The sequence below is a fragment of the Panulirus ornatus genome, chromosome 15 (assembly GCF_036320965.1).
Source record: "Panulirus ornatus isolate Po-2019 chromosome 15, ASM3632096v1, whole genome shotgun sequence".
NCBI classification, from domain to species: domain Eukaryota; kingdom Metazoa; phylum Arthropoda; class Malacostraca; order Decapoda; family Palinuridae; genus Panulirus; species Panulirus ornatus.
Genome location: NC_092238.1, coordinates 26,820,560 through 27,108,917, shown reverse-complemented (window position 1 = coordinate 27,108,917; position 288,358 = coordinate 26,820,560). Strand labels below are relative to the sequence as shown.

Sequence of the window (288,358 nt, the reverse complement as noted above, 5' to 3'; positions counted from 1 at the left end):
TTCTGTCGGGCGTCGAGCCACTCTGCGATCAACCGTCTGGTCCACACACTCTGCCTCATGTGGGACAGACGCAGGGGGTCTCCATGCACCCTACCATACGAGGGGCAGACGCAGGGGGTCTCCATGCACCCTACCATACGAGGGGCAGACGCAGGGGGTCTCCATGCACCCTACCATACGAGGGGCAGACGCAGGGGGTCTCCATGCACCCTACCATACGAGGGGCAGACGCACTTAACGCTCCTCCGAAGCGGTGTCCACGTAATCATTTGCCATACTGGAACAGCTTTGCTTTCGTAAACAGTCTCACCTTTCCCGCCTTGGTGAAGCAGCATCACGAACGCACAACTCTGCTTTTGAGAAAAAAATATAGAAATCCTCTCTTGGCTTCTCCTCTTGCTCTCTCTCTCGTAAAGATAATACAGGAGGAGGTGATTTTTCCAGCCACTCTTCGTCGCCTTCTTCAACACGCAGGAGATACGTGGGCAGAATTCTATCTCCTCCGTCCCCCCCCCCCCCCCCCCCCAGCAGCACATAACTACATACGTTTCTTTCTTCTTTCACACAGCTATGGAAGAGGAAAAGCTATATAACAGGGTCTTCAGAGGGGATGAAACACAAAACCACTTCCAGCAACGAGAAAAGATCTGTCATGAATCTTCGAGGGTAAGAAAAGGCCCTTGAGCGAGGCAGCTGGTGAGGGAGGGAGGGAAATGTTCTCCATAGACACACACACACACACACACACACACACACACATACACACACACGAGGTGACGGGACCACCATTACTTCTGATATATATATATATATATATATATATATATATATATATATATATATATATAAGACTAAGATGCTATATTCAAAGATGTGGATGCTGAAGGTCCGGGGGGAAACGCGAGAGAGAGAGAGAGAGAGAGAGAGAGAGAGAGAGAGAGAGAGAGAGAGAGAGAGAGAGAGAGAGAGAGAGAGAGGCAGTTTTTTGCGATGGGAGACTGAATAGTGAATGGATGGGACGACGCGAATTCCGGAGCAGAGCGAATGAAGGAGAGCGAGTCTCGGTGAAGCGTTCGTTACAGGAGTACCGCGTCGGGGGGGAAGGAGGGGAATGAAAGGAATGCTTTGCCCCGGGGGGGTGGCAACACCACCTCACCCCCCCCCCCCCCCCCCCCCCCGGGGGACATCATCATTAACTGCTGGCGGTGAGGGTGAGGACATGAACGACAAACGAGGTCGCGCGAGTCTTGACTGAATCGGACTCGCTCGGGATATCCCTCTCCCTTGTCTCTATTTGACGAGAGATTTGCTTGACGTCGGTTCTGATGCGCGTATCAGGGCATATATATATATATATATATATATATATATATATATATATATATATATATATATATATATATATATATATATATTCCTATGAGTCCACGGGGAAAATGAAACACGAAAAGTTCCCAAGTGCACTTTCGTGTAATAATCACATCATCAGGGGAGATATTCTGTATATGTAACATTACAACCATTGTGGTCGCTGTTATACCCCCTATTGCTCTGGATATTGCTCAGTTTTCAGGAGGAGGAAGAGAAGAAGGGGAGGCACTTGCTGCCGCTGCTGGTGAAATATGTGGTCTATATCAGGAGGAGACGGGAGCTCTGATATTGGACGCGTAGCTCACTCCCAGAAGATGGACTCCATTAGGTCTGGGAGCATCCCCCAATTGTCTGGTAGATACAGAATAAAGAAAATGTATAGGGGGGACGACCGTGTGTGTGTGTGTGTGTGTGTGTGTGTGTTAGAACCAGCTGATGTGGCTGAGTACGGGATGGCATGAATATGACAGTGATAAGCGGCAGAGCTCCGGGTGAATACAGAGCTAAAGTATGCTCATGATCCTCATGTATCGGTGTGGTAGGAACACCCGGCGAATAAACAAACGTTTCATGTACACCAAATACAAGATACGTGTGCAACTGATCACCTACGTCTCAGAGGAAATCATTCATTCGACTGTATACAACACCTTACCTTTTTCTTTGTCTGTTTCCATCTGGTGTTCAAATCAATTGCGTGTTCGGAAGGAAAACACTGGAAACGTTTTGATTAAAAGGTCGTACTTCCAGCTTGTGTGAATATATATATATATATATATATATATATATATATATATATATATATATATATATATATATATATATATATATATATATGAGAGAGAGAGAGAGAGAGAGAGAGAGAGAGAGAGAGAGAGAGAGAGAGAGAGAGAGAGAGAGAGAGAGAGAGAGAGGTTGCTCTCGCTCTGTGAAATTTAAGCAAGAAGTTATGTACGTAGAAGGAAACACAGCAGTGAATGAATTTCCATCCCACTGGGAATGTGGCGTATGTAATGACAGAGAAATAAAAAGCGGAGGCCTCAGTCAACAGACTCACAGAGGAGCTCAGTATAAAGTCAATAAAGCTCGTCTTTATGAATCATATAAATACAAACGGCGATAAACAGTTCAGGATTCGATCGCGATGGGATGAGTTGACTGGCGAGAGACGGGGACAAGAACCCACAATACAAAGCATACTTTGAACGACATCAGAGGCCGAGAGGTTCGAGTATGTGGTGAGGATGTTGAGGGTGTGCGGGATGCAATTCTCTGAAGTGCTTATCATTTCACAAGGTGAGGCTTACACGCTCTTTCCTACCTTCCTAGAGGAGGTGGAAAGTATGTACTGACATTTGTCATGGACATGAGGTCCACGAAAGCAAATATCTTTTACGCTCCTGTATTTCAATCCTCCTTTACCGTGGATGATCCTCCTCTACAGTAGGGTTGAGTGGGAATGATCCTGTACACTACGAACACGAGAGTTCCACTACCACTCTTTCTCTCTCTTCTCTCCCTCCCTCCCGCCAGGTGCCGGATGTCGACCTCATGCCCTGCATCCGGAGGTTCCTGTGTGAGCTGGAGGTGGCGGCCAGGACCAGCGATAACTACCTCCCGAAGGAGCCCGAGGCGGTGAACGATAGGAACCTCGACGAGGAGGTTGCTCCTGAGGAGGTCGACCCCATCTCTGAGATGCAGGCAGAGGCCATCCGGGCCCTTTACAGGTCAGTCCATGAACGAACGAGTAGGTCGATCATAGAAAGACTCAGGGTCACTTGAGCAGCAACAGGTATATTGAGAAACACGTGACAGCTGTTAGTGTGCTGTTTAGTTCTGTTTAGAGACAGTAGGTAAACAGTTACTATTAGTTTAACTGGAACAGGTTCTCCTATTACAGTTTAAGTGCAACAGGTTCTGTAAAAAGGAGAGGGATGACCCACATCTCTGTATGTTTACTCGCTCTAGCTCCTCCGAGGAACTCAGTGCTCGAACGCTCTGGGGTGGTTGTTCAATTCAGGATCAGCTGATCACTCTGAGGTGGAGATGAAGAATCGGGCCCTTTTAGGAGCGCTTTGTCGCATTTAGACGCACCAGGGGTCAGAGGGACACAGTGCAGGCCATTCCCCAGCAGGAACGTGTAATACCAGGGGTGTTTTTATTCCCACGAAGAACCTGTAGCAGTAACAGCAAATACCGGTTGTGGTGATGTGTCGTATTACTGTGGTCTGGTACCTGGGCGCAGCTGTAGCAGCAAAAGGTGGTGATGATGAGAGACGTTAGCGTGTGGTGGTTGTGGCAGGAGTTTCGGTAGCTGGAGTTCAGACATCAATACAAGTAAAACGAGCAGTAATGGTAAGTAGTAATAATAGTAGCAGTAGTAGTGGTAGTAGGTAGTCGTAGTGGTAGTGGTAGTATTGATGGTAGCTATAGTAGCAGTAATGGTAGTAGTAGTAATAGTAGTAGTGGTAGTAGTAGTATCAGTTGTTTTTTTGTAGAGGGAATGGTACATGTGATGATAGTTGTAGCAGTTGTTGTATCTATAATAATGATAGTAGAAGTAGTAACAGTAATAGTAGCAGTAGTAACAGCATTAGCAAGTAGTAATAGCAAAAGTAGTAGTAGTTAGTAGCAGTAGTAGTATTAGCAGTAGTAGCAGTAACAAGAGTCGTGGTAGCAGATATAACACTATACCTCTTACCATCACAGTAAAGATGAAGAGGGAGAGAGTATATCGCTGGCTCTGAGCACCACCACTCGCCCCACCTTCCTAATCACAAACCATAGGCCCACCATCCCTCTCTTATCATCACAAATCCACTTCCAATCACGATATTCCCCTGAGGTATTAAGAATCCCCGTTCGTTATCCTCCCACTCCTACCCTCCATTAATGGTCTTAAGTCCCTATAGAGCAGCCAATTACGATTCACCACAATGAGCAGAAATCCAACGACCGTATTAAGCGAATTAATATCAAATTACGCAGTAGAGATGCTCTCTCTCTCCCATGAGACATATGTTATACACATTTGGTTTTGTTCCATCTCCATTCTAAGGTATCAGTACTTTGATCTGTTGCACTGATACATCAATATCATTTGAATATATATATATATATATATATATATATATATATATATATATATATATATATATACATGTACTACAGAGTCAACTTAATATGTCACTATACCTCCTAATTTCATACACAATGTCTACTTACATCACGATTTTAATCTAGTGACAAGCACATTTCGCGTTTTCTTGTTGTATAAACCAATCTTTTCTATGGTAATGATCTACTTTTCTTTTTCTTAGGTTGCCCACCTGTCTATGTAAAGTCTCTATGTCCTTCTCTAATCTTTATTTCTAATCGTCAGTAATGAGTTCGCCTGTTATCCCACTCGTCCGCCCAACCATTCTAAGAATCTCATCTCTCTTACTTCCCACCATTATTAAATACGTGTTCCAATTACATTTCACTTCCACGAATGAGTCACAAATCATCCCACGTCTTTATTACTCCCTCTTACTGGGCTTAACTAAACCCATATGTCTTAGATGATCTTCCTCATTAATAGTATAATTACCCCATTCCTCAGACCTAGTAGATTTAATTGAGGATTCCCCCAGTCATTTCCTTCATCCTTTCCCTTTACACTACAATCGCCAGCACTTAGCAAGTCCCCTGTCCTCGTCGCCAATAACTCTACTGTTCTCCCCCAACTCAATTACGAGCCTAACACTCTCCCTGCTACCTCACCTCCTTGATCCCTCTCCCTCCGCCTCAATGCCCTGTTATGGAACCGTCTTTAACCCACGTGCGTGCGTGCGTGCGTGTGTCTGTGGGTCTCCAGGGAGGAAGATCCGACTGGTGCGTTATCTGAGAGAGGGAGAAGGGCTCTTGCCGTCGTGGAGGCGTTGACGGGTCCAGCCTGCGAAGTGGCCTACAGACTCTGTCCAGGAAGGTATGTATGTTCCCTGTACATAGGTAAATGTTTCCCTTGACTTCAATATTCCTCTGACCATTACATTCAAAATGAATCTACTCAAGTATACTATGAACTTCTACTTTATCTATACACCAGGAGATTATTTCTTATGACTCACTATTTGCTGCTTTGCTCGTAGATTTCACTGGGTACATAAACAGATGCATAGACATGTATACGTATATCACACTTCCTTCACACACACACACACACACACACACACACACACACACACACACACACACGTATAGCTGAGTGCTCTTACTTCCACTAATTCCAGGTTCATCCAGGTTTTACAGGTGGGACATCATCATAAACCTGAAATGATACAGAACTACACATCTCTTTACATAACCACACACTCTCCCACACCCAGTCCTAGATTCTTTACATAACCACACACTCTCCCACACCCAGTCCTAGATTCTTTACATAACCACACACTCTCCCACACCCAGTCCTAGATTCTTTAAGCAAGCGACAGTGATCACCTCCGTTTAAAGACATATATCACAGTTGACCCATCAAAAAAATCATTCACACCAGTTGCACTTTGTAATGTCTTCATGCTATTAACTCCTATACGTGAGGACAGTACGTGCAGGGAGAGCGTGTTACTGTCTAAGAAGCATCATGAAAATTCTCATGGTGTTCCTGAAAAATCTCATGAAGGTGTTTCAGTTTTATGGATTAGTGGCTATAACTTGACACTGATGAGGGGAGCCATAATGACCCTGATAATCGACAGGTCTAAAGTTCATACAACCAACCGAATAACTTTTGTTTAATTAGGATGAAAGATTGGCAGGCAGAGAAGGTGGGAGACTAGATCATATGCTCACAGTGTATGATTACTCTAAGGTCTTGAGGTGACTAGCTTAAAGAATATACTACTATTCAAGTGTATTCTATCCTGCTGGAGAGGTAAAGATATCATGAACACCTTTTCTATCTGTGATTATGGAAGATCTAGTCGCTCTTTAGGCCTACTGGACAAAAGAGTGTCACTGCCTGTTACCTTCTAAGCAGAGGTGTATCCAATCTATCCAGTAACTCCTTTTCAATCTAGGCTGCGAGGTACTGAAGCATATAGATATATACTTTTTTATTCAAATCATTTGCATTGGACTGACCCAGGTCCCCCACCCCTGCACAGCCTGGCGAATATGAGATACGTCAGTCTCAAACCTCCAATCACCCGATGAATGTACCAGTGACAGAGCACAGGTAGACCCCACAGCCATCCTCACATGAATACGGGCAACATAAAACATCCACATGAACCCTCCTCCGACCGCATTCCGGATGCGCGTCGCGTCTGATATTTTTTTTTCAACCCTTTCACGAACCAGAATGAACGATAAATCTCGTACCCGTTTCGGCAGGTCCAGAGACGAAGGAAAAAAAAAGCAAAACACGTCGTTCATAGACCTGGCCGTAACGGGAGTGTGGCTAACGTGTGCGCCAGTGTGACTCAGTGACACAGCCTCCCGAGGAGTTGTTGTGTCTTTATTTGCACTACGGGAAAAAGAACTGATGATTCTCGTTTTCTTTACCGACTGAACTGCAATATACAGCTTCAGTACTGTTCCCCCATCCTTCGTGGGTGCTGATGGTTCGTCGCATCATCTTTTATGCACATCATACACGTCATTCCCCCTTTCTTTTTCTCTTGGTACAGCGTTCCATGCTCCTCCCTACCTTCTCTTATCTCTTATGCATGTTATTTTCCCCTCTTTATTTTTTTAAGCTGCCAGCGTTCCTAGCCCAACCCTATCTTCTACCGTCCCCTTCGCCTTCCCCTCTATCTCTCGCCACGAGGGGACTCTCTCTCTCCGTCTCAACACCCTCATAGGACCCTCATGCGTCACGACCAGTGATTGCCCTCCGCTGCTCCCGATTAGTCTTCGCTTTACGAACTTCAGATCAACATCTCTTTACGCGTCTAAAGTGATGATTTCCCCAGAGTCATCCCCTTACATGTCTTCCCTTCATACATGTATGGCGTCCTCCTCGCATTTTACTGTCCACCTCATCTCTTATCGTCTCCTTATCTTAGTTCCGTTATCATGGCATTCGGTGCCATCTCTCTTCAGTCTTCGGCTCGCATAGACGACCGCCGTCACACACCGGGATTCAAAAGGCTTGGGCTACTCGCCAGAGTCATCGTCAATCCTCTTTGTCAAAGCTCCTAAGAGCGGTTTGCTTTGGACGTCAACTATCGAGACTTTCTTTGCCTTCCACCCACCGAAGCTCTCTTCAAAGTCTTGAGTTTATATCTGGGTTCACTGGAAACTACCGCACAGTCTGTTTACACCCGTTTGCGCTACTCTCGTAAGGCAGTGTGTGTGTGTGTGACATCACGGCCTTTTGGTTACACCATGACGTCACAATTCCTCAGGTAGGGTACGAATAATCTTGGTTTCACATCAAGTATAGCGTGTCTCATGATTAGCCTGGACTCAATGCTAGAGCGGGTGAGCGAGCGAACCCACTGCCATACTCTCTCTCTCTCTCTCTCTCTCTCTCTCTCTCTCTCTCTCTCTCTCTCTCTCTCTCTCTCTCAATGCCTCACATCTCCGTCTCTTCCCTTAAGGAAACGATTTCGTTCGGGTACTTTCTGCCTTTTTTGTTCAACTCGCCCTTGAGCCACCAGTCTGTTCCCATACCAGACGTACCCATCCACCTCATTCAAGTGATCATTCCTTCTCTCAGACGATCAATCCTTCTCTCTCCTTTTTTTTCCGTTAATTCGTTCGTCGTTCCATCACTCTAGCATTTTCTGTGTTAATCATTCCTACAGAATTATCTGATTTACGTCCAGGAATATGTATCCATCTCTCCGGAGGATGGTATGTACTGAAGTTGTAAATACATACTTTCATGACTGCATGTAAGTGGGTCTCTTCTGTGTGGACTAATTCGTCAACACGAGGGAAAGATATCATTCTCAACAGGCAAAGCAAGACAGACATATATGCGAGGAAGAGACACCCAATCTATGTGTTCGCTGCTGGTCGGCACACAATTGTCCACTTAACCATATGTTTGCCACATCACTTCCATCCTTATTTCAAAGCTTTCTGAACAGTTTCCCTTGTAAATAAAAAACGCTGTAAACATATAGGTACAGGCGTAGGATCATAACGAGGCTCCGTGTACAAACGTATCTTACAAGCTTCCCATTCAGAAAACCCATGCATGTCTGAGAACAGGAGAGAATCGTTAACAGTAAGGTGTCAGATACCCCATACGAGGACCTCCTCACTCGACCAGCCTGGTTTACGAGATCATCTTAAAGCAACGTTCGACGTCCTCGTGTTCCACGGAACGGGAACCTCGACTTGACATGTAGGAGGAGGGAGTCTTGAGGGGCTGGGATGTACCCCCTCGCTCCAGACAGACAGATACTACCTGACGCTGCCGCTGGGCCTTATTGGGAGCAATAAGAAGCTGTACACCTACCAGGGGTCTTGTTTACTTGGATCATCTCAGACGTTACATTTAGTACGTACATTTAGCACATGTAATCACATATCTTTATCAACTCTGCTCTTGGAGTATGGGATCTCAAATTACATTCCGTCGTCCGGGATGAATAGATGACTTAAGAGATGTCTTAGGCACATGAAAAACTGGGTTTAGGGTAAGCTAGGATACATTACATGATCCGTCCGCTACTTTCCACGGGCCCAATTCCGGTAGAACCCGTTTGGGCCACTTGACCACATAACTCAACATAGTCGACTCCCGCCCCTCCCCTAACACCTTCCCCCCACCCCTTTACCCCAACCCTAGTACCTCCTGACCCGTTTATTACTCCCGCCTACCCCGTCCTCCTTACCCTACTTTCTCACTGATCCCTTACGTCATTCCCAAGGGCCATCATCCATTAATTTTTTACCCCCTACATTCTGTAGTCCACCACACACACACACACACACACACACACACACACACACACACACACTCCTCTCTATATATACTCTTCTTACTCTTTCTCACTCTTTCTGCTTTACCATCCTTCCGTCCTACAGTCCATGTTACTCTTCTCTTGTTTATATTTCAGCAGTCTCCAGTTCCTTGTCACCCATCGCCATATTTCGTCCCTCTTCATATCTTCATATTCCTCATCCATACGTATAGTTTTCTCTATCCCCTTCCTTCATGTTTAACCTTCCTGTTCATTATTTTTATCTCTTATCATCTTCCTGTTTGTTTGTCTAATTTACCTTGAGTATTTGCCAGTCACATATGGTAGTATATGTTATCCTGTAATTACCTATTAATAATTGCCTATTTCTACAAATGAATGGTGGCGAATTCTATACGAATAGGGTCCTAGGTCTTATTGAATCATTTTCTCAACCAGGATTTGGGTAATCGTTCGTAGGGTGTACGTAGAGTTATCATGAGCATTATAGACTCAATGGAATCATTCGAGCACCATCCAGAGTGAATCAAGTTATACTACAATCGAATCGTTTATGATGGTATTCTACGAGGTCTGTCATTTTATAGAATAACTTTGAATGATGGAATACATCCTAATTACTGTCATTACGCCCCCGGGCTCATCATAAGCAAATGACTGATTGACCCTCATCTGAACAGTAGCACAGTATTACAGAGGCAAGGCATAGTACTCCAGGAGATTAGTAATTGTACTCGATCAGAATATATTAACCATTTCTTGACGTATAATCATTGTACCTAATCAGGGAAATTATCATACGAAATCACATCAGGTACTTAGAGGGCGGAATAGGGCTCATCAAGGCTCATTATCACTCCCTGGGCATGAGTTAGTACACTCAATGAGCCATCATAATGATAAGGGAATGACACCCTCCCAATGGATCAGGTTCACTTGGGGGTATTAATCTCATTCGAGATGATGTATAATCATATTTTTAGGGGGACCGGAGATTTGATCATCATTCAGTGGGTCATTTCCAAGGGTTTTACAACCTCCTTCACGGCGACTGTGAAATGATCCAGTCAACCGTGGCTGTCCGGTGTGGTGCAGGCCACAACCACAGACATCCAGCCATAACCTCACCCAGTACCACAGCTCCGACGGCAACCGTAACTATAACCACGAGCATAACCACAACCACGATAACAACCAAAAACCACAATCATAACGAGGGTTACTTCACAAAGAGTGTTGACATCACTACATTTTCTATTGCTATACCCACACCCAGTCATTTCCAGCCATAATTACCCCTTACTTCCATCGTTGGGCCAACAAAAGGAAGAGCTCATGGTTCTTCGTCAACTCACATATCTACATCTTCAGGTTCCAGTTTCTATCTAGATACTTTCGTACATTTTCTGTCGCAAAGACGTGCTCGGTACAGCATCTCTTATCGATCATCATTACCCATGTGTGTTACAATGTGATCATCTGCCCCCTAAACAGCTAAACATTCTGGCTGATTAATCCTGTATGTGTTGAAAATCTCTTCATACGTAAAACTAGACCACAAGAGACTGGTTGATTAATCTTGTGCGAGCTGAAATCCCATCATTTTGTATTAATCTTATGTTAAACTACAAGACGTCAGTTGATCAGTTCAATACGTGTTCAAAGCACGCCATGTATGTTAATTATGTGTTAACCTGATGTTAAACTTAACAGGTATACAGCACCGCTGGTTTACCGGACCATCTTTGAGGAGATCAACCTGATGGCCAGTGACCAGGATTGAGGTATGGTTCCATTCACAAGACCACGCAGACCATAAGACGCCCTAGACAGCCAGGGGGAGAAAGAGACAGACCCCGTACGGAGATGAGACCCCACCATAAAGACCGGAGAAAACTAAGACCACGAGAGACCAGAGACACAGTAGATACGAGCACGAGGGACCGCCGAGACCGAGGACATCGTAGAGACTGTAGAAAACAGGGAGGAGAGACCACGGAGACCCGACGGTAGCGTAGAGAACAAAGCATCTCGGATAATAGAAAACGCTGTGACGACCTTAGAGAACTAAAGACTTCGGAAACCAGACGTACACCAGGGGTTTTAAGCGGGTAATAGAAACCGTATGCAACTAGAGATCACAAACTGGGAGAGACCTCTGCCATCGTAAAGTCCCAGAGACCACTGGGAGTTAGAGACCCCTGGAGGACAGAGAGATGCTGAGAGGCAGAGACCACGAAGACCAGAGTAACTGAAGTAGATTTAGAGATCTAGAGACCTCACAGACCAAAGGGAATAGAAAAGATTTTATAGAACCAAAGACAGGCATCAAAGACCACGACGATTAAAGACCAAAAAAACAGACCATACTGACAGGAGAGACCCGTTAAGCCGCAAAGACTAGGAACAAGGAGTTAAGAAACCGTAAGCGTCAAAGATCCAGAAACCACAGAGTCACAAAACCAATGACATGACGGGACGAACAAGAGAGCATAAGTAGAGACTTTAAGAGAATAAGATCGCCTGGGACGTTAGAGGACAAAGACCACGAAGACCTTAAAGTACCGAGAACAGGAAGACTGACTATGAGACCATGAAAGAGATGAGCAGGCAAACTGAAATAGGGAAGAGATGGAGTTGAAGAATTGCATGAAACTGGAAGAGACTATTACGTCACACCAGTAGACATCTTCTCAGGACCTAAATAAGACCATAGTAGCCAGGTGGGTCTGCAGAAGACCCAAGATCGAAATCAATCTGCCTTTTGTGTAAATCATTCACTTCTCGCATCTAATCGTGAGTCTTTTCGACACTTATACCTACATAACTTACTTAAATGGTTATGAGAAGACTCACGAAGGTGGACATTTAAAAAAGAAAAAGAAAGAAAACCTTCATCGTCACACCATTTTCTTTTAAGGGGGGCAGTTTTCGCCTAGTTTCAGCAGAGGGGTGACATTTTTATCTATTCTTATCGTAACCGGTCGACTCTCGAGCCGCCGCCGTTTTAAAGGTGAGGGACGCCAGGATCGAAAAGGTCAATCCTAGAACGCTGTCACCAGCTACTCTGGATAAGACAGGTCTCCGACGTGTTCTGTGTGTGTGTGTGTGTGTGCTGTTACAATGTCACGAAAGGGGGAATTAGTAGAGCGCCCATCACCATGACCTAATGATCATTTCTGTCAATAACAAGGATGTGGCGAGGGACCAATCGCTTACTTTCAAGTGTCATGATCTAAAGACACACCAAATTGGCTTTCCGAAACAAAATGACGCGAGACTTAAGAGGAAAATGTCTCTCGCCGAGCGTGCACACCAACACAGGCGTCGTGGCTTCGACTTATGGCGTAAAAAAGAAAAAAAAAAAAAGTGTAAGACGTCGCGTGGGAAGATATATATATATAAAAAAAAAAACTCGGAGCTGAAATATTAAGTACATCGACTACCTCCATCGGCACCGCGGGACACACGGACCCCACCAACGAGAAGTGGAAGAACAGCAAAACAGTATTCTTGAAATACAGAGAACCTGGGAGGTGCCACACACGAAAATGCGTCACACGATCATGGCGCTGCTGACGAACCATCTCAACTGATTCCCAGGACAATAGAAAATCCATTTTATCTTTTTTTTTTTGAGGGTGACAATATTCATAATGTTAAGAGAATATAGACGAAAATCTAACATAAATCACCATACAGTTTCTTAAGAAATATCAGTTGTACCTGAATATCCCACATAATGCCACCTGTATCCCTCAGTGGCCCCTCTCTTTCTCCAAGGGGTATTTAGAGTAACGTATGGACACTATATAATCAAACATATGTTCGTTATTATCCCTCCCTGGCATATAATGGGATCTTGACTGCCAAGAACATCGGTGGATCCACAGCTGCATTAACATCAACGGAGCTGTCGGTACGTCACCATCAACAGCGTCTTTAAAACTTAAAGCAAAAGGAAAAACAAAAAAAAGAAACACAAGTGACAAATACTGCACGAAACGCCCTTGAAGCTGCAAAGCTGTTTACATGGCTGATGAAATCAAGGGGCTTTTGAACTCTCGAAAAGGATGGATGTTTAAGCAAGAGAAAGAACAAAAACGTTACAGAACATTACGAGGTTTAAAGGAGCGCGCAAAGCTCCATCAACTTGTTCGCCCCATTTCAATGGCGAGCTTCACCTCACGGTGGCAAAGCCCAAGTTAATATTCAATATAGAGACACAATATGGCATCACAAGGGCCTGTGGATTCAACGCAGCTGCTTCGAGTCGCTGTTTTGGAATATGGGAAAAAAAAAAGAGAACAGATCGAGAAATATTTTAACCGAGGAAAGACTTCGTAAACTTCAGATCTTACTCCAGTAACTTCACGAGACATGGGTCTAATGTGGGCTAAAGTGGGCCCGCTCCACCACAGCGGGTGGAGAGGAAGTGGAACAAACCTTCCATGCCCGCTCCACCACAGCAGGTGGAGAGGATATGGAACAAACCCTCCGTAGTGTATTTGAAGCATATCATGTGAGACAGATGATCACACTACATGGGGCACATCACTTAAGGACACAGCATATGTTACATTCAGAATGTGGGGAATGCTGAGGACACTAAAACAAGGTCGTGACAAGGTCACACAGAGGGATCGTGACGAGGTGACAAAGTAGGTAGTGACAGGTCACAAAGTGATGAACATTCCGTGAAGGACAAGCCATAAGGGGCGTGTTACACCACACAGGGACGTTTGGCATGCACCGCATGGCAAGTACACTATGGGCATCAAACAGATTATACTGTGTGGCCACACAGCATCCTGGACACTGGATGTGTAAAACAGCAGGTGGGATGTGTGCAATACACCTTTAAGATTATTACTTTTTGTGATATCGAACACTTAAAATACACCCTGTGCCAAAACGGGTCACACTAGGTGAGGCCCACCTCACAAAATACATGATTTGAGACATAGCAAGTGGGAAATACCGTGCAAAACATGTTCTAATAAATCATAGGGAATATATTGTGTGGTATACAGTACACAGAGCTTGTACAATACACCATTTGAGATTCATAATCTTTGATATAGACACTGTAAGATACAGCACGTGGAACATACTACGTAATACCTAACATGTGGGACTCAACACGTCGCACACCTCGTACTTCATACACTATGCTCAGCACGCGGGATGTACTCGCATTACTTGGGACACACACACACACACACACGACCCACATCAGGCGAAGTGCCTCATCGGGGTAACACCACGTGTGACAGGTAGATAAGTAAGTAGATAGGAAGGTTAGATAGGAAGTAAGTAAATAGAAAGTGAGTAGGTAGGTAGGTAGGTAGATAAGTGGGGAGCTAATCTGTTACATAAATACATCCAGCCTCTCTTGTCTCACAGAGTTATTACGGTTCGTAGGATGATTAACCTTAAGTGGAGGGACACATGTGATTGAAAAAAAAAAAAAGTCTCTTTCATTAAAGCCCCTTTGACGGCTTGCAGACAATTTCATTCCCTCAGTCTGGCTTGTGGGTGGAATTTCTTTCAGGGGATGAAAGCACACTCTCAGTCCACACTGAATGAAATCTGGGATATGTGAGAGTCATTATGATGACTTGGTGGAAAGATGAAGATTTAGTCCAAGACTGACTGCGATAATTCGTGACTGAACGAATCTTCGATTCAAGAATTTTACGAAAGAGAAAAAACAGAAAAAAAAAAGAAAAACGAAGTTTCGTTTGTCTGTAGAAATGTAAAGATTATCTCAAATCACACGAGTACTATTTTATTAAATGTCTAAACATTGAAAATGGTGGTGTCCCTACAAAGCAGACAAGGAATTCATTATCAAAACATTAATTAACACTTGCGAGGCCAGTAATGTGCGTGTGTGAGTATGTATGTGTGTGTGTGTGTGTGTGTGTGTGTGTGTGTGTGTGTGTGTGTGTGTGTGTGTGTGTGCGTGTGTGAGTGTGTGTGTATGTATATGTGTGTTTGGGTGTGTATGTGTGTGAGTATGTCTGTATGTGTGTGAGTATGTATGTATATGTGTGTGTGTGTGTGTGTGTGTGTGTGTGTGTGTGTGTGTGTGTGTGTGTGTGTGTGTGTGTGAGTAGAAAGGACATGTTCGACATTCAAGCGAGTGAATATAAAGAAAAAAGTACTTTAGCTGAATAAATACCTATTTACTAGACTAGGATAGGTTTTATTATCTATGTTTTCCCACTAGGATAGACTTTATTTATTCATCTTCTCCCACTAGGACAGACTTTATTCATTTATCCTTACGTCAGTTAAGCTAAGTGGTGTAAATCAGCATTATATAGAGGCATTCATTACAGGTATAAATCAGACACAGGTATGATCAGCGTTGGGCAAATGTATGTTTTGATGAGGAAAGGATTCATTCGCTGTGAAGTTCTTTTAGGATTTACCTTTCTTGACTTGACATTAATTCTTTTAGGATATAGACAGGTAAACACTTCTCTTAGAGAGTAAACCATATTTGTGTCGTATGAATGACTTTCTTCATTCATTTTCGTATATACACACATACACACACACACACACACACACACACACACACATATATATATATATATATATATATATATATATATATATATATATATATATATATATATATATGATCCTGTGACATCCTTTTCTTCTTTATAAGGAGTGTGAAAAATGATGCTTATGCATCTCTTCCAACAAGACCATAGCTTAGGTTGTGACTATTTATTGTAATAACTGTTTACAAATGTTGAATAAATTTCCAAAAAAAAAAATCCAATTTTTATTTACTCATAAAAATTTAAAAAACGCTTCTGTAAACGAGAAATATAATAACCCTCAGGCAGTAAAAGGATTTATTCATGTGATTCTTCTATTATATATATATATATATATATATATATATATATATATATATATATATATATATATATATATATATATACATATATACATATATACTCGGTAATAATACGAAGTGTTTCATTTCACTTATTCAGCCGTCATTTAACTGGAATATCCTCTGTCTTTATTAAGATAATACACTACTTGATGATTATAACCAGAGCGCTCGAGGGGAGACTTAAGTTAAAAGCGATCTCTGAAGAGCGTAGAAGGAGTCTTGTGAACTAAGGTAGAAAAAAAAATAATAGCGAGAGGATGATATAAAAGAGAGAGAGAGAGAGAGAGAGAGAGAGAGAGAGAGAGAGAGAGAGAGAGAGAGAGAGAGAGAGAGAGAGAGAGAGCAGCGCAATATAGTCTGTCATCAGACGCCGTTCAGACGTCCTTCCCCAAGTGTGTGTGTGTGTGTGTGTGTGTGTGTGTGTGTGTGTGTGTGTATGTGTGTCTGTGTGTGCGTCTAGGATTCAGCTTTGGAGAAGTGGGTCAATATACAGTTACCTGTCACTGCCCATAGGGACGGCGGAGTTAGGAGGAGAGGGGAAGGTATGGGTTAAAATGATGTTTAGTCGTCTTTATGACATTCATTTAAGCTGTTAAATCATGTCAATTTTGAAGTATTTTCTGCTCCTTTCCATTGTATTTACTGGGTATGTATGAGTAACTTTGAGCATTATGATATGTTCCCAGTTATTATTTCATGTATAAAAGCGATTGAATACCTTATCTTTCAATTTTGAAACAAAAAGTTTTTGGAAGTAAAAAATACCCTGAACTATTACCTTCAATTTTTGTCATTTTTCTCAAAAAAATAGATTTCCTTTACAAGCTCATTATAAGAAGTATTTTGTATGCTGAATACAATTCTGGCGTTAAAATGATGTCTAGTCGTCGTTATGACATACATTTAAGCTGTTAAATCATGTCAATTTTGAAGTATTTTCTGCTCCTTTCCATTGTATTTACTGGGTATGTATAAGTAACTTTGAGCATTATGATACATTTCCCATTATTATTTCATGTATAAAAGCGATTGAATACCTTATCTTTCAATTTTGAAACAAAAAGTTTTTGGAGGTAAAAAATACCCTGAACTATTACCTTCAATTTTTGTCATTTTTCTTAGAAAAATAAATTTCCTTTACAAGCTCATTATAAGAATTATTTTGTATGCTGAATACAAATCTGGCGTTAAAATGATGTTTAGTCGTCGTTATGACATTCATTTAAGCTGTTAAATCATGTCAATTTTGAAGTATCTTCTGCTCTTTTCCATTGTATTTACTGGGTATGTATGAGTAACTTTGAGCATTATGATACATTTCCCATTATTATTTCATGTATAAAAGCGATTGAATACCTTATCTTTCAATTTTGAAACAAAAACTTTTTGGAGGTAAAAAATACCCTGAACTATTTGTGTCATTTTTCTCAAAAAATAGATTTCTTTGAAAAACTCATTATAAAAAGTATTTTGTATGCTGAATACAAATCAGGTATTAAAGTGATGTTTAGTCGTCATTATGACATTCATTTAAGCTGTTAAATTAAGTCAATTTCAAAATATTTTTTGCTCCTTTGCATCATATTTACTGGTCATATATCGGTAACTTTGGGCATTATCATACATTTTCCATTATCATTTCAAGTATAGAAATGTTTGAATATCTTATCTTTCAATTTTGAAACAAAACGTTTTTGGCGGTAAAAAATACCCTGAACTATTACCTTCAATTTTTGTCATTTTTCTCAGAAAAATAGATATCCTTTACAATCTCATTATAAGAAGTATTTCGTATGCTGAATACAAATCTGGCGTTAAAATGAAGTTTAGTCGTCATTATGACATTCATTTAAGCTGTTAAATCATGTCAATTTTGAAGTATTTTCTGCTCCTTTGCATCGTATTTACTGGTTATGTATCGGTAACTTTGAGCATTATGACATATTTCCCATTATTATTTCAAGTATAGAAATGTTTGAATATCTTATATTTCAATTTTGAAACAAAAAGTTTTCGGAGGTAAAAAATACCCTGAACTATTACCTACAATTTTTGTCATTTTTCTCAAAAAATAGATTTCTATGAAAATCTCATTATAAAAAGTATTTTGTATGCTGAATACAAATCAGGTATTAAAGTGATGTTTAGTCGTCATTATGACATTAATTCAAGCTGTTAAATTAAGTTAATTTCAAAATATTTTTTGCTCCTTTGCATCATATTTACTGGTCATATATCGGTAACTTTGGGCATTATCATACCTTTTCCATTATCATTTCAAGTATAGAAATGTTTGAATATCTTATCTTTCAATTTTGAATCAAAAAGTTTTTGGCGGTAAAAAATACCGTAAACTATTACCTTCCATTTTTGTCCTTTTTCTCAGAAAAATAGATTTCCTTGAAAATCTCATTATAAAAAGTATTTCGTATGCTGAATACAAATCTGGCGTTAAAATCAAGTTTAGTCGTCATTATGACATTCATTCTAGCTGTTAAAAGAAGTCATTTTTAAATATTTTCTCCTCCTTTGCATCGTATTTACTGGTTATCTATCAGTAACTTTGCTCATTATGACATATTTTCCATTATCATTTCAAGTATAGAAATGTTTGAATACCTTACGTTTCAATTTTCAAACAAAAAGTTTTTGGAGGTAAAAAATACCCTGAACTATTACCTTCAATTTTTGTCATTTTTCTCAGAAAAATAGATTTCCTTTACAAGTTTATAATAAGAAGTATTTTGTATGCTGAATACAAATCTAGCGCTAAAATGATGTTTAGTCGTCGTTATGACATTCATTTAAGCTGTTAAATCATGTCAATTTTGAAGTATTTTCTGCTCCTTTCCATTGTATCTACTGGGTATGTGTGAGTAACTTTGAGAATTATGATACATTTCCCATTATTATTTCATGTATAAAAGCGATTGAATACCTTATCTTTCAATTTTGAAACAAAAAGTTTTTGGAGGTAAAAAATACCCTGAACTATTACCTTCAATTTTTGTCATTTTTCTCAAAAATAGATTTCTTTGAAAAACTCATTATAAAAAGTATTTTCCATGCTGAATACAAATCAGGTATTAAAGTGATGTTTAGTCGTCATTATGACATTCATTTAAGCTGTTAAATCAAGTCTATTTCAAAATATTTTTTGCTCCTTTGCATCATATTTACTGGTCATATATCGGTAACTTTGGGCATTATCATACATTTTCCATTATCATTTCAAGTATAGAAATGTTTGAATATCTTATATTTCAATTTTGAAACAAAAAGATTTTGGAGGTAAAAAATACCCTTCAATTTTTGTCCTTTTTCTCAGAAAAATAGATTTCTTTTACAAGCTCATTATAAGAAGTATTTTGTATGCTGAATACAAATCTGGCGTTAAAATCAAGTTTAGTCGTCATTATTACATTCATTCAAGATGTTAAATGAAGTCATTTTCAAAATATTTTCTACTCCTTTGCATCGTATTTACTGGTCATGTATTGGTATCTTTGGGCATTATCATACATTTTCCATTATCATTTCAAGTATAGAAATGTTTCAATATCTTATCTTTCAATTTTGAAACAAAAACTTTTTAGAGGTAAAAAATACCCTGAACTATTACCTTCAATTTTTGCCCTTTTTCTCAGAAAAATAGATTTCCTTTAAAAACTCATTATAAAAAGAATTTCGTATGCTCAATACAAATCTGGCGTTAAAATGATGTTTAGTCGTCGTTATGACATTCATTTAAGCTGTTAAATCATGTCAATTTTGAAGTATTTTCTGCTCCTTTCCATTGTATTTACTGGGTATGTATGAGTAACTTTGAGCATTATGATACATTTCCCATTATCATTTCATGTATAAAAGCGATTGAATACCTTATCTTTCAATTTTGAAACAAAAAGTTTTTGGAGGTAAAAAATACCCTGAACTATTACCTTCAATTTTTGTCATTTTTCTCAAAAAATAGATTTCTTTGAAAAACTCATTATAAAAAGTATTTTGTATGCTGAATACAAATCAGGTATTAAAGTGATGTTTAGTCGTCATTATGACATTCATTTCAGCTGTTAAATTAAGTTAATTTCAAAATATTTTTTGCTCCTTTACATCATATTTACTGGTCATATATCGGTACCTTTGGGCATTATCATACATTTTACATTATTATTTCAAGTATAGAAATGTTTGAATATCTTATCTTTCAATTTTGAAACAAAAAGTTTTTGGCGGTAGAAAATACCCTGAACCTTCAATTTTTGTCATTTTTCTCAGAAAAATAGATTTCCTTTACAATATCGTTATAAGAAGTATTTTGTATGCTGAATACACATGTGGCGTTAAAATGATGTTTAGTCGTCTTTACGACATTCATTTAAGCTGTTAAATCATGTCAATTTTCAGGTATTTTCTGCTCCTTTCCATTGTATTTACTGGATATGTATGAGTAACTTTGAGCATTACGATATATTTGCCATTATTATGTCATGTATAAAAGCGATTGAATACCTTATCTTTCAATTTTGAATCAAAAAGTTTTTGGAGGTAAAAAATACCCTGTACTATTACCTTCAATTTTTGTCATTTTTCTCAAAAAATAGATTTCTTTGAAAAACTCATTATAAAAAGTATTTTGTATGCTGAATACAAATCAGGTATTAAAGTGATGTTTAGTCGTCATTATGACATTCATTTAAGCTGTTAAATCAAGTCAATTTCAAAATATTTTTGCTCCTTTGCATCATATTTACTGATAATATATCGGTAACTTTGGGCATTATCATACATTTTCCATTATCATTTCAAGTATAGAAATGTTTGATTATCTTATCTTTCAATTTTGAAACAAAAAGTTTTTGGCGGTAAAAAATACCCTGAACTATTACCTTCAATTTTTGTCATTTTTCTCAGAAAAATAGATTTCCTTTACAAGCTCATTATAAGAAGTATTTTGTATGCTGAATACAAATCTGGCGTTAAAATGATGTTTAGTCGTCGTTATGACATTCATTTAAGCTGTTAAATCATGTCAATTTTGAAGTATTTTCTGCTCCTTTCCATTGTATTGTATTGAGCATTATGATACATTTCCCATTATTATTTCATGTATAAAAGCGATTGAATACCTTATCTTTCAATTTTGAAACAAAAAGTTTTTGGAGGTAAAAAATACCCTGAACTATTACCTTCAATTTTTGTCATTTTTCTCAAAAAATAGATTTCTTTGAAAAACTCATTATAAAAAGTATTTTGCATGCTGAATACAAATCAGGTATTAAAGTGATGTTTAGTCGTCATTATGACATTCATTTAAGCTGTTAAATCAAGTCAATTTCAAAATATTTTTTGCTCCTTTGCATCATATTTACTGGTCATATATCGGTAACTTTGGGCATTATCATACATTTTACATTATTATTTCAAGTATAGAAATGTTTGAATATCTTATCTTTCAATTTTGAAACAAAAAGTTTTTGGCGGTAAAAAATACCCTGAACTATTACCTTCAATTTTTGTCATTTTTCTCAGAAAAATAGATTTCCTTTACAAGCTCATTATAAGAAGTATTTTGTATGCTGAATACAAATCTGGCGTTAAAATGATGTTTAGTCGTCGTTATGACATTCATTTAAGCTGTTAAATCATGTCAATTTTGAAGTATTTTCTGCTCCTTTCCATTGTATTTACTGGGTATGTATGAGTAACTTTGAGCATTATGATACATTTCCCATTATTATTTCATGTATAAAAGCGATTGAATACCTTATCTTTCAATTTTGAAACAAAAAGTTTTTGGAGGTAAAAAATACCCTGAACTATTACCTTCAATTTTTGTCATTTTTCTCAAAAAATAGATTTCTTTGAAAAACTCATTATAAAAAGTATTTTGCATGCTGAATACAAATCAGGTATTAAAGTGATGTTTAGTCGTCATTATGACATTCATTTAAGCTGTTAAATCAAGTCAATTTCAAAATATTTTTTGCTCCTTTGCATCATATTTACTGGTCATATATCGGTAACTTTGGGCATTATCATACATTTTCCATTATTATTTCAAGTATAGAAATGTTTGAATATCTTATCTTTCAATTTTGAAACAAAAAGTTTTTGGCGGTAAAAAATACCCTGAACTATTACCTTCAATTTTTGTCATTTTTCTCAGAAAAATAGATTTCCTTTACAAGCTCATTATAAGAAGTATTTTGTATGCTGAATACAAATCTGGCGTTAAAATGATGTTTAGTCGTCGTTATGACATTCATTTAAGCTGTTAAATCATGTCAATTTTGAAGTATTTTCTGCTCCTTTCCATTGTATTTACTGGGTATGTATGAGTAACTTTGAGCATTATGATATATTTCCCATTATTATTTCATGTATAAAAGCGATTGAATACCTTATCTTTCAATTTTGAAACAAAAAGTTTTTGGAGGTAAAAAATACCCTGAACTATTACCTTCAATTTTTGTCATTTTTCTCAAAAAATAGATTTCTTTGAAAAACTCATTATAAAAAGTATTTTGCATGCTGAATACAAATCAGGTATTAAAGTGATGTTTAGTCGTCATTATGACATTCATTTAAGCTGTTAAATCAAGTCAATTTCAAAATATTTTTTGCTCCTTTGCATCATATTTACTGGTCATATATCGGTAACTTTGGGCATTATCATACATTTTCCATTATCATTTCAAGTATAGAAATGTTTGATTATCTTATCTTTCAATTTTGAAACAAAAAGTTTTTGGCGGTAAAAAATACCCTGAACTATTACCTTCAATTTTTGTCATTTTTCTCAGAAAAATAGATTTCCTTTACAAGCTCATTATAAGAAGTATTTTGTATGCTGAATACAAATCTGGCGTTAAAATGATGTTTAGTCGTCGTTATGACATTCATTTAAGCTGTTAAATCATGTCAATTTTGAAGTATTTTCTGCTCCTTTCCATTGTATTTACTGGTATGTATGAGTAACTTTGAGCATTATGATACATTTCCCATTATTATTTCATGTATAAAAGCGATTGAATACCTTATCTTTCAATTTTGAAACAAAAAGTTTTTGGAGGTAAAAAATACCCTGAACTATTACCTTCAATTTTTGTCATTTTTCTCAAAAAATAGATTTCTTTGAAAAACTCATTATAAAAAGTATTTTGCATGCTGAATACAAATCAGGTATTAAAGTGATGTTTAGTCGTCATTATGACATTCATTTAAGCTGTTAAATCAAGTCAATTTCAAAATATTTTTTGCTCCTTTGCATCATATTTACTGGTCATATATCGGTAACTTTGGGCATTATCATACATTTTCCATTATTATTTCAAGTATAGAAATGTTTGAATATCTTATCTTTCAATTTTGAAACAAAAAGTTTTTGGCGGTAAAAAATACCCTGAACTATTACCTTCAATTTTTGTCATTTTTCTCAGAAAAATAGATTTCCTTTACAAGCTCATTATAAGAAGTATTTTGTATGCTGAATACAAATCTGGCGTTAAAATGATGTTTAGTCGTCTTTATGACATTCATTTAAGCTGTTAAATCATGTCAATTTTGAAGTATTTTCTGCTCCTTTCCATTGTATTTACTGGGTATGTATGAGTAACTTTGAGCATTATGATACATTTCCCATTATTATTTCATGTATAAAAGCGATTGAATACCTTATCTTTCAATTTTGAAACAAAAAGTTTTTGGAGGTAAAAAATACCCTGAACTATTACCTTCAATTTTTGTCATTTTTCTCAAAAAATAGATTTCTTTGAAAAACTCATTATAAAAAGTATTTTGCATGCTGAATACAAATCAGGTATTAAAGTGATGTTTAGTCGTCATTATGACATTCATTTAAGCTGTTAAATCAAGTCAATTTCAAAATAATTTTGCTCCTTTGCATCATATTAACTGGTAATATATCGGTAACTTTGGGCATTATCATACATTTTCCATTATTATTTCAAGTATAGAAATGTTTGATTATCTTATCTTTCAATTTTGAAACAAAAAGTTTTTGGCGGTAAAAAATACCCTGAACTATTACCTTCAATTTTTGTCATTTTTCTCAGAAAAATAGATTTCCTTTACAAGCTCATTATAAGAAGTATTTTGTATGCTGAATACAAATCTGGCGTTAAAATGATGTTTAGTCGTCGTTATGACATTCATTTAAGCTGTTAAATCATGTCAATTTTGAAGTATTTTCTGCTCCTTTCCATTGTATTTACTGGGTATGTATGAGTAACTTTGAGCATTATGATACATTTCCCATTATTATTTCATGTATAAAAGCGATTGAATACCTTATCTTTCAATTTTGAAACAAAAAGTTTTTGGAGGTAAAAAATACCCTGAACTATTACCTTCAATTTTTGTCATTTTTCTCAAAAAATAGATTTCTTTGAAAAACTCATTATAAAAAGTATTTTGCATGCTGAATACAAATCAGGTATTAAAGTGATGTTTAGTCGTCATTATGACATTCATTTAAGCTGTTAAATCAAGTCAATTTCAAAATATTTTTTGCTCCTTTGCATCATATTTACTGGTCATATATCGGTAACTTTGGGCATTATCATACATTTTCCATTATCATTTCAAGTATAGAAATGTTTGAATATCTTATCTTTCAATTTTGAAACAAAAAGTTTTTGGCGGTAAAAAATACCCTGAACTATTACCTTCAATTTTTGTCATTTTTCTCAGAAAAATAGATTTCCTTTACAAGCTCATTATAAGAAGTATTTTGTATGCTGAATACAAATCTGGCGTTAAAATGATGTTTAGTCGTCGTTATGACATTCATTTAAGCTGTTAAATCAAGTCAATTTCAAAATATTTTTGCTCCTTTGCATCATATTTACTGGTCATATATCGGTAACTTTGGGCATTATCATACATTTTACATTATTATTTCAAGTATAGAAATGTTTGAATATCTTATCTTTCAATTTTGAAACAAAAAGTTTTTGGCGGTAAAAAATACCCTGAACTATTACCTTCAATTTTTGTCATTTTTCTCAGAAAAATAGATTTCCTTTACAAGCTCATTATAAGAAGTATTTTGTATGCTGAATACAAATCTGGCGTTAAAATGATGTTTAGTCGTCTTTATGACATTCATTTAAGCTGTTAAATCATGTCAATTTTGAAGTATTTTCTGCTCCTTTCCATTGTATTTACTGGGTATGTATGAGTAACTTTGAGCATTACGATATATTTCCCATTATTATTTCATGTATAAAAGCGATTGAATACCTTATCTTTCAATTTTGAAACAAAAAGTTTTTGGAGGTAAAAAATACCCTGAACTATTACCTTCAATTTTTGTCATTTTTCTCAAAAAATAGATTTCTTTGAAAAACTCATTATAAAAAGTATTTTGCATGCTGAATACAAATCAGGTATTAAAGTGATGTTTAGTCGTCATTATGACATTCATTTAAGCTGTTAAATCAAGTCAATTTCAAAATATTTTTGCTCCTTTGCATCATATTTACTGGTAATATATCGGTAACTTTGGGCATTATCATACATTTTCCATTATCATTTCAAGTATAGAAATGTTTGATTATCTTATCTTTCAATTTTGAAACAAAAAGTTTTTGGCGGTAAAAAATACCCTGAACTATTACCTTCAATTTTTGTCATTTTTCTCAGAAAAATAGATTTCCTTTACAAGCTCATTATAAGAAGTATTTTGTATGCTGAATACAAATCTGGCGTTAAAATGATGTTTAGTCGTCGTTATGACATTCATTTAAGCTGTTAAATCATGTCAATTTTGAAGTATTTTCTGCTCCTTTCCATTGTATTCTATTGAGCATTATGATACATTTCCCATTATTATTTCATGTATAAAAGCGATTGAATACCTTATCTTTCAATTTTGAAACAAAAAGTTTTTGGAGGTAAAAAATACCCTGAACTATTACCTTCAATTTTTGTCATTTTTCTCAAAAAAATAGATTTCTTTGAAAAACTCACTATGAAAAGTATTTTGCATGCTGAATACAAATCAGGTATCAAAGTGATGTTTAGTCGTCATTATGACATTCATTTAAGCTGTTAAATCAAGTCAATTTCAAAATATTTTTGCTCCTTTGCATCATATTTACTGGTCATATATCGGTAACTTTGGGCATTATCATACATTTTACATTATTATTTCAAGTATAGAAATGTTTGAATATCTTATCTTTCAATTTTGAAACAAAATGTTTTTGGCGGTAAAAAATACCCTGAACTATTACCTTCAATTTTTATCATTTTTCTCAGAAAAATAGATTTACTTTACAAGCTCATTATAAGAAGTATTTTGTATGCTGAATACAAATCTGGCGTTAAAATGATGTTTAGTCGTCTTTATGACATTCATTTAAGCTGTTAAAACATGTCAATTTTGAAGTATTTTCTGCTCCTTTCTATTGTATTTACTGGCTATGTATGAGTAAATTTGAGCATTATGATACATTTCCCATTATTATTTCATGTATAAAAGCGATTGAACACCTTATCTTTCAATTTTGAAACAAAAAGTTTTTGGAGGTAAAAAATACCCTGAACTATTACCTTCAATTTTTGTCATTTTTCTCAAAAAATAGATTTCTTTGAAAAACTCATTATAAAAAGTATTTTGCATGCTGAATACAAATCAGGTATTAAAGTGATGTTTAGTCGTCATTATGACATTCATTTAAGCTGTTAAATCAAGTCAATTTCAAAATATTTTTGCTCCTTTGCATCATATTTACTGGTCATATATCGGTAACTTTGGGCATTATCATACATTTTACATTATTATTTCAAGTATAGAAATGTTTGAATATCTTATCTTTCAATTTTGAAACAAAAAGTTTTTGGCGGTAAAAAATACCCTGAACTATTACCTTCAATTTTTATCATTTTTCTCAGAAAAATAGATTTCCTTTACAAGCTCATTATAAGAAGTATTTTGTATGCTGAATACAAATCTGGCGTTAAAATGATGTTTAGTCGTCTTTATGACATTCATTTAAGCTGTTAAATCATGTCAATTTTGAAGTATTTTCTGCTCCTTTCCATTGTATTTACTGGGTATGTATGAGTAACTTTGAGCATTATGATACATTTCCCATTATTATTTCATGTATAAAAGCGATTGAATACCTTATCTTTCAATTTTGAAACAAAAAGTTTTTGGAGGTAAAAAATACCCTGAACTATTACCTTCAATTTTTGTCATTTTTCTCAAAAAATAGATTTCTTTGAAAAACTCATTATAAAAAGTATTTTGCATGCTGAATACAAATCAGGTATTAAAGTGATGTTTAGTCGTCATTATGACATTCATTTAAGCTGTTAAATCAAGTCAATTTCAAAATATTTTTGCTCCTTTGCATCATATTTACTGGTCATATATCGGTAACTTTGGGCATTATCATACATTTTACATTATTATTTCAAGTATAGAAATGTTTGAATATCTTATCTTTCAATTTTGAAACAAAAAGTTTTTGGCGGTAAAAAATACCCTAAACTATTACCTTCAACTTTTATCATTTTTCTCAGAAAAATAGATTTCCTTTACAAGCTCATTATAAGAAGTATTTTGTATGCTGAATACAAATCTGGCGTTAAAATGATGTTTAGTCGTCTTTATGACATTCATTTAAGCTGTTAAATCATGTCAATTTTGAAGTATTTTCTGCTCCTTTCCATTGTATTTACTGGGTATGTATGAGTAACTTTGAGCATTACGATATATTTCCCATTATTATTTCATGTATAAAAGCGATTGAATACCTTATCTTTCAATTTTGAAACAAAAAGTTTTTGGAGGTAAAAAATACCCTGAACTATTACCTTCAATTTTTGTCATTTTTCTCAAAAAATAGATTTCTTTGAAAAACTCATTATAAAAAGTATTTTGCATGCTGAATACAAATCAGGTATTAAAGTGATGTTTAGTCGTCATTATGACATTCATTTAAGCTGTTAAATCAAGTCAATTTCAAAATATTTTTGCTCCTTTGCATCATATTTACTGGTAATATATCGGTAACTTTGGGCATTATCATACATTTTCCATTATCATTTCAAGTATAGAAATGTTTGATTATCTTATCTTTCAATTTTGAAACAAAAAGTTTTTGGCGGTAAAAAATACCCTGAACTATTACCTTCAATTTTTGTCATTTTTCTCAGAAAAATAGATTTCCTTTACAAGCTCATTATAAGAAGTATTTTGTATGCTGAATACAAATCTGGCGTTAAAATGATGTTTAGTCGTCGTTATGACATTCATTTAAGCTGTTAAATCATGTCAATTTTGAAGTATTTTCTGCTCCTTTCCATTGTATTGTATTGAGCATTATGATACATTTCCCATTATTATTTCATGTATAAAAGCTATTATTATTTCATGTATAAAAGCCAGAGGTTGAACCATTATGTGACGTTCATTTTTTCATTCATTTCAAGCTAAAAGTTTGTTTTCTAAAGTGTTTCTTACATTTTTCATATGTATATATATGTATGTGTGTGTGTGTGTGTGTGTGTGTGTATATATATATGTATATTATCCCTGGGGATAGGGGTGAAAGAATACTTCCCACGTATTCCTCGCGTGTCGTAGAAAGCGACTAGAGGGGACGGGAGCGGGGGGCCGGAAATCCTCCCCTCCTTGTATTAACTTTCTAAAATGGGAAACAGAAGAAGGAGTCACGCGGGGAGTGCTCATCCTCCTCGAAGGCTCAGAGTGGGGTGCCTAAATGTGTGTGGATGTAACCAAGATGTGAAAAAAGGAGAGATAGGTAGTATGTTTGAGGAAAGGAACCTGGATGTTTTGGCTCTGAGTGAAACGAAGCTCAAGGGTAAAGGGGAAGAGTGGTTTGGAAATGTCTGGGGAGTGAAGTCAGGGGTTAGTGAGAGGACAAGAGCAAGGGAAGGAGTAGCAATACTCCTGAAACAGGAGTTGTGGGAGTATGTGATAGAATGTAAGAAAGTAAATTCTCGATTAATATGGGTATAATTGAAAGTTGATGGAGAAAGGTGGGTGATTATTGGTGCATATGCACCTGGGCATGAGAAGAAAGATCATGAGAGGCAAGTGTTTTGGGAGCAGCTAAATGAGTGTGTTAGCGGTTTTGATGCACGAGACCGGGTTATAGTGATGGGTGATTTGAATGCAAAGGTGAGTAATGTGGCAGTTGAGGGAATAATTGGTATGCATGGGGTGTTCAGTGTTGTAAATGGAAATGGTGAAGAGCTTGTAGATTTATGTGCTGAAAAAGGACTGATGATTGGGAATACCTGGTTTAAAAAGCGAGATATACATAAGTATACTTATGTAAGTAGGAGAGATGGCCAGAGAGCATTATTGGATTACGTGTTAATTGACAGGCGTGCGAAAGAGAGACTTTTGGATGTCAATGTGCTGAGAGGTGCAACTGGAGGGATGTCTGATCATTATCTTGTGGAGGCTAAGGTGAAGATTAGTATGGGTTTTCAGAAAAGAAGAGTGAATGTTGGGGTGAAGAAGGTGGTGAGAGTAAGTGAGCTTGGGAAGGAGACCTGTGTGAAGAAGTATCAGGAGAGACTGTGTACAGAATGGAAAAAGGTGAGAACAATGGAAGTAAGGGGAGTGGGGGAGGAATGGGATGTATTTAGGGAATCAGTGATGGATTGCGCAAAAGATGCTTGTGGCATGAGAAGAGTGGGAGGTGGGCTGTTTAGAAAGGGTAGTGAGTGGTGGGATGAAGAAGTAAGAGTATTAGTGAAAGAGAAGAGAGAGGCATTTGGACGATTTTTGCAGGGAAAAAATGCAATTGAGTGGGAGAAGTATAAAAGAAAGAGACAGGAGGTCAAGAGAAAGGTGCAAGAGGTGAAAAAAAGGGCAAATGAGAGTTGGGGTGAGAGACTATCAGTAAATTTTAGGGAGAATAAAAAGATGTTCTGGAAGGAGGTAAATAGGGTGCGTAAGACAAGGGAGCAAATGGGAACTTCAGTGAAGGGCGTAAATGGGGAGGTGATAACAAGTAGTGGTGATGTGAGAAGGAGATGGAATGAGTATTTTGAAGGTTTGTTGAATGTGTCTGATGACAGAGTGGCAGATATAGGGTGTTTGGGTCGAGGTGGTGTGCAAAGTGAGAGGGTTAGGGAAAATGATTTGGTAAACAGAGAAGAGGTAGTAAAAGCTTTGCGGAAGATGAAAGCCGGCAAGGCAACAGGTTTGGATGGTATTGCAGTGGAATCTATTAAAAAAGGGGGGTGACTGTATGGTTGACTGGTTGGTAAGGTTATGTAATGTATGTATGACTCATGGTGAGGTGCCTGAGGATTGGCGGAATGCGTGCATAGTGCCATTGTACAAAGGCAAAGGGGATAAGAGTGAGTGCTCAAATTACAGAGGTATAAGTTTGTTGAGTATTCCTGGTAAATTATATGGGAGGGTATTGATTGAGAGGGTGAAGGCATGTACAGAGCATCAGATTGGAGAAGAGCAGTGTGGTTTCAGAAGAGGTAGAGGATGTGTGGATCAGGTGTTTGCTTTGAAGAATGTATGTGAGAAATACTTAGAAAAGCAAATGGATTTGTATGTAGCATTTATGGATCTGGAGAAGGCATATGATAGAGTTGATAGAGATGCTCTGTGGAAGGTATTAAGAATATATGGTGTGGGAGGCAAGTTGTTAGAAGCAGTGAAAAGTTTTTATCGAGGATGTAAGGCATGTGTACGTGTAGGAAGAGAGGAAAGTGATTGGTTCTCAGTGAATGTAGGTTTGCGGCAGGGGTGTGTGATGTCTCCATGGTTGTTTAATTTGTTTATGGATGGGGTTGTTAGGGAGGTAAATGCAAGAGTCTTGGAAAGAGGGGCAAGTATGAAGTCTGTTGGGGATGAGAGAGCTTGGGAAGTGAGTCAGTTGTTGTTCGCTGATGATACAGCGCTGGTGGCGGATTCATGTGAGAAACTGCAGAAGCTGGTGACGGAGTTTGGTAAAGTGTGTGGAAGAAGAAAGTTAAGAGTAAATGTGAATAAGAGCAAGGTTATTAGGTACAGTAGGGTTGAGGGTCAAGTCAATTGGGAGGTGAGTTTGAATGGTGAAAAACTGGAGGAAGTGAAGTGTTTTAGATATCTGGGAGTGGATCTGTCAGCGGATGGAACCATGGAAGCGGAAGTGGATCATAGGGTGGGGGAGGGGGCGAAAATTTTGGGAGCCTTGAAAAATGTGTGGAAGTCGAGAACATTATCCCGGAAAGCAAAAATGGGTATGTTTGAGGGAATAGTGGTTCCAACAATGTTGTATGGTTGCGAGGCGTGGGCTATGGATAGAGTTGTGCGCAGGAGGATGGATGTGCTGGAAATGAGATGTTTGAGGACAATGTGTGGTGTGAGGTGGTTTGATCGAGTAAGTAACGTAAGGGTGAGAGAGATGTGTGGAAATAAAAAGAGCGTGGTTGAGAGAGCAGAAGAGGGTGTTTTGAAATGGTTTGGGCACATGGAGAGAATGAGTGAGGAAAGATTGACCAAGAGGATATATGTGTCGGAGGTGGAGGGAACGAGGAGAAGAGGGAGACCAAATTGGAGGTGGAAAGATGGAGTGAAAAAGATTTTGTGTGATCGGGGCCTGAACATGCAGGAGGGTGAAAGGAGGGCAAGGAATAGAGTGAATTGGAGCGATGTGGTATACAGGGGTTGACGTGCTGTCAGTGGATTGAATCAAGGCATGTGAAGCGTCCGGGGTAAACCATGGAAAGCTGTGTAGGTATGTATATTTGTGTGTGTGGACGTGTGTATGTACATGTGTATGGGGGGGGTTGGGCCATTTCTTTCGTCTGTTTCCTTGCGCTACCTCGCAAACGCGGGAGACAGCGACAAAGTATAAAAAAAAAAAAAAAAAAAGCTATTGAATACCTTATCTTTCAATTTTGAAACAAAAAGTTTTTGGAGGTAAAAAATACCCTGAACTATTACCTTCAATTTTTGTAATTTTTCTCAAAAAATAGATTTCTTTGAAAAACTCATTATTAAAAGTATTTTGCATGCTGAATACAAATCAGGTATCAAAGTGATGTTTAGTCGTCATTATGACATTCATTTAAGCTGTTAAATCAAGTCAATTTCAAAATATTTTTTGCTCCTTTGCATCATATTTTCTGGTCATATATCGGTAACTTTGGGCATTATCATACATTTTCCATTATTGTTTCAAGTATAGAAATGTTTGAATATCTTATCTTTCAATTTTGAAACAAAAAGTTTTTGGCGGTAAAAAATACCCTGAACTATTACCTTCAATTTTTGTCATTATTCTCAGAAAAATAGATTTCCTTCACAAGCTCATTATAAGAAGTATTTTGTATGCTGAATACAAATCTGGCGTTAAAATGATGTGTAGTCGTCTTTATGACATTCATTTAAGCTGTTAAATCATGTCAATTTTGAAGTTTTTTCTGCTCCTTTCCATTGTATCTACTGGGTATATATGAGTAACTTTGAGCATTATGATACATTTCCCATTAATATTTCAAGTATAAAAGCGATTGAATACCTTATCTTTCAATTTTGAAAAAAAAAGGTTTTTGGAGGTAAAAAATACCCTGAACTATTACCTTCAATTTTTGTCATTTTTCTCAGAAAAATAGATTTCCTTTACAAGCTCATTATAAGAAGTATTTTGTATGCTGAATACAAATCTGGCGTTAAAATGATGTTTAGTCGTCGTTATGACATTCATTTAAGCTGTTAAATCAAGTCAATTTTGAAGTATTTTCTGCTCCTTTCCATTGTATTTACTGGGTATGTCTGAGTAACTTTGAGCATTATGATACATTTCCCATTATTATTTCATGTATAAAAGCGATTGAATACCTTATCTTTCAATTTTGAAACAAAAAGTTTTTGGAGGTAAAAAATACCCTGAACTATTACCTTCAATTTTTGTCATTTTTCTCAAAAAATAGATTTCTTTGAAAAACTCATTATAAAAAGTATTTTGCATGCTGAATACAAATCAGGTATTAAAGTGATGTTTAGTCGTCATTATGACATTCATTTAAGCTGTTAAATCAAGTCAATTTCAAAATATTTTTGCTCCTTTGCATCATATTTACTGGTCATATATCGGTAACTTTGGGCATTATCATACATTTTACATTATTATTTCAAGTATAGAAATGTTTGAATATCTTATCTTTCAATTTTGAAACAAAAAGTTTTTGGCGGTAAAAAATACCCTGAACTATTACCTTCAATTTTTATCATTTTTCTCAGAAAAAAAGATTTCCTTTACAAGCTCATTATAAGAAGTATTTTGTATGCTGAATACAAATCTGGCGTTAAAATGATGTTTAGTCGTCTTTATGACATTCATTTAAGCTGTTAAATCATGTCAATTTTGAAGTATTTTCTGCTCCTTTCCATTGTATTTACTGGGTATGTATGAGTAACTTTGAGCATTACGATATATTTCCCATTATTATTTCATGTATAAAAGCGATTGAATACCTTATCTTTCAATTTTGAAACAAAAAGTTTTTGGAGGTAAAAAATACCCTGAACTATTACCTTCAATTTTTGTCATTTTTCTCAAAAAATAGATTTCTTTGAAAAACTCATTATAAAAAGTATTTTGTATGCTGAATACAAATCAGGTATTAAAGTGATGTTTAGTCGTCATTATGACATTCATTTAAGCTGTTAAATCAAGTCAATTTCAAAATATTTTTGCTCCTTTGCATCATATTTACTGGTAATATATCGGTAACTTTGGGCATTATCATACATTTTCCATTATCATTTCAAGTATAGAAATGTTTGATTATCTTATCTTTCAATTTTGAAACAAAAAGTTTTTGGCGGTAAAAAATACCCTGAACTATTACCTTCAATTTTTGTCATTTTTCTCAGAAAAATAGATTTCCTTTACAAGCTCATTATAAGAAGTATTTTGTATGCTGAATACAAATCTGGCGTTAAAATGATGTTTAGTCGTCGTTATGACATTCATTTAAGCTGTTAAATCATGTCAATTTTGAAGTATTTTCTGCTCCTTTCCATTGTATTGTATTGAGCATTATGATACATTTCCCATTATTATTTCATGTATAAAAGCTATTGAATACCTTATCTTTCAATTTTGAAACAAAAAGTTTTTGGAGGTAAAAAATACCCTGAACTATTACCTTCAATTTTTGTCATTTTTCTCAAAAAATAGATTTCTTTGAAAAACTCATTATTAAAAGTATTTTGCATGCTGAATACAAATCAGGTATCAAAGTGATGTTTAGTCGTCATTATGACATTCATTTAAGCTGTTAAATCAAGTCAATTTCAAAATATTTTTTGCTCCTTTGCATCATATTTACTGGTCATATATCGGTAACTTTGGGCATTATCATACATTTTACATTATTATTTCAAGTATAGAAATGTTTGAATATCTTATCTTTCAATTTTGAAACAAAAAGTTTTTGGCGGTAAAAAATACCCTGAACTATTACCTTCAATTTTTATCATTTTTCTCAGAAAAATAGATTTCCTTTACAAGCTCATTATAAGAAGTATTTTGTATGCTGAATACAAATCTGGCGTTAAAATGATGTTTAGTCGTCTTTATGACATTCATTTAAGCTGTTAAATCATGTCAATTTTGAAGTATTTTCTGCTCCTTTCCATTGTATTTACTGGCTATGTATGAGTAAATTTGAGCATTACGATACATTTCCCATTATTATTTCATGTATAAAAGCGATTGAATACCTTATCTTTCAATTTTGAAAGAAAAAGTTTTTGGAGGTAAAAATACCCTGAACTATTACCTTCAATTTTTGTCATTTTTCTCAAAAAATAGATTTCTTTGAAAAACTCATTATAAAAAGTATTTTGCATGCTGAATACAAATCAGGTATTAAAGTGATGTTTAGTCGTCATTATGACATTCATTTAAGCTGTTAAATCAAGTTCATTTCAAAATATTTTTGCTCCTTTGCATCATATTTACTGGTCATATATCGGTAACTTTGGGCATTATCATACATTTTCCATTATCATTTCAAGTATAGAAATGTTTGATTATCTTATCTTTCAATTTTGAAACAAAAAGTTTTTGGCGGTAAAAAATACCCTGAACTATTACCTTCAATTTTTGTCATTTTTCTCAGAAAAATAGATTTCCTTTACAAGCTCATTATAAGAAGTATTTTGTATGCTGAATACAAATCTGGCGTTAAAATGATGTTTAGTCGTCGTTATGACATTCATTTAAGCTGTTAAATCATGTCAATTTTGAAGTATTTTCTGCTCCTTTCCATTGTATTGTATTGAGCATTATGATATATTTCCCATTATTATTTCATGTATAAAAGCGATTGAATACCTTATCTTTCAATTTTGAAACAAAAAGTTTTTGGAGGTAAAAAATACCCTGAACTATTACCTTCAATTTTTGTAATTTTTCTCAAAAAATAGATTTCTTTGAAAAACTCATTATAAAAAGTATGTTGTATGCTGAATACAAATCAAGTATTAAAGTGATGTTTAGTCGTCATTATGACATTCATTTCAGCTGTTAAATTGATTTAATTTCAAAATATTTTTTGCTCCTTTCCATCATATTTACTGGTCCTATATCGGTAACTTTGGGCATTATCATACATTTTCCATTATCATTTCAAGTATAGAAATGTTTGAATATCTTATCTTTCAATTTTGAAACAAAAACTTTTTGGAGATAAAAAGTACCCTGAACTGTTACCTTCAATTTTTGTCCTTTTCCTCAGACGCATAGATTTCCTTGAAAATCTCTTTATAAAAAGTATTTCGTATGCTGAATACAAATCTGGCGTTAAAATCAAGTTTAGTCGTAATTATGATATTCATTCAAGCTGTTAAAAGAAGTCATTTTCAAAATATTTTCTCCTCCTTTGCATCGTATTTACTTATGTATCGGTAACTTTGGTCATTATGACATATTTTCCATTATCATTTCAAGTATAGAAATGTTTGAATATCTTATATTTCAATTTTGAAACAAAAAAATAGATTTCTATGAAAAACTCATTATAAAAAGTATGTTGTATGCTCAATACAAATCAGGTATTAAAGTGATGTGTAGTCGTCTTTATGACATTCATTTAAGCTGTTAAATCATGTCAATTTTGAAGTTTTTTCTGCTCCTTTCCATTATATTTACTGGGTATGTATGAGTAACTTTGAGCATTATGATACATTTCCCATTAATATTTCAAGTATCAAAGCGATTGAATACCTTATCTTTCAATTTTGAAAAAAAAAGTTTTTGGAGGTAAAAAATATCCTGAACTATTACCTTCAATTTTTCTCATTTTTCTCAAAAAATAGATTTCTTTGAAAAACTCATTATAAAAAGTATTTTGCATGCTTAATACAAATCAGGTATTAAAGTGATGTTTAGTCGTCATTATGACATTCATTTAAGCTGTTAAATTAAGTTCATTTCAAAATATTTTTTGCTCCTTTGCATCATATTTACTGGTCATATGTCGGTAACGTTGGGCATTATCATACATTTTCCATTATCATTTCAAGTATAGAAATGTTTGAATATCTTATCTTTCAATTTTGAAACAAAAAGTTTTTGGCGGTAAAAAATACCCTGAACTATTACCTTCAATTTTTGTCATTTTTCTCAGAAAAATAGATTTCCTTTACAAGCTCATTATAAGAAGTATTTTGTATGCTGAATACAAATCTGGCGTTAAAATGATGTTTAGTCGTCGTTATGACATTCATTTAAGCTGTTAAATCATGTCAATTTTGAAGTATTTTCTGCTCTTTTCCATTGTATTTACTGGGTATGTATGAGTAACTTTGAGCATTATGATACATTTCCCATTATTATTTCATGTATAAAAGCGATTGAATACCTTATCTTTCAATTTTGAAACAAAAAGTTTTTGGAGGTAAAAAATACCCTGAACTATTACCTTCAATTTTTGTCATTTTTCTCAAAAAATAGATTTCTTTGAAAAACTCATTATAAAAAGTATTTTGCATGCTGAATACAAATCAGGTATTAAAGTGATGTTTAGTCGTCATTATGACTTTCATTTAAGCTGTTAAATTAAGTTAATTTCAAAATATTTTTTGCTCCTTTGCATCATATTTACTGGTCATATATCGGTAACTTTGGGCATTATTATACATTTTCCATTATCATTTCAAGTATAGAAATGTTTGAATATCTTATCTTTCAATTTTGAAACAAAAACCTTTTGGAGGTAAAAAATACCCTGAACTATTACCTTCAATTTTTGTCCTTTTTTTCAGAAAAATAGATTTCCTTGAAAATCTCATTATAAAAAGTATTTCGTATGCTGAATACAAATCTGGGGTTAAAATCAAGTTTAGTCGTAATTATGACATTCAGTCAAGCTGTTAAAAGAAGTGATTTTCAAAATATTTTCTCCTCCTTTGCATCGTATTTACTGGTTATGTATTGGTAACTTTGGTCATTATGACATATTTTCCATTATCATTTCAAGTATAGAAATGTTTGAATATCTTATATTTCAATTTTGAAACAAAAAGTTTTTGGAGGTAAAAAATACCCTGAACTATTACCTTCAATTTTTGTCATTTTTCTCAAAAAATAGATTTTTATGAAAAACTCATTATAAAAAGTATTTTGTATGCTGAATACGAATCAGGTATTAAAGTGATGTTTAATCGTCATTATGACATTCATTTAAGCTGTTAAATTAAGTTAATTTCAAAATATTTTTTGCTCCTTTGCATCATGTTTACTGGTCATATATCGGTAACTTTGGGCATTATCATACATTTTCCATTATCATTTCAAGTATAGAAATGTTTGAATATCTTATCTTTCAATCTTGAAACAAAAACTTTTTGGAGGTAAAAAATACCCTTGTCCTTTTTCTCAGAAAAATAGATTTCCTTGAAAATCTCATTATAAAAAGTATTTCGTATGCTGAATACAAATCTGGCGTCAAAATCAAGTTTAGTCTTCATTATGATATTCATTCAAGCTGTTAAAAGAAGTCATTTTCAAAATATTTTCTCCTCCTTTGCATCGTATTTACTGGTTATGTATCGGTAACTTTGGTCATTATGACATATTTTCCATTATCATTTCAAGTATAGAAATGTTTGAATATCTTATATTTCAATTTTGAAACAAAAAGTTTTTGGACGTAAAAAATACCCTGAACTATTACCTTCAATTTTTGTCATTTTTCTCAGAAAAATAGATTTCCTTTACAAGCTCATTATAAGAAGTATTTTGTATGATGAATACAAATCTGGTGTTAAAATGATGTTTAGTTGTCGTTATGACATTCATTTAAGCTGTAAAATCATGTCAATTTTGAAGTATTTTCTGCTCTTTTCCATTGTATTTACTGGGTATGTATGAGTAACTTTGATCATTATGATACATTTCCCATTATTATTTCATGTATAAAAGCGATTGAATACCTTATCTTTCAATTTTGAAACAAAAAGTTTTTGGAGGTAAAAAATACCCCGAACTATTACCTTCAATTTTTGTCATTTTTCTCAAAAAATAGATTTCTTTGAAAAACTCATTATAAAAAGTATTTTGCATGCTGAATACAAATCAGGTATTAAAGTGATGTTTAGTCGTCATTATGACATTCATTTAAGCTGTTAAATTAAGTTAATTTCAAAATATTTTTTGCTCCTTTGCATCATATTTACTGGTCATATATCGGTAACTTTGGGCATTATTATACATTTTCCATTATCATTTCAAGTATAGAAATGTTTGAATATCTTATCTTTCAATCTTGAAACAAAAACTTTTTGGAGGTAAAAAAATACCCTGAACTATTACCTTCAATTTTTGTCCTTTTTCTCAGAAAAATAGATTTCCTTGAAAATCTCATTATAAAAAGTATTTCGTATGCTGAATACAAATCTGGCGTTAAAATCAAGTTTAGTCGTCATTATGACATTCAGTCAAGCTGTTAAAAGAAGTCATTTTCAAAATATTTTCTCCTCCTTTGCATCGTATTTACTGGTTATGTATTGGTAACTTTGGTCATTATGACATATTTTCCATTATCATTTCAAGTATAGAAATGTTTGAATATCTTATATTTCAATTTTGAAACAAAAAGTTTTTGGAGGTAAAAAATACCCTGAACTATTACCTTCAATTTTTATCATTTTTCTCAAAAAATAGATTTTTATGAAAAACTCATTATAAAAAGTATTTTGTATGCTGAATACAAATCAGGTATTAAAGTGATGTTTAGTCGTCATTATGACATTCATTTAAGCTGTTAAATTAAGTTAATTTCAAAATATTTTTTGCTCCTTTGCATCATGTTTACTGGTCATATATCGGTAACTTTGGGCATTATCATACTTTTTCCATTATCATTTCAAGTATAGAAATGTTTGAATATCTTATCTTTCAATCTTGAAACAAAAAGTTTTTGGAGGTAAAAAATACCCTGAACCTTCAATTTTTGTCCTTTTTCTCAGAAAAATAGATTTCCTTGAAAATCTCATTATAAAAAGTACTTCGTATGCTGAATACAAATCTGGCGTCAAAATCAAGCTTAGTCGTCATTATGATATTCATTCAAGCTGTTAAAAGAAGTCATTTTCAAAATATTTTCTCCTCCTTTGCATCGTATTTACTGGTTATGTATCGGTAACTTTGGTCATTATGACATATTTTCCATTATCATTTCAAGTATAGAAATGTTTGAATATCTTATACTTCAATTTTGAAACAAAAAGTTTTTGGACGTAAAAAATACCCTGAACTATTACCTTCAATTTTTGTCATTTTTCTCAGAAAAATAGATTTCCTTTACAAGCTCATTATAAGAAGTATTTTGTATGCTGAATACAAATCTGGCGTTAAAATGATGTTTAGTCGTCGTTATGACATTCATTTAAGCTGTAAAATCATGTCAATTTTGAAGTATTTTCTGCTCTTTTCCATTGTATTTACTGGGTATGTATGAGTAACTTTGAGCATTATGATACATTTCCCATTATTATTTCATGTATAAAAGCGATTGAATACCTTATCTTTCAATTTTGAAACAAAAAGTTTTTGGAGGTAAAAAATACCCTGAACTATTACCTTCAATTTTTGTCATTTTTCTCAAAAAATAGATTTCTTTGAAAAACTCATTATAAAAAGTATTTTGCATGCTGAATACAAATCAGGTATTAAAGTGATGTTTAGTCGTCATTATGACATTCATTTAAGCTCTTAAATTAAGTCAATTTCAAAATATTTTTTGCTCCTTTGCATCATATTTACTGGTCATATATCGGTAACTTTGGGCATTATCATACATTTTCCATTATCATTTCAAGTATAGAAATGTTTGAATATCTTATCTTTCAATTTTGAAACAAAAAGTTTTTGGCGGTAAAAAATACCCTGAACTATTACCTTCAATTTTTGTCATTTTTCTCAGAAAAATAGATTTCCTTTACAAGCTCATTATAAGAAGTATTTTGTATGCTGAATACAAATCTGGCGTTAAAATGATGTTTAGTCGTCGTTATGACATTCATTTAAGCTGTTAAATCATGTCAATTTTGAAGTATTTTCTGCTCCTTTCCATTGTATTTACTGGGTATGTATGAGTAACTTTGAGCATTATGATACATTTCCCATTATTATTTCATGTATAAAAGCGATTGAATACCTTATCTTTCAATTTTGAAACAAAAAGTTTTTGGAGGTAAAAAATACCTTCAATTTTTGTCATTTTTCTCAAAAAATAGATTTCTTTGAAAAACTCATTATAAAAAGTATTTTGCATGCTGAATACAAATCAGGTATTTTAGTGATGTTTAGTCGTCATTATGACATTCATTTAAGCTGTTAAATTAAGTTAATTTCAAAATATTTTTTGCTCCTTTGCATCATATTTGCTGGTCATATATCAGTAACTTTGGGCATTATCATACATTTTCCATTATCATTTCAAGTATAGAAATGTTTGAATATCTTATCTTTCAATTTTGAAACAAAAACTTTTCGGAGGTAAAAAATACCCTGAACTATTACCTTCAATTTTTGTCCTTTTTCTCAGAAAAAACTAGATTTCCTTGAAAATCTCATGATAAAAAGTATTTCGTATGCTGAATACAAATCTGGCGTTAAAATCAAGTGTAGTCGTCATTATGACATTCATTCAAGCTGTTAAAAGAAGTCATTTTCAAAATATTTTCTCCTCCTTTGCATCGTATTTACTGGTTATATATCGGTAACTTTGGTCATTATGACATATTTTCCATTATCATTTCAAGTATAGAAATGTTTGAATATCTTATACTTCAATTTAGAAACAAAAAGTTTTTGGAGGTAAAAAATACCCTGATCTATTACCTTCAATTTTTGTCATTTTCATCAAAAGAATAGAGTTCGTTTAAAAACTCATTATGAAAAGTATTTTGTATGCTGAATACAAATCTGGTATTAAAGTGATGTTTAGTCGTCATTATGATATTCATTTAAGCTGTTAAATCAAGCCAATTTCAAAATATATTTTCCTCCTTTGCATCATATTTACACGTCATATATCGGTAACTTTGGGCATTATCATACATTTTCCATTACCATTTCAAGTATAGAAATGTTTGAATATCTTATCTTTCAATTTTGAAACAAAAAGTTTTTGGCGGTAAAAAATACCCTGAACTATTACCTTCAATTTTTGTCCTTTTTCTCAGAAAAATAGATTTCCTTGAAAAACTCATTATAAAAAGTATTCTGTATGCTGAATAGAAATCTGGCGTTAAAATGAGGTTTAGTCGTCATTATGACATTCATTTAAGCTGTTAAATTAAGTCAATTTCAAAATATTTTTTGCTCCTTTGCATCATATTTACTGTTCATGTATCGGTATCTTTGGGCATTACGATACATTTATAATTATTATTTCATGTATAGAAATGTTTGAATATCTTATCTTTCAATTTTGAAACAAAAACTTTTTGGAGGTAAAAAATACCCTGAACTATTACCTTCAATTTTTGTCCTTTTTCTCAGAAAAATAGATTTCCTTTAAAAAGTCATTATAAAAAGAATTTTGTATGCTAAACACAAATCTGACGTTAAAATTAAGTTTAGTCGTCATTATGACATTCATTCAAGCTGTTAAAAAAAGTCATTTTCAAAATATTTTCTCCTCCTTTGCATCGTATTTACTGGTTATGTATCGGCAACTTTGGTCATTATGACATATTTTCCATTATCATTTCAAGTATAGAAATGTTTGAATATCTTATATTTCAATTTTGAAACAAGAAGTTTTTGGAAGTAAAAAATACCCTGAACTATTACCTTCAATTTTTGCCATTTTTCTCAAAAAAATAGAGTTCGTTTAAAAACTCATTATAAAAAGTATTTTGTATGCTGAATACAAATCTGGTATTAAAGTGATGTTTAGTCGTCATTATGACATTCATTTAAGCTGTTAAATCAAGTCAATTTCAAAATATATTTTGCTCCTTTGCATCATATTTACTGGTCATATATCGGTAACTTTGGGCATTATCATACATTTTCCATTATCATTTCAAGTATAGAAATGTTTGAATATCTTATCTTTCAATTTTGAAACAAAAAGTTTTTGGCTGTAAAAAATTTGTCATTTTTCTCAGAAAAATAGATTTCCTTGAAAAACTCATTATAAAAAGCATTTTGTATGCTGAATACAAATCTGGCGTTAAAATGAGGTTTAGTCGTCATTATGACATTCATTCAAGCTGTTAAATTAAAGTCAAATTCAAAATATTTTTTGCTCCTTTGCATCATATTTACTGGTCATGTATCGGTATCTTTGGGCATTACGATACATTTATCATTATTATTTCATGTATAGAAATGTTTGATATCTTATCTTTCAATTTTGAAACAAAAACTTTTTGGAGGTAAAAAATACCCTGAACTATTACCTTCAATTTTTGTCCTTTTTCTCAGAAAAATAGATTTCCTTTACAAGTTCATTATAAGAAGTATTTTGTATGCTGAATACAAATCTGGCGTTAAAATGATGTTTAGTCGTCGTTATTCGGGTCCGGTGACCATGTGGGAGAGGGGCTGGGGTTGGGGAGGCAACCATGAGAGGGTCGAGACATGGAGACACGGGAGAGGGGGAGGGAGGGGGGGGAGATGGGAAGCTTCAGGCCAGCTGGTTGGGTAGCTAATGAGAGGTACGGGATGAGATCAGTCCAGCTGGGTGGTGTATGGGGGGGAGGGAGAGAGAGAGAGAGAGAGAGAGAGAGAGAGAGAGAGAGAGAGAGAGAGAGAGAGAGAGAGAGAGAGAGATAACATAGGTGGGTAGGTACACGAAAAAAATGGTAATAAGAGAAAGGGATGGGAGAGGTAGTGTGGAAAGGGGAGAGAGAGAGAGAGAGAGAGAGAGAGAGAGAGAGAGAGAGAGAGAGAGAGAGAGAGAGAGAGAGAGAAGGGGTGATGATGGATGGTGTGGAGAGTGGAGGGCCTACCGCGAGGACGGGTTAAAGAGAAAAGACCAGCAAGCACTATCCAGGCCACCACATTCCTATCCTCGGGTCCGCTGAGGAATTTGAATTAGTTCCTCTCTCTCTCTCTCTCTCTCTCTCTCTCTCTCTCTCTCTCTCTCTCTCTCTCTATCTATCTATCTATCTATCTATCTATCATATATATATATATATATATATATATATATATATATATATATATATATATATATATATATATATATATATACATATATACATGTGTGTGTGTGTGTGTGTGTGCATGTATCAGTCTATCTTTCTATCTACCTCTTCTCCTCTTCTTCTTCTTCTCCTCCTCCTCCTCCTCCTCTCTTGTAATTCTTCTCCTTCTCCTTCTTTCTTCTTCTCCTCTACACCATAATGTCGAGGCGGTAAGCAAATAATACGCACAGAAACGTCCGTCGAAGCCCACCCCAAAATAATTAAGGTGAGGGTTGGGGGAGGAGGACTCGCGTCAGGCTTGATAAGGACTGGGTTCATCATGGTAAACGGGAGGCTCTGCCACTGCCCTATCTGATCATGGGTTAAACAACAGCGAACCAGTTTTTGTGTTTCTCCTTTACACGAGTCGATACTGGGTAACCTAGAAACTCTCCGCGGCACCAATCTACCCCCGACGCGTCACATTCCTATCCCCGACAATAATATCTAATATGATTATTCCCACTAGATATTTGATGTCGGTAAATTCTTTTACATGTTAGATGAGACGGCACGGGCAACTATGGTTCTAATCAAGGCATGTCATTTACGCTATATATATATATATATATATATATATATATATATATATATATATATATATATATATTCTAGCCTGAGTAAGGTACCCACTTCATCGACCAACCCCTATGGGTGATAAACAGCTGGGTTGACTGTGGGCCAACTGCCGCAACCAGGATTCGTGCCTATGGGCTCGACCCTGATCGCCCCGTGAATGTGTCACGGTCAGGATCGCTGGCCACTACACCACGGAGGTCCATATAGGACCACAAGGTACCAAAAGATGTATTTGTGGAAAGAAAATAAAATCCAATTTTTTCAAATTTCCTTGCAATCCTCCCTTCCGGTATTGCTTTCCAAAAGAACAAAAGGACGGGCCAATGGAGGATCTTTCTTCTAAGGCTTGGGCACCTGTTCTTGACGCTACTTCGCCTCGCGTTAGATACTGAAAACCAGTCTAAGACGACGACCTAAGACACAATATCTGCTAACTTTTGCCGTACGAGGCGGGGCAGTGCTGGGGATGTCTTGCTTCACACTCTTGCGTGAGAAATGCTCATACATCAACTCCAACTAAACTTCCTTACAGAAAAAGACAGACTTGAAGAACTAATAACAAGCGCCAGCTACACCCTCCATCATGCCTCACAGCGTAAATGCAAAAATGGTAGGTATTAAAGGTTGAAAAATACATCTAAGGTCAAATATTTTCAATTATCCTATGACCATATCCTTCGGTTTATTGTTTAAGTACATAATACCGCACACAGCAGAGGCTTATTGAGGTACGATCCGTCTTGTATAATGCTCTGAAGGTAATACCATACACAACTGAGGCTTAATGAGGTGCAGTACGATCACTCTCGTATAATGTTCCAGAAACAATCCCTTACTTAAGCAGAGGCTGACTGCAGTACCGATCTTCGTTCTTTTAACCTCCTTCCGCTACCCAACCCTTCGTAATCACCGGGGATCAACACTGATGATGATCAGCCAGCCTGTTAGAGCAGAGAGAAAGGACCGAGATGTTTCCATGACGACCAGTCACACAGAAACTTGTTAGTTACATCGCTGGACTCGACTCACAGCACGGGGAAGAGTGCGTTTGTAATATGAACGTCTGACAGAAACTCTACGCTTCACCTGACCTATTAAATGACACAGAGGGCGCAGCTTCTCCCGTTATTTGGTTATCGAAATACCTTGTTTAACTGACTCCTCTATGAATTAGCAGCACGAAGGTATCATGATGGTGATAAAATACTGGCTAGATATTTTATTTCTATTTCCGAAGAGACTCTTAAATGGTATTCGAAATGATCATTTGATCTGATAACAAAAATAGAGGCGCTTTCAATTATGTATTCTTGAATTCATGATAAGCAGCTTAACACGTTTTTCCACAGATATAGACTGTCGGATTATTTTGTGTGTGCCAACTGTTGTTTATGGCCTGAGGTACGGCTTTAAGAGGCCTGAGAGATCCAACAGCACCAGGTACTCTCCAGATCCCTGTACCTCCCTGTGGGAGCCTTAGGGAGGAGGTTCTGGCCATCCGTAAGTACCAGGCAACTCCCTTGAGGGAGGCTTGGGGTGGGTGGTGCTACTAGCCCTTTATCCCTTCCTGATACCTTCCTGAGGGAGGCTTGGGTGGAGGGGTGGTGGCCGCTCATCATTTCTCGGTACGTCCCCCAGGGAAATCTAGGGAGGTTATTTGCCATTCATGAATCCCGGGTACCTACCTGGAGAGGAATGAAAGGCTGCCGAGTGTCCACCACTCCTAAGAATCTCCCTAGGAGGAGGATTCTGTGGGAAGACCGCTAGCGATCCTTTGACCCCAAGCACACCCTTCGGATAACTTAGAAAGACCACTAACTATCCACAAGCATGCTCTGTGCCTCCCTGGGTAAGCTTAATGGAGAACAGGAGAGAGGGTTAGTCCGCTATTACGCCCCACAGTAGCCGACTGCCACCTCCGGTACCTGCCCAACGGAAGCCTGGGGGATGCAGGGGGAGAATTGATGTATGATGCGCCTACGCTGGCCGTCCACTAGCATGTGAGCTACCTCAGGAAGTGCCTCTATAGGGGCTATAGGGAAGGTGGGGTCAAAGGGGGTGTTGAAGGTGTTGTGGAGTTTTCTGAACACACTGAACCAATTCATATGTTAACCGAGGCGGTATATATATATATATATATATATATATATATATATATATATATATATATATATATATATATATATATTCTTGTGAGTCCATGGGTAAAATGAAACACGGTAAGTTCCCAAGTGCACTTTCGTGTAATAATCACATCATCAGGGGAGACACAAGAGAGAAATATAACAGTCGGCTGATATACAACGAAGAGAAGTAGCTAGGACGTCATTTGGTAAACATATCGACCAACCCTCAGGGAAGGGACGATAAACAGCGGGGTGAACTGCGGACGTACTGCCCGACCCCAAGATTCGAATCCAAGGGGGTAAGCAACGTCCACCAATTCACCAAGAACTACATATAGATTAGAAAAAAAAAAAAATCTACGAATTCATAAGTAATTTAAGAGCAAATGCCTTATATTTGTTTTGAAATAATTCCTCACTGCTCGGTGTGATCTACTGCAGAATTCATTCCTACCTTCACGATCGCTGATTATAAAGGATGATCCTGAAATACAAGGATAAGCTCCTCACTTATCATCAGGGAGGACGGGGAAAGAATTACCTGGCAAATGCTTGTTTCATTCACATAATGACTAACGGATTACAGCTGACGGATTACGTTATCTGACCGAATAAACTTCCGAATATGATATGAAGGAAAGTAAGCCAGGATATACAGGCATTATTTCGTCATGTGTACTCTCTCTCTCTCTCTCTCTCTCTCTCTCTCTCTCTCTCTCTCTCTCTATATATATATATATATATATATATATATATATATATATATATATATATATATATATATATATATATATATATCAGCAAGGATTGGAACCCCGTACCATTTGTGTGGTAGCTGGATAACACACCCACCTACCACAGGTATGGAACGGGGTTCGAATCCTTGCTGTTGGAGGGCACTGTGTGCTCTTTGAAAGTGTGGGCTCATTTGCACTATTTAAATATATATATATATATATATATATATATATATATATATATATATATATATATATATATAACTAGCTGGTGGCGGTTCTTCCTAACTTTATCACTGAATCGAATCAGAACCTCCATACACAAGACCGGGTGGCCTGTCTGATCACTCGGTACAAACTCATGATCAATGACACCTGTAATAGCCAGAGTCTGAGAACTTTAACAATTCTAATCCTTTTCGTCAGATTTATTCACAGACGACCAAGGACGCCACCGTCTCTTAAAAGGAATGTAAATCAGCCAATCAAAGGGTAGCTCTTCCAACAAGGCATTTCAACTCGTGTGACATTATTCATTTCTCGTATCTATTTTACACGTAATTATGAGCTGCATTGTGAATAAATTTATTGATATAAAGATTCATATATTTGTGTATCATTAGGGAACCACTCAGGAGAAGTGGCTTGCCTGGTAGTTAGCTACATGATACAGCAATCGTGGAATTCACCCGGTAGTTAGAATGATAAGAAGAGTGGTAATTCAAGTGGCAGTTTCAAGGATAACAAAGTAACCTTGTAAGTTAACTAATAGTTACGAGGATGATAAGCTGGAGGCGTATGAAATCATGCAATTCACCCCGGAAGCTGGAAGCGTAATGATATCATCATACAATCCACCTAGAAGCTGGAAGCGTAATCATAATGTAATTCAAATGTAATCATATGATTCACGGTTACATCATGAGCCCCCGGGCATACATGAGCCCCGGGTATACATGCATTACTCGCGTCATTGCAGCATAAGTCAAAGCATACTTCTTTCCCGGTGTACAGATGATGAGGGTATTATTACCCTCCTCAATTCGCAAGGGAGAAAACAGAGCACGTAAGCCTCCTCCTCCTCCTCCTCCTCTCCCTCCCCCTGCTGCTCACGGGAGCCACTTATGAGATAAGTGGCTCAAAATTAGGGCCTTGTAAATCCAATTTCCTATCGTTGGAAACTGAAACGGGGCTTTGGCCAGCAGCGCAGCCCTTAATGTCATCTCTCTCTCTCTCTCTCTCTCTCTCTCTCTCTCTCTCTCTCTCTCTCTCTCTCTCTCTCTCTCTCTCTCTCCCAGTGCATGTCTATAACCCAGCACTATCTGACGCAACAGTCAGACTTCATTTGGTGCCCACGCGGGACCAATCTTTTCTCGTCCACATTCGTTTTATGAGAAGCCTCATAAGTCATGGCGGACGCACGGGGGTTGAGAGGAGGAGGCGAGCATGTCTGTGTTTGCCTGATGTGTAAGACAGTGATTGTAGTCCTTTCTCAGTGTCCTATCATCATTAAGGGTTTAACTGACTCGCATCCACTTCTCTGTTATGTATAATGCACATAATCCAGAGCTCTCTATCCACAGCCAAACCCCCACAGACTTTTTCCTGACCTTATAATATGCCCTGGTTCGGCCCATTGACATTGCGTCGTCGCCTGTACAACACATCGCTCTAATTCGCCGTATCCCATGCATGCCTCACACCCTACTGCATGTTCAGGCCCCGATAACTATAAGCACATCTGACTACGTCTTTCCACCTCGTTCTCAGTATCTTTCGCCGCCTTGTTCCTTCTCTCTTAACAGTCTTTCTTCGCTCATCCTCTCCATTTGTCCAAACCTATCAGTTCTCTCAAACATACTGTTATTACAACCACATCTCTCCCTCATCCTCTCATATCTTACTCATACTCTTATTACAACCACACTTCTCCTTCACCATCTCATATCTTACTCAGTCAACCTTCCCACACAACATATCGTCTTCAGATAATTTCCAACACATTCCCCTCTCGCTTACTCTGCCAAACTCAGAAAGAGATCTCTGCTGTTTCTAACTCGAGTCTGGCAACCAGACCCGTGTCATCTACAAACTAAAACTGACTACCTCCAGGGCTTCCATCTCCAACAGACTACAGACCAACCCAATCCCTTTCTCCAAAAGAAACTCGCATTTACCTCCCACAATATCCCACCGGGCTCCAATCCTTGTTGTTGGAGGGCATTATGTGATTATATATATATATATATATATATATATATATATATATATATATATATATATATATATATATATATATATATATATCTGATGACCTTCAGATGATAACTGACCCACAAATGATGTCCTAACATGTTCTAACATGATGACCCACAGACTGTGTGACTGACCTATGTATAATGATCTAGAGATGATGACACGCAGATGTTGACTCACTGATGATGACCTTGACTATGATGACTGCGTCCTCGGGGTTGTATCTCCCTGCGTGGAAGGCGGAGGGGGGGAGGAGGGGGTCCCTTGCTGTCCATGTTTACGGGTAGTGTTAACCAGCCTCTGATCATAAAAGGGAGAGCACCTACTTACAAGCACTTACGACGATAAATGGCCCAAACTCATGATGGATTCTGGGCTCATAGCGCCTCCCACGTATTCCCTGCGTGTCGTAAAAGGCGACTAAACGGGGAGGGAGCAGGAGGCTGGAAATCCTCCCCTCCCGGTTTTTTTTCTTTCTATTTTTCAAAAGAAGAAACAGAGAAGGGGGCCAAGTGAGGATGTTCACTCCAAGGTTCAGTACTCTGTTCTTAACGCTACCTCGCTAACGCGGGAAATGACGAATATGTATAAGAATATATATATATACATATATATATATATATATATATATATATATATATATATATATATATATATATATCGAGGATGTAAGGCATGTGTACGTGTAGGAAGAGAGGAAAGTGATTGGTTCTCAGTGAATGTAGGTTTGCGGCAGGGGTGTGTGATGTCTCCATGGTTGTTTAATTTGTTTATGGATGGGGTTGTTAGGGAGGTAAATGCAAGAGTTTTGGAAAGAGGGGCAAGTATGAAGTCTGTTGGGGATGAGAGAGCTTGGGAAGTGAGTCAGTTGTTGTTCGCTGATGATACAGCGCTGGTGGCTGATTCATGTGAGAAACTGCAGAAGCTGGTGACTGAGTTTGGTAAAGTGTGTGGAAGAAGAAAGTTAAGAGTAAATGTGAATAAGAGCAAGGTTATTAGGTACAGTAGGGTTGAGGGTCAAGTCAATTGGGAGGTGAGTTTGAATGGAGAAAAACTGGAGGAAGTGAAGTGTTTTAGATATCTGGGAGTGGATCTGGCAGCGGATGGAACCATGGAAGCGGAAGTGGATCATAGGGTGGGGGAGGGGGCGAAAATTCTGGGGGCCTTGAAAAATGTGTGGAAGTCGAGAACATTATCTCGGAAAGCAAAAATGGGTATGTTTGAAGGAATAGTGGTTCCAAAAATGTTGTATGGTTGCGAGGCGTGGGCTATGGATAGAGTTGTGCGCAGGAGGATGGATGTGCTGGAAATGAGATGTTTGAGGACAATGTGTGGTGTGAGGTGGTTTGATCGAGTGAGTAACGTAAGGGTAAGAGAGATGTGTGGAAATAAAAAGAGCGTGGTTGAGAGAGCAGAAGAGGGAGTTTTGAAGTGGTTTGGGCACATGGAGAGGATGAGTGAGGAAAGATTGACCAAGAGGATATATGTGTCGGAGGTGGAGGGAGCAAGGAGAAGAGGGAGACCAAATTGGAGGTGGAAAGATGGAGTGAAAAAGATTTTGTGTGATCGGGGCCTGAACATGCAGGAGGGTGAAAGGAGGGCAAGGAATAGAGTGAATTGGAGCGATGTGGTATACCGGGGTTGACGTGCTGTCAGTGGATTGAATCAAGGCATGTGAAGCGTCTGGGGTAAACCATGGAAAGCTGTGTAGGTATGTATATTTGCGTGTGTGGACGTATGTATATACATGTGTATGGGGGGGTTGGGCCATTTCTTTCGTCTGTTTCCTTGCGCTACCTCACAAACGCGGGAGACAGCGACAAAGTATAAAAAAAAGAAAAAAAAAAAAAAAAAAAAAATATATATATATATATATATATATATATATATATATATATATATATATATATATATATATTACTTCAGACTCACAAGCACGTTTAATTGGCCAGGGATGTGAGCGCTAACGAACTAAAACGAGAGACCGGACCTCTTAAATCTTAAGGTGCATAGCGGCTGCGCTAGAATTAGCGAGACCTGCTCAAAGGCTCTTGGTTCCTCTCATCCCTCGTCACAAGTTTATACATCATCATCCTCGAATTAGAGATTGCATTTATGAAGAGCTTCGGTTGTCACATATTTCATCAGACTTACAACTTGGGCACACACTATTCATACTTTTTTTTTTTTATCTTCTACATCAAAATGAAATATTAGGATTGCTTGTCGTTTATATACCAATTAAGAGATTAATCAAATATAATCAGTAATTTTCTGTGAATGTGGCACACTTGATTGGTTAACAACCTCTATTTAAGAAGTCGTCTGTCTTAAAGTCGTTCGTGGTCTTTTAAGAAATTACTTAATCTTTTCTTGGTGGTGTAATCGTCGTAATAAAAATGTATAAGGTATGCTACACATGACAGATACGACAAGTGACAAATATCAGCACTATGGCCATCGACAGACTACAAGCACTCAGAGCACTGCCCAACACCAGTTTCTGTCACGAAAAAGAATCCCTCAGAATCCCTATGCAAACAAATTATCTACTCAATCCTAAATTACGCCTCACCATGCCTGGCCATCCAGCCTTTTCATCAGTATCGAACATAACAACACGGGAAACTAAACAGAGCCCTTAGAACAATCACCGGTTGCTCAGCAGCAAAAAATATTCCACAACTGCATAACGAAGCAAGAATACGTGCAATAGCTCCACCTCAACATGCCAAGCACCCAAGTATCGACACAGCACTAACTTCCCCCAACAACCCAAGACACTCCATAACCAGCCACTTCAAAGCTTCACTCGCAAACAAGCTCACTCCAGCCTCACATTTCAGCCGCCTGCACAACCAGCAAACACTACACTGACGAAACCTAATCACACTGTAATGAACAAGACAAAAAGCTGCACGAATGTTCCCCTCACCACCACCAACCCCCACGACGCCACCTAGTTTTGAACACCTCCACTTGAAACTAAACTCCGCAGAGATACACCAAGCTCACTTACTCTCGTCTGTGAACGAGACGCCATCTACCTCTTGAATTTTGAGACATCAACTCAACGTATCACTAAAACCCACCTGAAACCGAGGATGTAGCTTCAACACTAGAGACACTGAAGACCCCCCAACCCCTCAGCTGAACGGCTCGGCACTCACACTGGGGACACACACACACACACACACACACACAAAAGAGGCACATATCAGGATTTCTAAGCAGCTGGAAATACAGAAACGCTACATGAACCCTCCTATGGGACGGAACTCCAGAAAAAAAAAAAATCAGGAAAGAAATTTTGGCTCACAGTTATTGAGTTAGTGAAAGGTAATCCGTAGTACCCATCACACACTCGACATGACGTACGTCATGTTATGAGTTTATGACCCATTGAGTCCCGTCCAATCATGTGGACCCGAGTATTGGGATGTAAGTACATGGCTGCTAATCACAGGATGAACTAATAGCACATGATCACCCGGGTCATGCCTACAGTCGGTCTCAGTCACGGGGTCAGTAGCGATGGGTAGGAAAAAAAAAATATTGCATTATATGGCATTATCCTGAATAATAAATATATGGAAAAAATCTAAGATACTTTAATTCCGTGGGACGAAGGTTTCATTAATGTAGAAACAGACAAAAATACCAACTCTTATGAGCCTACCTGAAGGGCATATAATTCCCTGTCTTTGACCAGTTTTTGTGTTCGAGACACAGAAGCTTTCTACTGATACTTAAGACTTGATACACGAGCGAGATACCGACTCTATCGCAGACAAACACAAAAGGGGAGACGATCATCGCCTTACGATTTACCTTCAACCTGAACAACGACAAGAAATTATGAAACAAAAAGGAAAATGACCGCAGTGGCAGCAGCCATAGCAGCAGCAGGAGTAGTAGCAGGAGCAGAAATAAGACTACTCAGGCCAATACGACGGGTAACGCGATGAGACCAGGAGGAGGAGGAGCAGCGTTATTAAGGACTGAATGTGACCTCCGTCATGCCGGATAACCAGACGGGTCAACGACGGTGGTTATCATGAGAGATATAGATGTTTGGACACCAAGTCGGGGAATGAAAGGCTGAGGCATGACTGGGGAGCAGCCATACTCCTGGTGGAGGGGTGGACGATGCAGGACACTAGGGTGGAAGTCTCTGACGACCTTCGAGATATGGAGAGATGGTGTGTCCACCTGACTCACGACTGTTGTGTCTCAAGACCCACCCGGCGTATATGGTGACCCAGCTCGGACCCACAGAGGAAGACAATCCATGTGCCGTTTTCTATCATATATAGTCTAACGCATAGTACTGGTAAATCATACTCATACAATGGGCTATCTAACTTTTGAGAGGCGAATTTGTGGAACACGAAACTGGAGTAGAGGATGTGTGAGGTAAAAGACAAATTCGACGATTCTCTCGAGTGCAGGTCAGAATGCGTGAAGTGCAAGGTTAATTTCACGATTCTTTCGTAGTGAATTTCGTTGAAAGAAAGTGCAGGAAACTTCAGAATTCGTGGAACGAAACTGCAATAGCATCTCTAAGGATCAACATTGAGAAGTGTTTCGCTGCTGTCAGCGGCGAAACTGGAATAAGCTGGAGCAACAAATTGGCACGACTCTGGACTTACCACATAAGACGTCCTTAAGAGCTAGCAACATTAGAAAACGAGATGATGATGAATGGTGAAGACGGAGAAGTGCCGAGGCTCGTCTCGTAGTCACTAGAAATGAACAGCAGGAGGAGAGTGTGGGACGGTCGCAGACGAAGCGGGAGACTGTGGGACGGTCACAGGCGAAGTGGGAGGAGACTGTGGGACGGGTCACAGGTGAAGCGGGAGGAGACTGTGGGACGGTCACAGGCGAAGCGGGGGAAGAGTGTGGGACGGTCACAGGCCAAGCGGGAGGAGACTGTGGGACGGCCACAGGCGAAGCGGGGGAAGAGTGTGGGACGGCCACAGGCGAAGCGGGGGAAGAGTGTGGGACGGCCACAGGCGAAGACATCACTAAGGTCAAGAGGAGATGATGCGAGGCGATGGTGGCGCCTAGCTCAAGCCAGCACAGAACTCTGGGACAAAGATTATCCAAAGCTCAGGGCTCATTACACGAAGTGCCACCACCACCACCCACTCGACTGCATCGGAAGGCGGAGGCGAGACAAGGGAAGGGTACATACGTGGGAAGAGATGGAAACAAGAACTATTTCTTTTTCGATTCACGAAACTGGAACTACTAATTCTATTGAGAATCTGCTGCTTGAGCTACGCCTCCTCAAGAAGAGGCGGTGAGAAAGAGGACCTGTGGACGTCGGATTTGAGACGGAAAGATATTTTCTTAGTTCAGAAAATGGGAAGACAGGCAGTACACTTTAGAATCCCAAATTAGCGTCACACTCCTATTAGAAAACAGCTTAACACTCTTCCTACTACAATTTGCTTCTAATCAAGAGGAGACACAGAGGTCATGTAACATAATAAAAAGGAAAAAAAGGAAAACGCTAGTAAAAAAAAAGGTGTGAAAAAGTGACCGTGTCAAAATAGAATACTCCATTCGTTATGAAAGGATTCACGACCTCGACAATTAAGCGTCGTATTTCCATCTTGCCGGAGATTCCAATTAACCAGCCAGGTGAGTCACCTGGCTCAGCAACTAACTTCCACCTGGCGGTGTGTAATCATTATGTTCCCCACTCGCAGTCGACGTTACTGAGTGACGAACATCACATAACACAGCAACTGTAGGCTGTTATCATCATTACACTGAGAGAGAATCCTGCTTTGCAGACAGTGTGATCAACCTGAACCTCTCTCTCTCTCTCTCTCTCTCTCTCTCTCTCTCTCTCTCTCTCTCTCTCTCTCTCTCTCTCTCTGATGCTCCTGCGCACCGTGAGTAGGTCCCCTTCGAGATCGTTATGTCATGGAGAGTAACAACTTAAATAGATTCGACTCTGAACATCTCTAAAATTCGTTGTCTGTTCATTCACCATTTATGAGCGTAAGTAAATGTAGAATATATATATATATATATATATATATATATATATATATATATATATATATATATATATATATATAAATTTTGGGGAAGATAGCAAAAGATGGAAATAGCTAGGAATGATGAGAGAAAAAAAAATTGTATTCGACGAGAAGGAAAAATATGGGACTGACAAGGTAATGGATTACTGAATCATGGAAAACGGAAACTATCATAGGATTGGGAGAGAGAGAGAGAGAGAGAGAGAGAGAGAGAGAGAGAGAGAGAGAGAGAGAGAGAGAGAGAGAGAGACAGACAGACAGACAGACAGACAGACAGAGAGACGCTCTCTTCCCCCTTTCCGTTCGCAATGTTATCTCGCCATTTAATCACTCTCGAACATTTTCCCACGTTAATAAATTACCTAAATTACATTGATCACGGAGGCAGATATATATATACATACGTGTATAACGACTCTTGTTCTTCGGGCATGTGAATTGATGACTGACTATATTTAGCTTCCGGCAATATAATTATTTCAGTTCTGTTATTTCAATCCATTCAGTCAAGACGAAAGAAAGAAAAAAAAAGTAATCTATGTTTTTAAGATAGGAAATTAGATCGCTATAAATACCCCCCCCCCCTCCCCCCTTAATTTTACACTGTCGTCCCGCTCGTAAATGGACGCATCTTTTTTTTTTACAGGAAATCACAAGTTACTGAGAATTACTTACGTCACACGAAACTTTTCTTTTTACTTCTTTCAGATCTTAATTATTCGATCTTTTCTAATTTCCTACCATGGATCTTCTGAGCACATGCATCATTTCTTTCCTAGTTCGCGTTTGCTGCAAATTTGTTGATTCTAGCAGAATATATGTATATATATATATATATATATATATATATATATATATATATATATATATATATATATATATATATATATATATGCAGAAACACCACTACGAAAAGAAGACGCAAGAATCTTGAGCATTTTCGTGAATTAACACGTTTCCAAAGGACTAGTTAGAGATGATATAAACAATAGACGTCATGCATACAGAACGAGAGGAAGCATGACCCTATCCCATGCTCCCCCTGGTTCTGTACACATCATCTCTATTGCATCTACCTTCTCACAATGTAACTGCTCCTCTTACGTTGCGGTAATACACGAAAGCGCTCAGGATTCTCGTGTTTCCTTTTGCTATAGCGGTGTTTCTTAATTCATAAAGTCACGAGTTAGCTGTGACTTTCTGCAAAATATATATATATATATATATATATATATATATATATATATATATATATATATATATATATATATATATATTATCCCTGGGGTTAGGGGATTAAGATGTGTGTGTGTGTGTGTCTGTGTGTGTGTGTGTGTGTAAAGCCATGACGGGGAATTGAGCAATCGTCCAATCTGTAAATATTACAAACACATTGACAGGAAACTCAAATGAATTTCAAATGTTTATGATTTCAGACAGACGTCCACAATGGAATAAAGAACAGAAAAATATAGACCAGTTTCGTCCACATTGCCCTTGTTTGTTTGCTTGTAAAGACTATCGCACACCTAGCGCACTGTCGCACACCTAGCGCACTCACGCACACCTAGCGCACTCACGCACACCTAGCGCACTCACGCACACCTAGCGCACTCACGCACACCTAGCGCGACACGAGCCTTTGCCTTTGGCGGCCCGTTCAGTGATTCCGGCTGGGGCTCTCTGCTCCAATCCCACCTGTTGATTTACGTAAAGACGCAGCGGGCTGACCGGATGGCATGACTGGGAGAACCCAGCAGGCATGTCTGTCGGTCCTTTCTGGTTGACACACCGGCTCCGAGTGGCGTGACCGCGAAGGTGGCTGGAGGAGCGGTCCACCACGGCGACGCAACACTGTACTCGTTGCCACGCGTGTCCTCTATGTTCCGGAAGGACGAGCTCGTCTGCATACGGTCAGTGGCGTTGGCCGTCCAAGGTGGTTCCTCACACCCTGATATCAACGTGGAGGGGCGGTACTGATTTTTCTCTTAGCAAATGTCGGTAAGTCCCGTCAGCAAATCTTTGCCTGTCGGCACGTCCTACCTACAAATCTTGGCCAAGAGACCGTCTGTCATCTTGCATTACAAGGGGTGCCAGCTGTGTCTCCATCTAGAGGGTACGGATCCTCGTCCAAATCGGTGCCCCAGGCATGGTTCTGAGGGCGTCGTATTGGATGACCCCTTTCCAACTTGGTCATCAGTTCGTTCCTCATTCCGGTGAGCGCTGGGGCGCAGTAGTCAACTCAGAGATCTGATGACGGCCGTGGAATATGTTTTCAGAACAGAACACCGGCACTCGTAATTGGACTAATGAGTGACCTCGGGATGTTGTGTCTTGTTTCTGGCCCTGTGTCGCAGATCCTCAAGCTGTGGCTCGAAGGATTGGCTTCTAGGTCGAACCACACTCCCAAAGCATTGATTGGGTGTGTCGGCCCATGCTGGCCACCGGTGTGTGCGCTCTGAAGGAAGAGCATCTCGTCTGGCGTGGCTGTCAGTCACATTGGCTCCATGAACCTAAGGAGACATCCGGCAACCCAAGGCTCATCTCACTCAACTGCCAGACACACACTGTGGCCAGACCACTCACGACTCGCCCCACTTCCCTCTCAATACCACGAATTCAGGTGAAATTGAACTGGACTGGCGACAGCTGTGGTAATAAACCTTAGCAGAAATACGATAACAATATCCTTTATCTAATCAAGCTCGAGACTTTTGATTTCCCTCTATCTAACAGATGAGGTTGAGGAAGAGCCAAACCATCAATGCCATGAGTATCAATGTTCAGGGGCGAATGATGTCTGATTATCTCTTCAGTACCTTACAGACCACACTCGTCAGCGTCTCTTCCCGGTCTCCTTTCTTAAAGCTGGGCATCGATATTTCCCTTTTTCTCCAGTCCCTTGACAATTTGCGTTTCTCCGACGACATCTTGAGCAATATCTTAAGAGGTTTGTCGAGTGCACATCTTCTGCACATTTGGTGAAATTTCTTCAGGACCATAGTACTTGTGTGGGTCAATACGCTTTAGATATCTGTGAATGTCTTTTCCAAATAACTCAGTGAATTTTACGACAGTCTACTCATCCTTTCTCAATGATTTTCTCACAAATCTTTTTGGACTTTCTCCTGCCTTGTCCAAAATTCTTATTTTCCCAGTTTCTTTGTTCATCCTATGATGCTCGTTCGTTGCTCTCTTGTACTTTCCAAATGCTCGTTGGCATAAGTGCTGCCCATACCTTTGTTACAGCGCGTCTCGAAGCGCCTTCGCCATTTGACATCTGTGATTGACCCATTCTTCATTCTTTCTCAATCTTTCCTCTGTACTTGAACCCAGACGTGCTTATGTTCCAACTCCTTCACTGTCAATTTCACAAAACCTTCCACCACAGCACCGTGGTGCCTGGTCAGTGAACTCCATTTCTTAGTGAATGTTATCAGAGAATTTGTTAACTTCTGCGTAGTTTGCACCATTACGTTTCCACTTTAAGTCTTACCTCATCGCTGGTCTATTTACAACAGCTCCACATCTACCACGCAATCAAATGATCAAGTTTTCCAGCTGTTGTATCGTATATGATATTCTCAACATCCACACAGGCATGTTTGATGATATATGTATGAAAACGTAAAAATCTCTATAGACTAAATTCTGTCGCACAACTGGAAATCATACTGCTTTACTGTTTGATATCTCTGTTCCTAGCGAGTTTAATTGGTATCTGGCGTGTATATGAAGCACTTACTGAGGTAATGGACAGGTGTACCTTAAACTCACCACATCCAGGGCTCCCCTGAGAGATTCTCTACTTAGAAGCAAGAGTAACAGCAGGAGTGACGAAGCAGACGACGAAGACTCTAGCTAAATCATACACATTCAAAGAAGTCAGCCGAGTAACCTCAAGCACGTAGAAAATGAATCGTTTACATAATGAAATTTGTTTGGGTACTGCAAATACGGTGGACTCTACTTCGTCTAAGTAGAGTGCATGCGTTTGAAAAGTTTCTCCAAATAATTAATTAACAATAAAACCCTAGGACTTCCTGGAACGGGATCCCTCCAGCTTCAAAGATGTGCGTTCTAGTCAGAAGCAGGGAAAGGATGGACTCCTTTGGATCCAGAGGGCCCTCAGCGAGACGGCGCTTCTCTTAGTCCATCTGACGATGGTACAGCCTTGGCGAAGGTGACTTTTCACTCGCGGCACATGTAAGCAGGAACAGGTGGAGACTTCTAACACAAAAGCAGCATGGGCCACATACGTTAAGGAGAGTGTAGCTCAGAGAGGCGCTCAAGATATTGTAGTTCGTGGTTATATGTATCGACGATGACCAACTTCCTCTCTCCACCGACACACTTGGTTATCGTCTGCTGACGAGAGAGATGGTCACAGACAACCCTCAGTCCTCACTTCGTCCACTCGATCAATATCCTTTACGTCCCAGGTACCCGTAACACCAAATGACAACAGGACGTATGCTAAACATACACTTCAAGAACGAAAATAACCTTGTGTACAGATACTCCTTCCTTCTTCACGCTACCTCTGTGTGTGTGTGTGTGTGTGTGTGTGTGTGTGTGTGTGTGTGTGTGTGTAGGTATAATCTCTCTCTCTCTCTCTCTCTCTCTCTCTCTCTCTCTCTCTCTCTCTCTCTCTCTCTCTCTCTCTCCTTATCACATCCTCATACATCTCTCTCTCTCTCTCCCAATCTCACATTTCGTCAGCACATCATCGCCCTTCACCGGGCCCCGTCACACCAGCGTCACTCAGCCTGTTAATTAACAACATATATAATTAACTGTCCCTCTCGATTGCATGTTGGCGCAGTATCGGTGTGGGCGATGGATATTACGTACTCGCCCCGCCTTCGTTTATTGCCGCGTGAGTGAGAGGGGTTGGAACCCCCGTCATATTCATACAAAGGCTTCCAAAATCAAATAGGGCAAAAGTTCCTGGGAACAGATACCCTGTGAACTAACAAGCAGGGGGGGGGGGTCAACTACGATTACCTTAAGAAATACGATAAATTTCACCTTTTTCCCCCGTTGATGAAATGTGAAAATATACATTGCAGAATTCGTAGTGCTCATTTAGACGCTCCTGATTTGAATATCATAAAACACTTCAGGAAAAAAAATAATATTCCATGATTTTTACCGTTTTCTAGTTCATATTTTCTAAATCAATGGCTATCGAGGGCTAATTGGTCATTAAACCAGCTTCAACGCCAAACTTGTCATATAACACGATAAAAAAAAAAAACCCGTCATCACCAATATCAACACACACAGACCAACTGAATTTAATACAGGATAGTGATGGACGACCCAGACGGATGGCTGTGTGTCACTAGGTTCCGGAAATCGACTGTATCCTTTGTTTAGAAAAAAAAAGAAATCGCTGTTTCGTTGAACCATTTTCCCTTCCTCTCCTCAAAAAAGGCCGACCTGGCGGAGGCCCATGGCCTCTCCCTCCGTGTGAAGAATAGGCCACTGGGAAAACCACTGTGTGTCACCGCTCCTCCCTACAAGAAAGTCAGTGTAACAGAGAACCAATGACCAACCTCCCTCCAGAAACTCATCCACCAATCTCCTGTCACGCTTCGCCATCCTCTCCATCCAGCAGGACGTCTACCAAACGATCGGGGGTCATCGACCAACAGATCTACCACCTCATCTACCAACTGCCAGCTCACCTAAGTAGCACATGGCAAAGATGCCATGCTGAGGTCACCTGGCCGCTCAACTCTCCTGTTTACTAAGCCTCCCTCACCCTCCGTGTTTACGTACCGCCTCATCCCGTCAGGAGGAGATGGGGCTTTCCTCTCGTTCGTATGGCTCCCAGGAAATGGAATTTACACCCGGCTGAGCCGCCGCTAATTGCCTTGTCCTTATTATGATCGAGCTAACGTGTCTGTCATCCCAGGCTACAGGATGTGTCCCCCATCGCCCCACACCCGGACACCGACATTCCTCTCCGACATCATCAAAGGGCAACGTAGTTGTCTTCGTCGTCGTCATCATCATCATCCCGATCCTCATTCATCCTGCTCGTGTCCCTCACCATCTTTCCCTCACCTCACCTTTCATCTCTAATCCTCCATCACGACCAAAAGCTACTGTGTTTTGTGGGGGGACGACTCAAGCCCGAGGTCCAGCAGTGCGTGAGGTGATGGGACGCTGGCCACATACGTCGTTTCCAGGCAGCCAGACAACTAACATCATTCCGGTCCTTCCTGCGTGTCTGGACTCTGATTTCCTTGCTTTCCCGACTCGTCTGTTCTCAACGACCCCTTCTTCCCTCACACACAAGCCACCCCAAACTTCCCTTCTGGGAAAATCTTGCACACTCCACCCCGACCCCATAATGAATACAAGGTGATGTTGACACCCAGACTTAATGTCTTCTCTCTCGCCAACGTTTCGTCTTGTAATTTTGATCCTACGTTGCTAGTGTTTTTCGAACCATAGGAACCTTCCTCTTTCCTCGACTATAGGCTTTCCTTCTTCCTGATCACGTATTTGATTTCTTCTGAGCATCTGTCCCTCTCTGTGTAGGTCCGCCTGACCTAACACTATCAGACAGATAGACAGACAAATACAAACATACATACATACATAATGAGAGAGAGAGAGAGAGAGAGAGAGAGAGAGAGAGAGAGAGAGAGAGAGAGAGAGAGAGAGAGCCTATAACACTTTACATAAGGAAACGAGTTCACAGCCTTCATCACACCACCAGCTCTGATCTGTACCAGTAACAATGGCTGTTGATTCCCCCGTGCAACTGCCCGCGACCTGTAATCCCCCTCCTCGGGACTATCTAATCAACGGGGGCAACGACAACACCGGCTGATCCTCCCTTTGACGTCAGACGAGGAGTCAATCGTGCTGGGAGAGAAGAGAAAAAAAGAAAGTAGGTAAGTACTCCTCTCCACACCGAGTCAATAAGCTTTTGACGATACACAAATGTTTCCATGCACTTCCTGGTAACTTCTATAATCTCATGTTGTGGCTTCCTTAAGGCACTATCACCAACCACCAATACTACATCAGTGTCTTCCACAGTCCATGGTGTCTCCCTTAAGTGTCTGGTAAGAACTCTGTACTCCCAAGAGCGCCCCTCCTCACTCCCTCAATAACTATTCGGTAATTCCTACAGGCCTGGGCTATTCCTAAGCCAGTTAGTCAACTGGTAACTGATGCCAGTTACGTGGTTACTCCTACAGACGCTTGCAACGACCACGATTCTTCTTGGAGGTTTCCACAGTGGGAGTAAAACCCTCATGACTTCGACAGTGTCTCCTACTGCCTTCTCCACCCGAGCACCGGGGATGTCTCCACCACTCCTCTAACCCAGTACCGGGATGTCTCCACCACTCCTCTAACCCAGTACCGGGATGTCTCCACCACTCCTCTATCCTAGTACCGGGATGTCTTCACCACTCCTCTATCCCAGTACCGGGATGTCTTCACCACTCCTCTATCCCAGTTCCGGGAGGTCTTCACCACTCCTCTATCCCAGTTCCGGGATGTCTCTACCACTCCTCTATCCCAGTACCGGGATGTCTTCACCACTCCTCTATCCCAGTTCCGGGAGGTCCTCATCACTCTTGTATCCCAGTACCTGGACTCCCTCACTGCTCGCTCAGTTCCCATTGCTGAACACACTCCCATCTGAACTGGAGAGGATGGCTTTTTAATCCTCTTATACAAGGATCTGAGAGACTCGCTTTCACATCAACCTCGTAGAAGACCACCTACGATAAACAACAGTTGCTGAGGTTAACTACGCTAATACCACTCTTGGAATTATGTTCACAAAGTGAAACTTTGCCACTGGTCAACAACCCGCGTGGCTTGCTTCCCACTGGGATGAGAAATGAATCAAATGGGTAATATACGAACCTCTCAGCTCTGTTGATCAGCTTCGTCAAAAGACCTCGACTTATAAGCAATTCAGTTAGCAAAAGAGTGTCCCTCTCTTTTTCATGATGTTCGTGTTCCCTCAGACTGGCTGAGTGAACACCTCCTCCTTTCCCCACACAGATAAGCTGTGGAATTCTCTTCCTTCTCTTGCTTTATCCCTCACTCACATAACCTTCCCTCCTTGAAGAGTCAGGCCTACAAAACACTGGCTGAGCCATGATTAATTCTTACTTTTTCCTCTTCAACTTTTTCCTTTCACCCGAGATGGCCTCGATCAGGGAATATATATATATATATATATATATATATATATATATATATATATATATATAAATATATATATATATATATATATATATATATATATATATATATATATATATATGCCCGTACCTTGTGGGTCACTACAGATTTAGATATATATGATTTGGCTTCTATGGATGGAGTCTATATCATACTCAAGACCAGTCGTCTGGTTCGCCTCACCTCAGTCCTGATAAGCTGTCTGCTCCTCTCCAGCGAGTTCGAATGCGCCGTCAGTTCCCGTCCATGATACCTCCAGGGAGGCTGTTGAGTACCCTTCCACGATGCTTTGAAGCGTTTTTCCACTCCCGTCTCACCACGACTCCCAACTGTCACCTCCCGTCCCGCTATTTCCCCGTGCACTGTCGATTTCCGATACTCAGAGTCCAGTTGGCTGTCCAATTGTCCCACAGTTCCCTTATGTACTGTCGAGTCCCCGTCCTGCGAACTCCATGGTGCATTTTCCATTCCATTCATGAGACAACCGTGAAATTAAACAGCCTTCAAATAAGCCAACTGCAGACAAACTGAGAAGAGAAACGTATATTCTAGTACGTGGATAAACAACTTGCTTCCTTGTCAGTCGAGTCCAAGACTCTCTTGTTTATGCAAAGGCTTATTGAGTGAGGGACAGGACATGTCTGGCTTGAAGCCTTTTGTGAGATCGCCCCTTACTTCCCTATCTTATGTCTAGCATAAACACTGAGCATGGACGCAGGCCATCCTAACACGACCATTGGTCATGATCACGAAGAAATCGGAAGGTAGAAAGAAGCCAAACCATTGGTGAAATTTTTCGACAATCCGGATTTAGACATGTTGCATGTTGCACGTCTTGGCAGCACAGATCCCCCATTCATTTTCTTTTTGTGGTTGGAATGTGTTTTCCAAACGTGACCGCCACGCCAAGAAGGGAGTTGTGTTCCTGGAAAATATATGCATTTTATATATATATATATATATATATATATATATATATATATATATATATATATATATATATATATATATTGCAGAACTGCAATGATCTTGAACTGGGATAGATATATGGCAAGGTCTCTCAATATCTTCACACATTAACCTAATCAAGACACAATGAAATAGATGAAATAAGTAACAGCTCTTAACTTACAGTTGATGAAAAGAATTACGATACCAGGAATTCCTTCATACGACCAAGAAAAATCATAAGTAAAAAACAACAGGGAACCCTCGACCAGTTCTCAGTATATACCAGTTCTCTTATCAAGCAGGATCTAATCTTACACAGCAAGCTTCAACCTTGTTTACTCTATCGCGCTTTTAATTAATTCCTTTTTTTCCGAGAACTGCATCATTTCTATTTTTCTATACGATCCCAACAACCAGTGGGACTGTCTGAATTTCTTGCACTGAGGGACATCTGTCTGCGCATCCCTTATATCACATACGTATTCAACTCCCTCATTATCATTCACTACTTCAGACTTGCTGTTTATCTCATCTCCCCCTTCACACCTGACAGACTGGAACCATCATTAAGATCACAACAACCATTCGTAACATCTTCGCCGTCGTTACGTCGGAGGCTTATCTCGACGTCTTCCTCGCGTATAATGTAGTCTTGAAGGAAGGATCTGTCAGATATCTTTTATTTTTTTTTTTTTTTCTGCATCGTCTTTCGACCCATTTCACCCACACTGGTAGAGGAGATGCCCCAGCACAACCATATCACACACTCCGTTCTGTGCTCTGGTGCCTCGACTTCCACTGCTTACTCACATGTGTGCTGCCCATGTTTCACCTTCTCACGCAGAAGCCCTGATGTTTCGTACTTCACAATGCATGAGGCGACCGGCAGCATCTCTAGTTGAAATTTCTCACCTCCCTTTCTCTCAGTGAGGGTAGCGCTTAGCGCCACTCCCTTATTTTCATCTTTTTCGTAAGTATCTCTCTCATCTGCATCGCATCAGCTTTCACATTCACTCTGACCATGCTCAGCAGCCGTGATTTACACGTCTCTCAAATTCTCTTTATCTCGTAACTTTCAACAGACGCGTCACCTATCTAACATTTTTCCAAGAAATTTATCGGGCTAATCTTCCTTCTTCCGTGATTCGCCTTTCTTATACCATTTTTTCTTTCCATCTTCTCATGACATACCTCATCTCCAGCTGTGTCTGCAACAGACGCATATTCTGACAGCCTGTTGGCCTGTTTGTTTACATCTAAACTCAAAATTCTTTCTGCTAACGGTTGACCTCCGCCAAACTCGGCATGCAGGTCAATTCGAAAGTGCAGGCTTGACTCTGAGAGTAATATTCAAGAGCTTTGGATTTCTAGGATTATTTTCCCTAAAAAAAAGGAGATATTTCACAGACACGTCATATGCCTGGCAGCTTCATTTCCCATCGCTGCCAGTCAACGGGTTCCAAACTGTCGTGCGGTCCTTGTGTGCACTGGGACGAAGCGATTAGGATTTTCAACATTTCTCAACCTAACCTCATGTGATCTCGTCCCTCGATGAAATGCTTCTCTGTTGAGTCTTCCTGTTATTCTTCTTAACCATTTCCTCTCTCGTGTTGCCTCTCGTCTGCACACGTTCTTCATTCATCCCATGAAACGTAAAACGCCTCGAGTACTGCGCACTTCGACATACAATTTCATCCACATTCATTTCTATGTTGATCGCCCTCAGCGTCATCACTCTCATCACCTTAGATAATGACGTCGTCTGTGTCTATTATCATCTGTTATCTCTGAACTCTGAGTGGCTGATAAGCTTGCAATGACTCACACGGAAGGCACCAATGGTCGTCCCTGCATTTAACCACTGGGTTCTTTTGTACATTCGCCCTCCTACACACCCCATCGGCAGACGAAGTCTGTGCCTTAGTCCTTCTTGTTTTTTGAACGTCTGTCTCCCCGCCGGTGTCTGTCTCTTCCCCCTTCCCCTGCTCCATAGTGTGACACAGCTCAGAGGCATTGGTTCCAGAGCGAGGAGTTGCCTAGATACCAAACAATACTTCAAATAGTCGCGCAAATTCTTTCCGTTTTGAAAATTTCTGCACTGCTGTGCAGAATTTTCTGTCATTCGCACCACCCAACAAATTGTTGCCTTCATGTGGAGCCATTCATTTTTTCGTCTTTTTTTTTCCCCCTCATGCAATGTACGAAAATTCTACGAAAGTCGCTCTGCACGCAAACTACTACAGCTGTTTGATACACGGGGGCTGAAAATTAACTGGCAACCCACCACGTCAGACTTGAAAATATACAAACCATCCAGTTCTGATCTAATGCAACAGATGTGTTCTTGGAAAGGATTAGATACTTATAAATCTCCCCTTTTGTGACGTGGGAAGCTGGCATCATCAAAGACAATTCCACTGAAGATTAAAGCAGACTGACACACAAAATTCACTTCACAGAGACGAAATGTTTCTTATTTCTTCTTTCTTGTTCAGTTTTCTTTCTCCCGGTTTCAGGTCATCAGAAAACAGCAATATGCCTCGATTCACAGCTATTCAGTACCCTCACCGCTCCGAGTCCCTCCTGAATAGCCACGTATCACCCACAGGTGTGTGGACCCGACGCCCACAATGCATCAGAACCCTTCACGAAGAATGCGACTCTCGTCAGCCTGGAAGTCGTGTTCGCTCGCTCCTTAAAATGACGTGGTTTCCCTCCGTGCTACAGCGTCACAACCTGGCACCACCTCTCACGACGCGAGTGAGCGCAACCAGATCTCAACAGCGCCAGGAGGAAATTATGATACGAGTGCCATTTTCCGGCCTCCTCGACCAATACCCAGTTCTTGGGAAGCTAAGTAGGAGGAGGAGATGGTGAGGAGGTGGTGTCTGTCGAGCATGTCGACTTCCTTTCTGGGGAGAATTACATCTAAGCTTCGTAAGGAAAATAACAGGAGGTCAAGTTTATATATAGGCCGCCCACACACACACACACACCAGAGGCAAACGAAAGAATTCATTAACAGTTAACGGAACACTGCGATGAACAGGACTGTATTATTGTAGGACATTTTAAAATACCTGTATCTACCATGGGGAAAAAAAATCCCTCTCCAGCAGCTCCGAAGAGTCGCAAAAAAAAAAAAAAAGATAAAAAATACCGGATTTTAAACTTGCAAACTTTAATGGTCTCTTTACATTGCACTTGACAGGCAAACCTGGGATGATATGGTCTGTGAAAACGACATGAGCGTAGCTTAGACAAGCTTCAGTAAAACCATATCAGAACCAAGTTATAACCTTAACAGAGCGTGTTGATTATGTTTAATGTACAGGGTATACATACAGATGGTGACACGATAAGAGACACATTCCTTATGAGAAGAAGAGTAATACACAGACACATCAAATTCAGTAAGAATGACGACAGAGTTTATATGATGACCCTTAAAGCACAAAGCGAAGGGAGTAGGTACTACCCACTTTCCTACCTGCTTACTAACCTACCTACCTACCTGCTTACTAACCTACCTACCTACCTGCTTACTTATGTACCTACCTTCCTGCATATATATATATATATATATATATATATATATATATATATGTAGGTACGTGTGAGTATGTATGTTTATGCGTATGTGTGCGCGTGTGCGTGTGTTTGTGCGTATTCCTGTGTGTGTGTGTTTGTGCGTATTCCTGTGTGTGTGTGTGTGTGTGTGTGTGTGTGTGTGTGTGTGTGTGTGTGTGTGTGTGTGTACGTAGACACACAACTACGCATACAAGAGAATTTGGCGGACAATTTAGGAATCGCCATTATTAAACCTGTCTACTTTTAACATCAGTTATGAGAACAAAACTTCTAAACGCGTAAATATCTTCACCCCTACTGAATGTCACTCCCAGAGCAAAATTACCGATATCTTATATAGACAGACCAGACTTTAAAATCGGGAGGGGGGGGGAAAAAACTCTAAAAAAAAAAAAAAGATAATATCATTTCATGTCAGACGCAGAGGCATCCTCTAGAAATGAACACTCTCATCTCATACAAGCGTTGAAAACTTCTGGACAGGGTGTGGAGACAGAGGTAAAACTATCGCGTTTCCATATTAAGATAATTCGCTCTCTATATATATACCATGACGTTTATCTCGTCCCGAAATCAAATAATTCTCTCTCGGTTTTTACAATCAATGTTGCTGCCTTTTGAAAGAATTATTCCACAGACGTTAAGATTGTTGTATTTACAGATATAGGTACTCATAAACGTGTGTGTGTGTGTGTGTGTATGTGTGTGTGTGTGTGTGTGTGTGTGTGTGTGTGTGTGTGTGTGTGTGTGTGTGTGTATTATAGAAGGCGAGTCTTGTGTTGCCCCGTCCTTAACATTGTACACATAGTATGTACAGTGTCATCCCTTCCTTCACTACAGCAATACCAGGGAGTCAGCGAGCAAGCAATCCGCGGCTGACGAAGGACGCTAATAACAAGTCCTGGTAGTGGATGTGACCAGGCAAGATTAACAGCAACACCTGTTACCTGAACTGACCCCCCGGGGGATGGGTGACATGCCAGACGAAAGCGCCCCGCACCCCCCCAGACCCAAATGCCGAGGCCCGACGCCCGAGTCTAACGCCGGTATCAATGCCAACGCCTGTGTCTTTACACACACAAACACACACACACACACACTCAGACACCCCTCACCTGCATACGCTTTTCTTGCCAGAGCCTGCCTATCTTCAGCCTGACCAGATTCCCAAGACATAGTCTGCACCGCTGCAGTAAATATATATATATATATATATATATATATATATATATATATATATATATATATATATATATATATATATATATATATTTTTTTTTTTTTTTATACTTTGTCGCTGTCTCCCGCGTTTGCGAGGTAGCGCAAGGAAACAGACGAAAGAAATGGCCCAACCCCCCCCCATACACATGTACATACACACGTCCACACACGCAAATATACATACCTACACAGCTTTCCATGGTTTACCCCAGACGCTTCACATGCCTTGATTCAATCCACTGACAGCACGTCAACCCCTGTATACCACATCGCTCCAATTCACTCTATTCCTTGCCCTCCTTTCACCCTCCTGCATGTTCAGGCCCCGATCACACAAAATCTTTTTCACTCCATCTTTCCACCTCCAATTTGGTCTCCCTCTTCTCCTCGTTCCCTCCACCTCCGACACATATATCCTCTTGGTCAATCTTTCCTCACTCATTCTCTCCATGTGCCCAAACCATTTCAAAACACCCTCTTCTGCTCTCTCAGCCACGCTCTTTTTATTTCCACACATCTCTCTTACCCTTACGTTATATATATATATATATATTTTGCTTTGTCGCGGGAGACAGCGACAAACCAAAATAAATAAATATATATATATATATATATATATATATATATATATATATATATATATATATATATATATATATATACATACATGCGTCGAGCTGATTGGATAACTCAGGCACTTTGAAGCACATACTTTCAACTCTTTGAAGAGCATCGTTGAAAACAGACGTGGAAGAATGCCTGCGACTCGCCCGCATCACATCTACATAGGCACCAAGTGCCACACATTCTGAGAGGAATGGTGCCGAGGTTCACGTGATATCATTTTCCGTTAAAATAACACTCGCCTGAAGGTCCTGTCCAGAGAGAGTCCAACTTGCTACCAGTGTTTGCCCACCCGCTCGTGCTAGTGACAACTTGTCGTCTCACGTATTAGCGAGCGCAGACACCCGAAGCAGAAGTTACACGCTGACTCAACAAAAGACGTCATCCGTGTTTGGTCTGGGCGGCAGCGGTGTAGAGATCGCTCTGCTGTCGCTGAGCAGATGGTCGGACGTGAGGTCCACACACGGAGGCAGGCAGATGGTCTGTGTTAAAACCAGTCATCAACAGCGCCATGAGCGAGGACTGTTCCCAGACGTTTAGGAAACGAACGACCCATCACCTCCCACCACTTTGGCGTCCCTCAAAACACGGAAACTATCATTTAAGCTTTTTTTCCCTCAACATCTTCGTCCTGGATTTTACACTCGAACGTTAGGAGTCCTCATGATTTTGATGACGAATAGTGTTCGAAGATATGCAATGTGATGAGGATCGACATACGTATACTATGAATGGGGATGATGATGATGATGTGCCCGTAATGTGTTCATCAACAGTAAGATAAGGATGGTGAAATGTCCGCTAATCTCCACTTTATATATATATATATATATATATATATATATATATATATATATATATATATATATATATATATATATTTCTGCCATGAACAGTGATGACCTGTTGAGTAATGACCTCCTTGATAAGTGATCTGTCAGATTGCTAATGCATAACATTTTCATTTCCATGTGAATATATATATATATATATATATATATATATATATATATATATATATATATATATATATATATATATATATGTCAGTGTGTAAAACCCGTTTCATGGAGCTCCTGGAAATTCTAGGCGCTTCCAAGCAGGAGCAGGGTAAGGTGGGCTCCTTTTCACCGCTTCATCTTTCCCCGTTCTCGACCAAAGTCGCATCTTACGTTACCCCTTGTCGCCGACCTCGTCACGGTGTTCTTGTCCCCATTTTACGGCGAGCGCTACTTCGTCATCAGCAGCGTGGGAGATCTTCTTTCATCCGACTTTGCAACGAAGCTAAATTTACTTCCAGAACTTTTTCAGAACTTTTCCGCAAATTTCTGATAAAAGTTGAGTCAAGTTCCGCATTTCTTTTTTTTTTTTTTATTTATCAAAGGCAAAAGTTCAGAGACTTGAGTCTCGGTGGAGATGAGGTTACGCTATCAATTTTTTTTCTCAGTGTTCCTCATTAACTCAAAATTGTTCCATATCTGAAACATTCCAGACTGATCATTCATTCCCCCATCTCAAAGTAGTTTTCACCATGCCATTTGCTGCGAGACAATTGGGGTATATATATATATATCACGTTAGCAAACCTTAACTTGCGACGAATCACATGATTTCCCACAGATCAGAATAATGACACGTCCACTTGGCTGAGGTAGGTTCCTGCGACTACTACACGAAGCTCTCTGTCTCTCCCGTCTGTCAGGGGTTTCGTCACTTGCTTTGATGCCCGTCGCCTGGGGGAACAGGTCGGGTCGTATCTGACCATGAAAATCTTCCCTTCTGATTCTCATCCCGCTCTCAATTCCGCTCGGAGACTCTGCCCGGCAGTTATAACGTAGCGTGAGGCTCTCCTTCATCATGAAGAGAAATGGCGTGGCGCACACCGGAACTCTTCTTAAACCTATAAGGCTCTGTATTCCTCAACCAGAAGCGTCTCCTGTAACTGACCCGCCTGTAACTAACCCTGTAACTGACAGAGCCGTTCTCTCCAACATTTCATTCCCCTCTAACGTTGAGTGATTCTTAGTCTTTCCCTGTACCTTCATCTCCGATTCTTAGTCTTTCCCTGTACCTTCATCTCCTGAACCTATTGCCGTCTTCTTTCCTTCACTTCTTACTTTTCTCTCGATTTCTAATGAACAGAGTTCTGTCTGCGTGAGTTCCAGCCACCTATGATCCTTAAGGACTGCCTTTTTGGATATCGCCAGCAATATCCTCAACTCACAGGACCTGTATCAGGAAGCAATGGGTCGGCTGATGGTGTAGGACACGCATCAATCTTTGAAGACATCCCTATAAGCTTCCCAAGCATAGGGTAATACACGGAGAGGCCAAGCCCTTGCGTTAAGAGTGTGGGTAAAATTCTCTTGATCTTACCAGTTTGATTAGCGTTTCTAATACTCTGATATAATCGTTACCTTCAGCGCGAAGAGTTGAGCGTACTCAGCCGCAACGCTTGATGCAGTTTATTGCCTGGGTGTACGAGAGAGAGAGAGAGAGAGAGAGAGAGAGAGAGAGAGAGACAGACAGACAGACAGACAGACAGACAGACAGACAGAGACTGTGTGATATCATATCATGGACTTGTATGTTTCCATCACACTGCACCACACACTAAACCCTCCCCATTTCATGCATGTAAACTGGAAGAAAAAATGGATTATTGTATCAGGGATTCAACAGATTGATTTCGTAGAATTTTGTGATAATAAAAATAACATAAGCTCCTTAGCTACTGATTAGTTGTTAGAGTTTCTTGTTGGGAGAGGATGGAATTTGTGAGAGATACGTATTAAATGGAATGCATGAACAACTGTGGTTTGCGGACTATGGCTGGGTTTTGTGTGTGTGTGTGTGTGTGTGTGTGTGTGTGTGTGTGTGTGTGTGTGTGTGTGTGTGTTAGAGTTTTCTGCATATGCATGCGTCAGTGCTTTTGGCACGTCTGCTGATGAAGCAATTCTAACGTACAAAATCACTCATGATTCTGCACCTTAGCAACAGAACGTAAGAGTGATATATGTACTGACACTGCAATATATGCGCTTGACTAGACCCAGCAAAGGACATCATTTATTCATTCGCCTCCCTAGCGTCTCTCTAAACCACTCAGGACCTCGAAAGACTGACACTAATTGAATCAACTTTCCTTACATATTCACCCTAACTCCATCTCTATAAGATACCCAATTTGCAACTTCCCCTCGTCTTCGTACCTTTTTTTTTTTTTTTTTTTTCCGACGCCCTCACCTTCCCCGCCTTAGCGAGGCAGCATTAGGAACGGAGTCTTTCATGACCAATGCTCGCTTTGGTCTTTCAGTTTCATACTTTAAGAAAGTGATGACACAGGAGGGGAGGGTTTTCAGCCCACCAATCTTTTCACCATTAATTACCATCTACAAACGCGCAGGAGATACGTAGGTGAATAGTTCCTCCCACTTTTCCTTGGGTCGAGTAATAGTTTTATCGTTGAATGTGTTAAGTCACCAGCGGACAGCATCGTTCCTTCGTCAGGTACCTCCTGGCGAAGACTTCTGAACCCTTAAAGCTGAGGTGGGGCTACAGAACACGTCTGTCTACGAAATGAGTGCATATCTAAGCTGAAAGACTTATGAACAAGGGACACGAGGGATGTGATGCTGTGTGTGTGTGCGGGAGGAACTGAGGGACAGAGAGACGACGGGAAGTTGGCATGAAGAAGGATCGATCGATGGAGTGGATATGTTTGTCAGACTTCGACCGCGTCGGGGCCTTCGTGAGGGTTTCATTGGCGGAGGCTCGGTCAGAATCTGCTGATGCACCGAAGGATTGAATGGTGTCCTCTGCACCGAGGCTGTGAATGATGTCATCTGCACCGAGGCTGTGAATGATGTCCTCTGCACCGAGGCTGTGAATGATGTCATGTGCACCGAGGCAGCTGTAAATGAAGTCTTACGCACCTAGGCATCATGTGATGTCATATGCAACGAGCCATTAAGTGACGTCCACTGCACCGAGGCATTAAGTAATGCCCCATGCATCGATACATCAACTTGATGTCCTGTGCACAGAGAGTCAAGGGATGTTCTACTCACACAAGTGATGCCATACTATGTCCCTGCACAGCTTGACCTCTTCTGGCCATAAATCGACAAGGCCATCAAAACGACATCGCAGCAGGTTTAATGACGATAAAAACACACTCTCTTGCCACGGATCGCTGGAGGAACGTGTGAGTTACGCGGTGCCTGACGACACTCCCTTCCCACAAAAACACGTCCACATCCATCTAGAGAGATCCCGTAAGTCACGCAAGGGCAAATCTGTGCCAATATTGGCACCCAGAGACCGCACACCCGATCTGCGCCTGTGATGTAGCCCCGTGAACACACATACCCGCCGACCAACGCCTAAAATGGCACCCCCCGAGAGCACTCAGTCCTACCTCTTGTGCGTGTAAAGGCACCCCGAGAACATATACAGGACCTATGCCAGTAATGGCGCCCCAGGCACACCCAGACATACCCGACGTGAGCCAGTGATGGCATCCCCGAGAGCATACACTCGACCTGTGCCAGAAACTGCACCCCGAGAATACATATTCTCACTAACAAGTTCCCCTATCCTAAGCTTTATCACACACACACACACACACACACACACACACACACACACACACACACACACGAGGAGTGCTGACAGGATAAGGAGGATGAAATGAGACCAAGGGATCCGAGGAGAAAGAAGTGAGTGGACGAGGAGTGAGTGGAGTGTTGTGGATGCTGGTAGGCGGACCTGGATTGTTTGTTTCGCCTTCGGCTACAAAGCTCCGGGAGGCATCGACCGTCACGCCCCCGGGATGATGCGAGGCTGACGGACCATTAATACCGTAAGAATGGTGAACTGCGACGGTTAATAACACAGCCTCACACACGTGTATGATGAGATGCCCCCACTTGTCATGAGCTGGGATACGATCTCTCACAAGTAATCCTAGGACTCTGGTGTAGAATTTGCACTGGCTTTTAATTGCCTTTTTTGCCACCTCCTGTCACAAAAATAGGACGTGTTTCCATTAAGAGATTTGTTAGGGTTCACGAGGCGATCCAGTCGACCTTAGAGAGAGTGAGAAGTATGTTGACACTCGAGGTCAATGGACGATAACGCACAGCGAATTCAGATAGATTTGCACGGAGAGGGAGCGATAAATGTATATACCTGGGCAATTCGCCAGGGAATTAGACATAAAAAAGTAAGTTCTCTTCATCATTGTTACACAGTTTCTACACGTTTATTAACATTACTAGCTCACTCACCCCTGCTCTCTTCTTCACCGAGCAACCTCTTCTCAACACACTCATGTTTCACTACACTATCTTCACTACACCCTTGATACCAATAACCTTTGACCTAACCTTTACGGGTAACGTCCAAGGTTAACTTTTTCCACAGACGCACAAAAATCACCCCCTTTATATATATATATATATATATATACATATATATATATATATATATATATATATATATATATATATATATATATATATATATATATATGAATCTGATACATTCTATCTACATGTGCCAAGTGTCTCCATCTACGTCTAGCAGTATATGTATTGGACTTGGTTCGAAACAGAGGGACGAGGAACTCTCAGGCTTCCATTCATATCCAGCTTCGCAGAACATGATGTCAAACAGAAGTGATTGACTCAAGTTCTGACAGCTGAGGAAGCCGTCAGAACTTGAATCAGTCACCTCAAGGTTGATCTCAACACAGTATCTGAATGAAACAAAACGACCAAGTTCTGAAAGGTACCTCCAAAGCAGAACTCAAGACAGTAAAAAAAAAGAAAAAAGAAATTAAATATGTAAATAAACTACGTTTGAATGAGACCAGACGCACTTTCATAGCCTATGTGTCTTCAGGAAATTCTCAGCCAAACATCGAATGCGTAGCAGATCAATGATGGTATCTTGCAATAATTAAGTGAAAAGTCAGTGGAACCAGTTCCCACTGAATCTGCAGAAGAATAGACGGTAGCGTGTCTAAAGTGAATACTGCCGTGAAACTAGCCACCTTAGATTTTAATACTTGCGACCAAACTCTTTCTGGAATATACGGTAATTTCATTTACATATTCAGAACGTAAGGGTAATAGGCTGTAAACAACGGCCGCCTAGGGAAAGTACTACCGTCCTGGCTTAGGTGTTGAAGAGACGTGCGGAACCGTCTTACACCCTCCGTGTTATAGCAGGTTGGTAAACAGCAACCGCTTACGTTAGCACTACCGTCCTGACATAGGCGCGGTGTTGATGTCCGGAGCCATCTTACACCGCGTCAGTCAGTAGGGCGTAGACAGCAGCCGCCCATGGAAGCATTATCCTCTTGAATAATGGGTGGTGAAGTGATGCCCCGACCCAGCTTATACCCTCCGCGTCAATACTGCTGGTCTTACTTTATCCTCTTTGAAACAGAGCTACCGAGTTGAAGTCTAAACACTGTTCGCCCAACTTATGCCATACGGCTATTCTCCTCAAACATTCTATCTCCTCTCTCCACACTCCCATTCTTTTCCCCTTTCTATTCTCACGGTCTTCAGAAGAATATAGGATGAAAGGAAGAGGGGAAAGTTAGGGGAATCTTTTAATGCCCATCGTCAAATCCATTTTCCATCTAATTTTTTTCTTTCCCTTTTTTTTTCTTACGTCCCAGCAGAAGGGGGAAGTGGAGGTAGAAAAAAGGGAAAGCCTCTCTTTTCTTGTTTCTTTCTTGGGCTCCTTTTCATGTACTACCGAAGTTTTTCATGATTCATTCAAGGCCTTTTTCGAGTTCATTTTAGTGCTTTTAAATGTTTCACTAATTGCCTTCTTCAAGTTTCATTTAAGGACATTTCTGTTTCATTAAAGGCCATTTTCACGTCTCATGTAATAAGTCCAATCCAACGTTTCATCAATGGCCTTTTTCATGTTTCATCTAAAGCCTTTTTTCAGGTTTCATTAAAGGCCTTTTTTATGTTTCATGCAAGTTATGCCTAGTGCTTTATTTAAGGCCTGACCTCGATGAGGACTTTAGTTCGTGACTAAAGCCAATGACATGAGTAGAATATTCACATTTGCGATAGAGAATGTCACGTGCAATGGCCATCCAGCAGGTCTTCATCGCTGAGGTTCTTAACAGATCAACAAAAAACATTTCCTCTCTAAAGAAACCTTTACGACAAAGGCTGTCTCTAGAGTTCCACGGTTTTTCCAAAACATGTCCTTAATCACCCATTTTCCACCCGGCACAGATGACCTAATTTGAATACCTGTGTGTGTGTGTTGAAACACCTGCTCATTCTTGGGGAAAGAGGACATTTGCATGTTAATATGACTTTCCTCGGTGGCCTTCACGCGCATGCTCACATCTTTACCTCAACCACCTCAACCTTTTTTTTTTTTCCTTTTTCTGTTTGTCTTTTGCTGGTATTCATGAGGTGAGTCGATCGTCCGGGGAAGTGAATTCTGAGATCAGTGGGAGTTGTTTAGTTTGGGTTTCAGGCCCACTCAACTGTCAGGGGGCATTCTAAAGCCATCATCGTAAAGGTGTAACCTCCCAACAGAATATGTATTACAACTTCAGGTGTTGAAGATGACTCTAGAAGCACGTTCCACTTTCACTGTACACACACACACATATATATACATATATATATATATATATATATATATATATATATATATATACTCTTACTGTCCTCTCATTTGGGTCTTTTTGGGTCTTGAAACTCGTCTGTTTGATTTACTTCTACGCTGAACGGGAACCTACATGGCTACAGCAAATTAATCGCACGTTAGTGTTTATTGGGATACACGTATATACATGATGTAGCTGGCAGCCGGAGTGGAACCTGCATTGTTCGCTCTTTCGAAATAAATTGCATTATTCTGCGAAGTACACAGAAATTAATTACCTAATGGGGAAAATTCACGAAATATCATGTATGTATATATATATATATATATATATATATATATATATATATATATATATATATATATATATATTGTCGCACATTTTGCAATGTTTGCAAAATGTGAGCGATTTTTTTGCACATACAAAATATGTCACAAAAATCTGTTACATATGGGTATCATATCTGTTGGGGTACCTGATGACAGACGTCAACGCAACAGTGTTCTCTCTCTCTCTCTCTCTCTCTCTCTCTCTCTCTCTCTCTCTCTCTCTCTCTCTCTCTCTCTCTATCTATCTATCTATCTATCTATAACCTATATACCCTTTCCACCATACTTATCGTCGCACGTTTTATATCATCCATAGACGAGTACATACGTCATAATTCATATCTGAGTACATGTGTTTTCATACATATTTATCATCTAAAGATTAAGTATATGTGTTAGCATTAATATACGAGTACTCATGCTACCATAACATAAGCGAGGATATGTATAATACATATATCATTCATATCTAAGTATATATGCTATCATGCACATCTTAATACATATACTACCACCCATATCTGAATACACATAATTATACCACAATGGATATTACGTGTCCCTGTATTCTAAATACATTTTTCACTTGTGCTTGCATTCTTGCGTCTTCCTATGTATACGTGATGTTCATGTATACACACACACGCACGTATGTATTCATATCATACAAACACGAAAATCCTCAGTGTGTGTGTACGAATGCATGCGTCGTCTTGTGTGAGATGCACTCTCGCACAGCATCTTGCAAGGGAAGAAGAGGTGTGTGTGTGTGTGTGTGTGTGTGTGTGTGTGTGTGTGTGTGTGTGTGTGTGTGACGAGAGAGAGAGGGAGAGAGAGAGGACGAAGGGAGCGTGCGCCTCCTCCTGCTCTCCCCCTCCCCCCCCACGCCACGCGAGAGAGACTCGCCCAGCGCGGGGAGTCCTGCCGACTCCTCTCCCTGGCACTCGCCTCAACCACGGCGGTGAGAGCGGTTGTGTGCGTGTGTGTGTGTACCACCCCCACGAGAGGAGGCGACGGCGGTGCGGCACCAACTTTTTAAGTCACCCCCTCCTCCTCCACCTCCACCATCTCCTTCCCCCCGAAAACTCATACACACGTATCCCCTCCTCTTCCTTCTCCTCCTCCTCCTCATCTCACACTTGTGACTACCGCTCCCGAGAGAGAGAGAGAGTGAGAGAGAGATAGAGAGAGGGACAGAAAAAGAGAAAGAAACAGGAAGAAGCCAGAGATCTATCTGTGTAGCATGTAAAACAAGCTTTTTTACCCCCTAGTGGTACGTAACCCTACTGGAAGCTGTTTGTCTTTCGATTGTGACGTTGCTTGGAATAGAAGTAGTGACTCTACGGTGAGTGCTTGTTGATGTGTATATATATATATATATATATATATATATATATATACACACGACATATTATTGGCGGAGGGGAATAATGAAAAAAAGATTATACATACATCATACTCTCGAAAAGCAGCCATTGTATTTACGTTGCCGAACGGTACTGTGTGTGTGTGTGTGTGTAGCCTTGCGATGCATCGTAAACGGGAACTTTACGTAGATGTTGTAAAGCGTGCAGCTTGTGTCTTGGAAACTAATTAACGTTTTGACTTACAAAAAAAAAAAAAGTCTTCTTTAACGTTATTTCATCATCCCCTGAGGTTCGCTAGATCTGCACATTACATGTTTTTTTTTTCCGTTCGTTAAGAGCCTCATTAAAATTTCTTACACACAGTTTTTTTTTCCGTAAGTTTGTTACAACTTTTGAAAGACTTCGGAGAGCGGAGCCAATATTCTGTAGAGTTATGTATTTCGTGCGAGTCTTGTGGGTTTATTATGTAAGAACTGCGAATTCTTCTTAAGATCTGAAGACTAGTAAACAACTTATCATTTATCATTACTACTGTTATTGTTAGTTATTATCACTATTATCATTATATCATTATTATTATTATCATTATTATTATCATTATTATTATCATTATAACTGCTATTTATGGTAATTTCCTTCTTCGCTTGATAATGTCTTTTCCCGTTGTTTGCTACGGATTTACGAAGTTTGAATTAAACGTTGGAAAATTTATCAAAAAAACTACTACATCATTTTTATCCATTTTCATTTGTATTTTTATTTGTTTGCTTTTAAAATACTGATTCAATCTAAGTGCTCTATATTTGTAACTAAATGGAAATGAATTTTGAATTCTAAACGTTTTAGGGACACAGTTTTCAGTATCTGTTCTGTTCATGTATGAGGGATATATATATATATATATATATATATATATATATATATATATATATATATATATATATATATATATATATATATACATATATATAGGTTTCTCCTGAGGCGTACACTGACGTTCTATGAAGGGCTACACTGATGTTCACTGAAGGGATCAACTGACGGTCTTACGATGGAAAATGCGTCTATACCACGTTCTGTGATGGGCAATACGGGCGTTCACCTAGGGCTACAATGCCGTTCTTTGATGGGCTATAACTGACCTTCTGGCAATACTGACGTTCTTCTGCACTGGTCTTGGGGGGAGGGGGGGGGGGTGAATCCCCATGAAGGGCTCTAAGCTTAAGCTGTGTGCCAGGACTTTATCAACGTTCAGTCGATCTGAACTTAATTAAGCACAAAGTCTGCGTGGTACAGAAAGAGGTCTATGGAGGGTATGTATCTATTCTGATGTATTTAAGTAGGATTTGTGACCCCTCTCTGTGGAGGAACTGAGATGACGTTATGAGGACATTCTCGTAGACCAACGTTCTGCTGAGGGTCAAAAACGAGCGTCTTGGATGGCCCGAAATCACACTCCGAGAGAGGTCTGTATAAATGCGTTCTCTGCGTTGCCTAGAGAACGACACACCCCCCAAGAGGATTTACGATTAGCTCTGTGCAGAGGGGGGATGTAATCGGATTCTCTGATGGAAATTTTAGGATAATCTGTTGAACTGTCAAGGAAACAATTTCGACTGGAGGCTCTGGGGTAGAGTGGGCCTTACGGATTAGTTCCATCGCAGACCAGGAATACGTCCTCCTCTCAGGCGTCCTGGAAAGTTTAGGATAATGAGGAGCAGGAGGAGGTGGTCTGAGCCTCTCGCCTGCAGCTACTGAAGGAGGCCACTGGGTGGATGATGATGGACGTCTCGTGGTGCAAGGTGGGATGACTGACTGGTCGTGGTACGGGTGAGGAGGAGAGAGAGGTTCGAGTGGTGGTTCTGATGATAGAGGGGATGAAGGGTAGTCGTGGGAATGGGGATGAAAAGGGCAGGGGGCTGGTATTAGAAGTCGTAATTCTGGTGATGTAATGAGGTGAAAGAGAGAGAGTGACTTTTTGTGGTGATAAACGAAAGAAGGAGAAATGGTAATGTTCGAGATGATTGCAGGATGGGGTTGAGTAAAGTGGATCTGGTAGTAAAAGGAGAGGTGATAGGTTTGCCGAACTGGCAGCGGTGTAGAAGGAAGCAAGTGGTGGCGGCGGTGGTGGTGGCTGTCGTCGTAACTGTCGGTAGGAGGCGGCTGTGGTCATCGTTTTGGGAGGGAAGCAGACACCGTAGTCCTGGGGCACTGTAGGGGAAGGTGGTGGCAACTGGTCCCCGGTAGGTAAGTAGGTAGGTAGGTGGGTAGGTGGGTAGGTAGCGGTTTCTGTGATACTGAGGAGGAAAAAATCAGGTGATTGTTCTACGATGAGGCGGATGATGGGTCTATCGTGATGAGGTGGGGAAAATGGGAGGAAAAGTAGCGAATATAATGACGATAAGTGAGGCGTGAGGATAAGAGTAGCAACCGAAGGGATTTTGTTGACTGCATTCATGACCTCCTCGTCTTTTCTTTCATTAATCCCATCTATAACAGGCCTTCGTCTGTGAGATCTCTTTAAATTATCCTTTGAATCAAGCGGTCAATAACCTACAGATCTGGACACACACGTCTTTTCCATGGTATACGTAGTTCTTAAGGTTGTAATATCCTCGAGCACCACCCAGAACGCCATTTTTGTAAACCAGACTCGCTTGATTTGCATGACCGATAAAGGGATCAGAGTTCCCTAGCTTTAGGATTAGAATCAAGACTCCTATAGCTGCACAGAATCATCGATCGACTCCTGTAGAATTCCTAATCGAACACAGTGACGTTTTATGCTCAACAGTGATGAGAGTGAGATCATTGTTTACCTGGTAAGTGAGGTAGAACATATAATCTAATTAGATTCTATGAAATGCATTCTATTCTGACAGACTTGGTTACGTATCACGGATCATATAGGCCCCCCATTCAACACCTCTATCATATTCAAGATTTGATGAATAATTTTGTTAACCAAAAAAAAGTTAACTAAATATTTCCAATTAAGAATAAAGTTAATAATATGACTGATGACACGACAATGTGTCAAGGAGAACCACTGTAGTTTAGTGTACAACGAGAAGTTCCGCGAGTATCGAAGTAATGACTGGACGTTATCTGTGGTAAAAAGTACGATACAGACAAACACGAATGCCTCAACCGTTCCCAATCAAAGGCGTCCAGAAACCCCTCAACAGATGAGCACATCCAAGATAAAACTCTGGTGACGAGGACCTAAGAGTTTTTATTTTCATTCTGGATCCATTTGGATTAGAGTTTGGGGACGGGTCATTCACAGGCTGACAGTCCATAACTGGTTCTGCGACAGTCCATTAAGCGCAGGAGTGGGAGGAAACTACCAGTGGCGACGGTGTGTGAGGACGCTCACACGTTTGGACAGGATACGGTTCTCGAATCCTACGAGTAAAAGGAGATCCTAAACATAAGGCTACAGAGATCGACCTCGACAGGATAATTTAAGGGGTTCGTTTCGGTGGGTGACAGCCTAAGATGACGGTCGACACTGATGTCATACAGATCCAGGTTGAGGAACGGGGGTATATTCATGGGTTTCGAAGCATTTAGCGAGGGGTCTCAAGCGCAATTTACCGAAAAAGGTGAAGGATCATGAAAGAAACGTACGTTTTCCCCCCAACTGCTGTCTCAAATAACTAGCTTCAGTGAGGGGCTTTTGAGAAATGGCTCCACGAATGGCGGTCTGGAAAGCTCTCAGTTCTTTTTCCTGGAAAAGGACTATAATTGCATAAAAGCCCTACAGGGGCCTCGACGCAGGCCTCTGAGAGTGAGCTGGGTGGAGGGATGTCGGATCTGACGAGCTTGCGGTGACGTTTCTCGTGCAGAAATCAAGGAGGGCGTTGCGTGGTCACAGGGTGCACGGAACATCTAAACCATTCAGACAACCTGCGATCATAATTAGGTTGTGCACCGCTGGCCTGGGCAAACAGACAGAAGCCTGAGAAATGAACTCTGTCAGGGGTACTGACACTGGGTTAAACTGTATATTGTAATGCGTCACCTTAATGAAATATGCATCTCCAAGTTATAACATTGATATCTGTTTTATAAGTGTCTCTGTGGAATGTATCATATTCGGGTGGCCTGAGACTGTGTCTTTAAGCAGACGAAGACGCTAAAGTGTAAGGTACACAAGACATACGTGTACAGTCTTGTATCGTAAATAAACCGGAGGTGCCCTCTACATCTACTGTATCTTGAGAGATAAGAAGGTCCACTATACAACTGTGCCTCAATTACCTCTTGGATTAGAGAGTAAATCCTCCCCTCTCGTTTTTTTTTTTTTCTAATTTTCCAAAAGAAGGAACAGAGAAGGGGGCCAGGTGAGGATATTCCCTCTAAGGCCCAGTCCTCTGTTCTTAACGCTACCTCGCTAACGCGGGAAATGGCGAATAGTATGAAGAAAAAAAAAAAATATATATATATATATATATATATATATATATATATATATATATATATATATATATGAGTTTGCAGTCTACGAGATGAGAGGGCATGGGGAGTGAGTTGTGTTAGCTGTTGTTTGCTGATGATGCAGTACTGGTGGCAGATTCGAGTGAGAAACTGCAGAAGTTGGTGGCTGAGTTTGGAAATGTGCGTGACAGGAGGAAGTTGAGAGTTTATACGAGAAAAGGAAGGTTATTAGGTTCAGCAGGGTTGAGGGGCAGGTTAGTTAGTGTGTGTGAGCTTGTGTGGAGAAAAATTGGAGGTAGTGAAATGTTTTAGGTTCCCGGGAGTGGACTTGGCAGTGAATGGAACCGTGGAAGCGAAAGTGAATCAAAGGGTGGTGTGAGGAGGCGAAGGTTCTGGGAGCACTGAAGAATGTTTGGTAAGAGAGGAGATCGTTACCTGGATGATCAAGATAGGTACCTTTGAAGGTATAGCAGTCCCAACAATATCATATAGATGCATGTCATGGGAAAAAGAAAGAGGATATACGTATGTGTCAAGGAGTGATGGAAACAAGGAAAACAGGAAGACCAAATTGGAGACGGAAAGATAGATTGAAAAAGATTCTAAGCATTCGAGGCCTGAACATACAGGAAGGTGGAAGGTGTGCACGGGAAAGACTGAACTGGAACGGTGTGGTATACAGGGGTATACGTGTCATCAATGTACTGAGCCAGGCCATGTGAAGAATCCAGGGTAAAGCGGCCTGGTTGTGGATAGGGAGATGTGGTATCGGTGCATTACACATGACAGCTAGAGAATGTATGTGAACGTATGCTGCCTTCCTTCGTCTGTTCCTGACGCTACCTTGCTAACGCAGGAAACGGCGATTAATTTTCAAAAAATAGATAGCTAGACGGATAGATAGATAGATAGATAGATAGATATAGATACATATATTGATATGTAGACAGTAATCTCGTGGCCCGTGTTCCCTCAGGTGGGGTGGGGGGTGAGGCGCGTGGTGCGTCACACACACACACAGACACACACACATACGAACGCCCGTACGAACGCCGCCGGGATGGGCAACACTTACGCCAGGGAGGACTCGGTCGAGTCCAGCGGGCGGTCCTCGAGGAGCAGCAGCATCCTCAGGAAGTACAGCAAGTCCCTCCGCTGCAAGGACACGGAGAGCATCTCCAAGTCCTCGGCGGTGGAGGACGAGTGCAACAACGAGTGTGAGAGCGACCGGGACGGCACGGAGACCCGCGAGAAGGAGGAGGGGGAGGCGGAAGAGGAGGAGGAGGAGGAGGAAGAGGAGACCAGCGACGTGGAGAAGGACGGTGGGCCTCCTCCCCAGCTGACGGAGGAGCAGAAGGAGACGCTCAAGAGGACCTGGAAGATCATAGAGACCAACGTCGCCAGAGTTGGTGTCGTCCTCTTCATGGGGTAAGTAAGAAGTTCTTGTGTTTCTGGGGTGATCGCCAGTAACCACGTTCCCCATAAGTTCTTGTATCTCTGGGGGTGATCGCCAGTAACCACGTTCCCCAGGGTAATCCTCCAAAAAAAGTATACATGCATAAAAACCTTAAATTGATAGTTCACGGACTAATAACCTTATTGGTTACTAAGCCTATTCATTATGGTTCAAACGAGGTAATCATATTTTTTCGTCGATTAAATAATTAAATGATAATTCAACAGCAGTCATCTGCTTAATGCACTGCTGTGTTCACCCATTATTCAGTAATCCGATAACAGACAAATTTCCACGCTAAATACCGAAATGCTTTACTTATGGGTTCGATCACTTCACGCACTGATTTCTGTTTCATTTGCCTCCGTCAAGCTCCGGACGACTCTTTCTTGTCGTGTCTTCCTGAGCCTCATCTCTTCACAGGTACGAATTATGGGATTCGTACATTTCATTGTGATGCTTCCATGTCTCCTATATTTGAGTTTCCCAATTTTTCTTTACCTTACGGATTCTCCACACAGTGAACATGAAAATAGAAAGAAAAAAAGGTATGAGGGACTCGATGTGATTAACAATGTTCATTAACAACCTTGATTTCATTTCCGAATTTAATCCAAGATTCTTTTTTTTTCTTCTAATTTCTCTCGATCCGATTATAACAGGAGCGAAACTGATTGGCAGCAGCATCATGGAAAATTATGATGAAGGATCGTGATTTGACCTGTATCAGTACGTCAACTTCACACCATTACCAAGTCCATCATTGTCAGCGGAATACAGAGTGATTCAAACGTCACCACAGACCACTAGGGTCCTTGTCATCAATAATGTCTTATCAATACTCTCGTCATTACAGTGATGTCATGATGATCATCACCTATCCACACCACCACTGTCTTCGATACCAGTATCATTACACCATCATTACACCATCATCATCATCATCATCATCATCATCATCGTCGTCACTATCAATGACTGAAAAGCCTTTTGAACCTCCGTCATCACTGCCTCCACCACACCTGCATCATAATGACGCGTTTTCGAAAGACGTACACATGTAAGTAATATATATCTACATGTGAGAGGACTATACATGTAAGATAACAAGAGAGGGGGCGTGGCACCAACTGAACACACACACACACACACACACACACACACACACAGGCCACGAGGGATGGTGACTGGGAACATGACACGATGGAATATGGGTCACATCTCACGTCGCTGCAACGGCAAGTATGTTAACTCTATTGACCAACCATAGGTAGAGTTGGATCCTGTTTCACGTGGAATTGGATCATGTCGTCCATCATGTCTCCCTCGGGTGCCATCTTCTGTTCTCAGGTTTCGAGTCCAGAAAACACCGTCCTTGTCTAAGCTGTCGATCACATAATGGGACGGTTCTTCATAACGAACCCCGTGGGTGTAAATGGTACGCCGAGGCCATTTGAACCATGCACAAGAGTCGTGCATGACTGACTCTCATGATACTCCAGGGGTCGTGTCGTCCAGCTCAAACGGGAGTTTTAAAGACCCGACAGGGACAAATTATGCGGGTCGTCTTGACCGACGTCTCAAAAAAAAATATAAAGAAAGAAAACGGGAAGAGAAGAAAAACCCGTATCCCAATTTCTCCACGGTGATATGTTCAAGTCCCGGCCACTGAGAAAGTTTTAATGACAGCGAATGGGCGGCGGTGAGCGAGCCATGCATCGATTGCGTCCTGACCTGGAATTATCGGGGCCAACCATTCATGAAGGATAAGATACAGTTTGTGGCAGGATTCTCGTTTAGTTTAGTTTATCTTCCTCTTGTCTTTACTCAAGCTCGTTCTTCATCATCCCACGCTCACCCCTTTCCTCTCCATTATCCTTCCTCTTTCCATCCACTTCTGAAATCGATGCATCGTCCTGACACACACCGCAACACCACTCCCGTAGGTGTCACACAGGGACAATAAACATGAGGGAGGGATGGTTGTTCTGTCTTCGGTAACTACTACCTCGATGGGTCTTCTTTACAGCTCCCCCTGAGTGACGACCACATCATCGAAACCACAGGAAAGCATCTTTATGTAGTCCTTCTCCTCCGTTCTTGTCTTGTATACAGCGGGATATGACCGCTGGGAGATCAAAGACGGATTACAGAGAGGAACTCCCACCTCATTGCTCTTTCCCGTCTACGTATTAATCTATCTATATTCTTTCTGATAAAAAAAAATTACTTGTGTTGCCTTTTTTCATTTTTTTACCACTGCCTCACCACCTCATAATGATTTTAGGGACTGTATCCTGCTTCACCTTTTAGGACGGTGAGTCTTTCGTCTCATCATCAACTTCACCAATTCACAGTTTACTGACACCACAGTCTGCCATACACAGCAGGCACCTGCGTCTGCATGGAAAGGGTGAGGGCAGTTCGGGAAGGTTAAGCCTCCATCAACAGTCTCTCTCTCTCTCTCTCTCTCTCTCTCTCTCTCTCTCTCTCTCTCTCTCTCTCTCTCTCTCCTCTCTCTCTCTCTCCTCTTGCACAAACCACTTGAGTTGATTCATGCACTTCACTGGCTTAGCCTCGAGCAGCATTTAGAGGGACGTGCTTGAGTTCTGTCACCTCCAAGGTCTTTACTATATGTGAAAAACTCACTGTAAGTCACACAATGCGTCCCCCCTAGGGAGTTTACATCGTTGCGGTACTGCTATACTTCATTTCCTTTCCTTGCATAAAAAAAAAGATACAGAAGAATAAAGAAGCGTCATAGCCAAATAACGCCACTGTTACTCTAATACATGATCACTGATGATAACTTCGAGTACATAAACCCTTGCAATGTACCTGGAGATCACGTCCGCTTGTCTTGGTCAAGTCGACTCGAAACTATACCTACATAAAGAGGGATCCTTCAAAGGTTCCAGTGCTTTTATCACGGGCAATTTGTATTCTCTCTAGTGTCTATTCGTCTGTGTGTCTTCGTCTTTGCACGTTTCAGGAAGTCGACGAAAAAGTTTGTCGCCGGTGACTGGAGTTGCGATCAATATACATCGTCCATATACATATTTCAGACGTTTCTTACGGTTATAATCCTTGAGTCTCCATCCATCATCACAACCACCATTCCATTCTACGCCAGCCATGCCCCCTCAAACAACCCTCTGGCCTTGTACCTCAAGTGTCTCCGTTAAGTGCCTGTCTTCCAAGAGCTTTAATCCCCTTTAATCTTTCCCTCACCACCCCAACTCATCTTCTCATCGCCTGGACACTCATCCTTTCCTACCTCGCCTCACGACCCCATTATGCCCATTCATTCCCCACCATTTCCGAGAGCGGAATACATCAATTTCATCCTCATTCTTCTATGACTCCTCGAGGACCAGTTCTCATTCCTCCCTCTGACCCCACCTCACTCACTCGCTCTATCACCGGATCGCCTGCCTCGTTCCCTCTCTCTGTAGACCACAGGAGCGCCCTCCTCTCTCTCCCCTCGTTCTCTGGGCCACAGGAGCGCCCTCCTCTCTCTCCCCTCATTCTCTGGACCACAGGACCGCCCTCCTCTCTCCCCTCATTCTCTAGACGACAGGAGCGCCCTCCTCTATCTCCCCTCATTCTCTGGACCACAGGAGCGGCCTCCTCTCTCTCCCGTCAGTCTCTGGACCAATGAAACCTCCCCCTTCCCCCTCCTTACTCGTCCCCCACCACCCCAAGACTTCAAATCCTAGAAACCTGTGATAGACAAACTAATCACAACTACAAAATGAAAAGTATCCACAAGAACACGATATTATTCATGAGTGCTTTACAAACTTTACCATCACTCTCAAACTGCGTCCAGGAGGAGTTTTGCCGCTTTCGCAATACGTGCAACAAGGCGTCAGAATTAATGGTATGCATATAGTTTGAATATGCAAGAAGAAAAAAAATGTATTCAAAAGATAAAGATTAAATGACCTGGTAAGACGAGACAGAGAGAGAGAGAGAGAGAGAGAGAGAGAGAGAGAGAGAGAGAGAGAGAGAGAGAGAGAGAGAGAGAGAGAGAAAGAGAGAGAGACCCTTGAAGAAATCTTGAAAAATTGACAATGTTGAAAATATGTTCTCTCATTTTTCCTGTGGGCTATGACGAATACATTTTTCTTTTTCCTGCACAATACCACTGTCAGTGATATATATATATATATATATATATATATATATATATATATATATATATATATATATAATATATATATATGCAAACAGGTGGAAATATATTTGTCACGAAAATCTGTGGTTTAAGAACACTAAGGTGTTTTAACACCATCGATGGCGCACTGGTTTAGAACTGAGGTTTGTTCAGTGGAAGACTGGTTCGAACCCCTTGAAAGCGTCATGATACTTTGTGGAAAAGTTCTACTTATCATATCATCAACATCGGATTTCAGTCGCGGAGAGAAGAGAGCTGTAAGATATATGGTTCATATGATATACAAGGGAGCTTATTAGCGTTGGTTGATGAGGACTAAGCTTCACTTATGTCTAGTAATAAGTTTAACATGATTAAAGCTTTTTTCCCCTCTCTTTTTCAATATGTTAATGAGGACTGCAGGAATAACATCGCTCCAAAACAGAACGAAAAACTGAAATATGATTCTAAAATATGACTCATCATACACATTAATATATATTACACATCTGGCAATGTGATCTCTTATCTAATATAAACTCTTCACATGAAAAGTTTCTAAAAACAGAATAACGAATACACACACACAAAAAAAAGTAAACTCGTACATTATGTATATTTCTAATTAAGGACACGCGAAAAGAAAAGTCCACCATTAAATGTAAACTTTTATTTTTTCTAATCATCTTAAACACAATTAAAATTAAGAAATCTAATTTTCTCCGGAATCACACTCCTTCCTCATGTTTCGAAGTTACGGGAAATGAAATGAATTAACTGTACCATTTTTGTTCTTGGGGAAGTAAGAGACGTCTGAAGGACCATCGTCTCGTACAAACAAGGATGAATACTATGAATACAACCTACCACAGCAATACTCGTGCAATACCCGGAATATTCGCGGGCACTGTCTTGAAACAACGCAGTTTCCAGGGATTTCAAGACTTGAACTCGCGTATGCGTACACAGATAACTGGGAGCACGTACTGGAGTGAAGAGATGCCCCACGTGGTAACCCATCTCATATCGCAAGACACTCGAAGATCTCACACACACACACACACACACACACACACAAGAAGATACACAAAGGCATACAATGGTAATAGTGGAAGCTTCTATGCATCCATTTCCTTTGGTCTTCTGTATAGCAACATACCATCTACAGACGCTACAAACTATCCCTGAACGTTGATTTCAGTGAAGAGGTTTGGAACTTTGGCAAAAATTAGATAAGTTTCGTCATTTCCTATTTACAGATCTAGTTCCTAATTGCTACCAGCATCACTCGTCTTGAAGTTAAAAGTTTTTCCTTTTTCCTGTAACGTAAAATTCTAACCATTGAATGTTATGTAACGAAGTAAAATCGATTATTCAAAAATTAGTCTGTGGGCATGTTATGCATATTGTGTGTGTGTGCGTGTGTGTGTGTGTGTGTGTGTGTGTGTGTGTGTGTGTGTGTGTGTGTGTGTGTGAGCTTCCTTCTTACAGTGTATGTGACTCAGAAAACACTCCACAACTTCATAGTAATGATGTTAACGCGTTTATGAAACTTAAGCCTTCTCTGTGTTTTGCCAATCTGGAAATGAATATGTTCACGACCATTTAATGCCTCTTGAGGAATCGCATTCCCTTCCCAAAGGCCATCATGAAAACAGACTTCAGACGTCAGTGTCTGAAATGATGATCGTCCAGTTCCCACACTAACCTCAAGCTGTTAAGGGGAGACCAGCTTCAGTGTATCGTCAAAATGTGATCTAAAACTTAATTAGCTAATTTCTGACTAATTGGAATATGACCATGGTGGGTTTCCGGCTGTAAAGACACCAATTAATTACCTTTTCCCTTACAAAGACCATTCAGAAAAAAAAAATACAGTTATTAGCTTTTCGATGCAGTATTCTCTGGCCAGAATTATAGAGAGGATTTTCGCATTTTCGTGAGCTCTGTTTAAAGGTGCCTTCTGGCGCCTATTCTGGATACTAATATTAAGCTCAAACTAATGCTAAAAGGGACTTTAAGGCGATGGGTACTCGGGAGGCCCAGAGGCAAATTTAGAAAAAAAAAAATATATGTATATCATCGAAATATTTATGAAATTTATCACAATGATGTACAGTGAAATCTCACGCAGTTCATCTCTTTGTTTATACGTCGTTATTCACTACCTCATGCATTTCATCATATTTCTTTGTACACGACGAAGTTTTCTACCATTATGATATTCAACTGTTGTTCTTGCCTGGGGGACGAACTTCCGTTCTGCTGTACAGCAGAATTTCTGAACAAAGTCGGAGTTCAAAATGTTCATTACATGAGTAACTGTCTATTGGTGTGACTTGGTGTTCTTTTCCGCTCAGATGATGCGACCTGGTGTTCTTTCCCGCTCTGGCGGAGCTTTAAAGAAAGACAAGTTTGGCCTCTTGAAATGTGGAGTGGACAGGTGAGAAACTCATCTCGTTACGTGGTACTGACTGAGGAAAAAGGCTTCATGACACTTTTGGCGACTTGAGTGGAACCAGAAGTTAACAAACAGATCGATGGCAAGTGCTCGTGTGTCACTTCTCTCAACACATCGTGTGATACCAAGGAGGAGGTCAAGGATGTCATTTTGCCCTGAGCCTGAAGGTGCTCACTGGGCCCTGAGATGAGGTGGATGGGATCAAAGACCAATGGAACCTGTGAAGGTAATTATATGACACGGTGGAAGGGATCAGCTGACAAGAACTGACATCCAGAAGCAAATAAAAAAAAATGATAATGATAAAGATACTAATAATGATATCATAAAAATGCTGAAGATGATAACAGTAATAATAATAGTAGTAGCAATAATAATAGTAACAATAATAGTAATAGCAATAATGATAATAATAATAATGATAATGATAATAATATCAATAAGATGATTCGAGTAACGTACCAAGATGTTGGCAAAGACACACACTTTGGCCTCCAGCTTCCTCAAAGTCATGCCACTCAGGGACCATCTGAGTGCCATGCATTTCCACTCCAGCGCGAGTTTTGTGTGTCACTCACATGCAGTAGTAACCCAGAGCAGTTCAGGGATACATATTACCTACTGGTAATACTAAGCTCATCCCGAGTATAACACACATATGTAAGTACATATACGTGTGTGTGTGTGTGTGTGTGTGTGTGTGTGTGTGTGTGTGTGTGATTATGTGCTTGCCGTATGTAAGTCCGTGTTTTGATACACAGCGTCGGATGCATGGCGTGTGAGGAAGCGAGCGACCTCGAGAGATTAAAGCTGAAATGGAAAAGAAGTGGGAGACGAGATTAGATCTGCCGGAGGAGTTCCACACCAAAGCAACTGTGCCCAAAATAACGGCAGAAGACGGTGAGTGGGAGGGAGGGGGGGTGTGGCAAGTCATTACGGAGGCACCTTTGCACCGAGCGGGGACGAGAGAAATGTAGATGCGTAAAAGACGGGTTAAAGAAAGATGATAGCAGCGCGGTACGATAATAGCGTTATCAAATGCTGGAGATGAGAGAAGGGAGTGTGTGTGTGTGTGTGTGGAAAGCGAAAAAGGTTATTTAGACAACAGAAGGTAAAGATATGAAGAGGATGAGAGCCTTGGGGATGCATCTCCCCGTTGTTGTGTTTTCAGATAGTGAGAAACATGTGAAGGATAAAAGATACGGGATGAACAGTATATATAGTGGAGAGAACGAGGAGCGACTGAGACAACATAAGAGAGTGACGGAATACAAGTGAGGGTGTGTTCCAGCCTTCATATTAGCCGCGGGAGCAAGAGGAGGAGAGGAGGAGGAGGAGGAGGAGGAGGAAATCCATATGGGGCTTCTAAGAGACGAGGCCGAGGGTAAATGATGGGACGCCGTGCGCCGAAGATACGTCTCGAGGTAGATGGAGGCAGAGCGGAAGAAGAGACGTTCGTTAGTCTGGCCCTTCTCAGCGCCGCCTGTGTCTACAAAGTGGGTTAGGTCTGTCTCTACCCCGAGTGGTTGTAGCCACTTTGCATGTCGTCGTTCAACGCGCAGCCTGAAATGTGATTTGGAATGGGAATGAATAATTCATCGGGTTTTATGTAAGCATGTGATCCATTCCCACGACGATGAGGGTAAAGGATAAAGCAGACTTGTCTCCTATTGATATGTGGATGGACCACAATGTGAATAGAGTTACCCCTCTCGCCAAGATATCAAGTGTACACCTAAGATTCTGTTAGTCACGGAGATGGGAAATCAAACAGAAATCTTTCTTGTGTCCGACTCGTAGCCATGAGTACGCAAAAGGAGTTAACGATACTTTCATTCAATAATTCGACAACTAAAGGAATAAAGACGATGAGGTAGAGAGAGGTCCATCGTGCACCCATTCCCGTTTTCTACTGATGATGATCTGGGCTCTGGACAACATTAGAAGTTATGGGTCATGAAAATAATGTTGGTAAGAATGCAGTCGTTGGTTCGTGCAGGCAGCGAGAGCTTGCTTAATGGACTTTGGTATTCAATTCTATATATATATATATATATATATATATATATATATATATATATATATATATATATATATATATATATATTTTCACTGGTCATTAGAGAATAATGATGATGACGGCCTTTAAACGACCCCCCGTCACTCGACATAACCAGCCAACCATCGGTGATGTACACCTAATTTTGGAAAGTTAATAAGGCCTCTTCGGGTCTAATTAATTCCCGCATCAAGCTGATGACTCGATTCTTTTTTTTTTTTCTTTTAACCTCAACCTGTAAATAATAATAATAATCTGTCTCCCTTGTCTCGTTAATGAGGAAGGGTTGTGTGCTGGGGGGGGGGGGGGGGGGGGTGGCGGCGTAATTAAGCCGGACTAATCGAGTTTCACATTTTTGGACGAGACGTTGATTATCTACGCATGACAATTAGGGAAGTCTGAACAGGTCAACCTGCCACTCTTGTCTGACTGCTTCTGTCCCCACGTGAGAGGAAGAGGTGAAACGCTCTCTCTCTCTCTCTCTCTCTCTCTCTCTCTCTCTCTCTCTCTCTCTCTCTCTCTCTCTCTCTCTCTCTCTCTCCCCACCAAAATATGAAAGCTTAACTGTAATGCATGTACCCCGATTTGGGAGCACATTCACTTAAATCATTCACATTCCACGTGCAATTCATCTAAAAAGAATTATGTTGATATAACAATATAAACATGTGCGTATGAATCACGATCATATTCACATATTTACACTGCTTTAACAAAGCCATTTCAACAATAAATCACAAAAGTTTAAAGATATGCGAATGAACGTGCACAAATCTGCACATATCAGAAAATGATACAAGTATAACTGAGCATATCAAAAGTATGTGATAATGGGTATACGCATTAAACCTAAATCTACATCGCGAACGCCTCTATATCACTTGGAGTATACGCTACGCGCCTTCTGCTTTCCATTTCAAACAAATTAACCCATCATACGCGTACCATCGTTTAATCATCCGGGCATCATGCGAAGAACGCATGATTACCATTCTCCTCTAGCATCCCCCACCACACACAATTTGCGGTGGCCCGCTGTAGAATAAATTTTCCCCAATGAACTGTGTCGCTAAATTTCATTGTCCCCTCCCGCTCAACTTGATGATGCCACCTCCTCCTCCACCTCCTCCTCCTTCCCCCTCCCTCCTCCTCAGTGGCAGGCCGCGCTGCCTCACTCTCTGGCCTGTCAACAACAGGGCACTTCTGAGTCACCGGTGTTTCCCATGAATAATGCTATCCCCCCCGGCATTTGCATCATCACAAGTGTCTCCGACACTATCTAATAACCCTGCCACCGTTAGGAGATGACGGGAATCGCCCGATGTGAGGATGCCTCCTTCCTCGTCACCCGAACGGCTAAGTTGTGGAACTCCCTCCTTCCCTTCCTCCCTCCATCTCTCTCTTCCTTCTTACGTAATTTTTCCTTCTTTCTTCCGGGAGTACAGACACTTGCAGAGCCTGAGCGATGAGTACTCTTGTCTTTTCTTTCGCTTATTTCCCTTTCACTCGAGATGGCCTTGATTCGGGCCGCATTATCTGGTCCGCGACGCGATGAGTAGAAAGGGAAGTCGTGCTTCAGCCTCCTCCACTTCGACCTGGATATGGATGATCCCAGCTTAGCGGCTACAAGGCTTAAAGAGGCGTGTCAGCGGGTGAAGAAAACGGGTGGGCTCAGCTGGCCACACATGATGGTACTCCCGAGTGATCGGCTTCGTTACTTATCATTTAGTTGATCAACCTGACGCTCTGGCCATGATGACCGTCTTTAGATTATTTTCTTACACAATGACCGAAAATGTCACAAGTAAAAAGGCCATCGGAGATGAAAGTGATAAAGTGGTCCAGATATTATCCACTCTTGCCCTTCAGCTTGTCCCTTTAAGTTGTCAACCGTGGCTCGTAGCTGGTTCCAGTGTGCCATTCAGCCTTTCAGATCATCAAACATGCCCTTCAGCTGGTCAATCACGTCTTAAACAAGACATGACCCTTTTAGGCTCTCTCTCTCTCTCTCTCTCTCTCTCTCTCTCTCTCTCTCTCTCTCTCTCTCTCTCTCTCTCTCTCTCTCTCTTTTGCCGGGAGACACGATAAGAACGTATAAAGAAGGCGAAGACAGAAAAGAACTCTGCTAGGCCTTGACCATCACGGAAAAAAAACTATAACCTGTCACCCTTATCCTTCCCTGAGAGTTCCTGTGAACACACACACTCAGGACCTCTCAGAATCGAGTGCTTCGTCTACACTCACATGTGTAGCACCTGCCTGATTCACATACACACACACAGACACGAGAGCAGAGGATCGTCAGCCACGCACAGCGCGAGAGGGTTATTCTCTCGTTCGACCATGTACACAAAGAGGGACGGACGCCTGGCATGTGTGTGTCAGCGTTGGTCAGACTCCACACGACGTTATCAGCTAAAAACGTGGCGTAGGTTAAAATATTTCTACTTGTATATATATATATATATATATATATATATATATATATATATATATATATATAATATGACTGAGATAATGAAAGTATATTTTCACGAAGTTTGATTAGTAAATTAGTATCTAATAATGTATGTTTTGCATTATTAAATCATACCGATCCAACCATCTATCTTTATTCATATATATATATATATATATATATATATATATATATATATATATATATATATATATATATATATATATATATAGATCTGGTGGTATGCAAACGATTTATCTCTTTTCAATTATTAATTAATTATGGAAATGAACCTGAGGCTGTGAGAGCCATTGTTCAATTGTGGAAATTATTCAGTGCAAAGGAAATGACAAAAGTGTAATATATATATATATATATATATATATATATATATATATATATATATATATATATATATATATATATATTTTTAATTTTTTTTTTTTTTTTTTTTTTAATTTTCCAAAAGAAGGAACAGAGAAGAGGGCCAGGTGAGGATATTTCCTCAAAGGCCCAGTCCTCTGTTCTTAACGCTACCTCGCTGTCGCGGGAAATGGCGGATAGTATGAAAAAAAAAAAAAAAAAAAAAATATATATATATATATATATACTATTTATATTTCTTTTATCATACTTGTTTCCTGCGTTATCGAGGTAGCGCCAGGAACAGACGAAGAAAGGCCGCATCCGCTTACAACCATTCTCTAGCTGTCTATGTGTACTGCACCGAAACTACAGCTCTCTATCTAAAACCAAGCCTTACAGACATTTCCATGGTTTAACCCGGACGCTCTACATGCCTTGATTCAGTCCAATAACAGCATGTCAACCCGAGTATACCATATCGTTCTAATTCACTCTATCCCGTGCACGCCTTTCACCCTCCTGCATGTTCAGGTCCACACCGCTCAATATATATGTATTGGAGGAAATTTTGACTTCATATGAATACATAGAAATGGTTTTATGGATATAATTTAACGGTCTTGCTGGATACATTCACACCGCAGGCTCTTTTGTTTTCCCCCCCAGTACGGTTTGCGACCCAGTACCAGGTCACTGAATGTTATCCAGCGGGTTGCAGTGTTCATGACAACAATACGTAACTCATTACAGAAACTAATGAGTGTTCATTGTGAGGCATGATCACTCGTGCTTTCCATGCTTTTCATTCTCTTGCTACGTTCTATTTTCTTTTTTTTTTTAATGTATTCCACAAGTATATATCTTAACACTGGGCACATGTGTGATCTCTTGCCGTATATTTCGTATGTAATTACTGGGACGTCTGAACCGTCGCATTTTCCAAATCGTCGTGCGACATTTCCCGGATTAAATCTACATTGAAAGTGCCTCACTGTGGACCTGTTGACGCATTCCGTAAATTTCATCCGGAATAATACGCGTAGCTGGGGTGTGTGGGGGGGACTGTAGGCGTCACAGACACATGAAGGCGAACTCTTTATTGACCTGGGAAAGTGCTGTTTTAGGTGACGATATTGAGCACTGATGGGGATTAGGGCGTCGCACAAACCTAGCGGCCACATCGATAACAGAAAGAGTTTGGTTGTGACAGGAACGGCTTCTGCCTCTTTCATCCTCGTCTACAACCGCCAACCAGCAAGGAAAGAACACACATACACACACACACACCCTCACACCACACACATACACACACACACACATACTTCTCCACACACACCCTCACACTTCTCCACACACACACACCCTCATACTTCACTCAGACACACACACACACACTTGCCCAACTTCACACACACACACACACACACACACACACACACACACACACACACTTGCCCTCATGAGGCGAGATCACTAGAACATTATCTATTCTTCTTCCTTGGGATTTCTCTCTATTCATCCCCTCCACTTCGGGATCCTTCGCCACCACTTCGCATTTATCTCCAGTGCCTTCCTAATTTCAGTGCATTCAGTCTCAATTTTCTCGCTGAATGTCGGTGTCTTTTCATCGTCGACTCCCTCAAAAAGAAAATGATATTAATTCTCTCAGTCATTCCAAAAAGGAAAAAAAAAAGAAAAAAAAAAGATCACTGGTATGAATTTCCGGGAGACCTGCCAGAAATGCTCCTCCCTTCATTTCATTTTGACCTCATTTGTCTCGGGTAATAGACAGTCGTTCCCTTCCATTTATCCTTCAACCTTCTTTCTCTTCTCGGCCATTTCGTCACAATCCAGCTCATTCTCTTGTCTCCTGTGAGGGCCAGATTAGGTTTCCAAGGATGGGACGTCTTCAGCGTACCCATCTTTTTGTGCTCTGCCTTTACCAAAAAGCCTCGTCTCCTTCTTTACCAAGAATTACAAACATTAGCTTTACATTATGTATACTGTTACGTATACTTGAAGAATAGGAAGGTATCCAATGGTGTTTTAGTTATACCAGGTTGATATCCACGGCATGAATTCTCTCTGTAATCAAGTCTGCGTCATGAGTTATCTCATGTACTCAATACTGCGTCATGAAACTCAGTTACTCGCCATACCTATAAACGTAGTGTATGAAGGAGCCTATAGAACAAGCATATAAATATCCTCATAAGTCCTCATAAGTCTATATAAGTCGCACACTTTTTTTTACAGACGTTCCTTCGCAAGAAGGAACTGTCATTACTTCCCACTAATGACCGTAGGACTTGGTCTGCATCCAGTGGGAAGAAGGAAGCTGCGGCAGGGACGGGGGAATGGCACGTCCTCCAGACTAAGATGAGGTTCTCAGGTCACACACACACACACTGGATCTGACGGCGATTGGACAACGCTCAACGGGAAATGAAGGAGGGGATTACCTCGGCGTCACGTCCGACTTGTGATGGGTAGCAGAATAAACATGATGCTCATCAAGGGACTTTTTTTTTAAATGATACCAGGAACTGTGATAAAAACGTCACTCTCTCTCTCTCTCTCTCTCTCTCTCTCTCTCTCTCTCTCTCTCTCTCTCTCTCTCAGTCAGTCAAACCACCAACTATGTTTTCGTCGATGGGCTAGACTGAACATCTTATGAAGTGAATTAACGAAAGAGATGCGAGAGATCGAGATGGCAATCGACGAATTCTGAATTCCGACATCCTATGGGAGAATAGTAAAAACGCATCAACCAAATGCAGCTGGTTATGGGAGCAGGGATGGATGGTACCAGCTGGAGAATAGGGAAAGCGATCTTACACGCGATTCAGAGAAGTGGACAGCGGCCTCACCAGCTGTTGATTAGATAGAAGGACGATGAGGGAAGCGATGATAGTAGCCGTCTATAGGAAGCATGAGACAAGAGCGACCTCAAGTAGAGGGAGTGGAGGTTTTGGATGAAGGAACGAGCTCGACAGGTGGCTAAGGAGGCGATCAATGACATGAAAGAGATCTTAGCAACTGGCAAGAGATAACGAGCAAAGGGACTGACTTCAGTAGACTGACCTAGGAGGTATAATAAGAGGGTGACTCCAGCAGTTGAGTCAAGAGGCTACGAAAGAGAAAGAATGAACGACTGGACTGTACCCGGTTAACACAAAGTGTGACCCGTTACAGTACAGCCTTCCCTCACCCCCCAAGCTCGATCGCAGCTCCACGTCACCCTCATTCTACATTCTGTAAAGCTTCGAGGAAGAAAAAATAAAGAAGATAGGTCAAAGGCCACTGCAGGCTCAAAGACCGTCTTTCGGGAACATCTTTTTAAATTCTCGAGCCAGTCAGTAATGTGCAGGGGACGGAGCCAAGGGCGTCCAAACCCGAGGGCAGTACAAGACTGTAAGTATTAAGGAAAGCTCTTTAGTGTACGCCAACCGAGGCACATGAAAATGATGATATAGAAAACAGGAGTTCTTTGCAAGGTATTTTGAAGGGAGAACGATACATATTGACGTACATGATCAAAATATACTGCCAGCTTAACGAGAATGAATATACGTAAGATAGCAAGTACAATGCATATCTATTCCAGGAACAATGCAAGACGCTAAGAAGTACAGTGTAATAAAACCCACTTCTTACAGAAAATGTGCCCAAGAACTGGAAACTTAACTGATCCGATATGCCACAAACAAAACTGATGTCCTTGCCTGGGAATTATTGTCCAATTAGCTCCACGTTCGTAATTGGTAAACTTATGTCAGCCCATCATTCCAGTCGAAGTCATAAATCATTTTGACGATGGCCATTTAGTTAACGATTCACGGCAGAGTTGTCGATGCGATCGGTCATCTCTGATAGATCTGCCTGCGATACTGGGAGAGATCAAATCTCAGATGAGTGTGTGATAAGAGGAGGAGAAAACAAAAACAAAAGAATACAAATGAATTATAGCGAAATCCTTGTAATCTTTACATAAAACTAACGAGGCGTAAACACTTGGCAGTCTTGAGCTTCAAGCAAAGTGACTATAAAGTCAATGAAATTACCAATAGCGCTGCTTTCAACTTGCTGTTGACTGGCAAATCACTCCATATGTGAAACAAATTACCAATAGCGCTGCTTTCAACTTGCTGTTGACTGGTAAATCACTCCATACGTGAAACACAAATTCTCTTGAAGTACATCTCGGAGCCTTTGAAGCGAAGCAGCCGTCTTTTCCTACTTGTGTTATGGTAAGTTTCTGTCCAGATCGATGATCTGGATCCGGTAGATGACTAGGCCTGAAAGACCAACTGGATGACAGAGATTCCGCTCTTGGTCAGCAACTGGAATTTTGACAAAGGCGAGCGAGCGATCTTCACTGGCCTGGAAGCGATGTTAACAGATGAGATGAAGCCAATGAGAACCCCCTTGAAGTGGTGGATGGGGGGGGGGACTATAAATAAGACCTTTTGAAAATCCAATTTTGGGTCAATCTATTGAAATCAGAGACGAGGGGCTTAAAGGGCCGCCATAATAATGATGGACCCTGCCTACACTAATGATCGGGTCGCTATTGTTACCTTTACTCTTGCCAATCTAGTTACCTTTTTTTTTCATTACTGTGGCTATTTATGACGCCACTCAATACTGGCTATTTTCTACCTTCACTACAAAACGATAAATTGATGCCTTCAAGGCATCATAACTTTGATTGTCTTTATCATCATAACCTCTTTCTATTTTCATGTACCTCAGGCAAATGTACCTGGTAAGTTGTAGATATCACTACACCGAGGATAGCGTTACACTCACTATTACCTCCGCTGCATCATCCTAGTCTGAACCATCATCACGCCCCGGGCTCTTGTGTTCTATACACTCTATCCTGACCATCGTAACTCCCTCAACTGTATCATGACTCCCTCTGCTATGTCGTTACTAATCCGGGTTACATTCCTCCGTAACGTAGCAACATCCTGATTTGCAAAGTACATCGAAAAAAAAAGAATAAGAATACGAGTGTCACAGGAACGTCTTTGAATATCATAATTACCTAGTTCTCATTAGGTTAGAGAGTGCACACAAGAAAGTCTGACATTTGTGGGATTTTTTGTTTGATATCAAGGAGACTCCTTGATCGGGAGGCAAGTCAAAAACAGAAATCTGATACGATGGTTCGTCGCTAATCATCAACCTCCAGCCAGCCATCCTCCTCCTTGGCAGGCGCACCGAAATCTCTGGTTATTGCGGGCTCCTCTTTAATGCCTGGACCTCGTGACTGGCACGAGTGCCATGAATTCTGCTTCGCTTGCAAGAGGGAGGGAGGGAGTGAGTGGCCTTGTCCCTCGGATTCCCAATTATTCACCGTCAGCGTCGTCTTTCTTAGCTCTCCCTCAAGCGTCATGACTGAACTGCTCCTGGGCTCTTCCTTTCACTCGTCCTGTTGTCATCTCCCTGGTCCCTTTTCATTCTCCCTGCCTTCTCCTTCTGCCCATTCGTTACCTCCCTGATTAACATTTTACTCGCTCTAACCCTTTTTTTTTTTTCTTCTTCTTCCCCTTCCTTGTTTACCTGATTCTCGAGGTTCTTCCTTTTACCCTTTCGTTATCTTATTATTATTATTCTTCGCTTTCCATTTCCTCGTACAATCCATTCTACCATTTTTTTCTTATTCCCAACACCTTTTTGTTCTCTGGCTGTCTCCTCTCACATTCTCCCTTTCACTTCTCTCCCACGCACCTCTTACTCTCCCACACCCATGGAGCACTAAAATCGCCTACATTCCACCCTAGCAGCCTGCTAGTGGCTCCTTCCACAAACATCCACATCCGCGGGGTGCAAGAGGCTCCACACTCCACACCAGCTCCCGGCCGGTGGCTGCCTCCACACACATCCACATCTGGGTAGTGCCTGGGGCTCCACACTCCACACCAGCTCCCGGCCCGTGGCTCCCTCCACAAATGTCCACATCCAGAGGCTGCAGAGGGAAGATAAGAAGGTTGGCAGAACGGTCTGGAAAACACTGCGAATCCCAGTACACCCTAGTGTGATATAAAAGTTTGTTACTCACTCTCGCTTTTCTTTTCCTCGCTACCCTCTCCTATTGTGACACTGCTCCTCCTCTCTCTCTCTCTCTTTCTCCCCTCCTCCTGCTGCTCCTCCCTCCCTCCCTCTCTCAGTCTCTCTCTCTCTTCACAAGTATGTCAAGCAGCCACTCTCCACACGCACGCCTCTGTTCTCTTCTCTTCACTAGTCTATTTTTACCTCTTTGGTTTTCTTCGCTGCGTCAGCATCCCCCTTAACACCCTCTCCTCTCTCTCTCTCTCTCTCTCTCTCTCTCTCTCTCTCTCTCTCTCTCTCTCTCTCTCTCTCACCAGAACGCTGGCCAGTACTTCCTCATTCATCTGAGTACCCCATGTACTCAATGTACCGTTATGTACTCTGCTTACACCTCGCTCCCAAAACTTGCCTGTTCCTCCTCCTCCAAACCACGATTCTGCCCTACGCCTCCAAAGCTCCACTCCAGACACATCACCTCACACCAACCCCATCACGATTTCTATAAACAGATTAAAAAAAAAGTACGATCACCAACCTAAATCCCAACCCTCAGTCTGCTTTCAGAGAGCACTGAATTTTCTCTTCAACTCTCCTCTAACTCACCAACCTCTCTGTCTCTCCTCACGCCACAGCCTCTCAGTGAGGTTCACTCTTCCATTACCCCCACCTCTGATTTTTCTTACATTGTTTTCTCTTTTTCTCAACCCTCCTCCCCATTCTCTACACCACAAATTTCCTTTATCGTTCTTCAAGGCAATATTTCGGGTAACACTAGAAATCTATGTTTGTTCTTCACTCACTTAATCTGTTCAGTCACCAACTCCTTTGGAACACTGTGTTCTGTGTTCTTTAGACGCGCGATATGACCCAACTCCTCTCTCTTTCTCGCGGACACAAAAGATCATTGGCCACGTAACGTTAACCACTCGCTAGGTGAACTTTGCAATCACCTCGTTAGACCTCGATCCCATGGGGATGGGTAGTCATGAGGGCGAATTGGTGGGTTGGGGGGCGAATTGGTGGTTTGGGGGGCGAACTGGTTGTTTAGAGAGAAGTGGAGGACGAAGTGAAAGACAAGGGTGAAGTGGTGGTTGAGGGATGTTATGTGTAAGGTCAGGGTGAAGGTAGGTGGGAGGGTATACACACACACACACACACACACACACACACACACACACACACACACAGCTATGTGTTTCTTGCTGGGATGATCTCTCAGAGGAGGCGACCAGGGGTCAGACCTGTCATGGCACTTCCTTCCTCAGCAAGCCCAAGCCTCCCACCACTATGAAGGAACGAACCAAAATTTCATGCTGGGCTTGTCTCTCTGTAGCTGTTCCTGTGTGTGTGTGTGTGTGTGTGTGTGTGTGTGTGTGTGTGTGTGTGTGTGTGTGTGTGTGTGTGTGATCACAAAGGTTTAGTTGCATCTTATTGATTCCATCAATACAGTTTCATTTCGTGTGAAGTTTTGGCACGAAATAATACGTCGCTGCTAATATATGACTTGATGGGCATAAAGATTCGATGGGAATAGTTAGCTGGTCGGTCGATGAATCCACAGTCCACAACTCAAAAGCTGAATTTACGGCGACGGAAGACATAAAGGGGAGTTATCGGGGTATCGGCAAAGCCCGGTGTAAGTCGCTCGGTATTTACATACACTGGATATGAACCAGGTCTTATCGACAGCGCCCCCCACGGGAAAGTTCAAAACGAGGCGTATGTTCAACGCAGCGCGGTGCAACGAAGGTTGTCAACGATGGAAATAACGAAACCTTTTCATCAGCGTCAGACGAAAGCCCATCAGTGATAATGTCAACCACGGGAATTACTTTTACCATTTCGATATGAAAAATGCAAAGGATAGAAAAAGAAAACGTTAAAGGGGAACGGAAACAAAAGAAAAAGAGAAGGGGGAGAGGAGGTGGGAAAGGAGAGGAGAAGTGAGAGAGAGAGAGAGAGAGAGAGAGAGAGAGAGAGAGAGAGAGAGAGAGAGAGAGAGAGAGAGAGAGAGAGAGAGACGACGGTGATGGAGAGAAAGAAGAAGAAAATTGAGATGGATTTTGAGAACAATGAAAAGCAAGAAAGCAAGAAAAATAAGGAAAGAAAAGGGCAAGGAAAAGAAAGAAAAATTAGGAAAATTATGATAAGCGAGTGTAAAGACGATAAAAAAGGAAGAAAGTCACACAGAGGAAGAGCAAGAAGCGAGAGAACAGTGAAATGTGGAAGAAACAAACACAACAATTCAACAAAAAGAACAACAACAACAAAAGCAGCAAAACAATGTAGAAATGACACACACACACACACACACACACACACACACACACACACACCTACCTTCCAGGCTCATAAAACAAGCCGAGAGAAGTTCGTTAATTCAGATCCGATACGCGTCTCCATGAAAGGGGAAAAAAAAAATACAATTTCATCTTTTATCAGTCTGGGAAGTTCATCAAGGAAGACTCTGTCAGTTTGGGGGGGGGGGGGATCTCTCCCAGTAATAGTCTCTTAACTTTCCCCCTTCTCTCTCTCTCTCTCTCTCTCTCTCTCTCTCTCTCTCTCTCTCTCTCTCTCTCTCTCTCTCTCCTACGAACTTTACCATAAGACACCCAAGACCAGCTTCGCGCCGTCCCTCCGACTGACAGACTTAGAATCGAATCACCCATTGGTCACCGCGATATTTTCACCTCAGGAATACACAGCTAGAGCCACACGGGCTTCACTGGCACAACTGGAGAAGACGCGCCAGTCACTCATGCGGGTTTTTGGCAATTCGAATACCTTCCCCATCGAACAAATGAGGATCACAAGGCCTTGGCCCGAACTTACAGAGGCGACAGACTCTAACTTTAGACTCCCTTAATTCTTCTTTTCGTAACGTACTTGCGTAATTCATTTGTTTCATCATATGAACCTGCGACATTCATTCAGACAAACCCAAGGTATGTGGTGTTCTCAGGTGTGTTTGTAATCAGGAGAGAAAACCTGTTGTCTTAGACATAATAACTCGGCAAGGCTGGACCTTTTTATATATATACATATATATTCCTCTTTGGAATGAACCAATATCTGTATCTTGTAATATGCCATTGTCGCCAAGAACTCATTGTAGAAACAGGAGAAAGGAGATTCAGTTACAGAATCAATACCTTACAACGAATGATGAAAAAGCAGATGTTGAATGTACATATATACATTATATATATATATATATATATATAGGGTGAGAGATGAATAGTTAACTGGTTTGTTTAGCTATACAGCAAGAAAGGAAAATCAGATGTTGATTGCTTAACTCTCTAAATAAATCCTGAACTTTAAGTCATGCAGATATCAGTAACAAAACCTGATATCTTCTCTCAAAGTTTTCTCTCTCAGACATGAACATATTTCTGTTCCCACCCCAAGCCTATGTGGCATGTTGCAACCTCCTAAAAATCCAATGAAATAGTTCTCTTTTGAACACTGTTCGTTTCCCACTGTCGAATGTCAAACCACTCCCAATTCGATCATGCACAACCATAAACACGCCTCACATAACCACATCCCCTATCCTAACCAGGAAATCCCACATGATGAAAATAACGTCATCAGCTTCCAGAAGCTTCGGGGTGTTGGATGCGTGGTGTGACTATTCCAAGTGACCAACCTGCTGCTCCATATCTACAGCAGACAAGACGCCCCATGTACGAGTTGCACCTTGCATTTCTGAAGCGTATCTCCCCCCAAATCTACCTCTTGGCTATAGTGGATTCAAAAGCACTCCATCTTTATTAGATCTCTCTCTCTCTCTCTCTCTCTCTCTCTCTCTCTCTCTCTCTCTCTCTCTCTCTCTCTCTGTCTCTCTCTCTCTCTCTCTCTCTCTCTCTCTCTCTCTCTCTCTCTCTCTCTCTCTCAGTCTGCCGTGGTGTTTTCTGCCCCCCTTGACTAGTGTACCCTCTTCGGTTAACTTTCATCTTCAGTGGATAACCCACTTTTCTGCTATTGTTCTGTAAAACTTCATTCGATCGTCTAATGAGGTTATTTACGACGTCATTACCAAACTGCGAATGCTTTTACTACCCCAAAGGCCATCCGAATTCCCTCCTTATTCCCGTCATGAATATTCAACCTCTTTTAACACACTTATCGAAGCAGATGATTACGTTCGTCATTGCTGACAATATTTCCTTCTCTGGTGGATCCAGAGTGTCAGTGCTGACGCTGCCTGCTTCTCTGGTGGATCCAGAGGGTCAGTGCTGACGCTGCCTGCTTCTCTGGTGGATCCAGAGGGTCAGTGCTGACGCTGCTTGCTTCTCTGGTGGATCCAGAGGGTCAGTGCTGACGCTGCTTGCTTCTCTGGTGGATCCAGAGGGTCAGTGCTGACGCTGCCTGCTTCTCTGGTGGGTCCAGAGTGTCAGTGCTGACGCTACTTCCTTTCTATGGTGGATCCAGATATTTTTCATCGTCCTAACTTCCCATCTAGAGTAACATGCCTGTCAATAACTCGATTCGGGGGGGGGGGTTAAGGAATAAACCTGATTTTGAAGACCTGTGCCTCCGAAGACCTGTTTAACCATCGTATTACGCCAGGAAGTCTAATTACGTTCCCTGTGAGACATCCAAGGCTTAGAGAGAGTTCCCCGACTTACGCCCCGCGAGGAGGTGGAGGAGGCATGTGAATCTTCAAGGGCGAATGATCGTAGAAATGACTTCCTCCTCATCTGAGGGTTTTTCTCAGTCTGCGGAACGTTTGTTTATGATCATTAAGTCGGGGAGGGCCGGTAATTCGCTAACACACGGCCAGAACCGATTCCGTGAACACATCTCCCGGAAGGATGAGGAATCATTAAGAGATTTTGGGAGAAATACGAAGTACGATCTGGTTATCCATTCTACCCGTTTCTCCCTCCACTGGTAATAACATGTTGTTGTTGATCATGGACCTTAATTAGAAGAAATGGCTTCAGGGATGATGACATATGCCGCTAATTAGGATCAAGTTGTCAGCGGTAGATCATACAGAAAATGGCTGATGTGTAAGGTGACTGGGAGAGCTGATGATGAAAAAACAGAAGCGGTATAAAATGCCACGACAAGAGCAGAGATATGACTCTCGCTCCCTTCCATGACCCGAAGATAAGACAGATCATCGCTCAGGTCCTCTTGCGATCAAAGACACTCCTGTAAGGGAAGTAACAGGGTCGTGGATGACTGCAAAGATGAGGCAAAGTTCATGAAACTGTCAATAATATTAACACGTCATCTAAAACCTTAGATGTGTGATAAAGTAATGAAATAAAAAAAAAAAGCTCAAGAGAGTGGAACCCCAGGAGTGTAGGACTCCCTTCCCCATGACGTATAAATAGGTAATTTCAATAAATGAATACACCTCTCTCTCTCTCTCTCTCTCTCTCTCTCTCTCTCTCTCTCTCTCTCTCTCTCTCTCTCTATCTATCTATCTATCTATCTATCTATCCTTCTCTCTCTTCTTCACTAACAAGGGAGTACACAGCATCATTCTGAAATCGTGTTGGAAAAACATTTTCCCGCTAAAAACAACAGCCATTCGTCTCCACCAGGATATATATATATATATATATATATATATATATATATATGTACAAAGATCACACATGAACACACACACAGACTGACAGACACGGCTAGAAACTAAAGGCCAAAGGAGGCCGAACCCATCCGGCGTAAAAATCGAATGAATAATTGGACAGATGAATAACTCTTCTGTCCAATTTTCACCTTCATGACCAAAGTGACGGGGACTGAGAGGCGTGCAGTGTGTGCGTAAGCGAATCATCCGGCGGTAAAAATGCAGGAAATATTGTGAGAATTCCGCGAAATTCAGGTTAATAATTTGCACGTCTCCAGAATACTAGAAATGTAATATATTGCTGCCTAACCCTTAGGAAATCTCACACACACACACACATGTGAGTGTGTACATGTGTATATATGTATATGTCTGTGTGTGTATATGTATGTATTCGTTGAAATGTATATTTATGTACATGTGCGTGTGTGGGCGTTTATGTATATACAGATGTATGTGGGTGGGTTGGGCCATTCCTCGTCTGTTTCCTTGCGCTACCTCGCTAACGCGGGAGACGGCGATTAAGTGTGTATATATTTATTCATTTATTTATTCATTTATTTATATATATATATATATATATATATATATATATATATATATATATATATATATATATATATATATATCGCTCCCGGAGAAACTACGTCAGCAAAGAAATACAGATCAGAACAGCACCTCGTAAAGCTACCCAATTATACGCAAGGTAAAACTTGCCCTGTTTTCACAGCGTACGATCCTTAATACAATTCTCGCATACTGCACCATCTGTGTAATTCGAACGAAGGTTATGTACAACTGCATTACATTATACAACTCCCTCGTAATAAAAAAAAAAAGACAGAAAATCATTTATCGCAGTTAGTTATTGCCTACTTAACTTTAAATCAAAGGTTACTGATGATCCACATGGGATTATATAGACGGCTGCTCATCGCTGCCCTAATTTGATTCGCGTAGTTTATTATGTTATCCAAGGTTAATTACGCGCGGGAGCATTACAGGCGTAATCTCAGTAATTCATGGAAAAAAAAAAAAAGATTACCGACAGATGATACTGGGAAACATTCCAGCCACATATATATATATGGATGACAGGGGATGACATGTGTGTCATATGACATGGAGATTGGTATGAACTGATTTCTCCTTTTTCTGTATGTTGTTGCGCATGTCTATTCCATTTCCCTGGTTCGCAGTCATGTTGCTGGTCCAGCGTGTGTCCTCTCCCTGGTTCATTCCGCTGTCCCTGCTAGCTCGGTTCACTGCCTTTCCTCACCCTGGTTCTCCTCCCGATCCCTCCCTTGTTCGCCCTTGTTTTTCCACGCTGGTTCGCTGTGTATCCTCTGCTTGGATGACCAGTTTTCTTCCTTCCCTAGTTCAACCTAATATCGCTCCCTGGTATACCTCTCTCATCTCCCTGATTCATCTCCTTCTCTCTCCCTTATTCACACTGTTTTCTCTCCCTTACTTGATTCATTCTGTTTCCCCTACCTAATATATCACCCTGGTTCACTATACATCCTCTCCTTGATTCTCCTATTCACCATCCCCGGGTTCACCCTCTCTTCGCTCCCTGGTTCAGACCGTCCCACGCAACCCACACCTGTTTGTTGTGTACAACTGCAATTTACGTGGGCTTTCCATTCAAGTGTTATCATTCATCTGGTGAACTTTGTAACCGTATATGATTCCAGTCTCTTTGTGTACAGACTTTCGAAACTCGATGAAATATCAAGCTCTGTGGGATAGACACACAAATGTAAACTTGACAAAATGAATGCAAGAGAAAACAAATATATCAATTCACGGAACAATTTAGTTTAAAAAAATGCATAATAATTACGACCTCAGTGGGTTTGCCATATCGTGAACGACCAAATGCCTACGTACTAAGTGTATTTCAAACTCTCAGATATGTCCACCTTTTCACACGAGTACATAACACTGCTGATAATACCCTTATATGGATATACGGTGACAGCAGAATACCACAAATGTTAAGAACAAATATGGGGCGTTCGTTATTCCTCCATTTAAAGTCAAAATTCATGGATGCAAATTGTAAAGCCTGGTCACCACAACACTACTACCCCTCGCACAACCAACATTCAACAAACCTCTCCCTCACTCCATACCACCACCGCCCTTGCACCCTCATCCACCCACATTGCCTCCACCAAGCACCCACGCATCAACCATGCATCGTCCCTTGATGAAAGCCACTGTCTCCACTTCACTCCATCACCGTAACACCACCACACAAACACACCACACTGCCCATCTCCCATGGAATACTTCACATCCTCTTAAAGCGACACTCCATTTGCTCTTGAGAGGCGCACAGGTGCGAGTGGGCGATGAGAACAGAGTTCCCGGCTAATATAAGCTTGCTCAAGGCGTAACAAATACCTTCGGAGTCCAGTGGAAGAGGTTATCAAACCTTCCCTATGCAACGTTGGGCTGTCGGCAGTCAAGCAACAAAATGAGGTTCATTTTTACTGTTAATAAAATTTTCTGTTTTTGATGACATGTGATGTGTGTGAGGGTATCAGAGGGAAATATATATATATATATATATATATATATATATATATATATATATATATATATATATATATATATATATATAATCAAGGCCATCTTGGGTAAATGAAAAATGCTGGACAGAAAGGAAGCAGAATCTAACCAGGGCTCCGCAAGCGTTTGCATACCTGACTCTTGAAGAAAGACAGATTATATGAAGAGGGAAAAACAGGAGAGGGAAGGGAATTCCACAGCTTGGCTGTACTGGGAGAGAGGGAGGCATCATAACGGCCAGTCCTCGAGTGCTCGGTCTCCACACACAAGCTGTGGGAAGCAGAGGCGAAAAATCAATGTGCGTCTTAGCAAAATATTAGCATCTTGTGTACGTACGCTAATGACCATCTCGCTCTCCTTTGAGAGGCATACACGTCTACTCATGTAAATTAGTCTTTTTTATCTATAATTTTGATAAAAAAAAAATATCTATTAATGCTGAAATGTTTCCTGAGACTATGTAACATATATAGTTAGAATCAAGAAAAATTTTCATAAGAATTTAACTTTCTTTAATGAATCGTCAATTTCTATACCTTCACACTCTGACCTACGGTGGTTTCTTAATCACGTGATAAAACGACTTACTATTCACCTCCTCACGAGCAAACTATCTGTTCTCAAGCACAACAGGCTTTAATCACCAGCTGCAGTAATTACTTTCACGAGTGATCGCTTTTGCTCTCTGCAAACGTAGGCACAGTTACCGCTGAAACCACTTCAGGAACTTTTGTCACGTTACTGTTGCTTCGTACGCTACGTCACTGTTGCTTCGTGCGTTACGTCACTATTGTTTCGTAAGTTACCTTACTGTTGCTTGTAGGTTACGTTACTGTTGCTTCGTACGTTAAGCGACTGTTCCGTCGTGCGTTACGTTACTGTTGCTTCGTACGTTAAGCGACTGTTCCGTCGTGCGCTGTCACTGTTACTTGGTGCGTTACGTTCCTGTCGCTCGATCTGCGTGGTTCCCTTGGCTTCCCCAGTGGCTGTCACAACACATAACAGCTCCCGTGCTGTCACACAGCGTTACACTTCCCTGGATGGAAAACCTTACCCTCCACACAGGGCATTGTGTGTGTGTGTGTGTGTGTTGCTCCCTCTGGTTTTCTCAAGACCCAGGTCGGATCCACGACTTCGGGGAAAACCTCGAAACGGACTCGACCCTCATCATTCCTAATCATCCATCTCTTGTCACCTCTGGTGGGGATCTCGGGGTCTGTGACAGCCTTCCGTGGCTATCGTGATTGCCTTTATCAGTCTGTCTGGGGGTAACGATGCTTCCCGAGAGATAATCGCGTCTGTTTGGTTCTGAAATGCGAATTTTTCTCTTCTGTTTTGATTCTCGCCGGATTTGCTCGCGCAGTACAGGCCCAAGACAGTCCTGAGGCAACGCCTTGATCTTTGTAACTTATTATTCAACGCCTGTAACCTGTCGATAAATATCAAAATCTTATTCTACGAACATTCAGTAACGTCCAACAGTGTTTTTAGGGTCAACAATGATATGGTATCTATATCTTTTCTGATCAATATAGAAACTGCACAGTAATCACTCTGTTAACGGACCTTTGAAATGATAGGACAAAATTATTTCTCAACAATATTCTAAGACATCATGGGCGGATGTGCTGAGAGACGTCTGGCCAAAGATATTCGAAGTCCGTCCGGGTTCGAGTCCCTCCTTGAGATAAGAGGATAAATAGATCTTTGAAGATTTTTCGGAGAAACTTCACCGTGATCTCGAGGATCACCCCGTCCTGGCTGTGAGGTGTGAGGGAGACATTCCTCATGGAGTTTTCTCTCGACTTCCCTCATATATATACGGCCTGGGGGAGGAGGGGGGGCAGGGGGGGGGGCTGTTCCGTGCATCTGGCGTTGTTGTGAGAAGTGCGAGGTGAGTCTGGAGGTGCTGCCGTCTGGGTCGTACAGCGCGAGTTATGGTGAGGTGGACGTGGTAGACGGGCGCGGCGTGTGTTGCGTGGTGATGAAGGCAGCGTGTGTTGCGTGAAGGTGATGAAGGTGTGATGTGTTGCGTGGAGGTGGTGGAGGTGGCTTGTGTTACGTGGAGGTGCTTTGTATTGCGTGGAGGTGGTGTGGTGGTGGTGGCGGAGTGTAGGAGTATGCCAGGGAACTGTGGTGCATTTCTGCAACACTCGCACTCAAGACTGTGCATTGTGTTATAGTCAATGGTTGCTCTACCTCTCCCCACCTCCCTCTCCCACCTCTCCTTCCCACCCCCACCCCTTTAACCCCTACCTACCTCCCCCCACCGCCCTTAAACTCGGTGTCCTGACGCCACCCTCGAGCGATAATACAATTTTCAACCTCTCATGGCGACTCGACGCTGGTCTTACTCCATCTGCGAATCTCCCAGGCAGCGCGAATCGCCCACATCTGAATCAACGAAAATCTCGGTTAGTATAACAAGACGACGATACGGTCAGTTTGTCCACGACTAATCTATAATAATTTAAGTACAATATACACGGGTTACACTCTCATGTTCTCAGCCTAGCTACCTGAACGCTTTTCCTCACTAGTACAACGCCAACCCACAAGGCTCATGAAGTGTCATTTTGAAAGCGATAGGTTGACCTGAAATGACCTTTGTTTCCCCCAACTGTACAATAAACCTCTCGAACATTCAGTGTTCTACTCGGTCCACCTCCCTCGCTATAGACACGGAAATACGACCCGAAATTAGTTCTGTGTCCGTCCGCGCCCCATTAATACGTCCTCCCCGGCGCGTGTGTGTATATATATTGCCTCAGCCATGATTAAGGAAACAGCGACGGTGATACCGGCGGGGTATTAGCGGTCAACTGTTAAATGCGAACGTTCCGGGTTTGTGACGGACGGAGAGGCCACAGATTCACTGTACACGAGCAGGGAGGGAGGTGTGGTGCGTGCGTGCGTGCGCGTGCGCGCGTGTGTGTGTGTGTGTGTGTGGTAGACAAGTGCTTGAGCGCCTCCTCCGCAGCTTCGCGCTAACCCACCGCAGAGGCCGTCTTTAACCATCCACTCAACGGGTCTCGGAGAGCCGAGCTGAGGAGTCCCCTGGTCGTCAGTGAAGTCCCCGGATGCGTCATGTCGCGTCGGGCTCTTGTTGGTGGCGGGGCGTTCGAAAAACCAGCATCGGGAATTAGCTGTGTCTCCGTAAAGCACACAGAGGGGGAATACCGTACTATTAACAAGGGGAAAAGATAGCCTTGCGTTCAGATCTTCAGTAGATGTGATACACTGGCCACGCAACACCAGGCAGTTGTTCACCAGTTGTAAGACTCACACCCGTCCTCCTCCTCCTCCTCCTTCTTGGGAACATTAGACACTGTGAGGTAAATTAACGGCCACCGCTGGGGCCAGTGGGCGACGAAGCAAGTCATTCCCCCATCCCCTCCAGCGGACAGAAGTCAACAATGGGATTGCCACAGGAGGAACACCCTCGCACCCATTTCTCCTCCCACGTCCAAACCCTGGCTCCCCTTCCTTCCCCGGGGCCAACACGTCACCACCCTCCCCCAAGTCTAACCCCCTCCCCCCTCACTCAGTGTATTATTGGTTGCCCTGAGCGAACAATGAGTGTATACCCAATCAGAGACGAGGTCCAAAGGTCTCTCTCTCTCTCTCTCTCTCTCTCTCTCTCTCTCTCTCTCTCTCTCTCTCTCTCTCTCTCTCGCGACCAAGACTTTCCTCGTCCAGGAAATAATACATTTTACCTTTAACACTTGTTCAAGAGGTTGGGAGGGCTCCCACGAGTGCAAAACTCCCTCCTCCCAACAGAGTGGAAATAGATAATTACTGTGAGGATCTGTAAGCTCGTTGCTTATTACAGTTCTGGTTGGCAAATGGCTCTGATAAAATTTCCAATCTACAAGAAAAAAAAATGATGATACCCAGTTCCTGCAAACTACGTAAATGTCTCTCTTAAACTTCACGTGTATAACGAAAAAGCTTTAGACATACACTATGGCAAGGTGAATGGACGCACACACTAAAATCACTGACGCAAACACTGGCCATCCCAGGCGTTGTAACGAGGCAGCCACGCAGCAGACCTCCGACACTCAAAGGAACAGACGGAATGGAACAGACGTAGGGTAAGAATGGAACAGACGTAGTTGACCAGGAGAGACACGGAACGGAACGCAGCTTACCAGGGCCATACTCATTTCTTGACTCACTAGATTCCCTCTCCATACCTTGAAGCCACATATTCTCTTTCCTCACACGTCCATCCATCATTTTCTTGCATTCATCAATCTCCCGATATGTATTCAATCATCTTTTTTCTTTTTTTTTATCCAGCAGAATGCCTCATATTTCTTACCCATCCACTGCACCGTCAGTCCTTCGCAAATGCCTATGTTTTCTTTCATTCTTCTCATACCAAACGTAAGAGGAGGGGGTAGTACTACGGTGAATATCAGACAGACAGACAGACAGACAGACAGACAGACAGACCGGATGGTAGGGAAAAAGAAGCGAGCGAAACTTACGGTGCCGACGAAACAAGGGCGAAGCAAGCCGGAAAACTTTTGAGAACACGCCACAATTCGCTGAATACTGTCAACGAAGTACCCTGCTTCTGGAAAGGGCGCTGGGTCAAAGGTCATGAGATTTGACGATATAGATTCGCCTGCGTCAACGGAGAGGGAAGTGGAAAAAGCGTCTTTTATGCTTTACAAAAGGCTTTGCATCGCTTGAACTTCGTGGTGGGAAAGACTCCAGAAAATAAGCGTCAGAAAAATTACATTATCATATTCTGAGGAGGTCTGGCTCGTGTGTCTTTTCCGATATCAGAAATTGCTTGAATAATGTAAAGCTCCTGGACGATAGACGCTGCAAGGCAGCTGAGAACGTCTTAAGTTTTGAGAAATATATGAGAGAAGCCTTGGATAATCTTCAGTCTGACTTTCCATTCTTCCATGTTCATGTCCACAATATATATATATATATATATATATATATATATATATATATATATATATATATATATATATATATATATATATATACATATATGTATATATTCAAGAGTGTCTCCCGTTCATGTATCTTTTTCTCACTCTAAGAGTCTTCAACAACCTCAACCAGACACCGACCAACAGTTTGATCACCTTTCGAAATTTTCTCCCCAGCTGAGATCTGCGACAGGCATAACCAACTCCTCCTTAGTCACAGGATGGAGACACACACACACACACACACACACACACACACACACACACACACACACACACACACCTCACGGAAAGAGCTGCAAACCCTCCCACTGGGGATAGGTTCCTGCATTCTGCACCTTCTCTGGACCAACGGAGAATCCTCGATACCGGCTTCTGTCGCTGGGGAGACCGCGAGGGATTATTTCTCGTTGTTCCTCCATCAGTAATCGTGTTAGAGTCTACGTACATACGCTCATGGCTCAACCGGGAACCCCCAGCTGGGCGCTAGCCAGCTGAAGCTGTTCTCTTCACTGAAGAAAACAAACAAACAATTGGGTAAATTATCACCGTTTGAATATCGATTCCTTCTTGAAACCCTGGCGTGTGGAGAGTTCGTCATCTGCGATGCGAAGGTACGCAATGCGTCAGTTCCTACGTATGCATACGCATGTTCACGTATGTGCGCGTCTCATTTCTGTCATCTGAATAGGACTTCTTCTACCCATGAAGGGAACGGTTGCCAAGATCTTGAGGCTATAAAGTGAAGTAATGATACTGACTGATAATAATGCCTGAAAGAGATTTAATCCACTACTTATGAGAGTCTTGACATAACTGGAAATGTATGATAATCAGACCCGATCTACTGCTGAAGCCGAGGATGAATGACGCAATCCGATCGCCAACTTTTGACACTTCAAGGAATCAAAAAAGAAAAAAATAAGAAGATCGATATTCACAATTGGACAATCGTAGGACAATGGAAGATGTCTTAGTGGACGACTTCTGGTTGGGGGGAAAACCATTCACGAAGGAGTAGACTGGATGTTCTCCTGTGGGCTTGTGAAAGTCATGGGTAAATTTCTGTCTTGGGTAAATAAGTGCTTCGCGTATGAATGGTTAAGCTTCTGTTATGGCTGGTTCAAACAGCCTTACCCTGATTGATCAGACTCGTAAGCAAGCCAATCAATGTCCTATGGCCTTCCAACTGGTGAAGAGTTGGTACCCTTACTGCAGTTCGGCTCAGAGAGAGAGAGAGAGAGAGAGAGAGAGAGAGAGAGAGAGAGAGAGAGAGAGAGAGAGAGAGAGAGAGACATACCATCTCTTGAATTGACGTGAACTAATAAAACGAAGAGATATGAAATGTACAATGAATATGAATATACATATCTACGACAACAAGAGTGATAACAATGAAGAAGAAAGAAATATCATTTTTTTTTATTTTTGGAAAGTCTTTCGCCAGCAATGTTCACAGTTGGCCAATCAATTTGGTTCTATAGGTGTATTTCGGACGAATGCACACGGCGCCTATTGTGAGCACACTCGAAGTGGGTCAAGTTTCAGCCCACTCCCGAGTGTATCGACCCATAGCCCACTTCGGAGTGGGTCAACACCCAGCCCATCTGGAGCGGGTCAACACTCAGCCCACTCGGAGTGGGTCAGCACTCAGCCAACTCGTAGTGGGTTAACACTCAGCCCACTCGCAGCGGGTCGACAATCTGGCGCTGAAATATCGTAGAATATTCATAAGTGAAAAAACCTTTAAGCTAATTTTAGTTACTTATACATAAACACAAGTACAGAAACCTCTTTCCAGTGACGTGAACACATGTCCGACTTGACTGGCTGACCCCAAGGTATCTGTTATGTGATTGGCAGAGGCCTTGGTTTCTCGCGCACACTGATTGGCAGAGACCATGGAGTCTTGTACACTGATTGGCTGACACAACCATATCTTGTATGTGACTGGTCAACCAAGACCTCAATCTTTCCCATGGGATTGGCTCAGTCAGCCTTGCTGGCAATCTGACTGGCCGCCATTGCATCGTAGATAACACAAACCATTGGAAAAGATATCACAACCACCTCGCTATCACTGTTATCATCTCCTGCCTAGCCTTTCATCATGCGCACATCACCAACCAACCTCCCCCTATCCTTGCTACCATATGTGGTGGGGGGGGGGGCGACCAGCCTGCTATCTATCATCCGTTGCCACTATCTCCATCTATCTCCCTTTATCAAGCCGGTCATAGACTAAGCAAGATAACGAGTGCAGAGGAAATACATGAACCTCCCTCCCGCTGTGTTTCCCTGTCTCTTAAAATAACCTCTTCCGAGAAAGCCACGACCCTTCTCCCTTCCCAAACCTCTTGGGCAGCTCGTGCCCTTCTCGCTCTGACTACTTTTTCATCTTCGTGTCAAAAGATTGTAAACAAACTATTTGCTTTTCATCATAGTTTCAACAGCATCACGTCCCAGCACGACGTATTTTTTTTTCTCTCTCTCTTTTATTCCTTAAATGATAATACACCCTAATTAATATATATATATATATATATATATATATATATATATATATATATATATATATATATATATATATATATGTATCTGTGTGTGTGTGTGTGTGTGTGTGTGTGTGTGTGTGTGTCGGAATACCGAAGACTACAGCAGATTCATAAATGTTGTCGAGTATCTGAAATTTTTTTATTTGAACAGCACGTTGGAGATGTAGGTGGTGCCCAGCCAAAGCCAGGAGGGAGGAGGGAGGGGACGGGGACAGAAAAGAAATGATTATTTTTCCTTGTTTCACGGAGGGAGGGAAGGTCCGGCAGGACAACTGCTTTTCATTTATTTCCTGTTGTCACATCTGGTCCTCAAAAGACTCAAAAATCATGAGAACAGTAGAGAGTAGAGGGGGAACAGAAGAGCTCAGAAGCTAGAAAAGTGAGGGGTGAAGGGGAAAGAAGTATATATATATATATATATATATATATATACCAGTTACCTGGACGATTTACCTTTTACGATGCCTTGGAACAGTTGGGATCCTCGATAGTGTGAAAATTTGTGTTTACACAACAGCGGCAGCTCAGCCAAAGCCCCAGGTTCCCTGTAAAATATCTCGGTGTTTTGAAAGAGTTACAGGTGCGTTCATCTTCCCCCAGCACGCAGACAACTGGTGTCTGAGGGAAAAGTTTACCTGATCGAGGACTTATATGTCCTAACTTCGAAAGTGTTACAATGAACCTGCACACGAGCGAGTTCACAACAGAAATACGTAAGTATTCGAGGCATACTTTAAGGGCTTTCTTGTTCATGTTAAGGGCTTTGTCGTTTATGCTGAGGGCTGTCTCTTCATGTTAAGGGCTTTGTCGTTAATGCTGAGGGCTGTCTCTTCATGTTAAGGGCTTTGTCGTTCATGCTGAGGGCTGTCTCTTCATGTTAAGGGCTTTGTCGTTCGTGCTGAGGGCTGTCTCTTCAATGTTAAGGGCTTTCTCGTTTTATGATGTTAGAAGTGATACTTGAGAATTCTGAAGAACTGATTCATACTCGGAATTCATCTCATGTCCTGTGGGCGTTCGTACTGCTGTCTTCATCCGGATTCGTCTCTGACGTTTTAATGAGGCAGATATTCAGAGCGCCTCCAATGGGCAACAGCTTTCTCACGGTCCGGAAATTTCCGTTGGTCAACAAATCTCCGTTGGCCTACAGTATATCTTCGTTAACCATGAGAACCTCCGTTGGTCCCTGTGTGTCTCCCTTAGCCAAAAGATCTCCGTTGGTCAGAAAGTCTCCATTGACCAACAGAACAGCGTTGGTCAACAGATCTCCGTCGGTTAACAGATCACCGGGGCGGCCAAGAGATCTCCGTCGGTCAACAGATATCCGTGGCGGTCAAAGAGATCTCTCCCCCCCCCCCCCCCTCCTGTGGCTTCAACAGCAGGTGGCAAAAAATAAAAAGACAAAAAACCTGTGGTCTGTTATATCTAAACCCAGGACAGCCATGCCCTTCCGGCCCTGCTTCTCTAAATCGCCTTAAAATCACTGATTCCAAAGTCTTTACAGAAGCAGGCTAGAAGGGGGACAACACACAGGCCAGCCACCAGCATATGAATTACCTAACGAACCTTCTCGCCGTAAGTCAACCGTTGGTTATTGTGTCATGGTTATTTCTGTGTTCTTTTTTTGTTTATATCCTTTGCAGTAAGCTGCCCTCAGTTCGACTGACCTTTAGCCTTAGGAGAGAGAGAGAGAGAGAGAGAGAGAGAGAGAGAGAGAGAGAGAGAGAGAGAGAGAGAGAACAGCACGTGCTCAGAGAGCAAAACTTTTTATCAAACAACTCTCAATATTTTCTCTATTCGTTTTTTTCTTCTTTTTCTTCCTCTGTATTCGGGAGGTGGAGAGGAAGGGAGGGAGGGGGTGGGTGGGGGTGAGTATTATATCAGATTTTTCTTTTCCAGTTTGTTTTATGACAAAGTTCTATTTTCAAAGTTCGCTTCTAAATTTGCGGGAAATATCTGGATTTGAATATCTGTATCCCAGGCAGCTCCTCACGTCTTACAACACCAAACCATAGTGCAGGTGAGGCAATTCTGTGCTATCTCACGCTGTTCTCTCATACGAGAGAGAGAGAGAGAGAGAGAGAGAGAGAGAGAGAGAGAGAGAGAGAGAGAGAGAGAGAGCATCCTGACTGTGGGAGAGAGAAATATTACGTACGTAACCTCATACCTACACCAGCTCTCACGCCTGCCAGCGACGACAACCGCCAACGCCTGTTCCTGCTAGCGACCCAAGCAACCTGATGGTGCTCCACACCTTGAAGGCAAGCCACCCTTGATGGGTGTGTAGCGTCGTGTCCAAAGCCGAGCCTTTGTCAAGAGTGACGAAATTCCCTTACCACGTTCAACAGTCTTGCTTCGCATCTAATTTGTCGAACGAGGTTCACTCGCTTCATAGTATATGATTCCGTTGTTTTGTTCACAAGGCTCCGTATTTTTTTGAAATACGAGTCGGCTCTTCGTCTTAAAAGTTGTCAAGACAAAAATAAGGCTTAACAGGATGTTCATTCCCTTCAAACGATATGATTATATAGATCATACATCCTGACTATGAAAGTGTCGTTCCATGATAGAAAAAAAAAAAAGCATTCTATGAATGACGTGCAATTTTGCCCTATGTGATCCATATTAAACATTTTTTCATATCACGGCTGAATAAATGACATCAGAACAATATTTCTAAAGCCTGCCAATAGATTATCGAGCCGTTATTTATGGGTAAAACGTCCTTTTCATCTAATATCTATACACAAAGCACATAAAAAAACTAATTTAGACAACTTTTACAAATAAGGTTCAGTTTACGAGTGTAATATGCGTTGGCGTATGTACCCCACAAAGTAGATTTTGATTGGCTGATGCAAGCACGACGCTGATAGGTTAATTAAAGTGTGACGTTGACTGGTAGGTGGCATGAGAGTGCATTGCTGATTGGCTGATAGCATGTACGACTGACTTTGATTAACCGACTGTATGTAAGAGCGAAACTGGTTGGTTGATAAGTCTTTAAAGGGTGATGCTAATTTGCTGACTTCCTTGAGAATGAGAATGAATCACGTTACGTGCAAGGTAGGCAATGTGTTTTTAAGAATATGTAAAAGCGACGACGATTTGTCGGTACGTAACATCATTTTGGATTGGATGATGATGGTGTGTGTGTGTGTGTGTGTGTGTGTGTGTGTGTGTGTGTGTGTGTGTGTGTGTGTGTATTGTGCAAATGTAAATCAAATCGGACAATTTTACTAATGCGCGCCCGAGGGTCGAACCCGGGCCAACGAGACTGGCTGGCTGGCGGACGGGTGAGCCCCGAGTTCAACGCGCAGGCGCGCGCATCAGTCAAACTGTTTACGTTCTCTTTCCATGAGAACATTACATGTTCAGGTCTAACATACACCCGGCACTGCTGCGTGCTGGATGCCACAGTACAAACAGCCTGGCATGGAGCAGCAGCAGGACGTCTGCAGACACCAGGCACAGCCACAGTCGCGTTCTCAGCTTTAAGCGACGGAAGACTCACTGGCAACGTATACGCCCTTAACACGGAACACAAGAGTTCTGTACTGTTGTGGTCTGGTTATCAACAAGAGAGAGAGAGAGAGATGGCACCTGCCTGCCTGCCTACCACCAGTCTGGAGCAACAGAAGGTTTGGGCCCCCACGGCATGAAGAGGGTAATTACAACCCGACCAAGGGAAAATATAAAGACGGAAATGGTATAAGGTTAAGGAGAACTACAGCTTAATGACTGTCTTGTAGTTCATATACGCTTGAGTGGATGAGTGCGGAGAGCATCATCATGGCCGACTCGTCTGGAGATGCGAGACGACGGGAATGGACTGTGGCACCATTTCATGAGCCCTCAGCATAGATGGACCACTGCTTCAGCTGTGACTATTACGTAATAACCTCGGAATATTCCACCCTCCTTACGAGACGGGTTGGACGGTCGTCCAGTATATATACCTCTGAGCGAGGTGATGATGTTTTACAAAAAAAAAAAAAAAAAATGTTTGACCCAGTGTTTTAAATGGGATATGTGCGAAGAGGATCCTTTATCTTAAAGCTGGAGGCAAGCTGGGTGGCTGGCGAAAAATAATTCATCCAGAGAGCACGTTGAAAGTCTTTATTCACAGACCTGGTCCACACTGTTAGGAAGACTGGCTCAGGGTGAGAGATGAGTGGGTGAACAAAGAGGAGAGGGTCGGAAGATGAACGAACAGAACAGGAGGAAGATCGTCTCTCGTATCGCCACTCCTCCGGCTAAAGAAAAAAAAAAGACGGTAGGAGAGAGAGAGAGAGAGAGAGAGAGAGAAAGTGGGTACTGTGAAGGGAGGAAGTGATGCAAGAAATAATGAAGATTGGTCCAGCTGAAGTCCCATCGATAATTTATGCTAATGTATTCCCTAGCAATGATTTTCCGACACCAGCTGTTCGAGAAGTCCCAGCTCCCTCACCAAACAAACAAACACACACACACACACACACACACACACACACACACCCCTGAGTGGCTCTTTCCTGCACAGCCTCTCTCACCTCACTTAACCCACTGCCGAGCGGGTGGGGAAAAAATCCTGTTTCTTGTCCATCTGTGGTCGATTGAGGTTTACCCTTAGAGAGGTCGGTCCGATAAGACGGGGCCAGTGGGATAAGACGCCATCAGACGGGGTTCAAGCACGATCAAAAGAGGGTTAGGGATCGGATGGGGGTCAGCGGAATCAAACGGGCTCAGACCGAGGGGGTCAGCAGGATCATACAGGAATCAGTAGGATCAGACAGGAATCAGTAGGATCACACAGGAATCAGTGGGATCCGACTCCATCAGCTGGCGTCGGCGGGAGTGTACGTAGTTATAAGTCCGATTCGTCTCCTGTCCACCAGTTAGCCCGAGGCCACAACACTGTATCTATTTGTAGCTGATCTGCTCTGCCCTGATGGGCACTGACTATTTCGTGTACTCCTGACGGCTCCTGCCATACGCTAGACTTGGGAATTAGTGTGTGGTACTTGTCATTGCTGTTGACCTGGAAACAGAATAAAATGTGGACCTGTACAAATATGTTCTTCCCAGTATTTTCGTTTGGGAAAAACTCGAACTGACAGAACCTCTGTCCATTTTTTTTTTTCTTTCTCTTTTAATGTACTGATAGTTTTAGTGTCAACAACGCTTGACAGGAACTTATTCCAGTGCTCGACAATTCTATCTAAAATGAAACCTTTTGTTTACCTGTGTTAATATAATATACTGTTCTTTGGTTTCATTTGATTTTCTTAATGACTGTTTTGTTTTATAGTTTAAATACGCTTAAGAAAAAGATATCTTTCATCTTTGTCTCATTTCATACAGTGCGTTTTCCAGATGTGAAATTAGTTATGTAGCCTTTCTTTGTTCTTGTTCAAGTGTTTTCTCGTCCTTTATACAAAATGAGGCATTACTAATGCACTGAAGTGTGTTAGAACTCCCCTTCGTGTTCTGTGGTCAAAGTTCCTTGCTATAGATTCTGCCACTCAAGTTTGCCTTACTGCTTGTTCCTAAGGCATCTTTAGTGTACTGAGACTGTTACTGACACCACCGACTTTTAAGATCCCTCTTCTCTCTAAGTCTAGTCAGTGGATTTGGAAGCATTCCGTATTCACGTTTAGCATTTTCATCTCCACACCAGCTTTGCATCTATTTACGATGAATGTTATATGCCTCTTCTTTGGCCTCAGTTAGGGGGTCAACATTCTTTGGACTTTTTCCCCTTAAGTCTTGCGTATCTATTGTCCTTCCTTCATGTACACATTTCGCATAGCTCGCAAATAATGATATCTTAGATTTAAGGCCCATTTCTAAGTCGTTTACATGAATTATAAAAAGGATGGTGCCAAGGACTGATCCCTGTGGTACTCCACTTGTTACGTTCGACCAGCTGGAATATTTATCTTTTAAAATGTTCATGAAAAAAAGCATTCAGAAAAGTTTAATGTTATTCCAACAAAGATTAAGTTCGAATCCCATTTGGTATATGTAACATTAAAAACTTCTTTTTCAAGAAATGTTGATCGTATTGTTACATAAAGTGTTGATCTAAATATTTCATTATTTCCCTTGACTATTTCTTCCATAGTTGTACTTTAAGCCGAGGCAAAACTGAACCGTGATCCAGACACAAGTCTTAACCTCTTACGCGTTTATAAAGGGGGACATTTCCCATTTCCCAGCCTTCAGGTACTTCACCTTCAGGTGGCGAGTTGTTTAAATATTCTTATCATGGGAGACAAGAGACCCGCAAACGTGTGAGAATAATACCTTCGGCCACCCTGAGTAAGGCAAGAAATATGAGGCACTGAAGCGGGTGAAAAGAATGAAAGAGAAAAAATCTGTACATTTAATTTTCCCCTGGAACTGGTTTCTATTGAGTGATTAAAAAGTTTGGTTGCCAAAGGCCTTTGTGGTGGGGAAAGCCAGGGTTGATATCATCTGATCAGACAGAACAGCCTCCCACACTTTTTTTCTCTGACCACATATATATATATATATATATATATATATATATATATATATATATATATATATATATATATATATATATACACATTAGGTTTCTCTGTACACACTATTGGATTCAATACAACCATGTCAAAAAATATTTGTAGATATTCGTTTTCCCACATATGAAAAAGAAAAAAAATTGAAGAAATTATATTAAAAACTTTGACGCGTTGTATCCTGTTGACAAGACTGATATTGCGGATAGTTTCGCTCAGTAACTGCATGTGTGACCTTCATGACCTGGTAAAACTGGGTCATACAGGACACTCGTGCCCTGGTAAAACTAGGTCATGCGCGACCCTCGTGATCTGATGAAACTAGGTTATGTGCGACCCACGTAACCTGGTGAAACTAGGTGATGCGCGAGCCTCGTGCCCAAGTGAAACTAGGTCATGCGCGACCCTCGTGATCTGATGACACTAGGTCATGTGCAACTCACGTGACCTGGTGAAACTAGGTCATGCGCGACCTACGTGACCTGGTGAAATTTGGTCACACAAAGACGTCATGACTGAGGGAAAAAAAGACCGTCCACAACTCTCATGACCTGGGAGAAATAGATCACTCATAACTACCATGACCTGGTTGATGATTATAGGTCATGCCCGACCTTCGTGACCTAACGTATTATCAGGTAGATTACGACCCTTGTAAACTGGTGTTACCAGGTCACCCAAAACTCTTTTGAACTGGGGGTAAAAACTGATGCAAAAAATTCGTGACCTGGTAATATACTGAGCTCGTGATCTTGTGTTACCAGATAATGTATTGCATTCGTGAACTTGTATTAACAGAAAATGCACTACATTCGTGACCTGGTGCTACCTGGTGCTCAAGGCTCGTACCTTCGTGCTCAAGGCTCGTACCTTCGTGCTCAAGGCTTGCACCTACGTGCTCAAGGCTCGTACCTTCGTGCTCAAGGCTTGCACCTTCGTGCACAAGGCTCGAACCTTCGTGCTCAAGGCTTGCACCTTCGTGCACAAGGCTCGAACCTTCGTGCTCAAGGCTTGCACCTTCGTGCTCAAGGCTCGTGCCTTCGTGCTCAAGGCTTGCTCCTTCGTGCTCAAGGCTTGCACCTTCGTGGTCAAGGCTCGTAACGTTGTGCTCAAGGCTTGCACCTTCGTGCTCAAGGCTCGCAGTACCGTCGTACTCGACGCGCATTGCTGACCTCTCAAGGCGATCAGCGCGGCTGAATTCGCCCAGTGAAATCTTAAACGCTGAACGCGTACAAAAGGTGATTCATCAGTAACGCCGTGGACCCCACTGAAATGGGGGAAGGGGGGGGAGGGGTCTTCTCCAGGTGTTCGAGGTTCAACACTACGAGGTAAAGTCGACACTGACAATATCGACGGCGTTTTAATCTAAACTCGATATCCAACCGTATATTGACGGATTAACGGGATGGCGAACTGTTGTATCGGGGGCTGGAGGGAGCGCCCTTACCCCAAACAGCCCCCAACTACACATACCCTCCACGAAAGCCAGCTTAAGCAGAGTGTCCCGACGCTGGATAGTTATAACCCTACATTTGCCTGACTTGCAACTGCTTCTCCTCATCCGATATTCTTCGAAAGTTTCAGCGCGTCGCATGGCGGCCGTTTTCTTTCTACCAGCGCTGAGCAAAATCACTCGTCAGCTGTGTTTTGTTGGACCGTCGAGGTGCAGGCGACAAGAGGAGGACACGTCTTTCCAGATTGGCAAATGTAGAAAAGGGAGTCTTGTGGTTTCCAGTGACCGCGTGGGGTTTCTTGCTCGGGAGTTTGTTTTTTGGGGAGAGCGATGTGAGTGGTTGACAGAATGTGTCTGGGAAAGAGAAAAGAAATGTAGACGAGTAATGAATCCTACGATACCAACCAGATGGATGAATGATTATATCACACTACAGTCCAATCCAACAGTGATTAATCATTACTAAGATTATGTGGAGTGCGTGACAGACACGTCAGCAATGGTCGGATAATTCAGTTAATCGGCTAACATGTCGATACATGATCAACATCCACGTCGATCAAAGGTCGTGAATGAATACTCGAGTCGATTCACTGATCGTTTCGATGCTCCGAAACTACAGCATAGAACATTTGTACCTTTGGGTCGACGTCGACAGAAGCAATGATCTATCGTCGAAATCTACTACATGATGACCTTTTTCCTCCTACGGTGCTAGGAAATTGTGTGTGATATTGGTGCCTCTCTCTCTCTCTCTCTCTCTCTCTCTCTCTCTCTCTCTCTCTCTCTCTCTCTCACACACACACACACACACACACACAATTTCAGCGCCTCGAGATTAATACAGATGCTGGGTTCTTACCGGTGGCCGAACCCGGTGAGTGATTAGCTCTCACAAGACTTACAGACGGTCATTAAGATATTTTGAGAGTCTACCCCTGAGCCCAGACTTAATTATCCGAGGCAATTAGGCGACCCAACTTCCAGGTAATTACCCGTGTGGTTACGAAGACGCGGTTCAGATCCTTTGATTCCAACCACAAACAGGAATATTGAATCCCACGTCCCAGTGCACCGTGGGACGTTCTTACGAAGCCTCTCGAACACCAGGGTTGCGTGAGTTTCGTGCGTCGTGAGGTGGATGTCTCCACGAAAGGACAGAACAGGCGGCCGTGCGATTACGAAATATACGGTACAAGGAAAGGGATGACTTGTGGAGGAAATTGCTTTCCAAAATGAAAGCAAATCGATACACACACACACACACACATATATATATATATATATATATATATATATATATATATATATATATATATATATATATATATATATATATTTCTGGGAGAAAGAGAAAGAAACAGCTATGCCAAGTAATGACCCTCTGGCCTCGAGCCAAAGGTTGTGTGTGTGTGTGTGTGTGTGTGTGTGTGTGTCTAGGTGCATAATTTGGGCACAAGACTGATGAAGTAACTTTAAGTGAAAAGCAGTCAAAGAAAATTAATTGTAGAACTTCGATTTCCCCCACAAAATAAAAATACATGACGGAAAAGTTAGAAACACTATGGAAGCTACTGAACCAAAAAAAATAAAGAGTTGGGTGAAAATTTTAAATGTAAATCAAATCTCGTTAAAGCTTATGGAAAAGCAGCTCTGTGGGGTTGTAAGGCTGGGAGACATTTTAGAAAGAAATTTTTTGAGAGGGGGCGAGGGGAATGGAAGTGATGCAGACAGTGAATAAAGGAGAACAGAAAGAAGGGAAGAAAACGCTGGTTACACCTAATAAAAAATGGGAAAAGGATAGGACTAGCGTGAGGCAAACGACACCGAATACCGATTTATGGTCAGCGAGTAAAAAACATTTCGAAAGATTTTGTGTAGAGGTTTTGCTAATTTGATAATTCTGTAGAGAGTGAGGGACAGGTAGACTGAGAGGCTTATACACACACAGAGAGAGAGAGAGAGAGAGAGAGAGAGAGAGAGAGAGAGAGAGAGAGAGAGAGAGAGAGAGAGTGGAGAAGACAATCGGAGAAGATGAAAGACTTGAGGTTTATCAGGTTATGATAGTGTGAGTGTGTGTGTGTAGTAATGCACAAGGTGACCGCAAAACCTTATAGGTGTGTGATGGACGATGCGATCACGTGATACATCATTTCTCCACAGTTATATCACCATATGTATGTTTTGTGTGTTTATGTATTTACGATCGCACGTGCGTGTGAATGCATATCCCTTTCCGTCTGTATGTACGTGTGAACACAGAGTACCAACACACAGCTACCACACATCACACACTGATGAGAACGATTTCAAAACTCATTTCCCTTCCACGTAAAATCAATCGCATCACAACAGGCGACATAACGATTAAAGTTCAGCAACGCAGCATTGGACGTATTTGGATCTGTCTTGGCCCATTCTGGGACAGGAGTCATTTCTTACAACTTTACACACGCCGAGTTGGGCCGATCTTCTCCGACAGCCGAGGTTTTATCTTCCCAAAGGGCCTCTGGGAATCGTCTGGCAGCAGAATCTGTCCTCACCAGTTCTCTCTTCTTATATTTACTGATTCCCATCCTCTTTCTCCTCCGCCTGACCCGTTTCTGTAGCCGCGCGAAGGACGCACACTAAACTACTGCCTATCAAAAAACACGAGGGTGCCGCAAGATTATATCTTAGCTCCTCATATATTTCTTTTAAAGGCTACAGATCTTCTTTCACAGCCCAGTAAAAATCCAAGAGCGATGAGCATTTACCTGCAACATGTTTTTTTTAATCTGCTCAACAGGCATCTAAACGCACTGTATTTGCATCCCCGATTCTCATAACAGTACAAAGGGACACCACATCAATGGCCCCTTTTAAGTATGAATCCTTTCTGGCAAAATGAGGAACAATTCCTAACACATTCCCATTACACGTACCAGCAGTCAGGGTAAATGCTGTAATAGCTCCAGCGTTTACCAGGCTCGGGTCTCTGTGGCGAGGACACATTAAGTAGCGAATACCTTTCCTGGCAACTGACTGGAGGTAGGAGAGGAGTGGTGGCGGGTTTTTTTTTTTTCTTCTGTGAAAGTTGAAGAATTTGGGAGAGGGTTTATTGTATTTCTTGTGAGCGCTGTGAGAAAAGGGAGAGAGGCAAAAAAAAGAAGGGAAGGACCAGGATGAGAGTTCCTTGGTCTCAGACAAGCAAGATAACTCAAAATATCTTATAATAATTCCGCCCTCAAGCGTTACGTGTCATCTATTTACTGTAAAGAAGGCGTAAACTGCCGACTTGCGATATCTATCTATCCGTCTACATCTACTGGCAGCGCATAACGGCAAAGTAGATCTAACACAACGATAGAATGAGAGAGAACTATCAGATATCTACTCGGTACGTGGAGTAATTAAAGTATAACCTAATTACCTTTATTTCCATTTTACAGTTAATGTTAGGTAAATCCATGAGCATACCAGGAATAATGTTTCAGAAAATTTAAATTACAATTTTTTTTTTTCATGTTTCGTGATTCTCTTTTTTTTTTTTTTCAATCTTTTTCTCATAAAGATGCATGGAGTTCCAAAAACAACTGGACGCCATTTGCCTAACAACAACTTACCATTAAAACGAACGAATTCATTCTGTTATATCAGAACTCTCTCTCTCTCCCCCCCCCCCCCTCTCTCTCTCTCTCTCTCTCTCTCTCTCTCTCTCTCTCTCTCTCTCTCTCTCTCTTATATCATCGTAACCAATTCACTTTTACTCTTTGACCAGAAAAAGTAATATTTGATTCTGTTTTTCGTAATCAGGTATGCTTGCAAGGGAAGTGCTTGCATATTTTGTTCAGCAGTAAACGTTTGCAAGATCATGCAATAACAATAACAAAACAGTGTGTAATAAATGTGTGCGTTTATGCCGGTAAATGTGTATGCTAGTCTGTGTGTGTGTGTGTGTGTGTGTGTGTGTGTGAGGAGCCTCGGCTTCTGAGTAGGCAGCCAATCATGGCCGGGGGAAGACTTGAGCCCCACCCACTCCACGGTAATACCTCAGGAGCCTGGCCAGTAGGTCGAAGGTCACCCACAGCAATCGGGAGCTCTTCCCAGCCAAGCTGTTGATCCAGCGAGGTGACTTTCCTCCTCCAAGCCAAGCCAAGCCAGCCTTCTTCGCTTCCCGGACACCGAGTGAGAAAGATCTTCGATCGTGGGATTGATCCGTACACGCCATGGAATTGATAAACTGAATACTCGGTATGAATTGATGGAGTTCCATTGAACAATCTTAGTATGTCAATTCTCTTTTTTTTTTCTATCTAATACCTTTGATAAAGCCTATCTGTCAAATCAAGGTTGATAGCTACAGCCTTAAAAACCGGGAAATACATGGAAGTCTACTGCAGTATACGACACAAAGGAATTCTCTGTGCATATATGTATTCACTATGGAGTACAGCACCGAGGCAACACGTACCTTACTTTACATAGCTCATTACCATAACGCAATTACTACGAGCATCTCCCGGACACTGTATGTAGATGAGACGGTTTCTAGTCTGGTCGGGGCGTGTGTGATTTAATTGGCCAACGGCGCCCGCACTAATTCATCATGTATGGCTCATAACGTCGTAGCTACATAACGTCTCACAATGGACGTGCTGCCAACTCTCTCTCTCTCTCTCTCTCTCTCTCTCTCTCTCTCTCTCTCTCTCTCTCTCTCTCTCTCTCTCAGTATCCTATCACGTGGCGCAACACGCAGTTCAACAGTGCCCTCGCGTTTCGCCGTGGTTGTCACCTGGTCTTAGTGCATGGGTTGTTACTGTCATGAAACACACACACACACACACACACACACACACACACACACACACACGAGGTCTATTTGCTCCTGTTAACAGAGCGCCACACTGTGGTCGTCCGCTGACCCTGTGTGACCTAAGCCTCGACACAACATACGAAATTATGAATAGGAAAAAAAAAGTAAGAAAATCTTTTGAAAAATGATATTCACGGAAAAAATATTAGTCAATATAGTTTCACCACACCCCAATGTCGAAAATATTCATTTATATATATATATATATATATATATATATATATATATATATATATATATATATATATATATATATATATAAGTGATTGGTTCTCAGTAAATGTAGGTTTGCGGCAGGGGTGTGTGATGTCTCCATGGTTGTTTATGGATGGGGTTGTTAGGGAGGTAAATGCAAGAGTTTTGGAAAGAGGGGCAAGTATGAAGTCTGTTGGGGATGAGACAGCTTGGGAAGTGAGTCAGTTGTTGTTCGCTGATGATACAGCGCTGGTGGCTGATTCATGTGAGAAACTGCAGAAGCTGGTGACTGAGTTTGGAAAAGTGTGTGGAAGAAGAAAGTTAAGAGTAAATGTGAATAAGAGCAAGGTTATTAGGTACAGTAGGGTTGAGGGTCAAGTCAATTGGGAGGTGAGTTTGAATGGAGAAAAACTGGAGGAAGTGAAGTGTTTTAGATATCTGGGAGTGGATCTGGCAGCGGATGGAACCATGGACGCGGAAGTGGATCATAGGGTGGGGGAGGGGGCGAAAATCCTGGGGGCCTTGAAGAATGTGTGGAAGTCGAGAACATTATCTCGGAAAGCAAAAATGGGTATGTTTGAAGGAATAGTGGTTCCAACAATGTAGTATGGTTGCGAGGCGTGGGCTATGGATAGAGTTGTGCGCAGGAGGATGGATGTGCTGGAAATGAGATGTTTGAGGACAATGTGTGGTGTGAGGTGGTTTGATCGAGTGAGTAACGTAAGGGTAAGAGAGATGTGTGGAAATAAAAAGAGCGTGGTTGAGAGAGCAGAAGAGGGTGTTTTGAAGTGGTTTGGGCATATGGAGAGGATGAGTGAGGAAAGATTGACCAAGAGGATATATGTGTCGGAGGTGGAGGGAACAAGGAGAAGAGGGAGACCAAATTGTAGGTGGAAAGATGGAGTGAAAAAGATTTTGTGTGATCGGGGCCTGAACATGCAGGAGGGTGAAAGGAGGGCAAGGAATAGAGTGAATTGGAGCGATGTGGTATACCGGGGTTGACGTGCTGTCAGTGGATTGAATCAAGGCATGTGAAGCGTCTGGGGTAAACCATGGAAAGCTGTGTAGGTATGTATATTTGCGTGTGTGGATGTATGTATATACATGTGTATGGGGGGGGGGGGGGGTTGGGCCATTTCTTTCGTCTGTTTCCTTGCGCTACCTCGCAAACGCGGGAGACAGCGACAAAGTATAATATAAATATATATATATATATATATATATATACATTCCCATCAGCTGGCCAGCAGGTAAAAGTCTTCACCAAATATCATCAGAGGGAATACAGAAGTGGGTCTTGTGACAGAGAAGCACCAATAACTTTTGATAAGGGCGGCACCAGATGCGACCCTTAAACCACTCCACCGCGTAATAATGGGGAGGGAAGACTGCCTTCACGCGAGACTGGGTGGTACACATCGGTGTGCTAACGGTCCAACATAAACGGCAGGTTTGCCCAAGAATATGTGGGGGAGGGAGACGAGTTGTGCGAGTCGGCAGAAGGGGAGGAATATGATGTTTAACGAGAATCTTGATGCGGGATATTGAGTGATTAGAGAGAATACAGTGTGTGTGTGTGTGTGTGTGTGTGTGTGTGTGTGTGTGTGTGTGTGTGTATATGTGTGTATTATCCCACCCTTCCACGCATTACTTCCGTCTCATAAGAAGCTGCAATACATGTACATTTCTCGTGACGTGTCAGCCGTCTACGTCATGCATTACTACCGCCACAGCGAGAGACGCAGACTTACACGACCATGAACAATGACGTAGACAAAAATGAAAACCGTAAAATGTCATTTCGCGTTACAAAAATATTTTAAGCGCGATGCTGTAAAACAAAAGGTAAAAAAGAATACATCACATCCCAGAGTGGGATCTGAACCCACGAGAGACAATCCCCTTCCCTAACGATTAAGTGGGCGACTCGCTATTGTTTCATATATATATATATATATATATATATATATATATATATTAGCTTTTTATGCTATATGATCTTCCAATATGATATACAGGTCTGATTTACAGGTCTGCGTGTAATAAAAGTTTTTCTAATGGTAATTTTATATCTATATTTTTGTAACGCATAAAACATATCAGACTACGACCACATAATGATTTTTTGTGTCACTAAAATTTATGGCCACACTGGATTCTAGAACAGTCGCCTCTATCCCTCATCTTTTTTTTTTAACCCTGAACATTGGTGCCTCTATGGTCATGCTGCCTAGATCCACTCTCCAGGAATCAACAGGAATGGGAATCACTTGCGTCACGAACATTCATACGATCTGACACATCGAGCTCTGCATAACCTCAGTGACAACTGAGTGGACGAGTGCCTAACTCTTTCACCAGACGGGGGATTGCGGACAGAGAACTAACGTAGTATGAACAAAAAAAATTTAGGTCCTCCTGGATAAGAAAGGTAGTTAGGTGTATATACATATACCTGTGGTTAACTCTTTTTTGCATAGATTGGAAAACTATGTGATAAGGTTCATATTATTCCCCGTGATTAAACCAGTCGTCATAAGTTAAAGAAAGTGTTACCAAATCACTTTGTCCCTAACAGTCTACGTAACTTCAGAAGTGAGGTCAGACATAACCACTCGAAACAGCTCACCGTTCACATACGCGAAGATAACATTAACCATGATGACTATCCACATCACATGACGCTTAGTAACACACAGATGGTGTCTCATCCCTCTCCTACCATCCAGACTTTTATATTTCCAAAGACTGAGTCTCAACAGCAATCCGCTTGGCCACAACTCCAAGTTTCACTGCAGCATTCCTCAGGTCGCGTTACTTCCAACATTTCTTGCATGATATTTTTTTCCTTTGGGCCATCATCAGCAGACGAACTCCGGCGAGTCTGACTCGACTGGAAAATCACTTACACACAACACACCTCTTAGGAAGAGCAGCGGCTTCCTGCACTTAAACCCTGGGCGACAATGCGAGTCACCCTCCTCATATATACTCCCTCCCAATTAGATGGATGTCCACCCAGTTACGGAGACGGTCTCCAGGCAACCAGCTTGGACCTCTGGCTTTATCGCCAATTTCCAGCGGGACCCGGTAACAAGGGCTTACATGTGCGTGCGTGCGTGCATGCGCGTGTGTGTGTGTGTGTGTGTGTGTGGTGGGATTTCACGCAGTGGAGCACCTAAGTCACTGGTAGCAGTGAAGGTATCGGTAGCAGGAAGTCACTAGTTGTAGAAGTCACTGGTAGGCGAGTGAGGACATGGGTAGAAGAGGCCACTCGTAGTTTTGACGTCATGTATGTAGGTAATTCGTGACGTAGGTAAAGAATGGGTAGTGGTATGTCAGGGGGAGAAACGCGCTGTCCTCTGTTCACGCTTCCCGATTTGAACGTCTGTGCAATGCAGCGCAATTACGGATCTCCTGAGCCTTCCTAACAAGCCTAGAAGGCGGAGGTAAAGAGAAAGAGGGGGGTACAAGCTGGGGTTTTCGCCCATAATCATCTAGTGATTTCATAATGTGAGGAGAAAGAGGCGTATAGGAATCCGGCAGAGTTCGCACACCACTGTAGCAGGTGATGTCTTCATAAGAACTCGGCTGGGGAAAAAAATAGGAAACATTCGCGTAAAAAACAGTTTGTGATTTAGAGATATGAAGGACCTAGATAAAGAAAGATCTAATTGGAGCTTCAAGTGTTTAACCCCCTTTCATTTGTCTCACTTCCTGAGCAAATAAGATTCCTCTTTTGAAACTCTTTCGTAGACAGAGGAGTAGCGCCTCAAAGACATACAGCGGCACGGGAAATGGGAGTAGAGACGAGAGGATTAAAGCACGAGGTTAGGGTCTCTCTCTACTACTGGTGAACCAGTGATCACACTACACAGAGCTTAACCCCATCAGGAAGAGTAATATCTATCTATCTATCTATCTATATATATATATATATATATATATATATATATATATATATATATATATATTTTTTTATTTTTTTTTATTTTGCTTTGTCGCTGTCTCCTGCGTTTGCGAGGAAGCGCAAGGAAATAGACGAAAGAAATGGCCCAACCCACCCCCATACACATGTATATACATACACGTCCACACACGCAAATATACATACCTATACATCTCAATGTACACATATATATACACACACAGACACATACATATATACCCATGCACACAATTCACACTGTCTGCCTTTATTCATTCCCATCGCCATATATATATATATATATATATATATATATATATATATATATATATATATATACATACATACACAAAGACAGAAGAAAAAGGAAAATAATATATCCCTCCTTCCTACCACCAGGTTTACTTTCATATCTTTTTATTAAAGTTTTAATTCTGTAGTCTCTAGGGTTGCAGAATCAGACGAGCTGAGTGAATCAAAAAGTTATGACAGCAGTAACTCAGTCAAACTCAAGGCATTTCACAACTTTTCCCTCCGGTTGATATCAGTATATGATCTCTTTTGGGGTCATCGCGTCTGAAGGATACCATGAAATATATTTGACTAAGAATGTTAAAGGAAGAGAAAGCATTATCTAACCCTATACTACTTTCACAGAATGCTAATTGCTCTTTCCTTATATGAATTCGTCAAACATCGATACGATAAACTGCAAAACAAAAATGGAAAGAAAAGTAGAAAAAAAAAGGATTAAACTCTAATCTGAATCGGCTACTGTGACAGAAAAACCTTGGGGGGGGATTATACAGACGATAAGACACACGAATATATACGAGTATATAATCATATAACCTTCCCATGCCTTTCCCAATAACTATGACCTACACGCATTTCCAATGACAAGTTACGCACTTCCTTCAAAATTCGTAAATACTTATCCCTGTCTCTTCCATTTCCCTTCCATAATTCTTTCAATATTTCCATTATGGCCCGGCCTTGATGTGGGCTACTGTCCGTGACTGGAGCCTCCATCGTATGAAATGTATAAATACAGGCACATACCTGGACAGAAACCGGGTCTTCATAAAATAGAGGTATACTGTCTAATCTTAGCAGACGATGACGCTTCTATCCACGGTGCCTCCACCCCGATGGATACTACCGTCCCAACACCACTCATGTAGACAGACTGTAAGGTGATCCGGGTAATACCATGGACGTATTTTGCCCTTCTGAAACGACCAGCTCTCTCTCTCTCTCTCTCTCTCTCTCTCTCTCTCTCTCTCTCTCTCTCTCTCTCTCTCTCTCTCTCATTCTCTCTCTCATTCTCTCTCTCTCTCTCTCTCTCTCTCTCTCTCTCACATTCGTGAGTTTTGGTGGCTATATCGAGACTACAAGCGACCGCACCAAGTGGGTGATCGAAGTCGCTCGCTCGGTCGGAACTCCGAACTCAGCAGCGCGCGCAGGTCTCACAGGGACACACACGCACGCACAGTATGTACAGTCATTCGGGCACAACAACGCCAGTCACTCAGCTTGTTAAGAAAAAAGAACTGTCATCCCTTAAGGAATCCAAGTTGAGCTCGTTTTTATCATCAAAAGAACCATTCTATCGACCGAATGGATGTATAGTACCATTGTCTCATTGAGTTCAAAAAGAAAATTAATCAAGTTTGGAACTGGTTCAAAGTACAGGGAATAATTAATCACAAGGTTCGTGTACTTTCCTTAAGGATTAGAAAACATGACAAAATATCCTTCATTAAGTCCTTTTAAGACTCTATCACTCTTCCAATGCGTGCTGTTCGTCTGATAAACTCAACATGCAGATGAAAAGTATCAGAGCCTTGATGTAAAAGTCTGTTCAGAGTTTGTTGGAAAAGGAGCATCAAAAATAAAAATCTATCAATTATGCCTTGCTCTAAGCTTCCCAGCACAGAGCCTCCTGAAATACTAAAGGCACGCCGCCTGCATTTTTTATAACAGGTAAACATCACCTCATTAATCAAAACCGTTCTCGGAAAACATGACACTTCATTAGCTCGGTTTCGATCCCGGGTTTCACGAACCGTAAAAAATGAAAACAGATTAAAAATTACGTTCCAAAGAGTGTACGAATCCGGAAATGATACTTTACAAGAGCGGTGGTGAGGGAGGGGGGGAAGTTTAATCTCAATTCTAAGCTAAAACGAGTAATAAACGAGTATGAGGACTGCTGATCACCCTTAGCGTTCTGAATTCGTTCGCTTGTACATGTTTTAGAACTATTTACTTGCATCGTTTTTCGGCTTCTCGGAAGAACCACCGGTTAACTAATATCAAATTTCGATACGAAAGCCGCCTGGGAGTTAGTTAAGGGGAGTTCTTGGCCCTTTGGCACAAGGGGGAGTTTTTTTGTCTCACCGTAAAAAACGGAGGGAGATTAAAGCTTATGTGAACGCTGTGCTGCACACACAGGATCAAAAATCACTCCCTCCCCTGACCTCCCTCTGTGACCTCTGACCCGGCTGGAGTCTGCAGGGGAGACGTCGGCACTAATGACGCAATTTTCTGGCATGGAGGGTAAACGTCAGATGATGTTACTGTGGTTATTAAGGTTTGGCCTCCCGAGGGATCGAGACACACCGGGTCGCTCTGGGTTCACACAGTGTGTGTGTGTGTGTGTGTGTGTGTGTGTGTGTGTGTGTGTGTGTGTGTGTGTATGTGTGTTATCGCCATAACTCAGGAACAGTACACTATTAGAGAATGGTAATCACAAACAGACATGAACATACATCCCCACCCCCTCCCTCTTTCTTCATATATATATATATATATATATATATATATATATACACAGATAACCCATAGAGAAGACCTGACCGTGAGAGGTAAGCTAATCTCACCAGCGAACTCAACTCCCACACTTCGCTTTGAAAATGTCCACGATGTGTGAAGGATGGGGTACACAGACGCATGCGCGCATGATTAATGATCCTTTCCGACGTTCGACATCCTTCAGTCCATAAATCCTAAGAACCTGACCTTCCTTGTGACGGCGGGGAGGTCCCGCAGGACAGGGGTCTCACGACTCTCCTCCCCGTCCGTCACCGGAGAAGCTTCGACCTCGTAATACACGATGAAACCCCGGCATTCGGTGCGTCCCATGTCATCCTCCACTCGAGCATTCCTTTATTCTCTATGGTGTAAGTAAGGCAAGGCAGTCAGAGTATCTCTAGGTGTGTTTTGACTTTGCAGAAGACATTAGTGGAGTTAGATGGTTTTCTACAGCGCATGCGGTAAGTGTTATGAATACAGAGACCTTAACAGATGGCATCTTATCTACTCGTTAGTCTGCTTAAATTTGAGAACATCCTCGCAGTGTGTGCCCAGTTCGCTGGATGCTAAAGTTGGACATGACATCTGAGAAGACAGGATCGGATGGCCTCACTGTACGATGGGGTCGGATAGTCTTAACAGTACGTTGGGGTCGGACTGTCTCGCTTTACGGTGGAGTTGTATCATCTTTCTACGCATTGACCGACCACTTATATTTTCTTTAAGAGCATCGCTCTGGTCTTTTCATACGAGATTAGTAATTCCATTGCACTTATACCTGACTAAGTGTTAGAGGATTTCAGTTACCACAACAATCTCGTTAACTTGTCGGAAAGGACCAGAGTGGAAAGTGGCTTAGCATCGTGTTTGGCATAACTTAAGAAACCCCCTGAGAAAGAACGTCGACTGAATTGTCTGGATCACAATGGCTATACTTCACATCTGCCACTAAGCCCATACGGTCCACGGCATTTCCTCCTTTCGTAGTATCTAAAACCAAGATTAGAATCAGAGTATGAAAGCCTCACAAAACTATAGCCAAAGGTAGAGAGAGAGAGAGAGAGAGAGAGAGAGAGAGAGAGAGATAGAGAGAGACAGAGAGCTCTCTCTTTTTTCTTAAGGGGACAACAATGGCATCCAATGTTGCTGATCTGCCTCGGAGAAAAAAAAAAAAAAAAGGAAAAAATACAATGAACAAAGACAGTGGTGTTCTCGTTGCTCAGGCGCGCCGCCCCCTCCAGGGAAAGAAAGGAGGAAAAATAAGGACGTGTCTTGCGTGTTCCGTTACAATCCCTCTCGAAAGACCCCCCCCGTCTCATACCACCTCTCAACAGATCCCAGGTCCTCACACCAGAGCACCTCGACCACCACACACCATGAGGCTGTCTGTACTGCAGAGTCTCGACGACAGCGCACTTATGGTGTCTCAGTTGTTTATACCCTCCAACCCAAAACCCGAAATAAGAATCAGAAACGAATTCGGCCGAGAAAATACCCGCAACAAAATACTGAGACTGAAGGTACATGCTTTAATTATCTTTCCTGTCTTAACTCTAATCACCCAACACACTTCTGACCTATACGACGTATATATTTGATATTAAAAACTTTTAGGGAAACCTAAAATAAAGGATGTACACAACGTATTATTCCTTTATTGAAGGGGTTACTGGATGGCTGTTTCTTGCTGTAGTCTGTATGTAATAATCCTTTATTGAAGGGGTTACTGGATGGCTATTTCTTGGCGTTGTTTGTCCGCTCTGATACACATACATCGGACAGAAACTATACCCACCATTTAAAATAAAATTCTAGACATTTTTCATAGGGTTTTCACCCTCGCTCGACCACGCACAAAGCACGAGGAAAAATATATACATATTCAAAACTCAAACGAAATGAAGAAAAGGTAATCATAAGTTGTCTAGAGATTTACAACATCGACTTTATTTCATTTCCGCTCCAAATTTGTTTGGTTGGTTTTCTGGTGCGTTTTCAGCGCAGCGCCTCAACCAAAACTGGATTTCCAGTCTCCTTCTCTGCAACCTAGCTCTAGCGCTCTTCTGTGTCCGTTCGGCTTAAAGTATTACCTTCGGGATCTTCAGTGATGACAGGTGAAAAATTCAAGCATTCATCACAATACTAAAACCTATCTATATTGTGACGCGGTTCATCAAACACTACAATTCTAGGTCAACCATCGTTAGCTGGAGATGGTGCTGGAACGTGTCTGGAATACTGATTGTGCCCGGCCGTTGTAACCTAACTGGACGGGAGGAGTCTTTTGTACTCTCTCTCTCTCTCTCTCTCTCTCTCTCTCTCTCTCTCTCTCTCTCTCTCTCTCTCTCTCTCTCTCGTCTTCCACGATAAAGATATTGGCAGATTGGCTTTTCGGCTTCGCATACACTGAATTCACATATGTACGCTTTGTCTACATATGATGAACTTCAAACATAAAAAGAAATAATCAGATGATGTAGGGATCAGGACGAGAACAGAACCACGGGATTATGAATTCCTAACGACCAATTCGTAAACCAGCCGATATGTAAATTAGCCACTCTGTCCTTTAGCGTCTGAGGAGGAGAAATTTTTTCCGAGGACCTGAATTTTTTCGGGGACTGATATGAAAACTTCCAGATGTTTGGATAAGATTCATATCATCGGACCTGGAATAAGACCTGGGCGACTGGCCGTGTTGTTCTGACTACTATCCAAGCCAAACTGGTAGGTTGATCAAAATCTTCTACATTGGTCCCTCCTGCGTGGTTATGCTACCGGCAAATGAGGCTATGAAGACTGTCTGAAGTAAATAACTGCTCAACTCTGACTACTATGTCGTCACCGTTGCTGCGATATGCTATTCTCTAACCAGCTCTACAGGCGGAACTCCCTGAGAGTGTAGCATATGACTAAGTATTAAAAATACTACAAGGAATTATCTACAACAGCATCGTTGGGAGATGAAGTATTTTATCCCAAGGCCAACTCCATCTGGAGACATAACGCGTCACTTCTTGGAAATAAAAAAATCTATATGAAGACCCTTAATGTGATGATGGTTCTATTATACAGTTTTCGGAGAGTCGTAACCTTAGAATTCAATAAGAAGTCTAGTCTTTCGCACTTCAAAGCAAGAGCCAAAAAAAAAAAAAAGTAGATCGACAGCATAGCCTTATAAGAAGATAAACATATCAAAAGCCGCATATTTAGAGACGTGGAAGGACTGAATGGCGAGGACAGCAACAGGCCGACACAAGAATGATTTGCCTGAGGGGAAATATAAACGTTTTCCCCCCCTTCCATTGTTCCTGCACGGTGCTGCCTCCTGCTGACAGACGCGGCGACAACCCCAATCTCTCACCGTCGAGTCTGGCTCGTTGTTTATCCTCCACCTGTGGGACGGGGGAGGAGTGACACCCTTTGCCAAGATCCGCTGCAATCTGTCGACACACCGACGACTCTTAACTGGTAAGGGGGAGGAGGAGGCGACGGCAAGCGAGACGCCAGGAGACGACGGCCGTGGAGGTGTGTTTCTGCCGCAGACTGCCACCAACTCACAGGTCGTAAGAGGAATGTATACGTCCCTCGGAAAGATTCTGAAGACTGGAGAGTCCCATCCAAGAATCCGTGATTTAAGCACAGTCCTGACGACATACATTCGATCGCACTACACCTTACAGCATAGCTTCGTCTCTTCGATGTATATCAACTGATTGTTATATTTCTATCTTGTGTCTCCCCTGATGATGTGATTATTACACGAAAGTGCACTTGGGAACTTTTCGTGTTTCATTTTCTCCGTGGACTCATAGGAATATCTTGATCACGCGCAAAATTGTGATCCTTTCCAATATATATATATATATATATATATATATATATATATATATATATATATATATATATATATATATAAGACTATCCCAACAGATGTGGCTAATGCCTGAACGGGTCAGACCCACCATTTGGGTTCCGTGAGAGCCGACTGTGTCCGGGTCTCGCCACAGAGCAGCCGGTGTAAACTTGGCTCAACTTCTTTTAATCTCAACCGCTTGAAGGAACGTAAGTTTTAGACCCATTTTCTTCATCCTTTTTCTCTTTTCTAAGTTGTACTCAAGGCATCAAACCAGGTGGAAAATTGTTATAGGAAGCTTCTTCTTCTTCTTCTTCCTCCTCTTCATCATCTTCTTGAATATCTGTTGTTAACGTGTTTGAAGGAGAATAACACACACACACACACACACACACACACACACACACACACAAACCAGAAATCTGAAAAGGAGCGAAGGTCAACAGAAGTTAGAATACACGACGCACTGTAGTGGCTCAAGACAATAGACGAGGCACCGGGAAAAAAAAAAAATGGAAAATAGAAAAATATATATGTATGCAAAGATTAAGGACGGCTGGGTTCCCACCCGTTGTGTTCCTTGAATACGCAACAGTCGCGTTCCTGATGAGCCATCCGTTCGTTTACGGAACGAACAGTCGAGAGAAATATTGGGGAAAAAAAATCTTTTTGTCATATTCTTTGGAATGACGAATTGAGGAAATGATATACGCTTGTTGCTTCTAAGTTTTACTACACGATCGACGGAGCATATTTTGATACGAACGTGTGGGAAAGGAATTAGCCGAGTCTGGAGGCATACGCAAGAAGATGGTCTTTCAAAGTCAGAGAGAGAGAATGAGAGAGAGAGAGAGAGAGAGAGAGAGAGAGAGAGAGAGAGAGAGAGAGAGAGAGAGAGAGAGAGAGAGAGACCGAAGGCTCTGAAGACTGATTGAAACGAGAATCGAAATGGAACGCATTTTTACTGTTTTGTGAGCAAGATAAAAGGCGAACAGGCAGAGAGAGAGAGAGAGAGAGAGAGAGAGAGAGAGAGAGAGAGAGAGAGAGAGAGAGAGAGAGAGAGAGAGTTTTTTTTTTTTTGTGTGTGTGTGTGTGTGTGTAACAGAAAACGACGAATTCTTGGCACACCTAAGAAAGAGCCACGAAATAGGAGGAAAAGCCCGTGTTTGTTGTTTAGCCGTGATGTGAAGGCAGTATTATGTTGTGGAAACAGCCGTGCGGACCATCAAAAAACAAACCTCCCCCCATCCTCTCCCCCCCTCTCTGAAAAGGCTTCTCTTTTCTCCACCACCACCCCCTCCACCCAACCCCTCCCCAATCCAAGAGAAAATGTGAAGTCGGGGGAAGACTGGAGAGCGCGGGGAATTTAAGCAGCTTGAAGAAGTTCTTAGCAGGAAGCGGGCGTGGAGAAGATTTAAGCTTAGAGCGGCAGTCGATGGGAAAATATATGATACACATATATATGTATATGATACGTTTCGATTTTCTATTTCAATATCATGCTACATAGTTATCTTTTATCTATCTTTATCTGTCGCTCCATCCATCAATATATGCACACCTGAAATGCATATGTATGGACTCGAAAACAATGTACATATTTTCCCCACTCAGTTTATATATCTCACCATAACAAAAGGTCCAGCCAAGGACACAAATCCATACCGAGATAAAAAAAAAAAAAAAGTTAAATAAGAAAGACAGTAAAATGAAAAAGTCTGTGAGAAAATCGAAGCGAAGAGATAACGAAGAGATGATAAGTGTACGATGTATGTATCGATGGCATACCCCGGTAGTTTAGCTTCAGCGAGATAGAAAGTAAAACCAGCAGCAATCCTACGACCTACTGAAAAAAAAAAAAAGATTATATATATATATATATATATATATATATATATATATATATATATATATATATATATATATATTTATTTCTTTCTTTTAAGCTATTCGCCATTTCCCGCGTTAGCGAGGTAGCGTTAGGAACAGAGGACTGGGCCTTTTTTGGAATATCCTCACCTGGCCCCCACTGTTCCTTCTTTTGGAAAATTTAAAAAAAAAAGAGAGGGGAGGATTTCCAGCCCCCCGCTCCCTCCCCTTTTAGTCGCCTTCTACGACACGCAGGGAATACGTGGGAAGTATTCTTAATCCCCTATCCCCAGGGATATATATATATATATATCGAACTCCGCCTGTAATCAGGTTACACCGCGAGTGAACCCCCAAAGCTGTACCGTCGTTACTGGTCGAAAAGAACAATTTCCCTAGAGGAACTTCCCACTACAAAGGACTCCATCACTTCCCTGGTACTGATTGTTGCGCAGCCTCGAAGCTGCAGTAACGCCACACTATGTGATCTGTGGCTATAACAATAATATGATTATATATATATATATATATATATATATATATATATATATATATATATATATATATATATATATATATATATATATATATCAGGAAAGTTTAAGGCCCAGTGAGTCATTATGAAAATGAGGGTCGGAAATACGAAGCGTTATACAGAAGGCAAAACAACGAAGACAGATCCCAAGAGCTTGCAGGAACAGAGACAAATCACATCAGTGCAGGAGCTGGAAGGAATGTTGCTGGCCGCGCGCGCCTCCCTGAGGATTAGAATTGATCCTCGAGGCAGAGAGGCCTTACGCGCGCGGGTTCCCCAAGAAGAGCCACTCTCTGAATAGGATTCACGTGGGAAATTCATGCGGTTTTCGAGATAGAGACTTGGGAAAAAAAAAGTTATATAACCGCAACAGAGGATGACGTCGGATGGCATCGTCCGAACTGGAGAGACGAGAAAGAGAACGAAGTGTAGATGGAGAGAGAAAGTGTAGATGGAGAGAGAGAGAGAGAGAGAGAGAGAGAGAGAGAGAGAGAGAGAGAGAGAGAGAGAGAGAGAATAGGTTGTTCATTTTAATTCTTTCACGCAACCAATGTTGGATGTCTCCGCGTATAACCACCGAGTGCCACTCAAACGAATCAGGTTTGGAAATGTGCCACGTTCCAGGACAAAACGCTCTTGGACAACCATACTGTTGGCAGAAGTAACTCGTTCTTGTCCCCTGGCCTTCTGCTGTCATACACAGCGGTCCTCAACAGACTAACAGCATGCCCAACATGTCTCCCGTCTTTCACAACCCTTCACCAACCGGCCACTTCCAGCAAAGCCCTTCCAGTAGCTATTCCAGAGGCTATATACCTTCCAGCTGGCATCGTCCACATTGTCTACGTCCTCCAATACTTTGTCCTCCTCACATACCCCACTCTCACTCCCCTCTTTACATGCACCCTTCCCTACAAATCCAAAAAAACAAAATCCGCTGACATCCCATAAGCTTCTTTTGTAACAGGTAAAACATTTTTATTCCTCTTCCCTAAAGGGATCGAAATGTTCTTAATGTAGCATCAAAAGCCTGGTCAACTCTGGCCCCACACGATCCTTATCGAGTCTTGAAGATTTACAATATCTGGGCTCTGATTCGTGGCTTAGAATTCTCTGCTTCCTTCTGTCTCACTTGAGTAAAATGGTATGAAGCAAAGCTTAAGATCTTCTTTTCCACCAAGTGGTAATCTAGAATAGCTTTGCGGAAATAAGCATTACGATCAGCTGTTATTGTTATGCTTATAATATTACACAAGAGGAGCTTACCAGACGAATTGAAATGCCACAGGAGAGTTCAAATTTGGTTTCAATTCAGACAAACTCCAACCCCACATAAACTACCATCCTCTCATCCTCATCCCTCTTCTTCCCAGCGCCCCCAACCTACTCCCTCTACACACACACACACACACACACACACACACACACACACACACCTCCACTATACAGTCGGCGCCACAATCCCTCTGAAACCCTTTCCATTACCACCTGATGCCGTTCACCACCACAGAGGGAGTGCTCTTGGGTTATTGGCCACCGAGGCCACGACCTCTGAAGATCAAAAGTACACCTTTCCTGTATCGCTTTGATGCAAGCGTGCCTGCCTGCCTGCCTGTTCAAGGAATATCATGCAAGCGATGTGACATTACGTCCTCCTCTCATGCCATGTGTCTGTGCTCTGGACGAGGTGACTCTTGTGACCGACATATATCCTCTCACCGTCATAGACACACTCGCAAAAGGGGGAGGGAGGTCTTGTTTCTCAGGCGGTGAGCAGTAATACGCTTGCAAACGGGATATGAAACAAAGGCTTAATGTGTGTTCTATCTATCTATCTATCTATATATATATATATATATATATATATATATATATATATATATATATATATATATATATATATATATATATATGTTTACGCGTGAAACCGTATAAACCTGCAGCACAGTCGAAGTAATAAAACTGATGGTCGCCTGAGCGTCCCTGCCCATCGACTGAGAGTTTATTGCTCTCTGTGTTGTACTGACGCCGATGTTTCTGTCCACGACTCTGCATTTTGTATACAACATGAACACCGTCGTACTTGGCACTTTTTTTGAATCATTTTTTTCACTTCCTTCAAAATTCGGGAATACTTTTCCTCGTCTCTTCTACCTCCCTATAATTAACGTATCTATATTTCGGTTAAGGCCCGGCCGTGAAGTGGACTTTTAGCCAAGAATGGATCCTCCAACAAAAAAAAAAAAAAACATACATACACACACACACACACGCCTATCGTTAAGTTTACTTTACGGATCTCTTTGGCTTTCTATTCCTTTCAACATAAATCAAAATGAATCAACACCATTATACATCTTAAATTCCCCTCTACCTGGCATACACACATTTAAAGCTACACTCCCTAGACACACACGAGATACACCATCCAGCTTGTACCCTCGACATCAACCGTCACTCCAGCATTACATGTCCAAATTGTAGCTACGAAAATTGAGGCACACAACACCTGCCTCTCACTTGTCTTGCACCCACTCCAGAAAGAGAGGCACATAACATCACAACACTGTGGTCCAGTCCGGCAAGCTTGTAAGCTCTGCGGGAGCCCCATTCGCCGACCAGCGTACTGCGCGAAGATTAGGTAAACAATACATATACATAGTATTTCCTCTCTCTCTCTCTCTCTCTCTCTCTCTCTCTCTCTCTCTCTCTCTCTCTCTCTCTCTCTCTCCATTTAGGATAAATTTGGGAGGGGATGAGTGGGTTTAGGATAAATTTGGGAAGGGATAAGTGGGTTTAAGGATAAATCTGGGAAGGGATAAGTGGGTGTAAGGCTTAATTGGATGGAGAGTGGGGGATTTGGGTCATAAGTAACTTGGGAAGAGATATTGGGGTCAGACTGATTGATGTGAGAGGATATTGGGATCAAGATCAACGGAAGGAAGGGAGAAATTAGGGTCAGGATTAATAGGGAGAATATTGAATCAGGATCAACGGAACGTAGACGTCGGAATTCCAGAAAAGTTAGGGTACAACTCTGTGATATAATTACAAGAACTGCCAAGATTCTGCGGGAGAATGTTTATGGTGAGAGTCATGTCAAATATCGGGAGGTTTTCGCTTTACAGACAAACTCACCCGTTTTCCTGATTGGTAAAGTTGTGTGTGTTGGTGTCTAGTATTTCTTCAGAAGTATGTGAATTATGCATATATGTATGTAGATAGGAATGTATTTTCGTTTCCAAATACGAGTGTTTGTGTAAAAAAAAGTGATTTCGTACAGAAGCAAATTTCCTTCCATCTATATGGTGTCTAGTCATTATCAGAGCTTGGAGTAATTAGCCTCGCAGACTTACTTTACAGGAAGGTTGAGCAAAACTGCGGTTCCTCAGGCACCTGGTCAACATGACCATGAACATCGAACTCTCACTCATCAACTCAAGTGGCGGACATAACTGAACTTCAAGTTTGAGAAGTTCATCAACGATATTTCGTCAGACATGGAGAATCCTTGCGTAATCTCCCGGGCATCAAAGTCGGCCCAAAGAGGAGAGAAAGAGACCACATCGGAAAACTGCTGTTGCAATGATCGACCTGATGAAAAGCAAGTTGAATAATTTCGTTCGTCATCAGCGGGCGTCCAAGTGACTGGAAGCCGAGGTGGATACGATTACGGGGCAACCTTGCCACAGCATCCAGGCCAATGTACGTATGTTCGTCACCAGAACTTAACGAGGCAAATCCTCTCGGGTGAATATAATCTCATCAGGAGCCGCCGTAACGACGCTGGGGCAACCATCCTCCAACCTGGCCGCGCCAACCCTGAGATACGACCCTATCAAGAGGCGCTCTGTGGTCGGAGGCGGTGTTGCGACGCTGGTGGAAAAAACCATGTCGCTGGAAATGGAAATCTCATTATGCAAATTATCGCTCACAAGGGGGTTTGGTACCATGAGAATGACACTGGGTCTAGAAGGTATCCATCAGTCACCTTCCACTTCCGCCACCCTAGGCAGGCAATGGAAGAAGGGCGCACCCACTGTGTCATGGCTACGATCGCTCGGCGCCGGAAGAGTTTCCAGTGTTCAGAGACGTTTGACTGGATGGTAATTATCTACTGGCTGTGCCGTCGGGCGCCTCCCTAGTGCCACGTCGGTAATCACCGCCGACGATGTTACATGTTGGCCTCATCGTGTGAGATGAGTACCTCCTCATAGCCCATCCTCATGTACCGACTAATCCCCCAACTGGAAAATCCGGAAAGGGATTCTCTCAAGGTAATCCCATCCCTCTAGAAAGAGTGCGAAGCGCGAGTGGGTCAGCATGGATGATGAGCCCACCTCTAGGAAGAAGAAAACAGGTGGGTGAGGAGAAAAACAATCAGATGAAAATTAATGGAACGTGAAGGTGAATGCGCCACGCTAATGGGTGGGTTGGGTGGGGGGGGGGGGGATGGGTTGGAAGTGCAGGAATAATTGTGGGTGAACCGAAAATGCTTTTGTGCGTTATATGATGCATAGATTCTCTCTCTCTCTCTCTCTCTCTCTCTCTCTCTCTCTCTCTCTCTCTCTCTCTCTCTCTCTCTCTGTGGAAAGGGGAGGGCAGCAACTACAAAGGCGATAAGAGTCGGGCGAGATCCAGATAAGACACATTCCCGCTGGCGCAGTCGACGGGGGGATGGACGAGATTGTGTGCCAGGTCGTACAGGCGAATGGAGATTTACCAAAGAACCAGACTCGCTCACTCGCAGCTCTTCCCCTCAGCGGAAGCACAGCGTTCGGGAAATTACAGTCTGTACAGTTGAGGGAGGTTTGCTGTCGGGGTGTGCGAATGAGTCGAATTGTGCACAAGATCAAACTTCCTGGTAGACTGAGGAATCAGGCGATGTTAACTCGCTGGTAAACTGTGCATTTGACAACCATTCCCTGGTAGACTGGGCACTTGACAACCATTCCCTGGTAGATTGTGCACTTGACAACCATTCCCTGGTAGATTGTGCACTTGACAACCATTCCCTGGTAGATTGTGCACTTAACAGCCATTCCCTGGTAGATTGTGCACTTGACAACCATTCCCTGGTAGATTGTGCCCTTGACAACCATTCCCTGGTAGATTGTGCACTTGACAACCATTCCCTGGTAGACTGGGCACTTGACAACCATTCCCTGGTAGAATGTGCACTTAACAGCCATTCCCTGGTAGATTGTGCACTTGACAGCCACTCGCTGGCACAATGTATAACGAAGACTTGTCGACACAATGTAATACCAACATTACAAATATTTGCTCCCCTCTCCCCCCCTCTCACCCCTGAAAATGAAATATTACTGGCGCCTTTTGAAGTCATCAATTAGATCTGAAATATGGGTCAGCCGGCTCTGAAACAGGATTCACGTGTGTGTTATGTAAGCAGGTAAACATACATATTTTACATTTTCTGACCCTATGGAGCAGAATATCACAGAGTATTAATAAAGCGCTCGGATACATATGAACTTTCAGATATGAACCATTGAATGAGTATTCATTTACCGAAGAAAATTAATACTGAATCAGTGTTTTTGATGCATATCCGGATGTGTTTATACAACAGCTTCACCTGTTCGAAACCAATCCGAAACTCTGATTCATTCGACTTGTTTCCGTTTCATCACTGGCCTCTCATTATGTTTACGAATCCCGACACCCGTGGTGTAATGGCGAGCGGTGATTATCCGGGTATGAAGTGGGTTGGCGTTCGAATCCGTCCTGGACAAGGTAGATCCCTCAGAGCCAACCCAGCCCTTCATCCAAACCTCTTGTGATGGTTGATAAACGAGTATCCGACACAAGGTAGGGTATATATATATATATATATATATATATATATATATATATATATATATATATATATATATAAATATATATATATATATATATATTCCCTGCGTGTCGAAGAAGGCGACTAAAAGGGGAGGGAGCGGGTGGCTGGAAATCCTCCCCTCTCGTTTTTTTTTTTTTTTTAATTTTCCAAAAGATGGAACAGAGAAGGGGGCCAGATGAGGATATTCCCTCGAAGGCCCAGTCCTCTCTTCTTAACGCTACCTCGCTAACGTGGGAAATGACGAATAGTGTGAAAAAAAAGAAAAAGAAATATATATATATATATATATATATATATATATATATATATATATATATATATATATATATATATGTATAAATAGTTTTCTCCTTCATTTCATTCAGTTAAGATCCGAAATGAGGAAGTATGTGCAGGTAATCTGTTTCAGCCTTCAGTGGTTCTAGTTGCAGGACAATTCTATATATTTTTCCCCCCCTCGCTGGTAACAGACCTTTCAGAAATTAAGGTTCATGAGAGACGCACCGGTGATTTAGATAACCTGTATTGCGAAAAAGAAAAAGAAAAAAAATATTACGGTTTACATTTTTGGAATTATTCAGAACTTGCTGTTAAATGGGGACGAAGACCTCGCCGAGTCTCCATTTCACTAAGAAAAATCAGAGAGAGAGAGAGAGAGAGAGAGAGAGAGAGAGAGAGAGAGAGAGAGAGAGAGAGAGAGAGAGAGAGTGGGGGGAGAGAGGGGAACAGACTGAGAATGAAACCCGCCTCGGAGAAACCATTACTCCATGAAAGCAAAAACTTTAATTTTCCCTGCGAACTTCCTCCTCTCGTCTCTGGCATCCTCCTGCACACATCTTGTCCCCGCGGGATCGTGTGGCTGGTCTGCCGCCCACAATATCAACCTCGGTATCTTTCCAGCTCGTCCTCCCTGGCTGAGGGAGGGGGCAGAGAAGGGCACTGTGGAGAGAGCCCCTCCCGGGCCTTCAATAGCCAAGACATTGGTGGAGGTTTGAAGTATTTTTTTTTTTTCTATCATTTGTCGTTGACATTCTTATCATCGTCGTCGCCGTAATGGTGGTATTCATCGTCATCGTCGTTGTCGTAATAGTGATATTCATCATCATCGTCATCGTCGTAATAGTGGTATTCATCATCATAATCATTATCGTCACCATCATCGTCGTCGTCGCAATAGTGATATTCATCATCATCATCATCGTCGTCGTCATCGTCGTAATAGTGGTATTCATCGTAATCATTATCGTCATCATCGTCGTCGTCGTAATAGTGATATTCATCATCATCATCATCTTCATCATCGTCATCGTCATCATCGTCGTCGTTGTGGTATTCATCATCTCATTTGTCGCCACTGCAGTTGTTTTCATCCTCGACATCATCTTCCTTGTTTGAACCATTTTCTTCTTCACTTTACCATCCTCCTCCTATTTTAATTTTCTCTTCGTCTACCTTTATCTCTTTTTTCCAAAGATCTGTTCACTCCTTGTACAATGGTAGAATATGAACACAATCAAAAAAGAAAAAAGATATCACTGTAGAAATTCTACAACACAGAAACACAATATTCTGTCGAGAAGGTGGCAAAGCTTTGCATTCGTAAACATCTCACAAGGAAGAGCTTTGGTCCCACGTTCTTATAAATTCAGAGGATATACTGTGCCACAGAGACATATGCCTGTGGATAGCCTTACTACGCCTTCAATACATCCTCTCGGCAGATCACATGCAAGCGCACATAAGCAAGTGTCTGTGTATTGTTGCAGTACGTTTTCTTTTGTCTTTTAAGGTTTCGTCGGACTTGGATGTCGGTGTCTGAAAGCATTTTCTTTTTGCCGATGAATTTCTGAGGTCGTCTCTCCTCCCCAGCACCTTTACTTACTAAATCATCTCTTGGTTATTTTCTCTCTTCGTAGCTCTCTTGCTCCGGTGGAGATACATTCTTACATCTGATCGTTGCATCGTGGTGTCAATCATGGTACCTATGCGTCAATCATGATAACTTTGCGTCAATCGTGATACCTTTGCGTCAATCATGATACCTTTGAGTCAAACTTTTAATGATCTCATGGCCCTCTAATGGCGTCATCCTCCTTCGATTAGGGCACTCTGGTGTCGTCAAGTGTCGTCATTATGGCACTTTGGTGTCGGTGATTAGGGCATCCTGGTGTCGAATCGTTTGTGTCGTCCCCTGACCATGGCACCACGGTGTCATATCCCTTCTGTCGTCCCAATATCTTTAGAATTTTCGTCTGTACTAATTTCTTTTTTCTTACCATCCTCAAGCTGTGATGTCAAATTCCGTTTTCACTGAGCTTTAGAAATGGCCTGAACACGCTCTTTGCTCCTGGTGAGGTAGAAAGACACCTGGGGACATCCTGGACCTTCTGTGGTAAGGCGTCATTCCACCTAAGATATAAAAGACGGCCTGAAGGCTTCCTGCTCTCTCGCCCTGTTGTTTCCAGTGGCTTGCGCAGGCCTACACTTATGATATACACTCACCGTCGGAGACCTTCCTTTTTACGAGAGGCCCTGACCACTTGCCTCATGGATAATAGGCCTGAATACCCTTCAAAGACTGTAGTGACTCATGGCTGGCAATCTAGAGTCTACCCCTCTGGGACTTTCGTCTCAGATTCCAGTCACAATTGTACAGCATCCACTTTCCCTCAACTGATATGGGGTCATTAAGAGCATATTTACGGTGGAGGGAGACAGCGATACAAATGCTAGGTCATATTCACGAGGACAAATATTATCGGTGCCAGGTTAAGGTCCCCCTTTAATGCTCTTTGATACTTTTAGAAAAGAATCCCATTCATTTCACGGGACTAGCTTTCAGAAGTACGTAGATGGGATGCCAAAGCCTCGCTAAGCACAGTGGGTTAACCATTACCAAACCATCTGTGTGTATATCGCAGCTTTAACTGGAACTTCGAAATACGATTAATGTTCCATAAGTAACCGATCCTTATGTCAAGCTTCCATGTGTTCGACAATTTGTGTGAAATCTTTTTGAAAATCCAGAAAAACTGGGCGAATACGGTGAGGCTTAACCTTTCCAACATCACCGTTGACCAGAACAGATGGTAAAAATGAATATCAAATCCATGGCAGAGATGGTGAATGTATGACAAAACCACAACAGACAAGGTAAATATACATCTAAAACCTGTAACAGATAAAAGGCCTGCAATACATGGAACAACGCGTCAGGCTGTTGATATGTAAGTCTGATATATACATTTCCGGATTTATTTTGGAGTGGGGTATGTGGAAACTTGGGATACGTGAGCATAAAAACAGCCAGGCGCAGTGTGTACGAAAAGCGAGGGTTTTGAAGATGTCTCAATTTCCACTAGTAGTATACACAATTTAATGTTTGTTTTTCATATCGCTTGAAATGTTATACGGGTATTGTCTGTTTGTCCACGCGCTGTTTACGAAATATGATGTGTTCCGCTCAACATACCCAGCCGGGAATATAAGGAAAACATACTCGAGACGGAAAACAAACTTCCCTATCGCGTTATATACATATACGCATGTACATGACTTCAATACCTGCCGTCCTGGGTGAGGTGAGTGAGGTGATGGTGTTTGCATGGCTGGCGAGTCACGGTCTCGGTGAAAAATGAACCATAAGATGTCTGTCGAAGCATCAGATTCGCTTATCCTGCCGAGGACGAGACGAGGGGAAGGCGAGGATCCTTCGCGTTCCTGAGGGATGCCAATACCTTAGGTCTCCATGCATTCTCTGGAAACTTGGCACTTGGGACATTCTTTTTTTTTCTCTCTCTCTCCCTCTCGGGAGATGGTTTCCGCTAGGACCCATATGGTGCCGCGAATATGAGATCCCACGAAGGCTCTATAGATGCCGCGCCTTGTACAGTGAGGAGTACGGACGAAAAAACAAGGACATGGACGTTGCAACACTTCCTCCGGCGGAGTCTAGTTAGTTCCCACCATAGCGGAGAGTTCGGGGAAAAGTTTTCACCCCGGGGGGAACTTTTCCCCAGAGGGGCGTTCATTGACATTCTTTCGTGGCTTCCATCCGCGCCACGGAGGGAGGGAGGGAGGAGGCGGCGAGCTTGCGTCAATCGGGAAGGATTTGACCACTGGGTCGGGGCGTCCCGCACAAGCGATCACGCTGCTGTGGTACAGATCTGCGTTGGCATGGCGCTATAATCAGATACAAGAACTACGAATAAACGAATCAAGTACATCAGCCTACAGTCAGTAAACGACAGATTGCTTAATCTCCTTAAAGAAAAATAATAATGATAAAACGTGCCACATCGGGGGTGAGGGAAGAATCCTTTAGAGGATCAGATAGGATTACTCGCCACACAACGCAGTCTGTGTATAGCGTTAGGGGAAGGACAGAATTCAACGCAAGGTGTTTAACATGACCATGGTCATCAACCAGCCGCGTCCAGCGAGGAAGCTTAAGTTAAGAGCAGGTCTGCAGGATTAAGCTCGAGTTACTCCGAATGGAAGATGTTGACATATGTTGCAAATATCATTCCGCGTCTTTGTCTTGGTTCCAGCCTCGTGGTATGAATACAGAAGCTTTTCCTCTGTTTGCACCGAGCGACAGTAACGTATGTGTCCCTGGCTGTATCATTCTTGACTCACTCTGTACGCATCTCTCACTCACCGAGATTAACCTTGACCATGTCACTCATAGCCTTCTGGCACTAAAACCTGCGTACCCTCTGCGCGTTGACTCCCTAACTTCATCAAATTCGGTACACCTCACTTCCCGACATCATCATCGTCTCGTAAACACATCACCTTCTGCCTTCACCTTCGTGCCCCGTACACCTTAGCTCCTGACCTTATCATCCTTTTCCCCTCTGCACATCATCTTCTGACCTTAGAATCCTCTTCTATACACTATCTATTCTTGACCTTTTCTAGACTAGTGAACACAAAGGTCCCACACCTATCATCTCCTCAACCCCTGTGTACACCAGGCTTTTAAGATCTTTATGCGAGTTACTCAGCAGTTCATGACTTTTCCCTAACGAGTTATGTGACAGAAGTGGCGGCCGTACCCAAACCTGACCAGTAAATGCCTTCACGGCCATTATCTTTAATTTCAGGTCCTCTGGAAAAGCCTGTTGCTTCTAAACACATTGAGAAATTCTGAATTCACAGTCTACTAAAAATTCTCAAAAAGGGGGAATCACAAGGCACGCTCAGCTGAATGATGTGTCACACATGGACAATATAAGAGGACTGCGTTGTGCCGACTGAGAAGTGCCACAGCATGAAGCTGCTGCAACTGGACTCAGCTGTCAATGAAGATGACGGATCAGAACAGTCACGTTTGTAGCTGGCTTCGGTCCACATTAGAGAGTCGCCGCCAAAACAGAATTATGTTTCCCCCTGCTTATGATAGTTCTTTAACTGATTATGCTGTCCTTCTCCTTGCTCTAGTGTCTAACAAAAAGCTTAGCATGCTTGAGGAAATGCAAAATAAAGATGAATATATATATACATAGAACAACAAAGAACCTGGTCTTTCTAGTATTAAACACAGGATAAGTGAAGTCACTCCTCTCACTGGTGTCTGGATGTCCCAATCCATGTCTTCCCCAAGTGGGACATTCGTAAGCTAAAACGAATTACAAAAGCGACAGCAGCTGCACTGCCCTGACCTTCGGGAAATTAATCCCCTGGACCTTAAAGTGTCCTTCCCGTTCCTGCTAAAAGTCCGCTAAGCTGAAATCCGAACATTACGGCCTTAGTGAAGTCTCTCACCAGTGAACACAGTCTCTCTGCATTACCATTCACACGGATGGGTCTCCACAACAAACCACTGGTGGCTGCCGGCAGTGCTGCTGTTGCACACACCACTCACACACTGACGGTACCTTACTATCAAATGGGAGGTTGAGAGTCAATGGCTGGTCACCCATCGTCCAAACTGCTCGCAGGATGAATGATTACGGCAAAGACAACATCCCCAGCTTGAATACAGAGTCCGGAGAAAAGACGACGACGAAGAACAATAATGATAATATCAACTATAAAATAATCACACCAACAAGAGAGACGATGAGGAGGAGGAGGAGGAACAGTAATGATGGTAATATTAACTACAAATCATCCCTGTTAATTATAACAATATAATTGCTATAAACAACAGTATCAAATATGATAATGGTTGCCTGCGACAAAGTTCCAGTGCTCGGGTACTTCATGAATGAAATAACAAAAACTTTTTGTTTTTATAGCCAGCAATGACGCCATCGACGCGCATTTCAGCAGTTAATACTGAATAATGACATAAACGATGACACCACAGGGTGGGTTGGTGGTTTGGTTATTTCCGCTTTAAGGCCTATCGACTGCCACGGCCATTTAAAGGGCCATCGGCGTCAAGTTATAACCACCATTGGAACATAATCAGAATGCCTTCCTCAGTTCGTTTCAAAGAATTAAAAGGCCACACACGTCCTCTGCCTGTCATAATTACTGTCATAAACTCGATATCAAAAGGCTGAATTTGAGCGAAAAATTAAGCAAAAGTGACGCTATTATCATTATCACTATCATTACTGTTTCTTTTATCATTTTGAGCAATCGGAGCCTGAACATGCAGGAGAGTGAAAGACATACAAGGGATAAGAGTGAACTGGAACTCTGTTATATACTGGGGTCGACATGCTGTCAGTAGACTGAACCATGGAATGGTCAGTGGGGCCTGGATGTTGATAGGGAGCTGTGGTTTTATGACATTACTCATGACAGCTAGAGAATGGATGTGAGCGGACGTGGCTTTTCTCCGTCTGTTCCTATCGCTGACCAGCTGACGCAGGAAATGGCAATCAAGTATGAAAAAAAAATCATAATAAATATTATCATTATTATCATCTGTGAAATGAAACTAAATTTTTGTTCCAGCTGGGTTTCCCGTTTAGCTACATAACATGATCTGGTCATTTTTATATGGTCGCGACATGCGAACAAAGAGCTTCTTTTCATCGCATTGTCAAACTGTATTGCGCGTTTTTATGACCCGCAGTCCTATCAGATGAGAATTTCTCTACGTGATTTATACATTTTTTTTTCTTTTTTGAAAGCCTGTGTAACGCTGACACCTGTCAATAATGTAAACGTAATTTTGGGAGCGCGTTTGATACACTGGGACCATACATGTAGGGAGAGGGGTATAGGGTGGTTCTTTTAGGCCTGAATGTATCAGCTTTTATCAGTAACCATGTGAGCTGCTGCAGTGCCCCTGGAAAGCATAAACAATTAGGAAAACACTTCCCCCACGTCACGTCTCAAACATTCGAGTGTGGGTGACGTCGGGGATAAACAATGAAAGTACGAGTGAGAGGGTTTCCTCGTCAGACCGATGGTACGAAAACTTCACTGACACAGAGTCCCAGTTTATCTTAATCTATTTTCCAAGGAAAAAAAAAAAACACGAACACGAGTGAACGTACAAGGAAAAGTGAAATTTAATCGGATGATCGCAATTCATATAATAGATACGATCTCAGAATTGATCCAAAATTTTTGTGTGTGTGTTCAGATCTCAGGGGACCACCGCTTTAAGCTTCCCCATCCTTCCCCCACTGCTGACTTCCTCCTCCTCTCTCTCTCTCTCTCTCTCTCTCTCTCTCTCTCTCTCTCTCTCTCTCTCTCTCTCCCCCCCCCCCCGCCGTGCCGTGCCTGCCTGCCTGCGTCACCTCACAACCCAACCCTGCCTACCTGCCCCTCAGCCCACAGCCTTCGGCCGGCAAGCCACCGTAAGTGCGAATCAATATACCTAATCCTGGCCACATCACCTCCCCACCCAGTACACACACACACACAAACACACACACACACACACACACACACACATACACACACACACACATACACACACACATACACACACACACACACACACACACACACACACACACACACACACACACACACTCCACGCCCCCTCCACCCTCTCTGTGAGGCTGTCCATCCCGCCCGTAATATCTCTAATGCACTCCTGTCGCCACAGGACCTGATGGCCGGCCCAACATCCAACTCGTGGTCTCATCATTAATATACCTTTAGCAAATGATATACTTAGGTATAAACGATCAATCGACAATACGTTTGAAATCTATATAAACTGAAATAAGTATTGACCAAGCAGTTGGTTTAAAGAATTACCAAGTGTATATATATACATATATGCATAATCATCCTTGCGCACAGCAATGTTAACCCCGTTCTATGTAGTGGCATTAGATACTTTACAATGAGGAACTTGATGCTATCATACTTAGCCTGTAAGCGGATCACCAGAGAAACTTCCCCTCGAGGTAATTACATCGACTTAGGCACTAATCAGTAAGTAGCTCCAATTAATCATGATTACTCATATGGCCCGCCCTTGGGCGCTTGATGGAGGTTGGCCAATTTTGATGTCCAGTCTCCCACTTCATCACGGCAATAGGTGATGTTTTTAAAAGTACTCCTACTCGTAGAGGATGCTAGCGATATCCCACATCTTAGCCTTTTGTGGATAGTGAATATGTGGTAATGTCGGCTGAGTATGGCGGTAGTGGAGAGAGTTCGGAAGTCCAAGGTTAGTCAAGATATTAGCCTGAAATGTTTTCAAGAACTGCTCTGGTTCAGAGGTCAAAAGGTCAGAGTTAAAGCTCAGAGGGTCAAATACACCGACATACTGTAAGAATGTAGCTTAGTCCCCCCTGTAAAATTATAAGTCATTATGATAGAAAACAAGACACGACAAGAAAACAGAAAATGTGATGTCTCGACATGGTGATCCTAAACTTATCAAAACACTCAGATCGTTGAAGTACATGGGGAAAAACGGATAACAAAAGCTTATTGGCTTATGAAGACGTTATCTGTCACTTTCTTTGTGTAACTATATCTACTGTTGTATCTCGAAGAAACGCCAAAAAAGAAATCAGACAGCACGGCTTCATGAAAGGAAGAATCTATGTTCAATGTAGATTTGTTGCTTCAATATCTTTGTACCTTCCTACTGATTGACGCAGCATAATATATTAATCTACATGTAAACTGCACTTTACAGTGACGTTATAGGCATACAGACCAGGACCTGTCATACAATAGGGTCGACTTTCAAGGCTCTCTTCCTAGAAGATATAGGACTGTGAACAGCTAGCTGCCTAACTTTTTCTTTAACGAAATATAATTAACCTAAAAGTATTAGTTGCAGCTAGGGAGCAATGAACCAAAACCAGTTTTTGGTTTTAATCAAAACACTTTCACAAAAGTTGAACATAATAGGATTATGGTCACTTCGTCCATGTCGATCATTTCCCCAGCCCCTGGATTTGGGGTTTGGGTAAAATCCGGAACGGCAGGGAATATCCTGGACCGGCACTTTACCGTCAAAATATTAGAGGGGAAATATAGGAAAACACGTATCGTGAAGAAGCCCATGATGGCAAAGATATATCTTTTCATTTTATTACGACTACATTCAACCCGCTCCGGCCTAAAACTTTTTCATCAAGTATAAAAGGTAGCGAGAACAACCGATTTCGGAAGCCTCACATCACTCAATATAATATGTTACTTCGATGGATTCGATCGACACAATTCAGATGCGAAAATCACAGACCCAATCTTTTAAAACCTTCTCCCGAGCCTCGAATAGCACTATTGAAAGATCGGCCCCAGACAAACCGGTTTGGAAGGCCTCAGCTCAACCAGTGTGAACAAATCATTTGAGTCTGATGTATCATTTTGAGCGAGCTGAGACCTACGCAGCTGGGTGTGTTCCCGGCCGATTTGTCAATAAGATTCACCTGCCCGGAATAGAGTTTTTTAAAGGTGGGGGTTTGAGAATTTTCTCACCGGCACAGCGTACATTACAATCTTTTTTAAGCAACGTCTGTAATCCTAGGTGAGCAAAGTCCATCGGAACTGGCTGTTCCCGGGACATTTGCCAGCAAGGGTATTCAGACCTCTAAACAGAGTTTTAAAAGCAGGGTCTTAGGAGTGTCTCGTTAGCATTAAGTGGATCACATTCATGTAAATGAGGGGGTTAAGGTTTAAAGCCACAAATGTGGCTCGGCGAAACGCACTGTGTCCAGCCACAAATGTGGTTTGGCGTGAACATTGGTTACTACCGTTCTTTCCCTTTGTTTAGCTCTGGGCCCGATGATGGAAATGGAATTCTCGAAACCTTACCAGAATGGAGGTGTGATACACTTGAAGTAACGTTCGAGCACAATTTGAATTATCATTGGACCTACAAGTCACTTAGACATTACACTCATGTACGAAAACAAGTACAAACTACATCGGCAACCGTGAATGAATGTATTCTTGTCTTTCTCAACATTAATTAATGCATGTTAAAAACTTGTAAAATATTACACCACAGCAGTTCATATGATACAGCATTACGTCAGCTGTCTGGCCTGTTTTACAGAATGTACTTTAAATATCATGATCAAGAATTTCACATATAAAACTGATAATCTCCGCCAGTCATTGACAAAGACAACGTAACTTCACAGACGACGACAGATGTGGTGATATAGCTCGATGTTTTGCCGTTTTAAAAGTCAACATATCCCTCCGCGTCGACAAGAAAAAGGTTAACTTTACCATCGACATATGCAGGTTAGGAACCCCTGGCGGAAAGGCAACACAACGTTCTTGCCCATTAACACCGTCTCAATAGTAGAGAGAGGGTCAAGGCACTTGTTCAGTACCTCAACGCTGTACGAACAACGTGCGCGACTATATTCTACTTAAGAGCGAATGGTTCAATACTGGAATAAATGTGGTGGTGGTGTCGCTCTAGCCCACCGCTATCATTCAACGATGACCGGGCAACACCAAAAACGTCGTCAGCAGGGGAATTGGATGTCCCATCAGTGTCGTGATGGAGGATCCTCCTGAAGAAGTGTGTAGTCGAAATGATCATGATGTTTATCTGTCCTGTACATGACTTCAGTATATTGATATCTTACATGATGATAATGGCATTAAGGGCGCCACTCATGAAAATATATATATACTATCATACGTTCCCCCGCCACACGCTGAAGAACGTACGCGCAAATGCACTCAGTCGCCACAAAGTGGATGTAAAATCTACAACTTGACGGTCGCACAGTTTTCAAATACCACTGATCATGAGGGAAACGTCGGCTGCTAGAGGTAGTCAGGTAAGGTTTCTCACAGGTGCTTCTGATGTCTAAACCTGTTTCGATGACTTACATTTGTTATCCCCATATTTTTCCCTAGTCTTCATAAGCCTCTCTACTATTGACATATCAGCTGTCGAAGAGCTAAAATGAAACAAAGTGAAAATTCTCTTTTCCACAAACTAGCTACAATACCAACTCAAAATAAGATCATTCCTCATGTTTGAAAACTATTCCGGTGGAGCATGTAAACACCATCGGTGAAAATGAATGATGCCTTAACATCATTTCCTTAAGGAAGACAAGTTTACGTATTCAAAATGTTCCAACCCTTCTTTTCTGTATTCGTTGCATCGACCACCATTAACGAATATACGTTTGAAGATTAGCCTTCGCCTCATAGTTTTCCAGTTCCTGCGCTCGCATTTCGCAATGGGTACCTTACTAGTCTTTCAGAAATTTCATAAAACCACAATACATCTGACGCAAATTTCACAAAACCACAATACATCTGACGCAAGTCTTTCAGCTCTTCTCTCGTCACCGAACCGTTTTCCATAACTCTCGCACTTCAATCACCTCCCCGACCCAAACACCCCCTACATGAGCCAGCCTATTGTCAAACACAATCAACAATCCCTCAAAAGACTCACTCCATTTCCTCCTCACCTTATCGCTTGCCTAGGTTACAATGCAAATTACATCCATTAAATATGCACTACTGATTAAATCCTTATTCATTACAGGATTCTGATCAAATTCTAAACACATTCTAAACTAGGATTCGAATACCATATAGAGAAAGTCTCCTAGACTTTTGAATGGGTATCTCAGCATTACCCAGCCGGACTGACGGTCATGTAGCGTAAGGTTACGCCGACGGGTACCGGTTGCGTTGCGTCTCTTATCAGTCTATTTCTTACACAGTAACTAATAACCGGCCATGTTCTCGGTTAACGTGTAATCGGCTGAAACAATCGTCAGTCAAACATCAACTTATAACCAATGGACGGTCGGAACACGATCGAAACGTCATGACCAAACAACGCTGGCCATATCAACTAAAATCAGCTGAGACAACGTGGTCTAACAACACTGCACATATAACATATAATCAAATGAAATAGCACGATTAAACAAATTGATACAGAAAACATGTCACTCACCTTCCATTGTCCGACTGGTGTAGGGTTGTGGAAGCGGTCGATCACGAGTCAACAGACTCTCAGGAAATCAGACACATATCATGGTTAGTGCTCTTTGGCCATGGTGTTTCAATTAATCATAGCTCATATAAGTAGTTGAAACGTTATGGCTAAACAACACTGGATATATCAATCATAATCAATTGAAACATTACGGCCAAACAACAGTGGTCATGTCACCTACAATCATTTGAAACACCATGGCCAAATGACACAAGACATATCACTTATAATCAATCAAAATGTTATGACCTAATAACACTGGACATATCATCTATAAACAATTGAAACATTAAGATCAAATAACACTGGACATATCAATCATAATCCGTTGAAACAACTTAATCAAACAACACTGAGCTCATCACCTAAATTCAGTTGAAATATCATGAACAAACGATACTGGACATATGACCTACAATCAGCTGGAATATCATGACCAAACAACACTGGATATATCACCTACGATCAGCTGAAACATCATGGTCTAACAACCCTGGCCATATCACCTATAAACAAATAAAACATGGCGGCCAAACAACACTGGACATATAATCAGTTGAAGCACCACAGCCAAGCAATAGTGGACATATCATCTGCAGTCAGTTGAAACAACATAGCCAAGCAGCACTAGACAGCTCGCCTCCAAAGTCAACTGAAACATAAAAGCCAAACACTCGACATATAACCTATAGTTACTTGAAACATCATGGCCAAATAAGTTGATAAATACTAAATATGGCACTTACCTTCAAACAACACTAGACATGGTCATATTACTGTAATCATTTGAAATATCACGACTAAACAACACTGAACATATAATCTGCAGTCAGCTGAAACATCAAAGCCAAACAACAATGGACATATCACCTAGTCAGCTACATCAAAGCAAAACAAAACTGGACATACCACCTACAGTCAATTGTAATTGGTGGTGTGATAAGAGGTTATTAACTTTCAAATGCTCAAAATGTTGCTCCAAACTCCAATATTTCATAGACAATATTACTTAGTTAAACTAAGAGTTCAGTTGTGCTTTAAAAGCATGAACTGAATTCTCGAGAGCACAATTTTTTTTTAGATGTAAAGAAATTGCTGTTTATTTGAGTTACTCTACCTTTATCATTTCGAGGAAAGTGTTAGTTTAAATAAAATGTCTTTACTGTATAATTCATTACCAATTTGTATTTTATAAAAATTCTGAGTGGTCTTACTAACTGATTGCATCTGCTTATTCTTTAAAGACCGTACTTCCAGTAAACGTTACTAAATATAAATCGGTGTAATCATCTCTTAATTCATACGGATACCATAAGTGTAACATGATGAATTTAATCTAAAAATCAATTTACAATAAAACTAAAAGCAACGAAAGATATAAAAATACCCGGGGCTTTAATGGCAAAGAAGCCCAACCTGGGCGGGTGACAGTTGTCCCCACAATAACCCTGATTGAAACCACAAACAAACAACACTATACATATTTCCAATTGTCAAATGAAACATCATAACCATACAACTCTGAACATATCACCTACAATCAACTGAAACCAACAACACTGGACATACCACCAACAGGAAATGAAAAATCACAAACAAAACTGGACATATCACCCATAGTCTACTGAAACATGATAGCCAAACAACGCTGGACATATGGTCTATATAAACAATTCAAACATCATGGCTAAACAAGTCGATCAAATAATAATTAGGGTACTTACCTTTCGCCGCCCGGTCGCGAAAGCCATCAATCACGCACGAGTCACGAGATTTTCAGGAAATTAATCACTTCACAAATTTTCAAGGTAATCACAATATAATCAATTTTCTATAAAAAAAATCGTAAAGTTAGTAATGTACTAAAGTCATTTATCATTTCTATGTAGAGTAATTTTTCACTGCATTTTCACTTATCACTGAAATCGCTAAGAGTTGCCTGTTTTCCACGCATAATCATCAGAAACGTATATCACAAATGTTAACTATGATTTCCACAAGTCTGTTCACTATATATAACCAATGAACCACACAGGCGAGAGTCGATGTTACACTCAAAATGAACCTTTTCAAAATGGTCAGTCGGTTAAAGTTCACGAATATACACTTAACACATCATCTTAGTACCAGAAATACATCAGTCTCATTGGAAGATCATATGAATTTTTCTGACAAGTTTCTCACTTTAATATTTTGCTTAGAAATCCACTATTTACACTTATTATAATTTTCTGGCGAGTTGTCGACACACACTGTAGTTTCAACTTTCTAACACTCGCGGCAGAACACGTAATCGGTCCACTTTTCTGACACCTGAGACAGTGTTCTCTTTCATTTCACTTCCTCGACTGTCAGCATCACATATCACACACAAACTGTACGTGTCCTCAGTCTTAGAACATTCTGGAAAGAAATGGAAATGTTCTTCTAAATAATGTGTTGATAAGGTTATATCATCAGGGATACGGAATCTCAGCAATATATATACAGGTTACAGATATATGGGCCCTTGATGGACGTATACACAGGCGGGGACAACTATCGTTGGTATAATCATATAGCCAACGTGGCCCATGTACCTGGGAGGCACGCCATATCATGCCGCGCCTCTCTAATGAATAAGCTTAAGAGCCTGGATGGAACCTCGTTGACTGTGTACCTCATACGATTCAAGGGCATGGCTGGAATGGGGGCTCGTCCTATGTCTCAAACTGGTTGCAAATAGTCTCGAAATTGTATTCGTTAAGAGCGTTTATGACCCACCCCACTTGCGGGGATTACTGTGAGAACATATTGGCATCATTTTTTTTGTGCAGGATGTCATAACTCAGTTGGTAGCCCTGAAGCTGATCTGATAACATTTCGAGGCAAAAATCAGCCACCAAATTGGAAAGACTAGCCGCTATAACAGCTCTTTGCAGTTCGTACACCAACACTTTTGTCCAGCACAATTTAATGAACACAGTATCAATCATATTCAGTTCTTCGAAAAGTGAAAAAAAAGAAAATGCATTAAACTGCTCACTACTAATTATATTTTATAATATCTGTATCTAGCAAGCAGCAAGTAAACTCTAAAGCTGTTTAAGTGTCAACCATTTACAAAAATATTTACCAATGAATCATAATCGTTGAATTTTAACTTAGCTGAATCATCTACACTTCATTTCAGTTACACTTTTGCAACCATTTTAACTTTCTTTAATTCTTTGCCTCTCCACTGGAATTTCATTAAAAAGATTATTCAGTTTCCAATAATTGTCATGCTGCCCTAATCACTTGATGGGTTTGGTGGGATTTCAGAGGTTCAGAACCCATGGCAGGTTTACCATTGCTGCACTTTTGTAATTATCATGTGTTTTATCCCACACTTTTCCTGGTCTTCATGGCCTTCCCCACTATCAGGGATCTCGGAGTGAGAAGTGCAAGGTAATAGCCAAAAAGATAAGCCTATTCTAATAAGAAGAACAACAGAAAGGATAGCTATTTAAAGATAACATATACAAAACACATCAAAGCCTATCTACCTTCATAATTACCTTTATCTTCTATTTCTCTGCTGGTGATAATCATCTGTTTTATGGGGCTACCCTGATACACAGAATATAAGGGAATTATACAAAAAAAAAACCATACTAAATACCGTATGAAATACATAGCCTAGCACTGAAAATAGATTCAGCCGAATCTGATATCAAAATCTTAGTCAAGTGCAGAGCTACTAATACATTTATCTACAATTACAGCAAAAACTGAACTTTCATGACGTTATCATTTTGTAATATACATATTACTTTAATGATAATCATTCGTTTTACCCCTGTGGCTCGATCTGGTGCTAGAACGCGTGGATTTTCTTAATGTATTTCCAGCCTGTGTTTGCCATATCAACCACAACCACCACGTGTATTTGGCTGTGCCTCATTCATGATAACGACATAAACCTATATGTTATCAACAACAACAAGATATTCCTATCACTATAAAAACAAAAATTCTGCACACTAATCATATAGAAATCAACTCAACATTGAATAATCAACTAAATTAAGCTTACATATCCCTGGCCTGTCCATGTTTACACGATCCGTAGGCTCGCTTCTACGCCTAAAAATTTATTTTTTTTAAAAACTTTCCTCGACTTTAACCAGTCTTTCATTACTGATGCTGTTTGTTATTTCTTGTTACAGTGAATTCTAGATGATGTTTTCTTTTCAAATTCTTCTCACGTTTGATGAATTATAACATATATAGTGGGTTTTTGGCGAGGAGTTTCTACTGTCACGCCACTTGTTTCACATTCCAATATTATTTCAGTAAACCCCGCATCAATTCTTTTTTTTTTTTTTTAAATAACCATTGACAGTGGAGTGTGGTTCCCGCTTTTGACTTTAAAAAATACGGTGGATAGTGTCGCATACGTCAGATATCCACTAATATTCAATAAAATCCGCAAAAACATTCATTACAAAAATATCGCTTGAAATAGGATACTCGTGTGGGATGATGTTTGGCAGGATATTAAAATATTAAAGGCTTTTTTCTTATTACCGTCAGCGTGATATTGTTACTAAACTTCATATATTTATTTTGCACTTACGTGAACCTTAGCGTCTGTAACCTCCAGGGTGTTATCTGAAGCAACGCAATACGTTGCAAGATAAATGGCTTTGAGTGCTTTAGGGTGCATAACCAATATAGAACATGCAATGGCAAGCGAATGGGATGGAGAGAATCGTTTTCCCGGCCACTTTATGATGAATCTCTGATGCTTTTCCTCTTCTTGATGAATATTTCAGGATGTGTTGATATTATCTAATGATCTCTATCCACCTATGGGGAGGAGGCTTCTAATGTACGGGATTTGCTGGAAACGTTTGGATTTGCAATGAACAGTCACTTCTATTCACTGATGAACTTATATGAAAATTCTTCTTTCTCTATTGAGTTGATATGAACATTGTATGTAGGAGTATTGCACAGAAGGGAATATTTCCTCATAAAAGAAGACTTTTTTCGTTGTTACTCCATTTTTTCCTAGCAAGAGGACGTCAGTAAATCTTGAAAAATGATTTGTTGAAAAGAAACGGTAATAGAAATCGCTGCGTCACTTCTCCTAGTGATCAGGAATTCTACTTGAGTAAAATAATGAAACTGCGGATGTCAACACTTCCCTGGTAACTCCTACACAGTTGTCCTGATTACAAAGCTGCGATGAATTAGTTGCATAATCGAGGAACTTTGCATATCAGAACAAATTAAACCACGATACTGTATCTAAACTTTGTAGCAAACTGATTAAAACAAGTAAGAGGTGCGCTCCTACTAACTGGATCCATGAGTTGGTGTTCATTGGTGTTGATGTAGTTGGTGCTAATGGGGGATTGTAGTATTGTGGGTTATGTGGGAGGTGGTGATGTTGGCGTTGAAGCTGGTGATAGTTGTGGTGGTAGAAGTGTTGTTGTTGTTGGTAGTGTTGTTGTTGGTGATGGTGGCAGTGTTGGTGTTTTTGGTGGTGATGACAGTGTTGATGTTGGTGATGACGTTTATGTTGGTGATAACGCTGGTGATGTTGGTGGTGGGGGTATTGATACTGGTGGTGCTGTTGTGGAGGAGGGTGAATGTAATGCAGGCGTCGTTGTTGATGGTGATGGTTGTGCTTGTGTTACCAGTCATAACAGTGGTGATGGTGTTGTTGGAGAGTGTGATAGTAGTGTTGGTGATGCTGTTGGTGCTGGTGTTAATTCTTCCGTTCTTGGTTTTTACCTTGTTGATGCTAATTTCACTACTACTACTATTACTACTGCTTCTACTAATGCTGATAACTGCTTCCGTTACAGTACTGCTTCTTCTCCTGCTACTGCTACGTCTCCTACTACTGCTACGTCTCCTGCTACTGAATAGATAACTGAATATTGGAGGGACGGAAAGAGAGTGGAGTGTATTGGTGTAATCTGCTCCTTCAGTCAGCACCTACACGAGAGGGTCTGAGATATTGCTCTTCATTATCTCGCCTCTATTGCTTCGGGGGAGCGTTAATCTCTCGACCGCGGGACAATTTTATGGAAATCCTCTCAATAAGGGCATCCTAAAGAAGCCTGAAATAGCACGGATTTGAAGCCGATTATATGCTTTGAGAATCTTGATGAGCTGCATACCGTGCTCAGATGACCATGGATTTGTCTAACACTGAAATGATTCTACGTGTCACTTACAGCAATGATGATTTCGTCGTAGTCTGCCAAGGCTTGCAATCATTATTATCATTACCATTATTATTGTAATTATGATTATCATCATTATTATTATCATTATTATCATTACTATTATTACTATTATTATCATTACTATCATCATCATAAGTAGTAGTAGCATTAGGAGCAGCAGCGTTATCATTTGCACTATTATCGTTATCATTATTACGAATAGTTGTGTGTGGAGGAAATTCAACATGGGGCACGAATCAATCACGAATAACCAAACTCTTGCCAAGACGTAATGTGTACCTTAACAACGACCACCTAAGACAAATTCGATCCTAGGATCAGTTTTCCCGCTCAGTTATTTAAAAAAGCATCAGTTATATAGAGTTACACAGTTTATGTGTGACTTGCCATAAGATTCCATCCCTTTCATTAAGTAATAGGATGAAATAGAGGCTTTACGTGGTACAGGAAGAAACCGGGAGGAAAAGTCTGATTAATGTCACGAAAGCTGTGAGTGCTCACGTTCACCATGTTTTGCCTTCGTCAAGTAATTACCGAGGGGTGATGAGGAACTAAGCGAACCACTCAATTTATAATAAGTTAATCTCCATATTAATGGTGAGTAAACAGCGAACCAGATATTGGCGCCATGCCGTCAACAAGTCCACGTTAAGTTAAGAGGGAGTAAGTAAGGGGAGGGATAAAGATGATGGAAGGATGAGGGAAAACTAAAGAGGGGGGAAAAAAGGTGATGGAAAGGGGGTTTTCAAAATAGACGTATCCTCGGTATACTTGTATGGGGAGGAAATTTTACACTCGTAAGGCCCATTACCTGAACATTCACTCCGATCACACTTCGCCTTTAAACAGTTAAATGCTATAAACATTCACAGTCTCATAACTCAGTTTATTCCACTCGTCGACTATCATATGAAAGTACGTCTTTACATTTTTCGAAACGAATCTGTTGCTCAATTTCTTTTCTAGACTTTGGTTATTCTGTCCCTATACTTTACAAAGAACTATTTGATGCTGACATCATCAAACTGGTTCAGGAGCTTAAATCTTTTCACAAGGTCACTCCTTACTCCTTTTTTTCTTCCATTGTAGATCTCCATCCTCTCCTCGTAACTCAGCTCTCTTAATTCTAGTACCAACTTCATCGCCCTTATCTGGACCTTCTCCATTATTTTTGTGCTTCTTTAACTGCGTTGACCAAAACTTGAGAAGCAGTCTTGTTTTGCTCTGATACAGGATGCGAACACCTTGCTGTTTATATCCTCAACCATATACTTGTTGTTATCTTAATATTTGCCAGTAAACAGTTTTGTCTCCTTAACAAGTCCTTTTATGTGGGTCTCGAGATGGTTAGGGCCAATGCCAGTTCCCAGACCCTCTTCACACATGGATCTTGCAGTTTGTGTTCTGCAAGATGATATTTATATCATGACCTTCTCTGACTCAGTCCCAACCTCATTACTGCAAACATGCCTCGAGTTGAATTTCATCAACAAGGTAACATACCACAAACTTCAAAGTTTGTCAAGGTAACTCCCTGGAGGATGATGCAATCGTACTCACTTTCCACCTCCTTCAAGACCTCAGTGTGTGCGTGAGTGTGTGTCTCGTTCTTTAAGGTCTTGCCCGCCACGCTCAGAGATCAAAGACGTCTCACCCGAGGCAGAATTCTAGCTTCTTGAACCTCTCCGTGCTGACGGTTCCGCCAGAAATAGAACCGTAAGGTCAAATCCCAGTCCACGCAGGGCTTCCTCCGTGTGATGGAGAGCATCGGAAAACCAATATTGAGGCACAACTATCACAGTTATGAGAAGTGAATTAGTTGTGTTTAATCTTACAACGTGAATAACGTCAGCAATTTTTTTTTTTTTTTGTTGCACAAAATTTTAAGGCCCGTCTTTGGAACTCATTGAAACATACACACAAGACACGCACACACACACACACACACACATACATACACACACACACACACACACACACACTTATATAATTGTATATATATAAGACTAAGAGGATCAGAAATGCACCATTAGGAGAATCCACTGAACAAGGTGTATCCTCCTCGTCTCGAGGATATTAGCAGACATAACAAATTAATGCCAACATGTTGGACGGTAGAAGACACGAGTGATTCCATTTAATTACATTTCATGTCGTTCGCACTTCTCGTGTAGTGAGAGTCGGAACGGCGATTTCTGGTGTCATGAAGAGGTCATACAGATTTTCACCAACAAGACAACGACACAATAAGTCCTCTTTAATCATGTAATCTTAGGAAGCGGCACAAGTTAATGTCGATTCCATTACTCTCAATCCAATAGTAATCACTCGAAGGCACCAGTTGGGATATACTGCCTCTCTTGGATAAGTATTAAGCCGAATTCTTTCGTCTGTTCTACAGTCTTCTGTTCTTTACTACATAAGTGTTCCTGTCATGCTCGGATTGTTAGCGACGCAACTCGCCTTCCTCTGAGCGGACACAGTCAAGCAAACACGGTTTTGGGAGGTTCAGGAAAGCGAGTCAGGAAGCGAGGGTAATGGAGTGGAGGTTATTAGATCTTCCATTATATCATAGATTTCCTACTTTTTAGCAACAACGCTTTTATAAGTCTTTTTTCTTGTACCGTTCCCCTTCTCTCTGTTACCCCATCCTTGCTAGAGAACACTACCTCATCTCCCTCCGACACTCGGAGACATCTGTAGTCATCTCCTGTAGCGGCTGCTGCAGAAGGCTGGCTAGCTGAATCCTATAGGCCAAAATCCGCCGACGCTCGGCTAAACCGATTTCCGGACTTCGTCGTGTATTTTCGGGGAGGAAGGAAGTCGCTCAAGTTCATGTTTCACTTTCTCTTTTTCTACTTCTTTTCTGACTACAATAAGAGATGGGTTTTGGGTTTCGTTCTGGTGATTATTCAGCCGCTAGTGTCTGTTTTCAGCGATTGTGTTGTTCGTGACTTTCGTGATGTCCTCGACTTTCGTAATGTTCTCGATTTTCGTGATGTTCTCACTTCTCATGTTGCTCCCTTCTGCTCAAGTTGTTCTCAGAGCTCATATCCTCGATGTACATGGTCTCCCCGGTGTTCATGATGTTCTAGGTGCTCATGTTATTCTATACGCACCGTTATAGTCGTCTCTAATCATGTTCTATTCGCCAATAGATATTCGCTTCCATCATTTCATTTTTCCAGCTTTTGATCTAAGTTCTATCATTTTTTTCTCTGTCCTTGTCGTCCTTCCTCCGGCATGTTTGGATAATCTTGCCTCCGTCCCTCTTGCAATGCTCCGGGCGACGCAACATCAATCTCATTACCTTCGACTCGTTGGAGACATGATGGCTGGGTCGTTCTCCTCCTCGTCGGCTTTCCATAAAACGAGAACAAAAGTAGTCATGATAGAAACAGCTTTTCAGACAATTCTTTTTGACGTGTTTAGATGCTGAGCACGACTGACTGGCTGACTGCTCCTCGCCCCTTTCACTTATAAAACAAAAGAGGAATAGTTTAGCCTTCTTGATTTGGCCTAATTCCTTCTCGCGATGGTGGTTCTCGAGATTCAACAAAGGGATCGTAGAGGGAGCTTCCAACACTACAGAGCCTGAGTCCTGAGTTAGTTAAGTACGGCAAACAATTCCACGTTGCAAGAGCCTTGAGAGGAATCTATATACAGCTTGAAAAATGTATATAAAGTCGGACAGCCAAACATATAGAGATTAAAAGACACAGGTGTATATAAATACACTTGTAACCATGGCAGATGATTCACACACACAAACACACACACACACACACACACACACACACACACACTTGTTCGACCAGACTGAACACTATTTTGACAGGTAAAGAGACCGTTGTTTGAGGAGACAAGGGACCAGTGTGCTGGATGACAAAGAGATCAGTACATAAGTTGAGAGAGTATGATACTAAGGCTAAAAGAAGAGCCCCAGTGCTCAAAATAACTGAGTTGTCAGTACACTACATGACAAGGAAAAATATAAGCCAAGAAAACACTCTAAGAGACGGAGAGAAAAAAATAAACCCAATATTGACAGACAAACTGACAGAAGGACACTCCAAACAAAACTTAAACCAACAAAAGCCTCTGAAAAGTTAAGAAAATTGGATAAGTTTCAGTGGCTTTAACAGTGGCGTTCGCGACAACCAACCCCACTTTGAGGCGAGTCGACAGGAAGAACTTCACTTTTAACCTTCCCGATAACATTAACTCGATGTGTTCATTGATCCTTTCTGAAACTGAACATCTTCCCGAGCGCTATATATTAACTTGAACCTACGTATGTGATATGGTAAGATAAAGACAGTGTAGAAAGTAAGTATATTATGGTAAGATAAAAGCAGTGTAGAAAGTAAGTATACTGACCCATATGTATTCTATCACACTGAGCTCCAGTGTGATACTATCATACTCTTTTCGTGAGCAATGCTGGGGTGGTTATATATGATACACCTGTGATTATATGATGATATACCTGTGGTTATATGGTGTACATACGGTGATATATGATATACCTGTGGGTATTCATGATCTTCCTGCAGGTATAAGGTGTAGTTGTGGTTATATACGATGTTCCTATGATTGTTACATGACGTACGATTGCATCGACGGAACTGAGGGTTTCAAAGTCATTTCTCTCTCTCTCTCTCTCTCTCTCTCTCTCTCTCTCTCTCTCTCTCTCTCTCTCTCTCTCTCTCTCTCTCTCTCTCACCAAGTAACTGCGAGGAACCCCTAAGAGCAGCATTATCAAGCCAGCCTCACATTACAGGACAAACCTCTGTACGAGGTTTGTTGGCCACACCTTCGGATCTATTACCTGTCCACCTGCCTCTTGCTCCCCGAAGTCCCACTCACGACGAGAAGTTCGACTCTTAACGACGAGAGATGAAACAGTAGACAGAACTTTCATAATGAAAGAGACATATACATACACTACGTGGCTTTTCACTTGACCCTTACGAGTGTCTGATCTAAGGGTTATTGACACGTGTCTTGTCTCAAGGTGTTGGATGACATTGTCTAGCGTTTGTGTCCTCCTCCCGCCCCTCCTGAAGGCCAGGGATGATAAGCCAACTCACGTTCAGACAGACCCAGGAAAACTTGTGAAAGATGCTCGAGATCGACCTAGTGTCAGCGGTCGTAATGAGGATAACTCATGGGATGGATCGTATTCCCCAACGACACTCCTGTCCCCACCATTACTACTCGTCTCCTCCAACACTATCACTACTTGTCTCCTCCAACACTACCACTGCTTGTCTCCTCCAACACCACCACTACTCGTCTCCTCCAACACCACCACTACTCGTCTCCTCCAACACCACCACTACTCGTCTCCTCCAACACCACCACTACTCGTCTCCTCCAACACCACCACTACTCGTCTCCTCCAACACCACCACTACTCGTCTCCTCCAACACCACCACTACTCGTCTCCTCCAACACCACCACTACTCGTCTCCTCCAACACCACCACTACTCGTCTCCTCCAACACCACCACTACTCGTCTCCTCCAACACCACCACTACTCGTCTCCTCCAACACCACCACTACTCGTCTCCTCCAACACCACCACTACTCGTCTCCTCCAACACCACCACTACTCGTCTCCTCCAACACTACCACTACTCGTCTCCTCCAACACCACCACTACTCGTCTCCTCCAACACCACCACTACTTGTCTCCTCCAACACTACCACTACTTGTCTCCTCCAACGCCAAGTCTACAGCTACCCGACCCTACTACCATCACTTGTCCTCACCATCGCCATCACACTCTTCTGCCGTCTTCCATCACCAGTTCTTTAATTACTCCTCTCTCGACCACTGTTTCAACACCCCAGTCCCCACATACCATCAACATACACACGCCCTAACTATCTTGTTCCATCATTACTTGCCATAAACAGATCTTACCACATATATATCCATAACACTCACCACCACTTTCTTTAAGCACCACCACGCGAACCATTCCACACCAAGCTCCGATATAATCACCAGAAATAACACAAACAACCAGAGAGTGTAATCACTGACACTCACACCACGACAATCTCTAACCATCACACAAACCATCACGTTTAGTCTTTTTCTTTTGTAAAAAAACCATTTTCTTGTTCTATAAAGGTTGATTTCATTCACGCATTTCCTGGAATCTTAGCGGTACAGCAGTTAGCATTCTTGGACCTTGACGCATTCACGGGCTGCCTAAACGGATGAGTACGCACAGGTTCGAATCCCGGCCACGGCAGTCGGTCTGCAGTCAACCAAGCTGTTCAACTCCCTTTACGTTCGGTCGACAAAATCGATACCTAGCTTATATATATATATATATATATATATATATATATATATATATATATATATATATATATATATATATAGATAGATAGATAGATAGATAGATAGATAGATAGGATTGCGCAAATGGTTTGACCTTAATTTTGGTATTCAGTTGCCCATGCCGTCTCAACCATCACAAGATATATTTAAGTTATTTCTTCCTAAAATGAAAATAACCAAAGGAAACATTCCAGCTGGTACATTCGAGCACATAGATATTCATAATTCCTTTTCCTGAAGCTTGGCGGTAAATTAGAAACTTAAACGCATTAAAGAGACCGAAGAAAATGGGAAATCAACTCATAACTATTGGTTGAAAAGGTCAGGAAGCGAGCTTTTGTGTTTAACGTCTTTTCTCTCCTTTTTAACTGACTTTACAGTAAAACATGACTGACGTGAATATAAATATATATCTTTTTAAATCACATAACTTTCATGATCATTATATAAAAAAATGAATAGAGTGAGAAGGTAATTAACCACATTGCTTTGATGTTCAGCTGAGCAATTAATGTAAAATCTCAACAATAAACGAAGTGGAAAAGGGAGATTATAATTTTTGGAAAACGTTGTAAGAATCCGGGGAGGGTTCGCGATCAAAGGGGACTTAGGGCCATCACTTTGAGGAAAACTGACCATTGGAAAATCAAACATGAAAGTGAGACATACATGTAAGTAGCGAGACAGTATATATATATATATATATATATATATATATATATATATATATATATATATATATATATATATATATATATAAAGTGGGACAGTTTATGAGCGGCACAGTTTGCAAAAAAAAAGGACGTTGAATAGCAGTTTAACAAGGACCGAAGTGTGAGATAAGAGGGAAATGAGAGTGAGATAGAGAGGAAAATGAAAGAGCGATAAAAAATAAAGTTTTTATGGTGTTGATAATCAAAGGCAGAACACTCAGGTGGTCATGATAACACCAAAACAAACGTTCGTGGATGGAGGTAGATATGGCATGCACAAGCAATGGACGTTGTAGGTTTCAATGACTAACCGATATCTAGCGCAACTACACACACACACACACAGTTCCTTGCCTGACACGACCGTACAGTCAATAAGAGCAGACGACGGTTCTTCATAAACCAGACCTTCCACATTCCGTTTTAGAAAACGGGATTCCGAGAAGCTACGCTCTTAGCTCACCTCCATTAACTCGATGCATTTCATAATCTCTTTTTCTCCTCCAATTCCATTTCAAACTAGAAAACGTAGCGCGGGGAGAAAATATTCTGACGTTTCCTGCGTCAGACGTAAGGAATTGGAATCTATCTTTCGTCTGGTTCAATGGTACAGTTCACCGATCCTGCTTCATTGTGTTATAACAGAGACGTGAAGGAATACTCAGCGATATGTGCTGCACGAGACTGTTTAGAATGACGATAATCTACAGTTGGCTTATGGCAGTTTACCAGTCGTTTCGTTTACATGAGACAATGTACAGTTAGTCTACAGTCGTTTATCACCAGTTTACAGTCGTTTGACTTTAGTTTAAAGCAGTTTAACATTAGTCTACGACAGCTTAACGTTAGTTTACTACAGCTTACGGTCAGCTTTGGTATAAAGCTTGTATACCGTAATGGTTATATATAGATACATAGTCTCATTACTGAGAGTTATGCTAAACTGTCCACCACCAAGCATCACTGTTCGCGAAAATTAATCTCCGCGTTTATCTCCAGAAGTATACGGTAACCACACTGCACTCGTAGGATATATGGTGATTTGAGAGAGAGAGAGAGAGAGAGAGAGAGAGAGAGAGAGAGAGAGAGAGAGAGAGAGAGAGAGAGAGAGAAATGAACCCCTCCCTCTCTGGACTGCACAACCTGATTCTCCAGCTCACATATACCCTACCGGTCTCAACTATTCTTTACTTCTGTTCGCCATAGTATCCGGAACTCTGCCATTCCTTCGCTTCTGGACTTGACGCACACCGAGTCTTTGTCAATTCATGTACACAGTGGCGTCAGTTCATGTACACAGTGGCATGACTTTCGCTGCAGTGACTTCCCCAGCACGACGTACCCTCCACGTTTAACAACACATCCCATTCAAGTGTGGTTCTCCTCACACCAGGTTAGGATTTGATGATTCCCACACTGACGTCCTCTTCCTCCACTCACTGTTCGGTGGTCAGATATAAACCTCCACCAGGACTGTATCAGATTTAAGATCCGATTTCTCACGCATCTTATACTCGCTGGGTCCGATTTAATAAGGTTGTTTATGAGACAACGTAGATGATGGAAAATACGTCATGTATTTTCAAATATATCACACATACTTAGTTAAAAGAAAACTAACAACACAATGCACCTCATTCTGAACCATACATCACACATGCAGTCATTCTGAGGTTACACATATGGTCAAAGACATTAAACGTGACTGATTCTCGAAGCTTGAAGCTATAGCCAAAGACGGTCACAACATCCCTGAGTTCAGTGGTAAGAGAAACATTACATAGTTGAACACTGTTCTATTTTCTCCTATCGTTCCTTTGATTTTTTCCCCTGGATGAAATATATTGTACATCAGGAAACAAACTTAATCTCTTGCTTGAATTATATAGATAGATACATAGATAGATAGATGGATATTTTTTTCTCTTATCTCGCACTAACTGATTGTCTTCCCCTACAGGTTGTTTGAGACCCACCCTGACGTGCAGGAGGTGTTTACGCCCTTCCGAGGATTGCCCATGGAGGAGGTCCAGCAGTCCAAAGAACTCCGGTCCCACGCCCTCAGGTCAGCCACACCAGTTAATTCCTAAATATTGAGATAATGAGGAGGAGGAGGAGCCTCCTGACGGCGATGTATGTATGACGATGGATTCTATCATAGCAACCATGGATGCTATCATCATTTAACCGTTCATACTACTATCATTAAGACAAAAGATGTTATTTTCATGAGAGTATATCACTCACTGTCATGGCCAGCAATATAGCTGAACGCAATTGTGCGGAACGTTGAATACTCACGTACTTTTAAGAGGATTTAATCTCGGAAGCCAGATCATGCAGCTAAAGCTATGTTGACAGCGACCTTCAGCCTAACACTATACTGGTAAAAGAAAGAAATAATCTACTGCCACAATATCATTCCACTTTAGTGTGTACGTAGTCCCGCTATCTGGCTTATTATACAATGACTTTATTCATATGATGACCTAACAATGTCCTGTATTTACGTATATATAGAGTGATATTCATGGTCACTGAATAATGCCCTTTGTTAGTCATGCTGTATAGAGCGATGAAGCCTTACTGTAAATGTATAGATGCCTTTTGTCCTCTCATATGAGCATGATATTTTGGTGCTACTCCTGTGTGCTGTTATCAAACATGTAATGATTAACGAACCTTCATCAACGAAGGCACCCAGAGGTATTTTCTCCATTGGCACAACCAAACCAGTTAGACTTGGAAAAAGATTCTCTCTCTCTCTCTCTCTCTCTCTCTCTCTCTCTCTCTCTCTCTCTCTCTCTCTCTCCGTCGACACTGTTCTCTTCAACACACACAGAAGGCGTCTCGCTTCACACAGCGAAGTTATCCTATTTGCAGAGGCGTCATCTTAAGAGATTACAGTACGCTGCAGGTGACACTTCCCACCACCATGAGCCACCCATTCAATATCAGTGGGAAGTATTCTTGGGATCTTTTGCTGTCTAAGCACCTCAACGCCACCACAAGACCTCCCACCCGCCACAGATGGTCAAAAAAGGAGTTCTTGCAGCCCTCCGACACAACTCATACTAAAATCCTCACACGCTTTCCCTAACACCAGTCGCTTCTCTACTTGTCTTCATTCCTCCCTCTCTAACCCACAATACGAGGATCCAGGAATCCAGGCTGAAGAGGCTCTGACCGACAGACCAATACAGGGTAACTGCATCTTACGATGTGAACTGTGGTCTTGGTGAGTGTTTTCCTAAGTTATAGTCGCAACAACCATTTTTCAGATCCTCCGGAACCAAAGGTACCAACCTTTAAGATTAACAGTTATAATCCCAAACTCTCAAATCGCTTGGCAGTAATTACTCAAATACTTGGGAGTAAGTTGGACATCTCATTAGCATTCATTAGTATGTAGAGTCCCTCTCGCTAAAGACGATCAACTTGGGCTTAACTATGAGTGTAATTATAGCAGTACGAGCAATAGGCTGGGGCCTAATTGGCCAGGTTCCTGCTACAGGGACTTCTGGCAACCAGAAAATGTTTTGTGTGATATGTACTTCAGGAATTTATGTCTCATTCGTTCCAGTGTGCAAGTAATTACCACTGTGTGTGCAATTACGTATTTGTAATTACCCATTTGTATTTTATGGGGATAGCCCCATCTCATGTTATATATATATATATATATATATATATATATATATATATATATATATATATATATATATATATATATGTGTGTGTGTGTGTGTGTGTGTGTGTGTGTGTGTGTCTGTAGTTAGGTATATGTAATTACCTATTCGTAAGGTATGTGAAGGGAGTCCTATACCCTTGGAGGGACCCATCTCTAGAACTCTACAGGACTACTAAATTGCCTATCATGCAACTTTACAAACCTTTGCATGTTGTCCACACTCACTGCCTCATAACTTGTGTATGCATGTGTGTTGTGTATGTTCAAAGAGACAGCGAAAGAAAGGGAGAAAAAGAGAGAAGGGGAGACAATGAGAGACAGTCAGACAATTGCAATTTTTTTCCTCGAGAGTCTAGCCATTTTTATCTTTCAGTTGGTGAACAATGTTCGTCAGAGAACAGTCGTGAACAATGTTTGTCAGAGAACACTCATGAACAATGTTCATCAGAGAACAGTCCTGTTCGTTCCCACGTCTCTGACCCCCAGTGGTATGACCAGATCGCCCTCAGCTGCCTGCCAAATGTATATCCTAACCGCCTTAAAAGAGTTCTCCCCCCACTATCGCCTCTGTGGCCCTCTAGCTGCCCTTGCGATCACCCAGCTTTAATATCAACGTCAGCATGAATGATATCTGATGAGGGTTAACTCTTTATGAACGTCGCTTATAATTGTCTTAATTACCTTTCTTACTAAACGGCTTTAAAATCCTGAGTAAGGAAGAGGTATTTGTGAAAACCCATAAAAAAACTTTTAGAACTACTACTGTTCTTGTTGATAACATGGTACAAAACGTTATCTTATTTGTGAAGAGGTCAGAAATTTTACGGCTTCAAGAACAGCAGATTGAACAAACACTTATTCGAAGAAATATTCCAATGAGAAACGTAGCTGCATAAACAAACATTAGAAAACAGATGCGAAAATACTTCAGGACAGAACAGACTGAATAAATTAAACATCTAATTAGTAAGTTTTTTTTTTCTAAAAGAAAAAAGATAATGAAACTGTAACGGTAAACAGTAATGGGTAACAGTAATGGGTACCATCTCTTATCTACGACCATGGAATATTTTACTGTCAATGACCACATAATTCTCTCATCTATTACTACCTAAGTATGTTACCTATGACCCTATAAATATAGACGAATGAAATGTTGTATCAATTCACACAAAAAAAAGTCTCATTCGTTTAGCTCACAAAACCGACATTGGCTCAGCATGGATTAAGGGGGAATATGAAAAACAAATCCTTGCTTAATTGCACACTACATTACCAACCATTGCATGCAAACGATGCAACAGTGCATAAAGCATTGGACTGATAGGTGTGAAATGTTCAGTAATCAAATTTACAGTTTTTGAAAACCGTGTTTCACATTTTTCCTCTCTTTTTTTCTTTTTTTTTTTTGAGAACAGAAATTTGCAGCGTGGCTAATCGAAGGCAATCATACACAGATCCAGCAGCCACGGAGGGGGTTGGAGTAGGTGTGTGAAAAGGGGGATGCTCTTCTCCTAGCTTTAGCGCCAGTGTAAGTCACACACAAGCCAATCAACCCATCAGCTTAATCCATTACTACTATAGTCCTTTGGCGGCTACTGTGGCCAGGCACCATTGGTCGACAACTCCCTCTCTCCTCTCCCACCCTTTTGGCCCCTTGGTTTACATTCCTTCCTTTTGATTGTTTCGGCTTTTGAATAGTCTTTCTAGTTTGCTGAGTGGGGCCCCCTCCCCCCCTAGCGCAGATCTCTTAAAGGTGGATATCCTGTATGGACACATAGAACCTGAGTCACTAGTGTCTTTTTTTTTTTTTTTTTTCTTCAAGGAGGAGGGTCACTAGCTAGAGGAGGTCAGTACTTAACCACAACGCGTTCTTGTACATGATCTAATTTAATAGGGGCATACGGAGGTGTGTGTGTGTGTGTGTGTGTGTGTGTGTAAGCGTGGATGGCGGTTCGATTTCGATGTATGAACCAGCAGGACACGATGTAGTGGTCAGTGTTACTCACCATGAGTCAGTCCGAGCCAACCCACGGACGGACGCACATGAGTTCGAATCATGGGCGTGGTTGACGGCCCGCATCCAACCCAGGTGTTCAACATTCCCTGGAGGTTGGTCGATCAATGATTATCTAGCTTTGGCTTGGGTGTACGAGTTTACATACATACACAGGAGTAAAGACATGATAAATATACACAAGGTTAAGTCTCATTAAGGGCAATGTTCAAGGGTGGTGTTATGCTTAGAATAAGTTCGCTTACTCAAGGAGAATATGACGAAGATAAAATTTAACCATATATTCTCTATGCATGAAAAAGAAAAAAAATATATATTGAACACCTCTGACAACCATCAGGTTACTTAAACGTCAAAATGTCTTGTAAAACTTTTCTAAACACGATACAATAAAACAAACACCAATGCATTACTGTCAGAAGATCAGAGCGTTCAAATACGACTAATATAGGAGAATATGTCTCTAAATAAACGACGAAAGACGATCAACCTAACACTGCAATGCCCTTCTGGTGGTATCTGGCAGTCCTACCCTGGAAAACAACGGCACTAACTGGCAACATCTCGTCGCTCACAAGTTTGGTGATGTACGTCGCCAACGTGCCTCTCTTAACGGCTATATGACCTATTGGCAGACGAAAGCCATTAAATCCAACAACACACATTCGTCTCCCTCGTGATGAAGTACATGCGTGAGTGGAATGGAATTCGTGAAATATGGTAAAATCTGGCAACACAAGCCCGCTTCCTGGACGCTCGCTCTCAGCCAGACTTAGGGAATAATAGAATGCAAAACGATTATATATATATATATATATATATATATATATATATATATATATATATATATATATAAACTCCCCAGTGAAAAATAAGAAGCTTACCCCAGTTCAGCAACCTCTGCTCTGGGGACCGCTTTTCCCTAGCAAACAAAACACTGACGAAACACATCTACACAAACATGACGAAATAACAACTAAACACCACCCCACCAGACTCAGCCGTCAGAAACCACACTCCTCAGCAGACAAATAGTCATCAGTATTTCTACATGAAACAACTTCGAAAATTTTCTAAAAAAAAAAAAAAAACACGGTTGCCTTATGGCAATACTAATAATACTCCTGGCCACAACGTATGGACGACGTGGTGGTCTGATGGTGGTTTTTGTCTCTGGTGACCTTTCGAAGATCGCTCACGACGTAGAACTTAGAAAAAAAAAAGGAAAAAAAAAAGACATAGAAGAACAATTTGGCAAGGGGGGAAGGCTGCCGAATGGGTGGCTATTGTTCACCTCATTCCCCCTTGCCTATACAGAAGCTGATTCCCATACACATTGTATTTGCGAAGGAAGCGATCGATCCGTTGTCTGAATCACTTGTTTGGATAGGGCAAGGGCTCCACATGCACTTGTAGAGATGACCCAGCTGGCTCGATCGAAGCCATGGTTAATCATATAGAATGAAAAAAAGATAATAAAAGGCGTTGTTTTCTACTCCTGTAAACGTTTGATTATGTTGGATTACTATCCGATGACATAGTCGAGATGATGTTATGCACAGTTTAAGCATTACTGCTCCTTATTCATAATGGCATATGTATAATATGTATTGGCCTGTTTTCTTTCATTCCATTCAATAATCTTTTTACATCAACCTGTCTTCCCTACTGACGTGTCTATCTATCGATCGATCCATCTATTCTTTACACTCTTTGTGTACTGGTATATTTCTTCTAGTCTCCTAAAAACCATATTTCATTTAGGAAATCAGGAGATGAGACGTTAGCATGATATCACACTACTTTCATACCAATATCTGGCACTTGTGGCACTTATTCATATCCTGGTCATTACCTATGGACTGCCATTTGGCACAAGGGGCGCCTTTCCCTTTATTGTTCATCTCCAACAAAGCACCTAACCCTGCGTTGGTCATGTTCAACAAAGCACCTCTCCCTGTGTTGGTCATCTCCAACAATGTACCTATCATTGCGTTGGTCATCAACAAAGTACTTATCCTTGCGTTCGTCATCTCCAACAAAGCATCTATCACCTCAGATCACCGTTGGGAACAAGAGAAACAACATCTAATATGGGCATTTCACGGTTCGAACAATGGAGATAATGAACCAGGTTTGGAATAATGATTAACCTTGCTATAGAAACAAGCATTTTGGCAGCTAAGGCAAGAGGACAGTGGAAGCAATGTACGCAATCACGATAAGGCAGGGGTCAACTGCAGTGACCTTATACTGATAACAGAGGCTGATAGCGTCTCCCCTCTATCAATATACATATCTCTCTCCTTTGGTAATTGTGTTTTCACTTGTATAATGGGTGAATATTAATCACCACTGAACCCTCGCATTTCCGTAGAACGTTCATATTTTTTTTTTCATCGTTTCGATTCATAAATGATACGTGGCTAAAGCTGGAAAAGTCTGACTCTTCACAAAATCTTTACTGAGTGATACATTTCGCGGTACTCATCTGCTGCGTTTTATCTTTAGTTTTATATATCCGTCACAAAATCGAGGAGAAGTATCATCACTTGAATGGCTTACACAAGTGAGGTTGATAATGCATGCTACTGTGGAAACGGCTCAAATGAAGGTTTCAGGAATTTTCAGTTATATGACTAAGTAACTCCCAAAGGTCTTTCGAATTCCCTGCCTCGCCGTTGGCCAGAGGAAGAAGGGAGATGAGATCTTCTGCTTCTCGTGCTTGATTGTCAATTTCATATACGAATTACAGCAACTTTACGAAGCTACTAAGTTCACGAATGCCACACACACAACCCCATGAGGAAATTACTCTCTCGCCGAGAACGTTGCACAATTCAGAATTCGAAAGTTTTAATTAACAAGAGGCACGGGACCCCATCCATGATACGGTGCGGTGCTTGCATAGCGAGAAGCATGATATTCCCCATTGCTTTACAAGCCATGGCGTCCTCAGTGCCGGAGAGCTTAAGCTAAGCCGATGCTCATCGAACTTCGGCCTCTTAGGCCAACCGGGATCACATCTTCGAACCTAACGATACGACATCTGGCTAGGCTAACCTCAAGTTAAGAGGTTGAAGGAAAGAAGAGTTGGTTGTGACTAGGGATCTCCGTGGCACGTGGGCAAAGCCACTCTCTCCTGCTCCTAACTTGCGGGCACTGGAATTGGTGATAAAATCGAGGGAGTTTTCTTAAACTCCATCATCATCAGAAGCAATTTTGACCCTGAATGGAAAATGCTGAAAAGTTTATAATCAGACTCTGAGAGATCGGAAAACTGTCTGTATGCAGAAAGTCCAGTATGGAATGGAAATGCTCCCGTAACAGAGTTGCCACCTGGCTCTTGAAGGTAAGACCCTAAGATCCTCTCCATCTTGGAGTTTCCTCAAACATAACCAAACTTCCGTTCACCTTACTTTTGCTCGCCACAAATCCAGTTTCGTCACGAGTCTCTTTCCTTTGTCGACAAGATCAATAAGATTGGCATGTCGTTCCAGACCGGCTCTAGCGGAGGTTACTGGGGGGGTGGGAGAGTCTCTTCGTTCAGGGGTTTCCAAGCCTCTATGTCTCTTGGGAACCAGTTGGACCGCTGAGTACCACATGGAGAACCAGTGCCATACCTACAACTGATACGGGGGTACCACACATGGAGAACCTCACATCTAACCATCTACTACCTCAGAAACTTAAGAAGGCTTCGAGGAACAAATTCTACCTAGATTTTGTCTTAAAATCATCATAATACGAGTGTCCTTGTATTCATTATTCGCTCCATACCTTAAGATATAACCATCATTATTATTATCATTATTATCATTATCATTATTACTATTATCATTTTTATTGATATTAATCCTTGAACCTCTTCCAAACACGTAGATAAAAGGGTTTTCATCTCAGACTACAAACCGGGGGCTTAAGATGAAATATTTACATTATCAATTACTTGAATGAATCAACCTAAACGCATAACACCTTTGATCTAGTAATTACCATTCCTTAACAATAGCGTTGTAGTAATTAGCGGGCTACTGAGAGGGGGACATTGTATGATTCTTCCAAGGTGTTGAGATAATGATGCTGTGTGGTTGGCTGATCTGTAACCATATCTGGCTGTCTGTGCTTCAGCCTATGCCACTATTAGTCATCGTTTTATATATATGTATATAACGTATATAAGGGGGTCATGATTAAAGCATTCGTAATCATTTAGTATCGTCATCTCATCGATTGATTTTCAATGGCCTTTTTAGGTAGATCTATTCCTAAGTCCACAATGCCGCATAATCTCCTTCCTGATGCAAACCTGAGGTTCAAAAAACATTGTTTTCGAGGCTTCTTCGTTTAGCTCTTCCTTAACGTGAACCAGTGCTCGGTAAAATGCCAGTTAATTGAAAATACAACGTCATGTGAACAGTCTTCCAGGGAACCTGGAAATAAGCGTATTGACGTTATTATCTTTAAATAGGCAACCATCCTGAAGTTTCAACCATTATCACCTCATCACCATTACATTCCTTAATACTTAACCATTAACTACCCTAGTCATCAACAGCGCTTGATTCCAGGTGTTTCAACCATTAACTCAACTCTGACACCGTCCCTGTTATCTTTAGGTTTCTGGTCTTTAACCCATTAACTCCAGCAAGGTCGAAGACCACCACATTAACCTCCTCATTATTTGTCCATAACTCAACCCCCAGAACGGCCATTGGCACCATTCAGTTTCCGGTGTTTTAGCCATGAACTCAACACTGCCACTGTTATCATCACCATTATGGGCCCCATTACACCGGCACCCTCCACTACGTAATGGTTAAAAGCGCATCAGGAATACGAGTTTGGAATAATTGTCCAAAAACTTAAAGCATTCAGAGCACAGCCACCACCACCACCTCCTACAACAGCAGCAACTTTTAAGAAACTTCTCGTTACTACAAGTTGTGGGACTAAAGTTGTTGTCTTTAAATTACTAAGCTTCAGATCATAAGCTTATCGTTGCCTGGATGAAGTGAGAGGCTTGGAGGAGGTAAAGGTGCTGGATGCACTGTTGTGTTCACATTGTATTCGAGTCAGCTGATGTGTGATGGAACCTCCGTGGTGTGGTGGTGTAGCTCGGGGTCGCGCCTGCGCAGGTTCGAATCTTAGTCGCAGCAGTCGGTCCACAGTCGACCCAACTCTTCATCAACCCCTCAGGGCAGGTTGACTAAATGGGGACCTGGCTTAGGCTTATCTATATGTATATATATATATATACACACGACTATATGTATATATAGCGTTGATGGGATTGTTTAAGTTCATATTGGATTCAAGTTGCGAGGTTAAAGAGCATTTTGAGGTGAAACTTGTATGTCATAAGCCTTAGCAGGGATGAGCTTATAAAAACTGTGATGGTGGTAAGCCACAGATGAACGTAAAACTGCTAGATTCAAGCAAAGGAAAATGAAAATATAAAGAAATGAAACCATCAAAAAAATATAGACTCTGAAAATTCAAATATTGATAGAACCTTGAATCATCTTTTTTAACATTCACACCGAAATAGAACAGAATTCAAAAAGAAACTCAAGAGAACAAAGGCACCAGGAAAATGGTCTTGGAAACGTGTGCTTAACGGTCGATATGCCTTCCGGGCACCTGAGGTGGGTAATGGAAAATGGAAAATTGAGAAAATGGAACCTGGTTCACGTGTCGTAGTGGAAAACGCCAACAAAGATTATTTCTTGAAGACTATTATTATGTGCATTTGTGATACATTAACAGGGAAACCATTATGTAAACTATATTGCTAAACTCCTAGTAATTCGATTTGATTTATACCGTTTGCTGTATCTGTCTTCGTTTACTGCCTATGGTTTAACTGAGCCTACAATTTGTCCTTGCCATTTCTCGTATTTTTCTGTTATTACCATGAAGTCTACGCTTGGGAACACCTTACACCCACCGATTCAGCAACTTGTACACCACCTCAGCCCAGAGAAACGATACCGAAATCTCGTCTTTAATATACATATTTCGATTTACGTTTACGACTAATCAATTTTTTGCGTCTCCTTAGTCACATCAATGGGTTTGCAGGTTTTTCCCTTTGTATTAACCGCCTGCCTTTCTATTTCTATTAAAGATCTGCTCATCTTTCTTTCAATCTTACTAAAACGAACGAATCAGGTATATATATCCTTTCTTATATCCATCGTACACTTATCCTTCCTTCTCTTACGTCTTGTCTTCCCACTTTCCTTAACCTCCCATGTCTCTCCTTCATTCCCGCATCTTTTCTCTCCCCCCCAAAAGGGTCTGGCCTCCACAAGAACCCCTGCCCCTGACTGGCGCCTTTGTTACTGGAAAGAAAAGAAGGGTTTCTGGCTGCAGTCGTCCAACGCTCCAGTCAAACATGTGAGTGGAAAACATGAGCCAGAGGGCTGAGGCCAGCGTTGAGAACGGTCGGTCTCTGTGCAGAAGTTCAAATATCACGGAAGGTTTTTAAAAAGTTGCCCAACGAACGACGGTGCTTCGAAAAGAAATAAAATGTCAAAAAAAACTATAAATGCGCCGTTTTCTATATTTTCTATATCCTTATTGATTTCGCGTTTAAAGCTATACTGACCGGAGTGAATCAGTGACCACACGTGCACTTTCTAATCATTCTGTACCAGGTCACCGAATCCTGATTCACAGCAGGACAAGTACAATTCACTTCAAACATTTCGGCCAATAAACATCTTCGTAACAACACTCAGTACATCTCCCAAAGACTAATGCATAATTATTTGACTTTTGTAAGAAACAGATTCTCCTTGTTTACAAGAAAAATCCTGTAAACAATGAAAATTACGAGAGCAAGTAAACACGAGAAGTGGAGGTAGAAACATGGCATATAAGAACACCCAGGTAGGAGTAAGCTAGCGATGAGTTTGAGGAACAAGAACCGTTGAAGTAGTCCACAGTGCACACTTGGCCAAGACTGAGCATCACTCAGCGCAGGAGGAGGAGGAGGAAGGCAACATCTGTGCGTCTCCTGGAGACGAGAGTGGCCAGTCTGGTCACCACAACACATGTTACTTTACGATAAGAAATATAATTGGAACAGCCGGCCGCTGCTTCCAGCCGCTACTTCCAGAGTCATTCAACACACCAGACAAGTGGCGAGCGCAACGCGCTAGCCCCGCCATCAGGGGTAGACCTCGTCATAGGTACTCTCTCTCTCTCTCTCTCTCAATCAGAGCCTACATTTTTTGAAAAATTTTTCCACACCACCTTCACCTGGACTGATTTAAAAGCTTTCCTCCTTCCTATATACCTTAACAATATGCACCTTGCATGATTACAAATCAAGGAATTTTCTTGTCCATTTGCATTAATTGGAACTAGACCTTGACCCTTAGCAGCGGACATTTCATATGCAAGTAACTTGTTAAATACGACTCAAAAAACCTATTTCATTGTGTACGTGACAATTGAATTGGAATAAGAGGCAAGTAAATGTTCAGGTGTATATGACTAAATTCTGGTTCTACAATGAATCCAAAATTTCCTCTTAACAGAAACTAAAAATGGCAGACACTGACTTTTGTATAACATTCATCCAGGATTATTCAGATTCGTTCAAAATTATTCAGACTCGTCCGGAATAATTCGCGCTCGTCCAGAATAATTCACGTATGTCCGGAATTAATCAAGAGAATAATCGTCTATCTGTCCCCTTGTACTGTACTGGACGGCAAATAAAGGTTTTACTGTACCTTTAGTCTTCACAGCAGGATGTCTGCCCCTCTGTCTGTCTGTCTGTCTGTGAGGTGGTCTGTCTTTGAGTAGACTTGTTCGTCACAGCATATTTCCCGTGTGTGTGTGTGTGTGTGTGTGTGTGTGATCGTAAGAGTGCGTGTAGTCCTTAACCATATCTGTAGGTAGGTTTCGTTGTCTGTTTCACTAACACACTCAAGTCTCGACCTCCACCCGCTAAAGGGTTCGTGGGCCTTGAGGTGCTTCACGCTAATTCCAAAAGCGTTGACGTCGTTTTCAATAAAGTTATTAGAAATGATTTTTTTTCACCAAAATGATCTAAAAGATCTTATCTTTAGTTCTTGTAAAATAAACATCAATGAAAAAAAAAAAAAACGGTGTTTCTACATGAAATCAGAGTGAAAAAAATCTACAATTCATATTTAACAATGAATGACGTCAACACAGTCTATAAAACACGTAATCATTCATTTATTACATCAATAAATTTCATCATGAATGAAGCATAAATCGAGAAATGATGACAAATGACGCAGAAAACAACAACACCCACCTGCACCTTGGGGGTTTCGAAGTCTCGTTCGGTGATTCATCGCTTGCGTCGAACACGTCTTTATCTCCGAAGAGAAATTGCTCACCCCGTCAAGCCCATCTGACACCCCCAGCACGATTTCTTTATCTAGATGGTTAGCACTGTAGTCTCTGCTGTCGTTGTTTTTGTGTCCAACGCTTGTGATCATCACGTACGTCATCGACAGATGAAAAATGTTTACACTTTCTGAATGTCATTTACACCGGGGGGAGGAGATGCTTTAGGGTCATCAGCCACTGTTCTCACTAGTCACTGGTATGTAAACAGCTTTCACAACGCAACACTATGGTAATCACTGCCTCAAAACGGATAGAAAGTTGAAAAGAAACACATGTACCAACACGGACAAACACAGGCTACATCCACAAGGTGCCTGTGCTCCGAGTTAAACTGGTGAAAAGAACTACAAACTAAGAAAGCCAAACTAGTCCAGAATACCAGTGATTTTAAAGAGACGTCAAATATTGTCTAGTAGTGCCATCTATCGGTAAGGTATCAACTTGTAAAGGAGAACGTGTAGAGAAAGGCTAGACTAACCTATGGTTTTTCGTGTTTTATTTTTGGACCTTGTTCATTATTCATACATGTCTACCAAGGTTATGGGTGTGGTGTGGTGTGGTATGTGTGTGTGTGTGTGTGTGTGTGTGGCGTGTGAGTGAATGTATGTGTGCGCATGTGTGCGTTGTGTGTGTGTGGGGTGTGTGTGTGTGTGTGTGTGTGTGTGTGTGTGTAAAACCACTGAATGATCGAACTTTAGTCCAGCTGACCTATAAGTGGCAGCTACAAGCGCCTTGCTCACACAGCAAATTGAAAAATAATGATAACCTTCCGGAGGCGACAGGTGCCCTGATGTCCAGTGGGTTTTACATGTGGCAAGAACGACGAGTGCAGCCTCCCTTAACCTCTAGGGCTTGAGGACGACGGAGCTTGAGGACGACGGAGCTTGAGGACGACGGTTTGAAGACGACGGAACTTGAGGACGACGGTTTGAGGACGACGGAACTTGAGGACGACGGTTTGAGGATGACGGAGCTTGAGGACGACGGAGCAGTAATAGAGTACGACAGTACGACCATTGTGTAGAACAATGGTACGATCTCTGAGCACAACGGTACGACCTGTGGTTTCATGAGTGATTCTTCTTTTTACCCGAAACTCAAGGATCGAGTTAAAGACCAAGGACGACATAATCAAGGGTCGTACCTTCGTGGTCAAGGGTTGTACACCATCGTGCTCTGTCGACGTCCTTAAGGGTCGTGCCGTCTATCGTCGCGCCCAAGAGTCGTACCATCGTGCTCAAGGGATGCACTGGACGCACCGTCGTGCCAAAGCGTCGCGTCGTCGTACTCTAGGGTCGTACCGTCGTGCTTAGAGGTCGTACCGTCGTGTTCACGGGTCGTATCATCGTGCCAAAGCGTCGTGCCGCTGTGCTCAGGGGGTCGTACCGTCGTGTTCAGGGGTCGTACCGTCGTGCTTAGAGGTCGTACCGTCCTGTTCAGGAGTCGTACCGTCGTGCTCAAAGGTTGTACCGTCGTCCAATCTCACCCTCTGTTTCTTCCTACGTTCATCGTTCGTCTTGGTTTTGTCCTTAACAATGGTTCCCTCCTTCATCTCCTGTCGGTCTCTGTCAAGCCTTATCTCTCGCGTTCTATCGGTCCTTTATCTTGCATTCTTAAAGATATTCTTATCACCTCTCATCTCCCTCTACACGCAGTCTTGTCCTATTTCCTAGTCTTCCTCTGTTCTCCCGTTACTCCTTCATTCCAAGAATTCCTCAGTCATTATCGGAATCTCTCTCTCTCTCTCTCTCTCTCTCTCTCTCTCTCTCTCTCTCTCTCTCTCTCTCTCAACCAGCTGACGTTTCCTCGTCTCTAAGCTCACAACGTTTCCCCTTTATCTCAATTTAATTTCCGGCTGCCTACCCATCTAATGGCCGATGTATACTTTTAATATTAAATGAATGTTTTGGCGCCTGCCTCTGTGTGTGTGTATGTGTGTGTGTGTGTGTACACGCTTAGCTACATCTGTATTCATAGACTCTGTAGACCAACAGACCCTTGACACCACTGGAAACACGAATCACACTGAGGAAATATATTTCACAGTGGTCGGGGGAGTCAGGTGTTACCAACTCCACGTTCTTGGTTCTATTAATGATTCCCTCTCTTTTGGCAACACTGTGGCTGGTGACTCCCCTGGTGGCTGAGGGACAGCATCTGCTATTCAATACAGGCTTCCAGTTTTGCTCCTCTCTCTCTCTCTCTCTCTCTCTCTCTCTCTCTCTCTCTCTCTCTCTCTCTCTCTCTTCCATCATGAATATTTCTTTAGGGAATTTCAGAAATCTCGGCGAGAATTAAATTAGCATCCAAGCAAAACAGGGAGGAGCGTCCCTCTGCTTTGGGGGAAGAGAGAGAGAGAGAGAGAGAGAGAGAGAGAGAGAGAGAGAGAGAGAGAGAGAGAGACTCTACGAAACTCTCTCTCTGGCAACGGAAGGGAATTGCAGTCACAACAACGAGGAGCCACCGTGTTGCACAGAGATGTGCATTTAGAATGTCTTGTTGTCCTGAACCATGAATAAATGATGTGGCTGGATAACAACTTGCCTTCCTGCACATCTCTCTCTTGGTGTGAACAATATCATTTCTCTTAGACACCATGACTGCTTAGACGTATTTCTAAATCACGGAACAAATTCAGATGAATTAGACTCTGAAGTTCACTTCTTTAAACACTGCATCGAACATACAGTCGCCTCAAATTGGTGTTCATCCACGGTATATACATATTCTGACCATCGCAGTATAACTTCAGTTTATTGTTAGATGGTCTTTCTCTCAACTTTACACTGTCAGACCACCGTCAGTTTCAGCCTCAACAGTGTTAGACCACCGGAATTTCAGATCACCAGTATCAGACCAGCAGTTTCAAACCACCACACTTTCAGACTGTCAGACCACCTACTTATATCGGACCATCACACACGGTATTAGACGAGAAAGGTATCAAAGAACCACACTTTCAGGCCACCGTTTGCCTTCTAACTTCATCTACTTTCTATTATTCCTTCTCTGTGGAAAAATAAACATCCAAAAACGAAGGAAATGACTGTTTTAACCTTCGTTGTTTTTAGGCCATTTGAGATACAAATACTTCGATGCAGGAAAGCCATTTAAGTTCCTAAACTAAATGGCCTCCTGTTTTGTCTCCTTTTGTTACTCGTCGTTCGATAGTTTCCAAAGGGTAACCATTCAGGGTCCGGAGTATTGGCCTATATAAGGCTAGTTCCAATTCTTTTATCCTTCGATCATGGGGACGGAGGGCGACGTGTTCCTGCGGCGGATACACACTCCCATTTCCTCCCCCACAATATCTGGACGCACCCAAGTCCAGGTATTATTTTTGGCAGGAGGGATTTCGCTCCACTCGAGCAAAATATATATATATATATATATATATATATATATATATATATATATATATATATATATATGTTTCTCTCCGAGGAAGGCCATGTCATTCTTGTGTCACGTTTTCATTATTGTATTTTCGTGCGTATTCTATATGCAAAGTTCGTATATCATTTATATTATGTTCTTGCCAAAAAGCAAACCTACCGTCTAAGTGATGCTAATAATCCATATATATATATATATATATGAATGTTTTGTTTAAGTGGTTCAGGATCAGAATTATATTCTTGTCTCCTCTGCACCTTTAAATATACTAATCACTTCCCTAAAAACAGTCACCCAATTATAACTTAACGCTGCTTAAGTCACGTGAGTGTTTTTCGAAATCATTTCCAAAGCTCCTGTAGCACCGGCTTTATCAACCACCATAAGGAACAGAGATACATGTTAATATTAGGCCTAGAAAGGTGTCCTGATATTAGTTGAGTTTTTTTTTTCGTTTGAACAGTTTTGCACATTACAACAACAGAAATGCGCAATAGTTTATGAGGTAATTTCTCTTGACATTTATGTTGTCGTCAGAGGTGACTGGGGCTACGTATATGTCAAGGATTTGACCCGAGTTCGAATCCTGGGGACATAAATATATATGAACAGACTACGATTCATTAAACTGAAACATGATTTCTATATCTATAATTTGGTCTGTCTATCTATTAAGAATTATTTCGGTTATATTGAAACTTAGTGACGATGGTATAGAGCTATGGTGATTTTTAGCTTTGATCCAATTATGTACTTATAAACTACCGAAAACTACTCATTATCATACTTATCATAGCTCTCTTGAAGAACCAATTTATCGAAGAAAAGGGTAATGCATTTATACCGTGAATAACTGAAGTCAGGATCAAAATCCATGCAAAAGAATAGAATCATGCATTTGATTTTCCTTTTTTTTCTTTTCATTCTATTTCTTTTTCACGAACTCAGAAGTTGATGGGAGAAGCTCCGAAAAGAAATATCAGATCCGGGATCGATGGCTGTGTGACGTCACTGGCGTAAACAAACTTCAGCTGTCTCGGGCCTCATGGAAACCAGCTGCCAGGGAGCGCTTCCTGTCCCATGTCTGGGATACGACGGTGGTGGGCGACGCTCGGGTGGGTGGGTTGGGGTGAGGTGGGTTACCACCACGGTGGAGATGCGATCGTCTGCAGCAGACACACAACGCGCGGAGTCGATTGAGGACAGAATGAAATTTAAGTAAAAAATTTTCGTAACGAAAATGGATGAATGGAAGGGATTGACTGAGGCTGGTGTAGACAGAACACATCAATTGCGAGAGGTTTTATGATGGTCGAGTGTGTTCAAGGGATGGGGTTACCTCGAATGTGAAACTTCCTCCCCCGTGCTGTACAAATTGATGATTACAGGTAGGGAAGATAGGAACACACACACACGCACACACACACACACACACACACACACACTACTTGACGTCATCAAATAATTATCAAAAATCCCAAAATGAAATCTCTAACTTAGGCTAATCTTAGACAGTATTACCATCATACATTAGCTCAATGTGACATTACTCTCAACTTTATATTTTTCAGACGGTGTTCACAGGCGTTGCAACACAGCATTTTGATATCAGTTATCATGTCCTTGTTTCATAATGACGTGTCAAACAAATGATTGCGATTTATATAATATATATATATATATATATATATATATATATATGAACAAAGTGCATTTAAACGCGCACCTTCATAGAACATACAAACCTCCAACAGCCAGGATCGAACCCGGGTCCCCTGCGCAACAGGCGGGAGCGCTACCCGTTGTGCAGACCCCGTTGCTCACCAAAGTGAGACGAAGAGAATTCGAGTACATAGTATTCGAACGGTCATTTCCCTATTAGGGGCGATCATAGCCTAGCGGTAGCGCTCCCGCCTCTTGCACAGGGATCCCGGGTTCGATCCTGGCTGTAGGTGGTTTGTATGATATATATATATATATACATATATATATATATATATATTTTTTTTTTTTTTTTTTTTCATACGATTCGCCATTTCCCGCGTTTGCGAGGTAGCGTTAAGAACAGGACTGGGCCTTAGAGGGAAAATTCTCACCTGGCCCCCTTCTCTGTTCCTTCTTTTGGAAAATTAAAAAAAAAAAACGAGAGGGGAGGATTTCCAGCCACCCGCTCCCTCCCCTTTTAGTCGCCTTCTACGACACGCAGGGAATACATGGGAAGTATTCTTTCTCCCCTATCCCCAGGGATAATATATATATATATATATATATATATATATATATATATATATATATATATATATATATATATAGTCGTAATGTGTGTGTTATGCTATGCTCGTGTATGTACGAAACTGGAATTCTACATGATCTTTCTCAGGCTATATCAACACTGGCAGGGGCCCTTCCTCAAGCGAGGATCCTTTGTCCTCTTTCTTGTGGAGGTCGTGGTCTCGGCCACTAACCCAGTCCACCAGGGAAGGTATGATGAAACAGATCAAACAACGGTGTTACTACACCCTCCGCCAGCCATCATTACACAATGCAAATCTGACTCACAGATTCTGTAGCGGGTGTACAGGATACAACAGCAGTGAGGGAAGATGGCTAACGTAGAGGATGATGACAGCAGGCACATAGGGAGAGAGAGAGAGAGAGAGAGAGAGAGAGAGAGGACGATAACTCCGGGAGGGGAGCAGACACAGTGGAACGATAGCTTTTGAGAGACGACAATCAACACAGAGAAACGATAGCTCGAACAACTTGAATATGACACTAAACACCAAGAGACTAATATGCAAATTTCCTTCATCAATCCAGGAAATGTAATTACGATGCTTCACACAAATAAGAATTTGCGCAACATGCAAAAAAAAGGCTCCTGCAAAGTTCCATGTTGACGATCAGACCCTCAAGTTGACGTATGCAACACAATGTTGACGGAGGCGAACTGTAGAAGTGCTCTCTCTCTCTCTCTCTCTCTCTCTCTCTCTCTCTCTCCCCCCGATAGGCTTCAAGGTAGGAGCGGGGGGGGAGGGGTATGGGCCAGCGGCGAGGGAGGCCCCCCTCTCCCCCCATCCCCTCGTGCCAGTTGCTCGCTGTTATTTTCCATCAGCAGAGCACAGCAGGTGGACTTGTACCTATTCAGCAATATCTGTACCATCAAAAGGGCCAAATTCTCATCTCGTAATCCCTGCCTCTGATCCCCCCACCTGCGCCTGTCATGTGGGGGAGACTATACGGGTATTACTTCTTTTGACTATAAAAAAAAGAATAGAAAAACTAATGGGAATGAAAGAGTTTTCTTTTTTTTTTCCCATCCCTGTACACATCCATCGCTCTGGGTCTCATCTCTCAAGCTGCTCCTCCTCCTCCTCTTGTTTCACTGTACACATATCATCCTACAGATTCTACGGACGCCAAGCACCCTCGCCTGCTGATGACTCGCGTCTATACCCTTATAGATTCTCCTACCCCTCCATCAACGTCTTAGGGAATTCAGATATTTCACAGAACCTCTCTCTCTCAGGTCCGAATGATCAGCTTGCACCATTTATCATTCCAGTCTTCCAGCGAACTCAGCTTTTGAATATCTCTCTATTCCTCAGTGGTAAGCTGAGTGGGAGTAGCTCCATATATAATCCAGATACAAACGTCTTGTCTCCGGGGTTCTACAACCCTTGGCGTGGATCATCTCTTGTCTGTATCTTTCACGTCTTTATGGATCAAATCCTGCTTCAGAAGGCTTAGGATACCAACACACTTGTGGTAAGGATCAATGAGTACTCTATAGATGGTACAATATTCAAGTCACACAGAGGAAGGAATCGATGCAACAAAGATAAAATACCATTATGGATTGCCTGGTGTTCTCACCTTCCTCCCCAACACTGGTGTGAAGTATGTTTAAAAAGAATCCAATGTCTGCGTTTTTTTTCTCCACCTCCATTAGCATGAGTATCCCATGCCGGCCGGTAGTGCTATCGACCATAAAGGCTATACATCGCTTATAATGCTATTCACATTAAATTATAGTTCGTAGGAATAACGTAATTCAGATAACGGACCATTTCTATAATGCCAATTTCCGTACTTTCATAAATAACGAGTTAAAAAAGAAATGCTTATATGAAGGCAATTACACAATTCCCTGGTCATAATGCTCGCTATAAACCCTCAAAATCCCATATACAGAACCAAATCATATCAAATTCAAACCTAATAAGTCTCGTAGACATAAATAAAAGCCTTTCGGTGTCTGAGCTTGACTTATAGAAGCCTAATGAGTCTATCATTACATCACAGAGTCTAATCAAAATAGATTAGCAATCAGCCACCTAACTTCCTCCAGAAGGTTGAATATTTTGTTTCGAGTTAGGATCAATAGTTGGCCAGCGTCGCGTGTTTTACATGGCCATGTTACACAACGAGGCCAGAAGGCCCAAGAGGTCCTTAATATGTCATGGATGAGTCGCCTTTAAGTCATTTTTGTTGTTTTTTTTAATATACGTCAATTTTCCAGTTTTGTTACTTTGATCATTGACAAAAGGAGGAGGTGTTCCCCCTCCTGACCTTAGAAGGTTAAAGGTCAACGTGATCGACGCTCATTGACGTCACTGGTGACTGGCCAATGGGAGGAGAGGCACATAAGAGGGGCGAGCCAAGTGGAATCAGGAAGAGGGAAAAAAATTGGTAGAGCGAATATAGGAAAAGAGAGAGAGAGAGGAAACCTGAAGGGAAAAAAAGAAGGGAAAAGTGTAGAAGAAATCGAGGAGATGGGAGGCGACGTGGGAGAAGGAATGGGAAAAGTCTTGATAGGGAACATAGAAAGAGATAATAAACGAAGGAAATGAAGAGGTAACAGGTGAGAGAAGGGGTGCCGGAGGAGGGCTCTCTCTCTCTCGTTATATTATATATATATATATATATATATATATATATATATATATATATATATATATATATATATATTTCTATGAGTCCACGGGGTAAGTGAAACACGATAAGTTCCCGAGTGCACTTGCGTGTTATAATCACATCAACAGGGGAGACACAAGAAATATAACAGTCATTTGATATAGAACGTCTCTTCGCTGTATATCAACTGACTGTTATATTTCTTTCTTGTGTCTCTCCTGATGATGCGATTATTACATGAAAGTGCACTTGGGAACTTCTGTTTCATTTTCCCCGTGGACTCATAGGAATATACTTGATCATGCGCAAAATTGATCCTTTCCAATATTATATATATATATATATATATATATATATATATATATATATATATATATATATATATATTCAGGCGTCGTCTGCACGTGTCCCCTACAAACAAAATTTTTGCCACCGCATTTAAAAAAAAAGTTTCAGCCAAAACAAAAGCATTTAAACTAGGACCATTGACATTTTTTTTTTCATTCTCTTTGCCGTGTCGTCCCTTAAAGGTAAAACCTTCTGAAATGAAAGAGGAAATACCTGGAACTTGAAGGCACGGGGCATATTTCTTGAGGCGCAAGACCTGTCAACCGATCTGAGGATCCCAGATTGCAACATCTTATTTTTTTTTATCTTTTGCCTGACTCACAGAATCAATGATTCGCTCATTTCAACCAGCAATAGAAATGAGGTCTTACATTCAGAAATTTGATCTTAAAGGCTTTTCATTTAATTAATAAGGTGTGTGTGTGTGTGTATATATATATATATATATATATATATATATATATATATATATATATATATATATATATATAATTTCTTTCCCATCGTAGCCTGATGACATCAAGAAAAATATAATTGCAAAATCGCACCTCCTCCCACCAAGCATTCCTTTCCTCTTCAATCGTCTCAGTGCCATAAGCACAAGCAATCAACCACTTCTCGTTGTCAATTTTCATTCTAACCCGCCCGCCTCACTCCTGAACTCACTTCATTATATCCTTTAACACAGCACCACAACTCCTTCTTCACAAGACGTCCTCCTCCTTGGTTCCCTCTTGCCCTCTCGTTAATCCCGGAATGCCAATCCTTGCCCTCTCGTTAATCCCGGAATGCCACTCCTTGCCCTCTCGTTAATCCCGGACTTTACCCCTCATTGAACAGTCTCAGCCCGTTGTACCCCCTTCAACCTAACCTCACTCATGGCTACAACATCTAAGCTTCTCTCATCAAACATGGCAGCTGTCTATTCCCAGTCTACATCCACCCATGACTAATCCCTCGAGGCTAAATCCCAGCTCTCCCCTCCGTGGCCGAGTGACTCGCAGTCCATGGCCAGACGAATCCCCACCTCCACCCCTTATCCTTGGCCCAGTAGAGCGGACCCCTCCCCCCCTCCTTCACGTCAGCAGGGCTGGCCTGCGCAGGTTAACACAATTAAAGTTCCTTTTCGTCTTACAGGGTGATGGGCTTCGTGGAGAAGGCCGTCAGGAGGTTGGACCATCCCGAGAAGCTGACGCCCCTCATCAGGGAGTGTGGTCGCAACCACTGCCACTACGGCGCGCAGGCCCAGCACATCGAGGTGAGCGCGCACACACACACACACACACACACACACACACACACTGTACATCCAGATACTACAAAAACGCAGAATATTCTATTTTTTTTCCACGGAAATGTGAGAACTTATATTTATGAATACCACAAATTTCGACATGACTGATAATCTGTGACTTAGATTATTTCTTTTTTTCTTCAAACCATCTTTTAAATATCATTTTATCATCGTTGGCTAAAGACCGTTTAGTTTTCATCCTATATTCCCAGATGATTTTTATTGTAAAAAAAAAAAATAAAACATGGAAATGCTCAGGCCAAGAGCATCATCGTCAGCACCAAATCATCAGAGATGAAAAGTGTTGGTTGGGTTGCGACACACACACACACACACACACACACACCCTCTCCTCCAGTCTGATTAACCTGGTTGGGTTAACACGTTACATCGAGCATGGCTCCAGCTGAGGAATCAATTCGTGAATAGATTACTTAGCCTCAGGGAATGGCTTCCAGGTAGGTGATATAACTTGATTATATAATCACACACACACACACACACACACACACACACACACACACCACGAATATTAAACCATAAAACCAAAAGACTTTCCAAAGGTCTGGTTGAGCCTCATTTCGTAAGCAGAATGTTCCCGAGACTTTGACATCTTGAGTGATAAACAGAGAATAGTCTCGTTGGCATAGCCATGACTGCCACATGTTCCCAACGTCACTTTCCTAGTCAAACTTCGTGAAGAGAGAGAAAAAAAGAAAGTAAACGAGACTTTCGGCACTAAACGCTGCCAGAAAAGGTGGAGAAGCAGCCAAGTATTGTCCCAAGTACCAGACGTACGACCAAAGAAATATAAGTCATACCCGGAAAGGCAAATTACCTTAAAGGTTTACGAAGAGTTTGGATGTTTCAGATCGCAAGAACGGAATACATACAACGTATTTATTCTTTCCGGTAAGACTGAAGTGCCGGGATAATGTACCCCAGCAAATCACACGGCTCGGGGAGCAATTTCACGGTGTGTGTGTCAAGCAGACCCGTTCTAATGTGGTGCTGAACATGGTGAACGTCGTGCGTCAGGCAGACCCGTTCTAATGTGGTGCTGAACATGGTGAACGTCGTGCGTCAGGCAGACCCGTTCTAATGTGGTGCTGAACAGAATATGGTGAACGTCGTGCGTCAGGCAGACCCGTTCTAATGTGGTGCCGAACAGAACATGGTGAACGTCGTGTCATTACCAGTGTGTAGAACGACGTGTCCTGGTGGACTAACAAGCGAGGGAAGAGGAAAAAAATCTCTCTCGTCTAACTCAAACACCTGCTCGCCGTTTCCCGCCTCAACAAGTTACCGTCAAGAACAGGGACGATTAATTAGATTACGGAGTGGGGGGGGGGAAGAATATCATATATATATATATATATATATATATATATATATATATATATATATACTTCCCTGCCCGAGGTGTCTCATCTGTCTTTGTGATGCTCCTGCAGGACCCAGAAAGCTGGCCACGTCCACCTGTCGGTACCACAGGTCATAAAGTGCTGTGTGTGTGTGTGTGTGTGTGTGTGTGAAGAAAGAAATATTCCTCTCTTTCTGACCTCATTTCCTCCACAGTTGGCTCTTATCTCTGCCCGCCAAATATTCCCCTCGTACACAGGCAGGACTGATGGCTCGCATCCTCAAACCTCACATTGTTCTAGGCAACCTCATTTCTATTTCTTTCTTCTCTTTCTGTTCTTTACTGTTTATGACTTACGTTACGAGGTATCTCCTTTATTTTTGTCTCGTGTTTACAACTTTTGGATCAAATCATAACTTGTCTTATTTGTTATCAGACTAGAGATCCTTATATACGGTTTATGTAAGGGCGAAGCTCAGAATTTATCATTATTGTGGGAGATCCTTATATAAGGCTTACGTTACGGCGAAGAACATAGTTCATCATTATTGCGGGAGGTTCTTATATAAGAAATGTTACGGCGAAGAACATAATTCACTATTGTAGAGGGTTCTTATATAAGACTTATGTAACGGCGAAGAACAAAGCTCATTATTTTTCCAGCAAATGCCTCGAAGCTCTGTATTTGCTCGTCTGGTTCTTATGGCGTGTTTGGAGTGTGTTGGTAAAGGCAACGTTTTGACAAGAGAGTTTTGTGTGTCGTCAACGCGTGTTTGAAATTCAGGAATTGTCATTTTCGATTATATTGCAGTCGGTTGCAATGGCTGACTTCTAGTAAAGGCTATAAGTACGAACAAAAATATTCTCCTTTTAGGCAAAGCTTTAAGCTGAGAGAAAAGAGTGGGAGAAATACGTTGCTAGTTTGTAAACAGAGGTTAAAGCTGTGTTATAAGTGGGTTTTAAGAGAGGCAGTTGTTGGGGGGAGGAAATCATCCGATTAAAAGAGAAACAGCAAGGTAGAGTAAATATGGAAGTGTAAATAGAAAAGTATGTAATAAAAAGAACATGAGGAATATATCAGTGGTGTGTACAGAGAGATGACGTGAAAGTCTGGCTCGGAAGCTTAGCTTTAATGGGACCAATGTTAAGATAAGCAGTTCTGACGCAGAGGTACTGCACGTTGACATGTGGTGGTCGTGTATATGTGCGTGTGTGTGTGTATCTTTTATCTATGTGTCTATCTGTCGGGCTCACATATATACGTCTATGCGACCTGAAGATAGCAACAAAGGTACAGCGATATCCATTCCTTTAACAGCAACACATGACATTCATCAATACATCATACCCCGTCCCACACTACACCCAACCCCATACTACACCCAGTCCCTACGACAACCAGTCCCACACAACATCCAGTCCCATAGTACACAGTTCCAGACTACACTCAGTCCCACATCACACCATCCCGGTGAAATATATCCCCCGTACCCTTTCCAAGTCGAAATTTCCAGCATTTACCAATTGTAAACACGTCCAGACAATATTACATCTCATGTCATATTGAACTCAAACAGATGGAAATTTTGACCCGGTTGTATTAACATGAAGATGGCCGTCTGTGAAGATCAGATATTACCCTCTTCTGCAAACCCTAGTAAAGTATATTTGCCTCACAAGCCAGAGAGGAACTGCCACTTCAGAACAACCCGGGCGCGAACATTTTCCATCAAGTATAAAGGATTGTAATATATTTACACTCGTCGAGAAGGCCATGGCAAAGCGGAGATGCCCCATGTTCTGTCCAACCCAGTCATGTGGAGAGTGGAGATGGCGGGGGAGGGGAGGGATGGAGGGAGGGAAGGAGGGAAGGAGGTGAGGACTCCCTGGATGATGATGACCACAGGTGCTCCATGAAGATAAGACCTCATATCAATATTCTCTTATCAGTAAGAGGATGATGATATCAGCGGTACTCCTCCTCCTGGTTTACGAAATACCTTAGTTCCACATATCTATCCCTCGGGAAACACTGATCCGCTGTGAACTCACACAAACGTTGATATGACGTTGAATTCAGAGATACAAACACAACCATGTTGTACATCAGAGAAAACAGACGTGATATCGTTACATGATACTCGTACATACCCTACCATATATATACATATATATATATATATATATATATATATATATATATATATATATATATATATAAATATATATATAATATATATATATATATAAATATATATATATATATATATATATATATATATATATATATATATATATATATATATATATATATATATATATATATATATATATCAAAATTTATCTTCAGTATTTTCCGTTTATGCTGGAATGTTTTGAGCTTCGGTGGCAAGGCAGGTGTGACAACGAATTCGACAGGTTTTCATCTCCAGTAAATGATTTCTATCTTTTTCCTTCTTTATGAATGCAGCAGTCAACCTGAACGGTGAGGCCAAAACGCACTAGTTTTCTTTTATAAATACATCTTGAAAACTATACGGTTGCCGAAATATCTGAAATAAATATGTATATACATGAATGTGTTCCGATTTTCTCTTTTCGTTTATGGTAATATTTTTTCATATCATTTTTGCCATAGCCATCTTCTTTCTTTCCGCTTAACCGACTGGAAATGTTACACGAATATATTTTCAATTATACCTTCCAAAGGATCAGAGATTAGTGTCTGTTATTGGTATATTAAGAACACTACAAAGTCATAATCATGATGGCACTATTTATATTCTGTCTTCATCAATGATTCGAATGATTCATTTTCCTTATATTTGCTTATTAGGGTCGCCTTATAAAATCTTTTCTATCAGCAAAAATACAAATGAGTTGTTCATGATTTTTTTTTCCGGATCATTTGATACTTAGAAACACTAGTTTCATAGCAGCTGTCACCATTAACAGCACATCTCTCTGTTTACTGTTGGCACCGAGCACTCTGACAGCGAGGGAGTTGCTGCCTGCACTCTAACATCTCCTCACTCTACCAGTTGAGCTCTGAAACAATGAGTATTGTCTATCGTACAGAGTCAGTTAAGCACAATTATATTCTAAGGACACGAGGAGTAAAACTCTCTCTCTCTCTCTATATATATATATATATATATATATATATATATATATATATATATATATATATATATATATATATTATTTGTTCGCAGTGGCGCCAGTGTCACTATCCAAAACACACACACACACCGCGTCAGCTATTCATTCCACATCCCACATTTTGTACAAAGTATTCCACATACAATACTCCGCATTCAGCATTATACAAGCGAGTTTTCCCACACTCACACAACGAGTGCTAAATCCATACGCTTTCTGTGTTCCACTAACGTCCATTCTTTATTTTTTCCTCTCTCTCTCTCTCTCTCTCTCTCTCTCTCTCTCTCTCTCTTCCCAGCCTTCACTAAATCACTCCCTGCGTGTCGATAGTTGTGATGGATAATGCAGTGAATCAGGATTATAAACTTTCTAAAAAGCCTGGAATGCCAATACTCAATCTATTTGCCCAACGATCTTTCCAAGCTGTAAAAGTACGGCATTTGAGAATTTGTTCGTGAAATCTGTCACCGCATACAGGAAAATTGCTACGGGAAAATATGATAATTATATAACACACGAATATTCATGTCATACGAGTCATTTGCAATAAGATACTAGATTACCATTCGCGTGGAAGGGGTGACAGATCATTCTCAAAACAAGCCATTTAACTACTCCGTCCAGCTTGTTGCAATTCTTCACACGAGCGAACTGCCCTTACGTTGTGAACAACTCTCAGCAATGAACACCACGCTGACTGGTTACTTCTTATGGGAATTTTCGAGTTGAAAATCAATTGAGGTTTAAGACGTAAAACATTTTTAACAAAAGGCGTGACTACATTTTCTGTGGGTGTTGTTCTTGGCTTAACAGACGATCAAAGCAAACACGAAGCCTTGTATTTGTCGTGGTGTGTGTGTGTGTGTGTGTGTGTGTGTGTGTGTGTGTGTAGGGAGAAAAACTATAAAGCCCAAACATACGAATGAATAAATGCAAACACACATACATACAACAATAATGACATCTATATGGATCTTTTGGCTTCAGTAGATATCGCGAACCTGACACATGTAGACTACGACTTATCTTCGAAAAAACGTAGCATAGATAAATGAAATACAGACTAACATAAATGTTACGATCCTTGGAGATGATCGCAACAAGAAATCTAAGGAAATCCCGCTAAATACTATCAAACAGTTGTTTACCATTTACCAAATCCACTAAAAGGGATGACTTACCGATATAGATTAACCAGGAAATACATAAAACAAACACCAAGTAAAGATTTGAACAACTGCAGCCCAGAATCAACAACTGACCAATTAACCTTAAAACGTGAAACAAACAATACACATTCATAAACAGAATATAAAACAAAAAACATAGTTACAATATATATATATATATATATATATATATATATATATATATATATATATATATATATATATATATATAACAAAATCACAAAGACAGAACTTACTTGACCACAGCCGACCCGCTTGTCACTGGTGTTGCTGGGCGTCAGAGCACCACCACTTTACTTCTTATCCGAGATAGTGTAGTCGAACCAGTGTCGTTTCTGAACCAATAACGTTTATCTCAAGCCTCATACTAATACTAAACTATGCCTCCGGTATTAGAAGACATACAGAATACCAAATACAATTTGGTCATATCATAAAACCAATAATGTGAAAACGTAGGATAATACGGGAACATAACAGGAACATAGTAACGAGTTCGAAGCTTCGGATCCTCTCTTCAGCACTGACAGACGCCTTGCCATGACGTCACGAGCCCGGTTAGGCCAAGCGGAAGCAGACAACCATAACAATGAGGAAGGAGGAGTTTTGAATCACGAACATGGACGAAAATACGAATAGTCGTGGCATGAGTGTAGTGCACAGCGAGCGACGGAGGGGGAATTACGAATAGGAAGGACGTTGATAGATATATATGTAACACATGAGAATAACACAGATGTTAGGGATAATAAGAGAACAATACTTCGAGTCACAGATCTGTAGTAAGATGAATGTTTAGGGAAAACAGGAAATATATGTTTGTTAGTAAATACAAACAAACAAACACAAAACATAGAGTCGAGAGATTAGTCCAGGGTTCTTTGTTAACAAAGAATGAAGCAGTCAACCCAGCTTTTCATCATCGTGAAGGGTTAGTCAATAAACTGTGTACCTGGCTTAGGCTAGAGTATATATCTATATCATCTATCTATTTTTTTATACTTAAACGCCGTCTCCCGGGTTAGCGAGGTAGCGCAAGGAAGCAGACGAGGAATGGCCCAACCCACCACATACACATGTACATACATATACATTTCAACGTATACGTACATATACATACACAGACATATACATATATTCACATGTACATATCCATACTTGCTGCCTTCATCCATTCTAGTCGCCACCCCGCCACGCACGAAATAGCATTCCCCCCGCCCCCTTTCCGCAACCAGGCCCCACAGACTTTTCCATGGTTTATATATATATATATATATATATATATCGCTGACGAGATGGCCTTGATTAAGGCATTCACTTGCCCGTGCCGTCTCAGCTAATATGGAAAAAAAAGGTACATGATATTTGAGGAACTGAGAATGTGTGGCTTGACCTTGACCTGTCCTCTGGTACAAAGATACTGAGACGAGCTTTGGTAAGGAGAGGGTGAGGGAGCCTGAGAGCCTGAGGTGATACGAAGGAAGTGGGTCTCTTGGGGCTGCAAGAAAGGCAATAAGAGATTTCTTTTGTGTGTGTGCGTGGCATTGTGAAGGCTGTTACTTGGGCTACGGTCTTCGCTTTACTGAACAAGTAAATACGGGGAAGAGAGGCATGTAAAGTGAGCTAGAGTGGTGGCTTCAAACCAGACAATATAAAGAAAAAGATTTTTCTTATCACTGGAAACTCTGAGAGAATAGAAATGGAGGAAATACTTAAATAAACAAGGATGTAGACGTAAAGATGATGATACCAGAGAAAAGGAATGAAGTAAGGGGTCGATGTAAACTAAACTGACAGAGTTTATGATCACACATCAGCACAGAACTGGAAGGTAGTTCAATGGGGAAGGAAGACGTAGGGGCTTGTGTTCGCATAATGTCAAGAATGTGGTCCATTATTCTAATATCTCCAAGTCCGTCTCAGGATCTTTCTTTATATCGGATGGTGATGTTTTGAGGAACCCTTCGCCATACTCCTCATTATACCTCCATGTCTTTTCCTGTACTTGGCTTTGCTTTGAGGTCCTCTTATCTGATATCTCCGACAATACACCAATTAATACTTGTAGCTGATCAAATCTGGTATGTCCTAATGTCAACACATCCATCATTATCTCTTGACAACAGATGGTTGGTTGCTCAAGTAACCCTTCAAATCTTTCTATCACCATATCAGTGTCTTTCTAACACCTGGTGATGCTGAGATCTCATTCTCCCTCCCTTCTAGCTTTCTCTTACGTTAACCTGTGCTCATCTTCTTCTTCCAGCTGGTGGGACCCCAGTTCCTCCAAGCCATCAAGCCTGCGTTGGAGGACGAGTGGACTGAGGAGGTGGAGGCCGCTTGGGACCTCCTCATGAAGAACATCGCCTATGCCATGAAGAAAGCCATGATAGAGGAGTCGAAGTAGACATATGACGATACCAGGAGGTAGAACTCTCTCTCTCTCTCTGGACTGCCATTGGTTATAAAGACTGAAAGTGAAAATGAAGGTTAATTTCCACCTTTGCTTCTGTGAGGTTAGGTAAGATGAGCTTTAGCAGAGAGAAACAGCAAGTTCTCAGACAATGGTTGAGGAGAAGAGGCTGTACTATATAGTGACCCACTGAGGTAAGGACTCCTAGTGGGAGAGTGTGAGGTGATCCCTAATCAGCAGTGGATCAGCCAAGTAGAAAACCTTTGATCCCTAATCAATGGTGGATCAGCCAAGCAGAAAACCGTTGATCCCTACTCAATAGTGGATCAGCCAAGCAGAAAACCGTTGATCCCTAATCAATAGTGGATCAGCCAAGCAGAAAACCGTATCAGAAATCTGGTGTTGTGAGAAGGTGTGTTACTGTACTCCAGGAATAAAAGCATCATGAAGATTGATTTCAAAATGATGAGTTACAGACTTGTGAATGCTCTATAAAAAATCTATTTAATTTTATAGGAAGAATTTCGGAATGGAGAAGGTGGCATTATTAGAAAACATTTGTGATAAAGATATAAATATGTAATATTAGTTAGCATATTATAAAATATATATATATATATATATATATATATATATATATATATATATATATATATATATATATATATATATATATATATATATATATATGTGCGTGTGTGTGTGTGTGTGTGTGCAAATGGAATAACTACTATGTAGACAACTGTAACATCTATAGAAAAGGCTATGTATACAGATAGTGTTATAAATACATAATACATAACACATACCATCTCTGAGAGTTCCTCAGGACTTTCGCTGATCAGACAATATTGTATCATAATCAATGATGTTATCATTTGTAGTCCATCCTTATCTACTCCACATAATACCTTACTGTATATCCCTATCATAACCCTTCCTTCTTGATTCACATTCACCTCCTACATCGTCAGCATAATAGGACATAACGGTAAGGATGAAGTCTAGTCTGTTGTATATATATATATATATATATATATATATATATATATATATATATATATATATACAGTGTATTCATTTTGATATGGTATATGGCTGAAATAGGTGAGTGAGAAGTAACAAGGGTGCATGAATAGCCTAGTTAGCGAGTAATTTACGGTCTTTTTCCATAATAACAGGATAGGAAGGTACATGCTTAGTTCCTCACTAGCTGAGGGATTGTTTACTCTTTGGAGCAGCGACTGGCAACGCGCAAAGCGTCAAGAATCAAGAAAAGCTTCGGTGAAATAAAATTCAATGCGACTTCAGACGTTTTCAGAAGAAGAGCCTCTGAAGTTTTATGAATCACTCGTTAATGACTGATGCCTGGGGGTATGGCAAACTGAAGCAAACAACATTTCTCATCATCGGGGAACACGCAGGCGCCGTACCATCGAAATTTCATATATATTTCAGAGGTTATCAGATAGGTGTGCCAGAGGTCGACTGAGACAGGGTGTGAGAAGCCACGAAAGATACTAGTGGGAGGTCGAGTGAGTTAGTGTGGGAGGTCACAGGATGAATGTCAAGGAAGGTCACAAAAAATAATGTGATGAGAAAAATTAGTGCGTGGGAGGTCATAGGAGGTCATAACAGGTAGCGCAGGAGGTCACACGAGGTAATGGGAAGCTGGGAAAAGAGGAATATACGAGCCATAGTCTGCTATACAGTGATCTACGCCCTAATAACAAATGTGTTATCACCACAATGTCAGAAACTGTGCCATACTATGAGGCAAAATAGATATATATGCTATACTCTCCAGCATGATAGTATTTAGTGCCATACACAACATGCGGGGAAATATGTCATGAAAAAAAATGATAAAATCTTTCGATATTGGACTTTGCATTAATTCTTGTCTTTCAATAGATTTTCATTATTTTCTTTCTCTCTACGTCAGCCAAAAGACTCACAAAATCAGCAGATTTTCATCTATCGAATATCCATAATTCTTTACATTCGTCCGATGAAAACATCTTGAATAACTCCAGAAAGAAAGAAATGAGTTGAAGTCAGAACTTTTGAAGAAAATAATTTCGTAAATTCAGGAAACATATATCTTAAACATATACACATATGAGAAAAAGATACAAACTGAGTTCTTTCATTTCTTTCTGTTCTATAACTTAATTCAGTTAACATTTACGGTAAAATAAAATCTTACCAGATAATTCCTTAAACGACATCTAAGTAACTGTTCAAATTCCCTTTTTACATATAGCGTACATAAACATATTAGCCCAATTAACGTTATGTCATTTTGTCACGTATATAAAACAAAGGAAAGAATATTAACATGATTTAGTAACAATAATGTATGTTTAAAGTGTGCATACACTTTCCAGTTTAACATGTATGTTTAACGTGTGCATACGATTTCTGGCTTAACGACCGAGTCAGCAGTTGATGGCCATTAAACCCAGTCATATTTTGTATGACAAAATATGACGCACTCATATCAATAGCATGAGGAGTTTGTTTCTCTAGTGTGAGTCTGTAGTGAGTGTGAGGCAAGTCTCTCGTCACAAGGTTGTTCACACTGGAGGGCATGAGTGTTCTCGCCTCATGTCATGAGTGATTACACTCTGCTAGTGAGATCCTCTTTGACTCATGTCAGACACACCAACACTTGAGTCCTGCCCCTCACCTCTCCTATCAACACTTGAGGGATACCCCTCACCTTCTGCTTGGGTGAGACAACCACTTGAGGGTTACCATTGCCTACCAAATGGTTGGCACTAGCCCTCGAGGTCTACAGATACGTCCTAGTTGGTTGACACCACGAATTCGATCAGGCTACACCCACATTCTGTTGGGATGGCGACAGTACCTGGTGTCTGGTGTAGCCAGCCCTGTAGCTGGTGGTGTGGACTCTCATCCCAACCGTCATCTCATAGATTTCATTCTGTCTACATATCACTCCTCACTGTACCCTACCTTCATCCTGGCACTCCCTCCTTCATGGCACCACCGCTTCAGTACACTCGACAAGGAAATCACTCACGCATCAGTTCCATACAGGAGCACCTGAAACAGAGGGAAATAGTAAATAGATGATGAATAAGAAAGGAATTTGTGCGTGTATACATAAATACATACATACATACTCGGAAGGATGCACATTCGTGTGGTTGTTTGTATGCATGCATGTATTATACGTATGTGTTTATGTTTATATGTAGACGTATGCCCATGCACGAATGTGAATTTATGCAGTTGTACGTTGACAGAGATATGTGTCAGAAGTGGACAGGGTGGAGAGGATGGAGCGATATGGAACAATGTGGTATAAAAGGACCGAAGTTCTGTCGATAGACTGAACCAGGGCGTGTGACTCAACCAGGGTAAACCATGGAGCGGTGTGTAAGGCCTGGATGTGAGTAGGGAGATGTGGTTTCGGTGCATTGCACATGGCAGCTAGAGCGTGTGGATGTGAGCGAACGCGGCCTTTCTTCGTCTTCTCCTGGAGTTACCTTGCTAACGAGGGAAACGAAGAACAAGTATGAAATATATATATATATATATATATATATATATATATATATATATATATATATATATATATATATATATATATATATGTTATCCCATAATAATAGGAACTCACAAGAATGATTTTTTTCAAACTTTTGCTATTTCTAATGACTTGTGGATAAATATTCCTTCTGAGGAAGTTAGGAAAAAATATTGACGAAGTTTGGAAAGCTGCTTTTTCAAGTTCATGTTGACTCATTTTTTTTTTTCCTTTTATGCGCCGTAACGAACCTTTGTGGATTTGTGTATATATATATATATATATATATATATATATATATATATATATATATATATATATATATATATATATATATGTATATATATTGGAAAGGATCACAAGTTTGCGCATGATCAAGTATATTCCTATGAGTCCACGGGGTAAATGAAACACGATAAGTTCCCAAGTGCACTTTCGTGTAATAATCACATCATCTGGAGAGATACAAGAAAGAAATATAACAGTCAAGTTGGTATACAACGAAAAGACGTAGCTAGGACACCATTTGGTAAATAAGTGATTGTCCAAGACAGGCAACGATAGTGTCAAAAACGTATCATGTGAACAAGAAGGGGAATTGTTTACAAATTTTATCAACAATAAAGCTATCCAATTTGTATAGACCTTTACTAATATTAAGGTTATAATTCTTTGTATATTCAATAATAGAAGATTCAATGATATTTCTCGTGGTAGTGGAGTGTTTCATTTTCCCCGTGGACTCATAGGAATACATACATACATACATACATACATACATACATACATATATATATATATATATATATATATATATATATATATATATATATATATATATATATATATATATATATATGAACGAATGTGGCCTTTGTTGTCCTTTCCTAGCGTTACCTCGCGCGCGTGTGGGGGGGAGGAGGTTGTCATTTCATGTGTGGCGAGGTGGCGACGGGAATGGATAAAGGCAGCAAGTATGAATTATGTACATGTGTATATATGCATGTGTCTGTGTAGGTATATATATGTATACGTTGAAATGTATAGGTATGTATATGTGCGTGTGTGGACGTGTATGTATATACATGTGTATGTGGGTGGGTTGGGCCATTCTTTCGTCTGTTTCCTTGCGCTACCTCGCTGACGCGGGAGACAGCGACTAATCATAGTATATATATATATATATATATATATATATATATATATATATATATATATATATATATATATATATATATATATATGTGTGTGTGTGTGTGTGTGTGTGTGAATTATTTGAAAGAATCTAACTCTAACTAAATCCCTTTAGCATAGAATGAGAAAGATTAATACGGGTATAGATATGTAGGTTCTTGGTCAATTGCTACTGAAAATTAATCCCAAATATCACCATTATGTTAGAATTTAGTTAACATATATAGATATATACACACAAAATTAGCCACAGCATTAGTTTCTGAATGTATACAGTACATAAAGTGAATCCTACAGTGGGTGTGTTCCATATATCAACCGATTTGTGTTATAGACTATGTATATCCATCAGTCTGAACTGTAAATATTGCTGATAATGTTGCAGACGCAGCAGCAGCAGCAGCAACGTTTATATGTGTTTCAAAAGAACCCAGAATATAGAGATAGCTTACTTCGAGTTCTTCTTTAGACTCCCACCTTATACATCTGTTTGGAGACATATGGCTATCATCTGTGCTTTCAGATTGCTGTAGTTTACAAAAGTGCCTCTCTGGTGCGTCATTTAACCCTCAAAAGCCTCTTCTACCATTAGTCTCTCCTCTGTCGAAAGGAATCCCCCCTCACCCCCAAGAAAAGCAAAATGATGAAATGGCAGTCCCCTTCAAGGATCAACAAACATCTGGAGCGCACATGAATGGGCTACATTTGAGCGAGTTTTGCTCACTAGTTCACGCCGTAAAGACCAGATTGACGCTCGTTCCTACGGACGCTTTCAGACGGAGTCACATTCAAAGTGGCTTTTACTCGCTGAACTGAGCCATACAGCCAGATCCGCGGCCTTATTCTAATATATATATATATATATATATATATATATATATATATATATATATATATATATATATATATGTGTGTGTGTGTGTGTGTGTGTGTGTGTGTGTGCATTATCTGATGTTGGTTCTATCCCCCAAGGTGTTCCTTGACGTATCAGAGAATGCCATGTTTGCCTCACACTAATTGCAAGAGTGATACTAGGGTGATGCAAGTGCCACTATGTGCACGACACACTAATTAAGGGGAGGCGAAAGGGTGGTGAAGGTGCCATTAAGTGTCTGCCTCACACTAATTGACGAGAGGTAATTATCGCGCTCAGTGACTTCTGATAGACCCAGACTAATTACCTTTAAAAAAAAAGGGGGGGGGGATGCAACTGGGTTTTGCCGTGTACTCTATTGCTGGATGGAAAAAGAATGATGTTATTCGTCATGTAAAATAGATGTCTTCTCGACTCTCCTTGAACTACGGAACTGTATAAATGTATGAATATATACCTATAAGGCTTTCAAAAGAGGCTCTGTGAATATATATATATATATATATATATATATATATATATATATATATATATATATATATATATATATATATATATACATATATATATATATATATATATATATATATATATATATATATATATATATATATATATATATATACATATATATATATATATATATATATATATATATATATATATATATATATATATATATATATAGCAGAATATCCTTACTGTTATCAAACTGTAACCAGATGATGTTAAAAAATATGTGATGAGAATAAATTTATGTATTTGAAACTGTTCTGGTGTTTCACTGTCTAACCTGAAGGAAACTGGTGGAGTTTCAAAATATGCAGTGTTTACCGTGGGAACCCTACTCATTACGAAATGGTCAGATATATATTTAAACGAAAAGCTTAATTCTTAGACATTAAAGTTACGGTTCAAGTATAATTCTGAAGAAATACTAGGCTCACTGGACATGAACATCTAGATGTAGAAGATAACTAGAGATACACACAGAGGAGGGCTGCTCAAGTAGACTGACAGCTACCTTACTGGGAGGGAACAGAGATCACGCGACAGGGGAGCTTATTTATGCTGGTCGAGGGCGAAAGATGGGAAGCCCCCTTCGAGGATCTGTGCTGAGGCCACAACTATTCTTGATCTACGTAAATCATTTTCCAATCAAGATAGATTCCAACCTTGATATTTCCACTGATGAAGCTACAATCATGAGAGAAGTGCAAAGCAACTGATAATACGAAATACTGCAAAGAGAACTAGGCTTAGGGAATCTAACCCTGGAAAATATACTGTCTTGTAGATGGGGAGGAAATTAAACAGACCAAGAGATGAGTAATAGATTTATGGTCGTGCTCTAAGATAAATCTAAGGCTTAACAATCATAATGAACTTATAATGTTAACAGTACGTAAGAAGGATCATAAGACAGACAAACTATATCCTGCTCAATGTCAAATTACCTTAAAGAAATCCGAAATATATAGACAATAATATGTTCAAAAATATAAACAACGCACGTTCATCCTAAGCTGGAATATGCCACAACAGTCTGATTAATTCAAGTAAACAGCTACGTCGAACTACTGAAATCGGTCCCCAAGGAATTCAAAAGAATGGTATCAGAAGAGAATACAATGAGCTAAGAAGAAAGAAGGAGAAAAGAAGCCCTTCATCTGCCCAATTTAAAGGAGAGAAGAATAATGGAAGACGTGCGTGAAGCAACTCTCTGTCACTGGGAGGAGTACAGAACAAGAGGGAGAAGTCGGAACTTGGGTAACGGAAGGGTATGGAGGGACGTGAGAATGCACTTCTTCAGCAACAGAGTTGTGGTGAAAGCTAAACCAAGGGGCAAAAAACGACTATAACTGAAAGAACTCTGACAATATAACAAGAAATTAGTAATAACAGATAATGTACATAGAAAGACCACTGTGGAGAGTTCTTAGTGATTGGTATGCTTGGCACTGTCAACCCAACTGTCGAAATGGAGGACATCATTCAACTGTTTCGTTGGATGGTTGTTTGGCTTTTGACCAATCAACTATCAGGGTCATTAAAGTCATTAAGGTAATTATAATAACCATCTGAATAAGTTTGAACATATGAATCCCCTCTGGTGATCAAGTTACTTGTAAAGACGTATATATAGCCTTTGTCATTTATTAGGTAATAGCCATTGGATTGTAGGTCAAAATGTTATAGTCCCCCCTTATTCTATAGTAGATACATTTTCTAAAATCAATGTTAAAACAGAGAATAAGCTTTATAGTGGTAACATATGTAGTGGTGATACATATATGAACACATGGATTTTCACGTGTATATCGTTTAAGTCTTACTCCTGTTTATTTCCTTCATCAACTTATCATTAGATCTCATCTTTAGCTCCAAGAATCGCGTTGGGAGATTTCATGTTATATAATAAATGACAATGGTAAACTGGTCTCTAAAAGTGGCCAATTTGCCAGTTCCTGTATACTCTCGTTAGTGTATTTAACCAGTGGTTATCAGACACCTATTCATGACCGACTCTTGTATCTCTCTTTATCATTATGATTATAGACCATTTCTTCTGATAGCGGATTAGAATCCAATTCCAGGTTAATTAGGCTTGCTAAATTCATAAAGGTTTCAGCACTGTTGTATGAGAATGATTATCTGTGGCTCCTCTGCCTCGTAATATTAACGTACTTGCATTATGACATACAATATTCAGTTCTGAGGATAACTCCAGCAGAACAACAGTCGAAAGAGAGATTTGATAAAGTTTGGTTGGTAGAATAGCTATCTATCTGGGCTTTAGTTCTGTCCACTGCAAAGGTCATAACGGCCGTTAACGTCATTATGACCGCCAATCGAAAAACCTGAACATTTTCCTCAGATGCCCAATGTAATCATAAGTCCATCAATGTATTTATGGCCCTTGTCGAGGCAGAAAATGAAACTTCTATAAAGTAAGACACTTATCAAGGGGAACGTGAAGTACGATATTACCCAGCTAGCGTACGATATTCATGTAAACAAAGCATTTTTTTTTTCCACCTGTACCGTCATGGAAACAACGTGAGTGTGGAATATCTTGCCCACCTCAAGAAGGTACTCTCTTATTATTTGTTAGTTGGTACAATTCAGCGCCTTCGGTCTTAATGACCCCACGCGGTTGATAGCCTGTTATCGAAATTCCCGACCAACCATTCATGCAGTTTGAATCTAACGACTGATACAACCTCAGAGAAAAGAACAATCCACTGTGTTACTTCCTATTCTTTCCCACCTCTCTCTTTCTACACACACACACACACACACACACACACATTCCCCTCCTCTTATGTACTTACGTGGATGCCTTAAACCTGCTTTTTTCCCTCTTCTGTCGCCTCTGAAATCTTTAACTCAAACACCTCACTCGACAGCTGTGGAAACAAAACAAGGACAAACAAGACACCTTTCTCTTTTATTGATATCTGTTCGAAGGATTCAATGAAACACAACAAAAGGTGTATTTGTTTTTATATAAAAAAGTGAGATCGGTCCAGCCGATTATAGTTTATGAAAACAAAGGCATCAAATGGTTTAGAGATTTAAATAACAATGTCTTTGTAAAGAATTGTACATCCTCGACAATGAGTCCCAAGTCTCCACAACACTGGGCTTTAAATATTCACGTTATGGCAAAAATTTGCATCACATGGGATTCGAAACATAATGTCAATCTGTCTTTATACAAGCATAGCCTATTAATTACCCGTTCGCATAACTGAAGTATTCCCTAAAGGAAAAAATCATCAAATTTTGCTCATCTCTGAGTTCCATCTAAAGAAATACTTAGTATTCTTGCATGTCTCTGTTAAGTGATTAACAAAAGGAAATACCATTCTAACTTATGGACCAGTGTTGAAAGCGCAGTCATTTCCCTACATGATGCGATTACAAAGATGCTCCCCACCCCCCTCCAGGCCACATAGGTGAGAAGGTAGGACTAGCGGGGCCCGGACGCGTCCCTTAATACTTGAGAGGAATCCACCTGGTCGCCTCCACATGTAAATACTTGACACTCTCGTCGACGAACGGCTTGCATGACGTCATCAGCCCTTCGTTTTAAGGATGATTCTTCTGCGCTTCCACGATTCAACCTGATGATAAAAATAAATGCTTTAAAAGCACACATATATTGTCCAGTGTGACTGATAACAGGACTGCTCTTAATAATCATGAAATTATGCCTGTTTCGTTTGGTAGTTTGAAGGCAAACTACGAATTAATTGTTGAGGTGCATTCGAGTACATGATTAAGGAGCCAGTAAAGGATTTAAGACCATTATAGTCCTGGATTCGAATCTGCGTCTCATGTTTGGTCACCTCAGGACAAAGACACAGTAGAGAAGGTCCAAAGGAAGATAACAAAGATATGACATTGAATAAGATTTTAAGTTACGGTGAGAAGTTAGAGCCTTTAAAGCTGCCTATACACACACACACACACACACGCGCGCGTGCGCACACACACACACACTCACATGCTCAGGTAGAGACCCAGGCGCTTCTCGATGGCGTAGAGGAGGTCGTCATTGGCCAGACTGACGATGTCGCAGAAGATCCTGCGGGAGCACTCGGTGTCGCCCCAGCTGCTGTACTGCTCCAGATGGTGCAGGAGGCTCGGCTCGTCCACGGGCACCGCTTCCACCAGCTGCCGGAACGCATATACGCACTCACACAGGAGGTATATATTAACCTATCTGCATCATCCATTTGAGATGATGATTCTTACGTAATTACATATAAAAGTCATTAAAAACCAACTATCATAAATCATTATTATGACATAATAAACCATGATGATGATAATGACAATAACGATACAAAAATTAGGGCAATAAAAATGTTTCCTTCCCTTACTTTAGATATTTCTAGTATGACTGTCTGTTATATTTCATTTTGGGAGGACAATCTGTACACGTGACTCAGCGGGTGGGTGAGGGTGACATAGTCAGTGACTCAACGGGTGGGTGAGGGTGGCATAGTCAGTGACTCAACGGGTGGGTGAGGGTGGCATAGTCAGTGACTCAACGGGTGGGTGAGGGTGGCATAGTCAGTGACTCAACGGGTGGGTGAGGGTGGCATAGTCAGTGACTCGTGGAGGCGACTCACCTGATTCATGAATTCGAGAGCTGGGTCGTTGACAGATCGTTTCCCGATGGAGGTGGAGTTGGTGGAGGCTGCCACAGCCAGACCCAGCAGTCCTGGGGAGAGGAAGACGAGTGAGGAGTTTTGAGAGTTAGAAGAGCAGCAGGACTCACACACACACAGACACACACACACATACACACATACACAATTTTATATTTTCATTACAAATATTATTATCATTATTATTATTATTATTATTATTATTATTATTATCATTACGTGTGTGTTGTTCACATCGCACAGGACCACAATTTGCTCGTGTTAAGACGATTAACTACATATAACCCTCTCTGGACACAGGTGATGGTTGGGGAAGGTATAATAGCCCTTCAGGACGTGTAATAGTTACCGAGAGCAGCAATGGCGGTGACTCCCGCCACAAGAGGCAGGCTCTCCCCGTCAACGGTGCGACTGATGTAATCGTTCATGGTGTCCAGACGGAGGGTGTCGGAGAGCGTGGACATCCGCTGGGGGAGCTGGAGCCGCTCTGACAACCTGTGGCCGGCCTTCATCACTGGCCTCAACACGGGCGAGGCCACCTGCCAAAAAGGCGTGGGGGAGGGAAGGTAAGATTGAAATTTCCCTCACCCAAATCATGTCAGATTTTATCGTTTCCTGACTCCTTCTCTTAAACGACCCCCTTCGCCGCACGGGCGATAGATAAATTTCCTATCATTTTTCTAACTGAATACAGTATCTTAATCATAAGTAATTTCCTAAGGTCTTTTATAGGGGTCGCCTATGTTGTCATTTCCAAGAATGAACTTCCTACTTATAGGCAGCACTTAAATACTTATAAGTGATCAGGTTCTAAGTAATCATGTCAGTGCAGTTTATAGATATAAAATACACAGTGGGACTCACACTTACAACATCTCCAAAGATGCTGGGTGAAAGTCATTGCCGAAAATTTATCAAATTACTTACATCATTAAGAACAAATTGGCCAAGAAGAAGATTACATACTTCGTCCTACTCGTGTTCGTGACATCCTTATCTCAAATGTGAAGTGGAAACTCACAGCAGAAAAATGTTGTTAAGATGACTTGTGTGAGGGATATTCTGATTTCATTTCTTTAAACTGAATTGAAAACTATTTCTCCATCTACTCGTAAGTATATTAGTGTTAGACTCTTTTACTGGTGTCTGTGATGCATGCAGGCCACTTGAGTCTGCACCTCTAACCTCCAAACAACACGTTTGACCCTGCACCTCCAAACAACTCCCTATACAAGTCACTTAACCCTGCACCTCTAACCTCCCCACAGAACACTTGACCCTACGCCACTAACCTCATAGAACCTCTGGCCAACCTTCTTGAAAGGTTCGATCATCTTCTGGTATATGGGCTTCTTGGTGGGAGTTTCGTGGTGCTCGTGGTAGTTGGAGTAAGAGGAGAGAGGCTCCACGTGGTGCACCGTGTCGGAGGAGGCAGCCTGATCGAGCCACACGGGGTAGATTAGCATTATCCTACTTATGACACCTGGATTGGTTCATTCGGAAGGTAGAAAGTTAAAGAAGTTCTTTTCTATCACGTTTGATCATCTGATTGTAAGTAAAGAATTGAGTATGTTGAAACAAATGAAGTGTTTCTACTTGTGGATGGTGTGTGGCAAAAGAGACAGGTCAGGGAAGCTCGTTGTTAATCACAGTTTGAGGAAGACTGCGTTAGTGTCAGGTCGAATGAGAATAAGGGAGTAAGAGGTCAAAGAGATAGGTCGAGGAAGTCAGCATTATCTTCAGGTCGAGGTCGAGGAAGTCAGCATTATCATCAGGTCGAGATGGATCATGGTATTTATGGAGGAATAATACAATATTGAAAGATAAAGAAAAAAAAAAAAACCTCACTGTTGTGAAGTATCAAGGGTGAGTGAGGAAGATTGTTCGAGCAGTAGAACGTCGAGGAAGATCATGAAATCGACAAAGGAAAAAGACGGGACGAGGAAATTGCTGAGGAAGATCACACTTGCTGCAGATTAAGGAATATTGAACAAGTCGAGAGAGAGAGAGAGAGAGAGAGAGAGAGAGAGAGAGAGAGAGAGAGAGTGGCAAGGCCATCAGAAGCCACAGAAGATTGTCCTGATGATGGGGTCAGAGATGCCCTGCTTGCAGGAGGTCGAGGAAGAGAGTACAAGTAAGAGGTCGAGGAAGACGGCGTTACCAAAGGATCAGCTAATCTTGAGTCAGGTCGATCATATCGTCGTCAGTGCAACAAGTTCAGGAAGATTTTACATATGACAGTAGAAGAAGATCGAGGTTCATGTTACACATTGATCGATTGATATTCATATCATTTGTGATAACATGTGTTAGGTGCTTGTTATATGTAGATTCGCTTCTATATGCAAAGTGGGTTTGTTTACCTTCCAAAATGATTAAAAAGATGACAAAACTCTAGCTAGCTCCTCCGGAAACCAGAAGGGTAGCATTAACAGAAGCAAGGAAGAGGGTTCGAAAAGGTGTTAGTTCGTTGGACTATGAAGTAGCTGAAGGCGGTTCCCTTCTAACGGGTCTACCTGAATCTGGTGGCGGTGTCCAGACTGGCGGAACTTCGCTTGGTCGGCTGGCACAGGGATGGGTACGCTGAAGGCTGGGGCGCCTGGATGAGCCTGTGGAAGGATAGACTGGGTCACATCGGGTCACGACGGAGACAGTTGTCTGATCAGCATCAGTTCGAAATGAAAATCATCACGTGTGTCAACAATTTCCAAAAGGGAATTATCATATAAGTCTAATCGTGCTTATGGTATTGAGTCGTGAGACATCAAAGACTGTGTCGAAACTATGCCATATCCTACGAGTCTTATACTCTACATGAATTAATATGATGCTTGAAAGTAGCGAGTATAATTCCATTCCTCGGAAATCATTGTGTCGCATGCTTTCACTTGTCTCGCGAGAGGATAATGAGCCTCATTGGACACCCAGCTTTCCAGCACTCACCTGGAAAGTTGATTCCTTGATGATGAAGTGTCCAGGGTTGACCTGGAAAGCTGCTGGAGGAGAGGTGGCCGCCGAGGCATGGGAGACCCGTATTGCTGGCGAAGATTCTGCCGCAGATGACAGAGGCGACTCGTCTTGGTGGATGGCGAAGGAAGACGAGGTGGAATGGCTGAAGGGAATGGCGTTGGGGAGAGAGGGCGAGGAGGATGAGGAGGACGATGATGATGATGAGGAGGAGGAGGAGAACAGGGAGGTAGTCTTAGGGGTCTCAAAGACGATGGATGGGGTCACTCTGGCGAGATTCTGCTTTGGGGGCTTGGCTGCAGATCCTGACCCGTACACGACGTCGTCAGAGCCGCGCCTGGAGCCTCCGGCACCAGAGGTGTCTCGTGACGCCGCCAGGTAACTGTAGCTGACCACCTGTGAGCGAGACACCAAGTTAGACGAGAGGCACGAGATCGTATAAGGCTCTAGGTCACACAAGGGGCTCCAGGTCACAAAAAAGGACTCATGTTACGTTAAAGGAACAAGGACACGTTAGGAACACCAGGACACATATAGTGTACCAGGGAACATGGGAGTTACCAGGTCACATGCAATGCTAAAGTCATTTACGCTAAATGTTATATTCAAATATGTAAGAAATTCAAACTTCTCTCTCTCAATTCCAGTCACTGTTATTCGATAAATGGTGAGCTAAGCACAGAATATTTACCCATAAAAGTTGACTCATTACACAGATGTTTGCCATAGTTGTAACAGCCAGTTGTTAATACCTGCATCACATTGAAATCCTCTCTGGTTTTGTGTGAAATTTCGTATCATCGTGTAAATATCCTGTCTTTATCTCTGTAGGTAATTGTTTTATTTGTTAACCCATGCAAAGGTAATTTTCTCGTCTTTACACATGCTATCATCGGCATCATAAGTTATTTCAAAGGACATCCGAAAGATCTGTCCATCAAGCCTGCGCTGGACGAGTCATTTACCTTAACTTATTATTCATAGATGATTCAGATGTATTTCTCGACTGTGAGTAAACGTTTCGACGGAACGCTGTTATCATCACATCCTGACCTGACCTCTTGACCTCTCACCTGCTCAGACGAAGTGGAGATACTGTCGTCCTCGAAGGAAGACTCGGCCACGACTCCGGTTCGCTCGTTGTTGTAGTACCTCCTGAAGTAGAACTCCGGGTACTGAAGTCCGCTCTTTCCGGCCTCACCCGCGCTGGAGGAAGATGACGAAGCCACCCCAGTGTCTCTTAGCGAAGGCAAGAAGCCTCCCTCCATCTGGAAAGCATTTGGGGATGAGAAGTGAAGTTCTTTGGGCTCAATCTTTGCCAAGAGTCGATTATGTATAAGCTACGTGAAATCTACGATTGATAGGTTGTTGGGACATTGGCGAAAGTTTGGTTATCACGGTGCATTCAAGGAGCTTTCCAAAGGTCTTCTTATATATGAGGCTTTTCAATCAGACCAATTACAGATTCCTTTTTATTAGCGACTCATCAAGTTAAACAGATGATCGACTTATCAGAATGGGGACCACTTGTGTTTGATAGACACTCCGCAGTCCTGGCTGCTAACAAAAGTGCACTGTACACCAGTGTAAGGACTTGCTAAGGGGCTAAGAGCAAGTAGTGACAACTCGATTCTGACACAGTGTAACTCAACACTCTGCTTACCTCTTCAGTTTCTTGTTGTGATATGATAACATCTCTTTCCTTTGGTTGTAAGACTGAAGAGTAATACAATCTATAATCAAAGGACTTGGAAACTTAACAAGATTACGAATAAGAGTGTTTCCTGGGCTGAGAAAAGCTATGATTGTGTAAAGATATCATACACAAGGCACACATCCACCCACAAGAGCTTAATACGCAGAAACACATGCACTAACCAACTGTGCCAGTAATGGCACACCCAAGAAAGGGAAGTTATTGACAAAAGCGTTTGCTAGGTATGAACTTGGCGAGTCCTTACTCCCACATATAGTGTACAACTCTTTGATGTTCCTGCGGTGAAGTATTAGAAGTCATGTCATGAGATAATGCAGATATGTCTCTGATAAGAATAGTAAGTTCCTATAACCTTTTGCACATAGGAAAAAAATATATGATCATCTAAACTCACCTCATTTTCACTAAGATCTGGAGTCCCTCACGAATGCAGGTGTCTTTCAAACCCTTCCTCATCCTTAATCAACCTCTTACCATCCCCAGAACTCACCTGGAGAACCTCACTTTTACATAGTCGTCCAAGACCCTTTGTGAGTCTGGCGAAGAATATGAAACTGACCCACCTGCCTAAGGGAGGAGAGGAGGAGGAGGGCACACGGCTGCTCAGGTTCAAGACGCGAGGCTGGCGGCCCGTGCCGCTGGGAGACTCTGACTCCCCAGCCAACACAGACCTGCCTTCTATCTGGTTGGCCGCCTTAGCTTCGTCCTCGGCCGTCCAGAGTTTGTTGTTGATGATTCTGTAGCGGCGCCATAGGGATGGTGGCGGGTCCAGAGAGGGATAAGGGAGGAGGATAGGGAGTATCGAACACAAGTCAGTAGAGGAGCGGTGGATAGTTAGGCTGGGTTGGAACACATTATATAGCATGATATGAAAGAAATATAAGACAGTGTGAAGTCTCACGAAAAAAATGACAGGTCAGATGAAGTACCTGGTATGATTTGCCTCCTTCATTCTGCATTTTCATTCGTAATCATTAAGTGCTAATGACCTCAGAGTGATGAAGTTAATTCTAATCTTCTCTCACCTACCCAACATTAAGTACTAATTCCTAAACGTATGGAAATCAAAGTATATATTCATGACTCATGACTCCGAGTGTAAACACGTTTACATTCACGTGTGCGGTGATTAGCGAGGATTTCAGTGAATCGTGATTGGTGTGAGCTGTCCATCCATCTGTCTATCTGTCTATCTGTCATATGCAGGCACTTGACGCTCCCTTGCCCCATACTTAAAGACTCATGACACTGCCTAATCCAGTATCTAAATTCCCATGACACTCCCCTGCCCCGTAGTCTATATCCCCATGACACTCCCTTGATTTATACCCTTCCCTACAGCCCCATGATACCCCCTGCCCCGTAACCTACAGCCCCATGATACCCCCTGCCCCGTAACCTACATCCCCGTGATACCCACCTACCTCGTAACCTACATCCCCAGGATACCCCCCTACCCCGTAACCTACAGCCCCATGATACCCCCTGCCCCGTAACCTACAGCCCCATGACACCCCTCCCCTAACCTGTGTCAGTAGCGCCATGACGGTGACCTGCCCCGTACCTGGCATTCCTGTAGACCTGTGTGTCATTCGGGTCATCAGGTTCCCTCACACCGTGGATGATGGGTATGCCGTCGTCTCCTATTTCGATCATCCTACCTTCCCTCTTGTCCCCCTTCACCGTCAGCACGGCCGAGGTCACCTGAGGGCCGAGCCAGGTCACGTAAGGTCACACTCCAGCGTCACATGCACACACGTGGTGACATAGAACCACGTGGGCGGGTGCAGAAAGGGTCACACACACACACGAGGTCACAGATAGTTAGTGAGTGACAGAGACAGCAAGGGCGAAGAGGACGAGGAAGTAGGTCAAGTGTATTTTGCGTTCGGGTTTTGTACGTGTTGAGGTCAGGTTGTACGGAGGCGATGGGGATGGCAATTGAGAAAGGAGAGGGACGGGTGTGAACGGTGGAGAAAAGGAGTTGATAACATTAATACTCGTTTACCTTTCATAATTATTCAATCATATGCATCGTATGTGTCATCGTATCTATATATCGTGAAAGCTTTATGTTCAGCAAAGCTGTAACATGAAATACTCGATACAGTCTCTAGTAAGACTGTAAGTTAATATAGCTTTATCTCTAGTGAGGTTGTCAGCCATTACAGCTTGATCTCTTGAAATATTGTGAGCTAATATAGCTTTATCTTAAGCAAGGATGTAAGTTCATGTAGCTTTATGTCTAGTAAAACCGTAAGCTAATACAGCTTTATCTCTGGCAAGGCTGTAAGCTCATAAAGCTTTATCTCCAATAAAACTGTATGCTAATATGGTCTATATCTTCTACTCAAATGTGTCTCTACAGCCCCAATGCATTTGTAGCACTACCGTATGCCCATGTAACCACTACATTCTGTTACTGCTCGCAACATGAAACTACTCAACTCATGGCCTGGAAAGATTATTACAATGTCAGTCTTTTAAGACACAATGACTAAAGCATCAGCCAATACAAGTAAAATCAGAGAGAAATGACGTTTAATATTGTGAGGGTAAACTATACGTTTAAATGACAGATCTGACTATAAAGAATAGGTTGGTGCTGATTTATGCAGTCTTGGGTCGTGTTTGAGAGAACATTTGTAATACAAGACAGGTGTCAGGAGACTACGTCTAGCATAGGACAGATGTATGAATGGGTGTTTCATGTACGACATACGTAGGAAGGAACAGATCCAGCACTGGACAGTTGTAGAGGCAACTACGTCTAACACATAGGTGTAAGAAGAAACATATGACACAGAACCAATGAAGGAAATAACATAACAATAACCTCATAGAAGACGTGTAACACAGGGAAGGACATTCATAGGACAGGATAAATGTGGGAAAAGATATGTCAAACACAAATAGTTATATGAAGAAGTTGGAATAATGGCAAAGGAAGCACAAAGTACTACTTTTTCTTAAAGGGCAAAATGGATAAGATATCATTGAGGAAGTGTGAAAAAGATTTTATAGAAAATTGATCGTGTATCAGATAAAAAGTCCAATGCAACTATGTGTGAAGGAAAGGGTAGATTTGGCAAAGATTAGTTATAACAAAGGACAGACAAAACAAAGAATAGGTGTAACTGACGTTCGTTATGGTCATTCGTATCATAGATTAGGTGCAGCATAGTAAAGGTATAACTAAGATCGGTTATATCAGAGAACAGGTAAATATAACAGTTATAACCTAAGGTCACCCATATTAGAAAACAGGTGTGGCACAGAAGAGGTGTTGCAAAGGACAGAGGCAGCCAAGATCATTAGGTAGTAGAATTCCTGTTACCCGTCTGTGTAGGACATCTGCATCGGTGATGTCCTAGATTCAGTGTAGCAGCATCCTACAGCAGCACTTACCTCGCCATGCTGACTAGAGTGGCACTACAAGCACTATATAATGCCATCGAATCCGTGAAACCAAAAGGCTTTCATGCACTGGACTAATAACTATAATGCAACGTCTTAATAGCTAGATATTATAGTCATGCACAAGCAGTAGGAACACGATCTCTTCTCTGCATGATGTTTTCAAGTATATGAATCTTAGACTGAAGACTCTACCATGTGAATTATATGATGCAATTACGATCCATCAAACATATCATGCAATTCTTAAAGTAATTGAGCTATGGTACTGGATCTCTCATGCAATCTACAGTCCACTGCTACTACTACATCTACTACTGCTGCTGCTGTTGCTGCTACGTTACCTGGACGGGTGGAGGGATCGCCAGAGCTCTGGCCTCACCCCGTCCCTCCGCACTGGCCGCGGCCTTCGCCTCCTCCCCCGATGGCTGGCCGGAGGAGGACCCACCCGGGTTGTCGAGGGATCGCCCAGCCACCAGCGTCAACACCGTCGCCGCCAACACGAACACCGTCTTCATAGCTGCGGGTTGTGGGGACTTGTTAGTGAAGGGTCATGTGGTAGATGGACTTACTTGTGGTTACTAGCGATCCACCAGTTAAGTGAGATGGTAACTAGCGATCCAGCCGTTAAATGAGAATGTGTTCGCTAGATGTGTGGCACACGGAGTTACATGGGAAAGACAGAAAACAGGAGACCTTATAGTTTCATGACGAGTTTGCCTGCATTCATGATCTTATTTGTGGTAGAAAGTGGACGGTAGTTTGGATAGGATGTGGCACGTGTGTGTTAGCAAAGTATATGGCAGTCAGGTATGGAGTGGCCAGATGTGTGTGGTTAGTAGCAGTGGACTAGTTGTGGTATGTGAAGACAACATATGGTAAACTTACCACGTGTTAACACAGATTTCTGGTCCCCCCCCCTCTCCCTCCCCCTGCCGCAATGGTTACTGGTGGAGCTCTGAGCCAGGCTGGGGAATGTAATGAGTAATTACCTATTCGTACAGTATTGGGAGAGAGTTCTACACTCGTCACGCCCCATCGCTTGAACTTCCTTTACCTATAATGGGACTTTGTCATCAGGAAGGGGTGGAGCGTAGCACTCACCGCAAGAAAGAATTTACGGTTAAGAGTAAAGTCATTTTCCTTACGTGTTGTTGTGTGTTAAGTGTAAGATAATGAGTGTGTGTGTGTTTATGAAGCGAATGCCAGCATTATCATGCATATATTCCTCCCCCAACCCCCCTCCTTCTCTCATTATTATTACCCTGACTTTTAAAACGACGGATCATCATATTTCTAATAAAACCTGGCTGAAGAAATGCCAGTCACTCAATTATAATCAGCTGTACAGAAAGGCACTCACACACACACACACACACACACACACACACACACACACACACACACACACACACATCCTACACTGTCTCTTACGGCGAGGTCGATACATTTCACAGAGTGTAAACCGCGGGGGTCAGAATGAGCAATCATGGCAGAGAAGGAATGGCTTCAGTGATTTCATTCTCTTAGAGAAGGTTTCCGAGTGAGTGGTCCCATTTTCTCTCAAACTGCCCACCACCCTCACGCAAACTGTCTCGTAGATGTATCTATTCTGGTACACTTCTGGCTCCGTTCTAGTTCCTGTTTACTGAATTAGCTTACCTGATTTTCTCACGTGTGTATTGGAACCGAGGCTTGATTGGCCAATTGTGCTACGAAGGTTTATCATCTTCAGTGAACGACTGTCGTGCGGTGTACCAGTATGTTGTGAGGGGTGCTTATTCTAGTGTGGCAGTATGTTGTGAGGGGTGCTTATTCTAGTGTACCAGTATGTTGTGAGGGGTGCTTATTCTAGTGTACCAGTATGTTGTGAGGGGTGCTTATTCTAGTGTGGCAGTATGTTGTGAGGGGTGCTTATTCTAGTGTACCAGTATGTTGTGAGGGGTGCTTATTCTAGTGTGGCAGTATGTTGTGAGGGGTGCTTATTCTAGTGTGGCAGTATGTTGTGAGGGGTGCTTATTCTAGTGTGGCAGTATGTTGTGGGTGGTTATTATTGTAGTGTGGCAGTATGTTGTGGGTGGTTATTATTGTAGTGTGGCAGTATGTTGTGGGTGGTTATTATTGTAGTGTGGCAGTATGTTGTGGGTGGTTATTATTGTTGTGTGGCAGTATGTTGTGGGAAGTTATTGTAGTGCACAGTAGCAGTGTACCAGTATGTTGTGCAAGTTTATTGTGTATCAGATAAACAGAGACGTCCTCCTTTACGGTTTCTAAAACTTACCCCCAGAAATAAAAGATAACCCTTAGCTCCCTCGGATTGAGGAAGGGTTTTGATTAGCAATTAATACAAACAAATTAACCAAGTTATGTGTTACTTTGTTAGACTTGATTAGAGCTGTATTTGTGTAATCAGAAGTTGAAGCTGCATTCACAGAGGCTGAAGGTGCAGGGAGGCACCAAGCTGTGGAGTATGGAAGCTAGAGAGAGGGATGAACTGTTTACATAAACAAGAGCAATTCAGTACAAAGGAATAGAGCAAAGAGACAGAAGGATGTTCGGTACAAAGGAATAGAGCAAAGAGACAGAAGGATGGAGTATGAGAGAAAAAGAAGAAAGGACGGAAAAAGAATAGGAAATAAAGGAAGGGAATATAGAATGGTTGTATGAATATAGATCTTTTAATAATACTTGTCCACGAGGGGCTTGAGGTAAGCAGGGGAGGTTGCATGGGGGGAGATACAGTTTGACAGGGGGAGGTAGGCGAGGTTGGGACGGTTCTGGCTGGGGTGAAGCAAGGGAGTGCAGTAGCTGATGATGGCAGGTGGGGAGGTTTGGGGTTGAAGGTGGTGACCTCACCGGCAGCTGCGTCACCCACCACTACTTTCTCGTGGTTTGACATTTACCTGTGTGGCCTCTGTATAGGAAGGGCTCTGTCGCTCACGCCTTGGTCTGTGTGTGTGTGTGTGTGTGTGTGTGTGTGTGTGTGTGTGTGTGTGTGTGTTGTAGGTGGGTATGTATGTCTGTCTGTACATATACATCCACATGTATTAGTTTGTATGTAGGCGTTTAATGTATGTCTCTATGAACATAGCTTTTATACATATGTGCATGTGTGATGTATATGTTTGTGTGTATGCTTGTGTTTTATGTGACTAGTTGTTTGAATGTGTACATGTGAGTCAATTGGTACAAAAGTGTAGTCTGCCTGTGTATGAGTGTAGAGTGTGTGTGTGCGAGTGTGAGTGTATTGAACCTGTGTTAGGGTGTGGATGTGTCTTGTCGGTCTGTGTGAGGATGAGTGCAGTGAATCTGTGTATCATGGGTCGAGGTGTAGATGAAAATGCCTCTTTTAGCTTAGTGTATATAAGTGTACTTGTACTTGCTGATGCATGTAAGCAGCGTTTATATCTATAACTGTTTTCATACGCATCTATTTATCTTCATCACTTGATTACGTTATTTATTCATTTTCAGACCATTTATCCATGGTGTATCAACACCCTTTAGTTCAAAAGGAACACAGTGTTATAATGGAGACTATCTCACCCCGCACAAACAAGTCATTTGACCCACATTCAGCAGAACCGAACAATATCTTTTCCTTCAAGAACGGTACCTAATGAGTCTGCAGAGTTAATTAGAACTGATTTCCAAAAAGAAAAAAATATTGAGGTGAGATTCCCTTTCCATGATCATAAACGAACGACTAAATGGATAAACAACGTAACGCTTATGGCTGAAAATACACCTCAAGTTTACCAATACTGATTTCATTATCTCTTTTAACACATGTGATAAAAATCTCTCAGTTGACAATAGGATTATCATCATTATTATTGTTTTTCTCATAAATCAAATGAGAATCCATAAATCAAATGAGAATCCATAAATCAAACGAGAATCCATAAATCAAATGAGAATCTGCGATACGACGAAGACTTTCATAGGCAAGTTCACGGACACGGGGGAGTGGGATGAGTTCACATCCTGATCCCCCTGACCCTTACCTCTCGATAATAACAGACTTTACGAATATTTACGACACAAGTGCCATATCTACTGCCATTCCACCCATCCACCACGTTCTAATTTCCCCCGGTGATTCCGTCGTCAATCGGGAAGTTTCATTGAGCCATGGCTTTTGTGGGCCTTCGTCACACATTTTCTTGTGGTGTGTGTGTGTGTGTGTGTGTGTGTGTGTGTGTGTGTGTGTGTGTATCTCTGTGTGTGTGTGTGTGTGTGTGTGTGTCTGTGTGTGTGTGTGTGTGTGTGTGTGTGTGTGTGTGTGTGTGTGTGTGTGGGAACGCAAGGAGCAGAACCATAAATGAAACTGTCGGATGGACAAAAATGAGAGGATTATTAAGCTGTCAGGTGCTTTCTGGCGACTGGGACCATTTGCTCTACCGATATTGCTCTTGGGATATGTACAAACTGGTACATGTAGTACATAAGTGAGAAAACACACACACACACACACACACACACACACACACACATATATATATATATATATATATATATATATATATATATATATATATATATATATATACACACACAAGGAAGTGCAGAAGAGTTCAACGACAAGGTTCTGAGAGGACATAACATGAAACTGAGCGAGAAACTTGTTCAAAAAAAATGTAAATCGAGTGCTTCTATAGGCGAAGAGTGATAGATGAAGACCGAACGGAAAAAATAATGTGGTAAATGTAGAGAGTGTACAAACGTTAGATAGGTTGTATGACAATAGAATATGTGCAAAAGTTGAGGACCACGACTGTACACCTCCCTCCCCGTACTGCACAAATATGTCATCACATGTGAGCGCCTGACTTAGGCTATAATGTGTGTGCTTATACACACATAGAAGTAAAGCCATATTACGTACATATGTACATGTTTAAGAGGCGGAGCAACACGAGTGAAAAATTCTCTTCCCGTAAGACACAAATCGTAATTACAATCCCCTCCATTTCAGTCTCTATGGGAGCCTGATCTAATGTCCATGATATCCTCCTCATATAACACTAAGCGGTAAAAAACCAATATCAGCACCGTGTTATAAAGCCCCATGGTAACACCCCATGATAACACAGGATAACACCCTAGGATAACGCGCCATTATAAAACTCCCATAATAACACCGCGTTATAAAACCTCAAGATAACAGATAACACCCCATTATAGCACCACCTTACTTTGATAAGACCGTATGATAGCACTCATCGATATCACCCCATGATAACACCCCACGATATCACCATTACGGAGGGAAAGCCGAAGAGGCGAACCAGCTTCCCCCCCCCCCGGAAAACCCGTGGCTCACAACACACTTCCTCACCACCGCGAAGCCATCGCCACACAGTCACACACTTGATCTTGCTCCTTCCCTTACGTGAGCTGACTACAGACTTCCTCCAAGTCTGCCATCATCGTGTAATGACCTAACCTTTGCATCGCCGTGTAAGACAACGTAATAGGACCCGACAAGCGAGTCACGTGACGACACACACACACACACAAAACGTGATACAGCAGCTTTCCGAACACCAATTAATAGAGCTACGGCATTGACACAATGAGGGAATGTCTAATATACTTTTCTAAGGTGCGAACGCGGCTGGTTCTCGTATCATACTTATCGCCTGCCTGTTAGTACTTTGGTAGTCGTTTGTTTACCCATTTTGACACCATTCTTTGCATCCACATCATTGAATATTCATGACCCTATGTAGGTAAATTGTCCAGTTTATCCTATTACCTCAATTTCACCAATTACCATGGCCCGGATAAGAATGGATTAACATGTGATAAAATATGCAACTTGTATATCAAACACCTCAAACTTGTTATCCGACAAACTTAGACCAAGTTAGCCTCTAATCTTCAATGGATCGGCCTCCCCAAAGTTGTCTGTCATGTCTAAACTTGAAGTTATTAACATTAGACTACATAGACCGGTGTTTGCTGAGGTGAGGGTGAAGATTGGACATACCCAATAGGGATTAACACCCTGCCAATCTCACCCGCCAACTTTATAACCTGATCTTCAAGTTGTGAGAGCAGCGGCAGCAGCCAACACTGCCTTTTTAAATTCTTGTTCTTTTCCCTTTAACTTTTCATGACGCGAGATGGGTTATAGAATCTCTCAATCTATAGTCTCTTGGCGTTCATTTTTGAAGCTAAAGAGATGCGTTCTTTTCAAATATGAATTTCGTCACGGCAATAGTATCTCATGCTAAGATGTAGATTTTTTGTCTTTGGCATAGAAGTCTTTCTCTTTCATCAAAGTTACATTGAAAGTATGAGATTAGAAGTTCCTTTGTATCATCTAAGTTCAGCGTCATGATTCCCAGTGATATAATGTCTATGTAACCTTTAATATGTTCGTCAGTATAAATGGACGCAGGGAAGAGTGGTCGTTGGTGAGGTCGACAGTGTCTGCTCCAGCCTCAGCGAGAGTTCCTGCTGATGCTAGTGTGAAAATCGAACATGGAAAGTACCACAGCGTGATCGACACATCCTCATGACCTTTTAATGACCATAGGAAAATGAGAGAAAATGTCACTGGAAATAATTCATTGGTGTTTATGTGCGTATAACATGGACACTGCTTATCTTCTATGTCGTCAGATTGAAACATTTCATCCCAGCTAACTCTCTCTCTCTTTCTCTCTCTTCTGCTATAGCGGGTTAATTCTCCTGAAAAATGTATAGGTTGATTAACCTATTCCGATTAGTTCGCCGTCCTTTATTTTGCCGATAGTATTACGGCATCTGCGCCGTTCTCCAGGACTGGGTCTTATTACCCGCCCGAGCCTTAAATACGTCCTTACCCATGTCTACCATGTCGCCTTCCAGTCGTGTGGTCGGCCGAGGGTTCGCCCAGGACTTTCTCCAAATACCTGGGTGGACGGATGCCTCACGTGCTTACATAGCTTATGACCAGATGGATACTTTACTCAAGTCTTGAATAATCGATATCATTCTCGTCTCTCATCTGTTTCCTCTCTTGTTATTATGATTTTCTTTCCGTTTTATGATCTTCTTTAAGAGGACGAAACTGAAAAGGATGGTTTACTTATCTACTTGGTTTAATTTAAGAATCAGAAATATCCATGCTAGTGACTCCAATCAACTAGTAGTCAGACATTCTCCAACATCTTCTCCAACACACCAACATTCCCATGAACCTCCACCACCAGTTGGCCCTCTTGGCCAACGTCTGGTGTGTCTCCCCTGAGTCGGGCTGGTGGTGGTGGCGGTGGCGGTGGTGGCCCAGCCTGAGGCCGCTGCTCAGTCCAGCGTGACTAACCACACAAACAGCCCAGCAGCAGCAGTGGCGATGCAGTGCCTCCCACACGGCTGTCTTAACCTGTTCACCTGCCTACCACACTTGTCTTCACTTGAGGGGGTTGACACATACAGCCTCGCTAACAGCTTTCTCGTAAACAAGCGACACCTTCGGTCGTTGCCTCCGAGCAAGTGCGATTTCCTAAAAAGGTCTATTAATGATCTTAAACAGTCGATAGTCATAACAAAACATCCCTTCCTTTTCTAAGCTTTACAGGGAAAGTCTGCCATGTGTAGGTGTCTCCAGCACCACTGCGGAGTATTCCCCTTGGGGCACCACCGCCTTCCGTCCGCATGCCCACCACCTCCACAGAAGGTGTTGGATCCCACGGTATGACTACGGTGGAATGCCAGGCCCGACTTTCTCCGGAATGGGCGCGTTCCTAACTTTCCCCTCTGCTCCCGTGTCGATGAATGAACGCGGACGAGCCCGCCTTCTGGGTTCCAGCTCCGTTCCCACAAGATCGACGCTGCGACATTTTGGATGCGTCTCGCCCCTCACATGTTCTGTCCGTAAGGCTTGTAAACTGTCACCTATTGCCAAAAGGACAGAGGTGGCTGTCTAGACATTCCGGACCTTGCGTATTTCCATGCCTGATAATTCGCTCTTTACGACGTGTTAATAACTTTCTTCTTATGTCTTTACCATTATGATGAATAACTTTTATACGAAATTATACTTATTCATATTGCATGACCACGACAATCAGAGGTGTGAATGGCAAGTTTAGCACCAATTGACAACTCAGTTAGTGTATTTGTTGTTGTTGTTATTGTTGTCGTTGTCACTCACAAGACAGACCCAGGCCAAAGAAAGCTTTTCCTTGTTCAAATGGTAGAAAGTTGGAAAACCCACCTCCTCCTCCTCCCAATTTCCATGAAAGGCCTAATGACTTGACCTCAAAAGCCTCTAGTGCTTAAAACACTTAATGGGTAGTACAGGCCGGCTCTGGGCACTCATCTCTCCCGGAGCAGAGACTTGTAATGGTACCTGAACACACACACACTGGAATTCCTGGAAAGAGAAAGAGAAAAAAAAGACTGATGCCAGAGTTGGGAGGAGTGAGGCACGGAGAGAGAAGGAAGGCCCTCAGCTTCCCCACTATGGGAGAAGACACAATACTTTCTGGGAAACATGACAACTACATTGTATAGATTTTTTTACGACGTCAGGGTAATATCAATTTCGAAAACTTTACATCAGGAGAGAGTTCGGGAATAAGACGAGACTACGTAGGGACGTGATGAGGCGTTTCTTCAACATCAGACTTGTGGGCTGGTGGTATATGCTGAGGGAAGAGCATGTCAATGCGACCATCGAAGAAAAGTAGAAGGAAGTCCTTATACCACGAACACGAGGATCAGAGGCGTGGACCCAAGACCGTAAACCTCCTTCTTTGGATCAAATTAACAAGACTTAACGAATAGGTAATAACATACCTTCCCTGAGGCACACGCCATCAATGGCCATCATAAACGTACACATCCCTCTTAATATAGGCCAGTAATGGGAACTCTGGACACATTATCTCCCCTGTAGTGGAGACCACCACTGTAACTCTGGACACATATCTCCCCTGTAGTGGAGACCACCACTGTAACTCTGGACACATATCTCCCCAGTAGTGGAGACCACCACAGTAACTCTGGACACATATCTTCCCTGTAGTGGAGACCACCACTGTAACTCTAGACACATATCTCCCATGCAGTGGAGACCACCACTGTAACTCTGGACACATTATCTCCCCTGTAGTGGAGACCACCACTGTAACTCTGGACACATATCTCCCCTGTAGTGGAGACCACCACTGTAACTCTGGACACATATATCGCCTGGATTTAGAGGCGAGTTATAGCAACCTCGAAGAAACACACTTTCCCTTCAGTAGGACAACAATGGTTATCATTAGGACTCATCTACAGAAAACTGATCTCTGAATTCATTACTGAAACCAACTTATTCATCAATGCTGCATATCTGTGTGGTATTTTGACTGAAATGAAACATTTTGAGTCTGATTATAAACTGAGGTTTAGTTCATATTTATATTTCATATACAATATATGTTAAGACGCTATTGCTGTGTGGTGTACAGCCTTCATCAACGGCACAATTTGGAAAGTGGATTTATAAACTGCGTAATCATGCTCAATGTGTGATCGATATAAAGTTTTTCTTATGGAAAGAGGAGCCATTTTGACAGATGTTCTGTCTCATACCTAATCTTGATTTATTGATTCCGTGACCTCTGACCTTTGTGCTATGAAAACTTCAATACCCCAGAGTCTATCAAAGTCACTTCTGTGGCAAGTTTGAACTTCGTCACGCCATTCATAAGGATGTTGCTGATAGACAGACAAACGGATCGACAGACACACAAACAAGACTCTAAACACTCAGTAATGCGCATGTTGAAAAAAATTGAAATACTTTTTAATGAGGGAAAAAATGAAAGAAAGGAAGGCTGTTAAAATGTATAATAATCCACATGGAATATTCAGGTCCTCAGAGACTGATTGCTATTCTCTTACATCTGACAGATCTAAGAGAAAGTACGATACTGTCATGCAAGCACGACAACCTGTTCAAAACGTACGACAGCTCTTCCAAATTTCACAAAATTTCTCGCCGCGCGATAGGCTACAAAAACAAAATACAAAGAGCTCTAATAACAGATGAGATAAATGCAGATGGATATTCAAAACCCATTTTAAAACTCCTGTGAAACCTGGAGGACAATAATATATAGTGTGGAGCTAAGATCTTCCCTCCTTCATCTTAATGCTTGATGTCCAAAGGATATGATGCAATGTGTGATGAACAGTTCGACCTCTGTGGCAGCCATGGAGAACTGATGGAACAAAGTGGACGGGCAAGGGAGGGGAGGGAAGGGACAAGATGTGATCTCTCTCTCTCTCTCTCTCTCTCTCCTCTCCTGCTGACGCCCCCCGTCCCATGGTCGTTTATTCTCCCCTCCCGGGGTGGAAGAAACAGCATGTTAGATTCCCGGTGTGAAAGTGCAGGAAGTTACACAACCGTCGAAATGGAGTTTTCACCCGAGCTAAGCGTGAAGGATGACGTCACGTTGATGTACATACGTCACTCTGGCTCTCTGACACTCATTCCTCCAACCCCCCCCCTGTGTTTATATACTACAAAAATGTATATACATACATACACATTACACTAGCACTCTCAAACACGCAGGATGTATTTCTGGGGAGAGAGAGAGAGAGAGAGAGAGAGAGAGAGAGAGAGAGAGAGAGAGAGAGAGAGAGAGACAGAGAACCGCTTAGGTCATTATGAAGCGGATCATTTCGTAGTGATATGTCTTAGTTTTCTTTATACTTAATGTAAAAAACGCGCAAAATCGACCCGCAGGAAACAGAGCTGAAAATGAAACCAAGCGGAACTGAGGGGAACTTCCTTCCTTTATTACTCATCTCTCTCTCTCTCTCTCTCTCTCTCTCTCTCTCTCTCTCTCTCTCTCTCTCTCTCTCTCTCTCTCTCCATCCCGTCACACCGGGGGTGTGTGTGTGTGTGTGTGTGTGTGTGTGTGTGTGTGGGTGTGGGAGGGGGGGGGGGATGGTAATGAGGATAGAGATTTCTAATATCACTCATCTCACTGAAGCGTGTACACTGGTCGCCTTTCCCTCCCTCACACACACCACTGATTACTGAAATGATCAACTGATGTTATCAGTACGACAACTCCCTTGGGGCCTTGGGTTTGTTTCTAATTCCATTCCTCCCTGGCGGACGTATGAGTGCAAGAACCTTTTTGCATCCCACTCCTCTCCCCATCTCCCCTGTCCCCACCCGTGCCACCCAAAGCTGCACCCAGGTCAGACTCAGGCAATAGTGCCACGTCTATTCAAAATACGATCATTAGAGGCGAGAATAGAAATGATGAATTATACATGATTAAGATGGTTGCATTTCAGTCATATTCTCATACAGAATACGAGTCACTTATGATACAGTGAGCCTTTGATGAAATTTTACATAATAAATTGTAAATTGTTTCTGCTAATCTGTTACAGGAGAAATAACTTGTCACAAAATGACAGTAACATACGAAGAATATATTCTCATTTGTGACGTGTTTCTTTCACATGCAACTCACGAGTAACATATCCATGTGTCATGTCACATAACTCACGAGTAACATATCCATGTGTCATGTCACATAACTCACGAGTAACATATCCATGTGTCATGTCACATAACTCACGAGTAACATATCCATGTGTCATGTCACATATGTGACATATTGAACCATTGACGTCATATGTGACGTTTCATCAAAGCATCATTGGTGTATGAAACTATCACCAACATATCAATAAGATAAGATAGATAAGATTAGATAAGATAAAATAAGATGTCTTTATTGTCAAATTACGCACACATCATCAACGCACTATTGCCAGACGTGTCATCAATGTATCAGTGCCAGATATATCAACATATTGATGCCATATGTCACGCGTCATCAATCCATAATACTGTCAAACAAATCATCAACACATGATGACCGCATGTAAAGCGTCATCAACCCAGGGAGAGAGCATATCAAAATTTGCATATAGACTTTATGAGTCGCGCGTGGATACCCAGGCCGCGCGGCCCACCACCACCAGGCTCTGTGTACCGGGGTCTTTTGTACACCATATTAACGATGGATAGTCCGTGCAGCACAGCCCGAGAGAGAGAGAGAGAGAGAGAGAGAGAGAGAGAGAGAGAGAGAGAGAGAGAGAGAGAGAGAGAAATATATTGACAGGTATGTGGGTCCTCTGAGAAGGTAATCAGTAAATCATTTACGATATGATTTCATAACCCTCATGATATATATATATATATATATATATATATATATATATATATATATATATATATATATATATATATATATATATATATATATATATATCGTACGCCCGGCAATGCAGTTGCGCATCAGATGGGTGGCAGTGGGCCTCATGTCAGTCGGCTGGTTCAAATTATCTTACTTCAAGCTCGTGACACAGCGTATTATGCTGTATTCTGAAACAGCAGCACTGTATTCTCACTGAACAGTGCTTGAGATTAATGTGTGTTGTACATTTTTTCAAATACATCACTTCGAATACAGGATCTTTTTTTCCACAAAAACATAACTGAAAATATACGAGATCCGGACACCATACAACTAAAATCGGTTCTGCCTCCGTGTGAACACCATTCGACCGGACATAAACCACAAGAACAGAACATTTCCAGACTCCTCTTAACTTTTGGTAAGTGAACGAGGCATAAAACGAAGAACATGATCATGTTCACAACACCTGATGACAAGAAGGTTCAGCCAGACTCAACCGGGGTGACTCAGTGTCGCTGAACACCGAGATGAGTTTGGTGACTTTCTATACTTAAATCTCTCGTCCATGGCAATGCAAAAGTGAAATTAAAAACGCCTAAATCTTATCAATCAATACTCGTTCGAAACTCATATGGTCCTTATCTATGCCACACGAGCGTAGCGGATGTAGATGAGGAAGGTTTCTATGCAGTGATGCAAAGCTAAACTTTTTGGGTGTGTGTGTGTGTGGTTGAGGGGTGCGTGTTGGTGATGAGCAGCTAATGAGGGCTGTATGATGAGGATGGAGCACAGTGGCGTGTGGTCGCCCCGCCCTTCTGCTCAACCTCCTTGAGGGAAAAGTGTTGAGCAAGTCATGGTTTAAGGCAAGGATTACAAGGATCAAGGCAAGGACTCAAGGTGACCCACCTCCTAACACTGTATGTAAGTGCTATGTTCGCCCACATCCGGATCCTCTATCCAGTAGAACAATCTTACCGGGGATAGAGAGCCATCTAACCACGCAGCACGAGAACCTCCACCCACGCGTAAGGGCCTCCAGTTATGGATGAGTCTTTTTTGGCCTTTGAGGAGTCTAGTAATACGGACGGGTTCCTCTGATCACGGACGGGGAACTCTGACCACGAATGAGGGATCAGTGAACTTGAAGAGAAATCCTTTTGCCACTGGATAGAACCCTGTTAACGGATAGCTGATGGTTGGTGGGGGACTTGTGCCCACTGATAAGGAACTGCTCTGAGGACGGAGCCTTCTGGTTAAACCTGGGTCATGCCAAAGACTTGCTCGTGCAGTCACTCCTAGTTCACCATCTGGCATAACCAACGTCGTTTACTTGTTACATGAAACTATAACATCCCGTCTACTCACATCACAAGTAGATATGATGTATAACCTCCGGCAGCTACAAAGATGTATATACATACCGATATGTATATATATACATGTTTGGAGCAAATCGTCCACCCGTGAGGACCCCCTCCACTACCGCTGCGACAGTAGCACGGCTTTCGACGATCTGTCAGAGTCCCCCCATGTGGCTGTCCCACAGTCAGTGGGTCGGTCTGTCAGAGTCCTCCCTGTGGCTGTCTCACATTCAGTGGGTCGGTTACACACGTCTGTATAAACGAAGAACTTGTGGTACTTCAGTTTCTGGGAAGATTTCGAAGTGAATTTGTGGGACACTATTGAGAGCGTTTCCTCATTCCTGTCAGGCTGTGGGTATTCGCGTTTCTGTGACTGTTGCTAATGAGTTCCAGTCAGAGGGAATCTATGCCTCCGTCAGAACAGAACGTTCAGACAAACTTTCATTGTGACATATTAACGAAATGGGTATGACGATGTGTATCATTCGTTCTCATAATGATCTAAGAGTATAAGGAAATGATACGAGAGAGAGAGAGAGAGAGAGAGAGAGAGAGAGAGAGAGAGAGAGAGAGAGAGAGAGAGAGAGAGAGAGAGAGAGAGAGAGAGTGAGTAAATCAGCTGTTCCAAGGTGAGGGAATAACTGTCACTCATTTCGGTCATCACTCACATCCGGGAAACAATGTAATATTCTGAGCGAGACACAGAATATGATACCGATATCATGATGGGCTTCGAGCCAGCTTCCGTAACTAATGATAACTCACGATCGACTTCCTCTGATCCGCTCATTCACTCTCCACGGTCCACTTAAATATTTGTACCTTCATTATTTTCAGTTCGAATCTCACTTTGATGCAAAGCTGATCCCGGACTTGTGTTGGAAAAATGCTGCGTTTGTTCTGTTACAAATATAGAAGCGAGAAATGAATCCAAAGCTTTGATGATAAATATGAATTGTTTGTTATTAGCATCAGGTGTGGTTCAGTGTTCAATGGGCTAGTGTCCTGCTGGTGTCGTAAATGCTTTCACGGGTCAAGACTTACGTCTGCCAGGTAGTACATCGTCCAACTGTATCACCCAGCTTCCTCATCCACTTACAATACCAGCTACGCTTACTAGTTACATCTACTTGCTAAACATACCATCTACATCTACCAGCATTATCTTTAAACTGCATCTACCAACTGTATCTATTAATTACATCTACAATCTGCATCTACAAACTATATATATATATATATATATATATATATATATATATATATATATATATATATATATATATATATATATATATATATATATATATGTCACACATGTATCCATTCTTTTAAAAACGAAGATTCTTGGGAATCGAACAATAATTCTGTTCAAGTAACGAAGGTGGCAGACAGAACATGTAATGTCCCCTTCATCTGTCCACCTGTCCCTTCCTCTGTCAGCCACCTGTCCACCAATCACCACCGACACAATGACTCAAAAACACCCCTAGTGGATATGACCGTCATCTATACGCAAGATTCCTATGTCCAGCCTTCCCCAGGGAGATCAGCTGTTGCCTCATATGTTTACCACAATCAGCTGATCGTCCATGTCATTGTGACATATTTACCTACATTATTCTTCGACTTTAAATTAACTTTCTTAACGCCTCCAGAAAGTAAAGGATCAAGTATAGAGGTGAAATATGATTGGTACACATACTCGCCAAAACACATCAGTGTTTATACTGAAACGAGCTAGAGGAATCGCAATATGAAGCTGTGAGGGGCAAAGGAGTTCACACAGTTTAGTGGTATTTCGAAATAACTCCCTTCCACTCCTCACCACACCATCTTCCCATGCCTCCCCCAATGCCACCACTTCCCTCCCCATCCCCCACTACCTCCCACGCAGTTAGCCTTCACCTGAGCTCATTACCTGATCAAGAACGACCAATAACAGAGCTGCATCGTGCGTGCATTTTCACCCTCTGGCGCTGATCTTCCCGCACGACATAAACCAAATAGTTGCCACATTGTGTACATCACGAATATTTATTCCTACCGTACGATACGAAAAACGAAGATAATTACATTACAATAATTCAGAGGGATTAAGGAGAGGAAGAGAATAAAAATGGACTTATCAATCAGAAAATAAATAGATATTTATTGGATGAAAAACTGTGAGTGTGTAGATGATATGGCAACAGTGTCATTCATTCATTCTCTGCTAGTGGCCACACCGGTTGGTGACGTCACGTCCCAGCTGACTGCCCACCAGCTGTTGTCTGCTTTCTTGACTTGTTTCTCTGTGAGGAATCCTGAGTGGCGGGATATTTTCCTTATATCCCAATCGCAACTCTCTCTCTCTCTCTCTCTCTCTCTCTCTCTCTCTCTCTCTCTCTCTCTCTCTCTCTCTCTCTCTCTCTCTCTCTCTCTCTCTCTCTCTCTCTCTCTCTCTCTCTCTCATCGTTTGCGTGTGTCTTTCAGGCGGCTTCAACTACGTGGAAGGTGACGACGTACGTTTCGCTCTTCCGTCGAGAGAGAGAGAGAGAGAGAGAGAGAGAGAGAGAGAGAGAGAGAGAGAGAGAGAGAGAGAGAGAGAGAGAGAGAGTCAAAATGGATGACGTCAGGGACCTTGCATCCTCCACATCACGCCTGCCTTTGCTCAGGGTCCCTCCCTGGGCCTAACCGTCCATCTAGGGCATCTACGGAGGAGGTGATGGCGTCTATATGACGTCCACCATCGATGCTACAGTCTCGCTCTACGTGTTAAAGACACCACAGGAGTTGCTCCACTTTTATCATCGAGTTATGACCTCAGCAGCAACAGCATCCGGCCATTCTTGAATGATGTTGTGGACACAAACGCTTCAGATACTCTACCTCAATCTACAAAATAATCTACGAAGCAAAACGTCACCATGATTCTACCAGCGAGTGTTCTTAGAAACACAAGACTTGTGTTATAAAGTCCTCTCCCCAGTGAGGCTATGAGCCATCCTCCACCTGGGTCAACAATAGACCCTCATCAATACAATGGCTGCATCAATACAGAAATGGAAACGCAGGGATGTCCTCTTTTCTCCACAACGTCAATGCAACCCGTGTTGCTACAGTCAGCCCTGCAGACACAGCACAAAAGATTTTTCCCATTGTAACTATTACGTTCTTATCTCACATGACGGACGAAGGGAGGACTCTGTCTCATAATCTCCAGCTGAACACAGCCCAAAAATTCGTGACGACCAATAATCCCAACCGTAGCCAGAATCCACTTCAGGGTTCTCAAGTACTTCATAAAACCTTCCCGTGTAAGATCCGTCACAACATTAAGTATGTAAGATCCGCCACCACTAATTTCAACACCGCCACCACCATCCTCTCACGCCGTAATCACCTGCATCTCCAACAAGGCATCTGTTAGACGCACTCGAAAAGAACAACACCTAACACGACAGCAGTTGGTAACTTCAGCAAAGAACACTTCAGAATACGCGAGGGACACCAAACATCTTCACATGACAGAATCTTCTTTTTCTTTTTATTCTTTTCTCTTAATTCGTGACATACGATTAGCAGGGAATGCACAAATCGCCGACGACATGGTATACACCATCTCCTCAACAACCAGTCAGGGATGAACACCACAACGGGTTAATCCTTTCTCATGGCACTAGCTCATGGAACCCACTTTGTTCCTCTGTCCATTACCAACTAGACGCCTTCCCAAGGCTGCTCATCTCAGCTCCACTTCCCACACTAACGATTTGATCAGTTTTCAACCCGATTTTATCTTTATTTTTTCCGAAAATTACCTCACGATCGAGAACTGAAACGTTGATATCAACGAAAACGTAATTACAGGTTTAATGTAAAGATCTGTCAGAAAATAAGGGGTTTCAGGAAAGGACACACACACACAAGTATATAGGTCTGATTCGAGACAGCTTAGTTCTTCGTGCTTGTTAATACTCTGCAATGAAGGCGCAAATGATATCAGTCGTGGCTTTGATACGAAGCATTTGTCAAGTCGGTTCTTAAACATGTCTAAGGTCCTGACTTTCAAGATACTCTTCCCATACGTTAAAAGTCATGGTGGAGAAAAACTACTTTACCTCCTTCGGAGTGACACGTTTGCCTACGAAATAGAATCAGATAAATCTAACCTTAAATAGTTGCTTGGACTGAATGTGTCAAAGGCTACTTTGTAGTTACTTCGATTACGTGCATCAAATTACCTCTTGTCCCTTTTGTTTCCCAAGCGGAATGAGTCCAGGTCGTCTGGTCGGATCTTATGGCATTTCTCAGTTCGAGAATCATCATGTTAGTTCGACGCTGTTCTCTTTCGTGTTCTGCCAACGTGTTTTTGTCAAGTAGGATGACCGACACCGCGCTCAATACTCTAGGTGGAGACGCACTGGTGAATTGTGAGGAGTGAGGATTGTGAGGGGTTAGGATTGTGAGGGGTGAGGATTGTGAGGAGTGAGGACTGTGAGGGGTGAGGATTAATTTCTGAGATTTGAATTTGAATGATTTACTTCAGAAGACTTTTATCACCACTTTTGCATTTCTGTGTGGCTGAAGGTCAACCGAGATCATTACACATTTTTTTCCCTTGTCTACTTTTTGTTGCTCAACGGAATTCACACTGCAGTTTGACTTCTCGTTTTTACTTCCGGTGTATAAAACTTTGCACTTACCGATATTAAGATAAATTTTTCCTTATGAATACAGTCTATCAATTTTTCTGGCTCAGTCTTCAGCACAAAAAGTCCACCCATTTCTCCTCAAGCCCTCTTTACCAGCTTCGTATCGTCTACGAATTTCGAGGTCCTATAACGCAGCTCATTATCACTGTTATTAGTATATATAACAAAGAGAACTGGTCCCAAGACTTCCCTTTGGACCCCCTGCGGCACACCACTTGTCACGTCTAATCATTCTGAGGCTTGACGGCTAATTACAGTTTATTGTTTACAACCAGTCGACCAATTTGCTAACCACTGAAGTACAGACCCAACTATACCATTAAAATAATTTTGTTACTAATCTTTGAGGCGGGATTTATCGAACGCTTTTTGAAAACCTAAATGCATGACACCAATTGGTTTGATATATATATATATATATATATATATATATATATATATATATATATATATATATATATATATATATATATATATATATATATATATATATACATATATATTGATCCAGAAACAGATCTCTATAGGGTTCTGCTTGTAATTACAAATGTCGTTCGAGGTGTAGTCATCGCAGCAGGTCCAGGGAGCCAGCCTGGATGTAGGCATGGGAAACGGGAACAAGTTGGTGAGAACAGGTTGTGCGGTCGGGAGGAGGAGGAGGAGGAGGAGGAGGAAGAGGTAGCAGCGGCGTCTGAAAGGGCGTGAGGAGCCAGGTACGAGTGAGAGGTAAGGAAAGGTGACGAGAGGAGTGCTGGGAATGCGTAATGGAAGCACTTGATTGGTGGTACTGAGTGAGATTGGAGAGGCCCGATGAGGTATATGTAGACTTTGAGAGAGCGGAACAAAATGAAGAAGGAGGAAGACAGACGAAAGAGAAACAAAATAGTATCAGAGAGAGGGAAACAGTCATATAGAGAGGGAAACAGTCATATAGATATACAAGCAGACACCGAGAGACAGTGAGGCAGAGAGACACAGAGAAACAGAAAGAGAAAGAGAGATGAATGTAGGGGGTGAGAGATCCCTCTACAAGGTCTTTATAACACAGAGACACTACTGATCGCTACTGATCATATAACAAGTATCTGTACTTAGTTCTTGTGTCAACCAACCCGCTTACTAGAACAATAGACCTGCCATCGCCTCAGTGGCGCTGGAGGTAACATAGCCTGTGGTTCTCAGATAAAACCTCAGATGAGGTATATGTAGACTTTGAGAGAGCGGAACAAAATGAAGAAGGAGGAAGACAGACGAAAGAGAAACAAAATAGTATCAGAGAGAGGGAAACAGTCATATAGAGAGGGAAACAGTCATATAGATATACAAGCAGACACCGAGAGACAGTGAGGCAGAGAGACACAGAGAAACAGAATGAGAAAGAGAGATGAATGTAGGGGGTGAGAGATCCCTCTACAAGGTCTTTACGACACAGAGACACTGCTGATCGCTGCTGATCATATAACAAGTATCTATACTTAGTTCTTGTGTCAGCCAACCCGCTTACTAAAACAATAGACCTGCCATCGCCTCAGTGGCGCTGGAGGTAACATAGCCAGTGGTTCTCAGATAAAACAGTTCACATCTGAAAAAAAATAGAGAAATCGTCGAACCTAAAATAGTGTGAAATACTGAATGCGTCTCACGAGAAACTTCGAATCATCAATGTGAAACTCTGCGATCGTCTGCAGATGAGGTGTATCGTACTAATTGTGTGATCAAATTCCTCTCCTTGCAGGATCTCGGGGTAAGTCGTCTTTTCCCTGAGACCAATAGGCGCCAGGAACCCCTTTCCTACCTCACAACTCCACACTAGGAGCTGATAGCCTTTCGTTAATCGTGCTAGCCTCTTATTCCTATTGAGCGTTGGGCTCGGAGATCCTTTCAGCAGTCAGGAAACACTCCTTATTCGATCCTTCTTGAAATAGGAACCGCTTCCTTCTCGAATTTTTTGGGTACAATTCCTACAAGCAGTAGGGCCAGGGGAACGGGGTGTGTGTGTGTGTGTGTGTGTGTGTGTGTGTGTGTGAGACAGTGTACATAGTGGCATTACTGACAGTGTGTGGGAGATACAGACGATGGATGCTGTGGTAGTGTCCAGCTATTTATGGCTGTGGTCAGTGGGTCAGTTATATAGCCACCATGACTGTCTATTTGTCTATCTGTCTGTCTGTCCTTCTGTCTTCATGTTTCTAGACTTTTGTCTGTGTGTACGTATGTTGGTAGACTCTACTGTTGGTTCCTCGGGTTAATTTCCTCAACTGACTGTGTGTATGTGTGTGTGTGCGTGTGTATGTGTGTGTGTGTGTGTGTGTGTGTGTGTGTGTGTCTGTGTCTGTGTGTGTGTGTGTGTGTGTGTGTGTGTGTTTACCCCCTCTGCTGCCGTTAATGGACTCATCCATCAGGAATGGTCAGTCTGGGGAACAATGATAGAAGGTGACCTCATCCTCACTCCCTTTGCTCATCCTGTCCTACCATCCTCCCTCCCTCCTTCCCTCCCTCCCTCCCTCCCTGCCTCTCTCTCTTCCTCCCTCCCTCCCTCCCTCCCTCCCTGCCTCTCTCCCTCCCTCCCTCCCTCTCTCTCCCCCCACACCCCCACCCCGACCCCGACCCCCCTACCCCATCCCCTCCCTCATGGCTACCAGTGCGTGGAACCGCAAAGGTTTGACCGCCTTTCTTAGTGATGTGTATATTCCCAGTTTCGTTTATTGAGTCGATGGTTATTCCCGAACCTTCCGCTCGCTTTAAGTATATTCTTGAATCTTCTTATTATTCAATAAATATTCCCAGATGATCTACTCGCTTTTATGAATATCCACGAACCATTTGTATCTTGATTGATATTTGCAAAATCTTTATTTTTTTTTTACTCGAATGATGAGAATATTTTTAAATGTATTTCTCCTCCATTGATTTTTCCTTTAGGGGATCTGGGTTCATTGTAATCCAATGAACGAACGTGTTTCATTTCGTTAAACAGGCAGCTCACATTAAGGTCGAGAGAACGGGAGTATATGTTAAGAATATGTTCAGAGTGGAAAGCCATGATGCTGGGAACGTCATATGATGTACCAAGAGAGGAAACTGAAGCAAAGTACAGAAGGTCTTTTTATAACATTGGTGGAGGCATTACAGTTGAAGGATATCGTCATAAGATATCATGTGGAGATATTAATCAGTAGAATTCTGGGTTATTAATCAACACGATACTATGTGAAGGCATTTAATGATAATATATTGTGTGGGAGGAACCTATCATTAAGTTTGCTATGCGAGGGTATCAGCCAATAAGATAGCGTGTGAAACCAGTTAATTCGGTGGCTGTTTAGCTCCCTCAGGCTGCCACCTAAACTCTCTCATCAGTGAGGACTTATACCGACCCCCTTTCGTAGAAAAGACGAGTCATCCTGAACAATAAGAAAAAGAAAGAATTGTCTTATGTATATAGATCAAAAGTCTGATTAAATCGTGCCAAATAATGACACTTTACTGTGACACTTTAGTGAGCCTTATAATTCACTGCTGTCTGTCAGGGTCTCATGTTAACAAGTACACTGGATGGGACTGCTGCTTGCTTGGCCTGGTTGGTGCAAGCGTCATACATTGGCTTCCAAATGAGGTGTTCCTTTGATGAAGCCGACGCCAAGGTCATGGGACGATGCGTTTCTTTGCTTCGTCTTCGTAACTGTTAAGGGCGGAGAGAAAACCTGCCTTACAGCGGAAGATGATTCATTCTAAAAGCAAAAGAAAATAGTTTTGTGTCTCATAAGCCACAAGCAGATCTTAACTCAACTTTCCCAGTCAGGAATTCTCTAAGCGACGCTCTGGGATGCCTCGATGTACACACCTCTCTTTCCTGAAGCCCGAGGGAGCCTCCTCTTTCAGGGTTCCTCCGTCCGTATCACATAGCGTCTGTACGCAGGTAAGGCAAGAAAGATCTCCCAGAAGAGAACGAGGACCTTGATATCCTCGACCAAAAGCTGACGTAAATTTCAGGACGTTTCAGTCTTCCGGTGACACACGGAGTTTGGAACACGAACCAAATTCTTCCCATCTTTTTCTTTTCTTTTGTCTCGTCTCTCCTGATGAGCCAATTTGGCCCGAAATACGTACAGCATCTCTGATAGGAGTGCTATTTTCACAGGGACTCGTTGCACTGTAGTGCCCGAGTCGTTTATATAGTTGATGATATCACTGAGGTAACCCAGCCATGGAAGGTGAACATGGTCACACTGATGGCATGTAGACCCATCGCTGTGTCTCTCTTGTATTAACGAATCCACCTCATCCTGCATTTGCAGAACGCGCTGAAACCCCCGCCCTACGTGACAGCCGTCCTGCCTCCCAGGAGAATAGATGATGATACTTAGAAGTCATCACACACACACACACACACACACACACACACACACACACACCTGACGGAGTAGTCACCTACCCGCTCAGTGTGTCAGTCGTGATCAAGTTTAACAAAAAAAAAAGATTTTAAATCGCAATGAATAAACTTGAGAGCGACAAACAAGCAGTTGCAACCCAGTAATATCACTGGTCAATTACCCTAATGAATCTTAGGGAAGGTTATCAATACCCGAAGCTGACATATCCACCATAATGTCATTAATTTCGTAGCTCAATTAATAGTCCAAGTTCCTCTCTATCATCCGGAGACAATACGTGCTTGGAAATCTATTGCCACATATGACTGTGTCTCTATATTTTGAAACATTAATGATCTCAAGACAGATAGAAATCACTTTACACATCATGAGATGCCAGGCTTATCAAACCACAAGCTACGAGGCAATGCCACATTTCGTAAACCATGGAGTAAAAGGCGACTTTCAAGAATTCAAAAATGAAATTTGCTTTTTTCCTTTTTTTGCCTCGCACAGAAAACGGCAATGAGAGGGAACCAGAAATAGAATAAGTGTCCAGTATATAGACCGTCTGTTGAGAAACAAGTGCGTTTCAGAAGACGCTTTCTCTAAATCCGATTTACTGATGTAGACTACACCGTATTTTGAGCCGTGAACTCATGAAAGACTGGTAGTTATACACGATATTCGCTAAATGAATTTGGAGTGTGTTGGAATCATACGGAAGTTAAGTGGATACAAATAACTCTTTCAAGTGTACTTTATAGTTCTAACTTCTATTTCCAGTCTTACATAAATCTTTCTGACTGATTTTGATTTAAGGAGATCATACAGTTAGTGAATAGACATATTAGGGTTCCTGTTAGAGCGAATCAAATAATTACATTAAGAAAGGAATGTGTTTGAATAAGTATATAAGTATATTTTCACGTAAAAGAGATGCATATGTGCGTTAGGACCTTTCTATACGCCATATTTCTAGACCAGTGAAGACGAGTCCTGATGGTGACTGATGGTAATAGATATACAAAATAATTTATGACCAATATAAATGTATATTAAAACATATAGGTATATACATCTTTAACACTAAGCTAGGAACCAGGTAACACTTTGTGTGTGATAATGTGTTGCTGAAATATGCTTTCCTGAGCAATTTTGAATGAGAGGTTTGGTAATTTGTTTAAGACTAGTTGAGCTGATTGATATGCTACTGTACGAGTTGCTGATTATTTTAATCGCTGGCTTAGTGATGTCTGAGAAAAGTCATAATCTACTCACCTACTTTTATGGCATTGTATTTGATGACTCTGACCTTGTCAATAGCCATCATGATAAATTCACAAAATACATTTTATATATATATATATATATATATATATATATATATATATATATATATATATATATATATATATATATATATATATATATCCCTGGCAATTTCGAAACGAAGCTAGTTTTCAAGAAGAGAACAAACATTTCAATAATACTACTGCTACTGTACTACTTCTACTACTACTACTACTACTAATAATAATAATAATAATAATAATAGTAATAAAAATGACAATGATAATAATGATAATGATAATGATAATAATGATAACGATAAAAACATTTCATAAGTACTGAATGTAGGTTAACAGATGCTGGAGGTCAATATGAATAATACAAAAATGGGACCAGCGGTTTTTCTTCGAACTCATTCAATCCAACTCGGAGATTGTAATGCCCGATTCCATTATAACATGTCCAATTAACATCCAACAGAGAGGAAGTATACTGCGTCTGCTGCAGGGGAGGTGGGGGACCACCTTACCTCACAACCGACTTCTTTGAACAAGACGTAACTCGAACCCAGCCACAGGAAGCTCAGTGTGGTTCAAAACTAATTTATTTCCGAACACGAAGTGGTCCATCTTTTACGTGATGCAGCCTCTGTCTTTTGAGATACCCAAGACGCGCTGGTAGAGCATACCTGGCTATGTAGCACCCGTCCATGTGTGTGTGTGTGTGTGTGTGTGTGTGTGTCTGTATTATTATGTGGTAGGGCAGAGAACACGGCTCAGAGGTCACCATTAAATCACAATTAACGACTCGTTTGGAACACGTCTCACACGCTCATAGAAATTTCTTTCGGTTCACGTGTTGTCATGCCTACAATCGTGTCCTTAACACCATAAATATAACTGTTGTTATCAGTAGGTTGCAGAATCATTGTTATCACTGTAATCATCAGTTGTTGCAGATATTTTTAGTAACTTGTTATTACTGTTTCATCTGATCATCTCTTCCTTTTCTCTATTATCTTTAATACTTCAACCTTTACCGATTCAAACTCACTTGAACAGGATGTCATTGTAAAGGCTGTCGAGTTCCTCTCCTTGGCCCTGACTCCTATTTAATACATAACACTAAACAACGTATAATTCCTACAACTCTTTGTTCTTAACTACCCATTACTGTGGCCTTGCCTAATGCCATACCTCTGGTCACAGGAAAAGAAACTTCAAAAGTTCTGATGTAACTTCTAATCACAGATTGTCAATTAACATCTACTTTAAATGTACCAAAATATCAGATGAGCATTTTAATCTTAATCTCCATCAATAAGATGATCAAATCTCGAAAGTCATGATCGCTAAATAAGTCCACAGTCAATTTACCCAACTGTAATGAGCAGAGCAATCTAAACTTCTTATTTGACAGTGGGGCCTCATTTTTCTTTTTCTGTATCTATAATTACTTAGACTATCATACTAGATAGATTGCATTTTCATAAAGCCCTTCAACCCTCTCGTGTCAATCTGGAACGTAACATCTACCGTAAAATAAGGTACACCCATGGTTGAAGGCGTCTCAATATAATTCTAAAGTATAACCTCGTCAGATAGAAAACGACGGTTGGGGAGGATTTCAACTTACCTTCAGGTTGTAATCCTCGGTCGAATTGCTGTGGTAGATTTTTGCTGCTTTTTAATGTAATATTATTAGTACAGCACCAGTGTTCTCTCGCTAATTGTACATTCCACCACCACTCACTAAGGCGGCGCCACACTCAGCACGGAGCTCAGGGCAACTAAACGGAGTGGAGACTTTCCAACTGAGTTTTATAAGCTCGCTTGCCATTCGACGAGTTACCATGTGGTCATATATCTTTTCCTTTACTCCTATAAACCGACTGGAATGCAAATGACCCCTGTTTACATCGATTCAGTAGATGTTAATCAGGTACGATTTATTCATATCATCGTTTTCATCAGAAGAAATAGATGTAAAGGACTCATGAGTGTCTTAAGTGATCGAAAATTTCCACCGGAAATACAGTAGTGGTGGCTACACTTGGCATCCGAACCCAAAAAGGGGAGTTAGCACTTTCTTCTGCTTAGCCCATATTGCCATAAGTTCTTCCTGTGTTAACCACTCTCGTCGCACACACAAAAAATGATGTCACGCCAGGATGGGTATTGTACGAGGGTCCTAAAGGTAACCGAAAGCAATTTTATATGATTAGAAAGCAGAGGTGTGGTGGGTAAGGAGGACAGTAGGAGAATAAACAGGAAATTCAAATTGGTCATCAGACCTATCCAGCCCCGCGCCCACCTCCGACTGTGTAATGAACGGGAGAGGGGTGGTAAATGGATGCTTATTAGATTTTATGTTTAAAGACAAAGACTGTCTCTCACTCTCCCTTAAATGGTTCTCAGGAACATTTTTATGTGTGTGTTAGTTATGAGAGAGAGAGAGAGAGAGAGAGAGAGAGAGAGAGAGAGAGTGTTGGGTGAATTCTTGATGTGAAAGACAAGTAGCTAAAGTGTTTCTCTGGGTATGAAAATCAAACATGATTATCCTGTATTGGGTTCAGAAAGCGCTGTCTTCACTCACCACTGTAAGAGATTGCTATGTACCTCCAGCGAAGGTATAAGCCCCCTGTACTTTTCCTAAAAGATATATGGGAATTAAATCCTATTTCTCAGATGCTGTGCGCGATACATCGCTTCTGAGGGAGTCGTTCGTTCTCATAGTTTGGCGAAAATTGACATCCATCACTGTGATAAAGTGACGGATGGATGAGAGATAATGATGACTCACATCGATGAGATATTGGTGCTTGGTGAGGTGGTACAGGCCCTCCCTGACAGCAGTATTGGAATGATGGCACTCAGGCCAGGGATGGTGGCATATCCCTGGTGGCACTCAGGCCAGGGACGGTGGCACTCAGGTCAGGATATACCTATAAACCCCTAAGGATGCTGGCACATGTGACCAGGGTGGTGATGCACGGGTCAGGGAGGGTAACACAGAGACCTGGACATGTCACCAGTGGCTCCATATTGGTGGCACCGATCCCCCCAAAAACGAAGCACAACGCTACGTTATCAGCACTGCTGCTGCCTCTACATTTCATCTTAGTCCTGTACCATGTCACTCTCTCTCATCCCAACGAATGTGTCTCATCCCATTACGTCTCTGTGTCCCATTTGTTCCATTTGTTCCACGGATGAGTTGAGATAACTTTCTGCTTTTTTCTGTTGCTCTTGTTGTTCCTCTACGTCGCTGCTAATTAGCGACCGACGTAATTACGCACATATGCCACAGTTGACATTAGAAACGTTGCCATTTCCCGGCCTGGTTGTCATTCGAGAGTTCCCTCGGTAAACGCTCCGCCTGACGCTTACCCCGTGATTATATAGAGACACTCATGAGTTCCGCTCAGTGTCAGTGTCATGAAAAGGATCGCTACATCTGGAAATGACTTCAGTGTTATTTGCAAGTAGCTGGAGGGAGCGGCCACTTCAGGCTTAGCCCGGGGGAATGTTTGTGGTCTAGAACTGCTGCAGGATTTGCATAGTTCTTTTCTTCAGTACTGTGTTATGCAGCGGGCGCCCAGAGTGTGTACTAGATGGTCTTGTCATACTAGAAATCTCCCAAACATAAAGAGGTCTGCGCTTCACTAGCATTGTGGTTGTGAAATACATATATATACATGAGTTCTCAAGTCATGTAGCCATGTGATACTGCAGGGACACACACACACACACACACACACACACACACACACACACACACACACACACACACACGTCTCAGCATCCAGTTCCTTTGTCATCTACCATGGCTGGTGTCAGCCCCATCCCTCCCCCCCCCTTCCATCCCGCCGATGCAATTTGTTTCTTCGTTTTTCTCTCGTTCCAACCGTGACACACACCCCTCTCCCTCCTCCTCCCTCACCCCATCCGTGCCTGTCATCCACACACTTTTTTTTTGTTTCTTCTTTTAAACTTCCTTCATCCAACACATCCTCCTTCCTGTGCCTTGTTCTCTCAGCTTAAGCTTTCTTGCAGATGGTTCCTCGTGCGTACGCTGCGTAGTTCCTGTCTCTTCATGCCCCTCTAATGACTACAGCCTTGCGTATATAGAAAGCACCTCTCAAACTGCGTCTCAATTATGCTGATCTACGTCATCTTATATGGAACCATAACAACGTAATATATATTTCTTTCTTTCTTTTATACTATTCGCCATTTCCCGCATTAGCGAGGTAGCGTTGAGAACAGAGGACTGGGCCCTTGAGGGAATATCCTCACCTGGCCCCCTTCTCTGTTCCCTCTTTTGGAAAATTAAAAAAAAAAGTGAGAGGGGAGGATTTCCAGCCCCCCGCTCCCTCCCCTTTTAGTCGCCTTCTACGACACGCAGGGAATACGTGGGAAGTATTCTTTCTCCCCTATCCCCAGGGATATATATATATATATATATATATATATATATATATATATATATATATATATATATATATATATATATATATATATATATATATATATATATATATTCCATATAGATAATAGCACTCGTGACAAATCTTTTCCGTTTATGTCATGAATTAAACACTTGCCACCAGTTTTAGCTGTCGTGTTGGCAGCTGAGCAGGAGCGACGAATCGCGTCGTGTCGTCGTACAGTAAGGCGTGTCATCACCTGTGCTACACGACAAATCAGGTGTCGTACCGAAAGGAAAATGTTCTGCTACGCTACGACCGTAGGGAGGGCAACGAGTAGCGTTGCCATAATCCACTTCTCTTGCATTACCTTGGGCATCGTTCGGGAGGTGTATCCGGATCAGTAGCGCTCACACCACGCCTCTTTCTTTAAACATATCCACAACGTAACTGATGAACTAGAGAGACTACGAATGTATAGCCTTATTTGAGCCTACTACGGCCCTGCGAACAGTTGTGTTTTCATTGTAGATCCAGATTGAGAAAGGACGAGATGAAACAGAAATCCGAACACCCTCGATGCTCTGACCATGACGTCATGGGTAGGGGGAGAGGGAGGGAGGGAGGAGGAGGAGGAGGAGGAGGAGAAGGGCTTTCACTGGTGGCTGTGTGTGTGTCTGTCCTCCGTGGCTAAGTGGCGCTTCCTCAACTTTCTCTCCCGCATTCCTTCTCGATACGCTCCACGCCCTCCGCCACACATGCCTCACGCCCTCTCTCTCTCTCTCTCTCTCTCTCTCTCTCTCTCTCTCTCTCTCTCTCTCCTCTCTCTCTCACTCACACACACACACACACACACACACGCACACAAGCATACGACACCTCACACTCCTTCACAAACGATACATTTTAGCTATTGAGTTAGAGAACACTGAAAAAAATGACCACCAGAAGTTACGAAGGGGAGGTCCGTCAGTGCCCTGACATCGTAGCTTAAAAGATACTATAATGATACGTGTTATCACTAAACAAGAATGATAAATGATAATCATTCTAAGATTCGAGCCACCTCCACATAGAATCCGTCTGCCTCTATGAGATCAGATTTTTTTTTCCATTCACACTTTCCTAAAGAATTTTCGTGTCAGTCTACCTCCGGTAATATTCCCTGGTGCTCCATTGCTATTTTCCTGCCGGCTGACGTGCCTGAGGGAGTTTGTGGTTGGACAGAAGCCTTCTGCTGTACAACCCAGTCTTCATTTATAACGATGAGTAGGGAGGAGCCTTCTGCTTCGCTGTCCTGCATACGTCTATATAGTTTCAGGAATTTAGGACTCTGTCATTGTTCCCCAGTCATAAACCACCAAGTGTACTGTTACCTGTCCTCCCCGGGCGCTCCCATGTACATAGGCCTCGCGGTCCTTCAAACGCACATAGATATATACGTTCATATTCACACATAACTATCTACCATATACATACGCCTTAAACCCCGTCAGACACACATACACTCGAGTGATGGCCACTTATGAACAAATACGTACATCTTAATGTCCAACATACGCACATATCCACGTCATTTTCCCTCACACATATACACATGTACACTCCTCATGCTTCCTGACGCAACATGTTATCCTTCTTGATTACGATTTATCAATCACATATACGCCAACTCCTTACAACACCTTATGTTCCTTCCAACTCAGTTACCCCTCACAGGCGGTCCATACTCGATCATGCCTTAATCTCCCTTGAATATGCCTGACACTCACTCACACATCTCTCTAAACATTGCACAGATGCGTCAGGAAGGGACCTAGATTCATGGGTTGGTCCCCGGTCAAAATGAGAGAATATATGAAGATATTCGTAATGTCGCATTAGCATTCAAGATTTCATTAAAAAGAAAAAAAAATCAAAGATCTAATCCAAACACGTTCAAACATTCTTTACTTCCCGTACAACAGACATGCTTAGCTTGGGGTTATCATCAAGAGAGGATTCAATCGCAATGAAAATTATAGGAACAGCAATATCCACTTCGCTAGATAGTGTTCCAGACACACGGATCTTATATATGATAAACTGGGGTAAAAATACTTCACAGATCGTCTTCTCTGGTTGATTCACAGTATCTCCAAAACCGCACTGTTATTCAGTTATGAAAACAGACAAATTTTTACGAGCAGCGAAGGAAGTTAGAAGATTTAGTGGTCCCACAGGGCAACATTCTTTCTCCCAGGAAAAAAATAGCAACTCACAACGCGATGTTTCTGCAGTTATGCCAAACTTAATGTTTGGTTCGCGACTCTGCCAGTGGTCAGCCACAGTGGTGCCACGGCCGGTGTGTGTGTGTGTGTGTCTTAGTGAACGGTATTGACGACCCTTCGTATGATCACTGACAGAGAAAGTGATCGCTGGGGTTGACTTTGGCTTTCAGAAGGCGCACGTCAACATGCAGCTGTCACGTTCCTCACTGTGAGACACCGAGGTGAAAGCCACTGAATGAAAACATCTGCTATCTATCTATGTATCTACCTATGTATGTATGTATGTATGTATGTATCTATCTATCTATCTATCTATCTATCTATCTATCTATCTATCTATCTATTTATCTATCTATCTATCTATCTATCTATCTATCTATCTATCTATATATATATATATATATATATATATATATATATATATATATATATATATATATATATATATATATATATATACATATATATACACAGAGGGAGAGAGAGAGAGAGAGAGCCTTTAAAGACATCAGAAAACACACACACACACACACACACACACACACACACACACACACACACACACACACACACACACACACACACAATTTTTGGAAGAGCTTTTGGCTTGTTATTTATTTCCACGACCATTATCTGTCACGAGAAAGTGTGGGAGTGACTGCATCACCTGTCTGGTGGTGGAGTCGGAGGGAGGTGTGTGGTGTGGTCACATGCTGGGGGACGGATCTGTGTCCGCCGCAGATTATCACAGATTTTGCTCAAATTACGTCAATGGTGTCGCCGTCGTCTGGCCACATCTTTAGGTGGAGACGTCGCTCTGATCTCGCTTTCTTAATCAGCTCGATCGACACCAGCGTAATGGTGTACTTCAGTGGTGTGGTGATGATGCGTATACAGGGACTGTATCATTGGACTAATTGTTCTACTCAGATGACCGAGAACTTACTCTATCATACAGTAGAATGAACTTTAGAATCGAGAGTCACATATTCTCTCGAGTCTTTGATTCGTTGTGTCTTCCTTGGCGTGGCCCACACACAACCCAGGTGTTCATCCACACCTCGGGTCTTCTTGATAAACGGATAACTGGCTTATGCTTGTGTGTGTATGTGTGTGTGTGTGTGTGTGTGTGTGTGTGTGTGTGTGTGTGTGTGTGTGTGTGTGTGTGTGTGAGTTTCTTTGGGAAATAGCGTGAAAGTTGTGATTTTCGACTCTGACAAGATGATAACAAGTGTGTGAACACCTCCAGTTTTCCCGACTCTTGGCCGACCAACACTTGCTGTTGCTCTTGGCCGCACCATGCACGGAGGAAACGAGTGTGGGAGCGGATGTCGACCAGCTATTTCGAGCGTCGGGTTACGTAGGGAGGAGGAGGAGGAGAAGGAGGAGGAGAAAGATGGTTTCAGTGGCTCATGGGACGAGATGACTATGACAGCTTCCTCATCTCTGCTGGTGGACAGGCAGTGTATGAGGCCTCTGGCCAACTCCCAGCTAGAGATTGATGAAGGCACACATAACACTGAGTCATACACAATGACTCTTGTCATTTCATGAAATCATCCAAGTATAAAGGTGTCATCACGAGGCTTATATTCATCTTCATCATCGCAAATAAAAAAATATTCTGCGAACATTTTCCAGAAGCAACTGGGGTGTTGCACCAGCTCGACGAAATGCTCAGTGAAGGATGATATTTGCGCGCCTCGAGCATAATAAGCAACATCGTTAGTGTAGGTACTCGTAAGTAGATACTCTCTCTCTCTCTCTCTCTCTCTCTCTCTCTCTCTCTCTCTCTCTCTCTCTCTCTCTCTCTCTCTCTCTCTCTCTCTCTCTCTCCTTCCTTCCGTCTCTCTCTCCTTCCCTCACGCCCATCGTATAAAGAATTACAGTCATCAAGGAAGCGGAAGGACAACAGCCATCGTGTTCCTCTCTCCTGCAGGATGACAAAAAGTTCTGCTGAATGGAAAGCGATGTCAACGTGAATGAGGGTCAACCTAAGACCTCAGAAAGGATGTCCTCATTCACTTGACTTCACTTAGACAACTTTTTAAGAATTCTGGTCTTTTCTTCTCTGTTTCCTTAGCCAATAGCAGGTCATTCTCACCTAGAAAACCAATCAAGAATTCTAATTTCTCTTCACATACTCCTTAGCCCTCTATCAAGTCATTCACGACGAACAGTGTAAATAGACATATGTATCAAGTTCACTGTGCAATTTCAGTATGTCGTAACGTACGCAGAATGTTCAAAAGTCCCTCTAAGATTCGTCTGTCTTTTTCTAACAGGTGTTCATTCTCTGACACAAAAGAAAATAACTAGGGAACCTCACAGGGATGATGATGATGATGATAATGATAATGATGATAATGATAATAATGTTAATAACAATAATACTAAAAATGGTAATGATAATGATAATGATAATAACAACAACAACAGCAACAACAACAAACAATAATAATAATGATCATAGCAAAATGGTGATAATAATACCATCAATAACAACAAAAGTTATTAATGATATATCATTTTATATATATATATATATATATATATATATATATATATATATATATATATATATATATATATATATATATATATATATATATATTCTCGAGGTATTTTATTATGTTACCCAGACATTCCATGATTGTGGCTCTTCATAAAGCGTAGGAAAGACAGGTTGGCAACGAGCGATTCAGTACGACTGGAGGAACCACTTACCTTGACTGATGTGCGGAAGTCTCTTAGTAACCTCATCGCCTTCCCTCAGTCTGAACTTCAACACGCACTACGCTGAAATTGGCGTGGGAGTCTCCCCAGATCTTGAGAGCTGGTTTCAGTCTTTCCGTAATGACTCTATCATGAGCTCTATGCTGCTCAGCGTCAGGCAAATTATACACCTGGATAATTGCTGAATTATGGTTTCCGCGTTTAATGACTGTCTGGCATTTCCACGGCACCACTCGAAGTGCGTAATAGCCTGGTTTGACCGAGTAATTAGATCGTTTAGAAGCAACGCCTTCTTCCTTCACACGCGTGATTGTATGGTTCGAGAACCATACTACACAAACATTGTAAATATGTGGAAAGGATTTATTTGTGATAATTGTAATTATGTGGTTTCTTAAAGATTAACTAATTTTACGGTATGTGAAGCGAGGGTCGCTCATGTTCAAGTAGCTAGTTAGTACAAAATGATGGTTTGTCTATTGAGCGTTTGGTATTTGATAGAGTTGTACTCCGCTTGACGTCTTCCACACATACTTTTACTAACTTTTACAAATTTCACAGTTCGAGGCTTCTGAACTAAATTATTTACGAAACCAAGACCCAGTTGACCTCAGGTCAGGATATATGGTCTTAATTTGACCTTGAAAGTCGACAGACTTCTAAAGCCTAAACAACCAGGCCAGCCAGTTTAGATCAGGGTGTTATTCTAGGCAGGTAGTAGGTGTTTAGCCAACTTTGAACTACACCATTGAAGTGTAAATCGCACCTGGAGTCTGTATATTACGTTTTCCTTCTCTGGAACTCATACTGTGTAGATCTTCGTTCACTTACCTCCCCTCCTGATTTTAAAGAAACTTTGATGTATCAACTCGATGCGTCAATCTCGTGGAATGTAAAGGCTAAAGGAACGTTGGCGTTCTGTCTTCAGGCCAGTGAGAGCTTGGAGACCCCGAACATCTGTCAGGACGCCACACAGCCTAGAGACATGACAAGTGTGACTGAAAAATTATGCCGACCGCACCAAACATTCATATACGTTCGCTGACGACCATCAACCTCAGTACACGCGCGTCCGTGACGATGATCATCCACCTATTGTATCATCCACATGCCTTCGCGTCTTCAGCCATAGTCAGTCTGCATTTGCACGTACCACCCTCAACTATCCCATGGACAGAACGCATATCTTTAATCCCCTCTGTGTTGACAGATGGCTCCTGTCTTTCATAGCAGCGTAAGAGAAAAAAAACAGACTTTCTCCTGGTACTTAACTATGAGAGAGTGTGGGTGAAATTATCGACCCAGGATACACGAGGAGTAGACACAGCCTTACTGTTGTGGGAATGAAATGCTGATATACTGGTTGGTATACACTGTTGTGGGAATGAGATACCGATATACTGGTTGGTATACCGTGGGGTTAGGATTATCTTCTAGTATACTGTAGGTTTAGAAACATCTTTATCTGGTATACTGGCAGAGATAAAAACATCTCTGTTCAGTACACTGCAGTGTTAGACACATCTCTACCTAGTCCATACTCAGTGTGCTGAAGGGTTAGAAAAAATGTGTACCTAGTATACTGCAAAGCTAGAGACATATCTACCTAGTATACAGTTAATAGAAAACACTGCCAACAATATAACAATGTTAGGGAAATTTCTAGCAGGTTTGTTCTTAGAAACATCTCTATCCACTATACTACAAGGTTAGAATCACCTCTACGTAGTATGATGAGGAGGGAAATAGATACTAGAAGTAATGTTGGAGGAAATTCTTATTCAAAGCATCGACAACACAGCTCCTGCTTAGAGATACCAAGAGGCACAAAATTCCTCTCAGATGCACGTAGGATTTGAGATCAAAGTAAGTCATTGTGAGAGGCATTTTCTGCGCGAAGACAGCGTGGGAGGACATCTTGAGACAACATGGAATGATAAACGTGGGAGAGATCTCTATCCAGCGTGGGAGAATAATATAAACGCTACTGAAGACACTAATCTCTACCTTTAAAAAATCTTTTGAAGAAATTTTTTACTCCCGGAGACTTCGATGTCAAGGATCACTCAGTAACAGTGAAGGATTATTTTTGATGTATAATTTGCATTATCTAAAACACACAAAATGTAAAACATCTGTTCCACATATTTTCATGAGTTCGTCGCACGACATCCTCTGGAAGGACACACAACTTACCTTCAGTTCCACATTACAGGGTTACCGTCTATACGTGCTTGAACAAATAGACGGATAGACATAAGGACAGAATTAGGGAGAGTAAGAGACGGTCAGTTAAACAAGCTGATTAGTCGAACAATATTCAAACGGCTTAATCACCCAAGACAAAAGCAACGACTAAAGTGAAAGTTTAAAGAAGCATTTAAAGTCCTTTTTATGAACGAATCTTTAATAGGAATAAGTTTATTGTTACAGGAGTAGAAATAAGATACATTACGGGAAAAAGAAATATAATGTCAACCATGGAGATTGAAGGTATCATTAATGAATATGGAAAGTGGGTTTGGGGAGCCATAGAATGGAGAAACCACAGAAAACGCAGCGAGAAAGAGAGAGTATGGAGGCCCCGGGAACAGGTGGGTCCAATATTCGATTACTGCTGAACCATTTGGTGTGTGCCCCGACCAGTAGGAGGGGAGGTGATACACCTCTGTGAAGCGGGAGTGGTATCGTGAGGGGAAGGCATCAGTGCGGAGGGGGATGTGTGTGGGATTATTGTCATCATGGAAAGGTTTAGTGTGGGAGTGTCAATAATTATCATATAATCTCTCTCTCTCTCTCTCTCTCTCTCTCTCTCTCTCTCTCTCTCTCTCTCTCTCTCTCTCTCTCTGGTATTACCACTTTTATGTTATGGAGAGAGAGTTTTATACCCTTGTTGTGGATGTGTGTGTGTGTGTGTGTGTGTGTGTGTGTGTGTGTGTGTGTGTGTGTGTGTGTGTGTGTCTGTTTGTCTGCGTGTGGGACCATATAGATTCAAAAGTACAGTAAATGTGAAAGTAAATATAATGAACATTTCAACAGATAAGTAGATGATTGCAGGTTGGGCAGATAAGATAAAGATAGAAGCCTGATAGAAAGATAAAGAGAGAGAGAGAGAGAAAGGTCACATGGCTCCTGATCAGCCAAGATCAAGCAACAGACAAAGGATCTCAGTCTTTCCTGTGTTATCCACTGTCTCTGTACATGTTGTGCGATACACATTGTTCGCTCAACACCTGAACAAGATCCTCTGTCTCAGGGGTAAGGAGAGGCGATCAGCGAGCACAAGTGAGACTCTTAGACATATCTTACGTTGTATCTAGATCTATTTGATGGTTATTGTGTGTGTGTGTGTGTGTGTGTGTGTGTGTGTGTGTGTGTGTGTGTGTGTGTGTGTGTGTGTGTAAATTCAAGCAGCTCTTCGGCTGAAAATACACAGTTCCGTTACAGTAGTACAGTAGCTGAGTTACTCATAAGTACAGGGAAGACTAAGCCTGTTTGCTAGTTTAGCTGTGCACTTGTTTATGGATGTTAGGGAAACTGTACAAGGGAGGCTGGTCTAGAAGATTGTGCTAGGATGACTGCACTAGGAAAACTGTGCTAGAAAGAATGTAATAGGAAAGCTATAGCAGAGAGGCTGTACAAAGGAGACTGCACTTAACAGGCTGTACTAGGAAGACTGTACTAGGAGACTGTACCACGGACACTGTACTAGGGGCACTGTACTAACGAGAGTTGATCTGGTGTAATCTGCTAGGCTCACTGTACCATGTTCGCTTGGTGACGTTGCCAGATTGTATTTCACTGATAGCATCAAGAGGCTGTACAAACAGGGCGAACAGAGTGTATCACGAGTGACCAAAAAACAAAATAACGTACAAAAAAAAGAATGACCTTGTTGGCCAGATGTGTATTGCGTCGGTTCCTATACTTTACATAAGGGTCAATAAGGCATTCACTCCCCTTATCCCGCCCCTGGGATCCCTTCCATGTATAGAAAAGGCAGCTTATTCAGTTTGCCCACACCTTTCCTTATCCCCAGACGAACCCCTAAAGCCCCATGTATATATATATATATATATATATATATATATATATATATATATATACAGAGAGAGAGAGAGAGAGAGAGAGAGAGAGAGAGAGAGAGAGAGAGAGAGAGAGAGAGAGAGAGAGAGAGAGAGCCATACATAAACAGCAGAAGATATATTACTAAGGCTGTTCGTTCTGGTGAGGGTGCTGGATGTCGACAAGTGTTCCCGCCTCAAATATCCGCCGTGGGCCTTGCGTGTCCGCAGCTCGCGGCTCTCTATCGTATTATCGTCCAACTAAACGCTATCGCGGCGGGCGTGAGGCAAGAAGTGGCGTGGACGATGTTCGATCGTCACGTCAACCACCCAACCACCCAGCCGACCAACATATAGTTGTCCCTCGCCTTCAGCACACGTTAGGCCACTCTGTTGACGTCAGAACCCTCCCGGTGCAGTGGTAGTGAAGTGTCGTTAGCAGACCTCCGTTGCTCAGCGTTGGCGTCCGCTGAAAACTCCTCCCAAATGAAGCACGAAATGAACCTCCTCCTGAGTAGGACTACATCCAGGCGAGTGATGTGTGTGTTCCTGGCCATCTCCCTGTGCTTGACAGTGATAAACATATACATCTGGTAAGTGACAAGTGTTCCCTCTTCTCTCTCTACTTACCTAAGATTCGTGACGACTCTCTGGGATGATACTGGTGAAGAAGGGAGGAGCGATTTGACCGTTGATGATAACGGTAAATCGACAGAGCCATCATTTCAGCGTTGAACCTAAGAGTAATTGAACGTCAGGGACGGTGAAAGTAGAATGTTAAGTCCATATCATAGTTACGTAAACTGCATTACTTGGCAGCTATTGTATAACAGAAGACAACAGTCGTGTGGGACACGCCTAAAGTAGATGGGTGGTTGAATGTGTTCAGCTCTCTGTCTATACCTGTCAAGACAGAAGAACTCGACAGAGCTTCGATTCGGGCGTCCTCAGGGCATTTAGGCAGGGGCTGTGTTGACTGAGAAAGGAGGTAATTTTGATAATGAGAGAAACTAATGCAAGAAATTGGGTAAAGTGGATGGTTGAGAGGGGCGTGGAGGTTATCAAGGGTGTCAGGAGTGTGAAGTGATTAAGGAATCGGGAGATGGCAAATGACCAAGTTGACACTAAGGGATCAAGTTGGCTGGTCGTCTGCATGCCGTACTCCGTGAGATGTGTCAATAATCAAAGCATTCTGTCGATGTTTGACACTGTGTTATGATAAGGTAGAGTAACCTAACCTGACCTAACCGAAAAAAAAACCTACGTTATATTATTTTCTAAATTCCCTGGCAAATTGCAGTGACCAGCTGTCAACAAAGTGAATTGCTCATGGGCATAAAATCTCCAAAACTGGACGTCATTAAGCTGGAGATTCGTCTCCTCGACTAACAATAATTTCCTTAGCTTCGCCTATCGCTGCTCTTCGGTCTAATTACACATTACAACTTCCTTTGATAACTTAAACTCCTAATACAAGGGCGTGACTTCCTCTCATTCTCTGCTGAGCAGATATGAACGTAAACCAACAGGAACAGTTAGAATCCTCTCACACAGGTGGTTCGGGGAGGTTCGAAGCCTCGTTCTCTTCGTTCATAATGATGTATCACTTAACCCACCTATGTTTTGGACCACCAGCAAGTCCACGCTCCGGAGCATCGTTATGCATCTGCGGTTCATTGGACAACACTCTCGTAAATCTTTCTTTCCCTAAATTAGATCCTTCTTCTTCCATTCTTTCTCCCATATCGCTTTAACGCTCTCACATCTGACTTACGACGTAGCATCGATGCCTTATCTCTTGTCTGCGACTGAAGTTTCGTCGTAAAGAAAAAAAAAATGAAGTGAAAATACGAGACAAATCAAATACACTCACAATTTCTTTGATGCCTTACGACTCAGATAATTGATAACCAAATGTTTGGATGTGTCACGAAAAGATTGTGCTATATAGTACTGTTGATACATAGTACATATACGTAATTATTATGATCATCATGATCTGTAGATTAAGCTGAAACATACTGGCAAGACTTGTAACCTCTTAACTCTTACATCAATTAGTTATCATACGTTATAATGCTACGAAACCATCACTCTAACAAAGACCAATTCATATACAAGTCTCCAAGGAAGTCATCTCATTAGGAGCGATTTTAACACAGTCGAAAATCAAGCATTAAAGAAAATGCGTTTGACACAGTGTCATCTCTAGCAAGTTTCTAACTCTACAAGTTTATTGCTATCATAAAGCAGACTCTCTCTCTCTCTCTCTCTCTCTCTCTCTCTCTCTCTCTCTCTCTCTCTCTCTACGTAACCCCCCCCCCCCCCAAACACTGTCGTGAACACGTAAAATGGCAGGAGAAACAAAGAGTCGCAAACCAAAACCAACTTTCGAACCCTAACTACAGTTTGTGAAGCGGGAAAACTGGTACAACAAGCAGTTCAACTTATGACAACAGCTTCGTAACTATCTCCTCATATGAGGCTCGGACGAGAATGGAGTCATGCTAACGTGTTCGCCTGACTGTGTTGTGTTATCTCACGACAAGCCATGCCAGGGAGGCCTTATCAGAGCCTCACTACCCCACCCCCTCGTACTGTTTGATGTGGGAGTCGGAGAGACTAGCGGTGTGCGCAAGTGTACGTCGGTAATTGTAGGTAGATACATATTTCTTGGACGGTACGATTTGTTTTGATAAGTGCGCGACGTAGCGAAGATGGATGCGAGAATTATGAGGATTCTCGCTGGGCTTATATTCGCCCTAGGTTTCTCACTACTCGTGTGGCGAGTGTGCTGTACCATCGGGTAAGTATAAGTAACTTGTGGCTCTGTCGGGTCTACCGAGTCGCGTGGGAGACGAACATTCCTCCAGCATTCCTCTCTCTCTCTCTCTCTCTCTCTCTCTCTCTCTCTCTCTCTCTCTCTCTCTCTCTCTCTCTCTCTCGATATCTGAACAGACCACCGGTGTCAAGGATAGGGTAAAAGATACGTCAGTCAATAATGAAATGAAAAATGCCTTTGTTTGTGAAAAAGAAAATCTATATATATTTTCTTGCAAAAGGTTAAGTTTGGAATTATCATTATTGTTATTATTATTATTATTATTATTATTATTATTATTATCATTATGATTATTATTATCATTATTACTATCATCATCATCATTATTATTATTATTATTATTATTATTATTATTATTATCATTATTATTATTATCATTATTATCATTATCATTGTCATTATCATTGATAGTAGTAGTAGTAGTAGTAGAAGTAGTAGTACCGTTATCATCATTGCTACAACTACTATTACTTTTTTATTTTGTCCCACACAAAGGGCCTTCTGATTATTTCTTGACTTATGAAACGGATGAGATAAGCTTGTACGAGCGGGAGATAAGCCGACAGGAGAAAGGGGGTGATAAGGATATCAGTTAACAGTAGAAGCTGGCTGCCATACTGTGTAGTGCTGTGCCACACTGTGATGCTGTGCCAGACTATGTGGTGCTGTGCCAGACTATGTGGCGCTGTGCCACACTGTGTGGTGTTGTGCCAGACTATGTGGCGCTGTGCCACACTGTATGGTGTTGTGCCAGACAATGTGGTACTATGCTAAACTGTATGGTGCAGTGTTACATTGTGTGGTACTGTGTTAAACTGTGTGGAGATGTGTTAAAGTATTTGGTACTGTGCTAGACTGCGCAGCGCTGTGCCACACTGTGTGGCACTGTGCGACACTGTAACATGCCTTACAGTATTGTGGCGCCCTAGGCGAGGATTTCTGGTGCATGTACTTGATGAGTTACACGGTGTTGGTGCGATACATGCATAAAGTATCAATACATCAACTGGGGCGAAAACCGATCACAAATATCTTTCATCTAACAACAGTTTTCGATATTTTTCATGGCTACCTGACCTAGATTACTCGCCTCTGTGACTCATGTTCGAAACCAAGTTGTTAACGATGTAGAGAAGAGCCATGGCCGGGGAGAGCAGGCAGGCGTTCATATGAGAGGTAAATATACCCGCCATTGAACGCTAAAAGAGGCAAGTTTGTTCACATTGCAGTATTACCATATCACAGGCGGCGTCCAGTGCAGTATTACCATATCATGCGAGGCATCGACCTTGCAACCTGGTGATCCCAAAACGCCTTTCTAGATTTTGTAGATTTTTGTTACATTATTGTTTTCTTCTTTTTTGCGGGGTGGCGGCGCTTTCCACGCACAACAGGTTTTCCAACAGAGTGAGGTCCAAATATGCGTGGACTTGATATGTAAAGTGGTAAACAGTTTACATCAGATATATGCTGATTACATGGTTATATATATATATATATATATATATATATATATATATATATATATATATATATATATATATATATATAGAGCTTGGGAAGTGAGTCAGTTGTTGTTCGCTGATGATACAGCGCTGGTGGCTGATTCATGTGAGAAACTGCAGAAGCTGGTGACTGAGTTTGGTAAAGTGTGTGGAAGAAGAAAGTTAAGAGTAAATGTGAATAAGAGCAAGGTTATTAGGTACAGTAGGGTTGAGGGTCAAGTCAATTGGGAGGTGAGTTTGAATGGAGAAAAACTGGAGGAAGTGAAGTGTTTTAGATATCTGGGAGTGGATCTGGCAGCGGATGGAACCATGGAAGCGGAAGTGGATCATAGGGTGGGGGAGGGGGCGAAAATTCTGGGAGCCTTGAAGAATGTGTGGAAGTCGAGAACATTATCTCGGAAAGCAAAAATGGGTATGTTTGAAGGAATAGTGGTTCCAACAATGTTGTATGGTTGCGAGGAGTGGGCTATGGATAGAGTTGTGCGCAGGAGGATGGATGTGCTGGAAATGAGATGTTTGAGGACAATGTGTGGTGTGAGGTGGTTTGATCGAGTGAGTAACGTAAGGGTAAGAGAGATGTGTGGAAATAAAAAGAGCGTGGTTGAGAGAGCAGAAGAGGGTGTTTTGAAATGGTTCGGGCACATGGAGAGAATGAGTGAGGAAAGATTGACCAAGAGAATATATGTGTCGGAGGTGGAGGGAACGAGGAGAAGAGGGAGACCAAATTGGAGGTGGAAAGATGGAGTGAAAAAGATTTTGTGTGATCGGGGCCTGAACATGCAGGAGGGTGAAAGGAGGGCAAGGAATAGAGTGAATTGGAGCGATGTGGTATACCGGGGTTGACGTGCTGTCAGTGGATTGAATCAAGGCATGTGAAGCGTCTGGGGTAAACCATGGAAAGCTGTATAGGTATGTATATTTGCGTGTGTGGACGTATGTATATACATGTGTATGGGGGTGGGTTAGGCCATTTCTTTCGTCTGTTTCCTTGCGCTACCTCGCAAACGCGGGAGACAGCGGCAAAAAAAAAAAAAAAAAATATATATATATATATAATATATATATATATATATATATATATATATATATATATATATATATATATATATATATATATATATATATATATATTTATATATATATATATCAGCAGTGCGGTTTCAGAAGTGGTAGAGGATGTGTGGATCAGGTGTTTGCTTTGAAGAATGTATGTGAGAAATACTTAGAAAAGCAAATGGATTTGTATGTAGCATTTATGGATCTGGAGAAGGCATATGATAGAGTTGATAGAGATGCTCTGTGGAAGGTATTAAGAATATATGGTGTGGGAGGCAAGTTGTTAGAAGCAGTGAAAAGTTTTTATCGAGGATGTAAGGCATGTGTACGTGTAGGAAGAGAGGAAAGTGATTGGTTCTCAGTGAATGTAGGTTTGCGGCAGGGGTGTGTGATGTCTCCATGGTTGTTTAATTTGTTTATGGATGGGGTTGTAAAGGAGGTAAATGCAAGAGTCCTGGAAAGAGGGGCAAGTATGAAGTCTGTTGGGGATGAGAGAGCTTGGGAAGTGAGTCAATTGTTGTTCGCTGATGATACAGCGCTGGTGGCTGATTCATGTGAGAAACTGCAGAAGCTGGTGACTGAGTTTGGTAAAGTGTGTGGAAGAAGAAAGTTGAGAGTAAATGTGAATAAGAGCAAGGTTATTAGGTACAGTAGGGGTGAGGGTCAAGTCAATTGGGAGGTGAGTTTGAATGGAGAAAAACTGGAGGAAGTGAAGTGTTTTAGATATCTGGGAGTGGATCTGTCAGCGGATGGAACCATGGAAGCGGAAGTGGATCATAGGGTGGGGGAGGGGGCGAAAATTTTGGGAGCCTTGAAAAATGTGTGGAAGTCGAGAACATTATCTCGGAAAGCAAAAATGGGTATGTTTGAGGGAATAGTGGTTCCAACAATGCTGTATGGTTGCGAGGCGTGGGCTATGGATAGAGATGTGCGCAGGAGGATGGATGTGCTGGAAATGAGATGTTTGAGGACAATGTGTGGTGTGAGGTGGTTTGATCGAGTAAGTAACGTAAGGGTAAGAGAGATGTGTGGAAATAAAAAGAGCGTGGTTGAGAGAGCAGAAGAGGGTGTTTTGAAATGGTTTGGGCACATGGAGAGAATGAGTGAGGAGAGATTGACCAAGAGGATATATGTGTCGGAGGTGGAGGGAACGAGGAGAAGAGGGAGACCAAATTGGAGGTGGAAAGATGGAGTGAAAAAGATTTTGTGTGATCGGGGCCTGAACATGCAGGAGGGTGAAAGGAGGGCAAGAAATAGAGTGAATTGGAGTCATGTGGTATACAGGGGTTGACGTGCTGTCAGTGGATTGAAGCAAGGCATGTGAAGCGTCTGGGGTAAACCATGGAAAGCTGTGTAGGTATGTATATTTGCGTGTGTGGACGTGTGTATGTACATGTGTATGGGGGGGGGGGTTGGGCCATTTCTTTCGTCTGTTTCCTTGCGCTACCTCGCAAACGCGGGAGACAGCGACAAAGTATAAAAAAAAAAAAAAAAAAAAAAAAAAAAAAAATCAGCATCACACACCTTTGGCTTCCAGTATTCTATCTCTGTTAAATTTTTGATATACAAATTATGCAAAAATTCGTAAAAATCCTATTGATTCTAAAGCATTTTTTTTTTCAGAGGGGTAGGTTGGTGGAGGTTCTTGGCTTTGCATACATTCTGTGGCATCTTTCAACGCCATCTTAGATACAGGATTTCTAGAATGTTTGATGACACTTGATTTTGCTTCGTTAGTTGCCTTTCATGAACTCGCTGGGTTAGGAAGTCACCGTGTACTGAACAGCCGGGGTTCCCAGCGCTCTGCATCCCCTCACTCTAGTCGATCCTTAGTCATGATAATGCAATTACTCCCGTCTTCCTAATCACGATCCAAGTGTGAGAAAGGATTACAAAGTGGTTCAGAGGTCTCATCTACCTCGCCTGCACCTGGGAAAGGTCTTACTAAAGCATCGGCAACTTTGCTATTGTTCTTGACCTCACCGGAAGGTCGCATCAATAAATTTTGATTATTAATACAAAGGTTAATGATACAAAATTCACTGTCTGCATCACCCGTGGAGTAATTATCCAATGTGTGCTACATTTCAATCCTTTTCATTCCTAAAGTTCAAACGCAACGAGTAGAAGACCTACTAATGAAGCTCAAAAACTTCTTTTTTTTGCAGTCATAACTCCCCTTACGTTGATGACCTGAAAGAATCGTCAATTTTAGTGTAGCATTTGTAACGTGTCATCCTTGGGATCACCAACCACCTTGTTAACAGAGGCGACTCTGGTCTCTCTCTCCCCCTACCAGCTGTGGGAGACTATTAGCTGACCACACTCGACCCACTCTACCAGCCGGACGCTTCCGTCGGACCCCTGGCGGTGCTATTTCTCCTGACGCGTCCACCTCCTCCTCCTCCTCCCACCTCCGGGTCCTGTGTATGGTGGTCACCTCCCCACAACACCACGAGGGCCGCGCCCGTCATGTCAGGGCCACCTGGGCCAACGAGGAGGACCCAAACGCCTGCCCTGCCACGCTCTACCTCACCTCTGCCACACACCCTGAACTCCCTAGGGTCATCATATCCAATTACTCAAGGTGAGAAGGTATTTCTTACGTTCACATCCAATAACGGCTTAGCTGAAGAATTCGTCCTCATTTCACCAACATTTCCTTAAGTCAAGGTAGTTTAGGTTAGATTCGGTTGTTGGTAGTTTAAGGTGTAAACCGAGGTTAACTTAACCTGTAGTAGGTTAGCAAAACGCTAGGGAGGGGCGAATCTTCCTTCAGGGAATCTGGAATGAGAAATGATATGGCTGAAGTGAAGAAATATCGGTATTTGACATGATGCGATTTAATGCGTAATGAAATCAGTAGTGAGAAAAGTTATTATTTTGACCGACTCTCTCTCTCTCTCTCTCTCTCTCTCTCTCTCTCTCTCTCTCTCTCGCTCCAGTTACGACGAGTTGTGGGGTAAAGTGCTGGAAGGGTTCCGGGCGCTGGACTCCTCCCGTGCCGACTGGTTCCTGAAGACTGACGACGACACCTTCGTCATCTACCGGCATCTGGTGAACCTCCTCGCTGGCCTCAATGCCTCCCAGCCGCTCTACCTCGGCCTGCCTTACCAATTCGACCTGCTGGTGGGTCTTCGTTTTTGTAATAGCTTGAATAGTAGTAGTAGTAGTAGCAGTAGGAGTAATATAGTTGTTGTTGAAGTTGTTGTAGTAGTACCAGATCAGTCAGGGCAGAAACAGTAACAGAAGGACTACAATGAAAACGGCTGAGGTAGTTATAACAAACACCAACAGTAGACGTCACCATCTACTCCCTATTTACCCTTACAGGATGGCCGGCTGGTGGACTACATGAGTGGTGGCGCGGGCTACCTCCTGAGCAAAACCGCCCTCAGGAGACTGCAGAAGACCACCCTGCAGGAGTGCCACTACCCTGGCCCAACGATATTCGAAGACGTCAATATGGGTGCTTGCATGAATGCCTTAGGTGGGTCAGTTGCAACGCCCTCCTTGATCGAAAGGTAGATAGAGTTATATGAACAGATTGATGTGAACAAACCTGTGTTTCAAGGGCGTCTCCATCAGAACCATCTCTCATCATCCCTTTTCTGACAAGAAAAATCTTCGAAATCACATTAGACTTACAGAACTACGACAATGTGGATTATGATGTACATTTAGCACGTAGCTGCAGTCTGTTAATTCTGAGCATGTTTGGATCCTTCCCCTTGTGTAGATGTGGAGATTGTGGACACCCGCGACCAGCTGGGGAGGCCCCGGTTCCTGCCTTATCCTCCTTGGCTGCTGATCGACCCCGCCTCGAAGCACGACCCCAAGTACAGCTGGCTGAAGTTACGTAGCAAATACCCATTCGAGTTCGTAAGTGTTGGATGCGCGCTGGTGCCGCACTGCTGATTATGCAGAGAGAGAGAGAGAGAGAGAGAGAGAGAGAGAGAGAGAGAGAGAGAGAGAGAGAAAGTCATGTCTAGAGTAATTAGCACACATGAAAGAGGTAAGTAGTTGTGGCGCACAGCACAGAGTGTGGCTTCACCTCCAAGTCTTGTTACTCTCTCTCTCTCTCTCTCTCTCTCTCTCTCTCTCTCTCTCTCTCTCTCTCTCTCTCTCTCATAATACCTATTGAATGTCCTAACCAGGAGTCATGTTTCGCCTGACATTCAACAACTTTTTATTTTCATAATCTTTGAAATAGGAATCAAGCCTTTGATACACGAACATTACAAAGGCTACGGTTATGAACACCACAAAAGTAATATCCTATAATTTAGTCACTCGAATTGAAGCATCAACTAGTTTGAACACCTTGCAAAAAAAGGTGATATAAGAAGTGTAATACACATGGTATCATCCAGCAATATACCATCATCTGACAAAGTTTACATTATCGAAGTATACCGTCATATAACGAAATATATAACCATTCATTTGACCGAGAATATAACACCGGCTGACTAACATCATCATCATATATACTCTCTGTGTTCTAGGGCGTGCAGCACCTCAGTGACAGAGTGATCAGCTTCCACGAGGTGAGGAACCCCGTCCAATTCTACCTCCTTCAGTACCTCTCACAGGAGGTAAACCTTCTTCTCCCAGGCATGGCGGCTCCCTTCACTGCATTGAGCCATCACCCATGATAAATTTCTACCCTTCACACCTGGTGAATCCCTTCACTCTATGGAGCAAACCATTTCCCCTTCAGATATGACGGATCCCTTCATCTGTACTGACCAGTCGTCTCCTCCTAAGCCATTTCGCATCAGACACGGCTGATCCATCCACTCTGTACTGAGCAGCCACAACAATTATACGTCCTCCATCCCCCATCCTGACGTGGCGCATCCTTCAACCTGAGGTCGGGTGGCAGCAGATGAACCAGCGTCCTCCACTGACCAGGCTCCGTGGCTCTCTCCCTGTCACCTACTATGACCGTAAGGGGTTTGAGACTTACGCAGCTGCAGTGGTTCGACAGATACCGAACGCTGACCATTAGGTCGACTTCCCTTGGCGGAAGAGAGGACGCTCACAGCGACGAAGTCCTCAAGACAAAGGGCGAAGTTGTAGATCCTGTACACTGGCCTTTGGTTTTGCCTCTTCTAAACCCGCTAATGTTATTTGTCTTATATATATATATATATATATATATATATATATATATATATATATATATATATATATATATATGTGTGTGTATATATATGTATGTATATATATATATATATATATATATATATATATATATATATATATATATATATATATATATATATATATATATATATATATATATATATACATATATATATATATATATATATATATATATATATATATATATATATATATATATATATATATATATGTATATATATGTGTATATATATATATATATATATATATTATATATATATATATATATATATATATATATATATATATATATATATATATATATATATATATATATATATATATATATATATATATATATATTATCCCTGGGGATAGGGGAGAAAGAATACTTCCCACGTATTCCCTGCGTGTCGTAGAAGGCGACTAAAAGGGAAGGGAGCGGGGGGCTGGAAATCCTCCCCTCTCAATTTTTTTTAATTTTCCAAAAGAAGGAACAGAGAAGGGGGCCAGGTGAGGATATTCCCTCAATGGCCCAGTTCTTTGTTCTTAACGCTACCTCGCTAACGCGGGAAATGGCGAATAGTTTGAAAAAAAAAAAAAAAAAAAAAAAATATATATATATATATATATATATATATATATATATATATATATATATATATATATATATGTAAATGCACTCCAAATTTGATATGTATTATTTATTTCTTCTTGTTTATTTATGAATCTGTGATGACATCATTAGAATAAGGTGAAATGCACGTTATTCCTCTGTCACCAAATTGAACCTTCAATGCTTTAAAATGAGACAAATGAACCTCATATGGACTAGTTTTAAGGAGAATCTAACTATATGAAAGTGTAACGTAATTCTCCTGAAAGGTGTTGGGTCCTATGGATCCCAGTTCTTGTACTAAGAAGCTATTACAGTGTAAAACCCTAAAAAAAACTAAATATGAAATAAAATTAATTTCTTTTCTAATACTGCATACATATTCCCGGTGTTGAAAATTTAGATAGTGATCATGATGCTTTCTCATTAGAATAGCTAAACATATACTTAAACACTTCGTCACTTAATGTAAAAGATACTTGAAAACTGGAAAATTTAATCATCTCGTTTTCTGAGCTCATCATAGTTTGCAGCTTCTGTAGAGAATCCCAGCGGCAACTCTTCGCGAGTGTGAGTTCCACTCGCGTCTCCAGGACGCATGGAACCAGATTCTCCACGTCGCACCGATGTGTTCAAGCCTCATGGAATCAAATCATCTGCGTCACACTCATGTGTCCAAAACGTGTGGAATCAGATCATCTACGTCGTGTTAATGTGCTCCACACGCATGGAATTAGATCCCAAATACAGCGCCGAAGTGTTCAGGATGTGTGGGATCAGTTCATCTATACAGTGATGATGTAGCTACAACTCGCGTCATCAGATGATCTACGTCGCGCTGTGGTGTTCAGTCCTACGTTTCATGCCGGATAGTGACAGGACACTCGTATGTACCTACTTAAACAATCTGATAAATAACGTGTAATCGTTACCGGACGCCACTGTAAATAAATCTTATCAGTTGTAACGATATGATCATAAATGAAGTCTTACTGTGACGCTGGATGGACACCAAAAGAGCAAGTGGAAGTGTCTTTATTTAGTCTCATTTCTCAGGGAATTTGTTTCGTAAAAGTCAGGGAATGATGGGAATAGCGTTACAAGCTTCAATTTACGTCAGGGACCATAAAAAGTTTATGCATTAGAAATCGAACTAAGCCATTAACATCTGTGTTTCATAAATAGTACTGTAAAAAAATATCAAAGTGCACAGATGGATAACCCGACGCCAGAGGTTATTTAAAACAATTGGCACAGAGTTGTGAGGAAGTGAGGTAAAGCGAGGCGGTGGTGATATTTGGAAGCGAGGTAACCCTACTTTGTGATATTTGGATGTGAGGTACAGACATGGTCTCTGATATTTGTAAGTGGAACATACGTTTTGTGGGTGATCTACAGCCTTTGTGATATTCAGAAGTACAACTAATCAATGATATTTGGACGTGGGATACAAGAAGTCTACGATATTCGGAAATGAGTTACAATCACTCGGCCATATTTGGAAGGTGTTGTGGGGAAGGTGTTGTGGGGAAGGTGTTGTGGGGAAGGTGTTGTGGGGAAGGTGTTGTGGGGAAGGTGTGGGGAGATAAGACGAAGCGAATCTGGCGGATGTAAGGAAGTGCATCCTGGACGTCCACACCCAAACGAAGATCCGGTGTAGGAAAGACAGATGTTGCGGATTCCCAGAAGGCTGCACTGGGAAGCGTCATAGTCCACGGGATTTGTCTAGTAAAAGCGTTTTTGTAAGCATAAAATGGCTCTTATGCTTGGTTAGGGGGAGAAAAATGGTATAGTTAACCACACTACTTTAGTAGGATCGAACTAAACCTAAAGGAACTATGCAAATTAGATAAATAAAGCTGGAAATGAAATTGAAGGTTTGAGAGTATTTGGAATTTCAACATCAAAAATGAACTAAAATGGCTAAATGAGTGGGAAAGGAAAGGGGGGGTACAATTTGGACAACGAAACCGTCGACATTTTGAATGACATTGTTCGAGAACGAGGAGGGGAAAAAAAAATAATGCACAGAGTCAAACCGGCTCTCAAAAAAGATAATGGAATTTCATATGAACTCAAGGAGAACAAAGCAAGTGAACTTAGACCTATGGATGACGGCAAGGTAAACCAGGTAGAGCAAGAGCTGAACATAAATACTGAATGCTTAAAAGTAAACCAGGAAATGATGAAGAAAAACAGAGGACCAATCAACAGGACCAGTAGCGGTTGTTAACCATACACACACACACACACACACACACACACACACACACACACACACACACATATGTATATATATATTCTTCTTTCAAACTATTCGCCATTTCCCGCATTAGCGAGGTAGCGTTAAGAACAGAGGACTGGGCCTTTGAGGGAATACCCTCACCTGGCCCAATTCTCTGTTCCTTCTTTTGGAAAATTAAAAAAAAAAAAAACGAGAGGGGAGGATTTCCAGCCCCACGCTCCCTCCCCTTTTAATCGCCTTCTACGACACGCAGGGAATACGTGGGAAGTATTCTTTCTCCCCTAACCCCAGGGATAAAGGCAGTATTGATTGATTAAGACAATGGTTATATGAAGTTTACTGTTATTGAATATGTATTGCATGTTAAAGCAATGAAATATTCAGTTATATAAGTAAAATTTATGTTTCATAAGATTTTGAATTTTATGATATAGGCTGTTTATGTGTGGATGGGCTATTCTTCATATGTTTCCAGGCACTACCTCAATGATGCGGGAAACGGCAGTTAAGTATAATAAGTAAAAGGAATGATATATATATATATATATATATATATATATATATATATATATATATATATATATATATATATATATATGTTGAATGTGTCTGATGACAGAGTGGCAGATATAGGGTGTTTGGGTCGAGGTGGTGTGCAAAGTGAGAGGGTTAGGGAAAATGATTTGGTAAACAGAGAAGAGGTAGTAAAAGCTTTGCGGAAGATGAAAGCCGGCAAGGCAGCAGGTTTGGATGGTATTGCAGTGGAATTTATTAAAAAAGGGGGTGACTGTGTTGTTGACTGGTTGGTAAGGTTATTTAATGTGTGTATGACTCATGGTGAGGTGCCTGAGGATTGGCGGAATGCGTGCATAGTGCCATTGTACAAAGGCAAAGGGGATAAGAGTGAGTGCTCAAATTACAGAGGTATAAGTTTGTTGAGTATTCCTGGTAAATTATATGGGAGGGTATTGATTGAGAGGGTGAAGGCATGTACAGAGCATCAGATTGGGGAAGAGCAGTGTGGTTTCAGAAGTGGTAGAGGATGTGTGGATCAGGTGTTTGCTTTGAAGAATGTATGTGAGAAATACTTAGAAAAGCAAATGGATTTGTATGTAGCATTTATGGATCTGGAGAAGGCATATGATAGAGTTGATAGAGATGCTCTGTGGAAGGTATTAAGAATATATGGTGTGGGAGGCAAGTTGTTAGAAGCAGTGAAAGGTTTTTATCGAGGATGTAAGGCATGTGTACGTGTAGGAAGAGAGGAAAGTGATTGGTTCTCAGTGAATGTAGGTTTGCGGCAGGGGTGTGTGATGTCTCCATGGTTGTTTAATTTGTTTATGGATGGGGTTGTTAGGGAGGTAAATGCAAGAGTCTTGGAAAGAGGGGCAAGTATGAAGTCTGTTGGGAATGAGAGAGCTTGGGAAGTGAGTCAGTTGTTGTTCGCTGATGATACAGCGCTGGTGGCGGATTCATGTGAGAAACTGCAGAAGCTGGTGACGGAGTTTGGTAAAGTGTGTGGAAGAAGAAAGTTAAGAGTAAATGTGAATAAGAGCAAGGTTATTAGGTACAGTAGGGTTGAGGGTCAAGTCAACTGGGAGGTGAGTTTGAATGGAGAAAAACTGGAGGAAGTGAAGTGTTTTAGATATCTGGGAGTGGATCTGTCAGCGGATGGAACCATGGAAGCGGAAGTGGATCATAGGGTGGGGGAGGGGGCGAAAATTTTGGGAGCCTTGAAAAATGTGTGGAAGTCGAGAACATTATCCCGGAAAGCAAAAATGGGTATGTTTGAAGGAATAGTGGTTCCAACAATGTTGTATGGTTGCGAGGCGTGGGCTATGGATAGAGTTGTTCGCAGGAGGATGGATGTGCTGGAAATGAGATGTTTGAGGACAATGTGTGGTGTGAGGTGGTTTGATCGAGTAAGTAACGTAAGGGTAAGAGAGATGTGTGGAAATAAAAAGAGCGTGGTTGAGAGAGCAGAAGAGGGTGTTTTGAAATGGTTTGGGCACATGGAGAGAATGAGTGAGGAAAGATTGACCAAGAGGATATATGTGTCGGAGGTGGAGGGAACGAGGAGAAGAGGGAGACCAAATTGGAGGTGGAAAGATGGAGTGAAAAGGATTTTGTGTGATCGGGGCCTGAACATGCAGGAGGGTGAAAGGAGGGCAAGGAATAGAGTGAATTGGAGCGATGTGGTATACAGGGGTTGACGTGCTGTCAGTGGATTGAATCAAGGCATGTGAAGCGTCCGGGGTAAACCATGGAAAGCTGTGTAGGTATGTATATTTGCGTGTGTGGACGTGTGTATGTACATGTGTATGGGGGGGGGGGGGTTGGGCCATTTCTTTCGTCTGTTTCCTTGCGCTACCTCGCAAACGCGGGAGACAGCGACGAGGTATAAAAAAAAAAAAAAAAAAAAAATATATATATATATATATATATATATATATATATATATATATATATATATATATATATATATGTATGCCATGGAAATTGGTGTGAATATGGGACGAGACTCCCATAGACTTATAAAGTCATTCCACCAATATAAGGTACATGACCTTGATGGTGTCCCGTCCTGCGTACCGGAGGAGTGTGCAGTACCACTCGACAGTTCACTTAAGACAGTGTCTACAGACTTACTGGAACGGCGATCGGTGCCAGAAGACTGGAAGCAAACCCAGTATTGTAGTCATTTTTCTGTAGGACCGGAGGTAAGATGATACGTTCAACTATAGGCCAGTATCAGTTGCAAGTTTGCTATGTAACCTATTGGAGAACCACTGGAGGCAATCATGATGGATTCTACATGTCTGATTTTATTGCAACAATCTTCCAGGGTCGGCCCTTGCACGTGTAAAGGTCAATATGCAAAACTAAATGACACAGGTCGATCTTCTCATAACTGTTTTGAAAAACCTTACGGTCAATTACCCTTGCAGTAGCAGAGTTAGAGGCCAAAGCTATGTTGCAGAAGCTGATACATTCTGGTCCCTGAACTTTCACCTTAGGATCAGCTAATTGATAACTGAGTGCAATGCTTAAGGTCGTGTTTGTAAAAGGTCGGCAGGCGTGTTACAGGACTTGCCTAGACCACTCCCAAAGACTCTCTTCACCACACTCTCCCATATGCTCTCCAACACCAACTATAGTCATCATCATATTCACCATCATATCACAAACTTCACCATCATATTTTCTATTTCACTGCTGTCAGAACAAATCACCATACCCTCAACCATATTTAGCCACCATATTGACCACAATATCCTCAACCAGACCTTTCTAACAGACTTTCTTCCGCTATCCTTAACCTTGCCTCTCCCAACAGTGCAGGCAGAAATAGATATAATTATTTTCATTATATCTAAGATACTAATATTTCACAAAAATTTTATGGAATATCCTGCAGAAAATGTGGGGTGGTAGGACGGAACAAATGGCAGAAGATAGGGTGGAGATGATAAATGTCATGGCTAAAGGTATGTTGGAGAACATAGCAGATGTATGGTGAAATCTGCTGCAGGAAGTATGATGGAAAGTATCATAGAGGTATGTTGGGACATACTCTCGAAGGTGTAGTGAAGGTGTGGACGAGAATATGATGAGTGGAAAAGATGATATCAAAGAGAGGATTGTGATGAAAGATATGGTGTTATGTACAATGGAACATATTTATGAAAGTATGGTTAAGTTGCAAGATAGAATAAAGAATATGGAGGAAAATAACGCCAATGGTAATTAACGAAGTGCGATCATGGTAAAGATCCTGTTACCACAATCTACGTTACCATGGAGATTACCTCTTGTATATCAACAATGTGGACACATGATTCTGATCAGCCTTGGAGAATATGTTTCTGATTTATTGACTATAAACCCAACATGAAAACCAGGCATGTCAAGCACAACATCTGATGGAACGTACGTGTTCTTCCCCATCATCATATGACGTCATTGTTTCCACTCGTTGCTTCATACACCACCAGTCTTGTCTACCTGTATGTTCAGCCTGGGGACTTGCCTGGACCCAGACGGCTTGTCAGGTAACGAACAGTGGATCTAACGGTTCCACTACAACACCTCCAAAAACCCTGAAGGACGGGCTATGATATAGTTCTACTAGAAAGAAAAAAAAATTGGATTGAATTTGGATTAACTTTGGTGATTTCTTGGTGGAGGAGATCCAAAGACGCATGATTTTCTGTTAGAGCGGCATAGGTAAGCTCTAAGAACGTTTCATTTGTACCTAATGAGAGATGACAAAGATCCTCTTTCATGTTATGGGTATACAGTCCACAGCCCATGAGGAGCGAGTTCGAGTCAGCAGGCCGGCGCTGTCGACGTGGAGAGGGAGGAGGGGACGCTAGTCACTTCTTGTTCAATAACCGATCACTTGGTCGCATCAGAGTCACCAGACTCGCATGGGAAGGTCCTCACCCTAAAGAGTATGACGTGAACGACGAAGGAAATAAACTTACACAAGTGACTGAAAGTCATCATTTGGGTACGAAATATAATGGAACGGTCAAAAGTCACAGAGACGGTGATATTATCTGAGACCTTCCTTTACCAGAGGCTGTCTAGTGATCTAGTAGGCACCGTTGAATAACATATATACACACGACCGTGTCCTTGATGATGTCTGAATACTTGAGGACCCGATAGTGTTGCGCGATCCGGGTATCTCACAGGCTCAAGTGTTTGTACGAGATGATTGTGGAGACGTCAAGGCTTCCAAGGTAATGATACAATATCCGAGACCAAAACAATGGTTGGTGTTTTATAATGTATATTGTATTCGTTCAGGCTATAGATGTATCCGGTATGTTACTGAACTTATGGTCATAAACTATGTCCGAAAAACAGTAGATTGTGAACCATGTAGATGTAGAAGTTTCTGGCCAACCGCAGGAGCTAGAAGATTAGACCCCGGAGGGCCCGAATCTGCTGGCACTGTACTAAACAATGGAAAAGAAGTAACCTCCTTTATATAGAAATGATTGGATTAGTCATGCCGTCTATCAAGTGGTGCCAGTGGTAGTGATGGTAGAATCTCACTACCAACCAGAGCCACACCACCAGATGGCGCTGTTGATGCCACATACCGTAAGTCTGCTTAAGCGAATAAAACGCGATAAAAAAAAAAAAAAAACGCGTAGTGGGAGGGCGTTCCCAACACTACATCAGATATTTTTCTCTCCGTAACGGATTTAAACATATCGTAAACAAGACACGTCAGAATTCCAAGTTCCAGGAGGCTTTACCCTTTTATACTTTCCTAACATGAGGTCTTCCGTAACACAGAATTCTCAAATTGTCTCTAGCTGCAGACTGTATCACTATTTTGCTTAATCTTCCTGGACGTGTGTGTGTGTGTGTGTGTGTGTGTGTGTGTGTCACCGGGTCAAAGCCTGGCGCGTGCCATCATCATTCGCACAAGTCGGGTGTGTTTGTCTGCCATCACTCCACCATCCTCTGGTCAAGGCTCCCATCACTACACCATCCTCTGGTCAAGGCTCCCATCACTACACAATCCTCTGGTCAAGGCTCCCATCACTACACCATCCTCTGGTCAAGGCTCCCATCACTACACAATCCTCTGGTCAAGGCTCCTATCACTACACCATCCTCTGGTCAAGACTCCCATCACTACACAATCCTCTGGTCAAGACTCCCATCACTACACAATCCTCTGGTCAAGACTCCCATCACTACACCATCCTCTGGTCAAGACTCCCATCACTACACAATCCTCCTTCAGTATCTTTTTATCTTCCATTTTCACTGATTCTCTCCTGTCTCAAAAGATACTTTTGTCCCATCCTAGCAACAGATAAATCTATCTTTTTTTTCCCCCTCCCATCCTACTGGATATTTACGTCTTCAAGCACCGTTAGCTGTCTCTCCACATCTACTATCCTAAAAATATCTGTCCTTGGCCATAGTGCAAGAAGCCCTTGGTAACAAGCAAATAATCTATGAATTCAGGAGTACTTCTTTTTTCCTCAATGCAACGGACTAACTGTCAAAAGCTGACCTTGTAGATATAAGCTGAATAAACGTAGAGTCCTTTTTTTTTTTGAGCGAATCCTCCGGTGTTGGTGACAGAGACATCATTCCACCGCCACGGCCAGCGTCGTCGGAAGGTATGGTACAGTGAGTCTCATCTGCGCGACCTGGGGGCCAAATGCTCCCTGCTTTGCCTGGCGACGTCGCAGGTGCACAAGGTCAACAGGAACCATAAAGGGAATGCAGGAGCATGCTCATCCTGTGAGCGGCAACGCAAAAGGATTACAGGGGTCACAAAGGATCTTAAGAGTCAGACAGCAGAGGGTTGATATAACATAAGATGTTACAATTCGTAGCAAGTATTTCATTACATACATGACATAGTTTCATATGGTAAGGTTTACCGACTAGTTGCAAAAGGTGGTTACAAACCTAACATTTCAAGTATTCTGTTATGAACAATGAAGTGTTGTGACATTTCTTGCATGGTTTGTTTAGATCTATCCCTAAAAGTCTCTATTTTTTTTCACACTCTAAGACATAGTGATCTATTTGTGTCCAAATCTTTGACCACAAACTTTACAGTTCACATAACTAACATCTCCAGCTAGACCAAACATCAGCTAGGCCAAACATCAGCTAGGCCAGATATCAGCTAGGTCAAACATCAGCTTGGCCAAAGCACCACTAGTGCCTATAGCCTAGCCTTAGTTTAGCAGTAGTTGTTTATTCTAAAAATTTTCTCTGATCTATTACTATCTAGTTAGATCACACTGGCAGCTTTGCGGCACCTACCCTCCCAGTGGCAGAATCGTGAAAACCGTCAGTATAGATGCACTGGGTTATGTTGTTGTCAGTCTGGAGTTTCTGCATATGTTCAAGAATCCTGGTTTTGGCTAAGTGTTGAAGGTGAAGATCATAAGTAATTAGATTCTTGGGTGGATAAGTTGGAGCAGTGACGCCAAAGGGAGTTATCTGCCTGGGAGACAGGAAATGCTGCTGCTTCCTGATTTTATACTAGTTATATACTCCAAACATTGTCATGTGGTTGGTTGTTATTTTTGCCGTGGCATGTACGGTTTAAGAATTCGTTAAAGCCAACTTTATCTGGATCACCGCGCAAAAGTTTCAGTCAAATCATAAGTTTGATTTCAAGTATTCTGTCTTCAGTGTTGGGTATACCAAGTTCTTTCTGCATCGTGGATACTTGAGTGGACTTTGGGCAGCTAAGTATGATTCTTAAAGCTTCATTTTGCATTTTTTTCAAGTTTGTTGATACCTTTCCTGTTGTGTAGGACCAAAACTGGTGCGTGGTAATCTATCAGAGACCTAATACAAGCTAAGTACATCATATTAACAATTCTGATGGTTGCATCACAATTAGGATTGTGCCCTGCAATAGCTCTAAGAACTTTATCTGTGCATTGTCGAATCAGTTTTTGCACATTAGCTGCAGCACATGGGCCTGAGACACCAAGATACTTAAGGGAGGAGACATAGTCATCTAAGATGGTCCATTCCTGCCGTTACCAATTCGTTTATTGAAGGCCTTTGTTTGATCTACAGAAATCATGAAGCCAAGGCCTTCACAGGCTATGTGTATGCACCTAAGAATAGTTTGCATTTCACGATATGTTTTGGTATGTACAAGAACATAACTAATAGTGATATGTCTGGGATACTGTGGAATCGATTTTAGTAATGCATAGATTAGTACAGTGAATAAAATGGGGCTAAGCACTACACCTTGAGGCTCTCTCTGTGGGTGTTACCAGCCTCCGTCCACAAATGTTTACGCCTTCTGCAAGGTTCCGTCATTGTTAGTGGACCGAATGGAGTACAGCTTCGTTGCGGACTATCTGGCTCCATGTAAGCTCCCTGTTTTTGAACAGACTGCAGCTTAAAGTTGCTGGAGCCACGTAGAAGGGATCCTGGAGTAGTTATGATAATACTCATACACACACACACACACACACACACACACACACACACACACACACACACACACACACACACACACACACACACACTGCACGCCTGGATGCGTTAGTGTCTGCGTAAGTCTACTGTGGTCCTTAAGAGAAGATGCTGGGGGGTGATGAGCAATAGTGGACATTTCCCTACACCCATTAATGGCCTCTGTACAGATCCACAACCGATAACAGAAGTACTGGAGACTCGCACATCACGACCGTCACAGAAGCGGTGGTGACTTATCCTCGTGGGATGATGAACGAGGCGCGGGATGGGTGTAGCTAGCGCCCTGAAATTCATGTTCAGGTGGCCGGCAGACCTTGGATGACGCCTCCAGCAGCAGGACAAGGGTATATAAAGGCGGGAGGAGCGTCAAGCAGTGCATAGCTACGCTTGGATCCTCGAAACACAGACGCACAAACAGGCCAGCAATTATGAGGTTCTTGGTGAGTACTTCAACAGACACAAGTCTTCTCAGATTAGCCAGCCACGTTGATCTGCGTGGATATTTCATGTAGTCGATATGGTCGAAGAATCATCATATTCCCAAGCATTTGCAGTTCCTTGCATATTAGATAAAGCACTTTTAGAAAAACAAGCTGTGAAACATGTTACGGAAATGAACAAATTTCTGAATTAAGTGTTACATATGTATTTGTACACCATATCTATATATATATATATATATATATATATATATATATATATATATATATATATATATATATATATATATATATATATATATATATATATATTCCTCCTACAAGATCTTACACAGTGCGTGGAATATCATCACTGGCGAGGCTGTATTTGCATCATCGTTTCCGAACGAAAGGAATCCATCATTTCCCTGCTAATCATCGTAGCGCTTCCTTTAAGTTGCAGGAGCACCTTAAAGAAGGTCCTTGAATTAAGTGATTAATTAACTAAATCAATTATTCGCTTAAACTTATTAATCTTTGGACGTTAACCTAAATTCAACATTATGATACACGTGCACCATTGGGTATAATAGTCTGGCAGAAAGTTCGTAAGTGTGGCACAATAGGTTGTAGCTTATAGGGTTGTGATATCACAATTTCGAATGCAATATATAGTTCCATGATACCCTGATATTAGGATCAAATCCCATGTACCAGCTGGTTATAAGGATAGCATTGTAAGTTGTAGTTTATGTGGTTGTGAGAGTGTTGTGTTGTGTTCTTGCAGATTGTGGTAGCAGTGGTTGTGGCCACCGTGGGAGCCCTCCCCACGGGCTGGGTGCTCCCTGCTGGCAACATTGGGTACTCTGGCATTCTGCGCAAAGACGGCACCTACGAACTCTTCAGCCACGATTTCGTCCACGACATTGCGAGTATCGGGCCAACCGGCATCGTGACCTTGTCTGGAAAGAATATCCAGTTCGATGATAACCTCCACAGGGTCAAGCGCCACGTTATTGGCGAATCCGGCATGGTGACCTCCTGGGGACAACTAATTGTATTCAAGGAACCTTACGCCACCATCGTGCTGGATGGACCTAGTGCCTTTCTGCTCTCCGACGGTCAGCAGATCCAGAAGCCTTTGGAGCAATGAGGTCTCCGCCACCGTCTCCACCTACCATCACCACCACCTAATCCATGCAGAAGATGAAAGAGAAATTATAGTTACTTAGACCACGAGTACAATCTGTATGTACAGACTATTAAATGCAATTATGAAAAAGAAAGCTGTTTGATATTGCTATAAACTTTCTTCCTAATTATTCCCTATGTTCAGAGAAAAGAGCTTTCATACTGTTCAATAAAAGAATTTCCAGATGAAAAAGGTCTAAATAAATGTACCATCTTTTCTCAAATGATTTCTCTTTTACCTTCAAGAGCTAGCGGTGTTACAGTACAACTCAATAAACAAAGTTCGGGAAAACAAAAGTCTTTCTCATATTTGTTCTTGAACAAGTGTTGCCTTCAAACAGGAATCAGAGGAACTCAGACCAACAGAGTTACTGAAAGGCACTG

General features: G+C 41.6%; 5 protein-coding genes across 12 annotated transcripts in view; 4 read left to right on the top strand and 1 right to left on the bottom strand.

Annotated features, from left to right (window-relative positions):
- LOC139753794 (uncharacterized) overlaps positions 1-15,424 on the top strand; it is a 26,706-nt gene extending 11,282 nt beyond the window's left edge. For both annotated transcript variants that reach the window (XM_071670663.1, XM_071670664.1), the window contains exons 4-6: positions 2,905-3,098; positions 5,231-5,341; positions 11,013-15,424. In XM_071670663.1, the coding sequence (XP_071526764.1) occupies positions 2,905-3,098; positions 5,231-5,341; positions 11,013-11,082 (375 nt within the window). In that variant the 3' untranslated portion in view covers positions 11,083-15,424. The remainder of the gene's footprint in view (positions 1-2,904; positions 3,099-5,230; positions 5,342-11,012) is intronic.
- Positions 15,425-79,247: 63,823 nt separating this feature from the next.
- glob1 (globin 1) lies at positions 79,248-214,261 on the top strand. Of its 2 annotated transcripts, none has more exons than XM_071670661.1 (5): positions 79,248-79,589; positions 85,103-85,554; positions 178,369-178,473; positions 200,315-200,435; positions 208,453-214,261. In XM_071670661.1, exons 2-5 carry the CDS (start codon positions 85,187-85,189, stop codon positions 208,591-208,593), a joined length of 735 nt encoding a protein of 244 aa, XP_071526762.1. In that variant the 5' UTR covers positions 79,248-79,589; positions 85,103-85,186; the 3' UTR covers positions 208,594-214,261. The 2 variants fall into 2 exon arrangements, with proteins under 2 accessions (XP_071526762.1, XP_071526763.1); XM_071670662.1 differs by having other exon boundaries at positions 79,248-79,661.
- Positions 214,262-217,716: 3,455 nt separating this feature from the next.
- LOC139753792 (uncharacterized) lies at positions 217,717-253,246 on the bottom strand. Its single transcript, XM_071670659.1, has 10 exons — positions 253,088-253,246; positions 227,855-228,030; positions 223,450-223,644; positions 222,353-222,772; positions 221,926-222,018; positions 220,702-220,845; positions 219,759-219,948; positions 219,371-219,462; positions 218,740-218,909; positions 217,717-218,356 (listed from the first exon to the last, which is right to left on the bottom strand). The coding sequence occupies exons 2-10, from the start codon at positions 228,026-228,028 to the stop codon at positions 218,203-218,205; spliced, it is 1,632 nt and encodes a 543-aa protein (XP_071526760.1). The 5' UTR covers positions 228,029-228,030; positions 253,088-253,246; the 3' UTR covers positions 217,717-218,202.
- A 10,774-nt stretch (positions 253,247-264,020) lies between these two features.
- LOC139753790 (glycoprotein-N-acetylgalactosamine 3-beta-galactosyltransferase 1-like) lies at positions 264,021-277,166 on the top strand. 6 transcript variants are annotated; one of them, XR_011713772.1, is made up of 7 exons: positions 265,181-265,544; positions 272,654-272,941; positions 273,300-273,483; positions 273,688-273,844; positions 274,094-274,236; positions 274,863-275,306; positions 276,655-277,166. XR_011713772.1 is itself a non-coding variant. In XM_071670657.1 (6 exons), exons 2-6 carry the CDS (start codon positions 272,784-272,786, stop codon positions 275,010-275,012), a joined length of 792 nt encoding a protein of 263 aa, XP_071526758.1. In that variant the 5' UTR covers positions 264,021-264,172; positions 272,654-272,783; the 3' UTR covers positions 275,013-275,514. The 6 variants fall into 6 exon arrangements, 4 of the variants coding, with proteins under 4 accessions (XP_071526758.1, XP_071526756.1, XP_071526757.1 ...); XR_011713771.1 differs by having other exon boundaries at positions 276,648-277,166; XM_071670657.1 differs by lacking the exons at positions 265,181-265,544; positions 276,655-277,166 and adding an exon at positions 264,021-264,172 and having other exon boundaries at positions 274,863-275,514.
- A 9,482-nt stretch (positions 277,167-286,648) lies between these two features.
- LOC139753789 (uncharacterized) lies at positions 286,649-288,069 on the top strand. Its single transcript, XM_071670654.1, has 2 exons — positions 286,649-286,804; positions 287,571-288,069. Exons 1-2 carry the CDS (start codon positions 286,793-286,795, stop codon positions 287,934-287,936), a joined length of 378 nt encoding a protein of 125 aa, XP_071526755.1. The 5' UTR covers positions 286,649-286,792; the 3' UTR covers positions 287,937-288,069.
- Positions 288,070-288,358: the final 289 nt, after the last annotated feature.

Coding starts and splice junctions, on each gene's coding strand:
- glob1 (XM_071670661.1), top strand. CDS start 85,187: ATGGGCAACACTTACGCCAGGGAGGACTCGGTCGAGTCCAGCGGGCGG. Junction 85,555..178,368: donor GGTGTCGTCCTCTTCATGGG/GTAAGTAAGAAG, acceptor CTTCCCCTACAG/GTTGTTTGAGACCCACCCTG. Junction 200,436..208,452: donor CGCAGGCCCAGCACATCGAG/GTGAGCGCGCAC, acceptor TTCTTCTTCCAG/CTGGTGGGACCCCAGTTCCT.
- LOC139753792 (XM_071670659.1), bottom strand. CDS start 228,028: ATGAAGACGGTGTTCGTGTTGGCGGCGACGGTGTTGACGCTGGTGGCT. Junction 223,645..227,854: donor CGATCCCTCCACCCGTCCAG/GTAACGTAGCAG, acceptor AATGCTTTCCAG/ATGGAGGGAGGCTTCTTGCC. Junction 222,019..222,352: donor TCAAGGAATCAACTTTCCAG/GTGAGTGCTGGA, acceptor ATCCTTCCACAG/GCTCATCCAGGCGCCCCAGC.
- LOC139753790 (XM_071670655.1), top strand. CDS start 265,438: ATGAAGCACGAAATGAACCTCCTCCTGAGTAGGACTACATCCAGGCGA. Junction 265,545..272,653: donor GTGATAAACATATACATCTG/GTAAGTGACAAG, acceptor TCCCCCTACCAG/CTGTGGGAGACTATTAGCTG. Junction 274,237..274,862: donor GCAAATACCCATTCGAGTTC/GTAAGTGTTGGA, acceptor TCTGTGTTCTAG/GGCGTGCAGCACCTCAGTGA.